Here is a 240,565-nt window from a genome sequence, read left to right as displayed (position 1 = left end):
GATCGGGACTCTACTGCGAACCATAACCACCAATGGGATTTGAACCCGTACCCTCGGGATGGAGGCCAACATTATAGCCATCACACCAACCAGATCCCATTTATTTGCAGGAAAAAGAATTGTATTTTAAAAATCCAAACATATTTTACGTGGAGGGTTGGTGTCACTCATTCAAGCATCATTGGGTTCCCACACAGGTGAAACCATCCTAATCCGTGCGATATCAGGACACCTGGAGCCCTATTCAATCGACGAAAAAAAAACATTCGAAGATATGGTGTTTGAGCTTTGGAAACATAAAATTTTTAAATATTATAACATGAAGTATTGGAGGCGCCGAAGTAAATATGAGATCATTTTTAAAACAGGAGAATTACGAATCCTTATCGAACATGTTTCGATTGAGTTTTGATTTTTTTATTTTCCGACAAACATTACAAAGCTTCCACAAAGTTGCGGAGAAAGTTTATGTCCTTGAGCAACTTCAGGCCCATAGGCGATAACGGGATATTACTGACGCCGAGTATATCTAAGCATTTCCTCATTTTATTATCCCTTCACTTATCTCTCTCCAACTAAAACAAAATATTAGCTCGGTTGCAGCTATATTTCCTAAATAGCACTCAAAATCGAGGAAAACTTCGCCGGATAGGCAAAATAAAAAAAAACGAGGGACCGGTGAAGAACGCCAGACATGCAGACAGCAAGTCCATAAAATCCACCATTCACTGTAGGAACTACGATATTTCCTCAACCCTACCCACCCCCGCATACCGTGAGTAGTTCCATTCCTAAACACCCGGAGACCATGAGACCCTCAATTACTTTCACTGATTATATTAACATACAATCGTCGAAACCGGTCGAGTGTAAATAAATATTGCCTAGAAAAATAAAATTTTCAATCATTTCTCCTATCTCTAAATCTCACTTAGTTGAGCTGGCTAATGTTGAATTACGGTAATGCCTCGCCCTCTTTAATATTTAGCGCAATACAATTCAATATCCAGGAATGATGTAAAGAAATGTAGTGTAGCGGCTTGTCCTCCCTTAGTTAATGCTCTGTACAGATACAGACGACTGCCGCAAACTCTCAACACAGCCGCACCAATCATAATTATGTTTCCCAATTAACCGAGGACAGGTCTACCGGACACGGGGGTCACTTTTTACTCAATTAAGTTCTCGTACTTTTCTTTTCGTTTTCCCCCAGTACCCGCGAGGTTGACCGCGCCTGTTCCATTCCCCCCTTTTAGACCTCCCGACTGAAATACCCTCGACCGTGGGCCGGAGATAAGGGAATCTCTCATTTGTCACGAGGCAATGCCGTGGAAATGGGAACTTCGCATTTCTTCCGCCCTTCTGCGCCACTGGCTTAGCCGGGAAGCAGCGGGAAATGAATTATGTGCCGCAAAATAAAGTGTGTCGGAACTGTGCAGCAGCATTTATTTCCACGGGGGCAACATGCGCCAAAATTTATTCTCCGGAGCGAAGTTTAACCCAGTTTAAATCCAGTATCGTTTGGAGTCTGACGGAAAGTTCGGAGGGATAAAAAGGAAAACGACCGCCCCTTTTTCAAAGGGGGAAAAGATAACGCCGAAAAGCCGTAATTATCGATCCATCATACTTTATGTTAATGTTTATGGAGATAGGCAAGTGGACGCAAGGTCGAAACGCCGTATCATCTCTTTTGTGCCAGATTGTGAGCCACTGATTAAACCTTTTGAAATCACGCGATTTGTTTGTGGAACTGTGTTCGCTTAAAATTTGAGCACGAATGAGAAAGGTTTCGACAAGTAGGAAGTTATTTTTTTAAGGCGTGAGTTCCGATTTGAAGAAAACAAAGCAGGACTAGGATAATGGAATATGTGTTGCTACAGAAGAGTGAAGAAGATTAATTGATAGAAGAGGCTAGCAAAAATTTCTCCTTGACAGAGAAAAAGAGCGGAATAAATAAGCATAAATTATATTGATGAATGCGGGGGAAACAAATGTAATAAACAGGAACCATTTGGGACATAATAATTGAAAATGAGATAATGGAAATTTGCAGAAAAATTTATACAAACTTCTTCTAATCCATGAGGCTTGTCAGAAGGTTACATTGTTATATTACATTGTGGCATATTGCAAGAATATAATTTAACATTCTGCATAAAAATTACCCTGCTGGTATATTGTTAACATTAAATTTATAATTTTAATTTCATAAATAATTTAAATAAAAGTAATATGAAATAAAATATTTCAAGGAATATTGAAACCAAAATGGGAGAACTTATTATTACTTATAATATTTTTACTTAAATATTGTAAGCAGCTATGGGGTAAGTATTATACTATTATTATATCAGGTTAATTTAAAGTATTTAATGTTCACAATTACGCTAATTAACAATTGTTTCACTTTTTTTATTTTGGCCAAGGATTTTAGATTACGCAGGCTATTTTTCAAACAATTAAAGGTATGAGGCACAACATACTTTAGCAACCTTTAACAATATATATTCTTGTATAGACACATTTTGCTGTAAGATCTGTAGCTTAACTTCTGATCCCGATGCTGGATGACAGAATGCCACATAACGCCTGGGAGTCATCTTGAGTCCTAACATCAAAGTGAATTCGTATGCATGCAGGTACATTTTCTTACCACAATTTATACACAGTCACGAAAATTCTATGCTCATATATACCCTAAACGTACGACAGCATGATAACTACCATGCGTCAAAATCAAATAGCTGAGGGATAAGGCCCACGTCCTTGCATTCATTCCTTTAACTCTGCGATTTTTTTAACCAATTATGGTTGACGGTGTCGATTACTGGGCGAAAAAATAATTTGGAAGAGTTATTGAGGAAGAAAAGGGTGATATACATCGGGAGAAAAATCATAGGGACTGTTATAATGAAGAATTATAGAGCAATGAAGCAGACGATGAAAAATAGTGACAAAAGGAGCATAAAATCAATTTAAGGTTGATGAATGAGTTGGAGTAATTATTCAGAGAGAGAAATTCATTGCTTTGTACATTCCGTCAAACAAATTTAATTCCCTTCAAAATAAACGTCATACACTAATTATCATTATGTATTCCACTTTAAGTGAGAAAATCTATCGTAGACGTGAAATGGAAAGAAAAAATGCAATATTATTTTATCATTTTTTAACGTTTGTCACGAAATAATTTAAGTTTATGTGGTCTAAGCGTGAGCCGATAAAAAAAACGCCATGCACTATCAAGATCGTTCACCTCGCAACAAGATCTGCTTGTTATCCACGTATTCTCTTCATTGGTAGAAAACAAACATAGATAAAACATACATTTTTATCATCAAAGTAAAAAAGTGTTCGGGCGACAAACACAGACTCCCAAAATATACCACCGACTAGACTATACAGACGCAAGTAGTTATATAATTGCAGAGAAGTAAGAGGAAACAACATAGGGATTGGATTAAAGGCGGCCATTGTAGTAAAAAGATTCCGTCGAATTGCTGTGGTTTTGACTAAGAATGGATGAATAAGTAAAACGATGGCGTCAAAGGCCTGAGGAGTTGGGCTTTGATAATTTACATCTGGGCCTGGCTACGAGTTATTATAATTAAACGTATATCAGTCTCTTGGGCTCTTTTAACATTTTTTAAATCTTATGTCTTCTTCTTTTTTTGATTTTTCATATTTATAATAACTATTATCATAAAATCAACTGATTTGGGCGTTCAAAGCGAACTATTATTACTACTAATATTGTTTTTATTACAGAAATTGTTGCAACTTGGCTATTTTCCGGGTGGTAACAGTTAAAAATTGAAAATACAGCACCAAAATAAAACTAAATCAATCAAATCGAAACATTTTAAATTAACATTGAAATCAGTTTTCCGAAATAATTTTTTTACACCTTTTCTTAAACATCTTCAAATCACTTTCAAACACTAGGAAAGGGCTGAAACAGTTCTGCAGGGAGTCTAATGCAACCATCAATCGTCCTGTAAAGATATGATCCGATCAGATTTTTTTCGTGATTTAATTATTTTTTGCAGTTTTCACATGAAATATTAAGGCCTGGAGAACTTTCAGAATCTTTGAAAAAATAGCAGCCCATAACGCCTTCAGCATTAAACATCTTGCCAATACTGAAAGCATACCTGATTGTTAAAATTCGTGCTTACGAAAATCAAGAAGTCCTGCTCATCACCTTAAAGACATTCATTGCCTTTCCATATATATGCTTTAATTGAGCTTAATGCACGGCTATGGAGTAACCAAATCATTGAAAGCTGGTATCAGCAGCCAGTAGCGCAGCGAGCTCATAATTTTTTTAAAGTTTAATCCATTTTACTTAATTGGATAAGTATTACTCATAGAATAGTGTTAAGATTTATCAAATATCCCTCAGAAAGACGTAAAACTCGCCATTTTGAACTATTATTTTTAAAAAATATCTGGAGGAGGGCCCCCGCAACGCCTGCTTACTCTGGCGGGTATGCAATACCCCCACACCCGAAAGTATCAGTTGCGCCTAAATCCACCCCCCCTAGCTTTAGCCTTCATTCTTAGCTGCGGCTCTCTCAGCGGCTAAAGAACGACCAAAATGGCGACTTTGAACGCATTATATTGTAACTCATCCTAAAAGGTTTACGAAAATCTGAAACAATGAACTTATTCAAGAGGTTGTGCGAAACAGTGCCACCCTAACTGTTGCAGTATCTTCTTAAATTGATCAAATTATCGAACGTACCTATTTGAAACGTATCTCGCTGTCTTTCATCGAAACTCCTTGAACTGACTCAGGCAGGGGGGCCTCATACCTTCGTGGAAAGCACCGCAGACCATAGGGATATACTATATATACGTTATAGGATTACTTTGGACTTTCAATGAAGGAGAGTATTCTTGTAATAGGACAATTCTGTGCGTCCATTACGAAACTTTGTTCATCTATAAACTAAAAAAAAACCCACTTTCGACCATTGCCTCTTTTACAATATTTTTATACAAGAAATGTGAAATTTTGCTTGAAAAATGTACACTAATAATATATTCAGCAATATCTAATAATAATGGGGGAAATTTTTCATTCCAAATCGTCCCTCAAGAAAGTAAATTTCAAAGCTCTGTCCTTCGAGGGTTAAGGATTTATGTTGAGGATTTAACAACTTTAAAAAATATCGCGTCAAAGCTACAAATTTTAGTCCTTTATCTTGATATGAAAACCCAACAACCTCACTCCCACGAAGGGGCGCAGCTAAGAATTAAGGATAGGGGAGTTTTAGGCGCAACTAATACTTCCGGGTGTGGGGGTATTGCATACCCACCAGGGTAAGCAGGAGTTGCGGGGGCCCTCCTGCAGAAAATTTTTAAGATCAATGGTTCAAAATGGCGAGTGTTACGGCTTTCTGAGGGATATTTTATTAATCTGAAAACACTTTTCTATAAGTAATACTAATCCATTAAGTAAAATGTATTAAACTTAAAACTTTCTCTAAGCTCTGAGGGGGGTTTTATCCCCCAAAAACCCCCCCTCGCTGCGCCACTGCTCCCACGTACCCTCGTAAATGAAGTACTTCCTCGCAGATACTTCAAGTAAGAGAAACGGCTGTTCGCTCGACGTGGCATCGCTGAAATACCGCCGCACGGCCGTGGCAAGGCTTCTCGTGGCCCAGACCTTGGTCACGCGAGCGCGGAACATCACGCACATCGCCTCATCCAATCGCTTTCCCTTTCACCGCGCCAAGGCGTCGCGCTTCTTTCGTCCGCCTTGCGCAAGAACGCCTCGGACCACGGAAGAAAACACACGAAACGAGCATGAAGACAAGTGTCCAAGTTCCTGAATTTGCTGTCATCTTTTCGATAATGGAGAGATAAAAGAATAATCTCTGAGATCACTTTTCGAGCTCAACACTTTTCGTCGAGGTATTGAGCATTAAAGCCGATATATTATGGATCTCAAATCACAAATTCAGCCAAACGAGATGATACTTATATCAGTGGCGCAGCGAGGGGGGGTTTTTGAGGGATAAACCCCCCTCCAGAGCTCAGAGAAATATTTAAGTTTAATCCATTTTATTTAATTGGATTTGGATTACTTATAGACTAGTGTTAGGATTAATCAAATATCCCTCAGAAAGCCGTAAAACTCGCCATTATGAACCATTAATCTTAAAATTTTTCTGGAGGAGGGCCCCCGCAAACCCCGATTACCCCGGCGGGTATGCAATACCCCCACACCCCTAAGTATTAGTTGCGCCTAAATCCCATCCTAGCCTTAATTCGTAGCTGCGCCCCTGATTTATATAATCACAGTTTTCGAAAACCCGTCTCTCCCCTAGACGGTATGCAAAAGCATATTCTATACTGTAACGTAATATAATTTATGTAACGTGATTCACAACAGCTTAACCTGTCCAACCTTTACTTATTATGAACCAGGAAGAGAAAATGACATTTCCTTGCAGTCGCAGAACAAATCTATCATCAACCGTGAGATCGATTTCAGAGGACTTACTAGAGTTTTTATTTCTCTACAAGAGAAAAACTGTCACCCTTCCAAACGGTTAGGTTTTAGATAAATTGAGCTTATCTCATCTAATCAATATCCCAAATCTAATTAAACCATTTTAAGTCTTCGTGAACTAAATTTAACAGGGCTCACTACTTCAGTGAAAAACGTTGATGCAGAAAGATACGATTCCCCATTTTGTTGCTTAACCTTGCCCATTGTACTTATTTTTAGCGTATATTCAAAGGCAAGAATGAATTTTTGCCGTCCCTACGAGAAATTGTTCAATTTCACGTTGGATTAAAAAAAAAGACTTTAAAATAGCGTTTATCCCTAGATTCATAACAAATATTTATGCAGTTCCAATCCCAAAAATGATGATGCCATCTATTAACTGCGGATGCTGGTCTTGCATCGTCGAATGTAAGCATCCGGTACCTACTACTTCAATCATGAATAAAGAGCTACTTTATTTAAAATTACGGATGTTTCGAGGTGTTACAGTGGTGTTTGAAGGGAGGTAGGCATATTTATTTTCTATACTGTAGATTTATGTTATAAATGCAGCCCTGAATTGAGTTTTCACCAAAAATATATTATCAATCGATGATATTACTTTTCGAGCGTTGCGCTTTCCGCCGAAGTAGTTAGTAAAATGACGCACCACTACCTCTCAAACGGTCGTATTTTGTTTCATTTTTCACGATCATTTACCTGTTTCAAAATACGTTATCATCTTGAAATTTTATCAAACTCAGAACGACAGACTCATCTTTGTGAGTATTCTCCAAAAGCTCCAATTTAATACCTTACATCTGAGAAGGTGTTGAGGTAAAAGTTTTACAAATGAGATACAGACAACTGTTGACAATTAAGTACGTACCACGTATACCTTACAGGTTTAAAGATAATAGCTAAGTTTTCGATAGAAGTTTTTCTTATAGTTGAGCGCAGAACTTATTTCACTACAACTCCCAAATTCTTTCGCAGCTGTCATTATCTAGCGAACCAACTTATCACATACGATAAAGTGATTGCGACCATTTCTCCATAACTTTTATCATTCTAAATATCAAACTGTGATAAAGATTAATGACTAAAATGGATAAATACTCGAAGGATAACATCTGGATAGAGGATAACAAGCTTTTTCCATGGTAGAGAAATGAGAAAGTTCAATTTCGACTTACGGGTTTATCAAGTGTACTTAATACGTTCAGAGTAGCCTATGGATCAAATGTAGCCCTGTATTAAGATACGAATGCATCCTTAAGTCAGTGGCGGATTCATAAGGGTGCGCGAGCCCCCCCTTGCGGAGCCAGCTGCATTTCCGAGCATTGCAAAACCGCAGTTGTAACTTTTTATATCGTAAGATGGCATTGTCTTGTATATATGTATAATCAGTTTAAAATTTGTACTTACTCGATTAATTACACAGGCCAACAATGAAAAAACGTTTTTACTGAAAATACCTTATCCTTGTGTTTTTAAAGTTGCTGAATCCAAATATGATGGTTTTAAAGTTGTATCACCCACCATTTAGACACATTTTACTGTTAAATTTATGAAATCAAGCAATATTTTTGGAATTTAAAAGCTTTTTTATAGTTGTGATAAAATTGAAAAATAGGTCTAATGAACTAAGATAATGGGGGATTACTGTTGGCACTTCACCTAGAGGTTAGGCAAGCGATTCATCGCAGAAAAAGCTACACAAGAAGCTTCAAGGAAAAATGGGAAAGAAAATGTTCACCAATTCCAATTGACAAGTGAACCCTGTATTATCACGCTGTACTAAATACAAACAATTTTATCACGATGTAGTGAACATTAAATACAAACAATTTTATGATGTAACGCAGTGTTTCATTGATTTCCCTATATACCGTGTAGGGGTATTAGACTAAATATTAAATACATATTGCTTAGAAACTATGGGTGATACAAAAAAACTAAGGCCAGATTTGGATTCGGCACATAAAAATCTATAAAGACCAGCTATTAAAATAAAAAAAGTTTTCAAACAAATTTTTTTTGTTGGCCTGTGTTATTTATTATGATAAAAGTGAAGGTAGCTGAAGATATCTTTTGCCGCCTCCCCTTAAGTTTCGTTAGTATCCACTACTGCCTTAAGCTGCCAATGGAAATTCTTCGAGAAGAATACCATCTCCAGAGAGTAAGGGGGCTAGAATAGACCCGTCATCTAGTAAGAAACTACGCCACAATGGAAGTGATTAATAGGTGAAATAGTCTTTATCAATCCAGAAACATAGTTTATTTAGGTAGTATCCAAATCTTTACCTCCCTACAGCATAAAAAATAAATGAATTTATTATTTTAACACTTGTATTTTCAATACCTCGCGGCTGAGCTTAAAGCCACCGAGTGCGTCCACCGGGTTGCGGATGGTGGGTCGACCTTTAGATATAGAGGTTAGCTGCGAGATAAGCGAGTTCTCTCGTCGAATAAGCAGTCGTGGACAAAAAGCGGCGGTATTCTGAGGGGGTATTGGGCTACCCTTGGGTAAGGCAGGCCATTTAAAAGACACCAAAACCTGTGAAGATACCGTGACTTGGCGACTGGGGGCCGCCAATAATTATGCCTCTCATCACCCGGGGGAGAGGGCAGCAGCTCTTCTTCACATGTGCGAAGGTGGAGACCATACTGGTCGGCACAGCGACACACATTCCACTACGGGCGTGGTAACATTTACTTTAACGGCTGTAGTACTGCGATGTGGAAGGCAAGGGGAAACCACCACATTATCATCCCGAGGAGTCACAGCTACTCCACTCAATTTATATAATGACATGATGTGAAAGAGAAGAAATACGTAGGAGTGAAAAGATTAGCTGATAGGAGAACTGAGTGGAGAGCTGCGTCAAACCAATCCAAGGATTGTTGACCAGTGATGATGATGATGATTTTCAATACAATTCTCATGAATTTAGCAACTACTTTTGGCAGCTTTCTTATTTTTATTTCCTTGTTGCCAGGCAGAGAGTCACGAATGAATGTGAAATATGGGATATGTGAAGGTGGAATTTATAAAAAAAATAAACAGGCATTTCTATACTAGATGAGCGACAGCCGCATTATTCTGAATTGCGGCCAAATTCCAAATCATTAATAAAATTATACAAATAATTCACTAAAAGTAACAATAATATTGATATGTACAGAAATAATATACAATCGATAGATGTTGATCTGCCTTTCCGCATTAATAACAGCAAAACGGAGGATAGTGAGTAATCAAAGTAAATTAATAGTTTGCTGTAAGTCGTCACGAGGAGAGAAGGAAATGCACGTAGTAATACACGCAACGTAAACATGAATGACAAAATGCAGCATTTTTAGAAAAAGGATGTGTTTAGCTCCGATTATTTTCAGGAGATAAAACTGTTACACGGATCTGTGACGAGATTTATTTGGGAGAAAAGAACCTTGGCCATTCTGCTTCGATGTCCAAGGGCGACCAGGGAGAAACGTATGTGCTTCTTACCAGCCGAAATACGTTTTCTGCTTTCCAATAGCCATGACCGACGACAAGCTGAATCGAAAGAAGCATGTATGTCGCGTCTCTACTGGTGACCACTGGCGTCCCTACTTGTCCTCCTGCCCTTCACAGAGGACCCATTGGTCTCAGCGGAGTAAACAAGCACCCAAGGTGGAATGCTTTAACAGCCCAAAAATATTTTTACATCGACTTTTATCGTCACTGAAAGAATATTCAAAAAGTATTTCCTTTGATTTGTTCGATTCTTGGTTATTTTAAACCTTACTTACCCCTTTCCACCTAAAAATCACCTTCACAAAATATATCCTCCTCGTCTGATACGCACTCAAAGTCAATATATGCAAGTTTGTCCATATATTTATTCTTAGTGCGCTGTAGCAGAAAAGTGAGGCCACTAATGTAACCCAAACTTAAGTATCAGTATGGAAAAAAGGAAACTTTAGCAAATGAAATATGTACTCATAGTTATGTTTATTTATGCTTATTATATTTCTTAATATTTATAACATTCTTATTAGAATAATGCTACTTATTGAAATAATAAATTGGCAATATATTTCTGATAGAAATAAGTAACATGAAAATTAACACAATCGTCGTAGGTACTCCTCCGATTACACCCATCTAGTGAAATAGAATTGATATTTATAGCAATTAACCCTTCAGTAGGCACGCGGGCCGCATGGGTAGCCAACAGTGTTTCATTCGGGTGCCGTTTATCTTATGATGGTATAATTTACGAGTGATTTTCAATAGTTGCACATTATTTAGTACTTGAAAACCTCACATAATTGTTTGTTAGTAATTGGCACAAGATTAAAAACATATTGCGCTCGAATGAAGCGGGCGTGACAGGGCCACGTATTTGGTCCACACGCCTAGGTAACATTTTTCTGTCAGCATCACTTATAGCTTTGCAGGAAAAGTTTGTATGATATTTGTCCGCTTTGACGAGTAAACAATATTCGGCAAATTTAGGTTACTTTTATGGGTACCTCGGCAATTGGCCTTCTTTCTTGACTCCTTTGTAGGGGAGGGGGGCAGGGTTGCATTTTGTTCCACTATTAATTATAAATGTGTTCCTAAGTCCAAATTTATTGTTTGTAAAAATTTTTTTTATAAAATGTTGAAAAATTAAGGAAATTTAAAAAATTTAATTTGGACCACCAGTGTGGCACGCGCGCCCAACCGCTTAACAAAATTTAACGTGATTAAACTTAACTAAGTTGAATTTAATTTTATCCAATGCGCAGTAGCCGAAAATCGCACCAGTAAGTATATATTTACTCTTAGGGGTGCCACAATCAAACGTTCATGAGGAGCCATTTTGACAGCACGAGCCCAAGCAAAAAACATCTACATCATTTGATCACTACTTCCCAATAAAATATCACTCCTTTCCTCTCGAGCTGGAATACGCCCAAAAAAGTATTAATCGTGGAAAGATAATGAGAGTTCCTCGGATAACCTCCTTTGTTCCTCATTCTATTTCTCTCGACGTTTAGACTCTCTTTTCGTTCCCAACGGTCTCCATTTAATGTCGAAACGTAAGGAGAGGTGGTACAATATTGAGAGATGGCTCCACAAAATGAGCTCCTTTTTATGATTGACAAGATATGCTTTTATTTTTAAATATTGCAGGTTATAAGCTCCCAGAATATTCCTAAGATTTGTATTGATCGTCAGAATCCCGTAAAAATGACGAATGTAACACTCGTCTCTTCTCACTTCAGCTACACCTGTTCGATTATTAACGTTTAAGAACATTTGTCTTCTATGTACACTGCAAAGATATAACAAATGGGTGTACGCAGTGAAGCAAAATTATATCACATGGGTACATACGACTTTTTTTCTGTCCTCATTTTTAGTATTAAGATACATAAAAAAATAAGACAATGCAAACATTAAAAACCGGAGTTTTTCCAGCACTGCATATCATAAAAAAAAATTTAAAACAACCATTACTCCCGAAATTAAAACTTTCATTTGAAAATAACAGACAAAGGGAACAGAAATAGAGAGCATTACGGCCACAAATGCATAAGAATGCAGTGTTCAAGATTATTTGCTATAACATCCACAATAATGGGTTAAATCGAGCAAAACACGGTGAGAAATAAAGACAATAGATGTCACTAGCATTTTCAACCAGAAAACATGTCAATAAAGGCTAAGTTTGAAAGATAAAGACAAAAAATAACGCAGCGCCGTAAATCCGTAACTAAATTCGAAAATACATATGAGGGTTTAACAATTACTTCCTCATTGCCGCATTTATTGGTTGCTGTGAGGGAAATTATTTTAAAAATGGAAAAGGACATCAGTTTATTCCGTTACAAGAAAAGAATGTCAATGATTACTCCTATTTTTATAAATGTTTCTACGAATATTAAATTAATTTTTAAAAACTAGGGAAGCAGCATAATAAACGGCACGGAATAAGGTAAAACTTTAAACTGTGTTTAACGATGAACAATTTTGAAAATAATTGAGTGAGAGTGGGGTAAATTTTATAATAACCTGATACCATATCTAATGCGGGGAACGGAGAAAATGCAAAAACTCTTTATCAAAAACTCTTTATCAAAGGTCAGAAATAAATAAAATTATGGAATCCAATGACAAACGAACAAGTGGTGTTTCAAGTCCCTCGAAAAAACAATCAAAAATTGCAGATGACCCTTGAGATGGAAAATTATCGCTGATCCAAATTTCAAGAAGAAAATTTCCTACATTTCGAACAACATCGCAGAACAAAATTAGATCAATAGTAAAAAAAATGCTGTTTTAATAACGGTATACGTACCTCAGAATAATACCACGTAGAAAATGCTGAAATGCGCTCGTTTTTCGATGTTGCAATTTTTCCGTGGCAAGAAAGTTCTAATTCACAGTGAAAATCGCTTCTACCATTGCAACATAACCTCGCATGCTGATGGTTAACTGAATTCGTACAGGTATACCTTCCCTAGAGGTGCAGAAAGTCGCATATCTCCCGTCGGACTCGCTAATAATTCCTGCGGATATTGAGTAAGATAACTTCTCATTGTTACCTAGGAATTTATCTCAGCCTTCTTCCTGACCCTGAATTTTTCCGTCGCCTCAATCCAAACCAGCGAGCCCGAAACACACGCCTTCAATAATGGACTCTCAGATAAACTCCCGCAGATATCACATATCTACCCCCGCAACACAGATGGTCTCGCGTTTCATTGCCATGGAAATTTTTAATGCCCTTCGTTTCAACAAACATGGCAGTCACAATGGCATGCAATCAGGACAACGCTGGACGGAGGGAATGAGAATTTCATCCATCAGATTACTCATTTTCAGTCAGAATTTTTCGGTTTCGTAGAAAACAAATAAACTTTATCCATATTATTACTTTTCATAGTATTTTTGCTGATTTTAGGCGAAGCACTCTTATCGTTTTATTCAGGGTAAAACTTTTTCTGGCAACTCTAAAAGTATTTAAAAATACTGCTTCCTGTAAGGAACAAATTTTTCAGTATTCCGAAATTTTTTAGACCTTGACGTATTGAGTGATGCACTTTACCAGAGGCACATATAATAATTGGTATGATATAAAGTTCAATCTTTCAATTTCCTCCTTGAGTTCTTCATATGTTTCCATTTAGGTGATATAGCGTTTCGTGCAGCTGTGTTTATAAGGTACAGCAATATCTATCAAGTATGCTGTATCGTGGTTTTTATCGTTCAGCACTATATCAGGTGTATTGCTATGGACCTTTTTATCGGTGATAATAGATCAGTCAGAAGAAATATTACAGAAATAATTTTCGAGGATAGTTTTGGTATGCATTTATTACTATTATTACGATACAAATTGTTATAATTTGGCTATTTGCCAGGTGATAACGGTTTAATGATGAAAATACATCACTAAAATAACACTAAATCTGTCAAATCGAAAGTTTAAATTAACATTGAAACTAATTATCCGAAGTAAAATTGTTGTACCTTTCCTTAAAAATCGTTGAAGTACGAGGATAGGGCTGAAACAGTTCTGCCGGGAGTCTATTCCAATCGTAGTAGTAGAGATGCGTTTTTTGGGGTGCGTCGACAGCAAGGTCATTTGCACCTCTCATAGTTCGCTTACCTTAAGGAAGCTTATTGGGTTCTATTAAGCGCTTTCAACAAAAATAGGGTATCCCATTGTATGAGGTCACAAGAGTTTAATTATTCCGGTGTTGACGATATATTGCATTACATTATTAATATTATCCAAATTATTACCCAGAATGGTTCGTATATCTTGGTTTCCAACTAGTTCCCAGCGTTCAAGAGAGTATTTTGTACATTCCTCCAGAACGTGTCTCACAGTAAGGATGCAATCACAACTATCACAGCGGGGAGGTTGTTTCTCTTCGGTGAAGAGGTATGCATGTGTGAGCGCAGTATGACCAATTCTAAGCCTAGTGAGGGCGACCTCTTCCCTACGACTATTCCTGGCTGAGGTGGACCAAGCGGTCGTCTCTACTTTGATGTTTCTTAGTTTATTGCCAGCGATATTATTCCACACCTCTTGCCATTGCTCCATGCATATTCTCTTCAGTGCGGCTCTTAGATCGTCCGATCTATTCCAATCATCAGTCGTCCTGTTAAGATATGAAAACTCTTTTTACGTCGGTCCTTCGCGACCGAAATTTCGTCTTATATTGGCGATATACTTGACCTTTTTATAAAAAGTGAGCTTAGCTTTTAACAATGAAAGTTTGATTACATGTATTCTTTATACACTCACAGTCAGTGAGTGATTCAACACGGTAGTTGGTTAGGATAGGTGAGGGTAGATCTCATCCCGGACTAAGCCACAGCTGTTTGATATTCGCGCATTTAGAGTGTGAAGTTCGGTTCCTCTTTATCTGCGAAACATCGCACTTCGACTATTTTAGTTTTGGAATGTCCGAATATTTCACCAAAGGGTTTGTACCGCTGAACCAACCCAACGCTGTATCCCATAAGCAACCACGGCTCTCATGAGTTCTCCTCTGAAAGTTCCATGCCTACTAATTTCAATATTTAACTTGGCCAAAGTAAAAGAATTTGAGAGTAGAAGGAAAGTTTATCATGTTTAAATGTTACCCTAATGTTAAAAAAAACTGATTATGCAACATTTACTCGCTGACCCTTCCTCGTTAAGGCTAAAATTATAATCTAACATGCGATATTGCGTGAAGGCACTAAATTTCTCACGAATGCTACATTCATTTACGTGAAAACCTGCTTCGACCAGATTCATAATTTTCGATTTAAATATTATAAATAACGAAGAAACAGTGAAAGACAAATTCTGCCCGCATTTTCCAAAAAGGGCACATTTTTAGGGTATTGAGAACGGTTTTATTACAAAATGGCTGTAATCTAATTATCAGCAGTTTCCTAGGTTAATATAATTATTTTACGGCATTGATTCATTATCTTATTGCTAATTAATTATTCCTTCGTCATTTTCCGGCAAACCTGCTTCGACCGGATTCATAATTTTCGATGCAAATAGTATAAATAACGAGGAAACAGTGAAAAACGCATTCTGCTTGCATTTTCCAAACAGGGCGTATTTTGCGGGTATTGAGAACGGTTTTACTACCCTATGACTATAATCCATTTATCGGCAGTTTTCTAGGTTAGCATAATTATTTTTCGGAGTTGATTCATTATCTTATTGCTAATTCATTATTCCTTTGTCATATTCCTCTATTCCGAAGCCAATAATTGATTAACTAAGTTTGAATAGAGGTTTAAAGTTCATACACAAGTGAAAAACTGGACTCCACAAGGTGAAGAAAAATAGTATCACGAAATTTTAGCTCTGGATAGCTGATGCCAATAGGAAACATAATTAATAACAATGATGTTTAGGTCGCATACGCACCATTTCTAAACTACACAAACTTTGAGCCAAGCGCTCCGATTATCCGCGAGCTTGCCCTGTTGCCGGATTCCTTGCATTATATGGCGATCTACGGCAGGCATATCCTTAGAGTATATAGTTCAAATTGTCCGTAATTCTCCGATTATGCCTAAATAATATCACTGTCTGATAAATTATAGGGGAGTTTTCCGTCGTTTTGCTATCATTTGTGTACGGAATTGTGTGAATATTTTGTACGGAATTTCATGTTCACTAAGTTTTATTTACTTTTTCGCAATGAAATGGCACGAACATCTGAAAGTCTTCACCGTGTCATTAGAAGCCTCGCTCGTTCCCTTCATTTTCGTGCTTATATATGCGCTACTCTTCATGAACGCTTTTACCTTTCGACCAGTGAATTTAATAATAAATACTTCTCCGAATTGATATTCACCTTAAATCTTCCATTCATTCTTTTAAATTTCCGAGGCCCCTTCACGAGCAGACGATATTCCTTTTTTTTGTTCCTACACGCTAATTTACCACTGTGATACGTCAGTTAAGACGAAAATGTACCACATTATCCATATTACCGACAAAATCCACATTTCTCATTAATTCGATAACTTATGGACAAAAAAATTGTAATTAGACAGCTTCTTGCTTATTACGGCAATGGAAAACCACGGACACTCAATATAGAGGCGGGTTACGCCCATTCGGTTTCACCCTCGCTCACAGCTGGGCATAGACAGCGCCATCTCTAGAGCTTTATTAACTCTATGGGCAAATCCTTCGAAGTCAAGAGCACCCGGCAACAGGGCAAACTCGCAGCCAAGCGTTACGATTGGCTCAAAGTTCCCGTTGTTTTAAAATGGTGCGTTTTCGACCCAAACAACATCCGCAATTTTGTTTCCTTCTGGCATCAATGATCCAGGATTAAAATTTCGTGACATAATTTTTCTTCACCCTAAATGGGGCGGACATTTACGTCCATCTTTTGCATTCCTAAAGCCTACATCTTGTCTCGAGCCTGAAAAGGCATGGGCGTACCCAGCGAGAAGAAGAAGAAAAAATCGCAAAAGTCTTTAAGCAAAATCATGACTGAATTGAAACGAAAATATTCAACAAATTTTCTTTAAACCCAATAAAAATGAAATGTATTAGCATAAGATATGTAACTAAAATAAAACTATTTTTTCAAGAAAAGAATCTCATGAACTAATAAAGCGCTGTTATAATTTTCTTAAAATTTTGGTTTCCTTCACCTTTTCCATGCTAAAATGTCACAACTTGGCTTGCCCCCCACCCCCCTAGACCATGTCTTGCTCACCTTCCTAGACCACGTCTTGCCCCCTCCCCCAGTTATGATCTTGGGTACGCCCTTGTGAAAAAGTTAGGAAAGCTCTCTCTGAAACGTCAGGGAAACTTATGAAGACAGAAACTGATGTGAAGCACGAGAAAAGGTCACTTTTACACCAAGGTGCAAATGCACATGATGGATACCCAATCGATTTATGCCCGCAAGATGAGGCAGCCTTGAGGATTTCGCCTTGAATCCGAGGGTAGTAAGTTGTATATCCCTCTCGCCCGCTCATCACAAACTCCGGCTTCGAACGCGTGAGTGGACGTCTCTTATGTAAAGGTGAACCCATAATGAGATATCCAGCTTCTCAGGGTCATCGCGGCGGAAGAGAAGCACTCGCCGGGATGAAAGGAGCCGCTGCACGGATTAGCGTGCATCTGAAACTGATATGAAATAATCACCCCAACTCGATCCTTATTCTCCTTGCACACGAAACCAAAACCGTTTGCCCGCGTTGTCTCCAGTGGCATCTCATGGGACGAAGGGATTTTACGTAATAAAATATGCTTCATGTTCATCATCATGGTCGTAGCAGGATTAAACCTCGCGCCTTGAGGCACTATCGTCTTCTGGATATCTTATACTCCACACATACGTCAGTTATAAGTTCATCTACGTCATTGGTAATTATATCATAACTTTTTTTCGTTATTATTCATTTGAGATGATCCTGGTTATTTTATTATTCATCAGAATCGCCAATCTTCTATCTGACCAAGCTTCCCTAAATTTTAATCGAGCCCGACATTTTCTAGAAACATTTATCCTGCATCATGCTAATTCTATTACCAGGATCATTCCTGTTTTATCATATATAGCCGTATTTTTATTCCATTATCTGTGTTCAAAATGGATCGAATACAACCTAACTTCAAATTAACTGTACAAAACGTAAGGATATACTACCATTACCAATGGCGTGGATGGCCTTATAGTTGATTTGTGGGTGGATTATAAGATAGCCACAAGACGGTAGTGCCTCCAATTCAACACCAATGTATGCACTCATAGCTCCACTCTAACACTAACCTTATATGATCATAATACAAGCACTGAGAAAAAAATGAACATCAGCGTGCATGATCACTTAGGAGTAAAGGACTGCATTTCCTTACTCAATGAGAACGAATAAAAGGGTCAAGGAGAGCAAATGATCTTTATTAATCGTACATTATGTGTATATTTACCTACACGTCACGGAATATTTCACTGCACAGTGATCTCATGAAGGATAGTTGGGAGGGAAAGAGTCACAGGTTGAGGAACTACGAGTAAGGTCGCTGATCAGGAAATAAAAATCAAAGAAGCGTGGTAAATTAGGAGTACGTGACATAATAGTGTGCTACGAACAGTTGAAAAATGCCTGTCGGAACAAGATAAACTGGCAATAAAGGTAGCATGAAGTATGTGGTCATTAACTGGCAAGTTACGTATTTTCATCGCTGCGTAATTAATGTCACTCAACTATAAATCACTTCTTTGTTTGACTTCAATACACCATTCAAGATTCATTCACAGGGCCACAAATTATTTTCAGATTTTCAGTGACCTATCGGAACGACTCGCTGCCGACCTTACTCTGCCTAAAGCAGATAAGTTAAAAGACAGTTATGACGAGAGTAAGATTAAACAACCAAAGATTCAATAACAGAGTTAAACACCTTAAAATTTCAAAAGTGATTCCATAGTTTGGATGAATTAAATTATTACATCCTATCCCTCAAGAATTAGTTTCCAGTGGCGAGGGCCCGTTGGGATTACCTTTGGGCTCGGAGCGTAGGTATTTTAATTACAAATTAATATAGATGTGCATACACAGATATTCAATTGAAAATACATACCTACTGTAATTTATTTTTTCGACGAATGTGATCCTAGACCATTGACGGCCCGATTTTTTATGCCAGAATTATCGACGCTCCACTGTATCAGTGATAGATATTAAATGTATTATTATATACTTGTTAAAGCGACAATTATTTAGGGACATTATTTTTTGGAGGTTTTTCAATGAGATATCTACAGCTCTACGATTTAATCTGCACCGGCGACAGATGTTGAAATACATCTCCGCAAAAATCCGATATAATTATTAAAACGAGGGAGCAAGAGTGTCTTAAGTGAGATTGGGACCCGAACCTAAAAGATTTTATGAGAATGTTCGTAGTCATAGGCGAATTGGGAGGGCACGTGCCCCCCCAGAGGCTTAACATATAGACAAGATTTTAAATACATTTATCATTACGTTCGTTTTATTTTGTGTGTTAAGGAACCTCAATAATTTAATTTAATATTAATAACTTCCATATCAATATAAAGAGAATATTTTATACAGAAATTGTTATATTTTTTTTTATCACAAATATGGAAAGATCTGTGAGACCCTTGTGCCCCCCCCCCCACAGAAAACATTCCTGGATCCACCCCTACTCGTAGTAATTTGTACATTTTCACAGGAATCCCAATGTATATTTTATTAAGAGCATATTTTATTGTATGGAGCAGATTTTTAGCCACTTGGTAACATACACTAATGTCCAAAAGTTTCTTAGGCTTAATCACTAAATGATAGCATACCACCTGATAGGAATGTTAGACGGATTGCTTGGCAATCGGAAGCGGAGTTACACAAATCGTCCAAAAAAAGTGTCAAAAAGGTTCTGACAGCTAAGGTAAACTGGATAGGTAAGGATGGGTAAGGTACTTTGGCAACAACTTACAAAAATTGGCAATGTCTTCCTCTGCAAAATATGCACGATAGAGAGAATATGGTATTCAGGCACTGGCCGTGTTTACCTTGCAATTAAGCCGCTAGTAAAAGCAGGGAATACTCCTTTCCTAAACAGAGCGATCACGAAAGGTTTTTAGATGCATATATCAAACCATTTGCTGTCTATTCCCTGTGTCCCTGATTATTCGCAACTTATGCTTAACTTTTTGACGCTAGACTTCGTATCCTTACATCGGTGTAGTCGGTATCACAAGGTATCAAAAGTTGATTTTTAGCATTCTGGTATATTCTGGCACGAATTGAATTTGTCTTTCAGTCGAACGCCGCCGGGGTTTGAACGCGGTCCTCTGCGGCGAGGGGTCTTTGAAACAAGGGTTCGACCCTTCTTCTGCTCGTTATCCACGCGTCGATGCTTCTCGTCAACCCCATCCGTCCACCCCTGATCAACAGCACTTCCCGAAATAGGATCACCCCCACCTCCGACCCAGCGTCCTATTATAACTCCGGCCACCCCTTCGAGGGCTTTGAACCTTGCGTCTCTTTCATGTTTCCCCCTCGGATTACGCAGCAGCACGGATTCCGTGACAAGGGTTACGTCTTCAAAAACATGGGAATCGTAGGACATACACAAAATCATGTTTCCAGTAGAACAAGGATGAATGTAGTCAATGAATGGCTACCACGATATTTCATTTTTTATGTTTTCTCAATTTTTCACCAAAATTCGTCACGGTAGTACACATGCAATAAGCAAATTCCCTCAAAGTACCCGTTTTTCGACCTTAATTCTGCAAACAGATCTGTGAAATATTCTTTGGCATAAATTATTTTACGTATTTACTCGATCTTTTGAATAATGTTGATTCCGGAGTATTTCATTTTACTCGGAGAAAAAATGTGGATCTGAATAAAGTTTATGGCTGTGACTACGGATTATTATTTTACCAGTTAAAAAAATTGGAAAATGATCTGTTGATTACATTTTAAAAGCGAATTTACACAAAAAGCACCCACATTTTCAAGAAAAATACTTATGAAGAAGTGATGTAGTCAATAATATTCATTTCAGCAGTACTTGTAAGCGAAAATGAGTTTGGACTAAGTTGGGTGTTGCATATTTTGCTTCGGCAGAAAAATGGCTCAAGAGGACGATTTAATGCGTTCATTGAGAAAGGTAGGCGGACTAAACCGTAGTCGAGAAGTATCAAGAACTAATATTGTTTAAGTGGGTTAGTATTAACTAATGGGCATGGTCTAAACTGTCCACGGTGTTTACAGTTGTGTTCATCACCCCAGGATTTTAACGGGGCTAACTGTTCATCAGGTAGGATAAACAGTGTAACTACCGAACCCCATTACTATCCGGCAGACAATAGCTGAAGTGGGCATGTTATGTCAATAAAGGATTCCTGGTAAATAAAAATTCTGAAAACAAAATAATTTGTGATCTTCTATAAATTGGCACACTGGCTCGGAAAATTTGGACCGTTTAATCCCCTTTAGCCATCACTATTCAATCAAGATTCATTATAAGAGTCATTATTATCCAACAGTCACGGAAGGTTTCCACCTAGTGAAGGGATTCAGACAAGTCGGGTTGAAGCGGATTTTTACATACGCTGCTGACACCTGTCGGTGTTGCCAGAACCTCCGATCCTCCTGCTAGTAGGTCGATGGGGATGGTTGATGGGACCCGTTACGCTCACTTACGCGGTAAGCTTAACTTTATGCCCATCGGTAAACCTGTGTTAGAGGCAATCGATCGTTTTCAAAACTTCGAAACGATAAACCGACATATTTTTCAAAGATAGATTTGGGTATGTTAAAATATCGACCAAAGACTACATAAGTATGAACTCGTATATACTCAAATAAGTGTTGAAGTGATGACAAGTTAACAGACTGGTAGTACACTTTTAGTATCAGTATAGGTATAATAAAATAATAATTAAAATATATAATTAAATATTGAGACTACACGCGAAAAAAATTATACAAGGAAGTCATAGAAATTAAATACGCTGCGTACACAAGTTGAGCAGTTTTATGCGGCGAAGGATTCCCGTAACTTTACGCATATGGGGAAATTTTTGGAGGATAGATTAAGTGCATCTGGAAAACTTCTCCAATATTAGCTTTTAATCTATGAAAAACTAAAGAATATCAGCACGACCGTATGGGTGTCTTACGGAAAAATACAACGTGAAGGTTTGAAAAAGAGGATATTATGCAAAAAATAAAAATTCAAATGTTAGTTTTAAATACTTCCTCTACATACTCTAACGAATGGCTATGACTTTTTGGAATTTAAACGCAATCCAGCCTATTCTGTTCAATCTATGCTAAAATATGACAGTTTAAGTTATTGGTCTGTTATACATAATGGAATTTGTTTACCAGAGATAGCCGTACTGGAATAACCCCATAGGGCGCAGTTACATAATACGAGTTGCTGATCTGACAGTGGACTGCCACCCTGCCACTGGACCTGGGTACTCGCATGACAATAGCTAGACTCGCCTCGCCCGGTCTTAAAAGTTCGTGCTGCTGGAGTGAAAGTACACAGTTACTGCACGTGTGCGCTCGCATCGTTTCAGTGACGTTTCAAATCCAATTCCATGCGAATGTGTTCAAGCGAGGCTTTACGCAAATCTCTGTTCTTATAATTAGGATCCAAACAATTCCATATGTTGGTTTGGTCCTTGAATAACTCCAAAAACTTTATATTTTCTTCGAAAGCCCATCTGTCTCCCATTTTCTCGTTTTTCATCACCACTTGAAACAGAAACACGAAGAACGCTCCTGGCCAGGTGCCGGACTTACGAGCTTCGCTATACCATGCAAATTGACGTCTAAAGGCCGTTTTACACGATACACAGAATTGCGCAGGTTAGAGCTGCATTAATTTCTAAAATGGCGTGGAATTGCGCGAATGCATGAACGAAACTAGAGCAGGGGCTATTTTGCCGTCTCGCATCCACGCATTCTCGCATGTTTTCTAGCAATTCACCGCTTCACACGACGCAATTTTGACTGCGCCTTCGCACGTACGTCAGATTACGCAATTCCGTGTACCGTGTAAAACGGCCTTAAGGGTATTTGCATAGTGAGGAGGTAAGTGGTGGAGTTGGAGATAGAGGTAGAGATCGCGGTACCTCGAGGTAACACAAATGCATTGTGTGTTACGGGCGCGCACATAGTGAGCAGATCGAGGTAGAGGTGTACCTCGCGGTTCACCAAGAGGTCGCGCGGGACCGCTTTCAAGTAACTCGATGATGGTAGAAATGGTAACTCTTTTGCGAGTTACTGACTGACTCGCACATAACAGTAATTCGTATGATGCGGTCACACGGTGTGAGTAGCTGCGCTGCAGTAACTGACTAGGCCAGCTCAGATACTGGCTCGCACTATGAAAACCAGGCCTTTAACCACCGTGAAAATTGAAATAACTAAAAGTTACTCAACCATATAATAATACCTACAACCGAACAAAAAAGATAAATAGTTTCAATTTTCAAGGTTCTGCAGGCCAAAATGCAAAATCATGGGGTTCATTTAAAATAAACAAGGCGTAAACAAATGAATATACAGTAATTTTCGAATCTAAAACCCTTTCTAACTACGGCACTCCAATAATCTACGGAGAATGGGGAAGAAAATGGGATAAGTGGTTTCATATACCAAGCCACTAATATGAAATGCACTTAATGTTATGCTACCCACAATCGCACACTTCTCATAAAAAGAATTACCTACACCGCGCCGATAAAGATATTATCACCATCCCGGATATATGTCTCAACCCTGAAGAAGAAGTCCTTGGTATCACGAAAAATTTCCTCTGACCTTGATAGGTGGGTAATGACGTCAGTAGAGACAAAAAAGTTAACAAGTTACGCCGGGTTAGTGAGCGATGCCAAAAAATGAAAGTACAGGCAATTCAGATCCAGTCTGGCGGATCTACTTGAATTTAGGAGCAATTGAGAATCATGAATTCCACGAGATGAACCGTCAAGTATCGGCGAATAGCGAGGTTTAACCCTTTATAATATTTATTACACTTGAATTATAGCTACTAATGATACATAAAATGAAAGAACGACTAAAATAGTATTGTTTATTCGCAACAATGCGCATGTGCAACAAAATTATATTATAACTGATAAATTCAGGCTTGACTTTGTGAAACCTCTCCATATTGGAAATAGAGAAGTAAAGCTTTGTCGGGTTCACTATTATATTAATATGGGCACGACCCGGGTTTCGTAACGTAGTTACGAAAATTAGTTACACCTTCAGATGTAACTATGTTACGAAACCCGGGTCGGCCCCATATTAATAGAATAGTAAACCTGACCAAGTTTTACTCCTTTATTTCCAAAATTATATTAATTTTATTTAATTTTCCGCAAAGTTTTTTCCAAATTGTTGATTTTTCCATTTATGTTGCTCAAAAAATGCATATTTTTTGTTCTTAAGGGGTATAACTCCAAGACTAAAAAATTATTCATTCATTCATGTTTTTCCGTCATCCGTTAGAAAGCGCTAGTAGCAAAGATAGGGACTAGTGAACAGAAAGAGTTTTGTATTTTATACTTTGCAAATATGGAATCTGCAGTCATTATGCAACGTGAGTTCCTTAATAAGTTCGGTTGTGATCCTCCGGATGGTGATAACTTCCGTGCCTCAAATACAGGCTGATGTTTCCGAATTAAGACATAAGATTGATGCAGCTGTTTCAACAATTACTCGAGAAACTATTTAAAGTCAACGTTTGGGAAGAACTCGCTGATCGTCTTGACGAGTGTCGTGTAGAGAATGTTGCTCACATTGAACACTTGTAGATTTTTATGAAAACTATTTCAATACTAACTCCTTTAACTTGATGTCTGATTTATAAATGTGAGTATAGTTTAATAAATGTTAGAAGGCGTTAAAACCTCATTATTTATTTTGAACACCTGGTACTTTACTAATATCAAGTAACATTGTGGAACTATTTGACTCTAAATATGTAATGGTTTCCACAATTTACGTATCAAGGACATGCTTTTTAACGCTCTTAAAGCGTGATATTTTATTTAATTGATCAGCATTATTTTTCAAACTTGATAATTTATAGAGTAAATAAATACTGCAAATCCGGCTTTCGAAGCGCTGCATTTCATGCCCACGTATTAAAGTTTACTACAATAGGGAAATAAAAAAATTGCTATCACTGGCAAGGGTAAGTAAAATAAAAATTAATGAAGAAGGATTACTAAAGGAGTACCTACCTATACTCTGCAAGGTTTAGCGAGTGAATTCATCGTAATTGAAAAACAAAAAATTTCATTCATCTTAAAAATTTATTTTAATCTTTAATAACGCTTATATTAGCCGTTTTATCGGGAAATTGATACTCAATGAATACGTATTGAATGCACACAAACTATTGTCGATAGTAATTATCTGTCACCTATCCTGTAAAAAAATAGGCACTTTATCATAGTGAATGCATATTCGCAAATGGAGAGTTATTATCTCCTTCTTTTTATTTATTAAATTATACGCGTCGCTCCAGTTTTAACACGTAGTACTCCTAGGCTAAGTGTGAGCGAATGAACGAACTCCGGGTTGCAGCTGACGTCAAATAGTAAAAAAAACATGCTACTCCAATTGAGATACGTAGGGAAGAACACTCATGTAACATGACATTTAAATTGATTTCCGCGTTTGAGCCTCACCTTGCAAAGCGCATAGGTTAGCAGAGGAAGGGGAAGGTCACCAACCTTGAAAAGTGTGGTTGGATTCAGGAAAGAAAATCAAGTGAAAGAGTGTAACAACCAAAGAACATAAAAGAATAAATGAAGCGTAGATATTTTCCACTCGATTTGCGTCATAACCATATTATGGCTACCAGAAATTACGGAGCCTTACGCTCGGCATTGATCGATTCCGTTAATTTTTCCTGAAATTAAATTTAAAAATGTAAAATACTAATTTTTATTATTCTGTTTGAACAATAAGAACTCTTTTACTGAGTGACATTAAGTTAAAATGTTGGATAACATAAATGAAACTTGTTATTCGAGCAAAAATTAGGTACCCAAATAATAGGTTACTTGCAAAAGCTTTTTCGAATTATTTTGAGTTATATATTTAAATAAATAGCATGTACTAGGTAATGGTTCGTAATTTTTAAAGTAAATATCATTCAATAACAATCAAATGATTTAATGGAATTATCAAAGGAGTTACGGATAAAAAATAGTTCCGAGTAGAAATTCAGTAATCAGTAATGAATTAAGACGAAATCGATCGACGGAAAATTTGTAAACTTGGCAAGGATTAGCGAATAAATTCATCTTTAATGAAAAAGACTACTTAATTTTCATCTGAAAAGCTTATGTAAATATTTAATATTGTTAAATTAAGTTACATTTACTATTTAATGGGATACTATACTATTTTATTACAATTTTCATCTTAATAGCTTAACGTAAATATTTAATATTGTTAAATTAAGTTATATTTACTATTTAATGGGATACTATACTATTTTATTACAATGGGGATTTTTACTATGGCATCAATACTGAATTAATGCATATTCAATGCACACACTCAAATGTCGATAAATTATCTGTTGTCTCTCTTGTAGTGACTCGGGCATTTTTTATTTGGCATGTATATTCACAAATGGAGAGTTTTTCGCTTATTCTTCATCAATTTTTATTTAACTTCCTCCTCTGTTATTATATTTTGCTACATGTGTTTTTGCGCTGGTCGGACGCCAATTTAACGGCATTAAAAACCCCATTCCTCCATCCTAGTTTTTTTCTCGACTATTTTCCAATGACTCAACATTTCTCCACAGCCTACTGGCTTCGTAAATTTCTTTCACTGATACATTTACTATTGCACTCGTTCTTTTCAGATTGGATACAATGATTGTCGGATTTTTTTTATTTCCACGGCTTTTCTGCACATCCTTCATTTTCATCAACTTAATTTTCATCTTATTTGCTTATTTAAATCTTCAATTGTGTTAAATTAAGTTATATATACTATTTTATGGGATAATATACTATTTATTACTATGGGAACTTTTACTATGGTATTAATACTTAATAAATACAATTCAATGCGCACACTAAACTGTCGTTAAATTATCTCTCCTTAAGCGACTCAAGCGTTTTACCATTTCTCCAGAGCATAATCGCTTCGTAAATTTCTTTCACTGATTCATTTATTAATGCACCCGTTCTTTTCGGAGTGGACACATTGATTGTTGGATTTTTGGATTTACACGACTTTGCTGTACTGATGTTGGGGTTTTGAGATCTCCACTTCCATATTCTGGCCGTCTCACGGCATCGACGGAGCCAGATGGAAGCAATCTAAGCCTAGCGCGCAGCCTCCGAGTCGCCAGCGGTATCGGTGAGGTGAGCGAAACTTACTCTGCAAAAAATTAAATTACGCGTGGAAAAAATCGCTTCTCATCAAAAAACATACCTATATTCGCTCTTAGAAAATTTCTGTTATTCGTCGTGTCTTTTATCGCTTCGCGGATTGCCTCTTCAAGAGTGTAAGATGTTTCAGTCGTTATTGTCCAAGTACACATAGTGCTCTTATAATGTATAATAATAATGTAGTATCGTGTGTGTGCATACAGTACTTTGGTACGCCAACATAACTCGAAAGCATGTAAACAGGCATGGAACATCTCCCAGAGTAAAATTACACAATTACGATACATGAATGGCATTGGCTTATGTTCACGTAGGCAAAATCACTTTTGCGCAAGTCCACAGCTGTATTCAGGGATGCCGACCTACAAAAAATATTAGGGGGGCACAAACCGAGGATCTTTCCCCAGGAAATTTTATAAGTAGTGAGTTGCAAGTTTTTTAAGCATTTTAGAAGAGTTTATGATCAACATTAGAACCCTGATAACTCTAATCTCGATATCTGGACACTCCGGGGAAAATCGAAAAGCCTGACACATTTTTTCCTCACACCCATAACGAATTTTTAAGGGGGCTCGGGCCCCCTCTGGCCCCATGGAATCGGCGCCACTGGCAATATTTAAAATGTATTACATTATCAGATAAATCAGAATCTGTTTAAATTGTGATATCGTAACCAATAAGCCACACCCGTGCTCTGTAACTTTTTGTACAAATTGATATTAATATCATAGACAAATTTTACTCCCCGAACAATATCATTATTCCTAATCACCGCACCTTGCTTATTTATTACTGTAAACTTCGACACCGGTTCTGACTGCATTTTTCGGTAGGAAACGCCAATTGCAAAAGCCACTCTTCAAACCTTGTGCCGGTTTTCCCCGGCTACTGGAAGAAAATCTAATCTCACGGTTGTGTCTGGACCGAGCGGAAGAGAACAACGGTAAACGATGAAGTGAATGAGTTGCAAAATCTCTCTCCTTGCAGCCGCGGAGAAGGGGGGAGGAAAGATGGCGATGGAAAACCGATTTCGTATAAGATAACGTCGTTCAGTTTAATCGAAGTTAGCTTGTATTGTGGAGTAATACTAGTTCAAACTCTATTACAAACACAGCACACAAATTGAAGATGCCGTCATCAATAAAACCAAATCGAAATTTGAAGCTTGAAAGTGGTTGAAGGGCTCCATATTATCAATAACAATTTTGGCTGTCACCCCATTATCAAGTAAAGAAAATATTTTCTGTATTTTGGTTTGGTGTAACAGCCGAAACCGGTCACAGAAATATTTATAAATATTTTGTGAAAGTAACAAAGTGTCTACTTTGATAGCCAATAAATCCGTCCCCATGCTCTGTAACTCTCTATGTGTGATTTAGTATTGGCATTATACACTAATAAATTTGGTTCCCTAAACAATAGTAGTATTATTTATCATTAAGGCACCGAATATTCGTGAATAACAATTTTAAGTGGACTTTTTTTCAACAACATTCAGTCCCGTAGTGGTAAAAAAAAAGTACAAACTATCTCTTCAGAGTTTGCTTAACATTCCTATGTAGTCACAATTACAATAATGTAAACGCATATCGTTTAAATATGAGATTTCCCTATTCGCGAAAGTTCAGTAAAAAGTTCAACTTACTACCACAGATTTGAAATCTTCATTATATAATTGCGAGTTGTGGTTGAAAATATAAATGAGGGGTAATTAAAGTTTGCATAATACATAAGCTTGCGAATTGCTAATATTATTTCTTATTTTAATACGTCAACTGCACACTGCCGTTAGAATTCTTACTGTGCGTATCATTATGTGAAGAAATACCCTTCAGAGTATTTTCTTTATCTCAACATAATTTTTGTTCGTAACAGCCGCGAATTACTACATCTTTTGGCTCTTTACTAATTTATTGCACTCCGCTGCTGCAACGTCACACTTCAGTCAAAGAATTATTCTCATTGGCCATGAGAATATGCATCAGTATATTTTAAGGATAATTAATAATAATAATATTAATAATAATAACATAAATAATATTAATCTGTACGTAATGCTCCTGCAAATGACACGGACATCACTGTTAATGAAACATACGTCTGTAATGCTTTTGAGGGGGAAAACGAAAACAGGAACCTGAAAGCTGAAAATGAAGTTGAAAAGGCGATTATAGAATTCTTTGGTCTTCATCCAACAGCAAAGCCCCGGTTACCAAAGCTAAAGACTAGCAAACAAACAGGAGAAATACTAAAATCCGTAAATTCCCTTATATCTAAGAAAGTTAGGCATAATGCATGCCTAGAAGAAATACATTCGATGATTTACTGTGCAGCTATTGCAGTGCTGCGTCTGCATTGCCAAAAAATTGACTCACCGGGAAGGAATAAAAAACATTGCGAGGAACGAATACCCCCGTGGCAGAAACGCTTACAATATAAGATTGCATGCTTAAGAGAAGAAATAGGAAGGTTAACAAAATATCATCAAGGAGTAAGAACAAGAAAACTCCTTAATAGATTGAATGGTGTATTCCAAAAATTGGACACAAAGGATAAAGAAAAAGATCATCAGGAAAAAATCGCCAAGTACTTAGATAAACAAAAACAGCAGCTCATGGTCACCAGCTCTAGACTAAAGAGATACTTACAGAGCTACAAAAGAAGATCAGATAATAGCTCATTTCATAACAATGAGAAAATTTTTTATCAGAAATTAATTAAAGCAAATGAAAAAATTTTGGAGCACCCAAACATTGCTGACCTAGAATCCCATTGGGCGAGTATATGGGCTGACGATGCTGATCTAAGGATAGAAGGGGCAAGTTGGATTAAAGAAGAGAGGAATAGGATGAGAGAAGTTGAAGAAATGGGTGCAATACAAATTACAGAAAATGATGTATCGGAGAGTGTAAGAAACACACAAAGTTGGAAAGCACCAGGGGCAGATAAAATCCAGAATTATTGGTATAAAAAATTCACATCCATCCACAAAAGTCTAGCGTTTGGTCTAAACGAGATCCTTAAAAACCCAGAATCCTCACCAAACTTCCTCACACAAGGAATAACATACCTAAAACCGAAATCCGATAATACAATGGACCCAAATAAATATAGACCAATTACATGTCTACCCACAATCTATAAAATACTATCATCAATTTTGGCAAAAAAGATTTACAAGCATATCGAGACACATGACATCTTGTCGGAGGAACAAAAGGGATGTAGAAAGAAATCACAAGGCTGTAAAGAGCAATTGATAATCGACAGTGTAATTATGAACACTGCGAAAAAGGCCAAGAGAAATCTATTGATAGCATACATAGACTACCAAAAGGCATACGATTCGGTTCCACATTATTGGCTAAAAGAAATCTTAAAAATTTACAAAATAGATATTTCAATTGTGGAGTTTCTAAACGCAGTAATGAGCAAGTGGCAAACTCAGTTGGTATTGAATACCTCTCAAGGTCAAATTCAAAGTAGTATTATCCGAATAAAAAAAGGAATATTTCAAGGGGATTCACTGAGCCCATTATGGTTCTGCCTAGCTGTCAACCCATTATCAAATATATTAAATTCAACAAAATATGGATTCAAATTAAAAATTGATAGAAATCAGACACATATGATTAATCATCTGTTCTACATGGATGATCTAAAGCTATATGCCCACAATCAGAAGGAGTTAAATTATATGTTGAAATTAACGGAGAGCTTTAGTAATGACATATGTATGAAGTTTGGAATAGATAAATGCAGAAAATTAGAAATTAATAAAGGGAGATACGTTAAAGGGCAAGATATTCTTTTAGACAGCGGAAAAATCGAAAACATGGAAGAACATGAAAAATATAAATATCTTGGCATACTGCAGAACACTCAAATCCCACAGAAAGAAATTAAGGAAAAAGTCACAAGAGAATATAAAAATAGGCTTCAACTTATACTTAAAACGCAGTTAAATAGCAGGAATACAACAAAAGCCATAAATACATTTGCTGTTCCAACTTTAACGTATACATTTGGTGTAATTCATTGGACTAATACGGATTTAGAAGACCTAGATAGATTGACAAGGAAAGCATTAACAAATTACAAATCACATCATCCAAATGCTGCTGTCGAAAGGTTATACATTAAAAGAAAAAATGGTGGTAGAGGTTTAATACGCATTAAGAGCCTACATTACAGAATTATAGATAAATTTCGAAATTACTTTTTCCAGAAAGGCGAGACGACTAACCTCTATAAGTCAGTCGTAAAAAATGATGATAAGGCAACACCACTCCAGCTTAATGTCAGAGACAAATCAATAGATGAAGAAAAAATAGAGGAGCTAGAAGACACATGGAGAAGCAAGCAAGTACATGGCATACATCACAAATTTCTTCATCAGGAATGCGTAGACACCTCACTATCAAATGCCTGGTTACAAAGAGGTGAGCTATATAAGGAAACGGAGGGGACAATGGTAGCCATTCAGGACAGAGTAATTGGTACGAAGAATTATAGGAAATATATAATCAAAGACGGAAGCGTATTAAATGACTTATGTCGCAAATGTAATGCAAAGAGTGAGACGATAGAACACATAATTAGCGAATGTACGAATCTAGTAGGTAATGAATACACCAAAAGACACAATAATGTATGCAAAATTATTTATTTAGAAATAGCGTATGTTACCGGATTAAAAGTGGATCATGAACCATATTACCTTTTCACCCCTGTTACAGTGCTAGAAAATGAAAATTACAAATTATACTGGGACAACACAATTTACACAGACAAACCTGTCCAGCATAACAGACCGGACATAATCTGGATTAAAAAAAAAGAAAAGCAGACCTTTATAATTGAAATAGCAGTTCCGGCTGACCACAACCTTAAGAAGAAATACGAGGAAAAGAAACAAAAATATCAAGACCTCGCAAGGCAAATAAAAACTATCTGGAAACAGGACGTGGTCACCATCATCCCCATAGTAATATCATCAACAGGAATAATACATTCATCACTCAATTTTGGAATTGAAAAATTAAAAATTAAAAGAAACACAATATATAACATTCAAAAATCTGTAGTACTGGATACATGTAGAACAGTTAGATTGTTTTTAAATGAATTGTAACTTGAGGCAGCGTCTTGGCAAGGCCCGACGCTGGCAGACCTCCAAGTAAATCTTGTGGAATAAAGATTAATAATAATAATTATTTATACAAATTAATGTACACACCAGACACAACCGCACAATACCGCATAATAGCACACAATAAACTTACTTAAGTCTTTCATCCGATCCGATTAGCATGCCTTCATAATCAAGATAGACATGAATAATAAAAACGAAAATAAAATAATCGACAACGGAGGATGAGTACTTTTAACAAATCATGGCATTATTTCATATTAAAAACATGCAATAAATATCAAGGTGGCCGCGCAGTATTGAAATCAAAACGCAACATTGAAACCACCAACTTCACTATTAACATACGAAATTGAAAAAGTTAAAAAAATTAAACGCTTAAAGATACATTTCCTGAAAATCCAAGACTTTCTACTTATTTTTTGGTATTCAATCAAATGGAAAATAAACTTTCCAAGTGAAGTAAACAACATGAAAATGAGCGATATTGTTGTAGAAAGGTTCATGAGACCCATTTATTGATATCCAGTGACTTCGTGGAAAAAGTGACAGTGGCGGAACGCACGGTCCTTTTAGAAGTGAAATATTAATTTGTGTTTTTTATTACAAGATGTAATTTACATTTTTCATGTTTTGCTTTGGTTACGAATGTATTATGTAGTGGTTACGAATTTATATATTAGAAATTCTGGGGTTATAAAATTTGTAAAAGTGTTATTTGACTATTATGTCCTTTCTAAACAGTGCCGGAATAGCGTTCCGGCACCATGGCACCACTATTGATATATGATTTGCCATTTCAATTTTGGTCTCACGCGCAGAAGCCAAAAAATTGGTCCGATATATAGAATGTTTCATGAGGAATCTGCAAAAATTTCAGGAGGTGGTAGGGGAGACAATTTTAAGCATTTGTTTTGTCTATAAACATGGAGTCGCAACTCCAACAGTTAACTTCAAATTACGCAATCGTTTTGTTGATGCTCGCACAAGGCTTCCGTTTAATACAGCTAAAATATTAATACTTTCAGGCAATTATAATCACGCATTTCCGTCCCAAAAATCCATGGTCTTAAATAAAATGTCAAAAAGGCTGGTATATACAAGCAAAAACCGTTTTCATGGCAACTGCAAAGTGTACATAAAAAATGTTTGCGTTCGCTCAGTAACTGAGACGTTGCTATTCCATGTTTATGGACAAAAAATGCTAAAAATTATCTCCCCTGCCACATTCCGAAGTATTACAAACTCCTCCTGAAATACCCTATTTTTATACACTGAGGGCGCGACCCGGTCACCATCGATACCTCCACTCGCTCAAACGCTCAAAATTCCTCCACCAAATCAAATCCCTTATCTTGTAGCCCAACAATACGAATGTGCTCAGCTACATGTAGACGGAGCATAAACTCTCACCTCCAGTTCTCCAAGCTTCGGAAATGAGCGTTTGTGCTCCGGCTACTGACAGCTGAGCGGATTCGTACTGTTGGGCAACTAGATGAGCGGATTTGATTCGGTGGGCGATTGTTGAGCGTTTATGCAGTGGAAGTTGACGTGTATGTCATAAATGTAATAGAAAACCCTCAATAACTCCAGTTATAAAATTGTCATGGAAAAACCAATAACGGGTTGTTGTTTATGTTTGGGGACGAAAGACATAGAACAGGAAAGTTGATATAATTTTTTGTACTTAAAAAGATAAAGAGGAAGAATAAACAAAGTAAAAAAAACTGCAAGTAGTGATAAGATAATTAATTCTATCGCTACTACACAATCAAGTATCGCCATGTTTCACGAATTTTCAAGGAAGCTCTGCCGATAAATTAACCGAAAAGAGAATCAAATCACGTAGTGGCTGAACAAACGCCTCAGAGTCGGGGAGAGATCGGTTACATAACATAAAACCATGATGGCGGCTTTTTTGTTGCGTCTCTTGTGAGAGGCATTGGGACAGAGAAAGTCTCCAGTGGGAACAAAACCTTCAAATATCATACAAACGCTGGAGAAGGATTAAAACACAAGCGGAGCCGCGAGAAAAATGAACCCATGCGGACTGGGATACGGCGATAAGTAAGTTGCCCAACGGAATCACGCTTCGCAGCCTCCAAGGACTGAACGGCGATGCAATGCGATGCAGAGGTCGGCTTGCCTTTGAGAATCCACAACGACAAAAGAGCACGGCACGGCACTGCATCGCAAAGCATGCACTTGCACGCCATAAGAGGGCGTCTATTAATTACGTGAGGAGATTTTGGCTATTTTTGTTGAGATATCATGAGATTTGGATCGACCCCTTCACTCTAATCTCACGCGAAATTGTTGAAAATGCGCATTTTCAGTGTAAATACGGTAATATAAGCTCAATTGCGTTTGAATCAACAAAAAATTGTTTAATTATTTTCATTTAAGATTAGTTTGGAATATGAAAAAGAAAAAAGAAGAAACCTTTTGCTTACTTTTTTTTAATTTTTCATAATGAATCGCTTTAACAAAGTTATGCCTCAAATCATCAATTAGTTTAGAATAGTAGTTAAGATTAGTAAGTCAGTAGTCTAGAATTGCAGTTCATACATCACAAAATATACATGATACTTTCCAGGACCCTCCCCCACGTGAGATAGGGTGAGAATCAGCTTGACCCCTGACCCTCCCTAAAAGCCTCACTTAATCAATGGATGCTCCCTAAGACAATGAAGTGCAGGAATGTTGCGTGCGGTGTATATTACGCGCGTGAAAAGTAAAATATATTCTCAAATCCACTAAATCATGTAAGAGCATTTCGAAGATAGCAAAAATAAGGCACTAAAACATTGAGATGTAAACAAAATAACAGTAATTAACCACAATTTCGTCAAGTTTAAAATCCTGGAAAGAAGAGAAATTCCAAATAAAGGTTTAAATAGGCGGGTCTCCAATAATCTTTGGGAGAGAAATAATAAACCTGGGTTTGCATCAGTTCTGGGTTATCAATTGTATAAAAACTGATATCACATAATATAAAATAATGGACTAAGGCCCTCCGATTACGCTAAAATAATTTATCATCACCTAATGCCCACTCTCCTACCTGCTAACCTTTTCATATTGGTTCTATTGGTATTATGCTATTGATTCTATTATTATACTATAACCTATCCTATGTAACTCAAATAAAAATATTTAACTCACATAGAGAAAAATGAACACTTCTTGGCGTATAGTCTATACCATTTTGCGTCCTATTTTTGATAAAAAAAATATATAAACAGTTACAATAAATTTTACGGAATTTATGAACTCAACTGAGGCCAAATACCTATAATATTTGGATTTAAAATCATTTTTATCTCTAAAAAAAAATAAAAAAGTAATAAGTAGATAAGGCGAGGCGTTTTTCGTAATGGTCGTTGATGAGGCATGCCTCTCGAAGTGTATGCTACATCAGTTCCTAACTACGTGCGAGTATGCATCCGCGGGGAGGAAGAGCCAACCTGCTAAATCATACCGGAACTACAGTAAGCTCATCCCTGCACCTCTTTCAATTCGCCCATGCTCATTAACTCCGCAGTGCATGCAAGATAATATCGCGTGCGCGCATATCTCATACGCTACGTCATAAGGCGATTCCAACAAAACTTTTCCGAAGAATTCAACAATGACAGCTGAATCCATCTTCCCCTGCGATGCATAGCGAGAAAATGACGAAATCCTGACGTAAAAAATTGGTGACAATGGTGACTAATTTATGGCTCCAGAGTTGATTTTAATCTAAGGAAACTTTAATATGATGTATCGGAATAATTTAATTGCCAAGGTCTATACGACTAGTTTTTTTGCGTGCAATCTATCCCAGACCACACTCTACGGTGTGGACGATCGTTTCCAGCAATATTTAGCGTTGATTGTTCCTATCCATTTCTGGTGATTTATCAAGCCCTTCCGCTAGGTAATGACCCATTGTTAAATTTTATTAACTATTGTGCCACAAATGAATAGTTCCACTAGGCTATTTTAAAAATATTAAGCTCCTTTATTTCCATTTCTCTTGCGAATTTAGTTTTCTGTGAAAAATCATGATCCTAAAAGGTATTTCAGGAAGAAGTTACTAAGAAAGTATTCCAGTTAGCCAAAAAAAAATTCAATGCAAATTTTACCAGATGACACAATAAAAAAATTCAAACAATGCCACCTGACGTGATCAGAAATAAACTTGCATATTTCGAGTTTTCACGGATGTTACTATAAATATCTACCAGAGTAAATTTCTGCCATCATTGGTAAATAATTTATGAGGAGTAAAAGAATTATTAATAAAAGGAGTATAATAATTTTATCAGAAATTGCTATAAATTGCATTCCTCGCCTAAATGGATTATCCATTCCTAAATGGATTAAGCATAAAACGCTCAATGACGTAATATTGTGGGAGATATATTAGCACAGCACTATTCCTATGTAAAAATCTGGATTGCTCACATGCTCTCTGATATGGAACAAAAATATGTAAAAAAAATCGTGAAGCTATTTACTTTGCGAGATGTTATCCATACGAGTAGAGACATAAAAACGTCGCCGACGAAAGGGTATTAAGTCATGCCGACGAATAATTATGCTCGACATCTATGTTGACAGATTAGTTGGAAGACAAAATATAACCAGCCAGAAACCCAACTTTGGTTTAAAGAAAACATGAGCGTTGTGTCATACCGTAACTCCTGCACCATGACTGCCGTTCCGTTCATTCAAATCTCTCCCATTACTTCTTTTTTCCCAGCCTCAGTTTCTTTTCGCGCACCCATATGTAGCCATGCCACATCTGGCAACTCGCCCGCCCGATGAAACTTTCCCTAAAATTGGCGCATTGTAGCGCAAAAAAACAAGTTAATGGAAATGGCAACTCCCTCCAAATGAGCCCAACGTCATGAGTTGAAAAAAACGAGTTTAATAACCACTTCATGACTTTAACCAAGGGAACTTGCGACATTTAAAACATATTTGCGATGATATGACCTTGGATCGATCCTACTTGACTAACTTAGCATTTTATCGAATCTTAAGAATACTGAATTTATGCACAAATATATTTAAATTCCTCTGATTGTGATCCAATTTCAGTGAAACATAATAACCTCTCTTACAATGACAAAGAGCAAAAGTAATACGTACCTTCACGTTTCAGGACTGTTAAAAACAACACACCATTTCTTTCGTGGATTAAACGCAGGTTCTCAATCACAAAATAACGCTATGAATTGGTTTATGTACCGTCTTTAAGTAGTCTCATTGGCGGGCCAGACGATCATTATTTAAAAAAAGACTACCCCTGATTATCGAGGCAAGAAAGCGTCCATGATAGCGATTTCAATGAAACAAGTCGTGTACAAAAAAATTCTCGATAAAAAGGCAGCATTCTGGGATTTAAGGAAACGATATCAAACCAAACTTGAATAAATGTTTTAACCGATAATTTCGGGCAAAAATACACTTAATGATTGTCAATAGCGAAAAAAATACAGGCAAAAACAAAATAGCTTTATTTGTGTGTATCTGCAATTGTATTATTATTCCAGATCTCTGGGAATCACCACGAAAAAGTTCAAACTGAGCTTAAATGGCCATGTTTTTGAGCAATTTACATCACTTTTGTTCAAGGAATTGAAATAGGTTCAACATTTTTATGGGTAGCAGAATAGTGCATAGGTGATCATAAACTGAGAAATTCGAGTACTTTTTTTCTCACGAAAAGCAATTATCATCTAGGGTATCGTAAATTGAAGCATCGCATTTGAAAACATGAGAGATGTCTTGTAGCATATTAAAAATGACTGAGTCATCATTGACGATTAAATTTCAGATAGTTTTTCCTAGCAATAGTTATTTTTTGCTTGCATCAACTCAGTACCTCGACCAATAACGGCGTCAGACCGCGTGGCGATTTATGACAAATATGTCGCGTTTGAAGTTAAAATAAAATTATAATGCGTTACCTGCAATTATTACTACATGTAAAACGAGGGAATTTCAGCATCAAATCATAATTTCACCAATTTTATGCTTACTAACACCTTAGAAAACCTTTTTAAGCATAAAAAAATTGACTTTAACTGTACTTAAAACTGTAACTAGTTACTTTTTAATGAAGTTGGAAGAATCTGGTTCTCGTGTTTAATTTCCATTTTGAAGTGAGGCAAGTGAACTCGAAGTAAACCCTGTTAATATTATTTGTACTTTACCCATCTCTGTAACGTGGACGGCGTGAATTTCGTCCGATGAATCTCTGGCACTTTCGAGAGTCTTGAAGATTCACAATAGAGGCGGAAAGTGAAAGAGTGATATTTGCGCGACCTTGGGTCTCAAAGGAAAGGAAGGAAAGGAACACAAAGATGCGCCACTGTGACACCTACCACAGAAGAACGAATAAACACATGGATTGGGATCCGTATACTTTGAGCAAACAGCACCTAAATAAACAGGACCTGATAGCTTCATAAATGACATTAATTTTTACATAGTTAATTTTTTTTCTTCTTATCTTGACCTCATAAATTAATGGTAAAATAATTATTGGAGTAAAGGTCAAATGTACATGATGCAAAAAAGTTCCCAGACGGCACAGAATCCTCCGTATCTAATTCGTATGCAGATAGTATCCATTGACAAAAAGCGACGGAGGGGTAGTACATTTGACCTATACTCCATTAGTATCCATTGTCAAAAAGCGACGGAGTGGTAGTCAATGGATACTATCTGCATACGAATTAGATACGGAGGATTATGTGCCGTCTGGGTTGTTGTCAATCAATAAATATATGCAAAGCTAAGCCCTGATTATAGTTTTAAATAAACTGAAACGTTGGCTAACAACTTTTTGCATCATATACCTATACTCCAAGAATTATTTTACCATTAATTATTACAACCGATTTCGTATTTAATTCAGTTTTTATTTTTCAATCGCACAACTTATATTGGCAATAAATATAATTTATCACTATTTTCTCATCGAGGATCTCATTAAACAACTTTTTCGTACTTTTTTCACCTTGCCCAGTGAGGAAACGTTTGTTCAAAAGATATACAAAGAATATTCTCCAGCGCAGCAATTTTAGTGCAGAGAATGTTCTTCATGAACCTCCAAAGAATCAACTAATGGCGCACTAACCGAGTTCAATGTACATTCTCCTAAGTAGTGCAATGGATGTTCTTTGGATATGCATCGCACACTACCCATTACTAGATCCTGCAACGGACGGAAAGGTTCAAAGTTCAGCGTAGACCTAGTAATTTCGGCATAAGAAGAATCAGTTTTTGACAGTAAAGTAGTAATTTCTAATAAAAATCGTAAACAGGAAACACTGCGAAATGTGTGACATCAAAGAACGTCATGCTACGAGGAATGTGTTAACAAAATTTAACACTCAAGGTTTATTTTTGACGCGACAGACACGATGCGCACCGCAACCCTGCAAGCCGGCGAAATTCCAGCCAGCATATCGGGAGATATGATTCCAAGAACGGCAAAGCGGTGTTTTCCTCTCAGATCAGCTGTGCTTTGTTTTGGGTCGTTAACTGGCGTTCCCGCCGGGCGCCACATGTCGGGTGACGTGTAAAACAGAATGGCGAGCCAAGCGGGTCACAGCGATGACGTTTGGCTCGAAGCACCCCCTACAGTGGCGAGGTCTTCCCACACGGCCTTCTACCCTTCCTCAATTCAATCCGACCTTAATTCATTGAAGGGGCCACTCTCCCATCAGAGGATGTGCCAACGGGTAGTCCACGACCCTCTGCTGCTCTTTACGACAGCCAAAACTTTCATGACCTTTACCATCAATTTATATAGCCCTTATATATTGTTATCCAGTCAAGAAATAATCCCACTGTAAACATCCTTCTTGGCAACTATGAAAAAATTCTCAATTTTTGGATGTTTTCTAATTGTCTACATAATACGCGGTTTGTAGAATTAAACATTGAAATTATGGTTACGGATGATTAAATTCGAGCCTTATAAGGAGATTGGGAGTCAAGTGGTTCATGAATTACTTCTCTTAAGAAATTTGAAGATTTCATGGATAAACATGAAAAATTATAGTAATCAAGCAATGACAATAATTTATTTCTATTTTAATCCTTTGAGTGCCAACCGATATTCTAGGTACTATGCTAAGAGTGCTGAGGCATTTTTACTGGTTTTGCGGTAGGTTAGGAAAAAAAATTAGGTCTCAAAAACAACTAAAGATACTAATTGAAAAAAACTAATTCAAAAACTTTAGGAAATCTTCATTATATGTGGTTTCACCTTCTTAATGTATTATTTGACGAATTTTTGGTGATATGACTTAATTTTTATAATTTAAAGAACATAGTAAATTTTAAAATAAAATGATTGTTGACCATTGAATGATTAGTGAACTATCAGAATCTAAGAGTGACATTATTCGCGAGATATAAGAGTTGCGCGATAGCGTTAGTTATTATAATAAGTTTATTATTGAAGTTAATGCTTCGTGACCCACAAATAATTCGCTAGAAATAAATGGAGACATATAAATTTAGAAATAAATACAGGCAGAGTGACGCCAATCCTGCAATTACTACAATCCGTATGATGCTGATCTTACAATTAGCATCATACGTAACGGTCTTGTATTTAATTTCATCACCGTTAACTGGGGCTGTGGTCAATTTTTTTACATTTTTAAATAAAACATGCTCAAGTATGCATCAAATTCTACTCTCGTGCATCAAATTTATTCCCAGCAGAAGATATGAAGTGCAACACTAATAGTAATGTGTAAAATGTTCAAATATTTACTGGAGTCCTGTGTATTTTTTTGCGTAGGAAAATCTCAGCTCGTCATGCGGTGACATTGTCCCAGAGTAAAAAAATGTACATTTAATTGAGGAATACTGGAAGGTCAAATTGACACTATTTTTTTATATGACGACCACTGTGCATGATGAAATGCACTTACATAGCTGAAAATTTTTCATATTTTATTTGTATCACATTCAAATTCGGAAGAGAGAAATAATTTCCGCCTGGCTTGATTAAAAAATAAGATCTTAGTAAATCTCATTATTTGAGGTCAGAAAATAATCATAAAATTCAAATAACTAGGTGAATAACCTTTCTCAGCACTATTTTTAATAAAATTTCCTGCTAATTCACTTCGCTTGTAAAACAAACCGTTCATGGAGGTTAGTTTATGTCACCCAAATACACAATATAAATTGCACCCTCACAACTTCAAAATATTCGAATTATTTATTTCAAAAATTCATGAAATGTTAAATATCCTAAATCCAATATGATTCCGATTTAAAGTTACTGTTTACTCCTACTCTTTCAGAGATACTTCTACTTGATACAATGGAAAGATTTTAGGCGATATAAATCTTTCAAAAAAATTATCCAGAAGAAGGAGATAATTTCAGATGTAGGTAAACAGACAGAAGGCTCGATCTATCCATCCGTTTGGAAAACTTGATATTATTATTGAAATATATGAGTATTATTATTATTATAGTATTCTACCGATTAAGGTAGGTTTTCATGGAGTATCTCCCTTTCCTTCCAGCACTGCCTTCTTTTATTCACTGTAAGGCCTACTCTCCTTCAATCTATCTAAAAATCCTATTCTTTTCCTTCCCCTCCCTCGTTTACCTAACATTCTACCCTCTAACACCATTTTCAACATCCCCTCCCCGCTAAGCACTAACTCCATCCATACCTTCTGTCTCCTGCGTATCTCATCTAAAAGCTGCCTCTCCACGACAACCATATCCAGCACTTCGTCGTTCCTTTTCCTCTCCGTCCATTTCACCAGCTCAAAAATTATCCTCGTGATTATATGGAAAAAATTAATCTTTTTCCGACTGGTGGGACCGATACCTATAAAATTAAGGCACATAATTATGTCCAAAGAGCTAATTACGAGCATTTAAAAAAAGATAAATAACTAAGACAGTGTTCAGCGTGCTGAAAAATCAAAACTACATCAATCAATGCATATGACCAACCGTTTTTTTTTTCGAATGACCTATTTCACGACCCGGGCGAGCGAAAACTCGTATGAGAAAAAAGATGAGAATCAGGCGGCGCGTCGCACCTTCCCTTTGGGTGTAAAAACGAGTCGAAAGGTTAGGAAGTTCCCTGAAACGTTTCATCTGCATACTTAACGAGTCGTCGGCAACAGATGATTGACGAGACGGTTAGCTGGTGAAGATTCCCAATCTAGAGAACCCACGATTCGTTCTCTTTAAAAAATGAGAGCTTCGAAATCATCCTCCTAAGAGACGACATTACTTTTAAAGAAGCGACTTTGGGAAACGAAGACAGAAGCTTCGGCGTCGTAACAAACGTTTCCTCAAGAGGGAGGGACTGAGGAAATCTGACAACGCTGTCAAGAATGCAAATTAGCATACCTAAAAAAAAAAGAGCGTGGATATTGGAGCCGGATTTCCATGGAAATCATGAGTGATCTTGCAAGAGTGAAATTCTTTTATATTCTCAACAAAAATGCTTTTGCACGGGATACAACGTGCCAATTGCAAATAGCATTAACATTATGGGGCACGTAAAATGCTGAATTTCCAAAACTGATATTTGGATCATAAAGCTATAATTTCCTTCCATATAACGTTTGCATTAAAAGAGTCACCATTATCGTATTTTAGACTAATGATAAAGATACATGTTTTTTATTTATTCATTTATTTAAGCCTAAGAGGCTAATGTAATTAACTAAAAGTACAATTTTTTCGCTCCACCGTTTAAAACTGCTATTGAATTCTGCTAATGCTAAAATGATCTGATGGAATTAGCTCATGGCAAGATTCAAATATACCGGAGATTGAAAGTAATTATAAATTTCTATTACACTTATATTTATCTGATGAAGTACAGTGAAGATTCAGGTAAAGAAGCGATGAATATGCAAAGTGAGGTATGGACGGATGAGAAGAAAATTTTCTTTAACATTAAAAGTCTGATAAAAATTTATGTGAAAATTACAAGTGCAGCAATGCCAAAAGTAGTAATACTCGCAATGTATTTTAATATTCTCTGCGTATTACTCGCCACATTAAAGTTAAGCTGGAATTCTCATTAGATTATGAAGAAATCCATTGCATAAAATTACTAATTTTAATTGAAATTATTGTATCTTTAATCACAGATTACAATAGTTGCAAAGTAGATCGTTTTGATTCCAATGCAGCTAAACATGTTTTCAATTATTTTTCTGAAAAATGGACGAAATTTTTACTTGACATTCAGACAAAATAGATTGCAAAATGACTTTGTCGCAGGTTGGGGTAAATGATAACAATTATTCTTGGAGAATGTTGTAACAAAGTACTAATTCATTATATGATTACACTCCTATTCGTTCATGAATACTGTACGCGACGATTAAGTTGAAACAAATTTACATCAGTCAATTAAATAAGGTTTCATTTTCATTTGAGTCTATAATGTATCGATTTTAGCATGAGCTTCAAAGCCTAACTCGGTGCAGCTGATGCACATACGAGCAAAAGAAACAAACAGTGGCCAAACGGTTGGAGAAGTAACGCAAAATAAAATGTGACCTAAAACAGCTTGCTTTTTTTAGGTCACGTTTTTTCATAACAACATACTATGTATACATTTACTCAGCCGCCGCCGCTCTTAGCAAGAAGGTGCTGTATGAGCGTAATATGCTGCACCGTCAGCAATCCACCCGTAGAATACTACCATGTCATAGCGTCAGCTCTATTTTATAAGAGCAAAAAAACTCACTGAGATTAAGCTCATTATCGACCTGAAACTAAAGTATTTCTTTTTACGACTGAAATATGGGCTACTCATAAAAGAACGATCCTGTTTTGGAAATGGTTTTAATGAAAACAGAATTACTTCCAGTTTATGCTTTTTTATTTTTCTAATTTTTCGTCTCAATCAGTAATAAATTTCAATATGTGCGCCTTCAGTAGCTCGACAAGAGAGAACCCCAGCGTCGCCATAAGCCCACTCCTAATGAAAGGCACCGAGAGGACCAGGGCATAACGTCCCATCCGACGGACGAAGTGCTGCACTTGAGGTGTCCTCTTCAAGGCACTCAAGCACGGATCTGGCCTCTGAAAAATCTGTGCTACTCTATCCCTATTATGTTCCTATAAATTACTGAAACTGCACCAGTCTTTTATGATTATCCTGTCTTTTAGAGTCACCAAAATATGATCACAAGTTACACCAAATATCCGATAGAAGAACTAATGAAAACTTGAAGTGCGCTAAATTTTTTTACGAGCTCATTCACAGCTTCGCACCATAACCGGGAATCATTGACATCCAGGGGTGGATCCAGGTTTTTTTCTGGGGTGGCCCAAGGTTCTGACAGGTCTTCTCATATTAGAGATTAAAAGTAAAACACAACAATTAATGTACAAAATATTCTCTTAATTTAGTATGAAAGTTATTAATATTATATTGAGTGATTGAGGCTCCGTGATACACAATATAAAACGAACTTAATGATAACCGTATTAAACATCTTGTTTATTTTTTAAGCGTCTGGAGGGGGGGCACGTGTCCCTAAATCCACCTATGTTGATATCGATTACAGCAAATTTCTCCCACTCAGAATAAAAACGTGTATTAACTGAAGTGATTACACTCAATCGCCTCAATTTAAATAATCAAATTGACTAATACAAATCTTTTGCGGGCAGATGATACACGGAATTCGTTTTATGTGCTGTCCAAAATCCTAACGCGTCCACCTAGACGGCATCTCGTACTAGCAGCTATTATTTACGCTATGTCTTTCCCAGAACAACTCTCATGTAAAGTCTCTTTTAATTTATCCCTCTAAATTATATAAGTCTCTCCCTGAAAGTTTAAAGCAGGAAAGTTGAATTCGTGCATTTAAAATGTACTATACATGACTCCCCTCAATGCAAACTTACTAAGTTAAAGCCTGTAAACTGAATATTTTAAATATTTGAATATCATTTATTTGCTTTCCTTTGTTTACATTGCATTATTTCCATTACTTCTCGTTACGAATTCCACTGTTTTTTAATGAGCCAGGTTCTTCTTTGTAATGGAATTTGCTCCAAGAATGATTCCCAGAACAAAATAAATATATATGTATTTTATTCTAAACATAGATTCCGAAAAGCTTATGACCTAAAAACTGTTGGAGAAAGAACTCTAGCATGAAAAGGCCAGTCTGTTCTCGTTGGCTATGTGTTAAGAACGAAAACTAGTTAGCCGACCGTGACTACGTAATAATTATGGGAACATAGTATTCGAAGAAATTATTGCAGTAAATTAATGTGATATCGAATTCTTAGACCCGAGTGAGTCATGGATTATCAACAAATGTACTGGGAGACAAAATATATCATATATTGACGCATATTTCAATTGCTTGAAGTTGTAAAATTCACTAATAACACATTCTTTGCCAAATTTGAATGAAATAAAAGGTAGAAAAATGGTTTTGGACAAGAACGTCCAATTCAGAGGATTTGCGGTAGTCATTATCAACCGAAAAATACCAGTAAGAAAGGCAAATAAAAATAGCATTGTTTGCAACACTATGTGACCAAAAGCCTCTTGTAATCACGAAAGGATCAAAAATCCAATGCGCTTGAATAAGACTGGAAAATGTTTGCGTTCCAGAGGAAAAGTTTGCCAGCTCAACCATAAGTATGATTATTAAAATGTGGAATTAATAAAAGAGCGCAAACAGAAAATAGACATTTTTGAGTCTATTCTCAACTAACCAATTCGTCTTCTCAGAAAGAGATGTTGATAGAATTAAATTAAGAGGATAATTACTTCTTGAAATCGACTAAAATATGATGGAGAAGTGTAATGCATTCGTAGCCGACAATAAAAGCCCTGGAAGTGAGAATTATTCATTTAAAATCACACAAAATCAGTCGTGAGTGACGATTTAAATGTATTTTAATTTAAAAAATCATTCCACTTTTTCCAAAAGTGGATATTGCCCAGATGGCTTGAAAAATCTATGGAAGGGGAACAACATTTAGAATGTTGGGTGGGAATGGGCGGGTTTTTTTGGGATGTGAGGAAGAGTAATAGAGAAACTAGGCCACTGAATGAGCCTGAGTCACAAAATTGGGACCAGAGAGTCTGCATTTAGTAGTTAGTCGAATTTGATAATGAGAGAGAGGATCACCGAGTGATCTTCGCATGACACTCCGGCTATGATTCAAATGAACATCTAAACACCACCGCAAATAGGGTGGTTTCCTTTTATTTTTTTATAACCTAAATCGAAAGATTATTGCTCCGGTAGTACGCATTTAACGCTTTAGGATTTTTAAATCACGATATCTATTTTTCGCGATTAAACGAAAAGTGAAAATTTTCAACCGCGCGAAAACGCGACGGCTAAGTGGGAATGCTGGGAAAAGTACGTGTGACGTATTTCGGGTTCCAGCTGTCGTCGTGTGAAGTGACCTTGGGGCGAGGCTTTGAGCGCTGATGCGACGCAGGCTGCTGGCAGGAAGCAGAGTACTCTGCTAGCAGGTAGCGCTTGGCTTAAATAAGGATTATTAATACCTTATCAAACGAAGGAAACTTTCCGACCTTTGCCAATTTTAATAGGTGATTATTAAGAGATGTTTCCCTGAGCTCTGTGCCTCATGCATGCATAGGTTATCTCAGACGATGTAAAACTCCTATCTACTCGTATAGAAACTAGGTCCCTGTGACGTCACGTGGAGTGGCATCGCATGGGCGCCAATCTGGCCTTTTTCAAATGTGGTTAAAATTGACCATTGTCATCCATCTAGACTGGGATATCTAAAACCAAATAATTTGTGTATTATGAATACACTAATGGTGGGTAAGGAATCGTAATCAATGCATTTCGTTTTCTTTGATGAAGGAAACTTCCCTATTGGACACGAAATCTCAGGAAAGGGGTCAGTGCTTGATTTAAAGCACCAATCACCATAGCCTTCTTACTTTTGTAACAGGCGTCACCTTAAAGGTAGGGCAACAGAAGAAACATTTCACGGCTAACAAGATTAGAAGGACACGGTTATATCCAACTATCGCCAGGGTCAGTCATTTGCCATAACCCACTCCTATCGTTGGCAGAATAAAGTACACGGCTTATGGAGAAAAATCACTCCTGCCCAACTAGACGCTTTTCATGTTTTAAACTTATTTTGTAATAATGAAATTTTCCTAGCATATATTTATTATCCACCTGTAAATATTCACCTGCATCTCAAAAATAAAAAGTTAATCTAATATTTTCTCAGAGGTTAAAGTTTATATTTTGAGTACTTATTTAAATCAATTCTCAACAAGAATCCATAGTTTTTACTGTAGGAATATTTGCAGCCACTACATGTCGACGACGCATGGAATTTTGTTTATCATTGAAAGGTCCGCAATACAATTCGTCATTTATAATAAGTTTACTCTCTTTATCATTCCAAATACGTCTTCGGTACAAAGGTGCGTTTACACTGTGTAACATGTTATATAAACATGTTATATGTAACAAGTTACTTGTAACATTTGTTTTATATAATATTTGTTTTATAACAAGAGTCCAGCGGGGCCAACAATGCACAAATAATATTTTACAGATTCAGTCCTAGCCGACCCGTCAACCGGCTTTGCCCGCTATGCGCATCAACTCTTTCCTGTAACACGTTAGACATTTTCCCGCATCGTGCGGGAAACCAAAAACTTGTTATGTAACACGAATTTTTGCTGTGTAACAAAATTTTACATGTAACCTGTTACACTGATTTGTAACTTTCTCGTAAAACATGTTACATGTAATTTGTTTATATAACATGCTACACAGTGTAAACGCACCTTAAGGAGCACAGTTCGAAGTGAAGTTGATTTGAGTACTAATACATTTTGTCTAAGATGAAGACTTTCTTTTCTTTTCTGATAGTATTGCAGATAAATATTTCATTGTACATCAATATAAGCTATTCAAAGCTGACATTTTCACGAATTTAGTCTACTTTCCTTAGTATTTCGATGTGAAGTCAAATGCTGAATCCTATAATACGACAAGATACAATGTTTTCCAAAAAATTTGACCCACGATTACGTATACGTTTTCGCTTCTATTGACACAAGCACTGTTCCCCGATACCAAGGTCTTGGGCTTTCAAATAAAATATGTGCACTTGGAGCATGACTTGAAACCATTTATCAGAGGATGACGCACAGGATCAAGATTCACAAGAACAGTATCAGTGTGCTTCGAGCTCTGTTAGTTCGGCTGGGTGATTACTGTAGGACAGAGACTACGCTTAGGCCCATCCAATCCGATGGGGATTTCTTTGGGGAATTTCCTTAAATTTTATGGAAAAAAGTTCTCTTCCAACAGCACCCGCGACACGAAAATTTAACTTTTTCACTTTACCGGATTATCCTTGATGCTGCTTCAGCTGCTCAAACCCAATCTGGCGATAGTCCTGGCCTGAAAGGAGAAAGTTGGAGAGAGTGAGATATTTTTTTCACATGAAACTATACCATCATTTTTTTCTAGTCAAATACTCATACTGGTACGAATAAATGGATTCAGCACTAGCAATTATCCTTCGTTCCTCCTCCCCCCATCTATTTTATATACATTCACATATGAAGGCATGCATTAGGAGTTTTTGGGAAAATACTTTCTGTATATATTATATACTCTATATAATACTACCGATAATTTCATGTTATCATCAAGGAAACATTGGAAATCTTTTGGTCAATGGGCTTCGTGATTGGTCTTGTAATTTGTGGCTATTCTGAACTTGTAATAGTTTATCATGCGAAAAATCCACAGAGGAAAAATCATTCGCCTTGACCGGGATTGGAACCCGGATCCCTCGATTTCCGGCCGAGTGCTTTAGCCAGTTAAGCTACCGAGGCGGCATTCTCCCCTGTGGAAATTTGTGGACTATACCGGACAAGGTGGTATGGACTGCTGAGCATATAGCGGAAAATCGAGGGATCCGGGTTCGAATCCCGGTCAAGGCGAATGATTTTTCCTCTGTGGATTGTTCGCACTATTTGTGCATTGCGGGTGACTCCGTAAAAAGTTATCACCGTGGCTAGTCCCGGTACACTTTAATAAATAGTTTATCATCACTGGCAAGCAATCTTACGTTCGTGGTCAGTGCTGATTTTCGGGTTCCTCAGCCGCGTTGGTTGTTTTTGGATGACAACAGTTTCGACAGCTCTCCTCTTATTTCTCCAATCATCTTATCTTTTCTAACTAGCGTATTTCTTCTCTTTCACATCCTTCTTTACCCGTTCCATACATTTCATTTGAGGTCGTACTTGCTCGTTCTTGCCATCTACTGTTCCTCTACGATTGTCTTCACCAGACCATCATGTCGTAAGTTAACGCCTATCAGATTGTTCCATCTTGAAATAATTATATATTTTTACTTATGATACTTAATAGAGAACAGATAAGCTTAGTAGAGCACGTGCAAGGTTTCTCGACTAGTGAGGTGATAGACAAAAAATTTAACAAATATGAAAAGGCCCCATTGTTGGAGTAAATTCGTAGGTGACAACCGCCTTCGCCTTCCACAAGACGACTGTTTAATTTACAATGGCTACATTTGAATGGCAAGAAGACGATTTTAGGCAATACATAAAAATATTTTAAATGGATAATAATAATAATTAGTCTTAATTGGGTGAGATTGGGACTCCCACTTTCCACATAACCCCTCATCACACCATAAATATTTTCAGAGGAATATATACTCAAGTTAGTCTTGAAATTTAATAAAGTCCAATTAGTAAAAAAGAGGCATAGAAGAATACTTAAGAAAACAAAAAATGCAAATTGAACAAAGTTACAGCTAAGACAGACTAAAAAAACTAATGACAGCTAAGGGTACAAGCCTAGAAGGAGGGAAACAATTTATCAGACGCTACATATGGAGCGTGCTTCTCCATGGGAGCGAGGCTTGAACGCCGACAGGAGCAGACGAGTCAAGAGAGGAAGCATTCGAAATGTGGTGCTACCGAAGAAAAAAGAAGATAAAATGGATCAACCGGATAAGTAAGGAGAAATTGATAGAAAAGAGAAATCTTCTAAAAACCATAGAGATAAGACGGGACAACTTAGTCGACCACATTATTAGGCATGATGGCATGATGAAAACCATTGTAGAAGGACATCTGGAAGGGTATAAGGGCAAGGGACGGCCCCGAATGAGTTACAAAGGACAGATTCTAAAAGATGTAAAAGAGAAGAAATAGGTGACTATGAAAAGGCTTGCAGATAAGAGAGCAAAATGGATAGTTGCGTCAAACCAATCTTAGCATTTTTGACCAATGATGATGACTTGAAATCTATTTTTTTTAATTAAAATACTCTAGCATATGCCATTATCGAATAATGTGAATGAAATCAAAGCGTGACGACAAGCTAGCAAATACAACTGAGCAAAATTCAAAAGAAAGCCATTAAATTTCGCTCGGTGTGTATTTCTTTTTCTTTTATTATTGATGGCATCCGCCTGTGGCAAAACTGAGTTTAAGCAGCTGATAACATTCATTTCACCCCCAACGTATGTTGGTTACCATATTGAATCACCATTGCTTAAAATAAATCGGAAAAAATTCAATGGAACATTAATTTGTGTTAAAGGTATGTTTAGTTCTAAGTATATCTAATCCTTAGTTGTTATAACTTCCGCGACTTTTCGGTTTAATTTGCATGCTCGTGTAGTGACTATACTTTCAACCACGAAATTTATTTTCAAGGAAATAATGATGTTGAAACTATGAGGGAAACACTTGGAAATAAAATCAGATTTTATTTTCGATACCATATTTAAAAGCACAAAGATGACTTTCCAAGAACCGATAAGTGTGGAGGCATGGAGAAAATTATTTTGAAAAAACTAAGATGAACACGATAGACCAACCGCAGCATGGAAGAAAATATGAAAAGAAATCAATCAGAAAAATGGTCAACAGCCGGAGGAAAGTACTTCAGTACTTGCCTTTATATCTATTTAACTACATAATATTTAAAACTTCATACGTACAATTAGATGATAAATACATTCACAAATTATTTATTTACAGTTTATCAATTTTATTGTTCAATTTTATGTTCATTGTTGCCATCTTTTACTTTTATTCCATAGATCAATCACTTTAAATCATATAACTTTTACCTAAAACTAATGCTTACATTTAAGTAATCCACAGATGAAAAACTGACATAGAATTAAGATAAATGAATAAAATAAGATTTTATGCTTTCCGGGCGACCTATGTGAATAAACTTCTCTCAGAATTCCCACCGGGCTAAAAACTCCATCTCTGCCGACATTTCGAACTCCGAGTAGGAGACCGAAACGTCGCAAGAAATGGAGTATTAACTCGGTGGGAATCCCGAGAGAAGTTTTCTCAAATGTCGTTCGTTTTCCTCTACAAATTCGAGCCCCAAAAACCAAGGTTTAAACAAATGAGACCATGTCTCTCGGTCACTACAGGATAACAATTATAATCGCGTTCCGAAAAGACAATGCAGACCCCCTTAATTTGACTACGAGAGAATTTCATCGGGCTATTAGGATGCACGTCGGACTCGAGGTCGTCCCGAAGGAAAGAATGCAACGCAGGGCATTAAAAGAGCCGACAGCGGGGGCGCTTCCCCTGCAAATTGCATGCAAATGGGTTAACCCGTTCGCACTAATTACATTATTGTATGTGTGCACCGTGCTCCTAGTCGGGACAAAACATTCCCTGCACGTTCTCGACTTCCACCCTTTCTGCCCGATGCGATTATATCGTCTATGGAGGACGAGGGAAAAGCATCGTTTATTCAGTTGCGAAGAGGGCAAGGTCGTACTGCTGCGGTACGGGCCGAAAAATCAAGACGCCTTCCACACATCACGGGCGGATCTCCGGCCTCACGGCGTGATGAAGGAGAGAGACATCAACGGATGGGAAGAAAAGCTAAGAAAAGGCAGCTAAGGTGAGCATTTCATAAGTGATCTTAATAGGCAACGCATAGACTGCATTTTTTATAAAGTGACAGCAAGGGGCACAATAGTTAGAGCAAACTGGAATGACTTCTGGATTTAAATATCTGGGAATTTAAACGTACTTAATTATCATCTGTCTACAAATCTAAGGGCCATATTCCAGAACGTCACTCACTCCGAGTGATCACTCGTACTCATTCGAGTGATCACTCATTCTCAGAATGAGTGTGAACGTTGATCGGTATTCCAAGAACGCACTCACACTCCACTCATTTGAGGGTCAATATCGATACAAGTAACTGGGGATTGCTAGTTACTATGACGTGTTTACACAACAAAAATGACGAACGGTAATAATCAGCGGCAAATGTAAACGTAAATGAAAATGTCCACTAACGCAAGGTTTACTGACCAAGAGGAAGATTTGGCGATTTCGTTAGTTTTGAAGCATAAATCGACAATAGAAAATAAGAAAACAGACGCGCATACGTCTGCAGAGAAGAAAAAAAGCTGGATGAAGCTGGAAGAGGAATATAACGCCACTAAAGCCACGTCAACGCGTCAAAGTGTGTTGCTATGATATTAGCCATTGCACTGTAAACAATTGATTTTGTAAAAGATACAGTCTCAGGTGTACTTCCCCAAAATGGACCCTTCCTCGACCCAAGAAACGCGTTCCTCTTCGAAGTAAAAAAATATTGTAGTACGGTCTTGCAGTGGGAATCTAGTCCTAACACCATAAACGAAACACGACGATTTTTAGCACACATTTTTGCTTATTTGATAACAACATTGCTAGGAGAGCCAAAATACTTTGTAATAGTAGAAGTGGAAATAGGAAGTACCTAACGTTGACAAAAGAAAAATACTTTTATCTACTTTGATTGATGAAATAATATAATAAAATGTTGGTTGTTAAGTAATGTTTAGTCACCGATAGTCGGCTATGTATTAGTGAAATTCGGCGATATGAATATAATTTCATCTTAGAAATTTAAATAACTGAATTTATTTTGGCCAAGTGTTTCTAATTGTTTGTCCAATCAAGTTGATTATGAACATTTTCCTGGCATCATAAGTAATTGGAAGATTATATTAGATCATTTGACTATCAAACAATTATCCAACGAGTGATGACCTTTGTTGCATTGCCTCACTTGTACACAAGTTTTCATTAAAAATATAAAAAACCATTGATTTCCATCTTTGAGACAACGGAGGAATATCACACTCATTCTAGGAAAGAGAGACTACCTCAACCAAATAGGTGTCTAAGGCAGCGTTTCTCATCGGTCGTAAGTTTAAACCCTCAGAAAAGCTATAAAATCCAGAATTCATTCCAAGTAGCTGAAGCTAAGGTATCGCACCCCTTACTGGTCACTATAAAAAAAGAATACTGTGTTTTCATTTAAAAAGATATTCACGATACGTTAATGCGCCAATAACTTTTCTTTTTTCCTCGAATCATTTAATAACCGCAACTGTTGAGCCATTTGTAGTCTATTATTATTGTAGTTATAATAATATTGCCAGTTATTTTTTGACGAGTTTTACTGTACACTGCTGATTTAAAAAAATATTTATCTTGTCGCTGCCATTCCCTGAGCCTCGATATATTGAAAATTTTTATACTACTGGTTGTACTTAAAGGGAGGATGCAGGAAATGATTTATCTATCAAAAAAATGGTGTTGTATAGCACTGTTAGTCCATGAACGAGCGGTGGTTACCATTCCCCCCACCCCTATTGGACGCAATTCCACCCCTTTCCCTCGATCTTCCCCCACCCCCACCCTGGCCTCCCTCTCCTCCACCGCCTCCGCGGCCCCAGCTCCGGCGTCCCTTCCAGCGAGGAGTTCTCAGTGAGCGCTCAGTCACACGCTATTCGGTTTGCCAAGAGGACGCTCCGTGGTAACTTCCGTGCGTCGCATCCAAATACAGGTTGAAAAGAGGGGGAGAAGCAACTTCTGGGATATCGCAGTTCGCGAGGACGTCCTCCACGACACCGTTCGCCGCCAACGGTGAGTTTCCGCGGCGTTGCCCACCGCTAACTGCCGACGACTCCAATCGTCTCCGGTCGGTGGATCGGTTGTGAAGTGTTAAAAGTGTGGTTTTCATGGATTATTGTGTTTGGAAACAAAGCGGAGTTGATTGTTACAGTGTCTCCAGCGTCCTATAACCTCAATACACGAGAGTACACGTCAAACAAGGTTGTTACTTTCAGGGAACTGTTTTTCGGTTGGTGCTACGCATGAATAATCTTACATTGACCATTTTCAGTTCCAATATTATTCATTTTTTTATTATTTCCTCCCATTTCATCGCGGTTGTCACAGCATCGATGGAATCGTTGTCTTCTTCAAACTGTGGTTTTGTGTTGTGACTTTTTAACGCTACTGTTATAAGTCAGTTTTACAAAAAGGCTAGTTGAGCAATTTTTCTTTCGGGTATTTTAAGAAGTGATTATATTTATGCATATCATTTCGCTTTCCTGAAGTTGCTTTATCCCGTCAGAGTGTAACATTTGTGATGATAATCAAAATGGTTGGAATACCGTACTGCATCTACTTCGAGGTCCCTGGCGCAAATATTTAACCCCTAACTACTTTTGGACCTAGTTTTCATTTGCTTAAGATTAAGCACTTTCTCCCTCTTCTAAAGGTTGGCCTAGTTGCTTTAGCCATGAGTTCAAACACTCTCTACCTTCAGCGATATGACATTATGTGCGAAGATTATAGTGACTACACAGTGCCGATAAATTCTGAGTTATACGCATAAATATTTGGAAATAATCTGTTCCTGTTTTTGAGAAGGACTGACTCTTCATAAAATTCTTATGTCCGACACCTGACACTCAATTTTAAGACCATTAAGGATTTTATGCCATTGTGGCGAAAATATATTCGCAATATTTTCGCCATATAATTTAAACTTATGAATACGCAAAGAACGAAATAATTTCATCGCTAAATTTTTCTTCGCAATGTTTGTAATCGTTCCTTCTGTAGTTTATATACCGAATCTTCTAAACAATCATTGAAATCACCCGCTGCGCTATATGGGATGCCTATGTACATATTACTCCCAATGCATTCGACCCTCAACTTCTCTGAACATGAGATGTTCCTGGGAAGCCACAGACGACCTAGGGAAAGGGTAGGCGATACCGTCTACTCACAGTGAGTGAGTTATTTTCTCACGGAGCGGCGAAACTCTGTACCAAGGCAATTTCACCCCCTTCCTACGCAAATCGGCCTTCAAGGTGAGTGCTTCGTATGGTAGGGTGTCTGCGATGAGTTCACATTGGCGCCACCGTGGTCTGAATGTCAAATAAAATTTAATAGGCAGGTTAAAAATTAGCTTGGGATAAATGTGATGATTTTCAAAAGTACTACAATGCTCTTAAAGTTTAATATGATCAGTCAGGAGGATTACCTATGGTATGAAATGGTGCAAGTAAATCGTACGAACGATTACAGCAAAAAGTTATTAAAGTAAATTATTCTTGGTTGTCTTCTCTCTGAGAACTTAGCAAGATTCTGTAGAATTTTTATTTCTAGCGATAAAATTTGCTTTTTAATAAGGGTCATGCACAAATTTGGAAACATTAACATACCGTAAAAAACTGTTTTTAGCCTATTTTTCTACCATTAATTTCCCTAACTGAAGCATTTAAAATATCCCAGGGAATCGTCAAATCTTCCGGGCATTAGCATTTCTAGGTAGGGCAAAATAAAAACTAATATCAAATAAATATCGCCCATCTTATGTGCTACATAGTAACGAGTAATTATGTAATTACGTATATAAATATAAGAAGTAGATTGTGAGGATATTTAATCTGAGCCTTGTTAGGTTTCCGGTTTCATTCTGCGGTGACTAGTTGTAGGGAAATATAGTTAAATTCGTAGGTTCCACACTGATTATATATTGATTGACACCTGCCATGGTTTCCATACACTTATCATCATTAAGGCCCGTATTGGAATGAGAAGTAATTTTCATGAAGATGATTTGTTACATCGAAATCCGGACCATATTAAAATTTACTCATTAAAAAAATGAATAACGACGATGAAAACATCAATTTAAATAATAATTTACCACGTAATATTTTCAAAAATAGCATGCCTAATCTATTTCAGATAAAACAAAAACGACTAAGGAGAAGGGATCATTCAATTTTTCGGACAGATACATATATTAAATAATATACTTTTTTAGGAAAATAAGCTTTAATAAAATATAGTCATATAATATATTAAAATAGCATGCGTAATCCATTTAGTAACTAGTATTTTCGATACCTCACAACAAAAACGACCAAGAAAAAGGGGTCATTTAATTTCTTAGTACGAATACATGTATACAACAAACTTTTCTTTTAGGGAAATAAGCTTTAATAAAGAAATAAATCGTAGCATATTGCCAAAAATAGCATTTCTATTCTAATTAGGAAAAAAAAACAAAAAAATAGTATTTTCGATAATCCTCGCGAATTAAAATGGAAAAGTTTGGAGCACCTCGTCGTGATTCCACCTCAATGACACGTGATGCAGTGATGGATTCCACCCCTTCTCAGTGACCTCCTTCCCCTCCAACCCCTTCCACGCCCCCTACTTCCTACACCACTGCTTTGAGTCACCACGCCCTCCTCCACCTGTAGCGAGCGGGTCCGCCTGTCTGGCCGGGCTCCTTTTGTCGCCGGCACACTCTTCACTGTTTATTTGTTGTGAAAATGCCCGCCGAGCCGATTGGAGCTTCCGCCGCCGCGCGCCCGGTGGCATTGCTTCGCCACCCGTACGTATCTCCAGTGCCGAAAAGCGATCGCTGCCAGCCAGTGGCAGATCCAGAGAAAGGCTAAGGGTGGTGGTGATAGTGTAGTGGTCTATTGGTAACAGAACACTGTTCCAGCACTGGCTAAGAAAAGATATAATAGGGTAGTTTCCTTCATCAAAGAAAACGAAAGGCATTGTTTGCGATTCGTTACCCAACATTAGTGTATTCATGATATATAAATTATTTGGTATTAGAAATCCCAGTTTAGACGGATGTTAATAGTAAATTTTAACCTCATTTGAAAAAGGTCAGATTAGCGCCCATGCGATGCCACTCCACGTGACGTCACAGGGACCTAGATTCTATCTGAGTAGTCAGGAGTTTTACATCTTCTGAGATTACGAATGCATGCATGTGGCACAGAGCTCAGGGAAACATTTCTTTATAATCACCAATTAAAATCGCCTATGGTCGGAAAGCTTCCTTCGTTTGATAGGGTATTAATCGTAATACTAATTCTTATTTAAGCCAAGCGCTACCTGCTAGCAGCTACTACTACCTGCTAGCAGCCTGCATCATATCTTTCGAATTAGGCAATTTAAAAAAATGAAAACCACCCTATTGTCAAAAAACACTGCTATCAATTTTGGTAACTTAAAATTTCTAATGAATACATTCGTAACCAAAAGAAAAAATTATTTTTATGTGAGCGTTCGTAACTTGTAGTTAAAAAACACACTGAATAATATTCCGCTCGCTAAAAAAGTTAAGGATAGTGCATTCCGGCAGTGCTAATTTTGCCATGACACCACCGCTACCCTCCCCCCCTGGATATCCAATTTACATAAGATAAAATGGTAATTTTGTTCGGACCTCTACTACTATTGGGAGGTTACCCTCCTGGCCATACATCCAGCTCCCCCCTTGTCTCTATTATGAATCCGCCACTGTTGCCAGCTAACTCCCATCAATGGGATCGTTCAATCGAGATCCGAAATCGAAATTCAATTTTTCTTGAGTTGATGGCGTCATTAAAGCTTTGGCTAATTTAATCTATCAGGTAGAACCTTTCTCTGAGTTAAGTAATCGCCACCGATAGAGTAAACGTCAACAACCACAGGAGGGCAAATCACAAGTTCGAGAAGTAACAGAGACGCGGTGACACGCAAGACATGAGTTCGTGACGTCATCAACTTACGTGCAAAAAGGTTAAGGCCGTCGATTTTTCCTCGCAAATATGTTTGAGGAGTTAGCGGCGGGTATAAAACCGGAAAAATATAGGTTTCTTTTTTTCAAACTTTACCACATTCTAAAATTAAAAGAACTGGTGAAAAAGCCTATTAACTGCTTTCGATCATGTAAACAGTAGAAGACAGTATTCAGTTAATAGGGCATAACATAGGTACCAACATTATACATTTTCGAAATGAGTCCTGAGGAGCTTTATCTGGACCACTTATCTATGTCATACGTCTAATGAGTCACGCTGCGAAAAAGCAATGAGAAACAATCACGTCATGAATTGGCTCCTCATGTGAAAATAAAAAATAAAAGTGCGATAACAGTGGTGCGGGTTAACGATAGTAACAAATGCCTCAATGGTAAGGTGTACGTGGGAGCAAAGCTGTTTACGTGCTGGTACTTAATGTTGCTGCAAATTAAACTGGAGAACTACCTAATATTCTTGACGTAAGGGCAAAGTATGGCTCCATTATGCTGAAATTGAGAATACATTAACTGTGTATCTGCGAGAGGCATTTCGGAAAATTAAAGCAAGAATAGAGTTTTAACTGCTTCGGTACCAAAAATCAAAATGGATAGACAAAAAAATGATAATTTTCGAAAGAATGACACCATAAAAACAACCTTTTTTGAGTAACTCTATTGAAATAATTTTATAAACCATGGATTGCAAATACACCCAATAAACTTCATAAGAAATTTAACGTGGTTTTGAAATTTCTCTCTAATAACAATGTTCTTCAACTGATTCTAAAGAAATACCGATGGATTTTCTATAAATTGTGAGAAAAATTACTCTGGTTGATTTCTCGTCCCAAATACATTCGAATCATTGTAAAAATCATATCTATGGAGGCTTGGTTTAAAAATACTTTTGGAAAAATTAATATTGCATGAATATTTGGTAAGAAAAAATTAAACCTAAACAGGGATTCATAATCATACAGGAATAAAACTGATCTGCTTTAGTAGAAATAAAAAATAGTGCCTTTCAGATACGAATAGTTTCGTTGACGATAGAATAAAGTTAATAAATAAATCCAATTGCTCTCAGCATTCGTCAGTTCTATGGCTGACTTCGTAAATAGCATTCTCCAATTCCAATTAGTCATGTTGAAAAACGCGAATAGCTAGTTCTCCACCTGGGACAATAGATATAGGTCAGCGCTTCGATTGGTTTCGTGGAAGAGGGGAGAAAGGATGGGAAGTGTGTACGAAATGCATGCTCGTGAGGCGTTTGAGTGAAGCGGACGAAGATTGAGCTCAGCCTCGATGATTCTCACTTGTTTTTCTCGATCACGGGTCACGTGACGGCCGCGCCAGGCAGCGTAACGGTGATGTGAAGTGGTGCAAATTCGACTCCAAAGTGAGAACCCGTGGGAGAACGGCGTCCCTGTAATTTCGTCACCTGCTGCTTGAATCGCATTTGAGAGGCATGATTAATCAGGGTGGCCACTCGAATATCAAGGTGATTATACCTCATGAAGGATACGCAATTTTCCACTTTTACAAAATATTTTAATTGGTTGGCTACTTTTGATGATACACTGCTATCACTCGAATATTTCATCAAATTGAATTAAAAAAAAAAGTCCAAATAAAAATTTATTTGACACTATAAGATGGAACAGTTCTACCACGACAGAACAGTGTGACCTTGGAGCCTTTTTTTTTCGTTTTGATTTTACCAGACTATTCCAGATTTTCCACACTAAATTCGTCATTTTCCAGGCAGAAAAATTGCTTGTTGTTTTCTCACCAAAAATTGTATCTCACCAAATACTCATATTTATCGGTGACTAAAATGTGTTTATGTGTAGGCAAATGTTGACCTCGAGTAATATCTTGTAGAGAAATGCACGTTCACACTAACGGAGCACCTTCTGAATTGCATGTTAGCTAAAAAGCTAACTAGTTAGGTAAGATAATAAGGAAGAATTATCAATTTAATTTCATAGCAAAAATTATTTTGCCACTCTTCTTAGTCATTTTTATACATAACTTTCAAGACAAAACGTAATTCCCTAACTTTCCCAAAATTTCCAGGATTTTTATTGTTTTGCGAATGGCCACCCCGTTAATGTTAGAGGATCTTCTCTTTTCTTGACGTGTTAACGGTTTGCAAAAAAAAATGCAATGGCTCTTCTTAAATTTCTTGAATTGATGAATTATTGGATTTATAATCAATTTCATTAAGATATTGAAACACTTCAAAGGTTTTCCATTTTTTTCCATTCAATACGAAGCAATTTCATGAAGTCACGCCTTAAATTATCCATGTTCAATATTTTAAAGTTAATATTTATCATATTCAAATCTTCTAATCGATTTTGGACGACGTAGCAACCTCTTTGGCTTTCCTTATTTTTTATATGTTGTCGCAACAGCCCCCGGCTACGAGAGAAAAAAAATTGTAGTGATCCATATAAAATTATCTAGCGTACTAAAGGAACAACACGCCCATGATAATTTACCTTCTCTGAACCTACCATTAATACACAAAGCGAAGAATTCAGGTTGAGTAATGGATGCTAACCTCATAAATTACAAACCGCGAATACTTTTCCCTTCTCTCTTCAACGTAAAGAAGGTCCGCTGAGAAATGATATAGCCGTGGTGCCATCGTACACGTGGCTTATCTTAAATTGAATAATATCGTTAATAGATAATTTCAGGAAAATTAAACACAATCATAAATTATACGTCAAATTCTTAATTTATAATAACTTTATTTAATTTCTAATAACTTTATAAAATTTTCTAATCATTATTTGACCATGTAACCACGTCACTCCCTCGATTATACTCACTTTTAAAGATACATATGTATGATATGTAAATAAAACTCTTCTCTTCAAGATAAATAAATTTAATAGGGATACTAATACGTTATACAAATACACATTAAACATTTAAGTTTACACTGAAGTTCGAACCAGAATGAAGTAGGCGAAGATATGTTTACTCTGAGGATAGAATGAGAATAAAAGTAGAAGGAAAGAAGACCGCAGGTGGACGAGCATCGTATACAGGTGGACTGGAAAACACAAAACAGAATCCCGACGGAATAGCATGCGTCGTTTCACAACCGCGAAGGTGCATGCATGTTTCATGAGTGAGCGGGGAATTGCAACCAAGAGGGAATGAATGAGGCGATGATAGGGGACATATCCGCGAGCAACGAGTCCTCAGCTCACTTTCAAGAGCGGTCCATCGGCCCTCAAATGGGCAGACCACATCATCTTATCTCCTGTAATTTGCATCCAAACGGTGGATTGGGTCACCCCATTGAATTCGCGGGTCACGGGTGGAAAACATTTCGAATCCCTTTCCTTTCCGTTTCCAACGTTCACACATTCAATGCGGATGATATTTTCGCCGTAACCTCCAATGACGGATGGGTGATTTTGCTTCATAACGGTGGTGTTGGAAGTAATACAACAGAATTTGCATTTTTTTGTTTCTATTTCACGCAATTTGTAAAAAACGATAATGACATACATGTATGCCACCCGTCACCAGTAATTGACAATTCACGCAACCCGCATTACACACTTGCAATTTTACTTGTATGAAGGAGTAAACTTTTCATATTTCCGTTTATAATACTTCTTCTACCGTTGATGCCTTATATTAATGACGGAAATATCTTGGAATTAGTCTTTACGTGTAATTTTTTTGTTTCAAAGGCCGTAGATTTAATTTGTTCAAGTCACAGAAGTAGAACACACGATGAACGGCAAGAAAAATATAAATTTATGGAATAAATATTTTTTTTAATCAAAGCAAATCTGTTACCTCAGATTTATTGCAAAATTGAAACATTTCAATAAAAATTCTTACAAATTTTTATGATATATTTGAAAGCAAGGCCTTAGACAGAGCCCTGGTTGACCTTCACATTCTGGGCAAATCGTAGTCACCGTCCTACGGATGCCTTCACGGTTAGCGGAGAAATGAAGAGCCTGCGTCATTCCTAAAAACCTATCACGGCACATTTTCGCCCCGAATATCGGTACTCGCACTAACTCTGACCTCCTCCAATCGTTAGAAATCGTGTTAACCCTAATTGTGCCCATGTGGAGAAGAAGGCCCAGCCAAGTTTCCAGTTCTCCCTGCCCAAAGGTTTCCAACCCATTATGCCCTTAGTGAAGGCCCTGAGGGTCCGCTGGACCGCTGAGAAAGAGGTCCGCTGAGAAATTACGTGACCTTGGAGCCATCGTACACCCTCCTAGTGTTAAATTTATTTACGAAAATGAATGAATGATATTATGATTTAAAAAAAAAACGTAAATTGAAGGACAATTTCTTATTTTCTAATAGATTTTTTACAATTTTTACACACAACCCACTCGATTATCCTCAATCTTTGTGATAACTATGTATTATATGCAGATGCATTTCTCCTCTACAACGTAAATAAATTTTATAAGGGTGCTATTTCCGTAAACATCAATAAGTATTAATATGCCTATCATGCATATAAGTTTACTCTGAAGTTTGAATCAGTATTAAAGCAGTAGGCACAAATTGGCTTCTCCGTTTGAAAAAGAAATTTTTTTCATTCTTATTTTTACACGCTGAAAACGCCAAAGAAATTAAGCGAATTTTCTGTCTTGCCGGAACCTTAATCTGGGGCGTGCTCTACCTCCACCAGTCAAAGCCGACAATTTGGTTGAATCGCTAATTGAGAGGGCAAATTATAACAAAAATATACAGGGAAGTAGTTCATTACAATAACATATCAGATTGCATCACACAATTTTTAATGAGCCACTAACATTTGAACGCAATACTTCATCCGGATTTATAATTTTCAGAAGGTTGCAAATTGCATATTTATGGTCTTAGAACTATGGTAATTGAAAACAATGGGATATATTTTTTATTATAACATGCAAACCACTATTGAAAGTACTAAAAATATGACTGTTTGAAAATTTTCTTGCAATATAAAATAAAATATTATGCATCATCTGTAAGTAAAGTAAACGTCTAAGACAATTATTTTCAATACATGCAAGCTTGAAGAGTGTTATGATTTGAAGCGTCCGGTTTTATATTCTAGTCCGAAGATTATATGTTTGTTATCTAGCGTACAGTACGAACCACACGCTCGTAATAAGTTCCCTTCTCTAAGCCTACCACTAATAAATAAAACGAAGAATTCAGATTGAGTAATAGATGCTAACCTCATTACTTTGTGCCTGTAGAAACGTCAACTTGTAACGGTTTCTTATGTGTAACTGAGAAGCGATTGATTTAAAAACAACTCTGCTGAAAGAGGAAATGCAATAGTGTTGGTGGAATTTTTTATGAATCAAGATTCAATTTCTCAATGTCCCTACTATATTGGTTAGGGGTAAATAAATCGACCGATACGAGGCGCCTATGCACAAGGGTCTAGGATATGACGCGATAACGTGGCATTGGAAAAACTAAAGGTAGAGATGATAAGTTTACTAAAGGTACATTGCTACGGAAAAAATCAATAAACACAACCAATTGTGACAAAATCGCGTTAGTTCTCAAAGGCATTTAAAACGATAAGTGATCACAAAATCCGTTTCATACGCCCGTACATAGATACTGAAGAGAAATGAGAAACAATAGAAGTAATTATCAGTGTATTTCTATAAGCCTTGTTAATTTTAGCCATAAATTTTCTGGGTTGAAGCGAAATACATCATATTATTTCGATTTTCGACGATAACGACGCACCGCCATACGGAAACTCACGACTGATTTCGCGTGCCTTGCGGATTTTTATACTTGACTCTAATCAATTTCTTTCAAATAAATTGTATAAATATTCCCGCTCAAGATAAAAATAATTAAAAAACATAGATATATATTAAAATTGATCAAAATTAAGAAAACCTGAAGACAACGATAAGTTCGGAGTCTTAAAAATTTACACCGCAGTAAAAGTTCGGCAGTCGATTTCAGTTTATTTCCGTCGAGTTATGGCACTCAAAATTAATAAACATGGACCACTTTATAAGCCAATCAGAAAAGAATGAATGCTTTCGATTCCGGGATTTGGCAGAGCGTGCTGTAGTTCAAATTGACGGATATAATTAGAAACAAAAAAGAGGAGATGGGAGAGATCTGTAGAGCTCTTTATGCCACGGAAGAACCCGGAGGATAGGCCATGGCAATATCAAGACATGGCAATTACGTGAGGAATATGACAGAGGGAAAAGTTGAATAAAAAGTTCCCCGAAGAAGACCAAGGGGTACGTACATGTTATCATAGGATGGTGCTGTTTTGAATATTGTTTAAATGAAAACAGAATTAATTACAGTTCTGCTCTCTTAACCGTTCGACAAGGCAGAAACCTGCCGTTGACATTGGTCCACTCCTAACGAAAAGCGCCGAGGAGACCAAGGCTGAACGTCCCATCCGACGGACAGAGGGCTGCACTTGAAGTGCCCTTCACAAAGCCCTAAACAGGGATTGGGTAGCCACTTAAAAGTCTCTGCCACCTACAGTCAAATTGCAGTGCTGCGAAATATTCTAAGCCAAAGAAAAAAATTAATAAACTGTGACAAAACGTTGTTAGTTTTCTAAGGAATGTAAAACGATGCTCGAAAATCTTTATCATACCTATATCTGAACAGAGATACTGGTGAGAAATGATACACTTGAGAAGTAGTTATCAGTATGTATCTATAACCCTTATTAATTTTTACCATTAAATTGCAGAGTAAAAGTGAAATAAAGTAGGGTACAAGGGAGAGGAGAATCAGGGAATTGAAATATCTAGCTTGGAAAGTAAATAAATAAGAAGGTCACAGTAAACCAATCTCAGGAGAACAATACCAACCAAACTATCTTCCTATGATTTACTAAAACCGCTCCAATCTTTTACAATAACCCTGTATCTTTGGCATATTAAGAAGGACACGAACCAGAAGAGAATCAGGGAACTGAAAAAAACTAGTTTGGGAAGAGTAAGAGGGTTACTGTATACCAATCATAATATTACAATACTATGAGATGGGTGTGATCTCACAGATCTCACATTAAATAGCATTGTTTACCACAACCAGCCAGTTCACAATAAAATGAATATTTTGAGCATTTGCTTGTGTGGTGAGTGTAGTGTTATGTTCGCGTTAGCAGAAACTTAAATACTATTACAATTGATAACATTTTGTTTAAATTCCTTTATACATAACATAAGATAGGAAAATATTTGCAATTTGTCCACATGTAGGGAAACCCAGGACGGAACGGGTTGACGGGGTAGAATGAGATAAGCGATTTTTAAGTGCGAAAAAAGCGGCAATAACTATAACTAGTCCATATTGGTGTTGCTTAACTTATAAGCAACACCAATCTGGACTAGATATAGATATAGCCGCTTGCGCAGCACCTTTTTTCGCACTTAAAAATCGCTTATCCCGTTCCGACTCGGGTTCCACAATTTTATTTTTATTCATATCAGAATTTTATACATTGTTTTGTGTTGAAATAAGCAATTTTCCTAATATTCATAATTTTTTTTAGTTTCCTTTTCTATTCATTTTTTAAAATACTATGCCCTGTTTCCTATACTACTTAACACTTCTCCGTATTAAGCAGTAAAGCATACAGCTAATTTGTAATCCACTCGTCCTTCTGAAGGTACGTTCACCTCCTCATCCTCCAGATACGCTCAATCCACCGCCCTGCCAATCCCACAAGGTCACTCACTGGTAGGGACTATCTGAACTATAGGCAAGACGAAAAGCCATTGTCCTCTCTTTTACGCTTTATCTAGGAAACAAGACGGATTTTTTTGTTGTTTACTTGAGATACTTCATCTCTTTGTATCCTTTGTCAGTGTACAGAGAAAATAAACAAGCGATTGTTGTGCTTTCAGCGTCTTTACTCTCGTGAAAGCAAGCCTAGCAAAGCTATAGTAGAACGTTATGTTGCGTCAAGAAGGTTGCTGACCCAAATCCGTAATGATCTCATTCTCTGCAGCGGAAACAGGCGAAACCACGAAAAAGAAAAGGCCGTGAGTTGCATTTCTCTCAATGGTTTCACCTATTGCTGCAGGGTATCGGGCGACCATAAAGGTGGAATTAGAAATACTTACGAGAGATAGAAAGAACTGGACACAATGTCGCGGTGTAATTTAGGTTTCCATCGGTAAAATTCTCTAGTTGACTGGATAAAATACTTAATATTAGTCTCTCTACTCACTACTAATCGTTTGGACGACAAAATAGCGGATGAAGGACACTTAAACGCGTTGGTTGCGTTCTATACCGAAATTAATATTTTTTTTAATTATAATAACTTTTACCCACCACAAATTGAAAAATTAAACTCACTATTCAGGTTTAGTTACATCATATGAAGGTATTAAACTTAAATACTTTAGGTATATCATGTGAAGGCCAGGTATTGTATATGCAGCAATAAACTAAATTCGTCGACTAATACCAAAAACTCAACGCCAATCTGTGATTAAATAAAAGGTTAACAATCAAGAATAGGCTTTTCTTTGTTAGATAATATTTATTGGCTATTGCCATCGAATTTTGCGGGAAAAAATAATTAATGGCTAAAATTAATTAATTTTTATAATTTTCACTGAAAATTTGCATGAAGAAACGATGGTATCCGATTATTTTTTTATTTTTGTTGATCATCCCTCATCAATGGTCTAACAATGAAGAGGATCTTTGTCTCTACAGTTATTTCATGTCAATTTTGGATCGTGGTTAGCTGTCACAATCAATCGATTTACCACCACCAAACAATGATAATAATAACGATAATAACATTATGAGTCGATGCACAACGTTGACATCAGAAGTAACCACTGCAGCGTCGGAGGACGGCTATAATGGTTCCAATCATGGCTAGCACATGACGCAAGGAGCAGATGACCAATGTTTCCATTCATCGAAAGATCGATCATGCCTAATACGCAGCAATCATCAGCATCAAGCGGCCATTGCCACCTTCTTTCTGCGCACTACTCTCTCTGGCGAGGCAGCCTCAATTCGCAGCTCACTTTCGGCAGGACGATTGTGGCGACTTTACGACGCTAAGAACGAGAGCTGTGCGGTATGTTAACTGTTCTTTCCCATAAATTGGAACACGGGAAAGAAAGTCACACAAAAAAATTACCCGGTGAACGATGAGAGCCAAGTATATAGTGATATTTAAGCCCTCTAAAATTCCGCATTATTCCTACATAACGAATACGGAACGTTGGAATATCGTTAAAGTAAAACCTGAAAGCTTTTTCACAAATATACCGGGATTTTTAAACAAAACAAATAGGGAATCCGATCTCATAATTTGTCACAGTCAAATAAATTTAGCATATGCAATGATTATTCGATACCTACCTCCACGGCAAAAACACTCAACAATCGCCCACCTAATCAAATCTGCTCAACTAGTAGCCCAACAATACGAATCTGCTCAGCTGGCAGTGTCCGGGACATAAACGCTCACCTCTAAGCTTGGGGAATAAGAGATGAGCCTCCGAACACTGCCAGCTGAGGGGATTCACATTGTTTGGCTACTAGATGAGCGGATTTGATTAGGTGGGCAATTATTGAGAGTTTTTGCAGTGGAGATATCGTATTATCTATTTAAAATAATAGGATAAAATTAATACGTAGCAACTAATGCTAGGGGGACAAGGGCTCTTGATTGGATAACTAAACTTTATAGAGGATGATATCAAAACGAAAATAATTAAGATGATATATTATCACTGACATTTAAATATGGTAGAAGGGAACTCTAAGATAGTTTGAAAACTAAAAGGACTTTAAGTTTTAAACTAAAAGTAGCAATACATAACACATACGGGGTCGATTGTAGCCCAAACATTTTTTACAGTCCCAACGTCGTCAGCCCACTCAAATTTCCATGCTGTTCATCGCCGGTAAAATGGAAAGATATTTCCAAAACAGCACTAAGGAAGCTGTTTCATTTCCCCGTTTCAAATATATTTTCTTTTATAAGGATAGCTGTGCCAGCGTCGGAGGGAAAATTGCTACATCCTGTGCCAGCAAATAACTACTGCTTCCTTTTCCACACTCACCCAATTATGTATTCGCGATCGAGCGTTGAAATCTCTTCTAGCATAGCCATAGTTTTATCGCTTTAGACGCTCTAACAAAACGTTGCGTGAGTGGTTTCCCAGCGCTATCCTATCTTTTCCTAGTCCATAAATTATAAAACTCACTTCCGACTTCTTACTGACAGAGTCACTCATACACATGTTTGAGGTGAACGAGACGAGACACGGCAAAAAATAATAGAATTGACCCCATCCAAAATCGTCTGAAACTTAAGGAAAAAATGTCGAAAAACTAAATTTTCTATTGGTGACAGTGACAGTGTTGCCCACTGACTCTACGTCATAATTTTTGGGGACATTTAGGGTGAACGATACGAGATACGACAAAAAGCCATGGAATCGACCCCCCTCTAAATTCGTCTGAAACCCTAGGAATAATTGTCAAAACGCTAAATTTTCTATTTTCTACCTCGTGTTATTCTATCAAATTTCCGCGTAACTGTGCAACCCATCTACAACGCATTTCGACCTTAACCCTGCAATCAATTCATACATGCTATTTAAAAAATAAAATGCTGTCTCTTTTAAAATGAAAAAAAGCCATTAAATACCCATGATAACTAGCTCTTACAGTCTTTCAAATCACGCAATCTTCTATTCATGTCATAAAATACTTATTGTGCCCGAGGGTTTTTGTCCCACCCAGAATATATTCTTTCATCTAAGTCCTTGTAATTATAGATAGACGTCGAGAATCTTATTTTAATAAGGGATGACACATATAGAGGCGCTTCAATCAACATGAACATCCTCTTCATTTGATTAAGATACGGAAATGACCTTCGAGCGCGATATACCCTCTCCGTCTGCGAAATAAGAGTGACGTAGTGGAAATAAGTATTCCATTGTTTGCGTATGAATTGCTGCTGAAAAGTCGTGGATTTTTTCCTTCTGAAGTAATTTCAAGGATTTAGTTAGCCCTTGTGGATTTCAACGCGAATCCTTTAGATCACATAGAGCGATAAAATTTAAAATGTGTGCAAAAGACTATTATTTCTGGGGGCACTCAAACATCCTCAATTCTTATAATTCAGAAATTTAAGTAATGAAATACGGCAATTCACGCCACAACGACTGCTTCATTTGTACTCCTCTCCGATGAAACATTTGGCCAAGTCTTTCATCGTTGTATTTGCTTCGAGGAGAGTTCTTTCATCGCTAGCACGGCTTCCGATGATGTGGTAGTGTTCTGTCGAAACGTCGGAAAAGATTCGGCCCACTGTCAACTTGATGAGTACTAACGACGTTAATATGAACTAAAAAGTACTTGTAAAATCAAGATTGAAAATACTTTTCCACTACGAAATATAAATGAATTCGAGCCCTAGGTAAAATACTAAAGCATAACCAATTTTAAATCAGAAGCGATTGAACATTTAAATACATCTCCTCCATTGGAGTATTCCACAATCACTCAATTTTGAGTTAGATCTTGAAATCTATTTAAAATAGTATTATTATGAATGGATAAGAGATTCTCTTGCTCTTATATTAAGAAAGATATCTTTAAATTTCATTTACAAACACCTAAATTGCGATTGAGTATTTGCAGTAAAATTCCCATCAGAAAAAATTATAAGAAATCATAATGATGTATAAAAATAAGCCACACTAAAAGAAGCCCTCAGAAATTCTTTAATTTTTGATTGACAATTGTTTCAGTGAAAGGAACGAAAAGGAAAAATTATTTAAGCCATTGAGAATCGAATGTTTTCCTGCTTATATTATATTTATGGAAAGGTAAATAACATGAAATAGATAGCTAGACTTTATTTCAAACAATAATTCATTATATCTATTTTGCATCATATTTCGGGCCCAATGTGAGCCATATCCCTGGAACTTTAACAACTCCGGGACGATAATATAAACATTTAACTTCATTAAAATCTGGCGATGTGTCCAACTTGAAATCTGAAGGCTTAACTTACTTGTTAGTGAAAATCCGTTATGGTGCAAATGGAAATTTAAACTTTGCAGTATTCTACTAATTTAACAATTAATAATTATTCAATAGGATTTTTACAAAAATATGATTTTCAATTGCTTGATATTTGAAAAGTTTTGGTCATTTCTCTTCATGGGTAAACACTAATTATCGGTCTTTTTGGTTCTTTCGTCAATAATTTCTTCCAACGTCCACAAAAAATTGCATGCTTGTTAGCAAATTTAAAATTTCTTTCGAACGCACCACAATTGGCGCTGGGTGCGAACAGTCACCGAACGTAATGAGCGGATATGAATTCGGAAAGCCAACTTCCGGTCGCAACAGAGATGTATTCCGCGTTCCGACATGCCACCAAAAGAAACCACCGATTTGAAGGGAAAAGTGAGATGATGACACCCGAAAATATAGTCCTCAGTAGCTAGGACTTATTCTCCACGGTCTGTGACCATACGAGCGACGTCAACCTCCGTATAGGAGAATAATAAGCCCATACCATACTCAGACCACGGTAAAAAAATTCCAGTCATTTGATGTCGCAACTTTGCGGATTCTTTTAGTAAATAAACTGACGGAGGGAGATTATAATTCTAAAAGTATCCCACACGTGGGTGACTTTGAAAATAAAATGATGGTAGTATGGCTAATAATTTTATGAATCACGTTAAGAAATTTTTCATTGCGCTCAATTTCTTATCAAATAAAACAGCAATTGGTTCTTAAAATAAAGTACGATGGCGCTCATAATAATTAATGGATTCGTTGCATTTCACTATTTATTCTCATAGATATTTTAACCCAAAATATCTTACTTATACGAAAATATATGTATACACATTTTCAATAACTGGTTCATAGTATTAATAAAATAAATGTAATGCCGAGAACTTCAGCCAGTTATAATACATGTTAAGGCATAAAATAATGCCGGTGCTTCAATGGTGAATGATTCATTCGTCCTTAGAACCACAGTGGTACTGATAAGTAATTCTCAGATTGTTCAATAGTTTGTGGTTTATATACATCCAATTATATGAGATGAAAACATTGTCCATTTTGGAAGCCTCATCATGGAGTAGAATCCGAGTGGAATTCACCAACATTATTCAACAAAAAAAGTACAGGTCCCTCAAGCACGAATATCGTCTATTGAAGCGTTCAGTCGGACTTGAACCGGTAGATATTCAAAGAAAATCACATCCAACAGATCAGATATTTTTCAGATTCTCCAGCAATTTGACTAATACGTAAGGATTACGCTCGGCAGAAATATCAGAAAGACAGCATTTGGAATCATGTGATATTTTTGATAGGGATGCCGAATCAGCGAATAAATAAAAAAATGTGCATTCTGGTTAAAGATCCTTAACAAATGACGCCAGCTAAAACATGCCGTGCGAGTCCTCCAATTCGGAAGCAAGCCTTCAAGATGACGAGGTCATAGCCTCTACTGGCTTTCAACATTCTTCACAGCAATAGAGGTCAAGTTTACATGCAAAGCCCTTTTGGCAGATGACACAAAAGTGCACAATAAGGGTCCTTGGAGCATGAAAGAGTATGGAATCTCAAAGAACTACTCGCAGCTAAAGAACAACCATTCATCTCAGGTTGTGGACAGCATAATATCTAAGTGGAGAAGGACAACTTGTCTTTCAAGGCACCCTCATGGGTGAGGTTTACCGATTTTCCCAGTTAGAACCAATTCGAAGGCGACCTATTTGTTTATCCTTGGCGCTTGATCAAAAGTGTTCTCTTGATTGTGGTGACAACGCGTAACCTAATATTCAGATCCACTAATAGGCAAAACTGCCAAATAAATATTTCCTTTGCGCTGACCTCCACACGTTCATTCACGAGATGTTTCATCTGCAAAAGCTTGCGAAAGGAAACTGGGTCAAACTCGTACACTTAAATGCCAAGCGTATATTTTATCGGCATTTTGTACTTTTTCATTATTGATTCCCTAAAGGTTCCTCCTCGAACTATCAATGCAATGAAAACAATACATAATATACAATACCCTATCGAGTAGCCTCCTGGCCCATCTATTCCCTTACCTCTCTTATCTACGTCAAAAAGAAAAATGCGGGATGTCTGGCAGACATTGCTACGGAGATAGAATTTCACAGGTTTAAAAAAAAAACTATCTGGGGACAAAACATTACTTATCGTCATTTGCCATTCTAGATGATAATATAGAAATTATGATTCATTGATAATAGGCTCTATTCTAATACCTATGACTACAGCAAGTAACTATAAAAGACCCTACTTATGTAAATATTTATACAAGCTCTTTATTACAATTTTATTTTGAAATGAGAATATTTTATGCATGAGCTTCTACTTCATGCTTGCCAAAACATAAGACATGGCAGAAATTTTTCCATATCTATGGGCTTTTAAGTAAACAATCGAAAATTACGTGAACTTTATAATGATCGGGGATAATCGGGGTTTATAAAATTAATCAATCACGCCTACAATTATCTTCGCAATAAAGCGTAACTTAGAAATTATATTCGCAATAAAACGACAATAAATGTAAAAAAAAATAAGTGAAAGTGAAAGGAGGAGCCCAGTAATATCGACTGATTGGTAACATTATTTGAGATCCAGGCAAATAATTTACATTGCTTACGTAAGTCACACATGATACGGAACTCTTGTTGTCTATGAAAGTCATTTAAGCTCAAAATAGGAGATTTAAAAAGTTCAAATTTGGAATTATGTGGTATATATTTAGAGAGAAGCGGAAAAACTCAGTGACTTCGTATTTGGTTTTAGCTAGTAAAAGGGGAGACTAGAGGTCAGAAAGGAAGAAAGAACCTCGAGCCAAAAGGTAGCACTAAGCACACGCATGAACGCGATGGGAGTAAACTGAGGACAAAAGAATACAATAAGAGAAATCAGAGCATATTTATGCAACGGAAAATGTTTGAAAGTTAATGTTTTTATCAAGGTAGAGATTGCAGGCGAAGAAACCATAGTCAGGGATGATTTAAAACAATTTTTTATGACAGAACTCAAGTAGTTACGAAGACCATCATCGAATGTTCCATTTCCAACCGAGTTCGTACTTTAATTTCCGTTTTAAAATCTAAGCAGAAGATTACAGGATGTTCCCTTAGAGCGTTCCACGGTATTAACTTCGGCGAATGTGATCTAAAGCCAATGTTACACCGGTCTAGCAGCAAGTTATATCATCTCTAGTTCAACGGCTGCATCATCGTTCCTCGGACAGAATGTCAGCCACGAGCGCACTGCCGGTGAAGGTTTTGCAAAGATGTATCAAAGGAACAAAGAAGTTAATGCATACACGTGTCCGTGGAAACACACTGAACGATGGGGCTGCAACCTTGCATAACAGCATTAGCCGTAGATGCCATGGTAATCGAAGCCTCATTGTGCGCGATGAAAGAAACTCATTTTCATGGGCCTATTATCAATGAGGTAAAACTTTTATGTTATCATCTGGAATGACAAGAAGAAAGTTATTTGTTTCCAGGGGGATTTTTATTATACGTGAAAATCTATTTCATAGCAATGGCTTCTAGTTGACGTTGTTAGCATGTCAGAGAGGAATCGCTGGATCAGTATGCTAATCGTAATTAGTAGCACTCCCTATATTTAATTTCAAGTATATTGATCGCTCATAATAATTTCGAAAATAAATTAGTCTCAAATAAATCGACGTGGTTGGAGATCTTGTCTTGGAGAATCCGTGTTTTTCATCATCCTATAGGAGTTTTCACTTTGGAATACTCAATTTTTAGCTAATCTTCGCAATTTTACATTCTATATAAACTTTCAAATAATTTTTTCCCGCTTAAAAATCTTCTCATCTTAGCCCTTGAAGCGTTTACAATAAATGAAGTCAAATAACAGGAAAAGCAAGCGTGACAAACGTAAAATTCTAACAGGTACGTACTCATTGAAAGATTTCGAAAAATGATACAATTTTAATAAGTTATCTTATGCTCTTCGAATGATAGAGACGCATAAGCCTCCAAAAATTATAGAATTTTCATTATGAAGATCATAGGGCAATAATCATTAGTGCACGTGTCCTTTGAGGACGTAAAATTTCCATTTTCTGCAAGTATCTCTCTATTTCCTTTTCAACGTCAACTATTTTCGTCTCGAACTCATTCTACAACGATGTCCTTCAATGAATTTTAACTATATACATCATCCATTTTAGCGCTGAAAATGGCAGCAACATGCTCTGAAATCGTATCTCTATCCTAATAGAAATCGTATCTAAATGCTCTATCGTAAACGATATAGAACAAATAATCAATCTACCTACTTGTTTTGCATCAAAGGCTATCAAACTTGCACACTATAACAGTGAAATAATGGGAAAATGAATTTAACAAGCTTTAAATAATGTAGACATCATTTCTACACATTTTACTGTAGAATTTTTCTACGCATAAAAAAAACTTTCGCAAGTAGTTTCACGAGAACCTGGGAAGCTCATAAATATAAAGATGTAAGTAATTTTAGAGCATGTAAACAAATCAAAATAAATCATATTAAATGAGCAAACTCTTCACTATAATCAATTTAATCCTTAACGTGAAAATGATAAATCAAAGTCATGGTACTAAAGTTGTGAATAAATGACAAATATGAGAAACACAAAGCTGCCTTACAATAATTACATTAATACATCCAATTAATACATCAAAGGCTAAGTTCTAGCAACACGTATCTTAAAATTTGGCCGGTTTGACACAGGTATCTTAAACAAATTGTAATATCATTAAAAAATAAAATTCAAGCAAAAAACAACTCTTTGTTGGAAAATATATGCTTCTTTTTCAGTTTTATGAATTTTTGGTTCTTAATTTTAGCGTACAGTTAGAAAAAATTAATCATTTTTTCTGCTCTCCTGAAAAGTTGCTATTTTTGAGATACGTGTTGTTACAACTTAGCCATCGGCATATTATTTTATGATTCCAACGTGGACCTTCTTTTTCAAATGAATTTTTAAAGGTAAATTAATTCAAACTATTCTGTTTTTTTTAATTCACTCAATAAAAATGTGTCTCAAATTTTTTCACCCATTCTCCATGAATGTACGGCAGATGACAGGTGCTTCGGAAGCGACACCCCGACATTGCAAAGCTTTGAATGGGCTCGGAAGCGATCGCCGTGCTTTTGAGGCCGCGAATGGACGGCGCGGGACATCGACGTTGACATAATGCAAAAGCCATGTCAGGCTGGTCCGCAGGCACGGAAACTCTGTGCCATTGAATCCGTCGAACAGGGCGAGTGGGGCTTCGGGATAAGCGCTTCGCTCCGAAGGACGCGTCGAACGCAGAGTGAGGAGATACGAACCGCGCGGGACAATATACTCACACATCCAAACACGCTAACGTCTCTGTCCCGACAGCATCAATGGGGCCGTGTTGCAAAGGTGTATTGGCCGATATCAATTACTTGAAACGAGTGAACATTCAATCTATTCATGAAAATGTATTGAATAGAGTTAGGATAAATATTCAAAGTGAGGGCTTTGTACCTCAACAAAAAATTGATTAGATAATAGAATAAAAAATAGAAATGAAAAAAGAAATATTGAATAATTCAAAATAAAAATTACGATATAAAAATGATAATAAATAGAAATTATGGTAAAAAATCAAAGTGGGTATTGGAAATAATTATTTATTGCATAGATTAATATAACACTGCTAACTATTCAATATAGGAATTATTCAGGGCCTGGATTAAATTACTAAATCATTTTATGAAAACCAAGCAATTTGTAAAAGTAATATGATAAATTGGCCACAAAATGGCTAAAAATGAAAACCGTAGGCTTAAAACTTTAAAAAAATTCAACATAAATGTTTTCTTCCCACCACTACATGTATGGCTTTAGTATATATCGGGTTACGATCTTCGAATGAGCCATAAATGTCCAGGCAAAACAATTTTGTCTGTTTTACCGGAACAATACTCGAAGTATTAACTTTGACTTTAAAATACTCGTGTATAATGCATAATTATCTCTTAAATTATACGATCCGCCGTTCAGGCATCATCAATCGGCCTCCGCCATTATAACGGTGCATAGATATTGGACGTCAGTGGAAATGATTAAAACATCACTCACATGTTAATTTCGACTTTCTTTTAAATTCATCATGCATGCAATCCGCATTGTTTTCCTCATATTACTGCGTATTAGGCTTCAGTCAATATTTGGTCATCATCATCGTATTGGCCATAAATGTCCAACTAAATCAATTTTTTCTATTTAATCGGATAAATGTTCCAAGAATATACGCTGCTTTTAAATACTCGAATACTATGCATGATTATCTCATACCTTAGACAATTCCTGCCGTTCAGACATCAATCGGTTAGCGCCATAATAACGGTGCATTAATATTAGCCGTCATTGGAGATAATTAAAACATCACTCTCATGTTAATTTCAACTTTCCTATAAATTCATCATGCATGCAATCCGGATTGTTTTCTTCACACCACTGCATGTAAGGGTTTAGTATGTATTTGGTCATCATCATCGTATTGGCCATACAGGTCATATTAAATAAATTTTATCTATTTAAATGAATAAATACTCGATTTTATTACCTTGATTTTTAAATATACGAGTATTATGCAAGATGATCTCATACCTTAGACAATTCCTGCTGTTCAGACATCGTCAATCGGCCTCCGCCATAATAACGGGGCGTAGGTATTGGCCGTCATTGAGGATAGCGTAACAAAAGCACGGTCGAGGCGACCATGTAACTGAATCGATCGAGGTGACCGAGGCCGGACAACGCCTCTGACATTACCGAGGGCGAAAGAGAAAGTTTCGCGTCTTCACGATGCAGCGAAAAAAAATATTCTCTCCTCTATCTGTCACTTGCATATCGCCCTAGATCCCCGCGACTCTTGTCATTGCAAAAATAAGAAAAAAATATTCAACCATCTCTGCGACCGTACAGCAACAAAGGGACTAGGTTGTTACGAGTATATTAAGAGATATTTCCAAGACAAACCATTGCCTCACATTTGTATTCCTCAGCTTACCGATAACCCTATTACTCGTCTGTAATACCGATACAATAATTTCGAATAGCATCAACAACGGACACAATAATAATTATTCTATTCCAACGCATACAGTAATATAGTGAATTAATATGTAACATTGTAAAATGAATTTTCATAATCAAAACGGAAGAAACACTGTACTTGAAATATCTTGGGTAACCAGGCAATCGCTATTCCTATATTTTATCCCGTGTAAAGGGTCAGTTGAAATGTGATCGAACTGAAACGACTTCGCAGAACAATCTCGAGCATGAAATACCATCTTCAAATTACTTTTTATTTTATATTTTATTTAATATTGTCTATTTTTTCTATAATTTTAATTTTTCACGAGGAACGAAAACTTAATTTTGAAATAACAATTTTCGTGTTTTCTGCACTTCACAGAGCTGTAAAATCATCAGCGCAAAGTAATCACACAAGAGCGAAAGGTAACCTATTCTTGGTGAATTATACTTTCTTTTTGACAAGTATTTCAAGCATATTTAAGAAGGGTATGGATTATCAAGAGCGACCACAGGTATATGCCAAAATTTCGATTATTCTTATGAAGCGAAATCACCAATTTCGTCCTCGATTAAACTCTCATTATCCGCACGAGTGCATATGTCTTAGAGTCATGAGACTACGCGGTGAAGCCATGAAGAGGGGCAATCTGAAGACTTACTATACACCACCAACCCAACAAAAACTGAGCTTCATAACTAGCTAGTACTGACTCGACAAAGGATAGCGGAGGGCTAGTGATGAAACTCGTTAACGCAGGGAGCCCGTGAAGCGAATTTGCTATTTTTCCACAAAAGCAATCTTCAAAACAAGGAAATACTTGGCATGAATGCAATGATATTTTGGAAACTTTTCATTATTATTGGTTTGGAAATTACGCCAGAGACCGTGCTGTAAATAAAAACAGACGGTAAGTTGTTTATGCATTCTCACCGTTTCGGAAATTTTCACTTAATTTTCTTGCACACTTCCTGCATTGCTCTTGGCCAATACTTGAGAATGCTTCCGAGAAGATTCCGTCGATAGCCAGAACACCTCCCTGGACACTAAATATCATTTCAAGCACAAATTGCTCCATCTGGTGTTATCTCGATAACGTGCCGTTTTGACTCTAGCAAAAGCGAATAATGTTCAACCAAAGCATGTGTTGGAAAATATGCATTTTTCTGCTCGCTATTGGAAAATATTTTACAGCACTTACATACGTAACTCAGTAAAATATATATAATTCAATATCATCGAAATCGTTGGTAAAAATATACATGATTTTTTGATTATTTCCGGGTTTATTGAGTCATCATCGTATTTTTTGGGCGATTACGCTGAAACACGGATTAAGGGTCCTTGATTCCTGCAGATTTTAGCGAAATTAGCGGATGAAATACGGCAATGATGGCCCAAACGACCCGGAGACAAGCTTAGCAATAGGTACTTATGTAAGCATTAGATCCAACGGGAAAGACTTAAAAAATTTGTTCGAGTAAAGAACATTGAAACTGCTATTGCTCAGTCTATCTTCACTTTTCATCTAAACTTCAAAAATAAATACAAATTAATTAATAAAATGAAAAAAGCCTTGTGAGTAGATTCATGAAAAATGCCGAGTGCCGCATTCAGTAGGTAGGCCTTGAAATAACAATCGACATGATTTCTTAATTTATTCCAATTGAAATATTAACAATGAGTTTCCTTGAATTTTTTTGGCCCTGACGTCAAATTTCATTCTTTGCGTCGCTCTAAATTATCCCGAAAATTTAACGGCATCAATGAAAAGACCCCAAATTTTTGCAATAAGAACGACTACTTTGATTTACGAGACTCGATCCACGATGAAAAGATTGTAATTTTGGCGTAGAGAGTAAAATCTCGCGAAAGAAGGCAAAAGCCTCGATGTAAGCAGCCCAAATTTTCACGGCAAGATCAAGTGTATTGTTATTTGCAAGGATCAATGGATCTGGTGATCCTGAAATTTATCTTATTATAATAAGGATGTGGTATTGATATTATCTGCTTCTTGGATAAACTACATCATTGAAAAATTACATTAATTTCGTGGCGCGAAAATGTAAAAGCCATGATATAAAAATTATTGCAAAAATTTGAGCTCTTTTCATTCATGCTATCACATTTTCGCGATCACGAGAAGAATGTAATTTTGACGTCAAGAGTAAACTTTCGCGAAAATGCAACAACCTTGATCTAAAGATCCCAAATTTTCGCAGCAAGATCGAGTACTATATCGTTATTTGCGAGGATGGATCAGTTGACCCTGAATTTTACCTTATCAAATTACACCATTAAAAGATGAAATTATTTTCATGATTCTAACCTCTCGCGTAAATTCTATTAGCCTTGATAAAAATAGCCCACAGATCAAGTATATCGCTATTTGCGAGGATTGATGGATGGATCGGGTGACCCTGAAGCCGCGGCAGAGTGTCGTGGCGGGTTGCGTGGTCAGCAGGAAGTGGCCAATCGTCACCGGAGATGCGGTGCTCCCGTGGAGAGCTCCCATGGCGGAGCGTGCGTTACCCCGTGTGCGTTCGAGCTTCGCCCGTGAGCGTCGGAAGGAGAAAAAGAGAGAGAGAGGAACGTTACGTAACGGTTCGAGCTCGCTGCATTCCCGCGGGCGCTCGCTGTGGGGAAGGGGAGGGGAGGGATAGGGGAGGGGCGCAAATGCCTTCCCCTCCCCTCCACCCGCACTTTCGGAAGAAATCCAACAATCCCGCTCATATTCTATCCCACGCAGTGATCGAAGGATACATACTAGGTTAAGACCCTTACAATGCCATAACTTGTCTTCAAATCTGTACATTGTTACAGGTAATTTGCACTTTAATATCAAATTATTATCGTAGTTGCTATACATATATCTTAGTATCCAATGTCTCTAGAGGAAATTATTGCACATGATAATAATATGTCTCACTTTCAGCGCAAGACTTTGTTCAAATTAGCCGAGTAGCATTTCCTCTGAGAATCATCCTTGATGGACATTATTGGCTGGCTTTGTCCCATGGATTCGGAACGGTGTATTTACAAGATTACAATGCCAAACTTTTCTTCATATCTGTACATTCTTATAGGTAATTCGCAATTAAATACGTACTATAATCTTTATTGTCATGTATATTTCTTTATATGCAATGTCTCTAGAGTAAATTCGTGCATATGATTATGAGACATCTCTCTTTGAGTGCAAAAATTATTTCAAATTAGCCTAGTAACATTTCTTCTAAGAATCATCCTTCATGGCCATTATTGGCTGGTTTTGTCCCATGGAGTCGAAACGTATTTATGAGATGCCGGATTTACTGCCACGCGAAGATTCTCAAGTGTCACAGACCCACGGGGACTCCGTTGGGCCAATCCCCGCAAGTCACCGCAATAAGCGTATGGCGGTAGGTGATAGGACATCAGCCATGAACCTGTAAGGTTGCTGCAGAGAGAATATGGACTTTCGAAGAGTTCATTATTTCGGACATTTTTCCTCGAAATCATCTACGATGGAGCCACACTTAGAGATTACGTTAGGAAATTTTCTCTGGTTCTCATACTTGTTGTTGGAGAACCCTAGAAAAGCGATGATCGCAGTAGATAATGGGTCAAGCCCCCAAAATTCAGAAAAAAAGTTTTAAGATGCATGTATGATCTTACACTTTTACATCGGTGAATTTGTGTAATCTTAGGTAGTGCTTATCGCACCATGCTATTGTATTATTTCATTGACATCTTGGTCAATGGAATTCAGACCTTTTTTCTATCTCGATTTTTTATTAACATTGAAACCCCATACGAAAAATTCAAAATTTTGGTTTGGACCCGCATTGTGAGGTTAAAAGGTCAAAATTATCAAATTTTGCTTACACTCAGCAAAATTTAGGAACTTTCCTCATAAGTATACCAATTTTCATTAATATTGCTCTATAAGAAGTTACTACAATTAGAGGTCACAAAATGACACACGACTTGTGGGACAGTCTGTACGGTGAACATAGCAACATGAAAGGTAATGTACCAGGTTTCTATGGAGACAGAGAGGTCGGCACTTCTCGTCCGCACAATTTCATCCTTGAGCTCGGCGAATGGCTTCTTCATCCCATCCAGAAAGCTGGTTATATTCCTCCCCCCTCCCTCCTTGCTTACCCAACATTCTTCAATTTTATCACGAACTTCTCGTATCTCATGAACACGTATCTCTTCCCCCTTTTCAACTGTTCCCACTCATTTACATTGTCTTAAGTGACCTTATCACAAAGAAAGAAAACTTGTAATTTCCACTTGGTTTACTTCGAGAATTTTACATTCACTACATTAAATTTTAACTATGAATATTTCCAACCGTTTCCTTTCCCACAGTAAAAGGGTATACATGAAAAGGTAAATCCAAAACATAGGTCATTAAAATATACTAACAATGAAAATTCGTAAGCCAATGTTTTTTTTTACTGGGAATTATCTTTCAGAGGTATCCTCAATACTTTTTCCTTTGTGGGTAACTTTCCCTTTCTATAATTCATAAATTTTATTTCCACGCCCAATCATACCATACGCATTTTTATTTCTTCTGCAAAGCCTCGCCTTCTCCACGAATGGCAGCCTCGGTGGCGGCATGGTTAAGTCCATGCCTGCCAAACAAGAAGTCGCGGGTTCGAGTCCCGCCTGGGTAGGTTGCGCCTATGCAGGGCGTGGTTGCTAGTGCACGTGTAATTGTTAAATTTGTTAAACACCCCGATTTAAAATGGCCAATACGAGCTGTATTCGGTGGTTTGAGGATAAAATTTAAAAAAAGCATATTGAACACAGTCTTAATTGTGGTCTTTTTCCCATTCTCCTTCACAAACAATAAGCTTGACTACTGATTATGCGTGGAAAATATATTGCACAGTTCGTATAAAACTACCTAAGTAGTAGGCACGGTTAAATATTAAACCTCAATGCGGATTCATTAAGCATTAGTAACGATGAATGAAGAGACCAAACTGACTGTATCTACTCTTTACATACCTCGTGAATTCGGAAACTAAGACGTGGTCCTCCCTGCGATGGGGAACCATATCCGACTATTCGAATGCAGCTTTAATTAACCCGAGAGACAGCACAATAAAACTATCATCGATAGATCTAAATACAGGCTATACGTTAAATGTTGCACTTAAATGTGGCGTTATCCAAATATTTCCTGGTTATATAAGGACTAGTGGTGACAGAATTGTTTGAATATAAAGAAGAGGTAATAGTAAGACCTGTAGTCTATAATTCCTATAATATAGTGTCTATGCTTGCCCTGGTACAGTCATTTTCAATTAAATGCGTAGAATATCTCATAATACAGTATTCACCAGGCACTTCTGACATGGTACGTAGGGTTACATGTAGGTAAATCTCTTTATTTTCACTCCTTTTTTTTTCGAATTTTAGAAAATTCATAATATCTCTCCTCCATCTGACCGTTTCCTTTAACTATGCAACTATCTTCCTAATTCCTTCAATACTGCGTCCATTATATTGCAAGTACCTAGGGTATTAACTATTTCGCATTGCTTCGATTTGCGTCCATAATTTTTTGCGTGAAGTCTAGCTATTGTTCTATTGGAGAACCTTACAGCTTCAGTGTTGCGGTGGTTCATTATTATTTCTTAATTCCCCCATGGAAGAATCAAGCCTAAGCCAGATTTATGAAGTTAGATTAATCAAAGATTACCACGGCAAGTGCGTCGGTAGGAAGACTTCTCTCAGTGTTGCGTTGAAAGGAATCATGCGGCTGTGTAACAAAAGATTGTGTCGTCAACTTACAGGAAGTGCGTTCATAACAATTTAACAATGAATGCTTTGACGATCGACGTCACTTTTGCGTTCGTACGTGCCTTTCGTCATAATGGCCTTTGATCTCAACGCTAATTATTTACTATTACGTCATGCGACCCTTTTTTTTACTTGGAGCGTTCATGAGTGACCGATTTTCACCAAGATTTCTTTCTTACGAGGCGGAATGAAGATCAGTCCATTATGCGAAAATCGTTTTATTTTAATTTTCATCGCAGTTAAATCGGTAAATACTTCAAAACAGTTTTACTTTTACCTGATTCCATCACATTCTGCTCCTATTTACTATCATTCTTACGAAGAAATAATGCATTGAGTAAATTCCAGACATGTTAGTTTTTGAAAAAAAAGTAGGTGTAGTATTTACGAAGACTGTTTTATTTTTCGTGAGAATGAAGGAATCAAAATTTTACCGATTGTCACACTCAATCTTTCCTGATATTCCTGTATACTAACTAAGCAGGGCTAAGTGACATCAACACACTTATTAGAATAGGTAAGATATGGTAACGCCGGAATAAATATATTTATGAGAGGGTTCTCAGTAGATGAGCAGTAACTAAAAGCTAAAGCCATCTTTGACACCCCAGCTTCCGGATTACTGTGGGGAATAATATAGCATTAGAAAATGAAATCCTTATAAAAATATTCCATTAAAATCCTGATACTCCTTATTCTAATGAGTGTTAAATTTAATGCAATAAAATTTCCAAATCGAAGCCACTAACATGAAAAAAAATTTTATCGTATTATTCAGTTAATCAGGCCCATGAACCTTCTTGTGATCTCGGATTTTGCCCTTTCAATCTTGATCCCATGCGAAGAAGTCGTCTTGTAGGTTTATTTTCCCTCACAGGCTGGACCCTGGAATTTTCGAAGCATCAAGCATTATATAATCTAATTATGACCAGAAAAAAAGCATGTTACTTCCTCAATATTGCAGCAAAGTTTATCAGTCGCGCTAGCCGTGGAACTTAGGTTGGTGAAACACTTCGCGCCTCATAAAACACGTCTAATTGTGCAGTTAAATAAATGACTTCCATTTAAGCCTAGATTGCCAAAGAAATAACCTCAGCGTGAACAACGGTTGCGGTTGGAAGGCGTGAAACTAGGTATCATTCAAGTAAATCCTGGAGGAAACAATAAAATCCCATTGGTCACTAGATGAGAAATGAACTAACCGATTAATACTCTTCTCAATTTAGCAAGTAACATTTTGTTAAAAATATAAGTAACGAACACTGGTCGTGTCAGTAGTTAATCGTAGCCGTCTCATATCGCAGGCGTCTGGATCAATCAGTAAGTAACTTTTATCACACACCGACTTTAAAATAAGAGAGAAATCAAGAGCGGCGAGTGACAAAAATGTAGATATTAAAATGCAAAAAAATAATTTTTTGTTTAATATGTATTTCTGTAATAGTGAAAAAGAAAGATACATTGAACATGCAGTGGTAAAGGAAAAAATTTCATCTGATTCAATGGCGGAGCATTTGAGATAAGTTAGTAAAAAATTCAGCCTCTGTACACGGTTGCCAAGCTTTTCAATTAGGTTTTTTGTAGCATTGAGTTCAACTGATCTCTTACCAACGAGACAAAAATTGGAATGTATTTCCCATAGTTGCTTACCATACGATTTCCTTGTAACTCACATTGCCTTCAAATCATCCTCCACATCCTGTGGCCATCCCTTCCGTGGTCTACCTTTTCTTCCGAGCCCTTCCATCTTGCTATTATGTATTAGCTTGAGCATTCTTTTTCTATTCTTTCTACATTTCTAATTAGTGCCCTAATTGGTTTTTTCTCTGTTGTTGTTTTTGTATATAGCGATGGATTATAATGTTCCACGTATGATTAGTTGGAAGCCTTTGTCTCTGTTTATGCTCTTCTATTCTACATTAATTTCAATCGCCTCCTTTATACGAGGAACCAAAACCCAAAATCCCACCCTGTGGAAAAGCCGAGCATTATCCCTTTAGTCTTCCATGTTTATAATTCTCGTCGTTTCGATTGGAGCTGACGTGAGAGTTGCGAGAACTTTCAGCCTAACTCCCTTTCTTTTTGACACCGGAGTCGAGCATCGAATTGAGCGGTTGCGCGATCGTCACATGACTCTCCCGTCTCCAAGCAACGACGCCTTCCGCGGGACATAACGTAACGCGCGCACACAATCACTGTCGCCGATTCATGTGGGACGCCGACCTCAATACCGCGCGTTCCTTCGCGATGCGCGCCGTCGCCGTGGGCGGGCGAAGCGGCAACTAATTAGGCGAACCCACTCGCACGAATTAATTCATTCACTTGTTTGTTCGGCTGATATTAAGACCAATGGGACTGTACAGAGGAGGCCCAGTTTCATGCAATAGAAGGCTGATTTCTTTTGCCACTACATTCGCATTTTAATCGGTTTTCAAAAATATGCGCGGCGCGGTGATGAGTGTACTGCGATCGACTTTGTTTCCAACATTTTGAAGGGTAATGTTTGTAATAGCGAGGAATAGCATTGAAAAGTTATGAATTTGATAGATCACAATCATCATGAATATAAATTTCAGTTAAAACCCCAAATTATAACTTATCTCCCCGTGAAATTCGGATCATTTTGTCCGCCAGCGACACGAGTGGCGGCTTTTGTAAACACATTTTAATGCGCGGTGCACATTTGCAGGCCAGCTTGAGGATCCTGTTTTGAATAATATTTGTGATCAAGATGAAGACCCACGCGAATCTCTACGGTTCCTCACAATCACCCAAAATCTCAACTGAATTCATAAGTTCGATTGATGAAAGATAAAATAGTTTCCGTTTAAATAAATTAAGTCAGATTCTAGCTATGAACTCATTAATTAAGGCAGTCCGAAATATGAAAGTGTATTTTCAATTGCTATGGATAATCAATTGATAAGCTAAATATTTATTTTTTACTATATTTCTTCCTTGCTTCACAGAAATGATTAATATTTCTTGTGTGCGCAGATTTTTTTACATTTATCCTTTTTACTGTTCCACATAAGTGGACCTTATGCACTTTAAAAGAGGGCATGCACAAAATAAAATCTTATCAGACCACTTATTTTGATACAATTACTCAGCCATAAGTTGCTATTTTGTTCATCACGTGATATTTTCTCAGAACTGAATTTATTGCTAATTAACATTAATTTTCTGACCATCTACCTGATTCAAGAATAAAATAAACTTCCACAGTAGGGCGAGAGGGCGTTTCAGGCAAATTAGAGGGAGGAGCTCTGATAGTTTTATGTTAACCAGCTATTTTTCATTAAGAAAATGATTTTGTCCATAGAGCTTCTTGGGATGAATGTTCCCTCTTTTTGCAGCAAAATGTTCCTTTAAATCATTTTAATCCTCTCAAAATAAGTATGGCCTTCTTTTTCAAAAAAAAAACTTAAAATATTTTTCCTCTTTTGGCTTCTTTGTTTCTTATCCTTCTCTTTAACATTTATTTTAACGAAACTTTCCAGCACAGTGGCAATTCCTCTTGACTCATTATGACCTAAGTTACAATTATTCTTACTCCTTCTACCCCTATAAAAAAAAACTTGGTATTTCCCGATTTTTTTTCATTGCTGTTGCAACTAAATCCTAATGGTGAATTGCATATTTTACCTTCATTTTCTTTATTTATGCAAAGATTCCAAAAAAAGGGGTTAAATTACAATTTTTGATTGTCAATCTCAACTGTCGCTTAAAGCATGATGAGATAATTACTTTTATTCAAAATTACGTCCGTTATTAATTATTTATGTTTAATTTTTATTACTACAAAATTATGTTAATTTTTAATGCTCAGTAAAGTCTAACACGAAAATATATACGGAATTAGCTTGCCTTCCCATATCATAAACCTAGTCCTTCGTTTCTTGATTGAGATTGCGGGAAATGGAAGCACAACTGCAATACGGACCCCTGCCATCGAAGAGTTCAAGCGCACATTGAAAATGGAGGTTTCTGAAAGATGTGTTAGCAGCCCGAGTCACGCTATCGAGGGAGCTCACACGATTGGCTGGGCTTGAGTTTCCGCATGTCGCATCGCGATCAATTAACATGATCTATAGACTGCGGTGTCTAATGATTGGCGATGCCCCTGACTTCACGACGGGTCCCACCACGACTATTTTTAGGAGCATCACCCATATTCTATAAAATAACAGGCAGGAACTGATTTTTTTCCTCAAAAATAAGACCTTATGACACGCATCCTGTTTTGATAAATCCATGCAGTAACATTTTTCCTCAATAATTTCCATATCCTCACGTTGCTATCGAGTATCGCAGATACTAACAATAGGTTTTGGTCTATTATTACACAGGAAAAATACGTAGTAGCCAACTTACTAGGCTACTACTGACAAGAATGATATAGCGCTTGCCTCAAATTCTTGTTCTCGTATGAATATAGCATCGCGTATAATGTACCAAAATAATTTTCTTCTTATCCATCATCAAACTACCAAATTCAATATTTGATATTTTTTTAATTTGATAATAAGCTCACTCCAATTGTAAAAAGATCATTTCATTAAAGAATAATCGCAGGCTTTCCCGGCGAATAGTATCGTGGAAGACTTTGATGAACGAGTCAATTCGTCCATCGTCATCATATTCTGATGAAGATGGACGACTCTTTCATCGAAACGTCGCGTCGGCCGTAATGGAGAACCTGACCCGGTGGAAATCCCGAGTAACTTTCCACAATCATTTCAGTAAGTTACCAATGGTTTCATGCTTTAATAAGTGAATCAGGATTAATAGCCTTCAGAAGTAATTATCTTTGTTTGTCTCGTTAATTCATGCGTTTTTCAGTGACCCTAAAGTGGTGTATTCGACAATATTTCGAAAAAAGGTAAGATATAGGTTTCATATATAAGAGAGTAATTTTACGAAAAAACTCATTTTTCAGCATAAGCTATTCATCTCCAAGTTTAAAAAAGGCAGTTGAACTTTGAAATAATTACAGCTTTTTAGATAAATCTGGGGATAATTTACAAATTTTTATTTCATCTTATCATTTATGCCTTTCAATTTTTTCCACCCTTCGATAATTCGGGACGTATGGCGTTATCATAAACCGGTAATGACGCTGCTGATATCAAACGAAATGGTCAAGATCGAAGTAAAAAAATCGAGTTTGGATGGAAACTCGAACACCATCGATCTTTATAGATTTCCTCGATCTTTCACCATTAAAACTCGATTTTCAATATATTTGAATAAGTAAAAGATCATAGCACATTTCTACAAATTTTTTTTTGCGTATAATGCGTTTCGCCTCACTGAGCCATCATCTAGTTCAAGATGTACAAGATCTTGTACCAGATGATGGCTCAGTGAGCCGAAACGCGTTGCACGCAGTAAAAAAATTTCGTGGAAAAGTGCTCTGAACTTTAATTTATTTAAATATGTCTAACTTTCACCAATTGAAGCCTGAATCTGTTGAACTTAATCGATTTTCGAATTTGATGCCAATCGATATATCCATAACTAACTGCAATGCAAGTGGAGCCTTCCACTCTTCCACCCACGGTGAGCTAACGTGTGGAGCCGCAGTCTCTTCACGCTTGCTGCACCCGATGTTGCGATACGAGCGCTGGGCGGCGCATCTCCTTCCGGCCGACAACAAACGTCAACTTCCGTCCAACTACCTCCGTCAATGAGAGGCGCCGCCGAAAGCCGCATTGTGCATCGCTTGCCAGACTGGAAGAGTGACGTCCGCCAATTGACCGATATGAAGACTCGTGGTGATGATTGTAAACGAACGATCCACGTAAAAAAGAGCTTTTCTGCATTCCAAAGCACATCTTTAATTATATGGGCGTACCCAGAATCAAAACTGGGGGGGAGGGCCAAAACAAGTTTTGGTCGTTCAAGTCGTAACTTTTTTGCACAGAAAAGGTTAATGAAACAAAAATTTTAAGGAAATTATGACAGCAATTTATTAGTTTTTATAATTATTTGCTTGAAAAAATAATTGTATTTAATTTAGTTCCATGACTTCAACGAATATCATTTTTCTTCAAAAGGAAATTTTTTTCATACCTTTTATTTTTAACTAAATTTATTTTCGCTTCTAGGGGGGGGGAGAAGAGACCCCTCCCTGCCTCCCGCTGGACACGCCCATGTCTTTAATTAACATTTTCCCACCGGATTCGACATCTTTAGGTCATTATCGGAATAATTGTTCACAGATTATGATCGAAATTAAGACAAATGACGCGAAGCTGGTTATTTTTTGCGTACAAGTCTGCCAGCTAGTGGGTTAGGATATCCAATATTGAGCAGAGCATGGTAGCGATCCGACGGTGCTCAAACTTTCTCAAGAGTTAAATGTAAAATGAGTTCCTCCAAAAGCTGTAACGAGTACACCACTCGTTACGGCTTTTGGATCAACACATTTACTGTCAAGGCCGTAGAGCTTATTCCCTCATATTCTCTGCTCAAGAGTTGTTAGTAACTTATAATGAAAGATTTAATCCCACGAGAGGGTGTTGGATCACTGTAATGCAATCAATTATTGACCTTATTGCATAGAGCGAACCTGATCGGTCTGTCACAATTACAGGTCATTATTTTATAGGCAGGGTACTGAAAAGGACAAAGTTAAAGGCTCAAACCTGAAGATGAAGTCTTCCTAACTCGATGAAGACTCAACTGAACATCAAACAATGCATAAAAAAACAAAAAGATGACACATTTTCAAAATGCACTGTGCGTGAACCAAAAAATAAATAAACAAATTAAATTCAATTTTACCAAAATAAGAAGTTTAGTGATATCATAAAATGTGATTAAGTGGTATAATAGCGTATATATCCTTTTTCACTTTATCTGTATTAACCAATATTAGCTACTTCTTTGCCAATTAGATCGTCCGGGCTAAAACCCGACAGAGATCTATCCGAGCACCTTACTATTCCATAGCAAGCATCGGTCATCCTCACCTCCAGGGCACCTTCCTGTGTCGCTTGGTCCCCCACACTCACATTCGTCCACCCCATCTCACGGAATTGCCACTCGAGTGCATGTCCTGTCGCACGGATTCAATTGACGAGACGAGTTTAAGCAGCAGCGGAGAGTCATCTACGAATCAAGGCACGGGCACGAACGGTGGAGGTTCCCTAGAGTAGCCTCCCCTCCTTCCGCGACATTAGTGTGTCCACGTACCCTACGACACGGCCCCAATCAAGGGCTCATCTATCAGGACGGCCGCTGACCTCGGGTCCCAGGCCGTTATTATCGCCCTCCCGGAGATTTGGGCAATTCGCAACAATCGGAGGAATTGAATGATGCTAGTTCAGCGTCGTCAAGACCACCTCTAAGGGTCTAACTACATTCAGCAGACCAATTAAATGAGATTAAAAGGGTGCCATCCCTTTCAAAATATGTCGGTTATTATTTTATCTTTCCACAATTACCACTAATATTTCTACATCGCTCCTTGTCTATTTGCACGCATTTAAAAGGCGCTTATTCGGTACCTCCACTGATTTATGTAACCATTTCATTCTCGTTTTCATCTTGCTACTTTCAATTAGAGATATCTTCCAATATTTCATATGCACAGATTTTTAACTGCTTAATCTAAGCAAATATTTGTAATGTATAGATATAAAAACAAGATAATAATAATAAAATTTACACTAAAAAAATCCAAATATTGAAGTACTCGTATAACCACAAAAACAAATATTTGAATGATATAATGAAGCTCAACTACTTCAGAGTATATGTTCACGCTTTTAATCTAAGCAATGACGTCGAGATTTGATGGAAATATCATATCTACAAATACTATGACGAATACTCAGATGAGATATTTAGCAGCTATCTGTTATTTTAAATATGCTACTTAATTTGCTAAATTTTTATGCAGAAAATATCTCAGTAGTCGATTAGTCAGTACAAGAAGCCTCATGTGAGAAAAATGGAGCTCGATGAGATAGCCGTTTAATAGGGGTATGGCTGGATAAAGTTTTACCCAATCAGTAACAGTAAAAACTGAATGTTTCCACAGTTCTATAAAATATGTGGGCAGTAAACAGACTCTTAGAGGATAACAACCTTACGTAAAAAGAGTTGTTGTAATGCTGAGCGCTGCAAGATCATATAATATGATTAACGAATCCCATTGATAGTTGCATCGATGACCTCGGTTGCCCACAAGACTATGGAGTGGAGACGCGCATATTTTGACGCCCCAGAGTTGAGCGATGGGAGGATTTTTCTCCGAGATTTCTGATTAGGGGCAATTACGCCGGAAAACAACGAGGAACTGTAATGAGGAAAATGATCTGGCATTTCCTGTTCCTCATTGCCCATCATAACATTATTGAATGGGGCTCACTGCACTAACTTCCGCACTCAAGGACGAGGGTTGGAATCATTAATTTCTTCGTGTTCATTGTCTTTGTTTTGAGTCTATTCCGAGAAATATCAACTGCCAAACAATGCTAAATATCTTTTTAATTCGCGATTAAAACTGGTTTCATGGGGAGCCAGAATGCATTACTTGTTTCACCCTTTTTAGCAGCATCCGAAGCTCTATTAAAAGTACTTATTCGCAATAAATAACGACCCTAACTTCCCTACAGTCAACCCATTTATTCTCTCATAGTTTCTGGATTGGAAATCACCCTGATACTTAGGTGGATTTAGGGGGGCACGTGCCCCCCTAAGATGCTTAATATATAGACGAGATTTTTACTACAAATATTAATAAGTTTCATATTTTAGTATAAAATTTATAAATATTTTCATATTAATAACTTTTATTTAAAAATTAGTAGTACATTTTTCATAGTAATTATTTCGTGTAGTTTTTAATATAAGAAGACTGTTTGCCAGTCACACCCTGGTGCCCTACCCCAGATAAATATCCTGGGTCCACCCTTGCCCTGAGATACAAGGTATAACTTAATACCGCCAACTTTAAAATATATAATACCCAATATGCACCCTGAAAATTTCATCGGCAAAGGTATATATAAGTTTTGAGGAGCCGATATGCAACAAAAAAAGATGAAATATTTTTATTCCGGAAAATTAAAATTATCCATTAAAACTGATCTTCTTTAGCTTTCACAAAATAGTGTGCAAAGTTTATGAAAGTGAACACTGTTTTTTAAAGTCAAGGATAATCGAAAGCACACCCTTTGATTTTTATCAAAATTGTTTTCACCGCTTGAATTAATTCCTTCGATTGATGAAAATGACGTTAAGCAGAGAGTTTTATGAACCAAATCTCATTTAGTTTCCTCTCTCATATGGTTTGCGTGTCTACTTCATACTATGCTCTCCTAAATGGCATGGTATACGTTCTAAGTCGTGCAAGAAATTAAATATATTCCCCGATATTATAATTGGAAAAGTATGCTTAAAACTTCTTCAAACACTTCTAACGGTTGAATGAACTTTTTTTACCGCTAAAATCTATGAATCTCATTTTTTAAGTGAATTCCATTATCTTAATGGCATTGTAAATTACCGCAGACAAACGATTTTTTTGCACCGACATATTTTTTTCGAAATTTCCCGAAAATAATAGACAATTTCTTATTACTATAGTTAAAATAACTTTACCAATTAAGGTAGGTTTAAATGGAACTATTTTGCGAATCACTCAGTTCTGTCCAACTTTTCGTAAATGAACTTCCCTTTTCAATTTCCGGTAAGGTAATAACAATAATAACTCGCTGCTTCAAAAATGATTAAAGGAATAAATTTTACAAAATGATACATTGTAACTTTCCGATTTAGAATTTTCCATATGGCACGATGAGCTTAATTACAACAAAGGAAAATAGTGATGTCTAGTAATGACTGATCTAGCCTCATAGAATATACTTGAAAATGAACCGTAAAACAAGCTTTTGAAAACCAATCAGTAGTTCTTCGAGCAGTTTATATCTGGGCAGGAAGGAGTCAATTTCTATCCTCATTTCCGCCTCAAAAATGACTTTCCCGCGAAACACGAAATTGCCAAACGTGAAGGAAATGGAACCTTCTACCAGGAAGCACGAACCTCACTCCAAATCGTACTTTTAATACTACGTAACATGCTGCACCAGAAATCCATTACCAGTGCGTCCACTTTTCATTGCAACGGTAGCACAAAGGATTCAGGAGGATTCTTATGACAATTCTTTCTAAGCAAGTGCACCAAAAATAAATGACAAACAATTTAAAACCAAGAAAACCAATATGATTTCTACTATATTTTAAATTCCCTTCAAAAATGAAACCTACCTTAAAAATAAATTTCCTTATATGCAGAAATTTCCCACGTTGAGATTTCTCAGTGACCTCAGCGGTTATTTCTTTGTAATTGTCACCAAAAATGAAATGAAAAAATGGCTGTTTCTAGGAAAAATGAAATCACCAACTAAAATTCCTTCCATTAGACCTTGGGTAACCTCTTCTTTATCGCCACATCTCCATGGTTTACTTCATATTCTAGTAAGTTGTCACTTTAATCCATAATTTTGATAATCTTACCTCACATCGTAAGTAAATAGCGACAATAATGGTTAGTGAGAAAGCCTACGGGAAGAGTGAACAATGGCAACCATGGAACGTTTAAATTGATCTTTTTTTAGATTTCATACCTACATCTTCTTTTTAGAAAAGCGAGTTATTGCCCGGCCCACATAAGTAAAGACCTCAGGGGTTAATTATATGTAATTTTCCACCGAAAATGAAAGGAAAAATTAACAGTCATTCTACGCATAATGCAGTAACCAATCAAAAATCTGTCCATTTGACCTTCGGTAACCCCACTCTATATCGCCATATCTCCATGGCTCACTTTATATTCTAGTGAGTTGCCCGTTTAACCCCATCACTTGTTACTTATGATTAGCGTACCTCACTTTGTTTATAAATAGCGATAATAATGGTTTAGGAGCACGCTTCTGGGAGGTGTGTACATTATAGAATGAAAAGCAATGGAAGTTCAAATAAATCATTTCATGAAATTTAAAATGTGATCATTTTTTGGAGAAACTAATCATTCCCCTGCCTCATAAGTTAGGGGTCGTTTCTACGTAATTTTCCACAAATCAGTGGTGATTCTCGGTATAATGAAGTCACCAACAAAAAGTCCGTCCACTTGACCTTCGGTGATCTTTTCTATATCGCCACATCTCCATGACTTACATTTTATTCCAGTAAGTTGTCGCTTTAACCCATGAATCTGATAACCCTACCTCACGTCGTATGTAAATAGCGATAATAATGATTTGGGAGAAAGCCTACGGGACGAGTGAACAATGGAAAAACACCCAGTATATTTCCAGTGTGAGGCGAATTTGACCAAAATAGGCGGTTGAGACTCTTGGACAACGCCAAGGCTCGCAAATGAATAGGACGAAGAGCAAATAATAAGTGAGTTGGCACGCCAGGAGAGTGGGCCGCGGGCGGTAATTCCATCAAAGCCGCGACAGCAGCAGCGGATGGAATCCAGGAAGCGACCATCATCCTCCACGCTCATCGCGAAATGGCCTCCGCTCTCTCCCACCAGGAGATAGACCTTGGCGACGATGATGATGTTGACGGGGATGTTGACATCGCGTAAGAAAGGGACGCCGTGATGGAAAATAACAATGGCAATCGTCAGTTGTTTAGCCGTTGCGGTTCGCCGTTCCATCACCCACGTGACTCAAGCAATCTATATCCGACCCTATTAATGAGGTGGCATTGAAACTTTTGATAAAACTTATTGGTGATTTTCCATGTAGAGTTAAATAACACAATTGAGTATATTTGGAGTACCTTTGGTGTTTTTCGATTGTTCGTACCTTCCACGGCCGTTCTCCCAAACTATAATTATTGCTATTTACTCACGATTTGAGGTAGGCTTATCTAAAGAATGGGTTAAAGGGATAACATACTCGAATATAATGTAAACCATAGAGACATGGTGGTATAGAAGAGTTTACCTAAAGTCAAAATAGACCATAAATGTTTATACATATTTGTGTATAAGTGTTTATATGTGTGTATTTTTTATTCAAATATGTTGATAGGAAAAAATAATAGAAAGAACCCATCATAAACAAAGCGGGAATGATGACTCATCAAATGCTACACATCTTAAAAGATCCCAAAAGTTAGTTATTCCCGCAAAATCGGGAGCATAAAATAACAATTCATTTCTGTAAATGATATTTCAATTACATCATCATTGCTCACGGTTTCCTTGTAATCACGAATCGTCATGAGTGATCGAAACAGAAACTTTCCACCAAATTTTAAACGATTCGATTCCTACAGAATATATTCGTTCAGTATGGTTTACACCGAGATGAGTTATTAAAATGCGGGCTGAATACAATTGGAAAAGATCGTTTGAAGCATGACTATTCATATTGTGAGAAATTTAAACAACGGGGGGCAATTTCTCATAACTGTGAACTTCTTAAAAACCCAAAAATCACAACTCGAGGTAAAACTTAGACCAAATTAGATCAAGTATAGCTAGAAGCGAGCGATATTTTTTCGATATGAATGTCTATCAAAGATTTTTTGGCTCACTTGGCAAATAATTTCGTTAAACTCCTCCGCTGAAGTTTCATAATGGAAATAGAAATGAATTATGCTACTGAAGGCCAAGATGCTTCGTGTCTACCTACATCGGCCAGGTATTCCCATATGAAGTCTTTCTTTTCCTTTCAGACTCGCTGGCGAGGCGAAGTCGTTGTGAACGCAACAAGACGGACTTTCTTCAGATCTTCTCTCGGCATTTTAAACTCAGCTGAAACAAGCATGGAATGAAAATCATCGAGGAAAAAAAACTAGAGAAAGTCTTACCTGCTTGCACTCAAGATTTCTCAACTTTGACTTTCGCGTTTGAATTTGCATCAGGCCATGTTCTTACAGTATTTAATTTATAGTAGAGATTTGCATATATTTGCGGAGGCAATAAGGTCCCGCAGACTCCGGGGTGCGGCCCAAGGGTGCTCCAGTAACGATAAAGAAAAAAATAATAACCAGTCTAAGTAACTTATTTATAGGTTTGTAATATTTCAGAGGACCTAAATGATTAAAAAATGAAATAAAGTTTGAGAGGGGTGACTTCTTCAATACATTTTTAATTTTCCATTATATAAATAGTGTGATTTTTCAAATAATTTTAAAACCCCCAAAAAGAGTAAATATTTTATTAATATGATAGAATTGAACAAATGCTCAACTTTTTTGATGCCGTAAACTACTCTTTCTTAATCATTAAATCATGAGTACGTTTTGATATACAATAGAAAGTCTTTGATTCATTTATACAAACGTAGCTTATGAGGGCCCCACGAAAATTTTCCCGGGGGGGGGGAGAATCCTAAGTGCCACCACTGGTGAAATAGCAACCATTAACTGCAGCAATAATAGTGATTTATAGCATACGTGAGATTGAAATAAAAGCGCTTCTATACATCCACTTAGGGAAAGGATTTTCACTGAAAACTCTCAACCACTCCCTTAATTTGAGCATTTACACGGGAGATGGAAAGTCACAGCTAACATTTGCTTGGTTATAAAATAATTCACATCTTTGTGATCATTTAGCGATTTTTGTGATAACTTGAGTTTATTTGAGCTATGATGATACACACATTCCTACTGTAATTTGTTTTTTTAACTAAGAATAAAAAACCGGGTACTTTCTTTACTCATGCAAGCAAGGGCTAATTTCTTAATAACTTACCGCTCCTAACCTTTAAATGACTTGATCCACTAATTAGGTACTAGTAGGCACAAGGGAGAGAGGATGTATTAATTTCATTCGATAAAACGAACACGACTTTTCTCTATTCTATTGTCATATTAACTGTATACAATCATATATCTCAACTATTGTCATTCCGCATACAGTGAAAATTGCAATGACATTCAACTACAAGAAAAATTGTGTCTTGAAATGCATTTTTTCTCACGTATTATTGCCAGATATAATCTACGCTTAAAATGAACAATTTTGTGCTTACCTTTATTCCTTTCCTTTCTTATTTTTCTTTAAAACTCTTCAAGGAATAATACGCAAATTAAAATCGACTAATTATAAGTTTATCAGCAAGCTCCAGCTAATTCCAAGAACTCCGCATCCTAATCATGTGAAAATGTGGGAATCGTATCGCTATATTCGGCGGTGAGCATTGGGAAATTATTGTAAAATTATGAGCAAACACGAAAACTTTAATTTGACAAATTCACGAGCTATTGAAAATGTACATCCATTAATTCATTGTCATCCACTTTTGACACTTCATTCAGCTTGTAAATTTCAGTTATTAATGGAGATGTGACAAAAGTGAGAAATAATAGTAAGAATAACGATGTGTGTTAAAAGCGAAAATGTGCCTTGAACAGTGGAAAGCCAGGGAGAAATACCTTTCTAGGAGAATATTTCACAGGAGTATTATATCAAATACTAAATCCTCGAAAAGAGAAATAATATTTAAAGGTGTTCTGGTTTCCGGGTTAATTCCGCGTCGAATGTTTTTGGCGGACGACAGTTTCGGGCGCGTTCCATCTCCCGTCTTCGGGTCCGAATGATCTGAGAGCTGCATTTCTTTATATATAAGGCTAGTCAGGCGGTCGTTGAATTACAATGTTGGAAGAGCCGTTTGAATGATGAAGCTAAGGTCCTCCCTATAAAGATAAAGACGTCCTCCCTATTGAAAAATGAGTCGACGCGGAATAAACCCGGAAACCAATCATCAAATTAATCACCACGGAAGCCTCCGTAATAATATTTTAAAGGTTTTTTTCTGTGTTTTTTTGCAGATGAAGGTGGCAATGGGGTCAGGGGAGGCCAAGGGGCCGATGGACGTGCTAAGGCGGTTCATGCGCCGTGTGTCCGACGACTTCAAGCACAAGGACCTCATGCCCATCAAAGTGATATTCTTCGTGCAGTCCTCCAGTAAGTATCCGACTACATGCACATTATGTAGAAAAAGATGAGCAGGGATCGCAGTCGAAACTAAACGAAAGTCAAAACCAGTAATATTTCAATAGTTTCGTTCCCGGGACCGGAATGTAGAAATTAAACGAAATGGATTTAAACCCGGGGAGCTAAACTCAGGGTCGAAACGAAATCGGAGTCAAAACTACTTCGGGTCGAAATTAAAATAAAACTATGGTACGAAACGAAACGCAGATAATGTTTCGCACCGGAGAGATCACGTGCGCAAGTAAAGTTTCGTCCCGGGTGGAAACTAAACTCTTTGATGATTGAAGGGAATGAAACTATACCAAGGCCTTTTATTTTTCCTCCGGGTCGAAACGAAACATTTTCGTGCGTAGGTTTCCGCGGTGTTGTTCACGATGACTGCTAAATTTCGTGTTCTCCAGCCGCGTCTGTCGTTTATGGTTGACAACAGTTTCGAAAGCTACCCTGCTTTCGTAACAAAACACAAAATATTAACAGAGACAATGGCTATCCAATCAGCAACGTGTGGAAGTGAGTGCTGACCAATCAGCGCACAGGGGGAGATCGGTCAGTGCTCATCGGTAAGACGGCAAAAAATCAAAACTTCTCACCTTCGACCTGAAGACGGAAGCAGGATGGCTTCCGAAACTGTTGTCAACCATAAACGACAGACGCGGCTGGAGAACCCGAAAATTAGCAGTCATCGGAACATTTTCGTTTCTATGCCATCTCCGAAAATGAGCAGTCCACCACGTACAAGAAAGTCATCAGCGGGATGGGACGCCACTGTTAAATTTCAAATGTCAATCGTCTCGATCACCGAATTTGTACCGTTGTCGATTCTTATTGAACATGAAAAATAAAGATACCCTTATTTACAGCATTAAAGACATCAGGAAGAGAACTATGCTAGAAAAAAGGGGTTCATGAACACGAAGGAACTTATGAGAGGAACTTTATGTAAGAGTTAAAAAAAAAGGTAAGTGATGAGTCTGATCTGGAGTGTTGCGCTTTAAGTGGGCAGAAATGTTGACTCTTAAGGAGGACGAAAGAAGACTGGAGGCGTTTGAGGTGTGGCTGCGGAGAAGAAAGTAGAGAGTAAAGTTGACGGAGAGGAGGAGGAGGAACGACGAAGTGCTGGACATGGTGGGTGAGGAGAGAAAGCTTCTCGATGAGATATGTGGGAGACAGGAGATATGGATGGAGGGAGTACTTAGCGGGGAGAGGATGTTGAAGACAGTTTTAGAGGGTAGAATGTTAGGTAAACGAGGGAGAAGAAGGAAGAGGATAGTATTTTCAGTTAGAATGAAAGGGACTAGGCCTAATTGTGAATTAAAGACGGAAGTTCAGGAAGGAAGGGTAGGCTACTAGAATGCTTAAGTACTTCATGGAAATATATCTTAATCGGTAGAATAATTAATTTTATAATAATTATTATTTTCGCCGCGTTTTTCTCGAACTATTTCGACGAATAAAATTCAACGCACTCAACCCTTTCGAAGATGTCACGAACTCATGCCGAACATTTCACCTCTTCTGCATCACTCCTGGGACCTGCGCATTGGTCTCAAGTAATTTGTTGTTTTATTAAATTCTTGAGAGCAATTCCTTCCCGCATTGAGCGGTTCCCTCAATGAACGAGTACAATTAACTGTTTACAATAAACAAATCATATTCATTGCAAAAAAGCCCTGATGAAAGTATAAAAATATACCGAAACGTTGGCCAAGAATTTTTAATTTAATTCCAAAAGACCTGTAATCCAAGACACTAATTAACATTATTCATTACACAATTGATGCTGATAATTACTCACACCATTTTATAAAATAAATGAAGCAAAAATTTTGGCACAAAAGTCGTTAAAGATCTGGGCGATCTCCCTTTTCCGCCAAACCTTACCTGTCAGCAGGAGACAATGAGAGAGACACTGTCTCACTTAACTTCAAGATCACCACTTTGTCTTTTCTCTCGAGTGCCCATCGCACTTCCGTCCGAGTGGTGGACAATGAGTGCTTGCTCGATTCTTGCCTGCCTTCTTTGTCCATACCCCCCTTTTGATCTCGAGTAATTCCGTACATGCGCTGCATGCTAAACTTGACGTCTATTCAATGCCCTGCCGGATGGTAGAAGCTTTCTTTGACTAGAGGTCAAGGTTGACAGAGACCAAAAGAAATCTGTGATAGTCGCCAGCGATAAAAAAAACTAGGAAATACCTGAATATTCTAAACTAGGAATACTCTGAAATTTCTATGAAGAATTTTTCATGAATAATGAAGAATACTCCCAAAAGTGCAGCAAAAATTATCCATCCATCGTAAATATTCCAAGACCACATGTTTAAATTCCAGATTAGAGTAGATAAACAGCGGAAGTGAAGAACTGTTTCCTAATTTCTCGGTAATTATATAAAAAGAATACCTTGAATGCCGTAGACAACATTTAATGACCCTCTCTCTCTCTCTCTCAAGCCCTATGAATTGTTATGATTCAGTTTCAATTGCCATCAAGTATTCGTAATCCAAGCTGAAATTCTTCCAGAGATAACTAAATCATGCATGAATGACGTAAGGGAAGGAGCTATGTCCTACAAATTCGTGTTAATTGCAAAATCAATTTCCTGTACATAATACTACCTAACTTTTCCGACTTGATTTTCTTTGAAAGCTATCAAATTCTCTTTTATTTCTATGATCGCAACATAATACTTGTAATTTGAGCATTAATTTTTCCATCCTGTCCTGTCCCTTCCTGTACTTAATCGTTCCAGACGGAAGAGATTTAGATGTCTCCTAGAGATTTCCACAGTAGCTATTAGGGTTCATCCGCGTTTTTCACATCTTCTACATAAAAGCCTTAAAAATGGCAAATAAATTTCCGTTGTAAACATTTTTTTTATATTGAAGGATCCAAACCTCAAGATTCCATAATTATATAAATTAAAAAGGAGTTGAAAGACGCCAAATTCTCAGAAAAGTCATCGTTTACCGAATGAGAGACGCGTATGTTAAAAGATTGCAAAATATAGGGTAGGTAGGAGGAAAATGAAACGGTATAAAAAGAATGAAACTGGTACGCGGTAAACACAACTTCAAATTTGACCCTGAAATATTTGGAAACGAAATTCGTGAGGATAATGGAGGTGCTTCCTTGATATTTCTTATTTGACTGCAAATTAAGGCGTGAAATGAATGTTTTTGTTCCTTTTGCTTCTCAGGGTCATCAAAGGTAGTCAAGGCCAAAATTTATAACCATAAAAAATGTGATTCACGCTCCATGGTAGGAAGCAGGTACTCAAAATTACCCCGCCTGTAAGCGCAACAGAATACTGAATGCATCTTTGGTAAGCGCCGGGAATTCATAACTCAACATTAAGTCCATCAGTTTCATCCGTGCAGTCAAATTGCTAGTACAACTGGAGCTTCATTATGAGATGCAATGCACAACAGTTGTGTGACTATGGGGGGATAAGGGGATGCATTCCTACCAAAGCCTCTAAGAAATCAAAAAATTATTTTAAAATCTTGTCTGGATTTGATGCATAATAACCGCATCTGTTTAAAGTTAAATTTTAAGTGCCGAAATGATGAAAAATGCATTTTCAGGCATGTTATTTTAGGTAACATTTTTCCTCAACTCCCCGTTTTCTGGGGGGGTGGGGGGGGGTAGCTCCCACTAACCCCATATCCCCCCTTATCCCCCTTGAAAGCCCCCGCAACCCCACCAAAAAATATTCACTTTTCGACACTTTTCGCCTTTCAAATTATACCCCACACGGGAATAGAAATTACTAAAGTCTCTAATAGCAAGGAGCAGGTTTAGGGGGGATAAGAGGAGATATGACCCCCGTCTCCACAAATTATATTTTAAAAATTTCAATTTTTAGTTTGTTATTGTATTCTTGTAAAGGAATAAAGGGAGTGTATTTGAAAATGCAAGGCTACAAGTCCCAAATGCGAGAGAAGTTTATGTTGTGTTTATTGTAGAGCGCAGCCAGGTCCGGATTTACCGTAAGGCAAAATAGGCACGTGCCTAGGGGCGTCGCAGTCCAAGGGCCGCCTTCTGTTACTTCATGCGAGTGGCTATGCCTTATCATAAAAATCGGGGAGAGGGTGGGGCTCTTGCTCAATGGAGAGGTGCCTATAGTGCAACTTTGGGTAAATCCGGCCCTGAGCGCAGCACTCCTTACTGTAAAAATGCCACTCTCTCCCGGAGAGTATTCCATACTCGCAGAACCCAGGTCATCAATCCCCCACCCCCAAATTTGATGCTGAATCCGCTTTTACAAACAGCACGGAATTTTAGAAGTTACTCAACATGCTCACTTTAAGTTATTCTGATTAGCATTATTCAACCTCTAATGTCTATTTCATTGTTATCAAATTAATGACTCGAAAGAGTATAACCGATGTGCAAGTACAAAAACCACATTTCTCGACGCACTGCGATTGCTCGTCAATACAAACCGAAGAGCTGGCTTTCGTGACTGAGTTAAAACTTGGGTCGATCTCAATCTAAAAGAAATTCGCCTCCAGACCACACAACTAAACAATGGAAGGTCACATTTAAAGAGTATGCATTGTTAAAAATATTTCACGCATCGATGAATTCCATCAGATATCATCCGACATTATTGAATGCACTCTCTACATTTCAAATCAAATTAGCGCTAATTATTTCGGCAAAAAATAATTGAATTTTTTGTTTCCTTTTCTCACTCCATTATCTCGAGTAAACATATAGCTAATCATTTATATAATTGAATTTGGATTCAAAAATAATTGATTTTTTTATTCCTCCTCTTAACGCTTATTATCAGATCACCAAATAATCAAGATACGGGAAAAGATACCTTGATCCAACTTAAACCCGCCTTTGATAGATCCTTGAACACTAAACAGAGCTTGGCATGTATGATGACATAATAATATCAATAATGACAAAATACCTTGCGATTGTTTCTCGACAAACCACAGGGTTTATACATATCGTCTAAACCACGATCTTAGAAAAAATAAACTGGTGTGCATGGAATGCTTGCGTTGTATGTAAATAGCATATACATCTAACACTTCCTATGATGGAGTGATAACTTATATGAAAATTACGCTTCTAAAAATGTCTGGCCACTAGACAAGGAATAATAATCAAATCTTCTACTTTGAGAATTCTCCACACTCGAAGCTTGAAAAATAATTACATGGGCAAAATATGTAGTCATCTTTCACCTTCAATACACTTCACCGTACCACTTTTCGACATACTTAATCATAATCAATTATGTTTTATTATAATTTCAAGCATTATAACATCCTACCACAACCGGGATAAATATTGTTTGCACCGTCTAAACTAGTGTGCGTGGAATACTAAAACAAAATTAAGACACTTAAAAAGCAAAGTTAAAATTATTAACTTTAACTTTGCTGTATACCACTATATTTCAAGATATACATTAACCTATCATTGATGACCATTGATGTATGTCGAGGGAAATATTTTTTAAAAATAGTTTCATTCTCAATTACCTTGAATACCTCAATTTGTATGCTCACACTCATACATTTTCTAATAAACATCATAGCCAATGCATCTCATTTTAAAAATTCGACAGTACAAATTCCATCCCCTGCGACTTGAATCTGCATAAATTAGAATACGACTGGTTGTTTAAAACTTCACTTTTTATCATTAGATCTAAACTAATCTGTACGCGAAGTGAACAAGTTTTTGCCGCAAACGACATTCTTCGACAGCATTCTTTTTTCATGTCAAATACACAATGAGCGGTGATTTAAAAACAACTTTCGCCGATGAAAAGACAGCAGGAGCGCGTGAGCGGAGAAATTGTCGACAATAACACCGCTACAAACTTTTTCGAAAGTGACATTAAAGAACATCCTGGACACTTTCCTGCAGTAAGGTCGATTTCATTCCCGTCAACTCAGCAAACGCCGTGTATTTCAGAGCAGTAATGCATGCATCACAATGGAATAGGCATTAATTGAATTGAAATGGACGGATGGATCTAGAGACTAGGAGGTATGTACACTGTACGTGGTGTTTAAGGAGGAATCTGAAATAGTTCAGGAGGTGGTAGGGGAGACGTTTCTAAGCATTTTACTGTCCATGAACACGGGGTCACAACTCCTTACTTACTTATCTATGGCAACGTAAACATTTTTTTGGGTACACTTTGCAGTTACGATAAAAACTGATTTTCTTGAGTATCCAGTCTTTCTGACATTTTATTTAATACTGATTTTTAAGGGCATAAAGTAATTAAGGTTGGACGAAAATGTGCTTTTATATTTGCCTGAAACAATTAACCTCAAAACGGATGAGATTCCGCGATCATATAGTTGACAACCGCTCAAAGCTCTCGTTTCATTAAGCTCAAAGATTTTTCAGACAATAGGGTGGTTTCCTATTATTTTTTTATTGCCTAAATCGAAAGATTATTACTCCTGGAGTACGTATTTCACGCTTTTAGATTTTTCAATGACGATATCCATTTTTCGCGATTAAATGAAAAGTGAAAATTTTCAAGCGCGCGAAACGCGACGGCTAAGTAGGAATGATGGGAAAAAGTCCGTGCGACGCATTTCTGGTTCCCCCTCCTGCCTTGTGAAGTGACCTTGATCGAGGCTCTGAGCTCTGATAGGACGCAGGATGCTAGCGGGTAGCTGAGTACCTTGCTGGCTGGTAGCGCATGGCTTAAAAAAGGTTTATTAATACCTTATCAAACGAAGAAAACTTTCCGACCTTAGCCAGTTTTAATAGGTGATTATTAAGACATGTTTCCCTGAGCTCTGTGCCTCATGCATGCATTGGTAACCTCAGACGATGTATAACTCCTATCTATTCGTATAGAAACTAGGTCCCTGTGAGGTCACGTGGAGTGGAATCGCATGGGCGCCAATCTGGCCTTTTTCAAATGAGGATAAAATTTGACCCTTGCCATTCGTCTAAACCGGTATTTCTAAAACCAAATAATTTTTATATTATGAATATGCTAATGGTGGGTAACGAATCGCAATCAATGCCTTTCGTTTTCTTTGATGAAGGAAACTACCCTATTACAATCGAACATTTTTATTCAATTCTATTTAATATTCCTATCTTTATCTTACCTTATCTTATTCCCTAACCACTGAAAACAGCTCTTTTTGGCCATTTCACATTGGAGTATTCAACAAATTTTAGAATGATATGTATACGAACAACCATGCCCTGCATAGAATAAATCTACCCAGGCGCGATTCGAATCCGCGACCTCTTGTTTGGTAGGCGAGGACTTTACCCCGCCGCTAGCGATGCCGGCAAATGTTCTTAAAATCTTTTCTATATATTCTTAAAAATCAAGAGTATTGAATAAAATACCGAAAAGGCTGGACGCTCAAGAAAAACAGTGTACGTGGTAACTGCAAAGTACACCCAAAAAATGGTTGCGCTGACTTAGCTCAGTAACTAATGAGCTGTGACTCCATGTTTATGATTTAAAAAATGCTTAAAATTATCTCCCTTATCACCTTATTAAGGCCTGGGGAACCGGTACATTAGCACGTACAAGTAAATGTACGTTTGCGTGAATGATTTTGGTGGACCAGAACGGAACATGTACGAATACATGAATAAAATTAGAACAGGTTCGATTTTCTGTGCTTGCATTCGCACAAGTTGGGTAGTTACACGGTGCATTCTGGCGTTCATTCTCGCGTTCATACATTTAGACATTAACATGTAGGAGTTAATGTATCGTGTAACCAGGCCTTAAGGCTAAAATAAACTGGCATAGGATATGATAAAATGGAAGTCTGCAGTATACCAATCTTTGAATTGCAATACAATGAATCAATCAGCATGAATTGATGTAAACTCCATTACCACGCATATGACGTAGATAAAAATACAAATGAGCCTCAGTTCACTGGACTGAACACACCCAAGTACGTACACCCAGTCACATCGTAACTACCTGTATGTAACCGAACGCTTTTCTTGCATACTAAGTCGGAGACCTCGTGGACATGGTAATGCGACCTTATTTCCCTCGATAGCCTTGAAAAGAGCCGATTTAAATACGGTCAATGGTTTCAAGGCTTTCCCGCCTATACGGTAGATGAGAGTTCCGCGGAAGGGATGATGTTACCGTAAACGATGCGATGCTAGCCGAAGAGAAACGAGGGAGAGTCTGTAAGAGTAATGGACGACGACGTTCAATCGAGTAGTATGGGTCAATGTCACTGGGTGGTGTACGCGAAAAGAACAACTTACCAGGACCGGAAGTTCCACTGCAGACCGTAGGACGGGTGGAGAGAAACCCGGCGTCAGCACCAGCTTGATCTTTGGAGAACATGATAAAATATGTATACAGAAATAGTAATTGCAACACTTATATGCATAATTCCACTACCAATCATGGTTTCCGCACTCTGTCATTTTCAAGGTAACTTGAATTTTTTGAAGAAACGAAGCACATATTTTTTCATGAAATTTCAAAATATTCTCCTAATACTACCCCATCAATTAGGATCCACAAAAATAGGTTGAGGTTTTCTGGAAATTGGTACAAGATTTTTAGGAAATCACTTTTAATAATCCGAGATTTTTATAAAGGATCTTATGACGAACTAGTCTGGCTATACAGACCAATAATAATGATGATCGAGACTAGAATATGAATACCCTTTAGACGAAACCTTATGGGTATAATGTTCGATATATCTTAAGAAGCATGAAAAATTCAAGATACCTCGAAAATGAGATTAAGTGTCGAAACCATGGTCGGTTGTGGAGTTATGCATTAAAGTGAGGAAATCACCATCTATTGTTTATATTTTATCATGGATATATCGTATTTACACCACCTCAAGCCTGAAAAGATTCCATACCTTTGAAGGACACCTAAGTTCCTCTACCGGTAGCATTCTGTCTTTTTTCGACACAAACTACTATATAACACATGCTATAAAATGAAATTTTCACGGTAGGTAGGAATGTAGGAAATACCGAAAAGATTCCAAGTTAATCTGTAATAAAAATTGAAGAGCCCGAAAAATGGCAAGGCATGGCATGAGATGCAAAAGCCTAGGCCGAAACTTGATAACAGATTTTTTACGCACATTTCTCATCAAAATTTCAAAATAATTTGGCGTGGAAGTTCAAATTAACGCATTGCTAATGTGCAGATGTTATTATTACTTGCATGAACGAGAGAAATACCGAAAAATTGATTTCAAAAATGGGAAAATTCAAAATTTCAAACATATGGCTAATGGTCATACCATTATCCCCTGAACCGCACCCATTGATAACGAGAGATGGTTTTTAGGTCCTTGGAAAGTAAAGTTGGGTGGGTCATTTTGAATGTGACTATTTCCTGGAGAGAGCTTAGGTCCAATTGCGAGTCCATTAAGCGAAATAGCGCAATTTAAAATGGGAATAAAAACATATGAAGGTGAAAAAGACATATTACCGACCCTTTTACCTTTCAAGTCGAATTTTGACATTCAACAGTCGTCATAAGTATGATTATAAGAGCGAAAGGAATTTATTTCCTGTTACTTGGGCTGCATGACTCATATGGAATATATTTCACGGTATTTAAAGAAACCGATAATTTGAGGAACTAAAACTCTAAACTGCTTACTACAACTTATAACTTCTAAGCGGACTAGGAATTTTATTAAGATTAAAATTAGATACAAATATAAATTGAAATTGAGGTAGTTACTCCGCAGCCAGAGGCAGTAATATAACTACCATTTTTAAGCTATTCAATGGACTTTAGTTGAGCAATGCTTTACAATTGAAAGGCGAAAGACTTTTGCTGCTGGTAAAGCTACTAGCTCGTTTAAAACCTTAAGTTTTTTAAATGGATGAAATTTTGTGCGAACAGTGCACTGGATTTTTCACATTCAATACCTCATTGGATATAAAACTGTAAAATTAGAGGGTAGGTTTGTCGACGATCGATCAGCTTTTCAGAGCCAGCGACTCTATCCCATATATTTTCGCGCAACAAGAACTAGGATGTAAGCAGTGCAACTGATAACCGTCAACATTGTTAGCGCCCATGACATAATTTTCTTGAGGGATTAAATAACTCCAAGGAATTCTTTTGGAGAATAAAATGGTGTCAGAATAATTTCGATTGAAGGAATACAAGTTTGAACCAAGGATATTAAAGTAGAATTAGTACGACCAGATTAAAAATAGATTAGTTTTAAAAGGACATAAAAGAGGCTGACCTAGGAAACTACTAGCTTGGCCTTTATTTCGAGAGTTTTCCAAGTAGATATTATGATTACCTCCAACTGAATTAAGTAAAAAGGTCATAATCGGAAGAATAATTTAACAGGGTGAAAGGCTGATTTCAAGAAAACTTGGCTACCTACCCATTCACTATGTATTCTTCCTCCTCTATTCTTGTCCCTTCCAATTTCACGTAGCAACTTCGCCTCTTGCACCACAATGTTGAGCTCTTCACCGCTTATGTTCCTATCCGTTTATATCACTTTTTCGAGCCCACTGCTCAGCTAAATCTTGAACTATTCGATCGAATTCCAATCATTCTAACTCAAAATACATGTGTCAGAACCGAAAACCGAAAACATTCAACATAAAATTAAGAAAGGCACTTTCCCAGTAGTTTCCAAAATGTAAAGAGGATATATAAGGAAGAGTAGAAGAGAAAGTAAGCCTCCTTCCTTGGTCCATACATTGAGGCATGATAACCTGAGGAAGACAATCGTCGAGGGAAAATTAGATGGTAAGAACGGGAAAGGGACACCTCGAACAAAATAAATGGAACAGGGATTCCGACTTACAAAAAATATCTTGCCCCGGGAAATTTTATAAGTAATGAGTACCCTGTTATTTTTTATTTTCCCCCCTTATTTTGGACCCTTCCCCTCGAAAAAAATTCCCGGCTACCCCACTACTCTATATGTATTGATTTTCAGTTGAAAATCTCAAAGAACAATCTCAAATCTCAAAGATGGAACATGTAGTTTCATTTTAAAGCAATGTAGGAACATTCAGAACATAATTTCCACTAGTAGATAGCTACTGCTTCGGGTATTGTGATAGGAATCATTGGCTTCATCACACATTCATACTGATTTTGATGCAAAAATATGGTGCATTATAGGTTCAAATAGGTGACAAACACAATATGCCTCGAAGGCCGGGGATAATTCAAGGTATAGATGGCTGAGATCAATGTCAACTCTAGAAGGTCAAGCCAACGATACAGGGCTTCATTTAATTTCGAATCCACCCATCGGGTGTCCAGGCCACGATTGGAAAGCAGGTGACGGCCACAGCCGCTTGTCTGCATGGATATAATTAACTCTTAATAAATAAAACACTATTTAGGCCATGGTTAATAATATATGCACCTACTTCAGAAATTGTTCCTTGGAAGATGAAGAGTGCAAATCGCTATCGATGGACATTTTCATACTAGGACCTGATACTTTCAGTAAATTTCTAGGCGAAATATTACCTCACTAGGTGATAACATTACCTGGTGAGTCGAATTTTTGCGTTAGATTGGGCTAAAAACATAAAATAATAGAAATTAGATCAAGGGGAATTTCAAAATTATTTTTCCCTCTTAACAATGAGACACACCGTAGTCGATACACGAGAAAAACTCGAATAATGAGAAAAAATACGTCTTCGTGTCGTTAAAATTAAATTTCACTGGGACATAACATCCAGACCGGGTAATTAACCACAGTCTCATGACTTGGAAACATTAAGTAAATTATTTTGCTCGCTAGTATTATTTCATCGTAGTTCTCCGCGTGTGTGCTCTTTCTCAGGATAAACGATCTAAATGTCATCGCTGTTCACGAAGAAGAAATAAGTCACATTGAATTGACATTGGGTTTCAACGATGAGGTATAGTTGGTATGGAAAAATCAACAGACTTATTAAAAACCGAGATATTTCACAGCACAGTCTCGCAGATTCAAGACACTAGCAAATAAATGCTGACTGAATGCTTTGCACTGCCATAAGGTATGTTATCTGTAGAAATCCTTTGCATATAAGTTGACTTTACACGGATGTTTTTAACTTTTTAATAGCAACTTTATTTTTACTCGGAAGTCAAAATGGCTGAATGAAAGCAAAAATTCAGTAAGATAAACATGTAACTGGTAATTAGCGGTATTGAACAGTAATCATAGGTAATGAAGACACTGAACGCTGATTTTGGGGATTACTATGAGGGCAAAATCTGGAAAAATCCCTAATTTACGATTATGCTAAACTATACACGTACATACGAAATCGCTGTCATGGAGACACCGAATATACTCGCTAAGAACTCATTATATCACCATTTTTTACCGACTTCATGCGGATAGATTTAAATTTTACTCACTCGTCAGCACAGTATATCAATGCCTTCAGCACAGTTGAGAAGTATTTTCCTGCCTTTAAATTTGGAACTTTCGTACTAGTTGAAGGGTCCCACAATAACTGAGAAGGAAAAAATGCAAGCTGATATTATCGATTATCTATGATTATTGAATAATAAATAACGACTAACATGGAAAAATGAAATGATATAACCGTCAACAGAATAATTATCACCGTCAGAACATTAATAACTTAACTAAAACCACTAAATTATAATTAAACCATCATAAAATGTAGAAACTAATATTTTATGAAATATTATTTGCAAGAAGAGGATTAAAAATGCATATAAGCTTACATTACTTAATATTGAAGTGGATTTATCCTAATTTAACCCCTTGTTGACCTTGTAAGCGGATTTCGACGGCAAGATATATCTACTAAGGCAGTGGCGTAACTAGGAATATGCTTTGAGGGGAGAGAATGGGATGGCCTAGAGTGGCTACCCTCCCCGGGAAACAGCAAACTTTTTGAAATATGACATGCCTGGAAAAACATTTTACACCATTTTGGCACTTAAAATTTAACTTTAAGCAGATGCTGTTCAAAATTAGATAGTGGTTTTAAATGTTTATATTTCTCTTGAGGCTTTGGGAGGGATCTATCCTATCACCTCCCCCACAGTTACGCCACTGTACTAAGGGAAAGTATTATACATGAGGAGTTAGCGTTTTAAAAAACTATAGTGATGTGCGTAAACACCAAATATACGGAGTTATTCTATCATTCTATTCTCTCTCTGCATTTTTGTAAATGCATTCTGCAAAAAATAAGGACATACACTGAGATTCGACTACAAAATAGGAGAAGAAATAAACCAATGAAAAGGATGTGAGGAATCCGATATTTTAGTACTCCATTTCTGTATTTTAAAAATCAATATTCACGATATATACACCTATAATAATTAAATTAAAATTTAAAAACCTTGAGATTCATACCTCACCTATTTTCGTGGTATCACGCTCCGAATTGTATCAAGAGTCTGATCGTTGATCGGAAACTGCTTATATTTTTTAAGGCAGTCAATGAAGACCGAACAGCTTATTAATAGTCATTCAAGGCTGAATGGATGACGACAGATACAAGACGAGAAGGTCAAATATTACGTCTAACAGGTTAGCGTCAACGACATTGTTAAAAGTATTATCGCGCGTTATCACATACGTGCACGACAACCTTGGGATGAATCTCACGACTTATGATTTCTAATCTCTTTCAGCCTATTTTTAATATCCTTCACTGATGGGACCGAGATACGTTTAGACAAATGAGAACCCATAAGCCCAATCAGGAAGTAGGATGAGATATCCTCAGGCTCACGAAGGAGAGAGAGGATACATTATTACATTCGCCGAAATAGTTGGTACTGACATCTAGGGAGTTTATTCTTCACTTCTTATGAATTATTTTAGAAAATTCATTAAACCCTTTTGGTGCGCATTCATAAAAAAATCGCCATCAATAGCCATTCAAGCGCGAAGCTTTCGCTGAAGAATAATTATCCATTTTGTTACCATGCCGCAAACTATTCTCCCTCGATTTCTCAATGAGTTAATCCATTATAACCCAATGTTGCTTGTAATTATCACCAAAAATACAGTAGATTCCGTTTGATGGGTCCACCGGTTACTTGGGGCAGCCGCTTAATTGGAGCAGATCTTGAAGAACAGAACCCAATAGATCTCCGCTTAATTGGGACAGCATGCCGCTTTATTGGGCCATTAGTCGGCGACATAGACTCTATACTCGCGACGAAATTAAAATTTTTGTTTTCAGAATACTATTTTTTATATTTTCCTCCTTTGATTTACTCTTATTTTTCACAAATGTTCCTATTCTTGCCCTATTTTGAAAGCTCTTTTTGTTTTACTGTCCGCAAGAGGATAGGACTTTTCTTTAATAGGGCTTAGTAAAAGATATTCATTCAGCTTCGCCCGAAGCTGTGAAAAATATTTTTAACTAAATTGTTATAATTCTTAAAAATCATAATAAATTAACTAAAATCGCTGATGTATTAATCAAATTGATAGTTTAATAAACTTATGTTGCGTTAGTCTTCTTCCTAACATTTCAACGTTTGTTTATGCCCATATACAGTTTAGTTCGCCTAGTTGGGGCAGCCGCTTAATTGGGACAAAGTGCACTAGTCCCGATATGTCCCAATTGACCCTGGAACCGTACACCGGGGCACTCAGTGCCCCTGGGAATTTTAACTTTGCCGTAAATTTTATTTGGCAACACTGGCTGCAGCCGGCTCCCGTGACTTTTACTTGACCCTTACGACCTTTCAGTTACTTTGTTTTCTGTGACCGTGGCACATCGCATTTCTTTTCTGGAACGTTTTTGGGGCACTGAGTACCCCAGTGTACGGTTAGTGTGAGTTTTTATTCAAGTGTGTATATTTCGTTTTCGTAGATTTTTTGGGATTTTACCAAAGTATTTTTACACTGTATTAGTCATGGATAGGCTACGAACTGAGGAGGACATTTTAAGTGAGTTAGCTCGTTCCTCTGAGCCTGAGAATTTTGATGATAAGTCAGAAAGTGAAAATGAATACGACATTTTGGAAGATGATGTTATGTCAGACTTTTATTCACCCGACGCATCTGAAGATGAGTTTGTTCTTGGTGAAAGTGATTTTGAAGGGGAGGAAGGACAAACAACACATGCAAGAAAACGACCTAGATGAAATGAAGACGCACAAGACTTGCAAATTGAACCAAAACACCTGGAAGATGAATATGAAGAATCAGAAACAAAATGCAGTTGAAAAAACGGTCCCCAAAAATGTTATTCAGTTCAAAAAAAGTGCCCTCAGAGGTAAAAATAAGTACCGTTGGGCTACAAATCCTGCTGAAAGAGTTGAAAGAACTAAAAAACTGCACCTTTAAAAGACTTGTACAGAAAATGTAAGGTTTCTTAATTCTCTTATTATATTTATTAAAATATTAAAACAAGTAATTAAATATATGTTTTTTGCTATAATTTGAGGCCCAAATACCGCGTTTTCAATGTTTTTTAGAATAAAAATAAGTTTTTGCATTTTATATGTTTTTTAACTCTTAGGGGCACTCAGTACCCCAATGTACGGTTGGTGTAACAGAAATGGAGGTGTACGGTTGCAGGGTTAACCGGAATCTACTGTATATACATTTTCAGTTCTATTCAGGAAAGGGTAAACTACGTATCATTTTGTGCTGTGAAGTTTAATGGCGAAATATGTAGCTGCCACAATTATCATGATAGAGCAGAAAATTTTCACATTTTTTTAATGGGAAGCCTTGAAGTTAAACTCATCCCAAAAGCAGCTCTGGTTTGGAAAGGATTGACTATGCTACCACAGTATACTTCTCTCGACCAGCCATTCTGTATTCGCAATTTTTGACATAATGTAACCCGACGCTTTCGCTTACATTTTATTGATCGACGTAAGCATTATAAGATTTCTTGGAAAATTCATTTTTACTTATACTCTTACTTCTTTATGTAACGCAACCCGGGTTTCAATGAGAAGAATTGTGAAAAAGTGAATTGTCCAAAAAATCTTATAATGGAATACCACAAGGTTAAGAAAGAGTTAGTGACTTTTATCAGCATGATACTATACGAGACACCTCTACGGCGCTTTACTAGGGGTGAGTATTCATACCCCACATGCAATATGCTTAATTTAGGAGCTACTGCACATGCGCATGTATGGCTGAGGTTCCAAATGCCACACATGTGAATATTTCACTCTGGCAGTATTAAAGCCCACATCCACATGCATCGAAAACTATGGGCTTGCCCGAAAGCCAACGCACATAATCGACCTGCCAGGAGTAATGGGCATATCATTTGGTAATTTGAGTAAAAAATCGCCTATTTTTTTCTAAAATCTCGAACGGAAGACCAGCTTTAAAATCCAAGTGGGTGGTTACGTTCGCTAAAGGCCCGAAATCGAAATTCAATTTCACGTATTCAGTATATTGAAGGAAAAGATAGGTTACGAAGAAAATAAAATCTTCCTCCTTACATACTCTCCTTATTTTAAAATGAGAGAAAACAAAAGTTTCAGCCCCCTTTTCATGAGTTGGTGACGTCATTGAGAGTTTCTACTTATGGAGTGAGAATCGCTGTGGAGAGGGCATACGCATGAAAGTCCTCGGTTCGAATCAGGTCGTTTACACGCCAGTCCGGACAACTTCAATTTCACGGAAATTTCTGACCACGAGTCCTAGTTCTTATATACTTACGGTCAAAAGATTCGAAACCGACATGGCATAGTGGAAAACATTGAACTTGAAAACGATAGCATAGGTGCTCAGAGAAGCGATGCAATTAAGTCCAACAAGCTTACAATCAACAGTTTTTTACTAAAATAATTTTCCACCTTGTACTTGACCTTTTAATGACGAAGCACTTCAATTTCAGCCTCTATCTGTCGGAAAAAATTATTCACTATTTGATACTGAAAACTGACCTGAAGTTACTAACCGAATACCATTAATATCCATTTCCCATTGTGAAATATTAATATAGGCTCAGTAATCAAAATATTGCCTTAACTATCAATCGAATACGGTGATTCGTCGAAACGTTAGCAAATATCATACCCAAGGATAAGCCATAGCAGTTTCAATTACATTAAGTTCTTTGAAATATTGCTTTCCCAAAGTTTTCAATGTCCCCATCACTTGCTTGGTTTCAGGTTCCTCCACCAATTTAGCCACTATTGAACTATCGTCCAGCAACCGTGACTAATATTATTTTGTCAATCATTTATTTTTTCTCTGACCTTATATTGCCAATTAAATTGAGTGACATTATACATTCCCTTTCGTAGTTACAATGGCCCCATCATTAGCCCTGGCGTCAAACAGAGGAATTTCACCTCATGGAACAGGTTTTTCGATACGAGGTATTTCCCATCGCCGGTTACGTAACAGTCGACTCAACAGGCCGCGCACCATTGCCGACTGGAGTCTCCTACTTCAGCACGACCTCAAACGCTCTTGCGTCCACAGAGTCTCGGAGACCGTAGGTCATGCTCCAATGTCAAGAGAATGAATGATAGCACGGTCGTCCACGCCTTGCGTGGGATTCACGAAAAAGGAGACCAAAAGTAATATTTTAGTGAAATAGCAAGCAATTGTCTCCATAGACATTTTCTCAACATCAATTGTTTCACTACAGCAATGTACTTAGATATCTCTGAAATCGAGAAGCTTATGCGACGGGACTGCATAGATGAGGCCCAATTCCATTACATAGAAGGCTGATTTCTGCCGCCATTTCGGTCCCATTTTAATCGGTTTTCAAAAACGTCCGCGGCGCGGTGATGGGAGCAATGCGATCCACTTTTTTCCAATATTTTGCAGTAGAGTGATTTTAATTGCGAGGAGTAGCGTTGAAAAGTAATGAATTTGATAGATCACGTCAAAATGTGTATAAATATCGATTGATAGCCCTAATTATACCTTATTTCCCCGTGAAAGTCGGATCATTTTGTTCGCCAGCGACACGAGTGGCGACTTTTGTAAAGCCATTTATATGCGCGGTGGGTGACAACAATTTAAGAGGCTTACTTGAGGATCCTTTTTTTTGTATTATTCGAGAGGTTATCTATCGATGTTTTGTATCACCTTAAACCAGTCTCTAGAGCGGAAAACTTACTAGAATTGAAAAACGGTGGTATCTCAAAAAAATAATGATTGGCAACTTTGACCGTACAAATGTGCGCCGCCTAACCGCTGACATCGACGGCTGGTGTACGTTGAGTATGGTCCAAATAATATTGGTAGAGTTACAAATTGTGCTCAATTCAGGATGTATACTCATCATTAAATCCTTCTCAATTATCTAATCAATCTTACAGGGAATAGAACTCAATTTATGGTCGTTATCAAATAATTCACGGCTTAAAGACCATCAGCGTGGTAGCCGGCGCGCCACCGCATGTCGAATATTTTACCATCAGATGCCGCGTCGTCATCGAACTCTGTAGTCGTAGCACAGCACAGTCATGCACTACGACAAACAAATAGTTCCCCAAAAAATGGAGCACTGTTGCTCCTGGACGAAATTTGATTTTTCTTATTGAAGCACGTTATTCTAAGGTCACGAAAATGAAGCAAGGTGAAATTTGTTTGCTTACCAATAAGAGAACCAAATTAAATATTTTATTTTAATATTTTCATTGATCGTGATTTATTTCCCCATAGAACATAATTACACCCATGAAAACACCATAATTTCCTGTTTGCTCCACAATTCCAGAGAAAGCTAAGTCAATAAGGTTAAAAAAAACTAAATGATATGCATTGTAAATTACTTTTATCCTCAATTGCATGGCTATGAATAACATACAACCATGGAGAAAATCAAATGTCATGCAAGAGAAAAATTGGCGCCTCTAAAATTTTTGGGAAACGTTTTTCAGCTAAACTTCATCTATTCGCGCTCACACAGAAAAATACACTGATATTGATAGAACTCATCCACTTTCTCCATATTCATTGACATCACCATTTCTACTTCGTTGACGCCCAAACCATTTGATAAAAGACCGCTTTGGAATGTAGTGATATTTAAAGCCTGGTCTACAACAAGCAGTGTAGCTACTTACTTAATTTCATATTCTTATTTCCGAAATTCTTTGCCCAATATTACCAGCAGGTCGACAGTTCATTTGTATACCATAAGTTCTGGGTGGATGTATCTCAGAGTCTAACTGCTATGGTAGCAGAATAAATATTGCGTGGTTGCTAAGAGCTAACCCCTGCCACATCTGTGCACGTATCGCTCTAGGCCCAACTTTAAACTATACAACATGTAGACGAATTTAAGTAGGTTAAAAATACTCAGCCCCTGCCAAACACCCGTTAGGTGGCTAGCAGTACATCATGTAGGCCTAGAAACGCCAATTAGTGGGCTATCAAGGTGGTACGTAGATGCCTTACGGTACCACGTCCGACGACGTAACTCCTGTTTGATCCGGCTCACATCCGATGGCGATCAAGTCCTTCGGTTTCACGAACAGGAATTAAAAAAATGGAAATTCAAGGTCTTCACGCTCTCCTCCGCGGTGGATGGCATAACGCTCTCCGACTCTAAACTATTGGCCACGATTACGAAGAACGAATTTTCATGGGCGATTTTCAATTATCACATGAAAAAGGCTCAAAATGGGTTACTTCAGATCTTACTTTTCTTCGCAATGACATGCGCCGCTAGGGTGTATCGACGCCACATTTATTTATATTTATTTTTTTTAAGTAGTTGGTCACATACAGCATTTATGCCAATTTATAGTGACGCAGTAACAAATATGAAATTTAACATGAAAAATCTGATCAAAGAGCACAGGCATAAGATAGTAAAGAGCAAAATAGAATACACGAGGAAAGGGAAGTAAGAGAGGGAGGTTTGTTTATTAGCCGAGGAATGGAACATGGCGAGATTGACATATGAGTTTCAGGGCAGAAAAAACGGATCAATATTGTCTGGTAATGAATTGAGCAGGGAGCAAAGGCGGTGTTGGAGTGAGCACTTAACGAGGGATAGTCTAGGGATATGCTTATGGAGTAAGGAATGTGTACGAGTGGATCGGCAAGGCACTCTGTAATCAATGGAAGAAAGCAAATCAGGGGAATAAATGTGCGAATTTAGAATATTGTAAATAAGTTTTAAATCTGTTTTAAATCTTTGTTGGGACAAATCAGTGATTTATAGAGAAGATAGGAGTGAGCTGGTGGACATGTCACGTAAGTGGGGAGCTCTGTGTCTTACGATAAATGTTTTGGAAATGCAAATTGATGGTGGTAAAATCTGCCATCATCACATGGAAATAAAGCATGTAGCAAAAAGCATTTAAAAAAAGCAAAGCGCGCCATTATTTCCTCCACCCTATGAACGCTGAGAGAAAATCGCTCTACCTGAGTTGAGAGGGAAATACCAAATAAATACTTCATATACCTACTACGTTCAGAATTGTAAGCAGATACCTGAGCATACGAAGCTACAATTCCATTACGTGTGAATGGTTTCCATAAGAAAATGATTATCAGCTGAAATTTGGTTACTCCAACAACAAATAGTTCATAAAAGATAAAAAAGCGAAAACATTTTCCATGGTTTATTAATTACTCCAACAACAGAGATTCGACCGATGCCCTCACTTTTTCCGCCAACCACAAAGTCGGGAAGGCTCAGGAAGAAAAATATATTTTCATAAATAATCCTTTACCCACGACCCATTATCAAGGTTTTAGATGAAAATTCTGAAGTTTTAAGCACTAAAACCCAGGAGGTTTAGAGCCAATTGTGCAATATTTACCTTTTCTTTCCTCTAGAATTAAAAAGAAAATACGCATGTTGTGGAAGTGAATATAGTCATGTTTCAAAGATAAAGAGTCTTGATTTTTTTTTGTAATTTGGTGTAAAGAAGCAATAAAACTTGAAAATAATGAAGAATGATGGCCAACTTCTTGACGCTTATAAAAATAGTCCGCGGAACCAACATAGTTTTATCACAAAGACACGTTTATAATTAGGTTGGAACAATAAATTGGTATTTTTAAATATTGGGATCGGATATTCCTATTTATTCATACCTTAGTAATATAGTTGTAACTTGTCATTAATTAAGTTCCGTCTAAATGTTATCAATGGAAGGTTATGGCATTGGCCCCGTTGCAGACGAAAATCACATACCATGGAATATGGACGTAGGATTCAAAACCAAATTTAAATGTTGTATTAGAGGAGCAAGTAAGGAATTTTTTATAAAATATCTACCTACCCTAAAAACTACCTTAAAAATAGGAGAGGCAAGAAAAATCTGTAGCTCTGGACAAATATTTATCAAATAAAATCGCAAGTTTTCATGCCGCAAATGCTTCGAGTGTTGAAAAGTCAAATCTTAATGAGCTGTTTCAAAACCAAGAAAAGGCTTTCTCCATGGAGCTCCGTTCATTTGAATTAATTGCCTACCTAGCTTAAAGGACTTAATGGCCCATTTTATGCTTAATGCCAAAATATTATAAATATCAGGAAATTAATGCTTAAAAGCGTTTTAAACATTCACTTGCATCTGTAGCATTAGTATCATCGGCAACGGTTTCTCATGGTACCATGCACTCAGAAAATCTTACCACCTGCTTCTTTTCACCTTTGAGAAATGTGCACTATAGCCAAAAAAATTTGACAGTCCATTTCGTTTGTAAAATTAGCATATACATTTTTTTTAATGGCGACTTTGTATTAATTCAAAATGTCGTATTGAACAGTATTGCTGTAGTCATTTCGTGTTAGTCACATAAGAATGGCATCACAGTCGGCGGAGACAAGTATTAATTCATAAATATTAGGATTGAATTGTCCAATTTGCTTTTTAATCTCAATAGGTGTCATCCATCATGGCAAACCTTTCCGAAGAACATAATAGAAAAAAATATGTCACTGAATAGCGACCATATCGTCTTAAGTCTCACATGGCTTGCTTCTTTATCAATGGACTAGATAATATCTTCATACACGGTGTGCAACAAAAGATGTGAACAAAAGGCCTTCGCATGCAGAAGAAGCAACGTTACTACCTCATCCCATTGAAGAAGACTGAGCGCAGTTATTACATAATGGTAGCTGTGTCTTGTTCCCCTTTGTCATTACAGTCAAGCTCCCCCAGGCTCTTCCTCTCCAAGTCTCAGCAATCGATTCTCTCCTTTTGACGGGACTCGATTCACCACTACAGACACTTTCCCATGTGATCCTCCAATCAGTTCCTCCCGAGTGCGAACGCTACAATAGATGAACTCAATGCCTCCTATGTGATTGAGAAGTTGACTGACTACCAGTTCAACATAGGCTAAGTTAGGCTTCTTATAATTTCAGTAAGAACGCTACATTCTACCTCATAATTAGCTCTTAAAAACCTATCCTCCGTCTGAGACTTCAATGGGATGAAAGTTAAAGATATTGTAGCATAACTCCAAAAATTCTGTTCATTAAAATAGGATTAAAACATGAGTAAAATAACTTTGAGCCTCGAAGGAAACATAAAGACAGTGTAGGGTAAAGACGTCTTCAGTAGACGATCGAGCTAACGTAAACGGGTCAAAAATAAAAAATACAAACCAACCAACCGTCGACTACAGATAATCAGATAGAATAAAAACAAAAGCTTATTGATGCAATTTTGAGAACAAATAAATTCGAAGACATAAGTTGTATCGTGCGATTAGCCGTAAATGAAATATTTTAAGATTGTGGTCACTACTTCCAGATTCAAAATGGAAAATTAGCTCTTAAAAAAATTTCCATTTCTCTGAGAATGTTTGAGAGAACCCTGTTTCTGTGAGTAAGATACCAATCGATAGCTTATATGTTTATTTTTAAAAGTTTATTTGAATAATTGGCTTATAATGGTCCTAAAAGTCAGAACTTATGAATCTCTTATCTCCACGAGCTATGGAAAAATGCTACAAATCAGCTCCGGGTGAATTCCATGAAATACTATGTATTCAGTTAACGCCTAAATAGGGTTCTAGTCATCACATACTTGGATTAACCTTTTAAAGACCAAACTAGATCACCATCTAATTTTTATTATTTCTTTCTTATCCTGTTTATTTTACAACTAATTAAGAGATATTATGAAATAAAAGCCGAACAAAACATTTAAATGCGTTTTCAAGCATGTTCCCAAATGGGAACACGCCGCAATAATTTTTTATTATTTGAAAAATAAATGTACGCTTAACCAATAAACTAAGTTTGACAATGTAATATATACGGATATTTTGAATAAACGAAAATTTGTTTCTGGAGAGCGAGTGTAGAGAAATATAACGAATAAACCGCATACTTACTACAGATGCGATGAAAATAACCAACTTTGAAAATGAACAAAATATAATCATTTTCATGAATCTTTATATATCTGTTCTCAAATGGGAACATTGGACGATGAACGGTTAATTTGAATGGAAAAACGAGCTATATGAGCGGAATAGTGTTTTCATCGCGCGCGTGGTGTAGCGAATCTTGGGAAATCGGACCTCAGCGAGCGGAAAAATTTATCTCGCCATTTCGAGAAGTAAACAGGATGACTAACGTGTCCAAGAGGAAAGTGAACAAATGGAAACAAGTAGGCAAGGTCCAGAGCCTAGCATACCCACACCCATAGACTGAAGGAATTAAAACAAAGTAGATAGGCGAAGCTTGAAAAACAAAGCCAATCTGGAAATTAGTCACTCAGGGAGATGGATTTTGATCATTTATTGGTTTTTAGGTGGTATTCAAGCCCAATATTTTCGCGAATTAGAAATAAAACGGATAATGAACAGCCATTTTTTTAGTTACTTAACCAAAAGAGAATAATTATACTGACTGAAGATAGAATTGCCTTTTACTGAGATTTCTGAAAAGCCTCGGCAAAATAAAGTTTAATTTATTCCAAAAATTACATAACTTAATGGTATTTACGTCCCAAGTCTTTATGTAATAGACACAAAATCCAGGCCCACAGAGACACTATATCAATATATCTACGAAGACGATGGTGTATTTTTGTGGCAAAGGAAATATAAATTATATTTTGGATAATTTTCAAACAAAGGAGTTCCAAAACATTTGTTTTAGTTTTAGGCAGCTTTGTTGACATATTCATTTTCTGAGCAGTTGGCTTGAAATCATAACCAATCTCAGCAAATTTCATTCCCACAATTACTGTATTCCAACTAATGACGTATTAAACCATCACATTTTTAATTTAGGATCACAGCGATACAATTGAAAATATCTATTCTTTCGATTTAAAAAAATCTAAATTGAGATCCCTGGTTTAGTTATAGGCAACCTTGCTCAACCAAAATATTATCTATTTATTGGTAAAATTAATCCAGTTAAAACAGTAGTTTTTCTTCCTCAGGGGATATGTGTACTTGCGAGCTTCGCGGGAAAACATTACATGGATGCAGGGCGGATATAAGGCAATTCCCTTCAAAGCATTGGTCGTATCACAGGCGGTGGTGTTCTTGTTAGATTTGAAAGGAAGGAGAACGCAATGAGTGACTTTTACCCCCAATAATGTTAACTGGCGGTGGAAAATGTGACCTAATACGATTATCACAAGAAAAGTGAAAGTATGATTGGTTCCAACAAGTTGTGGCCCACATACCTCCAGTCCATACTTTAATCGTAATCGATCAAATTTTAAGTTGCGAAACGGCTTCCCAAAGCAACCCGATAGCTTCTAATCGTGCAAGAAACTCAATTCTTTCTTTCACACCCTCTTTGATGCTCTCGTCAAAATCCCCATAGTTTGTTATGTGGGCGTTTCCCTGCAGTAGGTTTTTTCTCTAAAGGTTGCTACACCCTTATCCTCATGTTATTTCCCACAAACAGAAATATTTTTTTCTTTCACAAAATGTTCACCTACTTGTTCATCTTGTTTGAAATTTCAATAGTATTTAATATTGTATATTTTTGTTTTGCAAAAGTTTATTTACCGTTTTTAACCCTTTCGAGATCGCGGAGTTTTCGTCTTAGCTTGACTGCTGTACCGAGCCCCAAGAGACTCTTCTTTCTCGTGGTACGGAGCATTTTTGGAGGGCATTCGATAAGAATGGTCTCGCTGAACCTTTTTCGACCCCTCCACGGTGGGACTCCGTATTATCTCGGACTCCGAGAGTAGTTGTGCTCCCTCCTTTCCGGGTTTACGGCCTTACCTGCGGCATTGGTTCGCGGTCAACTTATGTACTGCTTATATGTATTTAGCAAATGGATAATTGTTGCTTGCACGTAAATTACAGACATTGAATATAATTCCTCATTTTTATCTGAGCATTGTCAAATTTTAAACGAAGTTCTAAGGCCATTATCAAAGCATTTAACGCAGCAACAATTTCCATGTTGATGTTTATACATAACTCGAGATATAAGTTAATATTTGTCGTAGAATTTCGTTTAAAAATTCTAAACGCTGCTCAAAAGACAAACAATACAATTCTTAGTTTATATTTCTTGAGAAATGAACAAATATTTATTTCTAAAATTGACTATAAACAATTGTATGACTGCTGTCCCTTACCGCTGAGAGGGTTTATAAAAGACAAAGGGTCCGGGTACCTGCTCCCGGATTCGGAGGGTTAATCCTAAACCCCGAAGCGTTGGGTCCCGAGACAAAGGCGACCTAAACCCACGACCGTCCTGAAAGGGCGAGAGCTAGAAAACGTATATATACGGGTTTCGTTTTCTTGACCGGGAAAATCTCACACGTACATATACGCCCGTGGTCTCCCGGGTCAGGAAACGTCCACACGTATATATATACGTGTAAGGTAGGGAAAAGGTTAAATGTGCTTGAATTGACGCTATCGAGGGGTTAGGTGGAAGAGGGGACTTATTAGTCTCAACCTCGCCCGAATAAAGACGTCTGATTTTTATTATAGTTTCTCGTAACCCTTTGGCGATTCTGACAATAGGCCTTTTCCGCTAAAATATGTTATGATATAAGTAATACCAATATTTTTATAAATAACGAGTCGATTTTAAGGTTTTGAAATAGTTTTTCCCAAAAAAAAAACTAGTTCCCAATCTTTTTCAGTGGAATTTTCAGATTTTTGTAAATTTTGTTCAGTTATGGAATCTTCAACGTCAGAAGAACATTCATGAATAAGATGCTCTTTAATGTTGTAGTTATACCTAATTTAAAGTGACAATTATGAAAGATCATGTGGAATAATTTAAGTGCAGGGGAAATATTTTAGAATTCAGTAATGATGATCTGTAGTTCGCGAGTATTAATATATCTCCTTAAGCGTTTAGTGGAAAATATGAACATTTAATTTATATCAGAAGCGGATTATAGCGGCTTTTGCGACAAGGGAACAGGAAGCGTTAAAAAAATCTTTTGCACGCCTTCATTTAAGAACCGCTATGTACTTGGAGGCTACGTTCCTGTCTTACTTAGATAGCTTGAGAATAAATATTTTTCATAACGGCACGGAAAACTTCTACGGCAGTAGCGGATACAGAGAAAACTCAAAGGGGGCGCAAAAGGTATCTTGAGTTACCTTTACTTTTATCGTAATAAAAAATAATCAAGTCACATTCAGAGCTTCAGACATTTTTAATTAAAGTTATTATTCACACATTCAAGACAATGCCATCATATGATATAAAAAAGTTACAATTGTGGTTCTGCTTTGTTTGGCAATACGGGTAACACCGCAAAGGGGGGGCGCGCGCCCCCTGCGCCCCACATCTGTATCCGCCGCTGTCGTACGGAGAGGAAAAAGAGTACGTTTTTTCCCGACGAAGTAAAGGCTTTAGTAAACGCTACGTCGAACTCAGAAAAATCTTTCAAAGCGAGCACCGAATCTTTTTTTTTTTTGTGCTCATGTACTTACAAGCGGCTCGAGCCCTGACACCGCCCGCCACGTGCCTACTGAGGCGGTTTGTGGTATGTCGATGTAATAGGGTAGTTTCCTTCATCAAAGAAAATGAAAGGCATTGATTGCGATTCGTTACTCACCATTAGTGTATTCGTAATATACAAATTATTTGGCTTTAGAAATCCTAGTTTAGACGAAAGTTAATGGTCAATTTTAACCTCATTTGAAAAAGGCCAGATTGGCGCCCATGTGATGCCACTCCACGTGACGTCACAGGGACCTAGATGCTATACGAGTAGTCAGGAGTTTTACATCGTCTGAGATTACCAATGCATGCATGAGGCACAGAGCTCAGGGTAACATTTCTTAATAATCACCTTTTAAATTGCCTATGGTCGGAAAATTTCCTTAGTTTGATAGGGTATTAATAATCCTAATTTAAGCCAAGCGCTACCTGCCAGAAGGGTATTATGCTACCAGCTAGCAGTCTGCATCGTAGCGGCGCTCATAGTCTTGCACCAAGGTGGCCTCAGCAACAGCTGGAACCAGAATGACGTCACACGGACTTTTCCCAGAATTCATACTAAGCCGTCGCGTGATCACGTACTTGAAAATTTTCACTTTTCCTTTAATCGCGAAAAATGGTTATCGTAATTTAAAAATCTAAAAGCGTGAAATGCGTACTCCGATAGTAATTATCTTTCGATTTAGGCAATATTAGAAGAAATAGGAAATCACCTTATTGTAGATTTTCATTCCTGATTTCCTGTCTCTTGCTTCCACTTGCAGCCTTGTTCGTGCTCTACCCCTTCCTGACGATCCATATGAAGGAACTAGGAATCGGAGTGGAGGAAGCCGCCGCCATGAACGCCCTCTCCCCCTTCATCGCCGTACTTATGCCTCCGCTGGCCGGCCTCGTAGCCGACAGGATCGGCAACTTCAGGGTGAGTAAATACCTACGCTTACATTAACGAGAAATGCATTTTTATATGCATTCTATTCTTATGAAACATATTGGCAAAACTTTTAAAAATATGTTCCTCAGTGATGACGTTTCACATTCCCTTGAGAATAAATATCGTAAGAGTTGAAGGAATGAAAACTGCTTTGCTGTTCCCACATGATGATTTATTTTGTTCGACCATGGTTACGTTACAGCATAACATTTTCAAGATCACGTGGCAGTGAAAATGGAAACGGATCCGTGGTCGGATAAAATAAATCACTACTTGGAAAAAGTGAAGTTTTTACTCCTTTAACTTCTACCATAAGGATTTCTGGATTTCTACGGAGTCGGGCCCGCTACTGCTACAAATATTATTTCGTTAAGACAGTTTTTCTCATGGATGAGATCATTTTAATTAACAGAAAAATTATTTCTCATTTATAGCTATTTTGAACAAAATTCCGCGAATTAACGCCCAGCTGAAAAAGTATAGGAAGATATGAAATTGAAAGTTGGGTCTAGTTGGGTTTTTTTAAATTAATGAAAGATCCATTAAATAGTTATATGAGGGTGTGAGAAGCCAAGGGGTACAAGTGATTTTTTCCGTAACGAAGTTAAGTAAACTTAATTGTAGGAAGAATTACACAAAAACTTGGTTGCCAAGGGATGCGAGTGAGTCTCTGTTCTGTGCTGACATCGAGTGGAAAATCAAATGTACTACTAAGTATCTAATTGATCTCGTTTGCTTTATATACCTAATTTTTGTACCTAAACCTGTATTGAAAACAGAAATCACTTGGCTTATCACCCACTCAGGGGCGCAGCTAGGAATTAAGGCTGGGGGGTGTTTAAGGTGCTACTAATACCGGGGTGTGTTGAGGTATAGTATACCCACCAGGATAAGCGGTAGGTGCGAGAGTAATAAATTGCGTAATTTTAAAGATAAATGGTTCAAAATTGTGAGTTTTGCGGCTTTCTTAGGGATACTTTATTCATCCTTACACTATTTTATTAGTAAGATCAATCCAATTAAGTAAAATATATTAAACTTGCAAATTTCTCTGAGCTCTGGGGGGTGGTTATCCCCCAAAACCCGCCCTGCACCCACTCATATATGAATGGGTCACACTGAAGCGTTAAAAAAATAACCTTAAGCATTACATCTATACTATAACGGCTATGAAAGAAAATTGACCAACTTACCGTTTATACAATTAACCTTTCCATTGGCCAACAATCGTTTCATGGGGACCGACATTCCGACTATGAAGTTAATATGAAGTAGCTTAGTTGATCGACTTTAACTTGAAAAGATCCCGGCATCTTACAATCCATTTAAAAGAAACTGCCTTATTGATAATTGCTGTAAATTAATGCCATTTCAGCTTAAATTATGAGTCACACAAATCCACCTAAGCCCTTTACAACCTGATCCAAAAGCGATGCCAGGTATGTACCTATTTTATACTACTCTTAGCGTCAAAATGATGAGCCGCTGTACTTTGAAAATTTATATATGGGCTTCAGTGCACGCTATAACAATGAATAATGAGTCATTTTAAAGAAAATTTCGTTTAAAATTCTTATTTTTTCATGACAGAGTCAAACATGTAGACACGCCAGGGCAATAAATGACTCCGCGCACCGTAAATTACCCGCTTTGTCAACTTCATGAACTCTGTACTTCAACCCAGGGAAAGCTACGAAGTCTAAAGAATTTATCTCCCACAATAACTTGCGAAAATCAATGGAGTTACACAATACAATGGAGTCACAAAATCAATGGAGTTACACAATGGCTTTGACGTGATTTTGAACGCACATTTTGTTTTTAATTAACAAAATTGTTTAAATGTTATCTAGTCCGAAATAAAAAATTAAACCGACGGAATCACTTTTTAATTTATTTGTAATTTTTCTATAACCCATAATCTATTTAAAAAAATATGTACCGACTCGTGCAAAGAAAGTATTGTAGATTTTTCAAAATTAACTTGACCTTTTTGGACGTGGACTCTTACTGCTAACGGCCACCATTCACTATTCAAAGAAGATAAACGAGCAATATCACTAATACCTGTTTTTATCTCATGCCTTGACCCAAATAAATGAAGTTGTAAGTAAGCGATGAGAAGTAAGACTTAAAGCTGTGTACAATGTCTCACAAGGGATGAAAAGGACGATTTCTCAAAGAATTGAGAGGAGAAAAGCGCTGTCATGACTGTTTATTAAGGGTTCTAATGCCACGAAACATGACTGGTGTCGAGTCTTCTAACGATAATGATTTCACGGATGAGATATCGGCCCTAACGATCTTTTATTCTTATTTTATTGCTGGCGATAAAGTGAATTGAAGTGAGAAGGTTGAGTTCACATGGCTGCATTCGAGATAGGAAACGGTCCAAGGATTTCACCTTGGAGGATGGAGGTATCTAGAGCATCATAATATTGTACCTACACTTTTCATATTTGCATCACCCCTAAAAAAATTATTATTATTCCTGGAGATATGGAAGACTAAATATAGATATTTCAAGACCGAATTCAGTCGTATATACAGGCTGTAACAGGAGGAATCTGCAATACTTCAGGGGGTGGTAGGGAAGATAATATTCAGCATTATTTTGTCCTATAAACATGGAGTCGCAACTCCTTAGCTACTGAGCTATGGCAACGCAATCATTACTTTTAAAAACACATTGCAGTTACTATGAAAACGGTTTTCAGAAAGAACCTGAAGCGTTTATTCAATACCAAATTCTTTGGTTGCACTCAAAATGTTTCCTATTCTAAGATCAGAATTTTCACCCAAACTTAAGAAAAAAACTTTGATTTTTAGATAAGGTTTCGAGTTAAATTTGCTAGAAAAGCCCCTTCTTATCGCCAGTCAATGAGGCTGAATGAGAATAGCACACTTTAAGTAGAATTATTCTACTTAATTAGAGACAGGGATTCCTCCTCAAAATCACTGGCAATAGCTTAGTATTGAAATCGGAGCTTAAGGGTGGTTAACCATAACTCGAATAACCTCACCAATACGAACCCCTTCCAAGTTATAACTTAATCTATGCAATCCCAGTGGAGTATGAATATTACATGAGAAGAAGATAGGTTCACTACAGTAAAAGCACACCGATTTTTTACGTTTCAATGAAAAGGTATGGATTTCTATGGATTCGCTTGAAGACTTGTTACAGTTGCGGAACACATTAAGTTAATGAATTCATAGCGGATTAACAATTCTAATTTTTCGCTGCCGCAACTCGTAAACAAATTTCATAAACTGACCGATGATTAGAGACAAACATCTTTAACAAATTTATATTTTATACCCACCCAACGCAATCCAACAAGATCTTGATTATCCCCATTCATGTTGAGCTTTGGTTATGTTTACGGTATTCCATAGAGCATTTTCTGGACTGGAGCCAAAGGAAAAACTGTGAGATTTCTTACAAGTCCAAGATCTACTTAGTTTTTCAGCTTAGTTGAAAAAAGTCTTTCAACTGATCTTGGCAGTATATCCGATTTCAAGATAACTTTTTACTTTAGAAAAAAACTTCCACTGAATCAACATATACTTCAATTTGAACAAATAATTCTTTTAAATTTGAAAAAATAAAACATGGATCAATTACTAAAACATACCAGTGGATCTTGCTAATGCATAAGTGCCCCAATTAAATATTATGAGGAGGATTACTTGGAAGCAATCTTTCCGTCTGCTCTTGAACCGGAAAATTACTACACTTATGCGTTAACAGAAATTTTGCGGAAGAGAAAAAATAGCTTCAGCAGTTGCAGAACAGATATATATATCATATTTAACTGCCCCAAGCTAGCCAATTATTTTATTCTATATTTGGCCAATTATTTGAAAAATTCCAACACAACAGATGATGGTAAGTTGAAAATTTACAGAAAGAGTAAGATTAAATAGGTGCAAAAAAACAAATTAAGCTCCCCAGACAAGGTTCGCTTCTATTCTGGCGAGATCAGTTCACCGATGGAGCAACGTCACAATGTTACCGCTACACGATCAATGAGTGGCTTTCCCTCGCATTCTTTGGTGGCATTGACGAGCTCTGTTTTATTTCCAACAATAGAATCATGTGCTGAATAGGCTCCGAAATGAGAATACGCGATACGACAAAAATACGACGGGAGTGAAACTTGTTTGTGGGTGATTTTTTTTACAGCTCCGCGTGTCGAATGACTACCGATAACTCGAGTAAACATATTTGTTTCTCGGGCCGCCGAAAATATTTCTCCCCATTTTCATAGTCACTCCGCAGGATATCGCAATTTTTTCCGAACCCTATACACTGGCTATCTTCGCCATGGAACAAACGGGACCTCGGGACTTTTTACTTTCTGCTAAGTATGCATGAGTGCTATATGGGGCAGAGAAATGTGACACAATGCTATTTCAACACATTCGGAATGACTCGAAAGTTTACCGCAAGCTTTCTACGAATATTTTCGAACCAATTTTCGAAGGATTTTTTTGCGAGCAAACATGAAAAAATCTCGTTATTTCATTTCGGTAAATCCCTGCGGCCTTGTATCCACCAGACATAGTTTATTATCCCAAAATAATTCGCAATTTCATGGTGTTTCATTATTAGTCGTAGCATTGCTTCTGGTGCTCCAGAGGTCATCTTCTAGTCGACGACAGATTGTATAATCTTTTCAGATACCTTCTTGAGGCCGAAATTCGCTCCTTGACTGATTGTAAAAATCCGCATTTGATTGGCTCTCTGGTAAAGGTCTATATTTTAGTAATATAGATTCGCTTTGGCCTTAAATATATTCTCTAGATAGGATTAGTGTTGTTATCTTCAGGAAATGCATTTTATGGCACTTAAGAAAGCCTATTTCGCACACAGTTTTTTTCTAAAACACGCACACGAAAGTAGAAAATAACCTTTTGAATAAACGCTATTTCCAACAATCACCATAACGCGGGGAGGATGAGACTACTTTTTTATTAAATAATTTATTATTATTATAGTATTCTACCGATTAAGGTAGCTTTGCATGAAATATTTAAAAAGCATTCTGGCAACCTCTCCCCTCCCTTAGTGGATTTCCTTCATGATTTCACAATAAAGCCTACTCCCTTTCATTCTATCAAAAAATCCTATTCTTTTCCTCCCTTTCCCTCGTTTACCTAACATTCTACCCTGTAACACCGTTTTCAACATCCCCTCCTCGCTTAGTACTCGCTCCATCCATACCCTCTGTCTCATTCGTACCAAACCTAGACGCTGCCGCCCACTATGTCCAGCACTCATAGTCTTTCGGCGAGACTATTTACACTACTACCACTTGCAAAAAAAGAAACTTTGAGTCTTTGCTTTCGTTTCTTCACGTATTTTATGGATTGGGTCAATATATTTTTTTTATTACAAGAGATGCTTACGTTGCTTCCTTCATCGTATGATTTTATCGGAATGAAATAGCCAAGTGCGTGCATAGTTGGAGAATATTAAAAGCATAAAAAATTTCATAACGCCAATAAGCTTTCGATGCCAACGCCTTCAACGCCAATAAGCTTTAGATACCAAATTATAATTTTACGCCAAATGCCTGTAAGACATCTCTCACTGCGTTCTTTACACTAATGCGTGACTCTAACATTCCCCAAATGATTAAAAATCTATGCTAACTAAAATCTATTCTTACTCCTCAATTCTTCACCTTGAAATTCCAGAGCACCATCCCTTTGTGCACCTTATGGGAAAAAATATTAATACCGTAATCTTATCCCACAATGGTAGAAATATGAATATTTTAACATTTATGACAGGTTAACTCACTGCTACGTTGCTAGATAGAGAAAGTAGCATATTCAGCAGCATAATTACCTAAGTTTATCTTTCTTTGAATGAGAGCCAGGCTACTATTAATGCAAATGATCATGATGTTCATACTAGTCCAGGATTCTAGACGGAGTAACTTCATGACGCTAGCTAGACTGGATGCATTTTCATCCCTCGGAATCACCGATGGTTTATTATGTTAATACAAACAATACGTATCCTCTTGTGCTTCCCCTTATATGATGGTAGTTATGAAGCCACCTTCCAAGAATTCACTCTCATATGCATTCAAGATATACACAACAAGTATAAAATCTTTACGATTATTTGCATTTGATGAAGCATTTTCATTGTGGCAGATGACATATCACTTTTCTCAGCAAAATATTCTCTCTGAGGCATGAAAATAGCTTTAAGCAACGCAACCTTTTCATGCTCGACTCATTTATCGGCCATTTCGGTCATAAATCATCATCTTCAATTAAGCTGAATGGAATGGTTTTGCACTGTTTAGCTAAATGTATGAGTAGAACGAGAATATCTTCAAGTAAAGCATATTCGTCATGCACGAGTTTTTGAACCAGTAATCGACCGTTTTGTTCGATGATCACCATCTTCAGTTAAGCCGAATGGGCTATATTACTACATTTCTTGTTAAACGTATGAGTAGAAATGCAGATAATATTTTTTATGTTCGGCCATTAGGCTGTTTAAATGTTTCCAACAAGCCTAAGCTCCGGGGTGGATGGTTACAAGATGTAATTTCAACGCACGTTTGGGCTCAATTCTCACCATTAAATCCTGACGATTGCTTATTTCAAGCCAACTACTAAAATGCAACGCCTAAAGACGAATCAGACACTCATGCAAAACGACTAAGATGTTCATACGGGGCTGGGGAATCAAGAAATGTACACCATGAGTCGAAAAGAAATCAGCATCGGCCGATATTACACGGCTGATTAATGGGTGAAACCATATCACGTACCATAGAATATTCGTTTTTCCACAACCCAGTGAACTGTGCCGAACAATCCAGTTTGCACGACACCAATTCCAATACTTCGCAGGCATGAGAAATCGCGTACCATTTCACTAGATTTCGTCCGGAAAAAGGCGGCAAGAGCTGGCCTCATTCGAGGTGGGAGCAAGCTGTCAACGAATAAAAAAATTTCTTCCTCCGTCGTTCCAATACAGTGGCTTCCGCTTTGTCAACGGAAAAAAATAACTTTTGAGTTACATCATCTCTTAATGCAAACGGCGGTGTACCTATCGGATACCTATGGTGTCCATAAAATCAAAGAGTTGGTCGCGAAAGCAAGCATTTCACAATTCGCCATGAAATTCACGAAGCCGCACTGCGATTTTTTTCTCGCGAACGGTCCTTGTCTGCGAATTCCGCGCTTAAGTTTCAAATTGGTGCATCGTTTTACTATTATCATCATAATCACCATCAGTGGTCAACAATCTTAATACTGGTTTTACGCAGCTCTCCACTCAATTCTCCTATCAGCTAATCTTTTCACACCTACGTATTTCTTCTATTTCACATCCTTCTTTACTTGTTCCATATGTCTCGTTAGAGGTCTTCCTTTTCGGCTCTTGTCATCTACTTATCCCTCGGTGATTGTCTTCCTCAAGCCATCATGTCACAAGATATGGCCTACAAGATTGTTCTGTCTAATTATCAAGGTTTTCATCAGGCTTGCCTTCTCTCCTACTCTTCTTATGACTTTCTCATCACTTACTCGAACTGCCCATTTGATTCTCATGATTCTTCTATTACACCACATTTCGAAGGCCTTTACCCTTGATTTCTCCGCTGCTGTCATTGTCCATGCCTTACTTCCGAAAAAAAACAGAAGTTTTGATATATTGTTTCCTTAACTACGTTTAAAATTCCCGCAGTAAGTAGACCTTTCTTTTGGCTTTCGTTTCTCTCTTCACCTGGGCCATTCTGCTGATAATTTATTTCTTGCTTTCCCGATCGCTTGCTATCCTGCTTCCCAAATAATAGAATTCATCCACCTCTTTCTGTTTTTGTTTCCCTATTTTAATGCTTATTAAATTTGCACTAGTACACCTTGGATTATAAGGTATTATATTGAAATTTACAAATTTTTATCCGTATCTAAGAAGAAACTTTGCCATGATTTGTGATATATTATGAGTTCTGTGGCAACGCCCTGCTTAAAAGGGCCACGCAATAGTGTGTAAAAATGGACAGCATAATTATTTTTACCCGCTACTTCGAGTTGAAGACCCTTTCCCAAATTTGCATTCCACCACGAAGAAATATGATTAACCAAAGAAAATAATTCGATTCATTATCTCATTTGAGTGACGTGGTACCGCTCCTAGGTTCAACCGAACTTTTTCAACGAAAGCCCAAATGATTCCCTCAGGTATAGTGAGTTTTCAGGCTTTACTCAGTGAAAGTCTAAAATATTAATGAAATACATTAGGAGGGATGGTACGTACTGTATCGAAACCCCTTGTGCTATATCTGTTTGCGGGATCTTTCCACTCTGTTTTATTAATAAGTGTACATCAGGGTATATTCCTTCCACCTAAGCAAATCAATGAGACTTCCGATTTTGATGATTAAACTTTTTCCTACCAAACATAATTTCTACGAGTGATCAGTTATATACAATGCATCATGTTACCCCACACTTGTGACCAAAAGTGGCACTTAGTATAGTTATCATCCTAACTGTTATACTTCTTACAATTCACAAGTGTAATTCGTGGTAGTTAGATTGCATGGAGTCGACCAGATTCCGTAAAGTCTACCAAAGAGCAAAGTTTACTTCTAGGTATATTCTTAGTGAAATGAATTTCTATTGTTTCCGAAAGGCTCCGCGATCATGTATTAACTAAAGTTTAGCTCCGACAAGAGTCGTTCGAATTTTTATTCCATCGACGAGTAATATTAGTTTGAATTAATTACAATTAAATACAACCATATTCCGTAAGGTCTACCAAAGAGCAAAAGTTACGACTTTAGTATTCGTGAAATGCATTTCTATTGTTTCCGAGATGGACAGCCAATTAACCAAAGTTTAGCTGCGACAAGAGTCGTTCGTATTTTTATTTCATCGAAGTAATATTGGTTTTAATAAATAACAATTCTCTGTATTGGAGAGGGGAGTTTAAAGTAGCAACTAAGTGGACAGAGCACTTGGCTAATGTTCGAAAGACTGCGGGCTCAAATCCAGGGTGAAGCCGTCGGATACTCCAAAAACAAAAATCCTCAAAACGCGAGGTGACACAGGGAATGAAAGTGATCTTCCTGCCCTGAAAATGTGTGAAATTCACACATATGTGGCTTAGTCCGGGATGAGCTCTAGCCTTACCTATCAACCTTCGTGTTGTATCACTGATTCTGAGTAATCGATAAACTACTAAGCACAAGCACATTGAGAACACAAAAACAGTCGATCTTGCAATCACACATTACCTCATACAATGTCATGTATCGTAAAAGTTAGTCTGCAGACATATTTTCGCAGGTTTCAAAAATACTTTTACTGGAAATATGATGAAATGCATAACGCTGTGGATTGGAAATATACCCTGAAAAAATGGCAAAGACACTTCTCCATTCCCTAATTTAATAAACATCATAAAATTTTAACAACGGTTTCCGGGTGAATTTTTGATATATGAATGTGAATTGTACTTTGCATTTACCTGATTCCCAAGCAGCTGAAAATTCGATGGAACTATAAAGACAAGATTCGTAAATGAAAACCTGAAGACTGATTCCTGAATAAAAATTCTTTTGGCGAAATATATGTGCGGAAAAAATTGTAATTAACATGAATTAAATAATGATATGAATATCAGTTCAGGGTTGGGTTACGGTTTGTATAATTTCCAATTTTAATTTATATACTATGATATGTTTTCCAGGTATTGCTGGCGCTGCTGTCGGCGGTGGGTGGAGGGGTTTCGCTGCTCCTGCTACTGGTGCCGCCGGCCAGGCACCATCCGCCGCTGCCTTCCACCCTCTCCATGGTCATGATGGAAGAGGCTGATGTCGGCGGAGGGGGTGAGCATTTTGGTCAAAAGTTTCCACAGTTACGCCCCTTTATTAATACAAGATTTTTCTTAGCTTGCTTTGTCTGTCTGTCTGTTTCGTCGATGGAATCTTGTAATTCATTTTTAACCAACTTCTTAGGTTCGGATCGACTTTAAATTGTGCAAACTTGCATGCTTCTGATGACTTTACAATTTTTAATAATCACGCCCTTGGAATTTTTTTCCATGGTGCTCTAATTAATTGACTTAATTTTCACATTGAAAAATATTTTTAAATTTTCTCATTAGATGCATTAGTTATAAAGTAGAAAGCCTCTTTCTTTAGTAATCTGGCCCTCTTGTGCGGACGATGCTGCCTTTTAGTGGTTCCCAAATGATTTACCACTGAATGTGCTGGATTTTATGAAAAAACACCAAAACCATGGGTTTCACGCAACCCGCACATGAAAATAGCACGGGCTTCAGTGTTAAGAGAATTGAATCTCATGCAATTTATCTCTCTTCCGCGCACAGGGTTCCTAGTGCAGCCCCTACCTGGCCATCTCCCTTGCACGTTCCTCGACTTTAAGAACGGCTCGCACCCTTTGGTGCTGGCCCTGCGGCAGTGCGGCCACTCGTGTCCCTCGCAGGGGAACGCCACCGAGTCGACCAACTCCACGACCGCGGCCGTCAACGGCACGTTCTCCGGTAGAATTTCTGACTCGCTCGTGTTCCGCCCGGACGACCAAGGGTCCGTGGGTCTCGACTGTGGCCCCAACTGCACGTGGGGAAGGCCCCCTGGAGGGATCCGACCACCCGACGACCAAACTCTCCTCTTCACCGCCAACGTCCTCTGGAATACCGGCTCAAACGCCACAGGCGCACTCATGGTAAATAACAAGTTCTCACCACGATATATTATGTGAAATATGTTGTTTGTTTGGCAAAAATACTGAATAAAAGTGGCTGAAGAAGGCGAGATGAAGTGGAATGACATCCTGATTTAATAAAAAAGAAAAAGCTATTTTACCACAAATGTATTTAATACTGTACTATGCGTTTCGTCCGTCAGGCCTTTTTCAAATACAATGTGCAAGCAATTTGTAATTGACATTACCTGACGGTGGAAACGCGTCGTACATTATGAAATGAGTTTGTGGAAAATTGCCATCTCTTTTATTCATTAAAGCAAATTCTGAAGTCGATTTCAAGAAGGAACACAACCATGGCTGAAATTGTAACGATACATATAAGTGATGTATGAAGCATCAATATTAATACTCACACATGTAGCCTATAAAATTTGCATTATAGTTATAAAATCTTGCAACTATGTATGCATTAATCAACCAAATTACAATATAATGAAAATTTTGCAATATAAAATGTTGAAATATGTAGATGATGTATTAATATTATAAATATTTGCAGTATAAGACCTCTTGAACCACTGGCTTGTCATTAATAATATAATAATGACTTCCAGGTGAACTTTTCATCCAAAAATGTGAATTCTACTATGAACTCTTAAGTGGTTGAGGATTCGTTGGAATTACGAAGAGTACTTCATGAAACCTTGTCGACGATAAATTTATCTGGTGTAATATACATCGGTGAAAAAATTGTAAATAACATAAATTTGATAATTTTATTTCAACGGTTTACATAAATATTATTTCAATTCATATTTTCGCGTGCGCAAGTATTCAAGAAAAAAAGTCTCAATCAGTCTTCAGGTTTTCATATGATACTCTTCATATGATATTCTTCCAGCGAGTTTTCATCTGTCTATGAACCAGGGTAATGCAAAGTAGAATTCATCTTGATAGATGAAAAAATCACCTAGAAATCATTATTGTATTGTTATGATGTTTACTGAATTAAGGTATGGAGAAGCGTCGTTGCAATTTGTCTGGCTGATTTTGAGCAATATATCTAACAAAAAAAAAGCCGTCTGCAAATCCCCGTTAATTCATGAGCGGCAAGTACAGATATACCGCAAGGAGGGTTTGATAAGAACTTGGAAATTTTCGCGAAAGTGAAATCCGCTTCTCGAAGTTAACGATTCTATTCCTCCTTTCCAGCTGGATTCGATGATGAGCAGCGAGGCGAGGAACGGGTCCAGCGACGGATGGGGTGAGGATGTGGATGGGAGGAAGGAGGGAGGAGGGGGTGGTCCGGTGGCGGTGGCGTGGATGATGTCCATGGACGACGGCTCGGCTGACCGGCAGGAGAGCGCCAGCAGCGGCAAGTGTCGCCCGGCGTGCATCGTGACCACTCCGAGGGAGGGCGTGTGCGTGGAGAAGCTGGCCGCCGTCGCAGTGCCCAACAACCCCAAGCTCACCTTCTGGTCATACCTCGCCATCAGGGTGCTCATCGGTGAGACATCCAGAGTAGACTGATCAAAGGCACTGCAGACCAGTAACCCAGTCCAGATACGCCGAAGTGGTTCAGATCCTGCTCTTCATTCACTCCTTACTCTTGGTCATCGTCCTTCAGGGATTGCTTTCAGAACTTCTTTCATCTTACTTCCGTCTTCTTTTCTGTGCACATTGCCAAACAATCTTATTCTTCTGCCCCTAATTTCACCGATTGCGTCGTTACTCCTGCAAAGTTCTCTGATTTCCTTATAGCATTTTATTCTCTACCTCCCTCGTTCATAAGTGTGTCCATAAATCGTACGTAAAACCTTATATACGAATACTATCAATGATTTCACCCCTTTCTTGTTTAATATCCACGTTTCCGACCCGTAGATTAGTACTGGGTAAATTACAATTTTGTATATTCTGATTTTAGTTTTATGGGATAGTAATTTAACCTTTTTTTCCTTATTCAACTCATTTTCTTAGTTCTTTGTCCTCCGCTATTGAGAATGCGCAATCAAATATTCACGACCGTCGCAATTCCAAATAATAAATAAAACTAATATTCTTGATAAATTAATAATATTCAATTTTTAATACGTATTTATATTTTATAAATTAAGAATATTAGTGCGTGAAACGACGTATTATGTTGTTATCATTCATATATCATATTCAGACTGTACTTCATCGACTGACGTCAAAAAAAGGATTTCTGTGAAACATTATCTGGATATTTCATTCGATAATTCTCATTTTTAATCTGGCTCTTACAGCTGTACTTGTCTATGAATAGAAAAAACCGTTGCTAATTGCCAGAATATATGTGTTGCTCTGAAAAAACACTGACATGATGCTCTTTATACCATCAGAATCATAATTAAAAAATTATTGTGAGCTACTCACCCCTCTAAGTTTTTTACACTCAGCTAATGACTGCTGTATTTGAAGTCAATTTAAGTTGGTTACATGAAAAATGCGCTTCATTCGGGTTAGAGAGTTGGTAAACATAAATGAGAATTGAATTTCCCACATTATTTGTGCCCTTATTTCCTTTTCTTAACTTCCATAATTGGCGTTATAATAATCTAACGATCTGATCGTTGGATTATTCTTCCTCATAGAATAATCCTCCTAGATCGTTAGAACATTAATTGCTTATGCTTGGTTTCGCTATTTAGGGGTCTTCTTCAGGGGTGGATCCAGGATTTCTTTCTGGGAGGGGCACAAGCAAGGCCGTATCCAGGATTTTGTTCAGGGGGGGGCACAAGGATACCTTGTTATACAAAACGAACGAAATGACAATGGGACCGTATAAAAAATCTAGCATATTTTTAAGGATCTGGGGGGGGGCACGTGCCCCCGTGCCCCCCCCCCTGGATCCGCCTATGGTCTTCTTCACTTCTATAGCGTTGAAGTGTTTTTTACAGTCTTTATATCAACTCACCAACCTGTCTGTTTGTTTGTCTGTTTGTTTGTCTGGTACAAATCTTGTAACTCAAATTTGACTCACTTCCTGTGAAGCAAAAACGCTGAAATTTTGCACACTTCTTCATTTCCGATGACAATACATGAAAATATAACTTTTTCTCTCCAACCCCCCCTTTAACCACCCCCCAGTCAACCCCCCCCCCCAAAACATGTTTTTGATCTAAGAAGTTCCAAATGGTCGATTTTCGTGTTTCGTGGCATTTTTAACATAGGGGTAGGCATTTAAAAGCATAGGGGTGGAATTTTGAAACATAGGGGGCTTACCATTCACTGAAAATTTAATAAATATAGTGACTTTTTTAATACGTCACTTTTGGTTTTTCGGGGTCACTGAGTTTTTTTGCTTTGTGTCATATATAAACGTTGCTCATCCCCTGTAATCTAAATATAAAGGCTGGTTTAAAAAAAAAAAATTTTTATAAGAGCTTATTCCCTCTTCCGTTCCTTCCGCACCTTTCCTCTCCCAGAGGCGTCGTCGGGCTCCCATCGCGGCGGCGCCTCTTTCCTTTTCCCTTCCTCTCCTCCCCCTCCCCGAGTGATCGGGCGTATAAGCCACTGGCTTGGTTCCCGGCCCCGGTGCGTACCCAGACGGCACAGAATCCTCCATATCTAATTCCTATGCAGATAGTATCCATTGACTACCGCTCCGTCGCTTTTCGTCAATGGATACTATCTGCATACGAATTAGATACGGAGGATTCTGTGCCGTCTGGGTAGTATCCTCGAAGGGCTCCCCTGAGCCCTCACACGTTCCATAATTGGCGAATATGATGAGATTACCTACATTGTTAAAAAAAGCGCAGAAACTATTTGTTGTGGATCACGAAGTCTGTTGAATGATTATTTATATATACTGCGTGACTTTGCGTTCATCGACGTGACACAAGCGGAAAAGAGAGACAGTCAAACTTCGAGAACACCAACTTATTTACAAGCTCACAATTACCATTACATTTTACCTCAATGCCTTCTGGGATTGACATATATACCTCTTCCTTCAATTCCCCATACAGGAAGGCGGTTTTAACATCAAAGTGGACGTCGATGAACGCAAAGTCACGCAGTCTATATAAATAATCATTCAACAAAGTCACTTAGCTACCTCCTTAAAAATGTTTCGCTTTGCAGGTGCGGTTGGTGGGACGGCGTTCGCCATGTTCGAGGGCGCCGTCATAGCGCTGCTGAGGAAGCACGGCGCCGACTACGGTCTGCAGAGGATATACGCCGCCATCGGAGCCATGATCGCCTCTCCGCTCTCCGGACTTCTGTTGGACGCGGGCGGCGCCACCGACTTCAGGTGAGCACCCACAGTGGTCCGCATCGCGAAAAAGAGAGACGACTATCATTTTTTGTCTGAATACTTTCAAAATTGGACCCTGCATATAGTTTGGTGTGCTAATTTCATTTCTGCCGTTATTTTTACGAAAAAACTATTGCTTTTGAAGATAATGTGGAACCATAATTTATTAACTGGCTAATCATAACGCTGACTGCAAAGACAAACTTAAGTTAACTCGTATACCGGGAATAGCCAGGGTGAAAACTTTACGGAGTCACCCGGAATGCACAAATTGTGCGAAACCTACAACAGAGAAAAATAATTATTCGCCTTTACCGAGATTCGAACCCGGATCCCCCGATTTTTGGTCTAGTGTTTGGGGTAGTTTCCACGGAGGGGAAATACGCCTCAGAAGCTTAACTGGCCGATGAAATCGACCGGAAATCGGGGAATCCGTGTTCGAATCCCGGTCAAGGCGATTGATTTTTTTTCTCTGCGGAATTTTCGCACAAGCGTTAGTTATGATTAAATATGAAAATAAATAGAAATTCCCAACATGGGATGAGCGAATGATCTTTAAAATTAGTAATTCATTCAGTGATTCAACCCAAAATTTTGGTTTGGTTAGATGAGGGTAGAGCTCGTCCCAGACTAGGCCAAAGGCGTGTGAACCTGAAATATCAGGGTAGGAGGGCCAGTTTCTTTCCCTGTATCACCTCGCACTTTTAGGATTTTTTTTGATTTGGGGTGTCCGAAGACTTCAGGCGGGACTTGAGCCCGGGACCCCTCGAGCAGAAGCCAAGCGCTCTACCCACTAGGCCACCACTCTCCCCTTGAAATTTATAAATAACCACAAAAAAGGCTTAAAGTAAGCGGCACGTCGTGTTGTGGTGTTCTCGTACTTCCTATAACGGAGGTCGCCTCACGGCATGGGAATCTCTCACTATCCTCTCTTACGTAAATCCGAGGAACGCTTGTCATTCAGTGATGACCCCAAGAGCGCTCGGACGCACGTGCACGGAGCCACAGGGCTGCCAACCCTCACTCGAATTCCTGGCAATTTCCTGGCAGCCGTAATCGGCAGCGGATATACGTTTAAACGAAGGAGAGCGGGATTTTAGGGTCAAATCCCCTCGGCCTAAAGAGACTCGGGAGGGCTTACACAAAAACTCGAGATTTTCTGGACTCACACACGACGATTTTGTGACTAATTATTTGACTAAAAGTACGGAATTCGAAAAGATAACTATGCTCGTGTAGTGGGTCATTAAAGTAGTAAAAGGTTTACGAAAGTCATTTTGAGACGAGATTGAAACACTACTAACATTTTAAAAAACTTATGATCATACTTTATCTATTTTAAAAACATGAGCTCAAATGTATTCAAATTAATTTTATGTTTATACATGTTCATTCCTTTTAAATAGTAATTAATATACGTTTCACCAACAATCAGGTAGTCTAAAAGATTAGTATTTCGATTTCATGTTGTTTACGTATTTTGTACAGGGGTGCTTTTCGAAATTAAATCGAAACTTGAAGCACGTACGTGGTGGAAGGGCACCATATTAATAATGAAATACTCTTTGTTTCTTCCACAAGGTTACTGCGGAAGAAACAAAGTGCCTTTCATTATTAAAAGGGCTATAAACTTTCGCGCTCAGTAGGCCATTTAATCTCCAATCCATACCTATCTTGGCTTTACATAATACTTCTTTGCCTAAGCGTGAACCCCTTCATCGAGAAAAACTGTACTTTTCCCATCCCTTCATGGTCATTTTCTTACCAGGATTTTCTTTCAGTGCAAAAATTGATAGTTAAACACAAAAGAATTGATGAACATATAAATTTTTTGTTTTGGATTTTTAAAATAATTTTCCTTCGCGTGACGGTCTTGGTTTTAAAACCAATTGGTAAAATTACTAGTGCTACATTATTAAAATGATAAAAGACTGAACTATAGACTCAAACTAAGAACGAGTTAAAGATACGCTGGTTCCATCTCAGCAAGAGAGAACTGTAGGTGGAACTATCCGTGGAAATTGTCCCTTGAAATGGCAACAAAAACTCCTTATTAATGGAAAATTCATGACTTTTAAGAAGAGAAAATTTTGAGGGGAGTTCCTTTGGAGGATTTTCATTATCATAAAATAGAATTTCCCTAAAAAAATCCTCGTACATAATTAAATTATGAGTTGTAAATATGAGGGCTGACGGAATAAAAATAGATTCCTGAAAGCTCTTCATCGTTTCCTGGCTGAAATACCAAAACTCAGAGGTATATCTCTCAAATCATGCCCGTTTCCGTTTCACTAAGAAATCATAATTCACAAGGCTCCGTCAAAACATGCTTACTCGACTCATACTCCAGTGCTCCAAGTAAAGGACATTTTTTTTGTTTACTCAGCTTCCCCGCTGGAGGTTCGGCAGTTTGGATATATGCCAAAAGTGCACTAAGAAGAGACTTTCGATAGGGAAGTGTACAGAGGTATTTAATACAGCGACAATAGGGTAGTTTCTTTCATAAAAAAAACGATAGGCATTGATTGCGATTCGTTACCCACCATTACTGTATTCATAATATACAAATTATTTCGTTTTAGAAATACCGGTTTAGACGAATGGCAATGGTCCATTTTTATCCGCATTTGAAAAGGGCCAGATTGGCGCCCATGCGATGCCACTCCACGTGACGTCACAGGGACCTAGTTTCTACACGAGAAGATAGGAGTTATACATCGTTTGAGATTACCAATGCATGCATGAGGCGCAGAGCTCAGGGAAACGTGTCTTAATAATCACTCATTAAAACTGGCTAAGGTCGGAAAGTTTTCTTCGTTTGATAAGGTATTAATAATCCTTATTTAAGCCAAGCGCTATCAGCCAGCAGGGTACTAGGCTACCCGCTAGAAGCCTGCGTCGTATCAGCGCTAAGCCTCGCCTCAAGGTCACCTCAAAGGGCGGCAGTAGGAACCAGAAATACGTCACACGGAGAGATTTCCCGGCATTCATACTTACGCGTCGCGTTTTCGCGCGCTTGAAAATTTTCACTTTTCATTTAATCGCGAAAAATAGATATCGCCATTTAAAAATCTAAAAGCGTGAAATACTTACTCCAGGAGTAATAATCTTTCGATTTAGGCAATAAAAAAATTATAGGAAACCACCCTATTGAAGAAGAATTCAACTCCCACTTCGACAGTCCTGACATTGTTTCCTCATTCGACATCAGAGTACCCTCCCGCCACACCACATCTACCTCTTTACTCCACATTCCTACACCCAGGCTATCTGTAATTAAGCGCTCTCTTTTCCATAGACTTTCTTTTCTAATAAATTCTCCCCCGCGTGATATTGATCCGTTTTCCCTGACAATTAGAAATGTTACTCACCTGGTATCAACATATTTATCGCATGAATGACTAGATAGCTGGATAAATGTTTGTTGTTTTCGTTTTTTGTTTTATATAAATTTGTAATAAATAATTATTTGTTTAATTACTTAATATTTATTGCTATAATTGCACTATAAATTGGCAGTCTTGCTTTATGTGTATGACTTTATTAATATAAAATAAAAAAGAATAGAAGCGGGGAGAGGGGATCGATTCCATTACATATAGATGATATTACATATAGGTGATGGCCAACTTATCCACACACCATTGGAAATCGAAGGTGTGCGATTGGTCATTCCACATCAAATAAGTGCAATAAAGTACAAATTTCAATCTTCGATGTATTAAAGAATTGGAGTATTTCAAAATATATATTTTTTTATGAAGGGGGAATTTTGAGATACCCAAAGTCAAAGCTCAAAGTCGGTAGATAACATGATGTTCGAAAATTCAAATAAATACCCACGTTGCGTTACAGTTTAAAGTTCTATTTTCCTCTCTCAAAATGCATATATACCCAAATTCTGTTGCTATCATTTGGGTAAATACATTAATTTTATTTCTCCTTATTCTTAAAAGCCTACAATCAGCGATCCTGCCCCTAAAGTAACCTTATTATCCTAGATTACTGCATCGCATAACGTCCTCAGCTTGATGCCTTCCACATCCCTTAATTAAATGCGTTGACAATCCTATAACTTTCGGCAAACTTTTTAGTGGTCAGTGAGATATGAGAGGCTATGGATTTCGACGTTGCAAGGGAAACTTTCGGCAATGACTCCTCTTTTTTCCAACAGGCCCGCTTTCTACCTCTACGCCGTCCTAAAGGTCGTCAGTGGTCTCCTGGTTCTCACCATCGACTTGGAGTTCAAGTCGCCAGCAAAGAAAGTCGTCAAGGAGGTCATCACGGCCCTGCGGAACCTAGAACTCGTGGCCATCTTGGCGGCGGCCCTGGCCCTTGGTGAGTGAAGCGCTCTATGCAGATAATTGAATGTTGACATGGGAAAGGTAGCAAGTCAGAAAAATCGAAATTTCGTTTATTCGTGGATAAGGTAGCACATTCGCATGCCCAGTGGCGCAACTATGAGGGTGATGAGGGGATAGATCCCCCCCAAAGCCTTAGGGCAATAAAAATATTATTTAAAACTATTTTTAGTGTAGTATATTAGTATAGTTTTGACATATAATAACTGCTGCTGCTTAAAGTTAAATTTTTAGTGCCACAATGATATAAAATATATTTCCAGGCATGTCATTTTTCAACTTAATGCTGGATGGCGATATTTGGTGGAATGCATTAATGTTAGCCGACGTTTCGATATTTCCTTATATTTTCATCAAGTCTATGAATAATGGTTATAATAAATTAATACATGAAAGCACAAACAATTTTATAATGTTTTTACAATAATGAAATAAAAAACATGGAAATAATCCTATTTTACACTAGCGAATGAGAAAAGACAAAAATTTTGACACACCCCTTTTTCACTATTAAAATATCAAATTGTAGGTACGTCCATATTCTTGCCTTTTCTTTTTCATTTCTGCGCAATACAATTCTATTGATATTTTTTAATTTTATTGTTGTGTATCACTGTAAAATTCGTTCATGCCTTCACTAGTTTTATAAATGATAACTTCAAGATGTTAAACTACCCAAAAATCGTCATAATAGACCCAGTGAGTCTTAATATGGCAAACTGTGATCAGTGGGGTTGCCAGGAATTTCGTTCGGAGGGGGGGTCCAAAACCAGGGGGAAAATCTTTTAAAAACGGAGTACTAAGTACAGGGTTTTAAAATAATTTGAAAATAAAACTAATAATTTCAAGCTTTACTTTGTGACACCTCTCCGTATTGGAAATAAAGAAATAAAAACTTCGTAAGGTTCACTGTTATTTAATTATGGGCACGACCCGGGTTTCGTAACTTGGTTACATCGTCAGGTGACTGATCTTGCATGCATCTTATATTTATACACAAAGTACACAAATATGACAGTGAGGACATCTATCGGAAAGGAAAAGGACTGGTTGAGAGGGCGGGGGTGAGGATTAATCAGGGAATGGAATAGGGGGAGGGAGGGGGTAAGGGAGCCCCGCCCTCTCAACCAGTCCTTCTCCTTTCCGATAGATGTCCTCACTGTCATATTTGTGTACTTTGTGTATAAATATAAGATGCATGCAAGATCAGTCACCTGACGATGTAACCAAGGTACGAAACCCGGGTCGTGCCCATATTAAATAACAGTGAACCTTACGAAGTTTTTACTTCTTTATTTCAAATTTAAAAACTTTTCATAAACGAAAAAACTTCATTTTTCCAAAAAAAAAATCTTTTGTAAATTCATGATTTTTCAAATATTTCTTTTTATGAAACAAAGTAATTGTGTTTTTATATTTCGGGGTGGTTTGGATCCCCCCATACCCTCTCGCTACGCCACCGATACGCCTCAATACCTAACCCATAAAATTCTGTTCTTCTAGGCGCTGCTTGGGGTTTCCTCGAAGGATTTTTATTCTGGCTTCTCCAGGATCTGGGAGCGTCAAAGATGCTGATGGGGCTGACGGTGACTGTAGGGGGCGCAGCTGGCCTGCCGCTCCTCGCTCTGGCTGGACCAATCACCGACCGCATCGGCCACCACGCCGTCATAGCCGTCTCTTTCCTCGTCTATGCTATCCGTCTCCTAGGTATGTCTCGGCGGATTGGAAAAATACATTTTTTCTGGGAAAACTGTCCCAGTGAAAAAAGTTGTGGAACTAACCAAAAAATAGGGCCCATAATAAGGGGCGTACCCAGCAGGGGGCCGGGTGGGGGGAACTGCCCCCCTAGAAGCGAAAATAAATTTAGTTCAAAACAAAAGTATTGAACAAATTTTCCTTTTAAAGGAAAATGACATTAGTATAAGAAATTGAACTAAAATAAAAATCGTTATTTTTTCAAGCAAATAATTATAAAAAATAATAAATTGCTGTCATAATTTCCTTAAAATTTTGGTTTCATTAACCTTTTCTGTGCAAAAGAGTTACAAGTTGAACGACCACAACTAGTTTTGCCCACCCAACCCCTAGTTTTGATTCTGGGTACGCCCATGGCCCAAAATTTGAGACCTCAAGGTCAATCTTAGACCCTCGCTTTACCATATGCCCAAGCATCTGATTGTTGAAGTGTAGGTAAAGAGTACCATAAAGTGGTTTAAAGCTGTTCGGCAGAGTATGCAAATAATAAATCAGATTGTGGTAGGCAATTACAAAACACTAATCGCCTGAGCGTCAAAACAAACAGTCTTATTCTATGGACCATGGTATCGGTATTGATTTTTGTATTCACTGTATAATTTATGTGGACCCCTTAAAAATCCAAAGAATCAATTCCCATAGTTTAATCAGTTAGTACACAAATTTTCAACAGGAAGAATGATCACAAACTAAAGTGAACGGCAAGCATAGATTAAATCCTGCTAAAAATAATCATTTGGATAATTGAATGGACAAGTATGGATTTTTGCATTCACATTATTATTTATGTGGACCTTTAAAAATCCAAATAATAATTTCCCATAGTTTCATCAGTTTGTAGATAGATTTTCAGCACAAATAATAATAACAACTAACGGCAAGCATCGATTAAGTCCTACTAATAATGGTTATTGAGTCCTACCCCTGAAGATTCCTGATATACAAAGGTATCAACCAATTTCACCCGACAGTGTGAGACCAACTAACTTACTATTGGGATACCGAGCCGGAAACTTAAAGGCCAAAACATATATCTCTAATTCTTCAACGACCCAACAATAATTAATTACCTCGGGCATAGAATTTAAGGTTTAGTGTTAACGAAATATTTATTAAAACCAAATATTCTCGCGAAAAATTGAGCGCTCAATCGAAGTGGTTGCTTTGTAATGAGCCAGTGTTCTCATTTTCAAGAAGTACACGCCGAGAAGAATAATATTGGCCGATATTCAAGAGCCCCAAATATCAAGCTCAGTGCCTGCCCCTTTAAATCCTTTGCGGCAGTCAAGGCAAGTCATAGATGGCTGCGAAGAAAAGGAGTGGCGCCGATACTCAGACATCCGCTGATTTGCCAAGCCCACAAAAAATAACTGAAGCACGGCATGGGGATTGAATGTCCGGGTTAAAGTGATGCTGCACTGCGGTTATTTTGCACAATGCGGCTCGCCTAAGATTGAAAAGGAAACGGGGTAAGCTCCGGAAATTGACCTAAAGAAAGATACATCGGGGGAATGTGAAATTTAAGATATCGACGATTTTCATAATTATAAAGTCTAAAAAGAGGTCACACACAAAATGATAATCATTCCTTATGGGCATGTATATACTGTAAAAATCTACAGATAAAGGTTACATTTTGATGGTGTTTTTAACCTTAGTATTCCCTGGGTGATATCATATTTTTATAGACAGGTTTGTAAGAATAATATTTTTTAATCGATCACTAATCAAATATTCATCAATAGTAATAATTTATCAATTTGTACTAACAACAAAACTCTCCTGGATACGCCTGTGCATGGATTTAACATTAAGTCGTCATATGAAGTAACAAATCTTACAATTAGTGTTACTATAATTTCAAACTTATCGCGAGGATCACAGATATGATAAAATTCTCATCGATCATAATATCATAATTATAACATATTTTCATACCTAATATTCTTCATATTTAATAGTATTTACAATTGGTATTTGCAGTAAATCTTAGGATCAACTATCTTTTGCAAACTGGGAAAAATTTTATGAGCAACAATTCATGTAACTATTTCGCCCTAGGTTACTCCCTATTGGTCAACCCTTGGCTTTGCCTCGTCTTTGAGGCGATGGAGGGCGTGACATCGTCCCTGGCTGTTACGGCGTGCGTCACGGCCGTGGCTTCCAGATCTACCACGTCCACGGACTCCAGCCTCCAGGGACTACTGGGAGGAATATACTACGGCGTCGGTGAGTAAAGGCAGTGTCGTATATTCACGGATACAATAAGTATTTCTTGAATCTCACGCGGGTAATTATAGCTATTGATGTTTATTTCGGGTGTGCCTCGCGTACTTATTCGGTTTAATTGCGAGGTTTTGTGGACGTTACAGGTCACTTTTCCTAAGGGAATAAGGAAAGTTTTCGTGAAGAGTATTTATTAGGATTGACTTCCAAAACACCAAAGTAATCGCCATGGTGACAAGCTTCAAACAGCGTAATTCGGCTAATCCGCGAGGCGTTGGAGATAAAGAAATGAGACCAGAATTTCTACAGGCACTGTGACTTAAAAATCAGCCACCCGCGGGACACTGCCCTGAAATTATGCAAAAATAAAATGACAACTCCTTCATCCCCTCCCCTTTTAACTTCCGTCCATCCATGAACCCTTATAAATATCCTCCACGGAAAACACTATCCTTATTCCCTGAGAAAAAGTGACCAGGAGCCGTATTCTGTAACTCTAAACCGATCAGTGCGGCACCGATTCGTCGGGTGCGACGTCACACCGACTCCCGGCAAGCAGTGGTGCGATTCTGTACGAACCCGATCGGTGCGGCACCGACGTGAGGACGGGAGATCGTCGGTAGCCGTACCGACAGCAAAAAGGTGTCGGTACGGCCACCGACTAGTGGGTTTCTGGTGGGTGCGCATTGTACGTTTTATTTTGTTTTTACCTCATCACCGAGTAAATAATGAGGTATGCGGCAATGTTATCTTTTTCTGCCCCTTCGAATACGCCTCTATAATTCACTGCGTCGTCATCTATATTGATTACCTTTACAGAAATATAAGATATTGGTTAATAAACATGAGGTTTGCTAACATATAATGACTTTCTCTCATTTATGTTACCACTTTCACTCGCTTGTAATAGGCTTTATTTCTCTCTATCATCATTTATTTGCTCCTTTGACATAAAAAATATATTTTTGATTAAATATGAGTTTTGCCGCAATGTTATCACTTTATCTCACTCTGAATAGGCAACTATTATTTCACTCAATCATCATTTGGCGTTTCTCTCGGCATAGAAATAAGATCTTTTTATTTAAGTATGAAGTTTGCCACAACGGTATCAGTTTCTTTCATTTGTAACAGGCAAATATATTTCATTTTATCGTCAGCCATTGATTCCCTTGACGATAAAAGAAGATATTTGTTAATAAGTATGAGGTTTGCCGCAATATTATCATTTTCTCTTACTTGGAATGCGCAACTTAAACATATGTATTTCACCCAATCACAATTTCTTTACTTCCTCGTCATTAGACTTCTTTTAATTAAACCCAGCTCCATATTTTTATAACAATTTCCTAACTTGTTCCTCTAATATGACATTTACATTTGCTTTTGAATCCTACGTTCACTTTCCATGGTATGTTATTTTCGTCTGCTACGGTGCCAATGGCATAACCTTCCGTTGATAACATTTAGACGGAACTTATTTAATGACAACTATATTACCAAATCATGAATAAATAGCAATATACGGAACCAATATATAAAAAAGAAACTACGATCTCACGGATAGTTTCAATAATTCATTCCAGCAACAACCATCTCCATCACATACAAACTTTATTGTGATGTTGTAATATTGTTTCCTTCGATTCTGTAGGTACAGCATTACTACCACACATTATATACGCATTGTTAACAACTTATCCAAAATCGATTATCTTAATCTAGCAATAAGGCGTAATTTCCGCAAACAAAAAGATTGAGAATGACGACAACAAACTGTGCCAATGAGTCTTCACTTGTTTTTACCCTTCTTTCATTGGTGGAGACACGTTAGATGACTTCTAACTTCGGATATATTCGGATTTTCCCTGTTTGGGAAGGAAAGGGAACCGTACCGACTGGTTTGAAACCGACGACCTTACAGAATCGCTAAAAAGTGCCGTCGTCGGTACGGAAACCGTTGTCGGTACGGAATGATGTCCAGTCGGTGGGCTTGAAAGGGAAACCGACCGGTGCGGTACCGACGAAATACAGAATACGGCCCCAGCAACGGCCTCGAAACGTATAGCAACAAACCGAATAAGTACGCGGGGAACACCCAAAAATACATCACCAACGGATACAGGAAGGTGAGGGAGCTTGCACTCCACAATGAGGAAAAGTTATCTTGTTACTATGTCTACAGCCCGCCGCGCCGCTCAGAGTAAATGCAGTACTTCCTTTCCTACTATTTATACCATAGCTCTTACTCGATTTTATTATTTTTACAATACTCTTAATTAAAAAATATCACACGGTTTCTTAATTTAAATAAACCTAATTTTGTATTGCTCTCCCCAACCTCCCAACCAAAATATATTCGCAATTGAAACGTACGCTGCGGAGTAGAGATCACTTTTGGTCGTAGGGGGCTCGACTCAAATGGCGTTCAAAGAAATCAAAAGCTATTCAGATTGAGACGATGGAAAAGTAGAGGTGAGAAGTTGAGGAGTATATTGCCATTCAACATTTATAAATAGAACTTCGAGAACCATTCTCCACAGCTGATGATAGATACTAAGATGTCAAAATGCTTCGAATGTTTTACAAAATTACAACGAGCTATCACCAGAAATGTTCTCAGCCTCACAAAAAAAAGGTAAAAGGTAACGAATTCGGACTGATTTTAGAACAACACGCCCCACATTATAATTCATAATGAAAAAATAAACTCTCCAATTTTTTAATTTAACATTTCCATGCTTCAAATATACTTAACCAAACACAGATCAAGTTAGCCATAATAATATATATCTATAATCAGTTAAACGTGCCGAAACTCCGGTTCTAAGAAAAAGGGGTTGGTAATATACGGTGTTCAGGATGAACTCTCAGTTTTTATGAACTCTCAGTTTTTAACAATGGAATATTAACGAATTGTGTTTTCAGCGATGAGCGATCCCATGGAGTAAAAAGCTGTAAACAAAAAATCTCATGACTCTTGATGAATTTTGATGATCGGCAGCTTTATCACATTCTCTTTGAGCACATTTATCTATTTACTCCACAGGTAGAGGTCTCGGCAGCCTCGTGGGTGGTCTCCTGATGGGCTCCTTGGGCTCCCGGGAGACTTTCCGCCTGTTCGCCGGCATGTGTGCCGCCGTGGGCGTTGTCTACCTTTGGACCAGCCGTCACGCCTTCGGCCAGCTCACCCCGAAGGCGAGGAAGGCCGCCAAGGAGAAGAAGCTGAAGGAGGCCGAGGAAGGTGCACGGGCCAAGGAAGCAGAGGCAGCGGAGAACACCATCGAGAGGAACGGTGACCTGAACGCTACCAAAGAAGGGCCCTTAAGGGAGGACAAGGGTGCAGTGATAACAGCAGAGGATGGGAGAGAAATCAAGACTGATAAGGGAGAGGAGGAGACTGGTAAAGAGTCTGCTCAGGAAGATGTAGACCCGAAGAACGCCGAGGAGGACGAGGGTAAGGTGGCGGAGAAGAAGCAGAGAACAGAGGGTTCAAGGAGCAGCGAGCCGGATCAGGACACTCGAACGACTGAAGACGGTCTGGAGGGTCACGTAAACTTGGCCCTGGAAGTGGACGAGGAAGTTGTGGACGCAACAAAGGCTGTGAAAGTGGACGGAGATAAGGAGAGAGAAGGAGCAGAAAAGACTGCGGACAAACGAGATTAAAGCATTTGGGTGATAGCTCAAGGTCATGAGTCGATCACTACCGAGTACCGTCGAGGTACACTTGAGGAGATGTCCTCGAGGTAGTAGTGGTCTCGGATGTGGGACCACAATAAAAGTCACGGGTTTAACGATCAATGAAGTTGGCCTACGAAGTGATGTGAGCTGGTTTACGGTCTTCCTTAGAGTGAATTGGCTGTATCAGCTGAGAAGATATTTTGCTACGTCCTCTATGTCCTCAACTGAATTTCCTGACGTCCATCATATTGTGTTCTGGAATGAAATTCAGTTGAAATCACGGTGCAAGAGTGAGTTAGCGTTCTCGCGAGACCGTTTTGGATTACGACGGTCTACAAGTGTCGGTACCTGATATTTGACATTGACAATAATTATTTTTCACTGGGCTGTACAGCGGATTGTAAAAGTGGAGCCCAAGATAAGGAGAAGTTGCTGGTGAAAGTTAGTGTCCAAGTACAATCGGTGGATACGTGTCCACAAGGAACACGTTAACGATCTGTGAATACGTCCGTCCATTACACTGAACAATGGTTGCCTGGGCTTGTAACATCTCATCTCCGACATTCAACTAAATGACAAAACATATTTCCCAAGAGACCGATTTCAAAGTGTGTTTTAAGAATAGATAGCTCTAGTGATTTAATTCCACCAAATGCTCACTCAATAGACAAATTCTTTTACATGTTCTCACTCCCCCTTTAACATGATGTGTAGAACTGCGTTAACAAATGTAAACTTCTTTCAGCGGACTACTCAAACTGTTATTGATTCCAGCATTATTATTTATAGCCTAAACTGTCGCCTCAAGGAAGATAAGGATTTTCACGGTCTACAAGACATCACAACGCATTAATGATATTCTGCAGACTGTCTAAGACGAAATATTATGTTACTACTATATTTCGGGCTAATTCAAAATTCAGGACTTGTTCATATCAAAGTGTTGGAAGCTTTATTTAATTTTGAATAAATTTATAGACATTAATAGCACCAAACCATTGCCTATCAAATCCTCCCAATCGCCATTATGCAAGAGCGATATCAAACCATACTTCTGCCGAGGAATGAATCCAACATTTTAAGCCAAGATCCGACGCAAGATGACGTTTTCATTCATTGTCTAAACCTTCCACTGTAGTTTTTTGCTCTCTAACCTGAATCTTAATAGTTTTTACCGTAAAAAAGACTTCATTCCCAACTTTACGACATACATTGGCATTAGAACAATAGAAAAAAAACTTCTTTGAATACCTTCCTTCATTCCTCAAGTATTGAGTAGCCTCCATTGCTGGTATTAAACACACGGAAAGCTATTAAGAGCATAGCCATTCATCATAGAAGCCTCTAGCTATTAGCCAAAGTTTTAACAACACTATTTGTTTTGTCACAGTATTGACGTACTGTGGATCATATTACGGTACCTCTGCTCTGCCTTCGATTTAAGGTTAAAAAAATATTATCCAAAGGGTAGGAGTTACTTGTCAGATGAGAATTTAAATCAAATTCCATTTGTAAGGGAAGGCATACGTGGGATTTAATTTCATAAAACACCTTGTGTACCAGAATATTAACAACATTTCTTTAATTGTCCATTACTAATGGGTTTTCTTCAATAGCGACATAAATCAATGCTGTCAACAGTTCTAAGATTTTTTTTTTCGATTTGCGATACGCAAGCTTAGATTTCACTGCATTCAAGATCTCGACGCGTAAAAATTTTCAACGAACAAGAAAAAGAAAACGGAGCCGAATTATGATTCGAAAAGCTTTAGTACTTTAAAAAATCCTGGTATATGGGTCTCCTTCGTCAACTCCTTCACTTGGTTAACAAATTTCGACCCAGATGCGATAGTCTTTTCGTTTGCAAAGTAAAAGATCGCCTGTAGTAGTGTCTAAATGACGCCAAGGACAAGTCGAGCGAATGTCGATTCAAAAAATGACCGTATCATGTGTGCGAAGTTATGAAGAGGTATTGTGGAAGGTTGAAAAGGATCGAAGCAGGGCTAAGGCTAAACTTTCAGGAGTAGCACATGAAGAATTCACGAAGCTATTAATCAGAACGAAAGAATGATAACATTTTTGGCACGTCCCGAAGATTACATCATTGGGTTTGCGTCTGATAAAACGACCATTATTGTCGGTAAATTTGAGCATACAACTTGAATCTGACTACACTTAATAGCCTCTACACAAAATGCCTACAGAGACGCCTGTGATAGAAATCCACGTGAGCTAAGGCAAATGAAAAAGGAAGGAAACGTTTGAGGATAGGAAAACTGTAAGAAGAGCGTGGGCATCCTATATTTTTAAATCATGCCTTCGCTAACAGAAGATTTTCTTCGCACGGAGTTTTTACGCTTTCAATGACATTGTATTGAATAACTACAATGCAAGCATGCAAAAACTTTCTGATTTCCCCATTCTGCGGTGATGGGTGGAAAATGTTTTAAAATGAATGAAGGTAGCATTTGGTGTGGCCTAGATAATAAATCAAAGGCATTCCCTGTCCTCAGTTGTTTCCCGACAAATTGATGGGTTTTAAAATTTAATTCCAAAAACATGTACATTCCCTTATTTTAGCCATTCCTTTGCAGCCGCAACTAAAAGCATCGTGTAACTATTGTAAATACATGTGGGATAATGTATTGTTTTTTTTATTCATTCGTGGAATCAGAAAATGTTTCACCCTGAAATTGACAACATTTTTTGTGGAATGAGACGCTGACGGAGAATGACCAGTGTATTTGAATTTTTGTATTTGTTTATTTTTTGTAGATAAGTGAGAGCGAATAAAGAGAAAAAAATAAGGTGTCGAACCGTCTTGGAACAATGTTTTTTTTATTCTTCTATACGCTCACAATAGAGAAAATATCTGGCTTTGGTGATGTTGAAAATGTAATTCTACAATCGCTTTGCACTAATAGGGTGGTTTCCTATTATTTTTTCATAAGTAGACTAAACCGAAAGATTTCCTGGAGTAATCATTTTACGCTCTTAGATTTCCGAATGACGATATCTATTTTTCGCGATTAAACGAAAAGTGAAAATTTTCAATCACGCGAAAACGCGACGGCTAAGGAGGAATGATGGGAAAAGTCCGTGTGACGTATTTCTGGTTCCCTCTGCCGCCCTGAGAGGTGACCTTGAGGCGAGGCTTGAGCGCTGATACGACGCAGGCTAATAGCAGGTAGCAGAGTACCCTGCTAGCAGATAGCGCTTGGTTTAAATATGGATTATTACCACCTTATCAAACGAAGGAAACTTTCCGGCCTTAGACAATTTTAATAAGTGATTAATAAGATATGTTTCCCTGAGTTCTGTGACTCATGCATGCATTGGCAATCTCAGACAATGTAAAACTCCTATCCTCTCGTGTAGAAACTAGGTCCCTGTGACGTCACGTGGATTGGAATCGCATGGGCGCCAATCTGGCCTTTTTCAAATGAGATTAAAATTGACCATTGCCATTCGTTTAAACTGGGATTTCTAAAACCAAATAATTTATATATTATGAAAACCCTAATGGTGGGTAACGAATAGCAATCAATGCATTTCGTTTTTTTTAATGAAGGAAACTACCCTATTGTACAAGAAAAATTGTAGAAGATCATGCTAAGAATGTTAAAAATGAAAATTATCCCAACTAAAATTTGAAAAGGAGAAGGTCACTGCTGGGTTCGAAGGAATGAAATCATATGAACCAAGATGAAGAGTATGACCTAACAGACAGATATATATTAATATTTACTATATTTTAAAGATTTAAAACTTACGGTGTGGCCATTAGGTGACAACAGTGGAGTGACGAAAAAGAAGTCTGAAATAGAAAACTTCTTCCACATCTTAAGGCTGACTTTTTATATAAGTTTTTTTTTTACTGAACACCGACAACAAACCATTAATTAATTCAAATCAACTGCCGAGATTATCTTTCACTATATCACTATAACTTCTCTCCATACGGGATTATGATTTTTTTATGGCAGGCAACGGTACCTACATTTTGAATTTAAAATAAACATTTTCATTTTCATTATCCCTGTATCAATCTTTTTCATTCATTTTTTATCTCACATGCATTATATTGAATCCAACTGAACAAGTTCCATTGGCATTAAAACAATGCAAGTACTTATCTTGACAGATGACGAAGTACAAATATAATGGGATAATTTGAATAGGAAGATAAATTAAAAATCCCTGGGAAAAACACCATTGATTCATTCATGTTTTAAATTTCACTCAAAAGCATTAAACACTTGAAACAGGGAAATAGTGCACATCTCGCGAAGTATTTCTCAAATTCGTCTGACGCTCGGTTTTATTAGTCTTCCCTGTCATCATCACCCGAGTTGGAAATCTAAAATTGTCGTCAGACAGCGATTTGCATAATTTACCGCATAAAATAGAACCTGTTCCAATTTGGGTTGTGCATTCGTGCATGTTCCGTTCCGGTCCAACAAATCGTTCACGCATTTAGACATGAAGCGTACAAGTTAATGTATCGTGCCACCAGGCCTGTACACTGATGTAGACCAAATCTATTCTCCGGACCATCAACAGGAATATTGGACGAACAAATGCACGCCTGTTCTCATTTTCGAGAGCTGCCAATGAAGTTGAAATGAAGTCACTGGTTCAACTATCAACAATCGTCCGCTAACATACCGAAATTTTTCTAAAATATAAAATGGGTAGTAAACTTAACATGCTAATATATCAGGTCAGCACCGATAGGTGAGAACCTATTATGATGTCGAATTTTTGTAACAGAGTCGATATCTTCGAAGAGACCAACACCGAAACGCCGCGTTGGCAACGATGCAGTTTATAACCCGGTGGAAGACCAGAGTTGCTCCTTACGGGAAAAATAAATAAATCTCATCTGCACGCATTGAGGACAATAATACCGTATTCAAAAAAACTCATATGACGACTGTACGTATCCATGCCCAGGAATTGGGATAAGCTACCATACCGGATTCGAACCCGCGAACATTGGGGTGGTAAGTCAAATTTAGGTCATTATCCCATCTGCCATCTTGGCTACAGAGCATAAAATCTAGATTCCTGACAGCGTATGACCTCAGCATAACTCACTTCTTGATTGAGGGGTTGAGAAGCCAAGGGGTGGAAGTGATTTTTTTAAACAGAGTTTGGTAGAGAAATTGTTAGAAATTAGCTAAAAGTTGGTGGCCAAGTTACACGAGTGGAAAATAAAATGCACTACTAAATATCTGGTTGATCTCCTTTGTCTTCTTTACCTAATAGTATTACTTGTACCTTACTCTGTTTAGAAAAAATCACTTGCACCTCCTGGCTTCTCACCCCCTCAACTGACTTCGAAGTCAATCGAAGAAATCGCACTATGAAACAACCTTACTTACCTCTCGCAAGGTCCTCTCACGGGTCAAGGGCAGCGTTGACTTCCAAACACTGGTTCCACATGGAGCCTCAATGTCTTTCCTCCAAATTGTCGTACACCTCACTACCCAGACAACACCGTATTGTCACTGGCCCATAGAATTCAGGCGAAACCGTTTGCACTGAACATATAGCACCGAGATATCATGGGGGAATAACCAGTATTTGACTCCTCGGGCGTGACTCTTCATCGATAAGGAGGGATTGGTCCGTGTTTTTGGAATTGTCGGAAAGCAGAGACGATATCTCTAGATAATGATCACTAAATTGCCGGGCTTTCACAAAGTGGGAGTGCTCTGTGTCTTCCGGTATCGGCGAAGGTAAGTAAGCGATAATTGCCGTGGTTCCCTAAGGTACAGTCATAATTCACTATTCCAAGAGGGAAATCGTAGCGGAAAAAGAGAGGTTTAATAGAATGGGTGTGGCGATAGCATCGGCACTAATACTATCGGTATGAAATATCCATCTTATAGTTATATTCAGGGCATAATTTATGGAATTCACACACGACGATTCTCGAACGGCATAGATCTACCTCTCGAAACCTTGCTGTGTTTTTGTTCAAAAAAAGTGTTTTCTTTGGCTGTTAAATTCCAAATTAACTATTGGTCTCAAGCAAAGCTTTTCCTTAACAGAGGCTTGGCGATTTCAGTATTGGCGACGTTCACGTCGCTGTGTCTGCATGTTTTACAATCTACCGCATCACGACCAATTGTAACCTATTTGAAAATAATAAGGTAGTAAAACCAGGATATAATCTGTATTGTCCACGGGGTAAATTTTTCAACAATAACAAAGTTCTTTAAATGTCTTTAAAGAACTCGATTATTAAATATGACCGTACCCGCGCCGTGAGTAAGTAGGTATATTTAAAATTCATAAATATTCAAACAAATGTGAGCAAACTTTTTACAGAAATAGGCGGCAAAGTTTGAAAAAAAATATTCTCAATATGCGCAGTTGGGCAGCCTTTAGGAAACAAAAACAAAAAAATCAGAAGTTCACGGGTAATCAACGGTTTTTTTAAGAGATAGTCGAGAACTTGTCACATTATCACTAATCAGAGGTCAATGCAACAATTAAATATGAGTCTAATGAAACGTTTATGTGTAAGATGAGAATATTTATTCTAATCAAAGAGTTAATTCAAAAGGCTTTGAAGTTAGCAAAGAGCTTGGGATGTGGTTGGTCAACGTTTATCAACTGTAAACACCGATTCGCGGAAATACCGCGCTCATATCCCTCAAGGTCAACGACTACAATCAAGCAATTTCAACCGATCAACAAAATAACTGTCCTCTTTACGCAGACCCGGAACTAGAGTGGGTCAGGGGGGGGGGGGGGCTTGCGACAGATTTAAGGAGGCGGCAAATTTTTAAAAGCTAAAAAAATATATATATTTAATTTTTCAAATTAAATTATTCAACAATAATTATCAATTTATAAATTATTAAACAATAATATTCTAAATACCAAACATACGGTGTGTAATTTCAAGTGCCGCATCTCAAACAAAGAGCTTACGGATGTATTATATTTATTGGTGGGGCAGGGAGGGAGTGAGGGGGATCAGGGAAGGGGAGCGGCAAACTGATCTTGGCCCCCCCTGAAAAATTCCTTGTTCCGGCCCTGTCTCTACGGGGCTGTTGAATTTGAGCCACCAAACTGCGCTATTAACTGGTGAATAAGTAAATCTAGGTGTCACATGCCACGCTTGTCTTCACGTTTCTTCGTTTTTTTACTTGTTGTTCAAGCCAAAAAAGATAAGTCACAGAAAACATGAACCACGACACAACGGCATATCCGCTTCCAGAAAACACATCGATTATTCCTAAAAGGAGTAGAGCCCACCACCACGCATACACAACAGGCACAATGGAAAGAGGCTTAAATATCTTCTGTAAGGTCCCGTTTCTTCTTAATTTGCATCTTTAAGCAATGATATCGACTACTAATTTGGCAATTCCCGGCATCAAACATCATGTATGTCTTCACATTTCCTCACACCTTCGGCATTTGTCAATAGCCACACAATAAATTCCAATATCGACAACAATGACATCAGTTGACGAGAGACTAACTAAATTAACAAAACGATAATGATAACTACGAGACTACGATAGGATATCTGAAATCTAATACCTAAGGATTCTTCATTAAATTGAGACTTCAAAGACAGTCTTCATGCCTTCTTCACACTTCCTCACTGCTTCGGCTATTGTTAATAGCCACACAAGAGATTCCACTATCGGCAACAATGACATCAATTGTCATGAAACTAACCATATTACCGACACGATAAAGTTAGCAACGTGACAAGGAATAAATCCCTCCCGATAATTTCACACACGCTACGTGTTTTTCTATCTTTCGGAAATGAAAATGCACGAGAAAGAAAACAGCTGCTTTGCACACAGCGACGATGAAACTGATTTCGTCTCTGTTCGATCGCAAAGCCAGAGGCCTGCTACTATGCTATGTTGCCTGCCCCTCCTTACTCTTTCTCCAACTTCCCTCTCTCCTACTCCTCCCTTCAAATACTAATGACCACTCTCCCAGTGTTCCGAGCGTCTCCAACATTTGAAGACCACCTGGAGTTCTTCCTTTTCTTCATTCGTGGTCAAGTGGCGGAATTGGACCCTGACGTAATGCCTTCTTGAGCAACACCCATATGCGAGTAGGCTGAGCAGAGGAGCGAGGAATTTATTTTTTTCTCTTTTCCTTTCGTGGACGATGTGTGAAGAAATTCACATTTGACCGAGGTGCTGCGAAAAAATATTTAAAAGTGGCCGAGGTATTAGGGGAAGGAGAGAATAGGAAGTCACCACGGGACTGGAGACCTAAAGAGTTAATATAACAAGCGGGAATACTACAAAAGAGGATTCTAAAGTCGGCCTCTATATGTGTTGTTAACCAACCGCGCATTAAAATGTGTTTACAAAAGTCGCCAATCGCGTCGCTGACGGACAAATTGATCCGAGTTTCACGGGAAATTTAGGTACAATTCGGGGTATTAACCGAAATTAATGTACATGATGATGCGATCTATCAAATTCATTACTTTTCAATAATATTCCTCGCAATTACAATCATTTTAATGCAAAATATTGGAAAAGAAGTGGATCGCATTACACTTACCACCGCGTTCCGTACATTTTTTGAAAACCGCTTAAGTATATGCGACCGAAGCGGCAAGAGAAATTAGCCTTCAATTGGATGGAATTGGGCCTCCTCTATGCAGTCCCCTAGATAACAAGAGCGATTTTCGGCCGCTGCACAAGTGACTAAGATTGTAATGGCAAAATCCAAGACCATGTAATAAGGATTTCATTGGCTGACTACAACGAGAGCGTTTTTCTACAATTTTTTACATCGATTAGAAATTTATTTCCAAAATTTAACTGTGAGGAAGGATTAGAATTAACAGGACTTCATTAAAATCTCTTAGTGTGTATTTCATTTGTTACCTTTTTTCCATTTCCCACAATAACATTGAATTTGGGGTTTTAAATGCTGGCTTCCGCTTTTGTTTACAGCGTAACAACCTTGAACACTCCTATGCATGTTTTTAGACACTGGAACAACATAAAATAAAGCAATCGTTTAGGAGGCTGCCCCGAAAAACATATCATCCGCCATTTTATCATGTCTGAATTCCTATGTACTTCAACAACTGACCGCCAAAAATAAATTGCCTGCTCACTTTATTTTCTGGAAATTTAATGTGAAAATCCACGTTTCTGTACAGTTTTCAAGTCAGTTGGTGTCCAAATATAATAAGAATCTTGATTGATGGTAAATACGTCTTTTTGACAAAAAACGTATACAAGGTGCGTCATAGCATTGCAATAACGTTAAAAATGTAACTAAGGCTCACTAAAGGTTTTCTTTTTCATTTATTTGAAAATAAAAGTTGTAATTGAAGTATAAAGACGCGTTATTTACATAGAAAGGGCACTACTTTCGCCTCAAATAGTTGACAAAGGCGTAAACTAAAAAAATATGATGGTTATAGCGCCAACACCCTGCGTACCCTTTTTTATTATGTTTGCAAACGCCATTTCACGTACACTAGTGGAAGGCATAAAACTTTTGCAAAAGCTGCAGTAGGAGGAAATTATATCAGGACTCACTAGAAAGTAACTTACGCAATTTCATTTGCAGGTTAATCACAGTCTTAGATTCGACGTGCTTCGCGAGCAAGATGGAGCTAAGGAACTTGGCATATCATCAAATGAGGGAGTTTCGAATGATGCATAGACAGTGGCGGTTACATATGGGATACCCCTTAAGGGGCCGCCCGCATTGCCGAACATTACATAACCACAATTGCAACTTTTATATCATAAGATGGCATCGTCTTGTGTATGTGTAAAATCAGTTAAAATAAAAATTTCCATAACTTTGCGTGTGACTTTATTTTTTTATGAAGATAAAAGTAAATGTAGCTCAAAATATCATTTGCGCCCCCTTTGAGTTTTTTTCTGTATCCACTACTGAGCATACGCCACCTTCGAAATAAAAAAACAATCATTGCATTAAAGCTATAGAATAGTATTCCTTGGGGTGAGATTATACTGTCCAACCACCAGACCTAAAGAATTGATAGTAAATGTTTCTAAAATTTGACTAGATTCGATGGCTCAGGTCTCCTACCTCGGAGCACATATAGTTCGTCGATGAAGGAACTCAAACTCACTTCCTACACCGAACTCGAACTGGCCTAAGATAAAATCTTTATCAAGGGCGTGGGATATCCTGTTTTACGAGTTCCCAACCGTATCGTTTCATTTGTGTGGACGATATTTCGACGACTTCTCAGTAGGCTCCTTCAAGCTCACAGTTTAAGTAGGTGCAGAAGCCGAAATTAGAAGAGCAATGACCAAAACTTAATTTACCTCCCCAAGATACCAACACCAGAGCCTAGAATGATACGCAAAATCAATTGGACATGGAGAAGACTTCAGTATATTTAGCACAATATCGTTTTTGGACATAAGTCGGAAATAGCAGGTGTAAAAAGCAACTTCAACCTCCACGTAAGCTCCAAGAAACCTCAATTACAATTATGGTGTATGAAATATTGCAATGATATACCCTCCTGTAGCGTAAGGCATGTCAGGTGAGACCGACTTTCTAGCAGAAACGGGAATGGCTCCCGCTGATGACAGCACAATAAGAGGAAAGGATTTTATAACTTTTATACCCACCTGTTGTATGTATTGTATATGTTAAAAATTATTGTTATTTATGAGGTTAGTTTTCTACTTGTTTTTTCTTTCATTTACATAATTTGTTTTGTCTATAAAACCCAATGTAAAGGCCTAGTGCTGTTTTTGGTGTTGAATACATAAAATAAATAAAGTCAGCCAAAGCTAGAAGAATGCATTTCCCTAAAACTATTTTTCTCAAGCGCATCCTACCCTACTTGTAAATGTTTCACCTATTTATCACCTGCATACGGCGTCGAGAGATCTAAGAAAGCGTGTAACCGAACAAAATCTTACGTAAAATACATTTGGTACCCAAGAGTACATGATGAATGAAATGATTTCTTCGTTCCGGACCCGAGCATTCAATATGTGGTGTCAATGTCCATAAAAGCATAGCAGCACCATTATCAGCTCAAAATGAGGAAGAAAGAGACAGAGAACACTGAAGATAACCAAAAACGGATGACGAGGATTCATTGAAATGGATGCAATTACGACCTTATCTCCCAATAATTTATAATGGATGAACCCTTTGATCCATCCGCGGTATACGGCCTTGACTGGCCTTATTAGTACTGTATGAGTCATATACTTATCCCATATTAGTCATTTATCCCTCTTTTTGGCACTTTTTTCTGATAAGTATTTTTTTCTAATGCCTTATCTCCATCAGCCACCTTTATGGTCGCTAGGAGACGCTTAGGGTTCAATGATAACCAGTGGCGCAGCGAGGGGGGTTTAGGGGGATAACCCCCACCCCAGAGCTCAGAGAAGTATTTAAGTTTTATCCATTTTACTTAATTGGATTGATATAATTGACTAATATAATAGTGTATGGTTTAATAAAATATCCCTCAAAAAGCCGCAAAACTTACCATTTTGAACCATTAATCTTAAAATTCCACAATTTATTAATCTCGCACCTACCACTTATCCTGGTGGGTATTCCATACCCCCACACACCCCAGTATTAGTTGCACCTAACCCCCCCACCAGCCCTAATTTCTAGCTGCCCCCCTGGTAGCAACAATCCGAAGGAGTATGTTCAGATTCTCGGCGTCGAATGCAGACAAACTGATGGTACGAGTGGGAAATGACTCTCGATCAAGCCATGTAAGAGGTCACTAGCATCTGCTTACGCCCACATGTGCTCATCTGGCATCACGAGAACTACGGATGTGTGTCGATGGAGCGATTGCCTGGCATAGATAAAGTCGTGTTGCAACATGAATACTTCAGGTTGAGCCGTGACACGAAATGGAATGTGCTCTTCCCATATAAAAAGGTCACTATGGTAAAAAAAAAGTCCTCTATCAATCTGAGAAAACATCTGCAGTCTACCATAGTCCCAGTCATTTATCGCTGAGCGAAACATAATATCGGTGTCACCGAAACCAGCTCAAGATTTGAGGGAACACTCGAATAAAATCAATGCTTCCACCGCGGTTCACTGTGAACCACAATGGCAACATACTAGACGATATAAATATCCACGAAACACTAATTGAATAACCCGCCCATCATATTTTTCATGAAAATTCCTATCTAGCACTTACTTTTTCACTACGTATTTACAACAATACAATTTATTTATACATTTATACAATTTTTCATTACGTATCTAAATCGTTGGAAAATAAAGATATTAAGAACGGCGAAAAAGGGTTTAAGTCTAAATGAGATGATGTGTTTGTGATCCACACGCATGTATAAACACATGAAATGAGACAAAATAACACGAATTTTCTTTTTCACTTATTGGATCATTAGAAAGAGTTAAAATAAAAGAAGCATTTGTGGGCACCTTTTATCAAAGTTGATAAGGGACTAGAGGCTGCACTAATGAATTTTACATGCCTCCTAGCGACTTAGGATGACTGATTGGCAAATAAAATCAACGGGGTTGGCAAAATTGATTCAACATGTAAATATGTGTGATTTGTAGGGATAAATGACTAATTTGCCCTTTATGCATGACTCATACGGTCAAGGTCATAAACAGTCGATGGATCAAGGGGTGCAACAACCAGAAATTATTAGGTAATAAGGTATTAAGTGAACCCCCTTCAATGAATCATCCCCAAAGTACAAAATCCTCCAAATGAACCCCCCGAGCCGAATTTTTTTTTGTTACGGCCTTGAGGCTGGCATGCCAATACTAAGATGAATACTGATTGCTTTTTCTCACTTCGGCTTTTTAATGGTCTTCCGAGAAAAAGGCAAGGGTAGCTATGAAATAGATATAATTTCAACAGAAATTTTGATGAAAGGATGGTAATAAGGTTAAGTTCGCAAGCTAAAATGCTCTAACCTAATTACCTTACATAATCAGCGTTCGTTTAAGGCTTCAAAGAGTCACAAGGGAAGGAATAATGAATTAAACATCTATTTCAGATATTTGGCACGAAGACCTGTTCAAATAAAACTAGACTCAGTGGTGGCGGGGAATAATTGGTTCTCATGGTACCCTAATTAAACTGTTTCAGTTTTATGAAGGCTCTTTTCCAATCATAACTAAAGTAACTCTGAAAACAATCGCGCGGCCTATTTTACCATTTTCCGGGAATCTCACAGCTAGAAACGGCACCAACCCATTCACGTCGTCGGCACCACCTCATTCACTAGTTTTCTACAATAACTTCTTGAGAATGTCCCGATTAAAAAAAAGTTAATGAAGTTCAGTTCGGAACCTTTTCATATCGGTATATGTAAAACATCAATTTTAAAACATAATGATTACTCTCAAGTGATGCTTTGTGGCAATGCAAGGCAGGAGCGAGCGGGGAGTGGAGATCAAGTTGTTCAAACTCCACTCCCGAAATATTATTGAGATATATTCTGAAGCGCACCCCACCAAAACTGTGACTCTCCTTCAATTGCAGCCCCTTTCTTAATTAACCAACACTCACCCTTCCCCAAAAACATTTCTGGCCACGGACTTGCAGCAATGACCATTAAAAATAGACGAATCTGCTCCTCCACATATGGAAACAGAATCGTCTATTTCCATTACACAGAGTGAAGAAAATATGTGTCACAAAACGTTAACCCAGGGCAGCTGCTGCCGGTAAGAACTAAAATTTCCAATAATATTAAGGTCGAAAACGCACCATTTTTAAACCACAGAAACTTTGAGAAAACGCTCCGCGAGTTTCCGCTGCTGCCAGATGCTCTGGGCAACTCATGACTTCGAATGCTTTGCCTGCTGGAGATCGCGATGTATCCAAGACATCCGGCAACAGGGTAAACTCACGGCCATCGGAGCGCTTGGCTCTGTTTTTTTTTTTTTATGGTGCGTTTTCCACCGAAAATCACCAGTAATTTTGGCTCCTACTGGCATCAGCTGTGCAGGATTAAAATTTCCTGACACAATTTTTCTCCACCCTGTATAATATCAATTTGGCAAATTATCCCAATAAAAAAGGTACCATGTTCATGGAACGAAAAGGTAAATGGAATAAATACGAAGCGCAATAATAGGAAGACTAATGCTTCAGTACTCATGCCGGATAAATTTCTTCAAAAACACTGCTTCTCTTGGAAATAAAATGTACTTCAATATTTTCGATTAAAAAGACCCATCAGTTGTGGATTATCAATAGAATTACGCAAAGTCAACTTTTCCTTTGGAGTCTTTCTTCACCGCTACCGTTGAAAACTCAGTCAATTCTTTTTATTCTCTTGCATCATAGCGTGATAAATAAGCACTTACAATGTACCACATTATTACTGTAGATGTAAAAAACATTATCTCACCGGAAGGAAACACCTGAGGGGAAAATAACTTAAGAAACTCGCGGCAAGCAAAGGATTTTTAATTCGGTAAGTTATGCATTCTCCCACTTAGAAGACTCCGTTTTATCTCCCATGATGCATTGCACATGCGAATTGAATGATGTATACCAGTAAGGATACATAGATACGGACTTCCGGTAAGATTCTGAAGTAGATCTACGTAATATACGCCTTAATACCAAATAAATACTTCCATACACGTAACGAATAAATTAGCAGCTAGTTATTTCATACCTTACAGCCATTTAGGTGCCACAACGAAATAAGTATGCATGCGTGCGTTTTTAGGGGTGCGTCGACAGCAGGGTCATTTGCACGTATGCATGCCTATCTGCTTATGCCCAAGCAGCGAAGACAAAACACTTAAATTTCTGGTCGATGCCAGAAACAACCTTTTTCCCGCATAGTTCGTCAACTTAAGTTTTCCTCGACTGAAACTATTTCCAATCATCATTCAAGGAGCCTATCAAATGATCGCGTCAGTCCGAAGCAAATATTTACGCTGAGTACCTAATTGTGACTCAATGAGGAACTCAGCGAGTCAAAATTGCGCGGGTAAGAGAACTCATGCATCAGTGGTGCATCAGTGAGCAATACCGGTCACTCACCGAGATTATCAGCTGTACACGACCAATATTGACACACTCTCTCATCAATCACAGTTGAGCAATTAAAATCGAATAGGGCATTGACTTCTTTAACGAAAAAGCTGAAGTAGAAATAAAAAATAAAACTAGGCTTATCTCTGAAATATATGATAACGTTTCCCGAGTGCAGGCTGATTCACTGCCGTTTCTCATCGGGCAAGGCCTCTACGAAGCTGTTCCCTGCAGGGGCGCAGCCAGGAATTAAGGCTGGGGGGGTTTAGGTGCAACTAATACCGAGGTGTGCGGGGTATGGAATACCCACCAGGATAAGCGGTAGGTGCGAGATTGATAAATTGCGGAATTTCAAAGATAAATGTTCAAAAATGTGAGTTTTACGGCTTTCTGAGGGATATTTTATTCTTCCTTACTCTATTCTTTTAGTAAAATCAATCCAAGTAAAATGGGTTAAACTTAAAAATTTCTCTGAGCTCTGCGTGGGGTTTTATCCCCCAAAACCCTCCCCTCGCTGCGCCATTGGTTGCCTGGAATAAGAGCAATGCAGTGTTCACATTAATATCTGATTCCCTCATTGCAGTCATTCTTTCGCGGAAAATATTTCGCCAATAAGGGTTTAAAACCAGGGTAGCCTAAAATTCCTTGGTTATGCAAAAGGTAAAGAGAAAGTCAAAATGTCACGAGAAAAAGTTTTGGGGACATTAAATCCAAAAAGCCAATGCATAAGAATGATAACTCACTAGCATCGCATCCAAAAGCGCAAAGAAATGACAACGCAACAGCGCATGGCTAAACGGCAGCAAGAATGATAAAATTTTAATCACATACCTGATCGTAGCGGTGATTTTACATCTTCAAATGCCTTGAAGTCACACAGCGGCCTCGCGGTGAAAGCAGCTTCATTACTTGAGATTCCAAACAGTGTCCGTGAAAAAGCTTCGGAGTATGATTCGGCCGGATTGGGATTCATAGTACCTAGTTTTTACATACAATAAGCCACCTCGCTAACCTAGAGGGTGTAAAAGTGAGTATAAGCTGAGGTGCAAAAATAATTCGTTAGAATAGAATATATGACTTTTAACTTACTCACCATAGCATAAAATTTTCCTTGCCTTTATGTAGGCCGCACTATGCAGCCGCGAAGCAAAATGCTGAATTCCTCAAGCATCCCGTTGGACTGTGATCGCCAACTGCGGGAGTTTTGATTGGCTACTTACACGCAGGGGCGCAGCGAAGAATTAAGGGTAGGGGGGGTTTTAGGTATTGCATACCCGCCAGGGTAGCGGGGGGCCATTTCCAGAAAAAAATTAAGATTAATAGTTCAAAATGGCGAGTTTTACGGCTTATTGGGGGGAATTTGATTAATCCTAACATTATTCTATAAGTAATAATAATCCAATTAAGTAAAATGGATTAAACTTAAAAAATTCTATGAGCTCTGGGAGGGGTTTCATCACCCAGATCCTCTTTTGACATGAATTTGGCTAGTTAGGTTTCAGGAAATACTCCGACACCTAACGCGATTTAGAGAGAAAAAACTGCGATTCTACTGGAAAAACAGTAAAAGAAAAAATTCAGAAAAGTTGTTCAAGAAAATCCGAGGCTACTTCCTACTGCATTTTCTCATGGCTAATTACCTCAGTATCAACATTAACTTCACCTGGATAACAGTACTGCAGTGCATAGAGTTATTTATTTACTTTATGAAATACTTCTCAACATTGTTGAGGAGAATATGAAAAAATCACTTCACTCATTAGTACAACACAACAGTTTGTTCAGAACAGGGGCGCAGCTAGAAATCAAGGCTAGGGGGGTTTCAGGCGCAACTGATACTGGGGTGTCTGGGAGTGTGGTATACCCACCAGGGAGATCGAGATGTGCAGTGGCCCTCCACCAGAAAAAAATTAAGATAAATGGTTCAAAATAGTGAGTTTTACGGCCTTCTGAGGGATATTTTGAGCAATATTAATTCAATTAAGTAAAATAGATTTAACTTAAAAATTTCTCTGAGCTCTGGGGGGGGGGGGTTTATCCCCGTAATCCGTAATCCGTATTAATAGTCGTTCCCCTTAGGGTCCCCTAGGGGCACCCTTCCCAAGGGACTCCAAGGGGAATCTTCAACATCGGTATTAATAGTCGTCCCCTTGGACTCCCCTAGTAAGGGGACTACGAACGTGGTAACTATGGGCCGTAACGACAACAAAGGTATTTATTTACTTTATTTTTATAGGTGTTTTTATACAAAGAACTTGAGATGTCGGCGCGAAATACTTCGTTTTCAGCTACGGAGAAGAAAATATTGTGCGATTTCATTGAAGAATACAAATGTTCTATTGAAAACAAACCTCACATTGAACGGACAGCGTTCAATGCGAGGTGAAGAAGAAGGCGTGGCTATCTGTACGGAGTGAGTTCAACTGTCACCGCGATGTTGTTAGAAGAGATGTAAAATAACTGAAAAGGTAAATAAAAAGGCTATGCAAGTAAAGGTATGTTTAGGATGTCTCTTTCAGGTATTTATCTGCAGGTTAACTGATTTTACGTAGTCGGTAATACAATTTTTAAGAAAACATCCTCGCCTTGCCGGATTCAGCATTTTCTGTTGATTCCATAATGAGATTGCAGCGTACCTATTTAGCAACAGAATATTTGAAGTAAAGAAAGTAAAATGTGCATTCATTCTGAGAGGATCCAGTAATGTGGGTTGGAGTAATATTTGGAGTGCATTACGGTATGAGTTTTTACGTGCTGACGGGCGCATATTTATTTGCCTATTGAGCCTGAAAAACGGTGTTTCTGAAATGCGGGTGCTTTTTTTGTTCTTGAATTATTTGCTAATTGCTGTATTAATTTCTTTGGTGTGATTAGATGTGAAGTTGATAATTTTAATGAAAATGAATAACAGTTCTTAATATGCCTTGAAAATTACCTGGGGTAAATAGTGCTAGTGTTTTGATAGCTAGTAATATTGCATTATTAAATTAAATGATATTAGCCGTTGGACTCGATGCAAATTCTATCGAAAATTATTTAAACAGAAGCTTTGGGAGGCTGTGGGATAAAATTTATAACCATGTAAACGATATTTTAATATAAAAGTTTTCGAAAAAAATATGTCGTTTAAGTCACAATGCTACATTTTCTGTGATTTAAAAAAAATGAAAAATGATCATGCTTTCAGCTCTGTTTATTTATTTTTTCCTACAAAATGATGTATGATATATTGTTGTTAATTTATAATTTCTTCCTGGATGCTTTCAGCCAATACTTCCATGGGCATTGCTGAGAGGGAGTTAAGGGCCAGGTTGGAAATGATGGAAGAGGAGAGGAACTATTTACGAAGATTGTATGAAATGAAGATAAAACGATCCCTGGAGGAGGACAAAATAACAAATTATAGACTGAGACAAGCTGTGGCTGCTAGAAAACTAGCGGAAGCACAACTGAAATAGTTTTGTGGGAAACGTGACCCCTAATTTGTAAATTTTATTTTTATAAAATATATTTTAAAATTTTAAGATTTGCATATTAATTTATTCCTTCAACTCGTTAATTCCTATCATGAAAGCATGAGATAATGGCTGAACATAAGGAAATCGGTGCCTGTTATTAAGGGAAATGGATTTGGAACAAGTTTTGATATCTAGCAACAGCCAATAAACATAATAGACTACAAAGTTGAATAGTGGTAGGTCAAGGTACCTAATTCGCACTGGTGACCAAAAGCTCCAAGATACAAATTTTTTGTGGCGCAAACACTGATAACTGAGATTGAGGAGGTAATGTAGCGGAATAAAAACCAGATAATATGGCCTTTGTGTTTTAAAGGTTTAAGTAATTGCATTCCCAAGATCGAATAATACAACTAGTACGCCGTTGGATAGATTTCCTGTTTCCGTCCGCGCTGTCATTTTGATGGCGACGTTTCACCAACTGTGCTGTAGGTGTCCTCAGGCCAGGCTGAAAGGCCTCTGGTTGCCCGATGTTTATACGGTGGCGCGAGACTGAGGGAGCGCTTGCCCGTCGCTGATTGGTCCCTATACGGGGATGGGGGTCCTTTTGGGGTCCAGAAACAAGCGTGGTGCTGGAAATTCCAGGTGCTGGAAAGGGTGTAACCGTCTTCCCGATTCATATTTTATGGTCTTTTGGTAATCTACACCGATTCTCTGATTATTCTACTACGATATATGCATTTCTTTGGCTAAGAATTTTGCTTTATCAAAATTGATTTCATGACCTGGCTCTGACAAGACATGTTGAACAATTTCTGATTTCTCTTCTTGTCTATTCTTCAGTGTTCGAGCATTTTCTTTTATTCAGCATTGTATGGCCCTTTTAGTTTGTCCTACGCATGATTTCACACAGATGTATTGAACCTCGTATACACTCTCTAACCTGAGATCCACTAAGAACCGACGAAATGGGTCGCACCATCTCAAGCAGAGGCCCTCTCACGGCTTCCTTAGGAAACCGGTACCGCTGCAGGAACTCTGCATCTCTAAAAAAATCGAATGGATTTTGCGCATCACGGATGTAAAACTTCTTCAATCTCAGATGTTGGTTCGCCAATCTATCGAGACGACGAACAAAGCCCTCTAGGCTGTCCATCACCGTCAAAGATAACCCAAATCACAGGTAAATGGGAAAATATGAACGTATGTTCAGCGAAGTGATACACAGGAAAAGGTTGAGATGAAAGGGATATGGTGAAATTAATGAAAATGGGTGAAAACGAAACGATTTTTGAATGGGCGAATGAGCAATGCATCAGGATGAATAAATGGTATGGTAGGAATTAATATGGAGGTGAATAAAGGCATAAATGAGTAACTTTTTAACGAGAGCACAACAGCAACGACCGTATTTGAACAAGCAGCAACATGAAGTCGATAAAATACGAAAGCAACTAAAGATTTCTGCTTACAATTCCAGTAGTACCTGTTTTCTCCGCTTCATGCACATGTCGCAAGGTGAGGCTCACTCCGCTCCCATTGTAGGGGACTGCAAGGGGGCCCCTACAGCCTAGGGAACGACTATTAATACCAGATTCGTGCGTAGGGGACACCTAGAGCTAGGGGACCCCTGGGGGTCGACTATTAATACGGCCCCCCCAACTGTGTGCTTGCTGTGCCACTGGTTCAGAAAGGTCTCACTCCTGACCAAGTAATAGGAGTGTGACATTCATCTTTTCATGGCAGAGGGACAAGCTCATTTCTCGGAAAAACCTCATTGTTTGAAAATTTTGTCCTGAGGCTTCACTCAAAATTTTGAACCAATGACACTTCATTCTGGAGCCAAGCACTAATCTACCATGCTAAGCATTGTTAACTTTGTGAGGGGTTACAACCCCTGTAACCCCCACCCCTAGTCCCCAGAAAGCCCTTGCATTGCTAAAAACATTTAAAATTTTTGATACCAAAATATGGAATAACACATTCCATACTTTCAAACACCAAGAAGGCCCAAGGATGAAACTCTTCTCACTATCAACAAAAATACTAAGGTAAATTTATTTTCATTGCCAAAAATTGAAAACCTTCGTTTCACAAGGTACACCCAGCTAAAGACTCAAAATGAGCTTTTTGAGTATTTAGGATAGATTTACTATCACAACTCAAAACAAAATTTCTTGTTCCATTCTAGATCATTCAAGAATCCTCAATAGGTCAAGCACAGGGATATATAATCAGTAGATGCATCGAGTTCATTCAAAAGGAAATCCAACTGTTGCCACATCTTATTCTAGCTAGACAATCTTAGACAATAGCATCAAAAAGTGACATATGTTAAGTAAATAATGCACAAATGAAAACATATATTTTATTTGTAATTGAACTTTGTATAACACAGGTTTGATTTCAACATCTCATGGCCAGTAGACTAGGAAAACATGACCTTAGTAAAAATATAAAATCACCCTTGGATTCCAGGGATAATATAAAACAGTAAATGCCATTAACAAATGATTCTTTCACAGTAGTTTCATTTACAAATACTTAAGTAAATACACACATTTAAATTCGGACTGTTGGTGAGAAGAAAACAAGTACCAGAAAAAGGATTTCCAAGCACTGCAATAGTCACACCTCAATGCATTATATCACATACTAAAAGGTTTACTCCGATCATGTATACCTTCTGAAAGCAGAATGCCTTCCATGGCATTGAGCATTTCACATTTAGTCTTATGAAAATGGACTTAAGAGGTTACACAAAACATCTTTTCATTGTCATGTTTTACATTGCATAAGTTCCACTATAATGATACATTGATATTCTTCAGCAATTTGCATTCAGGTGGAATAAAAATGTATAAAAATCCAAACTTCAGGTATACTACTCCAAGCGAATGCCTTCTCAGGACAATAATAAACCTTCCACATTGTACACAAAACTGAATAATAAGCATAAAGAAACTTTCTTTTTAGCAAATATAAAGCAGGACTTATTAGAGACATTTTAATGTAATTTCTTTCTTCCATTACAGAGCATAATTCATCATAGTTTGTCTCCTCACCCACTTTGGCCCCCCACCAACCAGCATTCTCTCATATTCACGAAGAACACACACAACAGATCCTAAGCATTTCATCAAAGGAATCAACAACAGGAATCACACAATATCACATCATGCATAGCACTGGCACCGCCTCATGCCAACAATTTCCTCGAATCATTGAAAAACAAATTTCATTCAATTTCCATTAATCACAAAATAAATAAGGTTAGAAATAAAACTGCTGAAGGCATCATGGTATTAATTTTTTTGATCAAATTGTATTCTAAACGTTCCCATTATCCTTTAGCCCCATGAAAATAAAACATAATTTTAAATATTTACAGCTGACGATACCTATCAAGAGATATGAGTTCAGGTAATCTTTGGTATTCTATTTAGATTTTTCACACTGAAGAAAGACATTTCTAGAGGGTGTCAGCCTTCAGGGCACTGACATTGATTGCAGTCCTCCATTTCTTCCCGAAATTCCTCCACCTGAAGTGTCAGCTCGAAGAAGTTATAGGACCGTCTGATTTCCTGGGATGCAGCAGCAAGTACTAATTGGGTGTTTACGTTCTGACCTGAATGACAAAAGCTGTTATTAGAAAAAAGTACACAGAAAGGGACAAAATTAACAGATAACCATTACGTTAAACAGGGTGTTTCAGGGTGAATCTGCAAAACTTCAGGAGGAGGTAGCAGATCTTTCAACCCAATTTTCACCATGGATAAGTTCTTTCAAGCTACAACTGAGACATTATACCACCATTACATAAACTTGAACATTATAACTTACGTATGGCAAGATGAGCTGATAGGGCTGTCTTGTCTAAGCTAAGGGCCCAAATCCTCAAATTGTGAACTCGTACTACTCCATCTATGTTCAAGAGAGTAGTGTGGACCTGGCTGAAGTCAACTCCCTTAGGCATTCCTACAAGACATAAGTAAATGTTTAGGCTATGACAACTACTATAGTGAGAAATGAAAAAAAGTGAGTCTGGTACATTTACCATATTTTACAGCATATAAGACAAGAACAACGGCATATTTCCAAAATAATAGCTCAAAAAAATCATCTTCATCTCATAGGTCAAGGTTTGACCACCGAGGATCAATGTTCAATAATTACTTCATTATATTTATAACAATTATATTTATTATTTTATAAAATATTATTATCCTTTTCCTTGCTTCTACGATACTGAAGGAGTTGGGAGTGAGATATTGAACATCTATTGCTATATTGTGATCACAATTGAACATACATTCAATATCGAATGAGATATCACACTATATCAATGAATGAGTGGCCTATTTGGCTTTCTAATGCATGAGAACTAAAAGGAACTAACTTAAGTTGTTGGGTTGCCATGCCTCCATTCAGACTTTTTTCTTGGGCGTTCCATATTGAAATGAGGAAGCGTCTAATATAGATATTCTTTCAGCAAAAAAATGACACTTCAGGAAAAAAAATGGAATCAAGGAAAAAGTAATCACTACAATATTTAAAATCCATTAGCTCATGTGTCATTTAAAAAAATGATAAAAGTTTCCTCCAGTATACACTATTCCAACAATGTTAATCTATTTGATACTGATGACAGCCAAATTTTGAGTTCTCCAGCTGCATTTGTTGCTTATTATTGACAACACTTTCAAAAGCCAACCTGCTTTCATATTCAGGTTGATGGCTTTGGTAACTGCTGTCGAAACAGAAGATGAAAGCAAGATGGCTTTTAAACTGTTGTCAATCATAATTGACAAACGTGGCTGAAGAACCCAGAACTTGGCACTCATCACGAGCATTGCCACAGAAACCTACGCACGAAGTTCTAAATGATACTAATAATGGGGAGAGACGGCACAAATTATCGGAAAACATGGATAACCCGCACTTTCACTTATATGTGTTACAATGATCATAATTTACCTAAAAAAAACAATATTATTATTTATGCAGTTATTCTGTTATTTTAGAGAACTTCCCGGACTCATTGAGAGCTTTCTTTGCCAGTTCTCGATCTTTTTAGCAGCGATAACATCATTGTACTCATATTCCTACTGATCCATGTACGACATGGTATCGAAAACCACACATCCGTGGCTGTGCAATCATGGATACAGAAAAGTGGTTTAAACGAATACTTCAAAACCACTGCTCGATGTCGGAAACTACACTGTCAGGCACCACGCCACATATTCGCATCTAGCACAAGTTGCCCAGGTTGCCACTGCTGCGGGACGTGTACCCATGATTATGGAGCAAGGCTGCGCACTGCGAGGCTTGGAAAACAGGAGCACAGTGCTCCCAAGAATGTAGCTAATGCACGATTGCTTCCGATTGACAAAGGGGAATCTAACAGAAAAAATAAGCCCGGTATATCCTAGCATTAAATCAGTAATTCCGATGATTTTGCGTACGATTTCATTTTTTTTGAAAGATCGCGGAAAAAATTGAGCGAGAGTGAAAATAAGGATAATCTACAACCCAGATAAAAACCGCAGCCAGATAATCGGGAGTCTGCTGAATTGGCTTGTCCTTAATTGTTAATCTGCCTTTCAAATATTGAACATGAACTATTTATTAAGTACATACTGTCTACATACTCTATTGTATGTTTACTGTTTGCCACAACATATGTGGTATACATAATTAGAGAACCTAATGCAGTGGAACTTGGTTAGTACGTTTCTGAAGGGACCACGAAAAATGAACGTACTAACCAGGAAAACGTACTAACGAGGAAAGTAAATAATAGCAGTCGGGGTTATTGCAATCAGTGAAAAAGTCGTCATAATTACAATTACTATCGGTAGTTCTCATAGGATCGCCTTCCTGAACTCTTTTCACATTTAAAATCAAGAAAATGAGCGCTACATTGAAAAACAATACCATGTGAATAAAAATCGCAATTTTTCATAGATTTCCGAAGACGATTCCATGATTACGGCGTCTATCTCCCGTGATTTATCCTATATATATTTACAGAACGAGGACGAGTGAAGCTCAGACAAGCGAAGACAAGTCATTTTTCTTTCTCACAGCGTACTCGGAGAATATAACAACAACCCCGAGTAAGTCAACTGGTTTTTTAAACATCATTGGGCAATACAATATTGACTTTCAAATTACGGCAACAGCCGTAGACATTCGCTTCTGGAATGATACCATTTCGATTGTAAAATCGATCGATATATCGACTGATGACACGCAAGATTATTAGATTACGACGTAATTACAAGAAAATTTTATATTAGACAGTTGAAATTTACTTTCAAAACTTGTCTAATGTCGTCTGCTTTCGTTCCGAGATCAAGTATTTTTAAGCTAAGCTTCGCGTGGAGATCCAGAGGACCGTCTGCTCCCGCAACAGTAGTCAAGTAAATACGCACGACGTCGAGTTTATGGAGCAGTACTGCTTTAGATAATGTGGGAATTGTCTAATACCGTTAAGACTCATTTCTTCATCATGATAACTCGTGCAATAGCAACAATTGCCCACTCGCGAAATTTGTGCGCAGCGGGCACTCCAAAGGCAACAGAAGGTGAGGAGCTCGGGGTGGGGAAAATTGGGGCTTCTTATTGGCTGTAGTTTTTCGTAGTCAGACATTCCCGAAAAATGGGCGCATTTTATTTTTCATCACGTCACAAGAATTCAGAAATGCATTTGGATAAATTATGGTAGAAGAAAGAGATGTGGAATGAATGGAAGAATGTTAATGGCTAATAATAATAAATTAAATCATGAATTCAGACGTTTGCGACCCTTAAGAAGACACTAGAGAACGAATTGCGGGTTGCGTCACGGCAAGCAATTGAGCGTACTAACCAGGAAAGCGCAATTTTTTCAACCGTACTAACCAAATTCTTTTACCTGTATTTTGTTCGGATGGTACCGGGACCGAGGGAAATCGCCGTACTAAGGAGGAAAACGTACTAAGGAGGAACGTACTAACCAAGTTCCACTGTACCTACATACATAATTCATCATCTATTGTATTTTTGTGGCAAGTCTTATACCTTTAGGATGCTTAGACAAATACATAATTATTATGTATTAGACTTACCTTCCATCAACACTATCAAAACATCCCGTAATATTGTAATAGTTGTCATTAGCACCAGGACTGAGAAAAGGAACGTACAAATAGGATCCACAATCGCCCAAGACGGCTGAAAGAAAATGTCAGAGAATAATTATGATATTACCAAATCACACATCAAAAGCAGAGCAGAATTTTAACCACAGAATTTTTGTTTTATAATATTCACACAAAAAGGGTAGGGATATTAACACATTTTTAAATTTATTACACCTGACGGCTATTCCCAAAATTCATGGTAATTCTGTAGATTATAGAGGTGACCCAATGTAGACAATAACTGTCAACAAGTTGACAAAGAATTGCAAGCTAATACAAATTCAAAAATAAGCACATGAATGTTTGAAAATCTTGAAAAGAAAATGTATTATGCAACTCACCCTTCTTGGCAAAATTAACCTACTTTCAGGACTCACCTATTATTGTCAGATTCCTCACGCTTAATGCATTCAGTAACCTATTACAAATCAACTACCTCAACACTTTCACTTCAAAATACTAATACTTTTCTCTAATAACTAATAAATATTAAAATAAAATTTGATGATGGTTGCAAGAAGGGTTCATTCGCCTCGTCAAAATTAAATTTCCATTGTAAACTTATAATTTTCCAAAATGTACAAACTAAGGCAGATTTCTCAGTAATGACCTATTATTGTAGGCAATATAAGAAATAAAAATTACACCAAAAAAATAAGTTCAGACTGAGTTAAATTGGGTCATCCAATGATCCATTAGGCTTACGAATATCTTCAGAACCTTTCCCTTTTTTAATTTAAGCATTTCCTGCATAGATTTCTGAGGTTATTCTTACCAATAATTCTTCACACACAAAAACGATAAGGCCCCTCCATGAGTCCCTCTTTCAGAATCTCATTTTCCTATTAGACAGCCCGAATCTTCATCAAAATAACTTTTGAAATAACATCACCATGAAAAAGTAAGACCATACAGATCACTATTTTTACAATACCTTTTTTTCTCACCTTGAAATAAATTATGAGTGCAGCTACAAACACTCCAAAACTAAGAATGAAGTCACCAAGCACGTGAATGAAGGCAGCACGAACATTTATATTAGGCTCGTGACTGTGAGACGACCCAGAACCATGGGAATGTCCACCACCTCCTCCATGCGAGTGTCCATGCTGATGAAGGGTACACCCCATACTGCAAAGACAGTGCAAAGTTATTTTAGACAACTACTAATTTCATAAAAAGTATAAAAAACAGAATGTTTCATCTCTCGTTATTTTCCCAAAAGATTAAGAAAAGGAAAGAGCTTGATGGGGCACCTAAAAAATGCTCATGACCAAACATTACTCAAGTCTTCACCCAGACTCACACTTCACTTGGCTGCCACATTGCTATAAAGTCATCTCACTAAATACCAACTCAAGTTGAGTCTACTAAGTTCCAATATGTCCACCATCATTGCCTGACGTTGTTAAAATAAAATATTTCTTGTAAATATACTTCCATATGCGATTTTGTCCTCCAGTAATACTAGTTTTTGATGAGCAGGAGAGCATAAATGAAAATAAATTAGTATGAAGCATTATTTTGTAAATTTTACCACAGTTAATCTAGTTTAATTGAGCTAAGATGAAGTTAGTTTCTAAAATAACAACTCTTAACTCAAACTAAGCCAATTAATAAGGAGGTTGGCTTAAATGGGTGAGAGTAGAGCTCAGGTGTGTGTATTTCTCATGTTCAGGGAAAGGAGGCCAGTTCCTTTCCCTGGGCCACCTTGCAAATTTTAGTTGGAGAGTGCCTGAAGGCTTCAAGTAGGATAAAAGTCAAAGACCCTTCAATCAGCAGCTGAGTATACTACCCACTGAGCCACTGTACTCCCAAGACAAGAAGATATTGAATTAAATATCCATCCCTAATGTAGATCTCAAATATTCTCCAACCAAAATAAAAGTTAGCAACAGTTTCCTGCATTAGAAAGTTACCATAAAAAACCCTGATAGGTGCTAGCCTACTATTTGAATAATCACCGAAGAGATAAAATCACGAAACACAAAGTAATACTTTGCCTATTAAGATAACTTGATAAGCATTCTTCCTTCTATGGTCCCGACAAAATAAAGCACAGTGAAATATAGATATATTCTTCACAATTCAAACAAAAAAGCCTGAGATAATACTTTTCAACTACATATGTATAATAAACCATCTAATTTTGCAATAAATATTTGAATTGCCAAAGTGGTCATTATGAATTAATTGCCAATAACTATAATGCTTTTATTTGATTAATTTGTGAAATACATATTTGTTGTTAAAGAGCCAAGAGTAATCTTTAGACCAGTGATATAAATTTTCAGGATACATATATGTTTTGCTCTTGGAATATTATTTTTTCTAGATGCTTCGTATCTCCTTTTTTCTTGATTACATCATTGCATTCAAGTAGTATTTTACCATTGTTAATCACTGTCCCAAGGTAAATCACATTCAGGAAATACAACCGAAATTTCATTTTATTCTGTGTGATACCAGATGTGCTTCCATTATCATTTTTATTCATTTTCATTCCCTATATGGTCACTAGGGGTGCTCTCATTTCTCAGAATTTCATAAAAGTTATGTTTACCTAGTCTCAAAATGGTATCGTGAACCCATGCCCAAAATAATAAATACCCAAATTGGATTTTTTGGGATTGAAAAGATTCTATCCCGATGAAAAGTGTTAAAGTCAAGCCCTACCATGCCAAAATTATTTTTTTTTTTTTTAAGAATCAGTAAGCATTTATGAATATGGAACTCTGCAAATTTGTTCCATCCCCCAAAGCATTACCCAGTACTCCAGTGCCCCTTAAGTGCAGCCCACACCTCTTACCTCTGCTGCAAGACACTTCTCTGTTTCCCTCACATTTTACTTTCCTGACATATGCAATTTAAAATCCAATATTGACTAGATTCCCTGCACTGGAACAGCTCATAAAAATCAATTTAAAACCATTTGCAACATCTTTTTGGACAATTTTTCTAGGCTCTTGGAAAGTGAGTGAATAAACAGCTGTTTATTCACTCACTTTCCTCACCAGGTAGAGGTTCTTAGGTCAAAACACCAAATAAGCCTGCAACTAAAGGTTTGGCCCAAAGAGTTACAGTATGCTGCACCTAAAAGTGCTCCTCATGCATCATATTTTTTGGGTGACTTGTACTCACATTAAGTTGACAACAACGCCAAGGCCTGAAGTAATCAGCATCACAGTTGCATCAATTTCGAAAGTTTTATGTATCACTCTTTCCACAGCCAGATACACGAGAACACCAGTGACGACCCATATCATCAGCACCGATGTCAGAGCACCAATTACCTCTGTGAAGAGAAATGGGACAAAAAAGAAAATATCACTGAACTCATCTAACACTGATAATAGGTAGTGATAAAATAATCCAACCATGGAATTTCACAGCACATATTTACATCCACTAAATAATTTAAGCCCCCAATTTTAAAACACTAAAAATATACCCATAAGCAATTTGTTCATTGACTTAAATTGAACACTGTCAAAGAAAAGTGATTCTCATCAACAACTAAATACACCGACAACTATTTTTTTTTTGACCACATCAACTCACATATCACTAGGCCTAACAATTGAAATTCAACCGTCCTTTGGTAATTTATTGCTTTCAAGGGGGAAACAGTGGGGGCCGGAGGCAACATATTCAAATTTATATAAACTATCTTCAAGTGAAGATTGTTAGAAGGCTTTTCAGGCAAATAACAAGAAGGTTCCTGGCAATTACTTGGAGCCTTAAGAATCATTAGCAGTAATCCAATCATCCCTTTGGCAATACATAATAGGGTGGTTTCCTATTATTTTTTATTGCCTAGATCGAAAGATTATTACTCCTGGAGTACGTATTTCACGCTTTTATATTTTTTAATGACATCTATTTTTTGCGATTAAATGAAAAGTGAAAAATTTCAAGCGCGCGAAAATGCGAAGGCTAAGTATGAATGCTGGGAAAACCCCGTGTGACATCATTCTCATTCCCGCTGTCACCATGTGAGGTGACCTTGGGGTGAGGCTCTGAGGGCTGATACGATGCAGGCTGCTAGCAGGTAGCGCTTACCTTAAATAAGGATTATTAATACCTATCAAACGAAGAAAACTTTCCGACATTAGCCAGTTTTAATAGGTGATTGTTAAGACATGTTTCCCTGAGCTATGTGCCTCATGCATGCATTGGTAATCTCAGACGATGTAAATCTCCTATCTACTCGAATAGAAACTAGGTCCCTGTGACGTCACGTGGAGTGGCATCGCATGGGCGCCAATCTGGACTTTAACAAATGCTGTTAAAATTGACCATTACCATTCGTCTAAACTGGGATTTCTAAAACCAAATAATTTGTATATTATGAATACACTAACGGTGGGTAACAAATCGCAATCAAAGCCTTTCGTTTTCTTTGATGAAGGAAACTACCCTATTCCTTGACATAAACCCATGAGGCCTCTACTCAACTCACTGGACTTTCGTTTTAATTGCTGCTACCATCCCTTGAAGATGCTTGGATATGACATATCTCAACTTCCTGAACCCATTGTTGCTTCTGTGGGACTGGATGCCAAATTATCACAACTTGCATAAGGTAAATATTACAAACAAAATTACTAACCGATTGTGAGTGTGCGCCTTACAGAAAATCAGATGTCTAACAGAAAATCTAAATACATTAAAAACTGCATTTTTTTCGATGATTATTATTTACAAGGTTTCAACCAATTACTGAGGTTGCAAAAGGAGCATTTTGCAAATCATGACTTTTCCCAACATCTTCGATGATACGAAATGAAAAATTCATGTAGTGATAATGTATGTTTAATTGCTACATAACAAAAGTTTCCAGAAGAAATAATTAGCCATTAAAAGCAAGAAAAAATAATGGCCGAAATTGAGCACTCCACATTCGTCTAAACATTGCCAATCTCCTTTCCGTCAATCATTAAATTATGTAACTTAAAATACGGCACAAGATACCTTTGAATTCCCTCCTCTTTCCTCTCATTCATACCTTGTTGTGATTTGGGAATTAATACTCATTTTACCTCCACAATATATATATTTTGGTTTCCACAGAGGTGATTTGCCCTAAATCGCCCAAAATAATTACTGAGATAAAATTAAAACTGCTAACTATTTAATTCACAGCAAATAATTTTAATGGTTAAAAAAAATTAACCTGAAAATTGAGGAACTGAGTAGATGACTAATACGACAAAGAGAAATTGAGAGTCATACCAGCTCTGTACCAGCCAAAGCTCATAGTCCTTGAAGGAGGACGGGAGGCAACCCAGAGAGAGAAGAGGGAGATCATAAACGATGCAAAATCAGTAAGCAGGTGGGCCGCATCTGTGGCTATCGCAAGACTTCCAGAGAGTACTCCGCCTTGAGACAAAAAAAATAAATCAGGCTTTGAACTAGTAATGGATGACTCAAATAACATATATCATGATGAATTACCTTGATCAAACAAGCAAAAAATAAACTGAATGACAAGTTAAACTTATGACTTTAATATCCACAAAATATTCTATTTATTTTTAATAGCAGTGGCAAACATTTGCATCAGAGCAATCTCACATCAAAATTACATAAATGTGCGATATTTTGAACAAACACGCCCACACTGAATAAATACACATCTCAAAGTACTTACCAACAATTTCTCCGATCATGAAAAGAACGCAGAGAATGCTTGCAGTTATCAGCTTCCGTCGGGCATTCACATCCACCGCATTGCTCCGTTCCTGATGGCAGTGCCCCAGATCTAAGAAAAAGACATCGATCCATAAATTTTAACCTGTTGCAGTCAAGCTATCATAAATAAAATGAAAGAAAAGGCAAATTAATAGTAAATTTACTAAACTTAAGTCAAAGAATACCTGCAGATATGTCTGGATTAGGCAGAATAACATCATCACTTCTTCCATCAACTTTCACCCTTGGTCCACATCGATCGCTTCCATTGGCCAGCATGCAGCAACCCCCTGGGTTTCCATGGACGCAAAATACCAGCCTTTGCACATTCGATTCTGGGGTTTCCAACACAGCATCATTACTGGTGAGGCCACCATACCTTGGCTGCACTACAGCAACGCTGCCAAAGCAATTAAGTCAACAGGGTTTAATAATTCAGCCAAGTTATCACAAAATCAAATAAACCAAGTGATTAATACCAGGAATAAGAGCTTGAAGAACTGAAATCTCGCTATGAAAATACTTAAGAGATTAAGGTAGTTGAATCAGAACCTGACATTTTTAAAGCTATCAGAAAATAAGTATATTTCTTAATTAACTACTAAACAGCTAAAGCAGTACAACTAAACAGTACAGTTAAAATAATTTTCTACACCCTCCACATATGTAATTTGACAAATAGATTCTAATGCTGAAGCGGCACAAAGCTTGTTGGACATGGAGGACAAATAAATATCAACATTCAGCAATGGAATGAATACATGGACTTATTTACATTATGAACGGACAAAAGTTAGCTAAAGCACAAAAATAAAATTTTGCCATCTTTGTACAATCACAAGAGCCAAACATAGTATCCAAAGATGATTACTCTCCTCCAAGTCGCACTAATAATCGAATGTGCAATACATCCGAGAAACAAAAACGTTCTCAAAAATATTTTTACAGAGTTCATTTTAGACACAATTTTTAGCAACCATAATAATGTAAGTAAAAATGCCAGGGAATAACATTTAAACAATATGACTGTGAGTGCTCCAGTAAACTAACAAGCGGCAAAAATATGGTATCACTTGATACTTAACAAAATACCAATAACTTTTCCACAGCAATGTTCAAAACAATACCACATAAAATAAACATAACTAAAGACACTGACTACAGATACGTAGCCTTTCACTTCAGCATGTCAAAAATCAAGAATATGATGGGCACATGGGTCTCACTGGGAAATAAGCACAATGCTACTTCTCAATGTTAGGTACAGTCACCACACACGTACACTGGTAACAAGAGGAAAAACTGATGGACTTTAATATATACCTTTCCATTTCAGGCTCCTAAAAATCACCACTCACTAGGGACAATACTTTCGCCCTAAGTCTGATAAGATGGAATATTTTTTAACAAAATAAATTATCAGCAATTTTATCACAGATATGACTCATCTAAAATTTAGTTGCAAAATTTCCTTGCATATGGCAGCTGTGTTAGACTACTAATTGAAGTATCAAATCTGTGAAAGATAATGTAAAATATTCAAACAATGTCAACTAAAACTGTCATCACAGGATAGAATTCAAAGGGGTTGGGAATTCAGTTCTTTTCAAAATTCAGGGACCAAAATCTCCAAATTTGTCTCCCATGCTGTAGCATGGCTGAAAATAATTAGATATCAGACCAGTCACCTTCTAGCAAAATTCACTTCACCTAAACATGGAGTGTAAACTAAAGTGATTTAGCTGAGCTCCTTGCAGAACTATATGTAATATACTATCAAAATAAAAGAGAAGCACAAATGTGAGACTTACTTAGAACTGTAATAAATTGTTATTAATATCTCCTTCGCAAATTTAATTCCACCTTGAAAAACCAAAGAACAATGACTTCTTGGGTGCAAAGAAATGAAGCTATTTCATACTGCTAGAAGATATACTGATCTCTCAAACAAACTTACAGGGGAAGATTTTCACTTAAACATTGATCCATTTTCACTAGCCGAAATTCTTAATCACCTAACAAAAGATGCTTCTGGATTGTTTAGCTCAACTAGCCCGACAGATTGTTTCCACGAAATACGAAGATATGCTCTGCGCTCGGCACAAACGTAGCCTAACAGAGATATGCTCTGTGCACTCGGCACAGATGTAACCAAACACCAATAGAAGATTAAGACATTCCGCTTAATCGTCCAACCTAACTGATTAGGAACCAAACTCCTGTGTAAATATATTCGTGCGATGACACTGCCTTCACTGTCAGAATGGAATAGACGGAAGAAATGAGTTCCCACACACCAGTTGACTCATTAACCTGTGATGAGATGTGTGACCTCGGTTCAATTAATAGCAAGACCTTCTATAGATCTCCATCATTGGTATCACAGGATACGAATCAATAAGGGAGATAAGGCATCAAGGTAGCAATACACCAGCGCTTAATGGAAATACCAACGACTTCAACTAACACAGAAGGTTCCACTGAGTTAATTAAAATGTAAGAAAATTTCCTGCGAAGCGACACGTAATAAAATATGAGTATGATTATCATAAACACTAAGGTACAAGAATGAATAACACCATTTGATGGGTATGACTAATACTTCTGACGTTAAGCAACCCATAAACAAAACATGATGATAAGATTGGGGGTGCTTACTCATGAATGGGGAGGAAATCTTCATCATATATTAAAAAAAAAGAGTCTATAACTTATAAGACGATCAAGAGTATTCACTATAACTCCAAATAGCAAATTACCCGGCGTCTTCTTGTGAATGAACAGGGCGCTCTGGAAAGGACTTGGCGACGTCACTCCTCCCGCTTCTATTTTCTACAATAAGTTTCTCCAATTCATCATCGCCCATGTCCAACACCGCTTCATTGTCTTGATCAAGAAAGCTATCGCAAAACGACACGCTGTACGTGATACATTTTGAAGGCGATCTCACTCTTTGCGGTGTAGAAGGAGTTTCACTAATATTTTCTGCCATATTCGCGCATGCATTTAAATCGTCAACATTGAGCAAATGGCTTCGACGATATGAACGGTATGATTTCAGCAATTATCTAACTATAGACATTCTTTTTTCCACCGCGATAACATTTGGAAGCAATGAAAGATAACACAAAAATCTCTCGATCACATACAAAAACAACACTGCGACCACCACCTTGCAAGCACCTGGCGCCTTAGCGCCATCTTCCCAAATTTAATGGCGAGCGGGCAAATTGAACGCTTATCAGTAAATACCTACGTTACCGGAACGAATGAAATCACGATTTCTTATAAAAAAGGTCCAACACTAGCTAAAAATATTACATCTTACCATAAACGATCATAATTTTAAATATTCCAAGTAGTATTAATTTATTTATTAATACTTGCTCCAGGTACAATTATTTTTTTATAAAAATAAAACCAGCATGTTTCTCCATCCATAAAATCCATTGTATGTGAGCGATCATGCGCTATTTGGAATTGTAAATGATCACTCTAATTTATATAGGCTTAATTCGGTCGTTGTGAGCGTGAGACTATTAAGAAATTTAATTATGCCGGGACTAGCCACATTTACAACTTTACAGAGTCACCTGCAATGCACAAATTGTGCGAAACATCCACAGAGAATAAAATCATTTGCCTTGACAGGAATCCCATGAAAAAAATTCGCCTTGACCGGCATCCCAGTCGAGGTGAACGATTTTTTTCTCTGTGAATTTTTTGGACATACTTTTACGATTAGAAATACAAATTAGCTCTAAACTCAGGGCCCATTTTACACCATTTTGGTGTGTCACAATTCAGCGGCAGATCCAGAGAGGGACTACAGGGGCTATAGCTCCCCCCTTGGGTATCCAACTTACACTAAATAGAATGGTAATTTTTTTGGACCCCCACTACTGCTGGGAGGTTACCACCAAGTAGCCCCCCCTTGCCCCAATCCAGGATCCGCCATTGCATCTACCAGAGACATTATTGCCATATTGGCTCTATATACCGGATGGACAAAGATAACTGTAAAGAGAACAAAGACAAAGCGCCACTCTATTTTCTGGGCTCAAAAATTCAACTCTCCCCAAAACTCCAATCATTTTTCCATCCTCAACATCCCTGCAGGTGAACCATACAATGTCGCATTACAGTAAAAACTATGAATAATCATCTCTTTTATCCAGAAAATTTCACATACTATCATCTACTTTGAATTTTTTTCAACTTTCAGATATTCTCTAGACTAGAGGCATAGCTAGGAATGATTTGGGGGGGGGGGGGGGGTTAAGGGGGTTAAGGCACAGGTCCACAAAAAGTTTTGAAAAATTACATGCCTGAAAATACACATTACATCATTTTGGCACTTAAAATTTGGGTTTCACTCGTAATTCCATGGGAAATCTTCACAACAGAGAAAACATAGACAATAGTTTTAAATATTTTTTTAATTTCTCTGATGCTTTGGGGGGGATCCAGTGGGGTAGCCAGGAATTTAGCTAGTCCAAAACCAGAGGGAAATTTCATGAAAAACAGGGTACTAAATAGTGGGTTTTAAACTAATTTGTAATACTTTTCATAATCGAAAAAACTTCATTTATCAAAGAAATGTTTTGAAAATTCATGATTTTTCAATATTTCCTTTTATTTTATGAAGGAAAGTAATTGTACTTTTATACTTGGAGGGAGGGGGGTCCGCACCCCCTAGACCTCCCCCCTTGCTATGCCAATGGGAGGATCTATAAAAATTTTCAAAAGTTAAACATTTGATGGAAGAAAGCAAGATATTATTAAAGAAAGTCTACAGCTTGTAAAATCCATAAAAAAAACTTTGCTTAAACCTTTAGCTGCAGGAGCGTCAAAATTTTGCTGCCACTGTGTGTGGGAATTGAGCGGGGAAGATGTTTTTCCGTCGACCCCGGGCATGTGTCTAGCAGGTGGTCCATCCTTATAATTCGGGACTGCCCACCCTACCCCCTGACGACAGACCGTGAATACAAGTGAGCCCTTTCTAAGAATCACAATTGGAGATTATTAATGTGTTTATTATTTGAATGTGACTTTTTGTAAATTGAATTTTAATGGATTTTTTTCCTCAAATTTGGCCTTATGACAATTTTACGAGTGATTTGATATAAAACAGTAGTAAAATCCATTGATTTTCAACCATATTTCAGCCGATTCGAACTTACAATTAGAAAAGTATCTTTGGATGCGGCAGGTAGAGGTAATGGATAATAAAGTGGATTATAGGCGTTTTTACTTGAAAATATAGTTTTTTTGTCACTTAGAAATCGCTATTTGAATGATAATCTCTGAAAAATCCTGTACATAGTGCTTTCTGACAGCCTCTGCACCAAAATCGTGTGCCTTTTCTCTTTTGATCCATTTTTTTAGATTTACATATTACACACGAAACATACTCTCTAGGGTTTTTTTCTGCCCTCAGAATCTGATATTTATTCAATAAAATGCCTAGCTTTTAATCTTTCAGGAATGATAGCACCAGACTGGAAGTTTTCTTGCAATATTGTGTCGTTGGTTCCTAAAACGAACACCACCGAAACTCTGAAAAAACTGAGCAAAGTTATATAGAGCATGTAGAAAAGGCAGGATATTACAAGGAAAACCCATTCGGTAGGAAATCCAGAACGAGATTATAATACTCAAAAGAAAGAAATGACCTTGGTAATTACGCAGGGGGGAAAGATCCACCACCGAAAGTATATGAAAGAGAGACCAATGCTTTCAATTAAGTTTCCCCGGCTTAAGGACAATGACAAGATAATAAATTCCTAAGAAATTCCAGGATTCATTGGAATTGTTTTCATCGTGAAAGCACTGCGGAGAGCAGGGAGTACTCTAACGGAAAAATATCCCCTTTTAATGGTTCTTTTGCAATTTGTCTATCTAATATAAAAATCCGGGTAGTGCTCCCCATAGGCAGGGTGCCCAGTCCTCGAAAGATGCCTTTGTGCTCTATGCCATTAGGTTTGGCCGAGTTCAAGCAACAGTGGAATGGATGGCAATAAACTCTTAATGGCTGCCAAGTGGTAAGAAAATTTGGTCAACTGTTGAAAAACGTTATTCCTGCACTCACCATGCGGACCATTCAAAAACGTTCCTACAGATTAAGGGTTAAAACTCTGCACTACAATATAGAACCAAATTCACCAATAATTATTTATGAGATTTTTAAAGTTGCATTCCTATCTCTAAAAAAAGATAAATTCTTGCAAAAGCTTTGGGTATTGAATCAAATGTTCGCAAACTTGAGTTCTTGAGTACAAAGAGAGTGTGTGCTACCATGGACCAAATCAATGATACACATGTTAGAGTAGGAAGTAAAAAATAATACGAATGCCAGACTAGCTAGAATCTATAGTGAGCTTTGTGGAAAATGGACCAAAATGTACCCATTAACAAACTGCAAAATTCCTTTTCTTTTGCATACATTAGATACTATGTAGTTTCAAACGATGGTAGAAATCAAATAATTCTGATGCCAGAGACAACATATATTCTTATATGCTATTTTCTATATTGGTACTGCATATCACTTTTAATTGACAGAAAGCGGGCTGATTCAATTTCGTTGAAGAGGCAAGCTGGACACTCACACATTAATAATAAAGCAGGACATGCCCAGAAAAATTATGACATCTGAAAACCCTACCTAGACTCTGTAATCATTTTATTCAGAATCCAAGTTTACAATCAAATAAGGCTTTAATTGTCAAATTCATCAACCTGCAGCCCTATCACTGCCATGTCTAATGTCAAATCACACTTAAGACAATTGTGCAAAGTAAAGAAAAGTGCAACAGTCAATGAACTTTATGATCTCCCTAATTGCCCATCCATCCCTCCTGCCATTTCATAAGTATATTCCTAATCCACGCAGTCGAAGAAGCAAGGCATAACTACTACTCATGTTAGCCCTCTTTTTCTTATCAAACCCTGGAATTTCCAATATTTTCCAATCTTAAATCAGAGCTTTCTATTGAGCATGCGCCAACATGCAATCAATTCTGATTCCTCATTCATCATTCTTTTTTTACACGCTTTTATTTAACTCACTCTGTCTGTTTCTTTGTATGTTTAGTTCAAATCTTGCTATCGAAAATTCGACCAATTTATGACTTCCAATCGATCTGAAACTTTACAGGAAGTCGTATTCCCGGTCACAATACAATATTTTACCACTTTCGAACATCTAAAGTGTGTATTTTGATCATTATAAACATATTAATTTTAAATATGGAATTTTCAACATTGAAGATTTTTTCGAAAAAAATGTCGCATTATTGCTATAATTTGAAGAAATTATAGCAATAATGCTACATTTGGGTCTAAAAAGATGTTGATGCATCATATAAGCAGCATTGCTGCTCAAAGCCTCTCACATCACGTGCCAAACCTCACCTTCTCACTGGTGGACCTGTTAACTGATAAATCAGTAATTAACGAGGAGGGCTTTTACAGTTAAACAAAACTTATGAAAGTGGTCAAGTATACGATTGAGAGATGTGAAGACTAAAAAGTATAAAATAAATACTTCTTTTAAAAAAAATTTAAAAAAGAAAACGCTTTTATTTCGCTTGGAACAAGTAATAAAAAAAATTTTCAAAAAATGGACTAAAAAGTAAAAAATAAATTTTTATATGAATAGTTCAAAGAACCTGGGTAATCCATAATATTTTCACTAATAAATTTTTGAAATGATAATTCAAAGAACCTGGGTAATCTATAATGTTTTCACTAAAAATAAAAGCGTGGGGGTGGAGTAATATGTTATAGTGAGGCCCCTACGCTTTTATTTTTAGTGAAAACATTATAGATTACCCAGGTTCTTTGAATTATCACTTCAAAAATTTATTAGTGAAAATATTATGGATTACCCAGGTTCTTTGAACTATTCATATTATATTCCTAGGATGATATGGTTGTCTTAACCCATATTTTTTTTATTTTATTCACATCTTGAAAATTAGGTATTCTTCCTTCCTTTGCAAGCCAGGGCAGATTCTAAATTTGCCAAAACAAAATGTTATGCTATGTCCTAATTATACATAGGCAGAGAAAGATATTTAGCATTGGTAATCAATACGTATTAAGAATGTGTTTCACTATATAAAACCATACATAATGTCCACTTTTACAAAAAAAAATATACTATGGCCAATTATTTCAATATGATATGTAAATAGGAATATGCATGAAACAGTCATTTTCTCAGCCTTCATTGGAGCGATTGCTTGAGCTGTCCCTCAAAGGGATGGAAAGAATGATCATGCGATTCAGGTTTAAGTAAAACTGGTTTCCATTCCATTACTTGATTTATTTGTAACCATGAGGCTTAGGGGTAATGGAGTTAGGAGCTCCAAAACTATTTAAGCTTTCAAATTTATCATATCTCCTTCCAATTCGATGGAAAATGACTATAAAATATGTGTTTCGAAATATCAGCTCAATAAACCACTACAAGCCAGGTCCCTTGCAATTCTATGCTTCTCTTTAAATCTCATATTTTAAGAAAAATGAATGAAAAGTTTTTTTTTCCCCTCAGAGAAGCAGATTTGTAATAAGTGGTACACATGCAAAGTTGCTTCCATTAGTGCATTTGCCTGAGAAAAAAGAGTCCATTTTGGATGCCTTCGGATTATTCCATAAAAGAACTTGGAAAACTCGGTGACCATAGTTTTCAGAGCTCATTGAATATCCATCACCAGAACACATATTTTCTGATTTAAAGCAGAAACAAGATATACTTGTCTTAATTATTTACTTTGGATACACAGTGAGGCTTTATATTTAACCGCAGAAATTAATTACAACAATTTAATTGTGAATTGATAGCTAAAATTTTGACAACTGCAAAGCAAAACAACCTTTATGATCAAAATTACTTTACAAGTTCCCGAAAATTCTAACTGCCATTGAGCATTTATGAGCTTTAAAAATAGTTCTAACCACTACTATTTCTTTTTTGCTAATAAAAAAATGAAAAGCTATTCATCCATGCTGAGCATTATCTTTATTTATCAGATAATTAAACATATCTAAGTGACTTTTCATGTATACCATGAAGAACTCACTGCATGAGTCTCTGATAAAGAGAAAAAAATACCCAACCACCCGTGTTGCCCAATCAGCATTAAATGTGGACAAAAAATAAAACTGAGTGGGGTATATATAAGCATTAAAAATGTGAAGTTTTTGTGGATAACTCTAGCATGGGAATTATTGAGGTGGCATTAAAAATTTCTTACCTGGGATTGCTTGCAGTTGCTGAAATTATCTGGTATACCCCAACCACTTCTTCATGTATCCCACTTCTTGTAGACATTTGCACCTAGAAAAAAAGGAATTTAGCTGGTCAGAGCAAGTTGTAAAGCAACAAATTGACCATGATGCTGAATAAAAGGACAGTTCAAAGATCTAAAAAAGATGTATGATCTTATTATTACGTTAAAAACGTAAGCAAACAGATAATTTCAAACTACCTAGAATGATGCTGAAAAAACTGCTCGCATACACGCCCGTCATCGATCAATGAGACACCCATAGCCGTGCGATAATACTGCTTCTAAAATACTCGGAACATAAAAAGTCGCAATAACCATCTATGCTAAAATATAAATACTTTAAAATATTATTTATGAGATTATTCTATCGCTGTACAACTGAAATAATAGGAAAATTATTTTATTGGGTTACGTAGCCGTCGTTAGCATTCTCGATTGCGATTTAAAAGGATTACAGAGATCCCTTTGTCTCTCTAACGGCAATAACATAGTTATCAATATTAACCTGCATTTTCAATCAAAATCTACATTTTTTGGGTTTTCATTTCAAAGTGTAGCGAGTATATTGTGAAGGAAATTATGAAAAACGATTGCTGTTCAATATTCTTAGGGTTTCGTAACGAAATACGTACCGCCAAAAATCATTTCCACTCAGCTTGAATCTTTCGACGTTGTCGCCGCTGGTGCTTGAGCCTCAACGCTAGCGACTTAGTGGACAAAAAGTAAACTAGAAGCATATTAGAGACAATACGATTTAAACCCGTCGAAAACCCGGACAGGTAGAATTTGGTATAAACTAAGAAGGCGCTCCCTGGTTTCACTCTGAATCTTGTTCCATGATACACACAGAGTACTTGGTTTTCAATATCATCATGGCACTCCAAAATAGACGCACGAATAAATACAAACAAACATCAGAAATATATATACATCTGCTGCCATGGAAACTTCAGAGATCGATTTACGTACGCATGCGGATCAACTTCTCTGCGCAAAAAAAACAGATAAAATAAAAACAAAATTAAATTTATAACACTTATGACGACCAAAAAGGAAAAAAATGCTACCTACATTTTTTTTCTTTGGTTAGCTGTTCCTTAAACTTTGGTAGAACAACTTATTAGCTATCTCGTAAACTTTGGTAGAACTTCGAGCCGGAAAACAGCGCTTAACCTGTTCTGAGGTGTCGCAATGCTTCTATAATGAAGTCTACCATCACTGTTACACTTAAAATAAAAGTAGGAACAAGACCCGCGCCAATAAAATTAAAATCAGGAGGGGTTTCATTTCGAAGGAAGATAAATTTCGGGGGGGGGGGGGGGGGGTAATAGGGTAGTTTCCTTCATCAAAGAAAACGAAAGGCATTGCTAGCGATTCGTTACCCACCATTAGTGTATTCATAATGTACAAATTATTTGGTTTTAGAAATCCCAGTTTAGACGAATGGCAATGGTCAATTCTTGACCGCATTGAAAAAGGCCAGATTGGCACCCATGCGATGCCACTCCACGTGACGTCACAAGGACCTAGTTTCTATGCGAGTAGATAGGAGTTTTACATCGTCTGAGATTACCAATGCATGCATGTGGCATAGACCTCAGGGAAACATCTCTTAATAATCACCCATTAAAATTACAAAAGTTCGGAAAGTTTCCTTCGTTTGATAGAGGATTAATAATCCTTATTTAAGCCAAGTGCTAACTGCTAGCAGGGTACTCAGCTACCTGCCAGCAGCCTGCGTCGTAACAGCGCTCAAGCCTAGCCCCAAGGTCACCTCACGCGCCGACAGCTGGAACCAGAAATACGTCACGTGGACTTTTTCCCAGCATTCATACTTAGCCGTCGCGTCTTCGCGCGCTTGAAATTTTTCACTTTTCGTTTAATCGCGAAAAATAGATATCGTCATTCGAAAATCTAAGAGCGTGAAATGCGTACTTCAGGAGTAATAATCTTTCGATTAAGGCAATAAAAAAACAATAGGAAACCACCCTATTCAGGGAGGTACACTAGATAGGTATGTACTCTAGGCGCGTACCCGGATGGGGACTTGGATGAATTCAGCCCCCGAAATATCTTCCCTTATCCGCGATAAACTGCAATCGAGTACATTTGGTACACTTCTAGGCTGCATTAAGGAGCTTTTTCTCTCTTACTCTGAGTACAATTCTCCATGACTTAATTCGGCGGCTAATTGATACGCATTAAAATGTAATTTTTTGAGATACAGAAATGCAGATCGGTGTAATCTAATCTTTGCGGGAGATTATCCATCGATGAGACGGCGGCGATTGGTTAAATATTGTTACCTTGACAGGTATCCGTAATTCTTATCCTGGCCCGAACCACTTCATTTGCGTTCATCGTAGCGTTGCGCTCATCATGCCACCATAGCACTGAAGGTTACTTATTTAATTGTTATGAAACAAAAATTCACCAGCCAACCAAAGATGATGAGCATAAAGCATACAGTTTTACGATGTAAATGCAAATTACGAAGTAATTTGAGCAATCCAGATTCTTATATTCCTCGGATGTTTTTTATCACATGAAACAAGGGGTAATGTATAATCGTTTCAGGCTTAACTTGGTAGAAGTGCGATATAACCATGATGAAAACTACAAATGGTAATTTCCACGCTTTTTATCCTTGCAAATGGCATAACATTTGAAAACCATGGTCGGTAATTGAGTTTTTTATTAAAATCATTACCATTTGTATTTTTTATCATGGATGGGATAATGTACACGAAATACAAGTGGAATAAAAATAACGCAGTCATGAAGTAAAATATACTTCCAATTTTGTATTTATTACCTTACACACACACACAATTAAACACAGCCCACCCTTTTTACGTCAAAATACATAGTTGAGCTATCTTCTTATTTTAAAACCATAATTATGATATATCATATCGAAATTCATTATGTGTTCTATAGGGAGCAAGGGGACGTTCTGCTAGTTCTTCTAACCCACTGGTGACTCTGCCTTCATCAACCCATCACAATTAAGTTTATTTATTCACCAAATTTCGTTTCTTTAGCAATTGGCAGTAATTTTCATTAATGACCTTTTTAATCTTAGGCATTAATGGAAGTAAAACATTTATAGATATGTATGTTCATGAAAATGAAAAGAAGTACCCGATTGTTGGATTTCCTTAGGCGGCTATAAAATTATACTATCATACATCATAACACGACTGAATAAGATAAAGATAAGTGCATACATATAACATTTATGGCAATATAGCGATCAGATATAATGTATCATAAAAAAGGAAGTTATTCGCACAAACAAAAACCGTGTAAAGGAACCAAGGACAAAAGCGAGAAAAAAATACCCGAAGTCTTTCCAATTGCTTTTTTTAAAGTAGCAGAATCCCATAAAGGGAAGTTTCACAAAATTAATCCATGCAGGTATAATGTAATAATGAGGACCAATGAGGGAGTTGATTAGCTACAAAAATGATCTTAAATATATGATGCCGAGATAAGAGGCTGAATATAAAAATGAGGAGAATCAAATTAAGCAGTATTAAGTAATTAGAATAGAGTAAATATATACTTACTCTATGGTAGAACTCACCAGTAATTTAGAATATAGGCCGAAAGAACAGCACTACTCCTCAACACTGCATTGTGGATATTGATGGGTCATCCAAACCTCGGTCCTCTGAAATTATCATTGGATCATGGACATGAGAGAATTGAAGTGAACAAGTAAGGAAGAATTGAATAAATATACAGCTTTAAACATAATTATAAAAAAGAATATATCATGAACTAAATACTCAACATCCGATGAATCAGAAAAAAAATAGAAGCGTAACGCCTGTGACAAATTGAAATTATACTAGAATAAAAAGGTTATGAGTTCGACAATGCTGCAATTAACCTGGTTTTGAAACCATTCCTGTCATGTAGAGGTCTTTGAAAGCAAAGGCTAGACTAACACAACAATTTACAGCCCTAAGACTATTAGGGGGATTTGATATCTTATACAACACATCAGATTTATTCCTGAAACTGATGCCAATAAATTGGCCAACTTCAGTTGACGCATACATTTTGTGTACTTCAGTTTGGTCACGAACAGAAATAAAGGAACGGCTCATTTAAGTATACCGGGACTAACCACGGTGATGACTTTTAGTCAGTCACCCGCAATGCACAAACTGTGCGAAAATTCTATAGAGAAAATATCATAAGCCTTCACCGGAAAATAGGAAGGTAATCACAGCATAATTTTTCCTCTTTCAATTCTGCGATGTTATATACTAAAATTTAACACCATAAAAACATTTTTGTAGTCATTATCATTGCTTTTTAATAATAAGTGAGTAATTTTAAAAGTATTCGAGCGAATTTCCAATTTCGGTAACCCATTATTACTCGAAAAGAAATTATTTTATTGCAACCAAATTTAATTAGCGGGAGGTTCGGACGCTCCTCGAGGAATTACCGTAAAAATGGAAAATATGGCCATCTTCAATCCGTCATAACCCAATGTTGCGTCTAAGTAACATCAAAAATGAGTACATTTTCAGCTCCATTCAGGAAAGATTTAAACTACGTGTTTTCTTGTGCTGTAAAGTTAAATGGCGAAATATGTAGCTGCACCAATAGTTATGAATGAGAAGAAACTTTTCAGGTTTAAAATGAGAAGTCTTGATTTTGATTTCTCCCAGAAGCAGCTCTGGGTTAGGAAAGATTAAGGTGGATCTCAAAAGAAAGTTTTTATTTCGCCAGCATCAAAAAAATGAGAAAATAATTGATGAATATTCAAAAGCGACTTGTCAGACCTCTGACGAATTTTCGCCGAGAAATATTACATACCACAAAGGCGCTGTGGAGACTGATAAACCGCCGCCCATCAAAGACCCGTGACCCAAGTCCGACCCTGAGTTAGATACACACTTTTTCGGAAACGATGCACGCTTCAAACACGAGCATTTCACAATGAAAAGGTTATTATCAATATCGTTAATTGTGCGCAAAACAAAACTCATTGTCAGGCGTGGTAGAGTTTGATAACTAGTCGATGTTTAATCCGTAGGTATGCGTACAGCGTTAATAACATGTAATTGTCTACAATATGAGTGAAGTGGCAGATTGATATTTGTGCTGACCAAATAGAGTATTTTTGACTGGCTATCCTCTTGAGCAAAAGGTTAATGATCCAAGTCGTGTTGTCGTCTTTCCCTGTTCCCATTTGCTTGTGACCGCGTGGATAGCAACGACCCTACAAAAGCCTATGCGGCTTCGATATACCCCGATTTGACCGTTAGTCCATGAGGATTTCCGCTGAGAAAACTCATTTTCACACACTTTTTGTAAATTATCGATTAGGTGTGACAGTAAAAATCAAATTGCTGAAAAAATTTTAATGGGCAAGTTGCAAATGAAAACTTACGTTATGCAGTTGAACGATTTTTACAGAAAGTCGCAATTTGAAAAAAAGCTCTGCGATTACTTAAATATTATACGCTTATGTCTTCCCATGCTCAGACATAATTTAATTCAAATGAAGAGTACCACTAGCTGTATACATTTTCAAACCCTTCAATCAAATTTAACGTATTTTAAATTTAATTATCATCGATAGATGTTTCCAAAACATCCTATCTCTACAGTGATTGTAAATTTATTCCTGACACAAAAACAGTTTTAGATAAAAATTCCTAGTGATGAATATTATCATAATAGAAGAATTAAAAAATATATATAATCTACGCAGATACACTTCAAATATGTTAAAGAATTCACCAAATACATATGTAATGGCAGAAACAAGATACCACAAGGTAGGGCCGGCCCTAGCAGGTGCGGGGCTAGGGGCGAACCTTCAGTGCGGGGCCCTTCACTTAAAATATGAAACTCTATACCCCATCTACAAACTCGAGCATTTTGAATCCCTACCACTCTCTGGCTAAGTATGTGACAAACGCAATTGCACAATAAAAATTACTGCATCATTATTCCTTTTTCATAATATTATTTTTTGTCTAGCACGGACTTAACAATACAGTAATAGTTGAAATTGCGTTTTCAAAACTATCGTATATTTTAATTTTTTTTCGCAAACCCGGGCCCCCCAAAGCGCGGGGCCCGGGGCGGTCGCCCCGCCCTAAGGCCAGCCCTGCCACAAGGTGGGAGATTCAATGCCAATTAGGCTAGGTGTACAAGACCAGACCAGGGATATGCTTACCTTCCGGATGCAATCCGAACCAATAACGGAACATCCCCTCCCCCCTGTCAAAAATGGACTCATCGAATTTTGAATATGAGTGTGTGGAAACAGAAGATAGTGTGGTGGAAGAATATGTAGAGAAGGAGGTCAACAAAGATGAGGGATACGCGGTAGAAATAGAGACAGTGTCGTTGAAAGAAAATGTGTGGTCGAGATAATTTTGTGAATGATGAATTTCTTTTTTAAGGGGGGAAAAATTTAGATCGTCCGGAAAAATGGGGAGGCTGGCGCAAATGTTGTGATTTTTGAGTACGGTGTCAATCGCGGCGGGGGGGTACAGAGAGTTTAAAGCAAGTGAACGGATGGGGGGCTTGATGAAGTGACGGAGATGTGGGGGAAGATGAATTTCGGGGAAATTGAGGGGGGAGGGGACATTCCGGGGGGTCGGAGCATCCTCGGAGGACCGGGTGGCAGGGTTCGGTTTTTTCCCTGATTGGCGTTTGAAGGAACAACCTGGAATGAAATTCAAATCGTTAAAAAAGGAGAGGGTTTATGGATTCTATCCGCGTTGATTTTATTCTCTATGCTCTATTATATTATCGAAATTAATCCTGAAAGACTTATATTTCCATTTGGTGATCTTCGTCGACCCGCAAATGAGACATAGAATGCCTTATTTTTAATTCCATCACCATTGGTTTGAAAATTTACTTATTTGACAAATACGCGTAATAGTTTAAAGCTCCTTATATTCCCTATCCACCTGACATGCTCAAATTTCACGAAATACCTAAACTTTAGAGCGTTTTATCTCTCTTGAAAATGGATTCAAAACCAAAGCCGCCCAGACTGGGGGTGGGGGGGCAGACTGCCCCGGGCCACAAAGTTAAGGGTGCTATTTCTCTCCGGGGGAGGGAGGCCTCACACCCAAACTCTACCTCGGCCCAAAAGAAGTCTGGTGGCGGCCCTGTTCATAATTCTGCAAAATCTTGATATGGCCCATGGTTGGTATTAAAACATAGAATAAGCGAAGCGATACGAGAATATTTATTCGCGTAACAAATCCTTTTAATTTTTTCCGCTGAAAACTCAGGTACACTGAAATAAAAAGAGGCATGACTTCTTTGAAATCAAATTAAAATAAATGTAAATTAGATAAGGCAACCTTTAGCAACGAGAAAAGTTAATACATGAAGATACTTTTTTTATTGTGAGGAAATGACAAATTATAGCATTATGAGCAGTGATATCACGAATATATTTCATACTTAAAATAACCTACTTGTCTCACAAGGAAGGGCGATTTAGCGAAAAAAAAAACAAATTCGCTATTTAGAAAAATACATTCCATTTAAATCAGAATTTCATGAATCAAAACTGACAAATTACCTGAGTGGTTCGTCCTTGTGAGACAAGTAGGTTATTTTAATCAATAAATATATTCGCGATATCACTGTTCATAATGCTGTATTTTGTCATTTCCTAACAATAAAAAAATATCTTTATGTATTAACTTTTCCTTTTGCTAAAGATTGCCTTTTCCAATTTAAATTTATTTTCATTTAATCTCCAACATACTATGTGTCTTCCTCTTTTAGCGTACCTGAATTTTAGCGGAATAAAAACTAAATAGATTTGTTACGCGAAAAAATATGCGCTTGAATTAAAGAGTGGGAACCATAGCATCAAACTTAGTGGTCCAATAAGTAGGGCTACGAGGGATTTCCTTTACCATCACTTTGGCTGAATACGAAAGGTTTTGTTACACTATCCACTAAAATAGCTCGTAATTGTAATATAATATGTTCATTTTTGTAAATATTAAATGCCTGCTTGGTTTACGATTGAAATTTTCAGTCCGCTGCTACCCACTTCGTCATAAATTTACCAATTAAATATTAAAATACAGTAAACTTTATGATATTTTCTTATTAAATTAAAAATTGTACTCACAGAGGTTGCCCATGGTGAAAAACACCCAGGAATACAAAGTTTAATTAAATTCTCTCGCAAAGCGAAGTAAGTACGTCAGCGCGCTTTCACTCTCAAGCGGTTTCTAAGGTACAATAAGAATGGTCGCTAAGTTCTCACATCGATCTTCATTGTTGTCGTTGCTCGGTGGCTTTTAGGATTATAATATTTAGGATTCAGCAATATCAATGATCGTAAAATGTAATGACTTTAAATGTGAATGACAACAATAAAAATATTTCAATTTTAATTATTTAAATATTAATTGTTTATAAATTATTACGACTGCATCCTTTCCACTTGTCCTGTATTTGAGGGCGCATTACTCAATTGAAAAGAATGCTATAAAATTGAAATTTTCTAATTATATAAAGTATACCATGATTAAAAATCACATGTTACATTCAATTTCAAAAGTCGGTCCACATACCCGGCGCAGCCGTCTCCGTTATTCTCCGAAGTCGACCTTCGCGTATTGCTTCCGCGTTCCTTCTCTACTGGGGATCGATTTGACTTGATCGGTTTGTGCAAATGGTGCAAATTGACTACTTTTACCCTCACCAAGAGGCTCAAGCGTGATTTCAGAGGTAAGAAGCCCCCGTGAACCCTCCCTCCCCCACAGCCAAACAATTCCACCGTCGACGAAAGAGGAGAATAATTTAAGGATTTTTCCGGCCAGTCCAATCCATCGCGCGAGGAAGAGGGTGGAACATATGAGTAGTTTGGTTAAACTTAAACTGTACATTTATTACGTATAAAATATTCTGAACATTTCGAGCATAATACTCCAATATTTTTTCTTCTTATCGTTTTCTGAGAGAAAAGTAAATGCTCGTGTATACGCCAGTTTTAATATTGTCGTTTGCGTCACCGTTACCATCCATGCTCGCGTTCACCCGTGTCGGCGGCGAAGGACTTTCATTCATTTTCAATATTTATAAGTGAAATAGCAATTACTCCCTAAGTTTAAGTTTATGCATGTGGTGCCTACATTTTGAATACCGCAACTTATTCCCATCCTATATATAGAAAATAAGAAGTATTTTCATTTTTTACGTGGTAAAAACTACCAATAAGGCAATTTTTTCAAGAGGGAAGATTATTTTTCCATTATATTTTTCAGATCGGATTGCCTTGTATCGATTTTAAGATAATGATCGAGATATCGAAAGTTGGATATTTCGGCCTGTACATACATGTCGAAGGCCACGGTCGAAAAATCGCCAAAATCGCTACATGTGATTGTAATTTGCCTCTTTGGTCCCAACACCTGTCAAATTGCCCAACATTATTGGGTGGCTGCTATGTCCGAAATCGTAAATATTTGAAGGATGAGAATATTTGTTCAATTGATTGCCTCTTCATTGTTTTTAAGTTTCCTTTAATTAATGCTTCCGATGTTTCCTTAATTATGGAAAATGAATTTTTACATCAACTATAAATCAAACTTTATGCTTCACGACCCCTTATTATATATATATATATATATATATATATATATATATATTTTTAGATCACGAGATGTGGGTCAATTGACCCACATCTCGTGATCTAAAAAAAAAATATATATATCAACTATAAAGACATTCGAACTTTCGATGAACTTCAAAATGTGGGTTAATTACTTACTGATACCTGGAATATATTAAGATTCATTTAAATATTTGCTTGGGGAAATATTAGTAACGACTAGAATAAATATCATACCAAAGTAAACATAATAATTTAGCGCTGATAAGGATTTTTGATTTCTTGTGTGATGAGACACGTAGAAAAATGTAGGATTATATTTATCCCAAGAAAATGCTAATGAATTATGAATGCGCCAATCGGAGTGTTTAATTTACTTAAAATTAGAGCAATATGCATCGATGGTTTTTGGTACTAATATTTTAAAGCAATAATCTATAAGTTTATTTTGTAGGCAACTTTTAGAACACCCTTTCAGACATGAATTCCGATGTTCGTTTCTTCCTTATATGTGCATTGAGGTGCAGATACATCTCGGTATTTTTTAGTACAAGGCAGACTACTCAGACCATTTATCTCACAATACAATCAGGGTGAGTATTGCGTGACTGAGAACCTATGCTTCGCCTTGTGTTCTGGCACTGAGAGTCAGGGAAGTCGGGAAGAATTTCGGAATAGTTAAGAATGCCTCGGTAGGACTTATACGGACGCTGATTGTACGTCAAACTGTCCCTTTCAAGGCACAGAAGTCATAGGCAACACCCGAAGTTCGAGCTCGGCGGAAAACGTAGTTGCTCGCGCTAGCCGTGGGGACCGACTTTTGAAAGTGACTGTACATTAGGCCGGCCCTTATTTTTCAGAATTGCGAAAAGTTATGTTTTCCTGGTCTCAAAATGATCCAAATGGTGTTCATATTCACGTGTTAAAATTTGTTTACTTTAAAATAACGGCAACCCGTGCCCCAAGGGCCATAAGTACTAAGGACCCTCAATTGAGTTTTTGGGGCCGAAAAAGCACTATTTCTATGTAAAACGTAAAAGTACGGTCCTTCAGAACCGATTTTCTGTTTGTTTTAACCTATCTCTAAGCGTTTAGGAGATATCGCCCGTCGTAATGCAATCTCCCCCCTAGGGCGCCACCCCGCACCGCGGCACCACTGATGTATGTCCCGCACCACTTACTAGAGACTTCCCCTCAACCCCCTCCCCTCCCTCGGCAAAGACTTTGCTCCTGATGACAAGATTTACATGCTAGTGGTACAGTATTGAATAGGTTGTTCCTCTTGTGTCATGATTAATGTTTTTAAAGCCTATAATGTCAATTTTAACCCTTCAACGCCGTCCTATGTATTGGGTACCGACCTCTTAAACCTTGATTTTTTGCCGCCAAACGGCCGCGAACCATTCCAGCAGGCTTTGTTCCAAAGTGCTCTTTATGTACAAAATATTATAAGCATGTGATACAATTGTGTCAATGAATTATAAAGGAATGAAGGGAATGAGCAGGGCTTCCAGGGCTCCAACAGTTGATAGAAATATTCAAGGAAGACGAAATGAGGTAGTCAGTTCACGGATGTAGATCACTGTAGAGAGATAGAGATAGTTCTTGTGTATAGTGCGCAAAGGGTAGGAAGTGCTAAGTTTTTTAGGATGTAAGGAGAAAAGTGGTGAAATAAATACTTTATCATGAACGTGACGTTCATTTTAAGAATAGACCAACAAGGAAAGGCATGTAATCAAGACTAAATCCAGGCATTGAACTGGTTGGAACAGAAAGTGAAGAAATACTCGGCTCAAATTTACCGACAGTGAGAGAAGTACTATGTGCTTTCTCTATCTCCTATTGGGTTCGAAATTTTTAAGACTTAGTGGGAGAAAAACCGTGAGAAATGCGTCTCATCCATAGTATAAAACTAGAATTCCTGTTTTTACGGAAAATAAGGCGATTGAAATGTTATAAAAATGACGCAAAGAATGGATGAAGGTGCAACGGCATAAAGAGAACGCGAACTACGGTGGATATGAAGAGAATCTTTCGTAACAAAACTTGATGATTTGCTTGACATTATAAGGAGCGCACAGTGGTCCCAAATCGAAAAAAGCTGGCCAAAAGTCGTTTTTTCGAATTTTTTCAAGGAATTTTTGGACCTTATGTTCGGATTCTGCAGGATATGGTCTACAAAGTTCACTACTAAGTTAGTATTTTTGTTCATCAGAGCAGCTGCAGTGATCCGTCAAACATGGAGCATTCACCGTAAAAATCACAGTTGCGTGAAATCGGTCGATTTTGAGGAAGTTCAGCGTCATGCAGGACACCTTTACGCGATATATTTGGCCAAAAAACATTTTTAACTACAAATATAAACATTATTACATAGTGGGACATAAATTTAATTCGGATTTTACTATATTTACTATTTTATATATATTTTGTAACTTATAGTGTTTTTTACCCGAATTTTCAAATAAAATGTACAATATCGTTTAGAGAGGCACGTGAATGCACGGTGTCTTTTACACCAATACAAAGGGAAAAGTATATTCAACGCAGTAGTGAAGAAAATTTTTGCTACTAGTTGCTACTCCGACCTCAGCATTGATTTAACTATAATGATGCAATGCGCTGACGCGGGCGGCGGCCTGGCTGGCGCGTGGTAGAGCTCGAGGAAATCCAGTATTTATAGGTGTTATTCAACATTGTTGGATATTTTATTTCTACAAAAAATATTTACCCTATGAATAAACATCTCTTGCCATACGTAGAACATTTTATCATTAATAGTTTCCACTTGACCTTACCTTTTATTTACGCGTGCCCATGCTCTCATAAAAATTGCTTAAGGGCTCAAGCGGAAGGATATATTTATGGAACGAAAGTTTGCAGCTGTGCTTATAGTAATCCTCAAAAACTTGAATGCATTCAAAACAAAAAAGAATCCCTCAAATGCTACTCCACCCTTTCCTTCCGTTAGACGGATTAGTTTTCGCCCTCACGCGGCACATTGTCCCTCTGCCGCCTCCTTAGCGGCCTCCTCAACCGCATGCAGGGCAAACGACTGCCGAAAAGTCCTAGGCTATTTATTGCGCCCATTGGGAAAACACATCCACCGCTCTCTGTACACTTGTTAAGAATTGCACTTTGGCCACCGGGGATGAACGGAGTAAGCCTTTTCACCCTACAAACGTGATATTTCTTAGAAAATGGAGATAATAGCATCGCGAACCTCACACTGTGGAACCCCCAAATTACTTCTAGACTTCACTTGCCCGAAATTTTCCCGCGAAAACTCAGTTTTACACAGATTTTGCCAAACGAAAGACATGAAAGTTAGTTTCCTCAAGCGTGAAGATCGAGTCTTGAAAAAGTCGAGTATCCTCGAACTTTTTAAAGACTTGTGGGGTTGAAGAAGAGTGCCCATAGTGTTTTAGTTAGATAACTCTGAAAATTTTCACGCGTCTTGAGATGCATGAAAAATTTCTTGAAAGTGGAAAAGGGTCCGTATCGTTAAAAAACAAATACTTATTGGATTACTGCAGCAACAAGTTAGAGTTAGATGAGGACGTTAATTCAAAATTTATCCTAAAAAAATTGCGGAGAAGTGTTTTTTCTCTCAAATTATCTTCGCCGGTGAAAGAAAAGAAAAAGAAATGACAGGTTTTTTAGAAGAAAGTTCGCTGATTGCCTAAATTAGAAGTTGAAATTTCCTCCGCCTTTATTTAAACGTCAGCCTATTGCATCCAGTAAGTATTTAATGTGGAATTTGTGATGAATTTAGAGTGATATTCATTCTACTTAATTCAATATGTTAGTCAAAATTGCTAATTTTGAAGGTTCATCAGGTTTATTGAAATTGGTCGACCAAAACAATTTGAGAAGTCCAGTGAAAGGGCCTAGAGAAGGAAAACGGAGGATCTTAAAGCTAGCACCTCGCCAATAGAGCATCAATGAGTTATAGAAGCAAAGGTGATGAGTTCGTGGCGAAAATAATAAATGAGGTGACAACAACCACACTCTCAAGAGCTCGGCGAGTGTTATCGAAATGCAGAGCCAAGGATGTGAGGCAAAGTAAAATCTCCCACGAAGAAGCCCTTTCCATGATCGTTTCTGGTAATTTCACGAAACATCAGTACTTGCTCCTCCGACGGACATCTAAAGAAGCTGCCCTTCCTATTGTCCACTTGTCCGAGGAGGCAATGGGGGCGAGGAATAAGGACATAAGAAGATTCAGGGAGCACCATGCAAGGAAATTTTCCTGGATAGCAACGAATGAAGACCTGTTTAAAAGATTACTCCTAACTTCAGATGCAATGATATCAAGTGTTTCTAAGGCTCAAAGAAGGAAATTACTTCAATTACCAGTCGAGGTAAAGACTTTATTAATCCTGGAAGAATTGAGTGGATGACGACTGTGATGAGGATTTGTCGGGTAGTGATTATGAATGTATTTAAATTTTTTTCGTAACAATGACTGAGAAAGATAAGGAGAAATGTTAACTTATTTTTTTGATAGTTAAAAAAGCCCAAATTAATGGAAAATCTCAGTTAATTTTTCGTACCAAATAATGTGCTCGTTAAATTGATGCCTCACTGCGTAAAGAGCTTATTGCAAGCGTATCAATAAATTTGGCGTTTAACTTGAGTTATAGGAGTTATGAAATATTGTTTATAACATTCCAATGATTTACAATAATGCCTCCGTTGAAACTTGCGAAATAAAGAACCCCGTTTAAAATTGCTTCGAAATCCATTGGCACGTTACAAGGAACTATAAAATTGTCTACTTAATGAGAATTAGATATTATAATTTTTAAACAATTAATGCAGTACAATAATATTAATGATATACTTATAATATAAATTTCCAATGAATGTTAACTTATTTTTCGTATCAAATACGATCAAACATATGAGAAAGTAGAAAATGTTCTCTTGGTTCATTCAAAATCAGTTGTTCAAAATGTGTCCAAAAATAAACAATGCAGTCATTTTATATGCATTCATGTATGTTTTAAATAACTAATTCAGTTTTATGATATGTATATTTTTATATACTATCACCAGTATAATCTCAAATTCCAATGTTAAAAAAATTAATTGTTTAAACAAAATGTGAAATAACAATAAAATTATTGCAAATACATAAAAAATAGTTATAAATTCAGAATAAGCGGGTCAAAAACAATAAGAATAGACCTTTAGGTCAAATATATACATAATAACAATAGCGTAATTAATTTTGGCCAGCTTTTTTCGATTTGGGACCACTGTGGAGCGGTACCATTGAATTTTTGACGCGCGAGGAGGAAAGTGCAGTTAATCTCTCGGATAAATGTGCTTGGGCTGAAGAAATAAAGTTCTTACGAAAATAAGGAAGAGAACGAAATGCAGTTATTGGTGGAATAGATTTCAATATATTCAAGAAGAAATGAAAAGATGTGGTTCTCCGCTCCTTTTGTTGCATTAGCTCCCATCAGTGACCCGTAGTTCCTACAAAGACTTGTTAATTACGAAAGTGTTAACCTAGACATAGCGAAAGCAGCACAAAAGAGGTGTTCAAACTACTTGTGGTACATGAGTGAGGAGTTGGTAGGCCTGTCCTTCTTTGACGGATCCATTTCTAGGTGTGAAAAAAAACGTGATACGCCGTATGTGGTCTTGTGTAGGAAAATATGATCCACCGAAGAAGGCATTAAACGTAAAGACATGACTAAGGTATCTACAGTATACCAAATTTTTTCACCACTAATTCGAGAAAGCTATTTAATGTATTGTAAATATGCATATGCATTCTTTGATGTGAACATACGAGAATGGGATGAACATACAAGAACGATTTGCAAATTATTCGGGGTCATCAAGTGGGAAATGATTGTGCAGCGAGAGGAGTGAAACTAATTCAAGATTTTTGGGCAGTCACGTTGAAGGAAGAGAGCTTTCAAAATTTATTACTAAGAGAGACTTTTCATCGCAATACAATCCTTACGTGCGGAAAGGCACTTTCATTGCCAAATGTAGGATGTCAGTGAAAAATCAGAAATACAATGAAAATCTATTTTATTTTGGTTAATGTACCGAAATTCATGGACAGAGTGAAAATAAATTGATCTCTTGGATTGGAAGTATTGTTATGGCAATTAAATTCTTTCTAAGGTAAGCACATTTCTTCAGAGGCTAGATCTTGACATCAGGAGCAAAGTCTTTGCCGAGGGAGGGGAGGGGGTTGAGGGGAAGTCTCTAGTAAGTGGTACGGGACATACATCAGCGGTGCCGCGGTGCGGGGTGGCGCCCTAGGGGGGAGATTGCATTACGACGGGCGATATCTCCTAAACGCTCAGAGATAGGTTAAAACAAACAGAAAATCGGCCCAAGAGGGCTGTACTTTTACGTTTTACATAGAAATAGTGCTTTTTCGGCCCCAAAAAACTCAATTGAGGGTCCTTAGTACTTAGGGCCCTTGGGGCACGGGTTGCCGTTATTTTAAAGTAACCAAATTTTAACACGTGAATATGAATACCATTTGGATCATTTTGAGACCAGGAAAACATAACTTTTCGCAATTCTGAAAAATAATGGCCGGCCTACTGTACATACACCTATCATGTAATAATTTTGGGACCTTTGATCCCTTGAACACTACTCAATACGGGCTTGGGTAAAAAAGAAATCTTAATCTGCCAACCACACACTAGACGTCCAGGCAGCAAAACTTCTGCTATATCGGCGTAACTTGAGACTCTCTAAAATGTTATGAAGTGAGACACTGACGAGTAATGCACCGCATTAATTATAAAACATACGATGCTGAAACCTATAAAAATATGGCAAATAATTAGCATATTTTACTACCCATAAATTTTGCTATTAATTTAACGCGTCATCATAACAAAACTCAAAAAGAAAGAAATTTTAGTGGACAGCAAAATAGTTTATTTATTTTAATACCCTGTTCCATATTATTTCACTCGATCTGTATCAATAAAAGAGTCGGTTAGAACCAAAATAGATACAGTGATTGCTCTTTATTACGCTGAATTTCATCATGCTACAGACACCATACAATGAAAATTAATATCATATTAGGAGAGGCTGCCTTTCTTAGCAATTCTGGGCTAAAGATAAGTTGTGAAAAAATGGGAATGAGACAGTGAGTGTACTCCCCTCCACTTCGTAGGTTTTAGGTGACTCCCTCGCCCATTTCAAAATTGGTTACGCAGTTTATTCGCGGCCTCATGTAATTGAGAAATAAATATCATTGCGCCCACAGTGCCCAAAGGTTAACCTTACACCTAGCTCAACTACTTTGCCTTACTAAAACCATAGAGTAAGTATATAGAGAGGGCTCACCGCACGTACAGAAATCGTATTCGTTTTTGGTGTAGTTATGAAACAATCAGATGGCGAGGAACGATTTTTTGCTATTTTTTGAATTTGCTCGTTCCGCAAGTCTAAAAATATATTCTGAAGAAGAAAGGGTAGCTACGCTCAGTGGAGACATTGGTTAGTCGATTTTGTTTATAAAAATTATTATAAAAATATTTCCTCGAATTTCGTCTAGTAACTTGACATTTTCGAGTTCATATTCCTAATCCATATGCCGGAAGTAAAAATCAATCGCCTGCTAACTTTCGTATCTTAAGATATAGATCCTTTTATGCTGAATATGAAATTTGGATAAAACTATAAATTTAGTTTTTGTGAAAGAATTGTACCTTTATCTCGATTACGAGGGAAGTTATGAATTTTTAATGACCACACCTCGTCTGCCTTTCCTTACTGGCCTGAGTCTGCGCTGAAAGCTCCCACCTCCCAAGGAGACGGTTTTGCCATGAGAATGAGATAGGTTGGCGAGGTGAGGCTGCTGTTCTGACGAGGAAGAAATTTTCCGTGAGGGAAGATTTTTTCGCTTCAAGAGACAGCATAAATCCTACTGATGTTCATCGATTCGTTGAACGATCAACATATCGAATGAAATACATTTCGCGTAGTGTGCTTCAGAACTTAAGTTAGGAATAAACCCACTTTCGTGAAGCGTAAAAGAACAGTATGTGCCGGAAATGGCAATAAAATAGGACTAAGAGGTTGGATCTCTATGCTGAAAAATAATGTTGCACTGTTTGCCTTTCGCTAACGGTCATAGCCTCTTCACCACCTTAGGTAACAAAAACTTGAAAAGTATTTGGTAATCAATTCTTAAGCGCGCTGCTGCAAACTAACACAAGTGGTATTCATCAGAAGTAGCATAATATTTTAGGGAATAATGGTGGTCGGTGACCTTGATTTGTTTGCTTGATAGCGGGATGAGTAATGGCCCTTTCTGTTACCACGTCGAAAATGAAAGGTTTCTTTCGGCTCTACCGGGTTTCTACTTCGGGTCTTACGTATGGTGGCGGGGATCATCTAATGAATGATTTTATCTTCCCTTGAGAACTTAGTTTAATCATAGTTGTGATAATCGTCGTCTCGTCATTACCAAGACGCACTGTCGTTTGAGGAAAGTTTTGTTTTAAGCCTGAGTCGGTTCACATTGAGTTGAGGTTGTGAAAGGTAAAAAAAAATAGCGGCTGCAAGCGGGTTCACTCATTGCTTAAATTCTTGCCGTCGGGATATGAATCCCTTCCGCCAGGGGCCGAAAAACGAAATATCCAAGGATGGATTTTACGCAGTGAGCATTTATACAGCAATATCAAATGGAGTATTTTTAGCATGTTCCGATTGTAAGTTGTTGCGGCACAAGAAAAAAATTGGCAATTCATAGCTTTTGATTGTCAATAATGTTTTCAAGAACCAAATTCTGCAGTCGCCAGAGGAATGCCTTGATCTGCACTCTCTTCCGGCCTATCGGACGAATCGTACACTGATGGGCAGCTATCATGCATGTGTGCCAGCTATTATCTGAATCTCAGGCGTTATAAACACGTGGGGCCAATATTTTAGATGGAAACTGCCTCGCCTTCCTCTAGATGACCGTAAAGGCCGCTATACAGGGTGAATGATCATGCGAATATTGTTGAGTGCACTCACTTTTGGTTTGAAAAAGAACGTTTGCTGCTGCTCCTACCTCTCCTTCTTTCACCTTCAACTCTACTATCTCTTTCCTCGCCCCTTCCCCTCTTCGTTGCTTTCTTACATTTCTGCTCATAGAGGGTCGCTTGTTCTTGACCTTATCTGGGATTTTGCTACGGCCGCCGTATTGTACTTGTTTTTGTGGAATCGGCTAAGGTGAATGTAGACTTTTAGAGATTTATAATACATATATCCCTCATTTCGTGCCGCTTGATTTTCCCCTGAAATGCGTTTGTTTTTCGTGAAATGTTACGATAAATCTAAATTTTTTCGGCAAAATTTATCGATTCCATTATTATCGATGTTCCGTTTAAAAATGTAATTTTTCATTCAATTTTTTTAAAGAATACGTTCATGATTAACTTTTCCTCAATTTTTTTCTATTTTCTAAACCATCTGTACGTTGAATTATTATTTCTTTTAAAAGTCGATGCATTTCCTTGACGAAATGCAATGAACTTAAAATTGGCAAAAAAATGATATCCCAATGTGCCCTACGATCCTCACACTTTTCCCCTCAATTGTTTATATTTTCGCGAAATTCATTCATATTTTACTTATTTGCAATTTTTATATAAGATGTTATTTCGCCATATATACATTCATGTTTGCCTGAGGAACTCACTTCTGCATCTCTCATGCTAAATATTCGACGTAAAGTCTGTTTAAAATCTTGGATAAGGTTAGTTCGATGTTGGCGTCGCGGTCAAATAAGGCAGGGAAGTACAGTCCATGTTCTGTCACGATCTTGGCCCATTAAAAATGAGAAATCATAACTGTATTTTTTTAGTTTAGTCGTCATCGCCGTCATCTCAGCTCTTTCTCCATTATGAACGACTAACATCTTTCTTTTACGACCATGGTTTCTATAATTTATTAATATTTATCATTATCTGCTAATGGGATCCGTAACGTAACGCGTAAATATTCCGTTCATGCTGTATCCTTGCCCACTCATTCTTCCTCTGCCGTCTCCTCCTTTCCTCGTCTGGACACGTACTTCGATAGTCTTAACACACTATAGTCGGAACATTTTAATAAACCGAACGACCTTCATCCGTCGTGTCGTCAGTTTGTCTGTACTAATTATGGATTTTCATATGTTGATGCTACAATAAAACATTTAAAGGCAAATAGAAAAGGATTTTCTTTGATTCTAGTTATATGTTACCCCACTCTTATTACAACTAGCAATAAAATAAGGGGTTGGTTTTATTATAATTTCAATGTCAGCTAATATGCTGTTTTACTTATTTCGATGATGGAATAAAACTTTAAATTAAATTCTCCATCTTTGAATCCTCCCACAGTCTTTATAATATCGTTCATCATAACCAGTTAGGGTAAATACAGCACAGAGCGGACCCATTTCCCCAGGTGGTTTTTGTGAATTTGGTTTGTGAATGACGGAGCGAAATTTTATTAGTGTAGTCGCTTTTTTATGTTATTTTATGGAGTATTTGCACAATGAGTTACTTCATCCTAACCAATCAATCAACTTACTCCCTAAAGAGTACGCATTTGAGGAAATTATTCTATTTAACCACATATACTCATTAAGTAATGAAGATAGAATTTTAATTTTCATTCGCAAAGATCAAGTTGAATTAGGCATATAGACTCCGTGGTACTTAAAAATGGCGAGAGGTGAGAAAACCACTCATTAAAAAAGGTATTAAAACGAAAATGGTTGAGTGGTTGATTAGTGAAACGGTTGAAATTATGAATGAGGTGCTAAAAGATGACAAAACATTAACAAATTTATACGCAAATTAGGTGCACGCAGCGGGTTATTTTTTTCACATGAATCCGAAGTGAGGTGAGGAAGTCTGTGACGAAAGATTACCCGAATTCGAGCGGAAAAGTTGAGACAGTGAAACCTTACATATACCAGGAATTCTAGCAGCGACGATTCGCATCAATATAGCAATTTATGCTATTTTACAGAATATCGATTAATTTTTCTATTTTATGAGCTGGTGGGTCAGCGAATGGAAGTGGAACTCAATTTTCTTCTAACATCATTACTAATCGGCGAGATAATAACGATGAGAAAATGATATTTCATACGTTAAATGTAAACTGGCAATAAAATAACTTCAATAAAAACCGTCAGAAATCCCACCACGACTTGAAGAGGCAATACAGAATAAAACCTGAATTCCATCACGCAAATGATTGGTCACGAAAGCAAAGAAGCATTGCGGTACTACCTAATGACTTTATGATAAGCCTTATTTTATTATCACAAATAATATTATCACACTTCCGCGCATTTATTTCCTGGAAGAAATCCAAGTTACTTTTTCATTTATGAAATTCACCTTCGGCATATTTAAGCCTGATGCTAGAGAGCCTTATTCGATTATATTCAGAAACAAATTTATAATAATTACATTCACGTTGACTAAAAATGTTGTCATACTTCAAGTAAGTGCAAGGGGGAGGATAACTTTTACAAAAAAACTTGTTTAGAAATGGAAAATTATTCACCAAGATATGGTACTATCCATTTAATTTTAATTTCACAAACTTCGACAACACGTGTTTCGAGTAGGTACATCAAGTACTAATAAACAGTATCAGATTGCGAGCCAATCCAAACACATGTAGTAGAAGCTTGTAAAAATTAAAATCAAGTGAATATTACGATATCTTTGTTTATCATTCAATATGCTGTTCCATGGTATCTCTCCCGGAAAAGTTGACTTCGGAAATTGAAAATGAATTACGCCAAATTGAAAAAATATTGAAGAATCGATTTCGAGCGATCTTATTACTCTTTCCAGACTCCATTTCAGTCTCCTGCGATCCTCAACGCCTTCATGTACATACTTATATGAGGAATACTATACAAACAGGGGCGCTGCTAAGAATTAAGGCTAGGGGGGGGTTAATTGCAACTAATACTTAGGGGTGTGGGGGTACTGCATACCCGCCAGGGTAAGCGGGATTTGCAGGGACCCTCCTAAAGAAAAAAATTTAAGATTAATGGTTAAAAATGGCGAGTTTTACGGCTTTCTGAGGGATATTTGATTAATCTTGACACTATTTTCAAAGTAATCCTAATCCAATTAAGTAAAATGGATTAAACTTAAATATTTCTCTGAGCTCCGGGGGGGGGGGGGGGTAGGATTTATCACCCAAACCCCCCCCCCCCCTCGCTACGCTACTGCATACAAACATTTCTGCAGATAAACCGGTGTCGAGTAGGGATAGCGTCGGTAGGAAGGGTAGCAGATCTCATTCACGCCGGAAACGGCGCGGTGCGGATAGGAGGGGAAATAATATCATCAAAGGGATGGCGACGAGTACAAGTGAAAGGTGTTGAGAGATATCACATAAGCGGAAATCACTCTGGTCGAGCGATAGGGAGCGAATGAAAAAAAATGAAATGGGTAGGGCGAAGAGATCCAACGGGAAAAGTATGAAAGCAAATATGTACAAAAAATTGACGAAGATTTGACAGATGAACAAGTGACGAATCTGCGCCGCATCGCGGGCAGCAGTGAACTGCGTAGATTCCCGCAAGAGCTGGTTTCGGCAAAAAATACAGAGGCCCCAAAGACCGAAAAAAATACTGCAAACCAGGAAAAATGTGCCTCGAAACGTCAACAAGATAACTTCTTCAACGCACATTCCCCCTTGAAGACCGTGAGAATTCCGTGACGCATTTCAAAGTGGTCGGTGATTTCAAGAAACCCAGCATCTGATAATGACGGAGGCCCATTGAAATTCGGAGAGTAACCTTATCTCCGTGGCCAAGCCAATGATTGCAAAAGGATATTTATTCCCGTAGCGATTTACGTTTTCTTCAAGAATAGAAATCACCCAACGTCGATGGAAACGCATCCGGAGCCAACTGGGGTTCTTTTTTGGGGTAGCAACAACAACGGCCTCACAGAGAATCATTGAGGGCGGCTAAATCGCGTGATCTCCGTGAAGAACGGAAATAAACTTGCTCCGCGGGCTTACCTTTCACTCAATCCCTTTCGCTTGCAGTTTGAATCATAGGATATCACTCCTGAACGCGAACGGAGGATCGACCAACGAGATTGGGGATAGTAAGAGATAATGCCCACATCAAAAAAGGCTCTTTATCTATGACTGCGAGATGCTACATATAAAATTAAATTGATAGGGTTTTGAAAATATAGCATTCAAAGCGGAGCTACTGTTTTGCGAGCGTCACAAAACACAGTTTTTCATGAAAAGCCAGATAAAACCGTTTTTATATTGAAATAAATACTTGAAATTTTCTATGATTATTGAAATTTATTACGACATAGGTTCAAAAGTTACTAAATCATCTTCAGTGCTTCACCTTGAGAATGATGTTGCAACATTGAAACGTAGGACGTAATAAATTTCACAGTCGTGGAAAATTGTAAATAATTATTTCGTTTTTAACACCAGGATGAGTTTCCGATGATATTGACGAAAAGTATAAACAACTATCTTTTCTTCTCCAGTTCATTCCATTAAAACCAATCATGCACCTACCAAGATATAACGCTCCAAAGTCGGATATCTCGTATTTTTGCAAGGAAAATTGAGATTTAAAAAACTGAAATCAATGAAGGCTTCTTTCATTCCACCATAGGAGTAATTATCTCTCGGGATTTGCTAATATATATTTAATATGAAACAGTAAAATCTGTCTTTAGCGGTCACCGAGAGGGAATATTAAAGTATAGGCGGTGGCCACTGAATTACGATTAGGATTGATGGCCTAAAATCGGAATTGACAACCTAAGATAGGTAAGGGGTGAGTCGTTGAAGGATAGCGAGCCCTCTATGAAGTTGGAGGATCGAGAGTTAAGGATATACGTAGATGGATTTAGGAGGGGGGCGAGGGGCCACGTGCCCCCCCTCCCAGACGTTCAAAAATATACGAGCTTTTTATTGCAATATCAACAAATTTTATATTTTAATGCAAATGTTGTTTATGTGTAAATATTTATAAGTTTCATATTGAAATAATATTAACAACTTTCATATTGAAATAAAGAGTATATTTCGTACAGTAATTTTTGCATGCAGTTTTTAATTGCAAATACGTGAAGACCGTCTTCAGGTCAGATCCTTATGCCCCCCCCTCCCATAAAAAAATCCTTGATCAAACCTTGAGGAGATAGCAAAAAATCCTGAAAAAAGAACCTTGCAGGATTCTTGGTTATAATACTCACTAGTAATTTTTTTCTCCGATCAAAAGAAGAGCAAATCTCAAAAGATATTCCAGGGTTTCGTGGAGGTAAAAGCCGAGGGCTGGGCGCTGTGTTGGCCGTTGGCAGGGGAAGTTGTGACCGCCAGCCGTTGAAGGGGTGGTCGCTGAAAATAGATGGAATTTGCACAGTTATCAAGGGAAATATATTTGGCTACCTCATATGATCAACTGTGTTAGGCGAGATACGTTGGAAAAACATGTTGAATTTCAGTGAATAAAACATTTTGTTCCGTCCGTTTTTAATGGAAAACATTTGCCAAACAGAATGCGTTTGCAAGGCGCCAGCCACAATTAGATCGATTAGATAAACAAATTTAAGGGAAAATTAGCTCAATTACGGATAAAATTATCAAAAAAGATGAACATAGTGGATTTATGAAGCGATATTTTTAATTCCCTCATGTTCGAATCTCTTACTTTACGTAAGTCTTTAAGGTAGCAATTACTCCTCACCTTACGAATTAAGTTTTAATGGGGATATTTTTATGCACCCAAACTCCAAATAAAATGATGCAATCTCTTAATTTACCTAAGTCTTTAAGGTAGCAATTACTCCTTACCTTACGCATTAAGTTTTAATGGGGATATTTTAATGCACCCAAACTCCAGATAAAATGACGCAATCTCTTAATTCGAATCGGCAAATTGTGATCAGATTTCGATGAGTGACATGCAATCAAAACAGAGGTTATCTACACTTTCGATTATTCAGCAGGCTCCATTCCTTGAAGATTGATATTCATAAGGTATAGATAACGGGAGGTCCACACCATTTCTTTCAAAACATTAAAAATCACTACTATGTCCACTATCTCAAGAACAGAGATATCGGCAAAATTTCTGCTATCTCGCGATTTATTTTGAATGTCCGGAATATAAAGGAATATCTAAATTTCTTGACGTCTGTTTATGCATTGTCAAATTGAAATGAAGAGCAATACCGAAGAATATATATCATAGATATTCAAAAAAATATAATTGGGTACAGTTTACTTCCATATCAATTGCACTAATGGAACAAATTTACCAGATGTAAGCCTACATAGGAATCAAGTCCCATCGTATTCCATGCATTAACTTTGCCGTGCATTGGCTAGCAAAGGATAGGGATTTGAACCAAAAGTTTCTTAAAACAAGATAAAATTACATTATTCCTTAAATCACACTTAAATAAATAAATTAATAGTTAAAGCATCGTACCATTCGGCCTGTGACCACGTAGGAGCCGTTTTCCGGAGTATACAACCAATCTATGCATCTCCATGGGAAATATATCTATCAGAATAAACCCAAACCCAATGCATCATTTTGCAACAACTCTTTAAGAAGGATTACAAACACACAAAAATCCTTCCATAGCCGCAATAATAGAATAGCCAAAGTGTCTTTTCAGCAGAAATATTATCAAGAGATTGATAAATAAAGCAAATAAAATTACCGTTAACTGCAGTTTTTCATGAAAGCCGAAAAAATTTCCTTACATCTGACGAAGCCTGCAACCATTAAACTTTGCTTATTATTTCTACCTCAAGGTTAGCATGCCTCCATCTTAATCATCCCATCAACTAGGCCAGTTACTCTTCCCCTTCACCGACTTTCAGGCACTAAAACTGATTTTTACAGACACCATCAATACGTTTTTATGCATGCAGAATTTTGAAGCACTAAATTAACTTACGATAGCGTCGATGCAATGGCAGATTTTCCCAGAGCTGTTCAACCCTGATTTCTACCCTCCAAAGAAGCTGGTACATTATATATATTCATACAAATTACAGCTAAAAATAAATGGTAATGAACGAACAGTTCCATTATACTTTTTTTATGACCATCTCGATTGTTTCCTCGATCGAACCAAGATTTAAAAACGATATCGATCAAATGCCAATTTTGACACAAGGGAAGACGCGTAAGAGGGATAATAATAAAAATAACTGCGGAAAATAAATAATAATAAACGAATAGTTGTATAGTACATTTCTTATAGCTATTTTTATTAAAAAAACTCGATTTTTTTCCCAATAAGAGATCGATCAAAAACCAATGTTGACTCAAGGGGAGACGCAAAAGAGGGAAGAGGAGAAAAGTAGCGAGGAAACGTGTACGCTTAGTACATCGCACGGTATCTCGTATATTACCTCACCGGGAAATTAGATGAAGATAAAAACTTTACGGGTTCCATATCTTTTACGCAATCTGCGCTTGGTCCAACCACCTATCACGGTGCTTTATCAGAATAATTACGGACAAATTAAAAAAACAGTGAATTGATTGAGGATGATACGATAGCGATTGAGATTACAGACGCGGAAAGTACAGAATCGAGTTAGAGTAAAATGGTCTTGAACTGTAGGTAGATAGACGGCAAGGAGAGATTAAGCACTTTACGGAGAAGGGGGAGTTAAGGCAGTTACTTGAGTTGATAAGATTGAATGAAGATATCAAGGGCTCAAGCGTAAAAGAAGTCCCGTTTTTTTGTGGACAAACGAATTAAAAAAAAACTAGTCACTGCAACACCGGAGTGCGTATATTGAAGTTATTACGTACGCAAGCACTCCTAAATTTAAAAAAAGCTATTAACATAAGGCCACTATAACGGAGATCAGTAATCTATAGCTGTCCTCAGAATTTTCTCCAGTTAATTGCTTTTACCCAAATCTTTTTTTTTATGTAGAGAATCTTTACAGACGAAAATACATCTGCGAGTTTAATGAGCGAGACAATTTTTCCTGGGGTTTCATAGAGGGTTTATTCAATGACTTTTTGTCGTATCTCGTATCGTTCACCACAAATATTTGTACGAATCAGTCAGTGGGTGGTCAAAGGGTTTTATAGTATAGTGCTGATTATTACTCGCTTTCTCCATTATTTTCCCTGCCCCCTTTATACCTATTAGAATACTTAATGCCATCAAATGCCAAAAGTAGCGTTAAATCCAAAATTTTATGGGCTAAGAAAACTTCTCTTTTTACAGAAAGAAAAGTACTAAGAGGGAATATGAAAAAATATAACGGAAAAATGAAGAAAAAGAAAAATTACGAAAGCGAGTCAATAAATAAGGCGAAAAACTGAATTGAGGCAAAAAGAATCAAAGTAACTTTCCGAAATTTTTATTTAACTTTTCCACATATTCCCCCTGTATGTACATTAAGGCACTTATCCCATCTCTTTACAAGCCCTTCAAAGCCAGCAGCAAAGTAGTCTTTCGGTTGCTGTCGCAGCCAACGGGTAACATCATATATTACCACATCATCTTTATCAAAATGACGGCCACCCTAATGATTTTTTGGGGACCCAAAACAGATGAAAATCACTGGGGGCTAAGTCAGGACTGTACGCTAGATGGATCTGCTGGCAAAAAGAGGCGCACGTAATTTTAAAAAGTATAAGGCACCCACACGTTTGCGACTTATTTGACTCATCATCGTATTTACATATTTACACTTACAAGACAATTGACACGCCAATTGATTGACTAGGATGCAACATCATTTCTGGTCCCGTTGGCATAAGGAGTACCTACCTGTCCATTCTCCAGGTGAAATCCAAGTGGACCCTGCACCTCCACCCAGGTCAAGAATGCGTTCTAGTAGCGCCTCCTTATGCTTCGTTCACATTGGGTGCTTTCCATTCATTGACACACGTCGACACAAGTCGACTTGCGTCGTGGATTTCGTGTTCCATTCGGTGTGTGTCGCCGACTGTTGTGACACAAGTCAACAAACGGTAACGCTCAGGAATAGGAGAGTTATAAACAAATGACGCGAGTAGACACAAGTCGACGCGTGAGTCGCATGAATGGAAAGCACCCATTACGATTGTCCGAGCGATCGTCCTTACGATAGTTGGCCGAACTAGCCGTGTAAATGCATGTCCTGACAATAGTTCACGTAGTTCCGAACGTTGCCACTTTACGATGGTTAGGCGCTGGGAGACCGGAAACGGAAGCAACAAGAGAAAGACGAAAAGCTCGTGAACCACAATTTTTTTCATGGATTTGTCCTCGGAAGGAAGAATATGTGAGGATGAAAAATTATTCGGTATATATACGTTGAACACAGTAGTATCTTGTCCTTGCATACCTCAACAGCTTTGCTAACCGTTGATATCCCGCTCACTTTAGATGTCAGCACTAGAGGGCAGCACAGGTTTGAACCATCGTCGTGTGAATGCACGATAGTTCCGACAATCGCTGGAACAATTGTAACGTGAATGAGGCTTTAGGCGCGTCAGCGAAATACCCGACCTCGAGGGTATTACCATAGAGTAAGTATATATATATACTTACTCTATGGTATTACCCAGGGTTGTATCAGGGATCACTCCCGACGCCTCTGGCTAACATCTCGCCAACCCTTAAAGAAAACATTTGAAATCTAAATATTTAATTTAATCATGGTAAATGCATTTCACATTGGTTTAGTTTGCAAACAGAGATGAACTTGAAGAAAGATTTAGTGCTTGAAGAAAGATTTAGTGCTTTAGATTTTTTTAATAGAATGCCTGAAAAGTTCTCGGGATTGCCACCGGGTTAGAACTACATTACTGCCGACGTTTTGATGTCCGACTCGGCCACTGTCCCCAGGGCTGTGAGTGTCGACAAAAGGAAAATTCTCACTATACATCATCATTGACTCGGCTCGACAAATAATGGCATCTTCTGTTCTGAATGGCGCGTCGCAGCTTGGCAATGGTTACACCGTAGGCTTCTGAGTTGATCGCCATTCTTCGTGTCATAAAGTGAATTAGCAAATAACCGCACCTGTACCAGAACACCGTTGCCATGATTTTGCGTCACAACAAAGTTTGTGATCAAAGATTGCCGGCCTGAGCAATCATCATGGTGAGCATTTTCGCGGACATCTTTGAATTCTCGGTATCATTTCCGCACTTTACCTTCGCTCATTGCATTAGCACCATATACTTCACAAAGCTGACGGTGAATGTCTGCAGCCGACATGTTTCTTGCAGTCAAAAATCGTATCACTGACCGAATCTCACACGCGACGGGCGATTCAATAATCTAAAACATTTAAAGATCCACAGTAAAGCTACATACAAGATAGCTAGATATAGAACTGCAAATGATACGTGGTTGTTCGCAAGGAATGACGGGAGGCGGCGAGCACATTCGTTGTAGACGTCACGCGAACTACAACAGTGTACGGCACAACGACCCTAACTTAAAAAACAGCCCCCGTACTATTGAAACATAAATTACTGTTGGGAAATAAAAGACGTAAAATTAACCTATTCTGAATTTAAAATAAACAGATTAGACCGGAAATGCTAAGGGAAGTCGTCGCCACTGGGGAGGATACGCGCTTTGTGATAGGACGACTTAGTCCTTGATGCGGACGCTACATGCGACCGTTGCCATAGAAGGGAAGAGGTCATATCAAACAAGGTCGTCACCGCGGGAGAAATTACGAGTGAAAGGGGCCAACACTGATTGCACCGAATGAGGGAGCGCCGATAGGATGGGTTAAGTGTGGAGACAGAAATGCGACCGCCCGCACCGTCGAGTAGCCGCTGGGATGCGCGAATCTTGATGACGCACGGCTTCGCGTCACCGATGGGAACACAAATATTGCAATAGAGAGTTCTCGAGTCCCCTTCCAGATGAGTTGACCAGTGGCGCAGCAAGGGGGGGTATTTGGGGGATAAACCCTCCCCCAAAGAGCTTAGAAATTTTTTAAGAAGTTTAATCTATTTTACCAAATTGGATTCATAATTCTTACAGAATAGTGTAAGTATTAATAAAATATCCCTCAGAAAACCGTAAAACTCACCATTTTGACCCATATACCTTAAAATTTTCTGGGGGAGGCCTCCCCACTTACCCCTCGGGCTCCCCTGTATTAGTTGCGCCTAACAAGAGCGTACCCAGGATCAAAACTAGGGGGGGGGGCAAGCCATGGTCGTTCAAGCTGTAACGTTTTACATTTTAGCATGGAAAAGGTTAATGAAACCAACGTTTTAAGAAAATTATAACAGCACTTTATTAGTTTTTTAAATTATTCGTTCAAACAAACATTTTAGTTACATCTCTTAAACTAATATTAAAGAAAAATTGTAGAAAACTTTCGATTTAACCCTGTCTGACTTTCCTTAACAACCTTAAGCAATTTTTGCTTCTAGGGGGGGGGCAGCTGACCCCTCCTGCCCCACGCTGGGTACGCCCATGGCGCCTAAAACCCCCTTAGTCTTAATTCCTAGCTGTGCCCCTGGTGTTGACAACCACTGCGCATTTAAATCCATTTACAAAACCCGCCACTCACGTCGCTGACGGGCAGAGCGAACCGAATTCAGCGGTTTAAAAAGGCATATTTAGGGATGTTCACCGTAATATACAGCGTGAAAAATTGTGTCACGGAATTTTTAACACAGAATAGCTGATGCCCATATGAGCCAAAATTACTGATGATGTTTAGGTTGAAAACGGACATGTAACTTTTTTTAAGTACGAAAAAGACAGAACAACTACTTTTTAAAACATTTTTAAACTGCAAAAACTTTAAGCCAAGCGCTCCGATCAGCCGCGCGTTTGCCCTGTTGATGGATACTATGGACAACTTATCACTTCGAATGCCGCTGGAGATCGCAAGGCATCCGGAAACAGGGCAAGGGGAATTCCACTGAAAATGGATGATCATACGAAAAAAAAATATCCTTCGCGCTGAAAATTACAGTGAAAGCAGTTCTTCTCTAACTTGCGTATTATTCGTAAAATTCCAATTTGAAAATTGTCTTTGAATCTTGCGCTCCAAACGACCCATCGCCATGTTGGCTGATCGTGACGTCAGAGTCCAGTACACAATACGTTTACGTGGTGCCAGTAGAGAGTGGACTATTTGTCCCAGTTTTAGAAAAACCTATGTATCTCTCTGCACAATTTATTTTTTTAATATGTTAATTTCATCATCAGTCATGTGAAATATTTATCCTAAATAACTGACAGGTTTAAAGAATGTATGCATGCTGGAAGATGCATCATAGTCTAGACAAATAGCACTTATTACTTTTTCATCATCCTTATCTACGGCGATTTCCACAGTATTAGAAAATTACTAAATTAATCTACCTTCAGCATGTTCCCAGAATGCGTCTTTTCGAAGTCGGAGTCAACCATTGCGCAATACACGCACCGTAAGACTATTAAACTATTCACAACTGTTTTCACACACCCTTCAAGTTATGAATCAGTATGATCGTAGATACTGTTATCGTCGTTACTGTTTTGTTATTGCCATGGAGCGAATCTGCTTACTCGCATTCTGACGTCACAGGGCGTTCTTGAGGCGCGAAAGAATTTAGTAATTTTTGAGAACTTTGAAGCTCTCTCGCAACAAGAGTATTGAGAATTATGAAGTCATATTTCGCATGCGTCAATAAATTTATTTTACTTATCTAGACATGTAAAAAAATTACCTTTTTAATTTTATGAGAGTACCCCATTAGAGCATTACGCTCAAAGTTTCTATAGTTTAACAATGGTGCATTTTTTATTTTAACATCATAATATTTATTTCCAACTGGCTTCAGCTATCATGGGTTAAAATCTCGTAAAGGTCCACTCTGTATGCCCTGAAAATTTCAAGACGACAGCATAAGTTTTTGAAACAAAGTCAAAGGGGATCGGATAGTTGTGGTGGCTAGAATTTTGGCTTCCCAACCCGTGAGTTCGGGTTCAAATCCCGATGGTGGCAGAAAATTTTCAGAGATTGACCGATCCCTTCTTGAATGTACTGTAGAAGGAATTTCAAGCTCAGTCTGTCGGATGGGTCGTTAAGCTGTAATCCCCTTGGCGCCTTTCGTTAAGAGCAGGCTAATGCCGACGCCAGGTTTCTCTCCACCCGTCGTTCCATACCATTCCCTTACAGCGTAAATGACCTCATCTGTCGGTCGCCTCCTCCAATTACCTACCACAAAGTCAAACGTCACGTTTGGTGTTATACGTCACCAAAAAGGCCCGGACGAGCGTGAGTAATTTGTCCTCTTAACCTTCAAAGAAGACAAAGGATCTCCCAGCGTCACTCCGAAACAAAAGTATTTAAAATCTCCGATGATAGACCAAGGAGGATTCTTACGCACGTGAAAGGAGAAGGCATTGCGTCCATCGTAAGGGGTCACGCGTTGCAACGAGGGAACGGAGGAGAGAGTTAAATTGGCCGAGATGAGTGTTCATGATGGTAGTCGTCGTGGGTCGGCACGACGGCGGGGCGATTCGCGGAACTCGGCGGAGAGACAATTGGTGGGAGGCCCGGAACAATTCGCATTGTTCCCATTCGTGACGTCCTCATCACGGGCCGACATGCACGCCGTTGCAGACACGTACTCCAGCCAACACCGGAAGCAGAATGCAAGGGCGCGAGGAGGTTTTGCACAACCACCAGCGATGGAACGGTGCGAGGGATATTGTGTGATCGTAAAAATAACAAGGCGTGAAAACATCCCAGTTTGCGATTTCGTACTAAAGCCCGTAAGACACTTCCCAATTTATTGGCCAATCCATTGGATATTGGATTGTGGTCCAATTGACACACACCAATTTCTAGGCCAATATCCTTTTCACAATATTGGACACAATTTCTCGCCCAATTTGGAATTTAGAACAGGTTCTACTTTCTCGCGGACAATCTCCGATCAGAAGTCAGTTTTGTTGACTCCTGGTGTAAATATTGATACGTGTCATACGGTTCGCAATGGCCAATATTTAAAAAAAATATTGCTCGCCGATTTATTGGCCAATTAACCCATTAATCCCCAGCGTTGCGTAAACGCAACATTATTGAATCCTAATTCTCAGAGCAAGTCTCTATTTAATAATATTTTTTCTTCGATTTACTAACCTTTTCAAGTATCTCCAGTCCTAATTTTGTCATTTCCACCAACATTTTCATTTATACATAATTGTATTTTTATGACTGATGGCGTTTGGCATAAAAATCGATGCGCACACACGAGACACCCTAGGAAAAATGACATACCCCAGCATGTCCGTTGAAAGGCAGAATGGGGAATTACCTCCGAAGGAATACTGATAACTCCCGGCGAAGATGCCGAGTGGGCAAATCAAGATAAAATGTAAAAGATGTAACCTGAGTTTCAGAAATTACTTTTTTTGTATCTATTTACCGGAGTTTTTCCATCGTTGCGTATACGCAGCATTGTGAAAATCATAAAATGTGATGAACATATTTTTATTCCAAAAATTCATCTAAATTAGCCCTTTCGCGCCGGACCTTCGTTGAAGGAAATTCTTCCTCAATACGAGTCTCTTGAAAGTTTTCTTTACTCCTCTGTAGGAAGCCTTTCCGCGTCGACTAAAGGCAGTGGGTCCCTCCTGAAACATTTTTGGACCCAACTCGGTGGGGCGCCGATCCTTTTCCTTGGCCTCTGTCCCAGACCCTAGAGGGATTAAAAGCCCCTTCCTAGCACGAGTCCGCGGTCAACTAGCTAAAATATTAACGCAGAATATATGCAAATATTTGTTGTTCGTATCGATTTTTTTAAATTCAAAATGAATTTCGTGTTTTTTTCTGAGCGTGCAGAAATTTTAAACGAAGTTCTAACGTTTATATAGACGGATTTAGTATAGTTACTAGTTGTTCTATAACTCTGTTGATATTAACGTAAGAATTTCGTTTGAAATTTCCGTGTGGTCAGCTAAAAAAGATGAATTCATTTCTAGCATTGGATTTCAAAAGTAAGCAACAAATATTTTTTTGGAAAACACACTGCAAATAACAGTAGTTGACCGCGTGGAGAGGATAGGAAAGGGTCGACCTGAGCGGCCGAAGAAGGGGCTGGCTCGTGCTAAGGCGGATCACAAGGGGCGACCGCGTCCGTGGGTCTATTGTGTCCGCCACGGTCACTTTTTTCGACCTGTGCCGCACAGGCGCGGCATTCGTTGGTTAGGGTAAGAACATTCAAAACGCACTGGTGTGGCATTCGTAGTTGAGGAAAAAAAATCCTCGCCGCACAGGTGCGGGATTCGGCGCGAAAGGGTTAGGCCAAAATAAATCGGAGAATGCGAAACACCCGAAGTTAAAAACCCTATATAGACTCTGGAGAATAATGCGTTAATAGGGTGGTTTCCTATTATTTTTTTATTGCCTAAATCGAAACATTATTACTCCTAGGAGTACGTATTTCACGCTTTTACATTTTTAAATGACGATATCTATTTTTCGCGATCAAATGAAAAGTGAAAAATTTCAAGCGCGCGAAAACGCGACGCGTAAGTAGGAATGAAGGGAAAAAGTCCGTACGACGCATTTCTGGTTCCCCCTCCCGCCTGGTAGGTGACCTTGATCGAGGCTCAGAGCGCTGATAGGACGCAGAATGCTAACGGGTAGCTGAGTATCTTCCTGTCTGGTAGCGCATGGCTTAAAAAAGGTTTATTAATACCCTATCAATCGAAGAAAACTTTCCGACCTTAGCCAGTTTTAATAGGTGATTATTAATACATGTTTCCCTGAGCTCTGTGACTCATGCATGCATTGGTAGCCTCTGACGATGCATAACTCCTATCCTCTCGTGTAGAAACTAGGTCCCTGTGACGTCACGTGGAGTGGCATCGCATGGGCGCCAATCTGGCCTTTTTCAAATGAGGATAAAATTTGACCCTTGCCATTCGTCTAAACCGGTATTTCAAAAACCAAATAATTTGTGTATTTTGAATACACTAATGGTGGGTAACGAATCGCCATCAATGCCTTTTGTTTTCTTTGATGAAGGAAACTACCCTATTGGAAAGTGTCATGCGGGCTTATTCCTGCTTCCGCACGACAAGCTGCCTATCTCCCTCCGTATTATTACTCATGAACGTGGTTCAATTTCTTCTCCTTCCCCGATTACAAATCATCCATCAATCACTATCTTCATCAGCCAAGACCGATAGCCAATAATTTTAATTATTGCTTGTTTACTAAAGACGGTGTTCATTATCCTGTAAAATGAGACATGATTGAAATCAAGTTAACTGCACAATGCTGGCCAGGGGGGCAGGTAGAAATTAAGTCTAGGGAGGTGTTTAAGCGCAACTAATACTGAAGGATCTGGAGGGTATCTAATACCCACCAGGGCAAGCGGGAGGTGCAGCGACCCTCCCCCAGAAATTTTTTAAGATAAATGGTACAAAATGGTGAGTTTTACGGCTATGTGAATAGTTCGATGGCTTGTTTGTGAGTCATCCGTCCGCCTAATATTTATAGGGTGGTTTCCTATTATTTTTATTGCCTAAATCGAAAGATTATTACTAATGGTGTACGCATTTCACGCTCTTAGATTTTTAAAGGACGATATCTATTTTTCGCGATTAAACGAAAAGTGAAAAATTTCAAGCGCGCGAAAACGCGACGACTAAGTCTGAATGCTGAGAAAAGCCCATGCAACGTATTTCTGGCTCCCGCTGCCGCCGTTTGAGGTGACCTTGGGGTGAGGCTTTGAGCGCCGCTACGATGCAGGCAGCGGGTAGCAGAGTACCCAGCTAGCAGGTAGCGCTTGGCTTAAATAAGGATTATTATTTTTCTCATAATTAAACCACGAAAATAAAAAGGGACTGGAAGTGAAATATATACCATTTCACTATATGGAGAGAGTTATGCATTTCAAGTGTCATCTGAAGTGCTTCTTTCTCCAAAAGCTCTCATTTTCATCGCGATACTTCGGTATATGGCTGATTTTACCATGAAGGAATATTATAATTTTATAATACCTACCATGAAATTTAAAATTCTCATACGGTTTTTCAGGAGAGACCGTGTAAATTGCAGTTATAATAGCCAAAAAATGTATTCACCATAAAAATAGTCCGTCCAATAAAACGTACTCACCATAAAAAACCGTCCAATTAAAAAATACATAAAAATAGGAAGAATACGAAAATAACTCGTCACTGATCCAAATTTCCCCTAAAAAATTAATTGGTTTGATTATTGCAGAAATTAAGCAAAATATATCGCATATTAAATTATACGAAAAAATCGCATAATTTGGAGAAATGAGGTATGATTCATAAAGAAAAATAAAAAAAAAACGTATTCCATTCTTTTCGTAGGGGTCGTTCATGAATTATTAACCCAAACCATTAACTTCGCTGAAAATAAATATACGGTGTTGCACTGTGGCAGTTGAAATCCTTGGTCGAAAAATCTGCGAAGGTTGCCGCCCCATTGAAAATTTCAAGACGCCATAAGTTATCAAATAAAAAGAGGCGGAAAAAGAATCCGGCTTAGCAGCAGAAACTGAACTGCCGAGTAGATACTCTGGTGATGAGAGAAGAAAAACTGGTTCATAGCGTTTATAACGGAATCAAACTGAAAAAAATCGACTCAGCATTTTTGGAATTTTTTCCAACGTGATGATGAAAAGAGTAAACTTCTTTAGTAATTACCAACGCTTTTGTGAAACATACAGCGACCATAGTTTCACCGAGTACCACGAAAATGACACTCATTAGTCGCAATCTGAGTTGGTGGATGTTTCGTTACAGTATAAACGATAGATTCTAAAGAAGTATTTTTCTTCCATAACCATAAAACCAAGCAGGAAAAAAATAGCAAACTATGCAAAATAATGATAGATAAAACGCGAGAGTCGCTATTTTAACCCATTTCCACCCAGAAAACTTTATGCTTGCGATAGTGAAGATGTTTGGGTATGTTGTTTCTTATGGTAGTCTTTAGTAAGCGATAAATATTTTGGTGATACATCAACTCGTATGACCCGTAGTCACATAGCAACGCTGGGTTGAAACAAGCACAGAATCTAATATTGTTCAATTTCTCCGAGTGACCTTGATGGATAGGATGAATATTCAGTGCAAGCATATTCTTGTTTGAACGAACGACGAAATAATCGATACAATGCCATTTCATGTTTACTTTAATGATTCTTGCAGGAAATTTACTGACAATTGACGTCCATTTTGAATTTCCGTTTGATAACCATGGTCCTTATATACATATACACATATGTATATAAGGGCCTTGTTGATAACCATCTGTTTATGTTAATGGACTTATTTTTACCGGCTTCAAAAATAAACTGTGAAGTGGATTAAGTAATTTCAAGCATCAACAACATATTTGTTACAATTCAGCATCAAAAATACAGTGCGGGTTTTCTTCAAGGGCCTCATACGCTCAGAATGATCGGATGTAGTCATACGTCTACGGTGGGCGGAAACGGATTAAGAGGTTAGCCAGCTTTCCTTAACATAATGAATCTTCTAATTACAGCTCTCTCCACGAAAAATGGGTTCGTATTACAAAACCGAATAGGAGATTATTTAGAAGCAAATTTAAATCCATTGGATTTCACCTCCAAACGCTTCATCCGTTTAAACAGCAATAGATCAACGTTTTCAATGCTTAATGAAGTAGCAATAGGGTGGTTTCCTATTATTTTTTTATTGCCTAAATCGAAAGATTATTACTCCTGGAGTAAGTATTTCACGCTTTTAGATTTTTAAATTACGACATCTATTTTTCGCGATTAAATGAAAAGTGTAAATTTTCAAGCGCGCGAAAACGCGACGGGTAAGTATGAATGCCGGGAAATCTCTCCGTGTGACGTATTTCTGGTTCCAGCTGCCGCCCTGTGAGGTGACCTTGACGCAAGGCTTAGCGCTGATACGACGCAGGCTGCTAGCGGGTAGCTGAGTACCCTGCTGCCTGGTAGCGCTTGGCTTAAATAAGGATTATTAATACCTTATTAAACGAAGAAAACTTTCCGACCTTAGCCAGTTTTAATAGGTGATTATTAAGACATGTTTCCCTGAGCTCTGCGCCTCATGCATGCATTGGTAATCTCAGACGATGTATAACTCCTATCTTCTCGTATAGAAACTAGGTCCCTGTGACGTCACGTGGAGTGGCATCGCATGGGCGCCAATCTGGCCCTTTTCAAATGAGGATAAAAATGGACCATTGCCATTCGTCTAAACCGGTATTTCTAAAACGAAATAATTTGTATATTATGAATGCAGTAATGGTGGGTAACGAATCGCAATCAATGCCTTTCGTTTTCTTTGATGAAGGAAACTACCCTATTTGTCGTGGCTAACCTTCGAGATATTAAAATAAACTCTTGTAATTTTCCACGAATATGGAAATTCTTCATTACATTCGTGGAAAATTGCGAGTGTTTATTTCAATATGGAAAAATTCCACTAGATCACGATTGGATCTTCGGATTGTATAACCTTTGAGAGACCTTCGTCCGCATTTTATTCGTCGCGACGACTCATTCTTTCGTCGTTTCGATCAAAATACCGTGGATTTCATGAACATGATGGCAAAATTACGTACCATTCCTCTCTCTTTCGTTATGTTCTTTGCTGGCTACGCTGAGTGAGTTAGCTTTAATGCACTTCCGCATATATTTCGGAGACAAGCACACCGAGGTTAAATAGTGACCTTGAAAGAACAAACACTATTATAAACTCGCTTTTAAAGAGGAGCATTTTAGCCGAACACGTCAGCCAGCGCTAAATTGAAAATATCAGCGCTTTCGCGTTTCCTGGCGGCCCCCATCCCAGTGAAAGTAATAATCGCGGAAGGAGAAATCCAAGCAGACCACCCAACTCCATTACGCAGCGACATCAGCCCCTATTCAGGAAATTTAAGAACAATGCGCAATAGTACACATATATGTATACCGTTCCATACGATTAGGATTCCAGGATTAACTTCTGCTATAGTCTTTTATATTGGCAAAGAGCTGTGGGGTAGCCGGGAATTTCGTTCGGGGGGGTGGTCCAAAACAAGGGGGGAAAATTTTTGAAAAACAGGGTACTAAGTAATGGGTTTTAAACTAATGTTAACATTTTTCATAATCGAAAAAACTTTGGCAGTATGGAACTCCGAACGATTTTAAGTTAATTCTAGAAGCGTTTTACTTATGACATGACTTTTATTGTCATCTGTCTGCTTTGACTCACTAAATTTTGATTAATTGATTAAAATTTTGAAACATTTGATTTGACTGTAAAAAAAATGCACTCAGATTCGAATTTGAGTGCAATGTTTAACTATTTTCTAGAGACATGTCAATGATGAAGTCATTCGGCGAGTTTTCTGGCTGTCTCTCCGCAGTGTACACTAGGCGGGAGAATAAATTGAGGCAGTTTAGTTAATGAGATAGCAACCAACCTTAAACTAACCACTTACGGTCAGAAATGAATTGAGCGTGTGGCGCGGACGACGCGCAATTGCCCTATCTGCGCAGTACCCCCTTGTCGCTTGTATGGTGTTTTTACTGAAGTCGAAAAAAAAACTCCCTCGTACTCATGGCCTGATAATTTTAAGACGATCGAGTAAGATTTAAAGGAGAAATTAGGGATGTGATCCGATACGAAAAAGCACTTTAAAGCACGAAATTTCAATAGTTTCGGACCGCTGTCACTTTAAGGCACTAAAGCGAAGAGGTACGAAACCGAAAAGGCACTTAACCGAAATTGCACGAAATGGGATGGTACAAAACCTCCTCAAATCCGAAATGGCACTTTAAGGAAAAAAACTGCCAATCCGAAAAGGCACGATAGTTTCGTGCCATATAGTGGAATACAGTTTCGGATCTTACATTTCACTAACACAAAACCGAGAAACACACCACGAAAAAAATCGAAATACAACCGCTAAAGCGGGAGTGATGAGTGCTCTTATTAGCACCTCAATATATTTACACGATATTTTAAGTTAGAGCGGAGAAAATCTACATCCACATATTACCCCGCAAGCCGCCTCTACAGGCGTGTGTCAGGGGCTGTTCGCACTCCAACCATTAACAAAAAATAGGAAATGTGCCTTCTAAGTTCTGCGTAGCATTTCTTTAAGTCCTTCAACAGGTGGGGAGAAGCTTGAGCAGGTAGAGCTATTCAACTATTTAAGCAGCACATTAGAGGAAAACGGATACAGTAGTAAGGACATCAGAAGGCGAATTGCATTAGTAAAGGAGGCGTTCACGAACAGGAAGGAGCCTCTGAGGAGTACGCAATTTGAGACTTTAAAGAAAAGGTTAGTGAAGAGTTTGATCTGGAGTGTAGCTCTCTACGGTGCAGAAACGTGGACACTGGGGAAAGGAGACGAGAGAAGATTGGAGGCATTCGAGATGTGGGTATGGAGAAGAATGGAGAAGGTGAAATGGACGGAGAGGAAAAGGAACGACGAAGTGCTGGACATGGTGAGTGAGGAGAGGCAGCTTTTAGATGAGATACGGAGGAGACAGAAGGTATGGATGGGAGGAGTACTTGAAAAGAGGGGAGGGATGTTGAAAACGGTGTCAGAGGGTAGAATGTTTGGTAAACGAGGCCGAGAAAGGAAAAGGATTTTTTGATAGAATGAAAGGGAGTAGGCGTTACAGGGAATTGAAGAAGGCAGTGCTGGACGGAAAGAGAGGCTCCCAGATCACTTCTTTATTACTCCATGGAAACCTTAACCTTAATCGGTAGAATACTATTTAGAAAATTGTTCGGGGGGAAAAATCCCATACCTATCCGTTTGGCTTAAAATCTCTCTTTAATTAATCGTTTCTGTCGGACCTGAAAATATAGCGGGTTTTGAAATATGATCTTGTTCTTTCATGCTTTTGTTCTTTAGGCCTACAATCAACTCAGCCGGTGGAAAACCAGAGAAGACGGCTCAAGTATAGTGTGGTTCTTATATGATGTTCTCCTTGTCGCTCTGAAAGATTTCCTTTCTCAATCTCTCAGTCAATCTAAGCCTAGCGCGCAGCCCCTGGGTTAATTTGTTAAACATCTGTGCAACGCTCACCACTCGCCCGGAGTAGTATCAGGACTATCGCAGTCTATTATTGTAATAGAATATTATTTTCCTGTTTTTGTCGCTCCGCTAACTAATCACTGGAGCAAAAGTTGGCAAAGCATTGAAGTTTTGGCAGCTGAAAGGGATACCTTAAGTTGTTGGTGCAATTAACGCCTCTCATCTCATGACTGCGGCCATAAGATAGAATGATTATGGACAATAGGACTGTTTATGTGACGTGAAATTATCTCTGTAGAGGAAGCCACATCGTTAATCATCGCTGATAAATTTATTACGCAATTATGACCGCAAGATAAAGCAATGTACATCAACAAATCTGAACATAGTCTTACATTCTTTGAGATGTAAAAAATGCATACCTTAATTGGCTCATTTGCATGCACTTGCTTTCTTCATAAATATCATATGGAAACGTGTGCCTAAAGGTTTTACGACAAGAGAGAATGGCGCAGGCAGGAATTGCGCTGGCGGGGGTCTAGAACCGGGAAATATTTTTTTTTTAATCAGGGTAATAAGGAGAGGGTTTTTAACTAATCTTAACACTTTTCATTATCGAAGAAACTTAATTTTTAAAAAGAAAACTTTTTTAAATACACGATTTTTTTATATGTATTTTGTTCTCTTTTATGATGCAGCAAATCAATTGTGATTTATCCAAATAAACATAAGTATTGGCTTGTAGTTTTTCCGGAGCTTCAAACTCTTTCAAAAAGATGATTAAGGCTTGGAAAACAACGGCGAAGAGCATTAGTTAATTTATTACGATGGAGCATGCTTCAGCAATTTGTTTATGTACCTTAATATTTCGAGGGGAAGGGGTACGGACCCCCCGGGCTCCACCCCCCTTGCTACGCCACTGACAAGAGAGGCGAGAGCATCGTGAACCTATATCAGACGAGATCAAGGCCGGGATATCCTCGAAGAGGGCAGATATACCTTCTTATTTGCCAGCCCAATGCCACAGGTTCCAGCCCACCATGTTACCGAGTGCAACTGACCGCATGCTTTCGTCACGTTTCCTTCGCGCGATACGAAAATAAGATCGAAACAATCGGAACATGTGATTAGTTTATGACGGCAAAGACCTCGAAATCTTTGCTCGTAAAGACGGGATCAGAGCGAGAAAACACATTAAAGGCGTCATTACGAGCCAAACTGGAAAATTCCATACAGTATAACTGAGTAAGTAAGTCGCTAGTTATTACAGATCGGAAAAAATCGATACCGCAATTATATTTATGTCTTTAATGAAGGCCTCCGTGATTGTGAACGACACGAGTTGATTATCCATAAAAATAACCATAAAGAACAAGATTGCAACCCTTTTTCAATACAAGGTAAATGACGAAAGATGTAAGCTCACAACCCGAGGCATGACACTTGAAATAATGCTGTAAAAACCCTCAGCTGAGAACAAAGAACAATATTCTTTAAGACTTTGTAGCATCTCAAAATCGTTACACAATCCAGACTGCTAACATCATATTTAAAATGACAATTGAGATCATATTTAAATTGACTATGTTATAAATGGCCATTGGCGATAAGAACAATACGTGTGTCTGCAAAAATTTATGTTGGTTGGTTTCATTAAATATTAGTAAGCTATCACAGAGATTTTTATTCTCAAACTTAAAGCATTCCGATGTTGTTTTCGAAGACCTCGCGCAACAAACAGGCATCTGAAAACGTTACGAAGTATGCATCCGATACAGACGTGAATAACATTCAAGAAAAGTATAAGGAGAAATACCGCGATGCTACGATCCATAGAGCACACGAAGGCATTCGATGTTACATCAACAAATTAAGATCTTTGAAAAATACGTTCTGTATATTTGGGGAATATTTTATGTATTTTATTAAAAAAATTGAAAGCAAGCTACAGACAAAATATATTTATAAGTCACATCGGGGAAAAGTAAAAAACTCCACCTATCCGTTAAAAAAAGAAGCATTGCAACAATGATAAGCTCATGTTGAAGCATTGTAAAGTGAAGATTCCGGTGCGAGCTTCAAAGTGTAGTACTTAGATCTTTTGAATTTTTCAACTTGAATGCCAACTATTTTTTTCTATTGTACTTTCTAACATTGATTGCAAATATAAAAATTCTTTACTCGTTCAAGATCTCGGAGTTTAAGTACAAATCAGAATAATCATATGTTTGAAAAGTTATCTCCGCTCATACATACAAAATTTAAATCAGCTCCAGCTCAATAAAGTGGTTCACCTACCATATAACTGCATTCTCTACCTTCTCACGTACTTTATGTTGGTCTCTCATGGCTAAAATCCCTAATGTTTGAGTATCGTAATTTGCGAGACCTATTAAAAAAGTCAAGTAAATTGTGACTGTTCGTATCCGACACGGATTGAGGAGAAGAAGAAGCTCTCTTACTTACTAAAAGAAGAAGCTCGATTTTCTCCGTTCTTCGATTTGGCAATAATGCCTTGTGTATATTTGTTATCTTTCTAACTTAAGTACGATAAAGTAAGCTATGACAACGACGTTGCATTTATGATTATTACCAGCTCCCCTTGGAAAAAATTAGCACTAAACGAATAAAATCACTGTGACGAATAGGTTAAAAATATATCTTACCGTGGTAGGTATATTTATCCGTCTGAGTCACACCATATATTTTGTTCAACCTACAAATGTAGGCTACAAGTTGCCTTTTAAGTGGAAGTAACTCATTTTGCATGGCTATAATGAACCTCAATAACAGTAATCTAACAAGGCATATATGTATACATGCTTATGGAAACACTTTGATGATGTAATGATTTTAGCATTAGGAGACCAACATACAGAACGTAGGAAATTAGAGAATGCAGTTATGTGGCAAGTAAAACAGTTTATTGAGCTTGAGCTGATATACATAATATAAATATGAGCGGATGTACATTCTCGTAAGTGTGAGTGGAGATAAATTCTCAAGCTTCGGAATACTCTAACATACCGTTACGAACAAAACGCAGGCGAACGTAGCATTCATATTCATGGATACTTTACGGGGTAGTAATAGAAAATTAATTAAGACGGAAACGGAATAGGTTAATAAATTATACGGACGATAAACTCACTTGGGCGTTCAGGAAAAAGTTCTCACCAAGGCTGAGATCGAGTTCCACCATCGCAATTAGCAATTCATAACTTGTGTCTTGGGTCACTTTCGAAGGATGGGATTTTTACGACTTAAGTCCACAATCACAGAGATTAGAGAGTAAAATCCGACAGGTGACAACAGAAGTCAAGTCATAAATAATTCACTGAAGGATTAAGTTTAAATCAATCGCAGTTCCAACCTGCACTCTACACGTGGGTCAAGTCGATGAAAGGAAGCTTGAGGCCGAAGGGATGTAAACAATAAAACGTAAATAAATACTTTTTATGGATTGAATTCTAGGGACTGAATTTAATGCCGGCCTTAATCAAGAAAGAATTTAAGAGAGAGATATATTTCATGAACCGATGCTCAACTTATTCTTGAAGACAGTGCTGAGAGTGAAATCACATTTTTCACAGAAGTAATCGTTAAATATTAAAATGAAACACTAAAATGTGATTATGACTGTCTCAAGATGTTCCGTAGCTGTAAACTTGAGCAACTTTAGAGAATTTAGAACATGTTTTTATATTTGTCAAGGAAAAATGACATGGTGATCCAATACGTCATTCGAAATTGTACTTAAATATAGCATTTTTACAACATAGTTTTATTGTATTTTTTCTGAAAAATGTATAACATTCAATCTTGGTCTAAGCTAAGGTCATAATTTCATATTTTAATGTGTTGATCAAGAATTTTTATATTTTTGATGGAAAAATAGTATGGTGATCCAATACGCTATTGGAAATTGCACTTCAATATAGCATTTTATCATGGATTTCCAATCATAGTTTCTGAAAAATGTATATCTTGCAATCTCGGTCCAAGTTTAGGTCATAGTTTAACTTTTACAAGTGTTAATTGAGATAAGTCTTTATTTCAAGATATATTTTTTTTTAATCTTCACAAGAAACCGATAGGTGAAAATCGTAGATACACTTGTTAATAGCACAGAATTGAGCAAGCAATTTTACATCCAGGTCTCAATGGAAAAAAATGCAGCGGCGTCCCTAGGCGATGTGCCAGCAGTGCATTGAGAAATAACCTCTCTCATTGTTTACAATTCGATAAGCATAATATTCTTTGCGAGAGAAACTCAATAAAGATGCGACCTACGGCAAAAAAATTACAAACCCTTCAAAATGTCAAACTACTATCGACTGAAGCTAGTGACTCCTAAGTTATCTAACAGATTTATTATCGCCGATGTGTTTTCCTTCACAAAAATCCTCTTGGCAACAGAGACATAACTTACATCAAAGCCTTAGAAAGCCATGAAAAAGAAATTAGAATTATGGAAGTAATATTGTTGCCCTGGTGTGTTTAAGGGTAAGTGTAGTGAGAGATTATTCAATTAACAAGAGAAGTTACCCAAGTATCATACCAGATGGCGCTCAAACTTTGCAGTGGGATAGAAAAATGAAATTTTAAGAGATAAATGTGATTCTTTAAGCGTCTCAAAGTGTTCCGAGGCTGTTATGATTGAGGAATTTAGATAATTTAGAACATATTTTATGTATGAACTTTTCTTGGAACTCCGCGCGGGTAAGATTTTGTAAGAGCGCCGACATTTCGGGTACCGACTCGCTACCCATTCTCACGGCTACGGCTACCAGCACGGAATCCCGAGAAAATTTTATTAATTCTGTTTGCCTGAAAAATGTTAAATCTTACATATTTTTATGTTTGTGGTGAGAAAATAGTATAGTGACTCGATACGTCATTCGAAATCGCACCTCAAAATAGCAACTAATTTAAATCGAATGTTGAAGCACGTACGTGGTGTAAGGGCTCCTAATAATGAAAGACACTTTGTTTCCTCCACAAGTTTATTAAAAAATTTCTATTTTATTACCAGTTTCGGCTATTTCACCGTTATCAAATACAGAAAATATATGTTTGGGGCCGGTTTATACATACTATGGTTGTTTATGTGGGGGGTGGGGGATGTTTGGTTTCAGGCTGGGATTGGTAATTACTGGAGGAGAACGGGGGGGGGGGCACACAGTTCGTCAAGTGGGTTGTGCGGGTGGGGGATTTGGGAGGGTGATGAGTAATAACGTGGATGGGTCGGGAAAGGTCATGTCATTAACTAGGATTCCATTTGTAGCTATCTCCCAAATTTCTAAGGCATCCATCCTCCTTCCTTTACTGGTAAAATGGAGTATATCTGGGTCGAAACTACATGATCATTAATGGTGTAATAGCCGAAACCGGTAATAAAATAGAAAAAAATTATAGACTTGAGGAAGAAACAGTGTCTTTCATTATAAACATTAACTAATTTAAGTATACTGGGACTAGCCACGATGACAACTTTACGGAATCACTCGCAATACATAAATTTTGCGAAAAATCCACATAGAAAAATCATTCACCTTGATTGGGATTCGAACCCAGATCCCCCGATTTCTGGTCGAGTGCTTTAGCTAGTTAATACTGTCACTGGACAAAAATACTCAGGTTGGTTTGACGCAGCTCTCCACTCAATTCTCCTCTCAGCTAATCTTTTCACACCTACATATTTCTTCTCTTTCACATCCTTCTTTATCTGTTCCATAAGTTTAATACGATGTCTTCCTTTTCCGTTCTTGCCACCTAGTTGTTCCTCGACGATTGTCTTCATCAAGCCATCGTGTCTCAAGATATGGCCTATAAGCTTGCTCCATCTTCTTATCAAGGTTCTCATGAAGTTTCTCTTCTCTCCTACTCTTATTAGGACTTTCTCATTACTTACTC

At 37.7% G+C, this 240,565-nt stretch overlaps 2 protein-coding genes across 7 annotated transcripts; one reads left to right on the top strand and one right to left on the bottom strand.

The window, feature by feature from the left end:
• Positions 1-54,475: 54,475 nt before the first annotated feature.
• On the top strand, positions 54,476-155,559 carry LOC124153999. Its single transcript, XM_046527466.1, has 11 exons — positions 54,476-54,621; positions 98,383-98,518; positions 126,136-126,290; positions 136,036-136,174; positions 136,678-137,033; positions 138,228-138,522; positions 141,129-141,297; positions 145,475-145,638; positions 147,165-147,368; positions 149,478-149,645; positions 152,692-155,559. The coding sequence occupies exons 2-11, from the start codon at positions 98,383-98,385 to the stop codon at positions 153,306-153,308; spliced, it is 2,403 nt and encodes an 800-aa protein (XP_046383422.1). The 5' UTR covers positions 54,476-54,621; the 3' UTR covers positions 153,309-155,559.
• Positions 155,560-174,166: 18,607 nt separating this feature from the next.
• Positions 174,167-200,526, bottom strand: LOC124153997 (zinc transporter 2-like). 6 transcript variants are annotated; one of them, XM_046527461.1, is made up of 11 exons: positions 200,207-200,526; positions 197,585-197,671; positions 193,960-194,042; positions 184,882-185,096; positions 184,656-184,766; positions 184,238-184,384; positions 182,144-182,297; positions 179,950-180,133; positions 178,928-179,033; positions 175,656-175,790; positions 174,167-175,440 (listed from the first exon to the last, which is right to left on the bottom strand). In XM_046527461.1, the coding sequence occupies exons 3-11, from the start codon at positions 194,034-194,036 to the stop codon at positions 175,295-175,297; spliced, it is 1,275 nt and encodes a 424-aa protein (XP_046383417.1). In that variant the 5' UTR covers positions 194,037-194,042; positions 197,585-197,671; positions 200,207-200,526; the 3' UTR covers positions 174,167-175,294. The 6 variants fall into 6 exon arrangements, with proteins under 6 accessions (XP_046383417.1, XP_046383418.1, XP_046383420.1 ...); XM_046527462.1 differs by lacking the exons at positions 197,585-197,671; positions 200,207-200,526 and adding an exon at positions 194,628-194,814; XM_046527464.1 differs by lacking the exons at positions 193,960-194,042; positions 197,585-197,671; positions 200,207-200,526 and adding exons at positions 186,020-186,212; positions 186,654-187,219.
• Between the last annotated feature and the right edge of the window lie 40,039 nt (positions 200,527-240,565).

The sequence above is a fragment of the Ischnura elegans genome, chromosome 2, assembly GCF_921293095.1.
Source record: "Ischnura elegans chromosome 2, ioIscEleg1.1, whole genome shotgun sequence".
Classification (NCBI taxonomy): domain Eukaryota; kingdom Metazoa; phylum Arthropoda; class Insecta; order Odonata; family Coenagrionidae; genus Ischnura; species Ischnura elegans.
This window is presented reverse-complemented; position numbering and strand designations above follow the sequence as displayed.

Bases quoted from the DNA above. Each gene is read 5' to 3' on its own strand.
- LOC124153999 (XM_046527466.1), top strand. From the start codon at position 98,383: ATGAAGGTGGCAATGGGGTCAGGGGAGGCCAAGGGGCCGATGGACGTG. The intron at 141,298-145,474 runs GTGAGCACCCAC...TTTTTCCAACAG, and splicing joins GGCGGCGCCACCGACTTCAG to GCCCGCTTTCTACCTCTACG. The intron at 147,369-149,477 runs GTATGTCTCGGC...ATTTCGCCCTAG, and splicing joins CTATGCTATCCGTCTCCTAG to GTTACTCCCTATTGGTCAAC.
- LOC124153997 (XM_046527460.1), bottom strand. From the start codon at position 187,688: ATGGCAGAAAATATTAGTGAAACTCCTTCTACACCGCAAAGAGTGAGA. The intron at 184,767-184,881 runs GTATTCTTTGAC...TCTTTTTCTTAG, and splicing joins TAATCCAGACATATCTGCAG to ATCTGGGGCACTGCCATCAG. The intron at 184,385-184,655 runs GTAAGTACTTTG...TTTTGTCTCAAG, and splicing joins CATGATCGGAGAAATTGTTG to GCGGAGTACTCTCTGGAAGT.